The 221,783-nt window shown below is 51.7% G+C and overlaps 10 protein-coding genes, 1 long non-coding RNA gene and 1 pseudogene across 19 annotated transcripts; 8 read left to right on the top strand and 4 right to left on the bottom strand.

The window, feature by feature from the left end:
- The first annotated feature begins 222 nt into the window (after positions 1-222).
- RAD54L (RAD54 like) lies at positions 223-28,307 on the top strand. Of its 2 annotated transcripts, XM_045897773.3 has the most exons (18): positions 223-969; positions 1,075-1,161; positions 2,382-2,501; positions 10,314-10,374; positions 11,072-11,207; positions 11,650-11,719; positions 11,815-12,103; positions 12,327-12,451; positions 17,718-17,868; positions 21,518-21,644; positions 22,697-22,771; positions 22,917-23,047; positions 23,606-23,716; positions 23,868-23,991; positions 24,347-24,425; positions 24,745-24,924; positions 27,648-27,811; positions 27,900-28,307. In XM_045897773.3, exons 1-18 carry the CDS (start codon positions 967-969, stop codon positions 28,108-28,110), a joined length of 2,244 nt encoding a protein of 747 aa, XP_045753729.1. In that variant the 5' UTR covers positions 223-966; the 3' UTR covers positions 28,111-28,307. The 2 variants fall into 2 exon arrangements, with proteins under 2 accessions (XP_045753729.1, XP_064445278.1); XM_064589208.1 differs by lacking the exons at positions 223-969; positions 1,075-1,161; positions 11,072-11,207 and having other exon boundaries at positions 2,486-2,501.
- LOC129046464 (large ribosomal subunit protein eL38-like) lies at positions 18,602-27,972 on the bottom strand (annotated as a pseudogene).
- On the bottom strand, positions 28,230-45,588 carry LRRC41 (leucine rich repeat containing 41). 3 transcript variants are annotated; one of them, XM_045897770.3, is made up of 10 exons: positions 45,140-45,588; positions 41,460-41,546; positions 40,717-40,787; positions 33,848-34,985; positions 30,880-31,140; positions 30,211-30,375; positions 30,024-30,122; positions 29,344-29,466; positions 29,046-29,121; positions 28,230-28,938 (listed from the first exon to the last, which is right to left on the bottom strand). In XM_045897770.3, the coding sequence occupies exons 1-10, from the start codon at positions 45,336-45,338 to the stop codon at positions 28,719-28,721; spliced, it is 2,439 nt and encodes an 812-aa protein (XP_045753726.1). In that variant the 5' UTR covers positions 45,339-45,588; the 3' UTR covers positions 28,230-28,718. The 3 variants fall into 3 exon arrangements, with proteins under 3 accessions (XP_045753726.1, XP_064445277.1, XP_045753725.1); XM_064589207.1 differs by lacking the exon at positions 45,140-45,588 and adding an exon at positions 44,488-45,012; XM_045897769.3 differs by lacking the exon at positions 45,140-45,588 and adding an exon at positions 43,973-44,443.
- A 33-nt stretch (positions 45,589-45,621) lies between these two features.
- Positions 45,622-53,829, top strand: LOC123859648 (cytochrome b-c1 complex subunit 6, mitochondrial). Of its 2 annotated transcripts, XM_045897772.3 has the most exons (5): positions 45,706-45,841; positions 49,257-49,283; positions 49,777-49,924; positions 50,025-50,186; positions 53,613-53,829. In XM_045897772.3, exons 3-5 carry the CDS (start codon positions 49,862-49,864, stop codon positions 53,643-53,645), a joined length of 258 nt encoding a protein of 85 aa, XP_045753728.1. In that variant the 5' UTR covers positions 45,706-45,841; positions 49,257-49,283; positions 49,777-49,861; the 3' UTR covers positions 53,646-53,829. The 2 variants fall into 2 exon arrangements, with proteins under 2 accessions (XP_045753727.1, XP_045753728.1); XM_045897771.1 differs by lacking the exon at positions 49,777-49,924 and having other exon boundaries at positions 45,622-45,841.
- Positions 53,830-57,175: 3,346 nt separating this feature from the next.
- On the bottom strand, positions 57,176-63,369 carry LOC129046463 (uncharacterized). The gene is made up of 3 exons (XR_008507849.2): positions 63,241-63,369; positions 57,887-58,086; positions 57,176-57,403 (listed from the first exon to the last, which is right to left on the bottom strand). It is a non-coding gene; the product is annotated as an uncharacterized LOC129046463 (long non-coding RNA).
- NSUN4 (NOP2/Sun RNA methyltransferase 4) lies at positions 63,349-86,754 on the top strand. Its single transcript, XM_045897768.3, has 6 exons — positions 63,349-63,479; positions 67,766-68,109; positions 72,371-72,525; positions 75,293-75,453; positions 78,252-78,376; positions 78,970-86,754. Exons 1-6 carry the CDS (start codon positions 63,387-63,389, stop codon positions 79,244-79,246), a joined length of 1,155 nt encoding a protein of 384 aa, XP_045753724.1. The 5' UTR covers positions 63,349-63,386; the 3' UTR covers positions 79,247-86,754.
- Positions 86,755-93,099: 6,345 nt separating this feature from the next.
- LOC123858370 (fatty-acid amide hydrolase 1) lies at positions 93,100-109,655 on the top strand. Of its 2 annotated transcripts, XM_045895432.3 has the most exons (15): positions 93,100-93,512; positions 99,361-99,474; positions 101,385-101,519; positions 101,757-101,890; positions 101,972-102,178; positions 102,407-102,447; positions 102,690-102,814; positions 103,711-103,836; positions 104,367-104,464; positions 106,084-106,183; positions 106,486-106,526; positions 107,538-107,577; positions 108,097-108,205; positions 108,741-108,886; positions 109,258-109,655. In XM_045895432.3, the coding sequence occupies exons 1-15, from the start codon at positions 93,318-93,320 to the stop codon at positions 109,384-109,386; spliced, it is 1,740 nt and encodes a 579-aa protein (XP_045751388.1). In that variant the 5' UTR covers positions 93,100-93,317; the 3' UTR covers positions 109,387-109,655. The 2 variants fall into 2 exon arrangements, with proteins under 2 accessions (XP_045751388.1, XP_064445275.1); XM_064589205.1 differs by lacking the exons at positions 106,084-106,183; positions 106,486-106,526.
- Positions 109,656-115,331: 5,676 nt separating this feature from the next.
- LOC135364044 (vitamin D3 hydroxylase-associated protein-like) lies at positions 115,332-122,808 on the top strand. The gene is made up of 5 exons (XM_064587549.1): positions 115,332-115,674; positions 121,571-121,684; positions 121,893-122,042; positions 122,355-122,501; positions 122,764-122,808. Exons 1-5 carry the CDS (start codon positions 115,555-115,557, stop codon positions 122,806-122,808), a joined length of 576 nt encoding a protein of 191 aa, XP_064443619.1. The 5' UTR covers positions 115,332-115,554.
- Positions 122,809-123,145: 337 nt separating this feature from the next.
- LOC123860381 (vitamin D3 hydroxylase-associated protein-like) lies at positions 123,146-128,051 on the top strand. Its single transcript, XM_064587547.1, has 6 exons — positions 123,146-123,395; positions 124,743-124,817; positions 124,934-125,058; positions 126,279-126,404; positions 127,135-127,653; positions 127,987-128,051. The coding sequence occupies exons 1-5, from the start codon at positions 123,146-123,148 to the stop codon at positions 127,351-127,353; spliced, it is 795 nt and encodes a 264-aa protein (XP_064443617.1). The 3' UTR covers positions 127,354-127,653; positions 127,987-128,051.
- Positions 128,052-128,684: 633 nt separating this feature from the next.
- LOC135364185 (fatty-acid amide hydrolase 1-like) lies at positions 128,685-167,594 on the top strand. Of its 3 annotated transcripts, XR_010410947.1 has the most exons (6): positions 128,685-129,208; positions 130,794-131,234; positions 133,541-133,642; positions 134,019-134,306; positions 166,211-166,432; positions 167,029-167,594. XR_010410947.1 is itself a non-coding variant. In XM_064589206.1 (4 exons), the coding sequence occupies exons 1-4, from the start codon at positions 129,199-129,201 to the stop codon at positions 133,012-133,014; spliced, it is 450 nt and encodes a 149-aa protein (XP_064445276.1). In that variant the 5' UTR covers positions 128,685-129,198; the 3' UTR covers positions 133,015-133,410. The 3 variants fall into 3 exon arrangements, 1 of the variants encoding a protein (XP_064445276.1); XR_010410948.1 differs by lacking the exon at positions 133,541-133,642; XM_064589206.1 differs by lacking the exons at positions 133,541-133,642; positions 134,019-134,306; positions 166,211-166,432; positions 167,029-167,594 and adding an exon at positions 132,886-133,410 and having other exon boundaries at positions 130,794-130,944; positions 131,075-131,234.
- Positions 167,595-188,419: 20,825 nt separating this feature from the next.
- On the top strand, positions 188,420-193,805 carry DMBX1 (diencephalon/mesencephalon homeobox 1). Of its 2 annotated transcripts, none has more exons than XM_045895431.1 (4): positions 188,420-188,582; positions 191,778-191,956; positions 192,215-192,563; positions 193,354-193,805. In XM_045895431.1, exons 1-4 carry the CDS (start codon positions 188,429-188,431, stop codon positions 193,803-193,805), a joined length of 1,134 nt encoding a protein of 377 aa, XP_045751387.1. In that variant the 5' UTR covers positions 188,420-188,428. The 2 variants fall into 2 exon arrangements, with proteins under 2 accessions (XP_045751387.1, XP_045751386.1); XM_045895430.1 differs by having other exon boundaries at positions 188,429-188,580; positions 191,761-191,956.
- A 17,334-nt stretch (positions 193,806-211,139) lies between these two features.
- On the bottom strand, positions 211,140-212,316 carry TMEM275 (transmembrane protein 275). Its single transcript, XM_045895429.2, has one exon. It carries the CDS (start codon positions 212,314-212,316, stop codon positions 211,795-211,797), a length of 522 nt encoding a protein of 173 aa, XP_045751385.1. The 3' UTR covers positions 211,140-211,794.
- Between the last annotated feature and the right edge of the window lie 9,467 nt (positions 212,317-221,783).

Below are 221,783 nucleotides of genomic sequence, written 5' to 3'. Positions count from 1 at the left end.
TTCTTGACACGCAGACTGGCGACTACTCCTCCACACCCCAGTCTGATGCAAACGTCACTTCAGTAGCCTGCTCCGCCCACGTCGCCCAACCGCTCCTGTCACTGTTGGCCCCGCCCATCCCCCTAAGTCCCACCTCCTAGCAGGTCCGTTTAGCCTCAGCTCCAGCGCCCGCGCCCCGCGGTGACTGCAGCACAAGGCCCGCCCCCTTCCTGGGGTCGCGAGCGCCGAACGCATCGAACGCAGCCAATAGGTGGTGCGGCGGCAGCACCGCGGGAGGTTCGATTCACTGGGCCTGGCGGGTCCGGGGACTCCTGGCGGCTGTTAACGCGCGTTTTGGGAAGAGGAAGGTTGAAGCGGGAGTGCTACGGTCCGGATTCACTTTTGCTGTTCTTTCCAGCTCTTCCTGGTATTCCCTTCCCAAGCCCGGGTCTTTTACTTGTCCGGCCTGGACCCCTGCTCGACCTCCCCCAGTCCGGGCCTGGCTTCCGGGCTCCAGACCTGGGAAAAACCCCTTCGGACTCGGCGCCTCGCCCTCCCTCCGCCTCGGATTTTCACCCCGGCCCCTGTCCCCTGGCCTGTGATTTCTTTTTATCTCCTGCAACTACCCCCGCCATCACGTCCACCTGGGACCATTTGCCCGACTTCTCTCTGCCAGTCTGGTACTCCATCTTCCTCTCCCCCGCCCCCTCCCCCATCCCAGACCTTTACTCACCTTTGCTTGGATACATCCTCTTTGGCCTGCTCTTCCGCCTAGATTAATTGACGACCGACACTCTCACAGTTTGGACCCAAACTCCAGCCCCTAGCTGGATTCCCTCCATCCATGCTCCCTCTTTAATTAGCCCATGCTTTCAGTAATACAGCAGCTCGCTTTAACCGGCCGGCCGTGGTTCTGCACTCTCAGCTGCTGGCTGCCTTTCATCTTTGGCTGATGGGTACTTGACGTTTTATGCTTCTGAGCCCAGGATGGTAAGTATGGCCCTAAGGGAGACTGTGGGTAGCCTTGTGTCTCCGTCTAATGGGTTTAGGCTGCGGGATCTCTGGAAGTGCTCAGTTTCCATATTCCCCTTACAGAGGAAGAGCTTAGCTCCTAGCCAGCTGGCCAAGAGAAAACCGGAAGGCAGATCTGGTGATGATGAAGACTGGCAGCCTGGGACAGTGGTGAGTACCCTGCCCTCCAGGGGGTGGGACAGGTAGGATGCAGGGCTGTTTGGGCAGAAAGGAGTCCTGGACTTGGTTTCTGGGGTTACATGGATGAACCTGGTCACCTCCAGAAACTCTTTCAGTAAACTTTTACTTAGTGCTTACCAAGTGTCAGGCATTGAACAAGATAAAAAAAATCTTGGTCCTCAAGGTGCTTACTAGAACTTAATATAGCCTCAATTTTTCTGGTAGAGAGGGATATTCCAAAGCAAAAGAGCAGATTGGGTTGGGCCTTTTGGCTCCCTTGGGAAAAATAAAATGGCTCCCCAATAGCAACTAGTTGCCTGCTCTTTTGCTCTTTATCCCCTACCCAATATCACAAAACAGTAGAGTATATAGGGCCTGTTCTGAGCTCACTTGGGCCTAGATTAGAGGAGTGGTGCCCATCTAGTCCCTGCTAATACTCAAGTGCAGTATGTTTGACTTTGGATTGGTCCTGTGCTCTGTTTCCGCTGTTGAGGCTTTCTGGGGCTGACCGGGTAGGACCTATGTATACAAAAATCAATAGGATAATACAGCATATACTTCAGAGAGAAAGAGCAGTTCACGAAGTAAGGGCTTGGCCACTGGAACTTTGGAGAAAGGGATTAGCTAAGGAAGGTCAAGAAGGCAGTTTTGGGCAGGGCCTGTATGTGAGGGGTGAAGGGGCTGGTGTTTGTTTCAGGTGTTTCTTGTAGGATCACTGAAGCTTCAAAAACCTTCAAAGGTTCCGTGGGGTCTTGCCCTGAAGTTGCACCACTGCTGGTGTGCAGGGGGCTCCTCTGCCTGAGAGGGACAAGGCTGCCTCTTGCTACTTACATGGGTCACAGACTTGAACTTGGGGCAGCACTTGGTGCAGCTGGGTCATAAATGGTGCTCTTTGCTCCTGAAAACCCTTTCAGTGCTAGCGACCTCACTGCCATGGTGTGGGCTGACTGGCTCGCTTTATTCACCTCATCCAGTGCCCATCTTCCGATTAGACAAGTTCTGTAACCTCATTAACTTCCAGTTTTCTCACCTGCTAAGTGAGTATAATAATAAACATTTATCATAGGCTTGCTGTGATGATGATACATGATAATATATGTGAAGAGTTTAGCACAGTGCCCGGCATTTAATAACGTTTTAAATGTGAGTTACCATTGTGGTGAGCTCTGTGGTCTTCCAGACTTGACTTACCTTCCCCAATACTCTTCTAGACTCCCAAGAAACGGAAATCCAGCAGTGGGACTCAGAGCCAGGAGTGTTTCCTGTCTCCCTTTCGGAAAACTTTGATTCAACTAACCAATCGGCCACCCTGTCTGGATAGTAGTCAACATGTAAGTCAGAACTGCAACCTGTTGGTGAATGCGTGTGCCCTATGGAGGCACCTTTCTTGTTTTGTCTAGGGAGGCTTCTACCCCTGAAGACTTCCTCAGTGCTCTACAGAGGAGCCAGCAGACAGACTTTGGTGGAGGCTTTGGGTCTACCTACAGCCTCAGGGGCCTGGCCTCTTTCCTTCAAGATGTGTGCCTGACTTGGAGTCCCTGTTTATGGTTATCTGGGCTCCAGATCTCAGGTGGCTCAGATTCCTGAGGACATGAGGGTATAGAAAAGGAATGGCCATGGCAGGGTGTTGGAACCAGGATCCTCATGCCAGCTCAGTCTCTCACTTAGCATATGGCTTTAAGAGGTATCAGAGTCCTACAGCTTCCACGTGTTTCCGCTAGTAAAATCCAACATAATCTTTACTACGGCAGGTTCTGTGCATTATCTCATGTAACTCATTTTTTAAGATGTGGAAGCTGAGTCTCCGAGGGGTTAAGTAGTTTGCCCAAAATTACAGAGTAGTCAGATCTGCTTAGCTTCACCAAAGCTTTTTCCACCAAACTTTCTGAGGACATTGGTATTGAGCTCTGGCACTGAGCTCCAAAAACTTTTGGAATTTCTTTTTTTTTTTTTTTAAGATTTTATTTATTTGACAGAGAGAGACACAGTGAGAGAGGAAACACAAGCAGGGGGAGTGGGAGAGGGAGAGGGAGAAGCAGGCTTCCCGCTGAGCAGGGAGCCCAATGCGGGGCTCGATCCCAGGACCCTGGGATCATGACCTGAGCCGAAGGCAGATGCTTAACGACTGAGCCACCCAGGCCCCTTTCTTTTTTTTTTTTTAAATTTTATTTATTTACCTGTGGGAGAGCACGTGTGTACTGAGCTGGGGGGTAGGGTCAGAGGGAGAAGCAGACTCCCCGCTGAGCAGGGAGCCCGATGCATGAGCTGAAAGCAGACTCTTAGCCAACTGAGCCACCCAGGCACCCTTAAGATTTTACTGATAAGAGTGAATCTCTGGAAGAGGGAAGCTTTGACCTTGGTGGGGAGGAGGGATGTCTCCCTCTTCTATCAGAAGGAAGGGATGGTCTAATTTGCAGTAACTAAATAAAGTGAGAGCATGCTCTCTCCCCTGCCTCTGCCAATCTTACCAGACTAGATTCCCGGAGGCTGGTCATTGCAAGTCTTATAGGCTGTGTTCTCACGTTTTAGGCCAGGGATGCTCACATTCTCCCATACTGGTTGCACAAACTTGCAGTTCTTTTTTAAATCTGGATCATGACCTGAGCCGAAGGCAGACCGCCCCCGAGGTACTGGCCCCCAGGTGCTGCACCTTTGGAATTTAAGTGATAAAGCAGTAAAGGTGTCTTTTACTATTCATTAAAAACTTTTTAACCACACCTGAGTTTATGTTAATGAGATTCATTTGTAAAGCAACTAACCTTGGTGGCTAGTTGCCAGGGGCACCAACCTACCAGTGGCTAGTGTTTTAATCAATCATGCCTATGTAATGAAGCCTCCATAAAACCCCAAAAGGTCAGAGTTTGGAGAGCTTTTGAGTTGAACAAGAATTTATCCGCGTGCCTGGAAGTGGCATATCCCAAACTGCTGTGCTCAGGACTCTTCCAGACCTCGCTGTATGTATTTCTTCATCTGGCTCTGCTTATCCTTTAGTAGCCTTTGTGATAAATGGTAAATCTAGTAAGTAAACTTTTCCTGCGTTCTGCGAGCTGCTCTAGAAAAGTAATTGAATCCCAGGAGGGTGTTGGACCCTCCGATTTATAGCCTATTGGTCCGAAGCACCGGGAGCAACCTGGATTTGGGATTGGGGTGGTGGGGAGAGGCAGTCCTGTGGGACGGAGCCCTAACCTGTGGGATCTGATACTCTCTACAGGTAGATAGTGTCAGGATTGAGTTAAATTGTAGAACACGCAGGCGGTGCTGAATAATTGCTTGTGTGTGGAAGCGCCACACATCTGGTGTCAAGTGGTGGGGGGGAGATGCAGGAGTCTGTTTGTACTTTACAGGGACATTTTGAAGGAAAAATGGGAATAAAGTGATAGGAATATGTAATGGATATTAGTTATTTGTGCATTCAGCAAATATTTTTTATTTTTTAAGGTAATTTTATTTAAGATTTTATTTAAAGAGAGAGTGCGCGCTTGTGCACACATAGGCGGGGGGAGCGGCAGGCAAAGGCAGAGGGAGAAGCAGGCTCCCCGACGAGCAGGGATCCCGATGTGGGGCTCAATCCCAGGACCCCGGGATCATGACCTGAGCCGAAGGCAGACGCTAAACCCACTGAGCCACCCAGGCGCCCCTCAGCAAACATTTTAAAACATTTTTACATAATACTTGATAAATACAAAGGAATATGTATATAAGATGTGAAATAGAAAACACAGAATAAACACCCGTGAACCCACCATTCTGCGCTAGAACATCACCAAAGTCATAATCCCTTTTCCCATCCTGACAGGTAACCACTGACCTGAATTATCTTCATCATCTCTTGCTTTTGTGATAGTTGAACTATATATAATTCATTAAGTAATACATTGTTTAATTGTTTACTAAGCCGTATTAAAAAATGGTGTGTATGGGGCGCCTGGGTGGCTCAGTCATTAAGCACCTGCCTTCGGCTCAGGTCATGGTCTCAGGGTCCTGGGATCGACAGCCCCGCATCGGGCTCCCTGCTCAGCGGGAAGCCTGCTTCTCCCTCTCCCACTCCCCCTGCTTGTGTTCCCTCTCTCGCTGTACCTCTCTCTGTCAAATAAATAAATAAAATCTTTAAAAAAAAAAAAAAAATGGTGTGTATGGGGCACCTGGGTGGCTCAGTCGGTTAAGTGTCTGACTCTTGGTTTCGGCTCAGGTCATGATCTCAGGGTGGTGCGATCAGTCTCTGGGCTCAGCGAAGAGTCTCCTTGAGATTCACTTTCTCCCTCTGCCCCTCCCCCTGCGCGCATGCTCTTTCTCTCAAATAAATCTTAAAAAAAAAAAGGTGTGTAGTTCTGTGGGACTCTTCATTTAGGATTCATTCAAGTTGTCCTATGTAAGTATATGACATAAGTGCAAGTGCAGTGGGATTATACAACAGGGGGTCTGACAGTCTGGAGGTTGGTGAAAGACCTGAATCTGAGGGATGTGCTGATTAGGTCGAGTCCTCAAGGATAGGAGGAGTCAGCCAGGTGAAGAGAATGGGCAGTGTTCTAGATAGAGGGGACCCTAAAGGCAAAAGTGCCTCAGGCCCACAAAAATCATATAGTGCAGCCTTGGAGATGAGAGCACTTAGCCTTAAATGTGATGAGTTTGAAGTTCTGTAGGATAGGATATCTAGGTTTGGGGATGGTTGCAAATATGGGTAAGTGTGGAGCCTAGGAGGGAAGTAGAGACTGGAAATAGATTTGGGGTCCATAGCATAGAGATGATATTTGACCCCTCCAAAGTGTATTGGAGTGTCAGTGCAGTCAGGGGAGCTGAGGTGCAACCCTGAGCCCCGAAGAACACTTACCTTTAAGGGAGTTAAGCAGAGAAAGAAGAACTCAGGGACTGAGCATGTGGTCCTAAAGAGGTGGAAGAGTAGGAAAGTGGTGTCATGGCAGTCAAAGGCAGAGAATATTTGGGAAGCAAGAGTGGCCAGCTTTGTCTAGCCAGATAAGGATAGAAATATGTCCACTGGAATTAGGGTTATGTAGGCCATTGGTGGTCTTGGCCAGAGTCATTCCAGAGGAGTGGAAGGGGCAGAAGTTAGGAGAAGTGGAAGATTAGAAAGGGGAGACAGACATCTTTCTAGAAGTTTGAAGGGGTGGAGATAAGAGGTCAAAGGAATTTTTGTTTTTTAACATTTATTTTAGAGAGCAAGTGTGCATGGGGTGGGGGCGGAGAGGGAGAATCTCAAGCAGAGTCCTCACTGAGCATAGGCCCACCCATCCCACCAACCCCCCCCCCCCCATCCCTCTGGAGCTTGATCCCAGGACCCTGAGATCATGATCCTAACTGAAATCAGGAGTCAGACGCCTAACTGACTGAGCCACCCAGGCTCCCCAAAGGAATTTTTGTTTTTAAAATAGGAGAGAGTTAAGCATGTTTTAAATGCTGGTGAGAGAGAGCTAGTAGAGAGGAAGAGGTTGAGATATAGGAGAGATCAGGCAGAACTGATAGAATGAATCTCTGGAAGAGGGAAGCTATGACCTTGGTGGGAAGGAGGGATGCTCTCCCTCTTCTTTTTTTTTTTAACTTTTTTTTTTAAGATTTTATTTATTTGACAGAGAGAGACACAGCAAGAGAGGGAACACAAGCAAGAGGAGTGGGAGAAGGAGAAGCAGACTTCCCGCAGAGCAGGGAGCCCAACGCGGGGCTTGTTCCCAGGACCCCAGGATCATGACCTGAGCCTAAGGCAGACGCTTAACAACTGAGCCACGCAGGTGCCCCTGCTCTCCCTCTTCTATCAGAAGGAAGGGATGATATGAATTTGCAGTAACTAAATTAAGAGCATGCTCTCTCCCCTGCCTCTGCCGGTCTTATCAGACCAGGTTCCCGGAGGCTGGTCATTGCAAGTCTTGTAGGCTGTGCCCTCATGTTTTTGGCCGGAGATGCTCACATTCTTCCACACTAGTTGCACAAGCTTGCAGTTCAAAGTCTTGCATTTTAAATCTGGAGCATAAATTCTTGGCTACTCAGAGCCTCAAATCTAGCCTTCTGTATTGCCAATTTTGAAAATAATATTTCAGTTTTTTGGGGGCACCTGGCTGGCTCAGTCAGTGGAGCCTAAGAATCTTGATCTCAGGGTTATAGGTTCAAGCCCCATGTTGGGTATAGAGATTACTTTAAAAAAAAGTTAATATTTCAGGTTTAGAATTGAAGCCAAATTAGAAAGGAAATTAGAGGGGCATCTGGGTGGCTCAGTCATTAGGCGTCTGCCTTCAGCTCAGGTCATGATCCCGGGGTCCTGGGTCGAGCCCTGCATCGGGCTCCCTGCTCGGCGGGAGGCCTGCTTCTCCCTCTCCCCCTGCTTGTGTTCCTGCTCTTGCTGTCTCTCTCTGTCAAATAAATAAGTAAAATCTTAAAAAAAAAAAAAAAAGAGAGGGCGCCTGGGTGGCTCAGTTGGTTAAGCAACTGCCTTCGGCTCAGGTCATGATCCTGGAGTTCCTGGATCGAGTCCCGCACGGGCTCCCTGCTCAGCAGGGAGTCTGCTTCTCCCTCTGACCCCCCCCCCATGTACTCTCATTCTCTCTCTCTCAAATAAATAAATAAATAATCTTTAAAAAAAAAAAAAAAAGGAAATTAGAATCTATCTCCTTCCTTTCCCTCTTATTTATTTATTTATTTTATTTATTATGAGAGGGAGAGCATCCATTGGAGAGCTGGGGGAGGGGCAAAGGGAGAGGGAGAGAAGCAGACTTCCTGCTGAGTGTGGAGCCCAATATGATGCTGGGGGCTTGACCCCAAGACCCTGAGATCACGACCTGAGTTGAAATCAAGAGTCAGATGCTCAACCAGCAGCCACCCAAGCACCCCATCCTTTTCTCCTCTTTTGACTTAAGGGTGGCTTTGTGTTAGCATTGTTCATATACGACTTTTTCATTATCATTGCTATTCTTAATTATAATAATCATGGTAATTAAAAATAGTACAAGATTTTATTCAGCTGCAAAGAAATATGCAAATAATTTGGGCCTTTCTCTGAACCCCCCCATCATGTTACTTAGTGTGATGAAGTTCAGTTCTCCATATTCTTTTTGTATCTTCCAGGAGATTGTGAAATATATTCATTATATTTTCCTATTTAAAGTACACTGAGTTTCTAGAAATTTATAATCTTTATAGAAATGGGTCAGAATAAAAGTAAAAATTTCAGGGCAAGACAGGTTTGCTTTTTTCCCTATTAAACTACCTTTTTGCTTGAGGGGAATACTTTTCATTATTTCTTTTTCCACTAATGTATTCCCATTAAAACTACCTTTAGGGTTTCTGTTCTTGTTTTCTCCTTGCTTTCTTGGGTTTCAGCTCTTGTTTTATTGAGGTTCACAGGCCATCATAATTCCCTAGAGATCTCAGGGATATGTAGACCAGAAGACCAGAACTTTGATGGGCTTGTCAGAGTTAGCTCAGGGGCTGGCGCTGTGGACTCCCCTGCATGCTCTTCTGCCCCAGCCCCATTACCCAGTGCTGGTTCCAGGCTGAGGTGCTGACACAGAGGCTTCCTGTAGCCTCTGACGTGGAGGCACCAAGGCCACCCTTCTCTAGGACCTATGTATGTTTGCTTCTTGTCACCCTTGTCCCCCCTGCTTTTTTTTTTGTGATTTGTTTGCCCTCTCATGTCCTCTTTCTCATGTTGTTCCCTCTCACACCTTCCCGTGGCAAGAAGCTGCTGACTCTGGGCTGATTCATATGGCTGTAGTCAAACAGTTGGATTAGGAGGCCATACCGCCCACTGGTTACAAGTCAGGGTCTTGGAATGAGGAAAGTCCTGCACCTGTCATGGCCCTGTGACTTGGGAAAGTGACTTAACCACTCTGTCTCAGTATGCCTATCTGTAGAATGGAGATATCAGTGATAGTACGTGGACGTCCTAGTGCTGGTAGTGAGGATTCAATGGCAGTCTGAGTGCGGGCATCTTGAGTGCTTAGCACCACATCTGCTATACACTGTTAGTCACCATTACTGTTGTCATTTTTGCTGTTGTTGTTAATATTATCTACTAATACTACTGTTCCTATTACTGCTACTACCACTACTTTTTGAAGGTCTGGTGAGTTCCCAAGGAGGCCAATGTGGGAAATTAGATGTAGTAGGCAGAATTGATATGACAAAAGAAATGTGAGGTATGTTTGGGAAGATGTAGTCCTGGAGGAGAGTGTTTGAATCCAAATATTGGAGTTCTCTGTTAGTACTGAGGTTGGGTAAGTTTGTGGTGCTTTCTTCTTAAAAGGTGCTGTCCCCTAGGGAATAGTTGTTCTTGCTGGCATGGCCTTTCATGAATGAATGGGTTTAAGCCTTGTGGCTGACAGCTGAGGCTGGGCACTTGCCAGTGGCACTTTGCTGTCCCTGGGTATTTGTAGAATCTTTGTAAAGCCTCAAAGATGAAAGCTGTTGTATAAAACCTAATAACCTAATATGGAGCACTTCTTATGTTCTGGATGCATCTGAGTGAGATGTAATCAAAATATAATGCTCTGAATGTACTATCTTTATTTTTTTATTTTTTTAAAGGTTTTTAAAATTTATTTAATTGGCAGAGTGAGAGAGGGAACACAGCAGGGGGAGTGGGAGAGGGAGAAGCAGGCCTCTTGGTGCCCCTGAATGTATTATCTTTAAATAGGCATGTTGTTATTTTAAATTTTTTTAAAAAGATTTATTTATTTTAGGGGTGCCTGGGTGGCTCATTCGGTTAAGCTTCTGCCTTCGGCTCGGGTCATGATCTCAGGGTCCTGGGATCGAGCCTCGCATCGGGCTCCCTGCTTCTCCCTCTCCCTCTGCCACTCCCCCTGCTGTGCTCACTCACTTTCTCTCAAATAAATAAATAAAATCTTTAAAAAAAAAGATTTTATTTATTTTAGAGAGCAAGAAAGCGTGTGCAAGTTGGGGAGGGGCAGAGGGAGAGGGAGGGAGAGAATCTCAAGCAGATTCTCCACTGAACACAGAACCTGATGTGGGGCTCAATCCACAACCCTCAGATCATGACCCGACTGAATATGAGTCAGGTGATCAACTGACTAAGCCACCCAGGTGCCCCTAAATAGGCATTTTAGACTGCATTTGTAGAAATATTATCCCATAACATCTTTAATCAGTCCTGAATCCCTGTTTCTTCTTTTTCTTTTTAGGAATCCTTTATTCGAAGCATTTTGTCAAAGCCTTTTAAAATCCCCATTCCAAATTATCAAGGTAAAAAAATGGAGACTTTCCTATTTTTTGAATCAATCATGTGTGAATGTATCTGGATAATTTAAAACCTCTGCTTTTGTAAATACATGCTTACCTTGGAATTGAAGATGCCAGGCTAGTGGTGACGGTGTGTGGGGCAACACTCTAGAGGCCTGCATGTAGGCTGTGTTTGATAGCGTCAGGAAGGCCTGCCATGACTAACTGCCCCTCATCTTCTTGGGGGTGGGGGTATGCCAGTGCTTGGGAAGTTCTTGGTGGGCCTGGGTGGCTGAAGGCCTCAGATAGTCAACCTCAGAAACGCTACTAAATTCACTCAGATTGAATGAAACCTGGGTTCTATGTAGGACATAGCGTTGTGCTAAAACTGGGGCTGGGGAGGGAGGAGGCCAACTCTCAAGAGCTCTCCATCTTGAAGGGCCCCTTTGCGTTCTAGACCTTCCTAGGCTTGACTTGAGATGAATAAGACCCAGCCCTCCAGAAGTTTATAGTTAAATGGGAGAAGTAAAATGGGAAGAACTCTGATCTGAGGCAGACTGGGTAATGGTCAGATAGAGGTGCGCAGCTGGGTTTTGGGAGGTTCTGGGAGAGAGAAGGTCATATGCAAGCTTAGGAAAAGTTATGTGAAGGATAGGCATTTGAGCTGGTCCTGCTGATCTCTTCAAAATAGAGGCTCAGGTGACAGATTGTTGGTTTCTAGGTCCTCTGGGCTCTCGGGCCTTGGGCCTCAAAAGGGCTGGGGTCCGCCGGGCCCTCCATGACCCCTTGGAAGAAGGTGCCTTGGTTTTGTACGAGCCTCCCCTGCTGAGCGCCCATGACCAGCTGAAGCTTGACAAGTATGTACATTGGTATTTCTTGAGCAGGTCTGGTCTTCTGTTAAGTGCACATACCTGGAAGGGCAGAGGGCATTGTGGTGTGATTTTTCCTTGGGACTGGCATGTTTTCAGAGTGCTGTCATGACGACTGCATCACCATCCAGAGAGTGGGTAGGTGGGGAAGGAGAGTGCGTGGGGAAGCTTGTGGGCATGTCCAGTTGTTGGAGGTTCCTCACCCTTCCTTCCAAGCTTGCTCAGGGGAGTAGGAGGGATTGATGACATCAGGAACCCTCTCCTCACTTTCTAACGCTTGGAGCAAAAGTTGCTGTGGTTTGATTAGCAGGCCACGAAGGCCCTCTCAGGCAGCTGCCTCTGCGGCCTCTGGATCAGCAGGACACGACTTCCTGAGGGTGTACCCTTGCACTTATCTGAGCTCCATGTTTTCTTTGCTGTGTTTCCTCAGGGAAAAACTCCCTGTCCATGTGGTTGTTGATCCTATCCTCAGTAAGGTCTTGCGGCCTCATCAGAGAGAGGTAAAGGGGGTTGGGGGGAAAGAGGTATGGGCTGGGAGACTGCCATCCCTGGGGCAGCAGCAGTGTGGATACCAAAGTGGCCTTTTATTCACCAGGGAGTGAAGTTCCTGTGGGAGTGTGTCACCAGCCGGCGCATCCCTGGCAGCCATGGCTGCATCATGGCTGATGAGATGGGCCTGGGCAAGACGCTGCAGTGCATCACGTTGATGTGGACGCTTTTGCGCCAGAGTCCAGAGTGCAAACCAGAAATTGACAAGGCAGTGGTGGTGTCACCCTCCAGCCTAGTGAAGAACTGGTACAATGAAGTTGGGAAATGGCTTGGAGGGAGGATCCAACCTCTGGCCATTGACGGAGGCTCTAAGGACGAGATAGACCAAAAGCTGGGTATGGAGCCTTAACAGAGTTGGCTGTGCTCTTCCATATAACTTGCTCCTTTCTTGTGTGTATGCTCCCTGATGGCCAGCAGGCTGAGGGCAATGAGGGGGTAGAAGAGAATTCCCATGCAAAATAGTGGAAATAGTTATTTCCAGGCTAAATTAAAGAACTATCAAACTTTTTTCTTTAAGATATTGTAAGATTTGTTCCCTTCACGTGTTTTCTGTTGTAGAAGGATTCATGAACCAGCGTGGAGCCCGGGTGCCTTCTCCCATCCTCATCATTTCCTATGAGACATTCCGCCTTCATGTTGGAGTCCTCCAGAAAGGGAGTGTTGGACTGGTCATATGTGACGAGGTACTTGACTTTCAGCAGCAGTCTGAGAGTCCTGGTAGAGGAAAGTGTTGAAATCTCCTCACTAAGAACTGCCATCCAAGCCCTGTGTCAGTCACTGGGGATTTTTTTTTTTTTTTCTAGATTTTATTTATTCATTTGAGAGAGCGCATGAGTGGGATGATGGGGGGGGAGAGAAGCAGACTCCCCACTCAATAGGGAACCTGACACGGCCTCGATCTCAGGACCCCGAGATCATGACCTGAGCCAAAGGCAGACGCTCAACTGACTGAGCCACCCAGGCGCCCCAGTCTTTGGGGAATATTAAGGACAGAACTTGTTGCCTTAGAGGATGCAAGTGAGAGGGAGAGCCTTTGACACCAACCTGCCAATAGGGATTAAGCAGTGCTTGGAACTCCAAGGAGGGTGAGGTTTGGTTTTGTGCCTCTAGACAGTATTCTTAGACCAAGGAAAGACTTTGAAGGATGAGAGGGATTTGGATGGGTGGAGAGACATAGTACAGTGTTTAGGGGACTAGGTTCTGGAGTCAGGCTTTTATTCAAATTCTGGCTCTTCTACTTACCAGTGAAATGATCTTGGACAAGTCACTTAACCACCCGAGCCTCTGTTTCTGAGTCAGTAAAGTGGGGTAATTCATTTGTTTCATGGGATAATTGTGAGGATTAAATGAGGAGAATGCGGGAAAGCTCTTATCATAGTGCCTGGTATGTCATAAGACTGGTAGTTGTCATAAGACTGTTTTTTTTTGTTGTAGGCTGGGGGGATGCATGTGAACGGAAACACAGGTAGGAAAGCCCAGTGTGGACAGTCCATACACCTTAGAGTAGTCTGTGTTGACTCTCTGGGACAAAGGGAAATGTGGTAATAGTTACTTCCTAGCCTTTTCCACCACTATGCATGAATGGTGGTAGAGATGCTACTACCTAGAAAGGCATGAGGGTGGCTGGGAACTACCTGGTATAAAGAATTTTCCAGGTTTTCAGGGTGCTTGGCTACGCTGAGGCTGCTACCATTGTTTGCATCTCTTGGGAAGAGTGAAGGCCACTTTGCACACCCCTGGGGCTTTAGTGGAGAGATGGCTGAAAGACTTGGCCCCGTTTGTCAACTGATTGGCAAGCCTGACTATGCTCTGGGAACTACAGGTTAGCTCAGTACCTGAGGGACTTTTGGGGAGGTTACAGGGAAGAAAGGCTTACTTTTGGGATGCCATGCTTGCTGTTAGGATCTCTTTCCCAGTTGGGCTTTTGTCCCTAATAAAGAGTCCATCATTGTCCGGCTTGTGTACCAACCTGTGGCAGCTCGATGGGCTGTTCTTGTAAAAGTAAAGGGTTTAGCAGGTTGAGGTGGGTTATATGTGTGATAATCCTATAAAGCTCAGGGCCCTGGCCCATCTAGATTTTCTTCTGCTCTGTAGTGTTTCTTTTCTTTCTCATTCTGTCCTGTTTTGCGACCTGACTCTGCAGGGCAGAGGGGAGTAGGCTGCTGCTTGCCACACTGCAGCATCCTGGCCCTCCTTTTTACTCATCTGCCCTTTTTTGTCAGCAATTTGTCAATTGTCAGAGACACAAGGAAGCCAGTCCTGAAAGACAGTCAGCCTACTCTAGGAGGAGTTTGTCAGTTTGTCCCGTTCAGACCCTAGAAAGGGAAGATGCTACCCCAGGCTTTCATGCTCCCAGCATCCACGATGCTTTCTCCTAGCTGATGCTTCTCTCTGGCACACAGAAGTGCTGCATAATAACTCTGTGTACAAAATCTTTGGTCCTTACAGTAATCCGAGTTAGGGCAAGTCAGAAGACTTGGGCTCAGCCTTGGCTCTGCCACTTGTAAGCAGCCTGTGCAGATGAGACTGCTTGGAGACTGTCACTTCCATGCAGTGAGCGGGTGGCACAGGGTCTACCTGAGAGGGATGTGGTCCAGATCAAGAGAGAAGATGTATGGAAGTATTTTGTAAAGTATATGAATAGGTGAGGGATTGACATTGTTGTCATCATCTCAGTTTTGGAGGTTAGGAGAAGTGTGATGACTTGCCCAGTTGCCCCCTGCCAGGACCTAGTGAGCTGGGACTTGAATCCAGGCCTGAGATTTTTAAGAGCTGGCTCTTATCCCTTACTGCCTCAGGTATAATACAAAACTTGGTGTAAGAAGCGTGGCTTAGGCATGGGTAGCAGAATGTGTGCCTTATCCAGACCCGTATATGTTCTTTTATAAGATCTAGAACACATGGCAAATCAGAAGAAACATGCTGGGGAAATGCATCAAAAACAAGAATGTTACTCGTAGGGCTCATGTTTCAGAGAGAAAACTGGTATTTAATCGTGGTATCATTTTTTGTTTTTAAAAAGGATAAGTGGAGAACCCTGCCAGAACAGAAATTAAGCAGCAGCTTATTAATAAGAGCTCTGACAACTTTTCATCTGGCCAAACGTTTGATTTGCTGAATTGCCAGAGTTTGGCTTTTATTTTTTTTAAAGATTTTATTTTTAGGGCGCCTACGTGGCTCAGTCAGTTGAGTATCTGACTCTTGATCTCAGCTCAGGTCTTGATCTCAGGGTCGTGAGTTTAGGCCCTGCCTTGGGCTTTGCACTGGGTATGGAGCCTACTTTAAAAAAAAAAAAAAAAAAGAGGGGCGCCTGGGTGGCTCAGTCGTTAAGCGTCTTGCCTTCGGCTCAGGTCATGATCCTAGGGTCCTGGGATCGAGCCCCGCATCAGGCTCCCTGCTCCGCGGGAAGCCTGCTTCTCCCTCTCCTACTCCCCCTGCTTGTGTTCCCTCTCTCACTGTGTTTCTCTCTGTCAAATAAATAAATAAAATCTTAAAAAAAAAAAAATATATATATTTTTTAAGACATCCAAAACAAAAAAATAAAAAACAACTAGAGGCTCCAAGCTCTAGCCCTGAAACAAAGAAGGCTGAGACTCTGGAGCCTAAGAGGGAAATGAAACTTGTGAGGAAATTACCCGAAAGACCCTAGGGAAATAGGTGTCAACAATTGGGTCCCTCTCAACTGAAGCTCCCTGAGGGCAGACATCATGGGACCCCCAGGACCTGACACACATCAGGCACTTAATAAATAACCCAATAAATGAACTAACACAATATCCCTGTGGGTCTCTGGAAGGGAAAGCTGATCCCAACTCCCTATGGGAATACCCGGGCTACAGACCCACCTCCTCCCACCATCACCCAGAGATTTTTTTTTTTTTTTTAAGATTTTATTTATTTGACAGAGACACAGTGAGAGAGGGAACACAAGCAGGGGGAGTGGGAGAGGGAGAAGCAGGCTTCCCGCTGAGCAGGGAGTCCGATGTGGGGCTCGATCCCAGGACCCTGGGATCATGACCTGAAGGCAGATGCTTAACAAAAGAGACGCCCAGGAGCCCCCACCCAGAGATTTAAAACCCAAACTCTGGGGTGCCTGGCTGGTTCAGTCAGAAGAGTGTGCTACTCTTGATCTCAGGGTTGTGAGTTCAAGCCCCATGCTGGGTGTAGAGATTGCTTAAAAATAAAATCTTTTTTCAGATTTTATTGAAAATCTATCTGCAGAGCTGGGAGCCCGATGCGGGACTCGATCCCAGGACCCTGAGACCATGACCTGAGCCGAAGGCAGTCGCTTAACCGACTGAGCCACCCAGGCGCCCCAAAAAATATTTTTAAATTGAGATGTAATTGACATATAACATTGTATTTTAGGTATACAACATCCAGTCATTTTTAAAGTTTAAAATTCTAGGTCTAATTCTTCTTTAATAGCAACGGTGGTTATTAATTCATTTTATTCAACAAACATTTACTGAGTAGTTCTCTGTGTGCGGCTCTGTCCTATGCACCAAGTTATATAAAGGCAAGTCTGACATGGTCTCTGCCTTAAGAAGTTCTTGTCTAGCTGAGGAGATTAAGTAGAGTATGATTAGTACTATAGTATATATAGCAGTAGATGAGCAGCAGGGTAGTGCACTGCCCAGACTTTGGAATCACAAAGACCTGAGTTCAAATCCTAGTTCTGCTTTCTACCAGTGTGATTTGGGATAACAGTTCACCTCTCTGAACTTCATTTTCTCTAAAATAGGTATTACAATTCCCATTTACCTGATTGTTATCTGGATTATAGAAGAGACTATAGGGATTCAGTAAACAGCTATTATGTTACAGGGTGCCATAGGAGCATGGAAGTGGGAGAGACCAACAGCCTGGGGTCCTTGAGGAAGGCTTTGCATAGGAGGTGACATTTGAGGAATTTGCCTGTGGGAGAGAATTCTGGGCAGAGGAATGGCATGGGCAAAGAGACCTAAGGAAATCCAGCATTAGGAGTGGGGAGGAGTTACAGCTTCTTGGACTAAGACAAGCTGTTGAAAGTTGTCAGAGAAGTTATCTAGGGCCTTATTGAGAAGTGCTAAACTAATGAACTTGGACTTGATTCTAGAGACAGGAGGGTCAGTGGAGGGTCTGTGTTTAATTGCATCGTACAAGGCTGACCAGAGGGGGTGGCGCATGCTGACTTGTTTGTTCATTCTTTCACGGGTGGTTGCGTTTCGAATGCCTTGCCCGGTACGGGCTGAAATGGGGGACTTTGGATAGAAGAGGCACAGGCCTGATCTTGGTTCTTGTGGTTCTTGGGGAAAGAGGAAAGACAATAGGGTTCTTTACAACTTTCTTGAAAAAGCCTTAAAAAAGAGAGAAGTAACAGTGGTGTGTATGAGGGGTGAGTGACGGAGAATAGAGATTGGGGTACAGATGCAAAGGGAGGCAGAGAGAGGCTCTTCAGGTATATGAGCTGTGGATTCTGCAGGGTGAGGGAAGGAGGAGCCTGGCCTAAGTCCCTTTAGCTCTGACAGCCTAGACATGGCCTGTAGACCAATCCAGAAGGCCTCTGGCTCAGTAGGTTCGAGGTTGGTTGGGCTGATGAGGAGGGGAGGATTCCCTGAAAACAGGGGTCTAGAATAGAACATGGCTGAATGTCTCTGAAGAAGATAGGCAGCTTGCTAAGGCTCTGGAGGTTGGGGCAGGGAAGACGAGGGGAGGTAACGGAGTCAAGGGAATCCTTGCTTTATGAATGTAGCACTGATGGTCTGGAAACTGAAGGTCTGTCTCTTGAGCCTGACTTTTCTCCCTAAGGAGGCAGGTAAATTCTCACTCTTTCTGTATCCTGCTCAGTTCCCAAGGCCCAGGACCTGTAATGTTTATGATTCCTCTTTCCCTGTCTACATAGGACTTCGCTATCGTTAGGGATGCCAGATCATGCCCAGGCCTAAGTGAGAATTAATTTCCTTGCAGGGACACAGACTTAAGAACTCTGAGAATCAGACTTACCAGGCACTGGACAGCTTGAACACCAGCCGGCGGGTGCTTATCTCCGGGACCCCCATCCAGAATGATCTCCTTGAGTATTTCAGCTTGGTACATTTTGTTAATTCAGGCATTCTGGGTAAGAAACCAGCCTTGTCTGCTACATTGGAGAGGAGGCTTGCTTTGGCCTTGGGAGTATAACTCTAGCTGAAGAGAGAAAGGGGAGAATGCTAGTTATATGTAGGTCACTAGGCACTCTTGTAGGAAGACTTCTTTTGTCAGGGAGTAGCTTAACCATTGGGAGACATTGTTTCTACTGAACAACTCAGCAAGGCCCATGGCAGCCATTTTTCCACCGCAGAGGTGGTAGGGCTATGCACAATGTAGTGTCACTATGGGCTGGGGATGGAAACACTACCCCTAGGCATTTTTGCTCATCACATCCTAGCTGCCTCAAGAGCTTTGGCCTTGGAGCAGACTGTCTTGGGCAATTTTTGTTTCTTAACTACTTTTAGTGTACAATTCACTGTCATTAAATATGCTTACATTGTTGTGCAACCATCACCACCATCCATCTCCAGAACTTTTTCTATCTTGCAGATCTGAACCTCTACCCATTAAACAATAAATCCCCCTGTCCCATTCCCCCCAGCCTCTAGCAACCACAGGTGGGTAGGTCTTGTACATAAATATCTGTGGGAGGGCTTGTTAGTGCCACCCCAACTTGCCAGTGCTCAGGAAGATAACTTTAGGTGAGAACCAGCTAAGCAGCAAGATTTCATAAAGTGAACACATTTGTGTAACGACTATCAGATCAATTACTGCCACCATCTCTGCAGCAACCCCCCCCCCTTTTTTTTTTTTTTTTAGATTTTATTTATTTAGAGCACGAGTGGGGAGGGGCAGAGGGAGAGGGAGAGAGAGAATCCCAAGCAGACTCCGCGCTAAGCGCGGAGCCCAATGTGGGGCTCAATCCCACGACCCTGAGATTGTGACCTGAGCCAAAATCAGAAGTCAGGTGCCCAACCAACTGAACCACCCAGGCGCCCCTAGCAGCACCCCCTTCTAATCACTGTTCTCTCCTTTTCCCCGAGAGGTAAACACTCTTCTGACACTTGAGTTTGGTTTTTGCCTATTTTTGACTTTATGTAAATGGAGTATACAGTATATATTCCTTGACATCTGGTTTCTTTTTTTTTTCAACATTATGTTTATGAGAGTCAGCCATGTTGTTGCTCGTGGTGGTAGTTTGTTTTCTTCTTTGTATACTATTCCTTTTTTTTTTTTTGAGAGAGGGGAGCAGAAGGGCAGAGGGAAAGGGGTTGAGAAAATCTTAGGCTCCACGCCCAGCAAAAGCCTGATACAGGGCTCCATCCCATAACCCTGAGATCACCACCCGAGCCAAAATCAAGAGTTGGATGCTTAACCCAACTGAGCCACCCACGTGCCCCAATACTATTCCATTTTTATGAATATACCAGAATTTATTTATCGGTTCTGTTGATGGACAGTTGAGTTTCCAGGTTTTTTTGTTTTGTTTTTTAAAGATTTTATTTTTTTATTTGACAGAGAGAGACACAGTGAGAGAGGGAACACTCAAGCAGGGGGAGTGGGAGAGGGAGAAGCAGCTTCCCCCCGAGCAGGGAGCCTGATGCAGGACTCAATCCCAGGGTCCTGGGATCATGACCTGAACTGAAGGCAGACACTTAACGACTGAGCCACCCAGGCACCCCGAGTTTCCAGTTTTTTATTCTTTTGAGTAATGATGCTGTGAACATTCTTGTATGTCTTTGCCTGAGCATAGTGTGCATTTCTCTTGTGTAAAAAAAAAAAAAAAAGAAAGAAAGAAAAGAAAAGAAAAAATGAAATCCATGTGGGCACCTGAGTGGCTCAGTCTGTTAAGCATCTGCCTTCTGCTCAGGTCATGATCTCAGGGTCCTGAGATGGAGCCCTGAGTCCTACAAGTAGAATCGCTGGGTCATATGTTATGCATGTGTTCAGCTCTAGTAGGTAGCAATTGTGCCAGTAGTATATGAGAATTCTAGTGTCTCTACATCAGAGGTCAGCAAATTTTTTCTTAAGGGGCTAGATAGTATTTTATTTATTTTTTTATTATTATTATTTTTTAAAGATTTTATTTCTTTTTTTTTTTAAAGATTTTATTTATTTATTTGACAGAGACACAGCGAGAGAGGGAACACAAGCAGGGGGAGTGGGAGAGGGAGAAGCAGGCTTCCCGCAGAGCAGGGAGCCCGATGTGGGACTCGATCCCAGGACCCTGGGATCATGACCTGAGCTGAAGGCAGTCGCTTAACCAACTGAGCCACCCAGGCGCCCTAAAGATTTTATTTCTTTGAGAGAGAGAATGAGACAGAGAGCATGAGAGAGGGGAGGGTCAGAGGGAGAAGCAGACTCCCTGCTGAGCAGGGAGCCCGATGTGGGACTCGATCCCGGGACTCCAGGATCATGACCTGAGCCGAAGGCAGTGGCTTAACCAACTGAGCCACCCAGGCGCCCCATGGGGCTAGATAGTATTTTAGACTTGCAGGCCGTACTGTCTCTGTTATAAGTACTCAGCTCTGCTATTGTAGCATGAAAGCAGCCATTGAATGTAAATGAATGTGCAGGGTTGTGTTCTAATAAAACTTTATTTACAGAAACAGGTGCCTGGCCCATGGCTGTAGTTTGCTGACCTCTGCTCTTATATCATCACCAATATTTATCTTAAGAGAAATTTTTTAAAATTTTAGTCATTTGGTGGATGTTTTAGCATTTGCCTAATGTTGAATAAAGTTGAACACCTTTTAATATGTTTATTGGCCATTTGAGATCCTCATTTGTGAGATATCTGACCTTTTTTATTCCTGGCCAAAAGAAAACCCTATACCCATTAAGCAGTAGCTCCCTATTTCTCCTTACCCTTAATAACTCTGACAATCACCAATCTGCTTTCTGTCTCTATGGACTTGCCTATTCTGGACATTTCATATAAATGGAATCATACAATATCTGACCTTTGTGTTTGGCTTCTTAGTATAATATTTTGTCCATATTGTAGCAGGTATCGGTACTTCATTGCACTGATACATGCTACTTCATCTCTCATAAGCAGCATATAGATGGGCTTTAAAAAAAATCCAGTCTGACAATTGTATTGTCTTTTTAATTGGATTATTGGTCCACTTATATTTAATGTAATTAGTTATATATTTGAGTTTTAATCTGTATGGCTTGTCAAGTCCCCACTTGCTTTGGTAGCTCTCTGATCCGTTCAGAGATTGCCTATGATTTGTCTAGCTTTGTTCTTGGCAGGAGGGTGGTCTGTAACAAAGTAGTCTGCCACTGTTGGCAGTGGGCTAATCATTCCTTTTTTACATTCTTTTTTTTTTAATTAAAAAAATGTTAATACAGTTCAAATCAGTGTGCCAGGTTCATTTCAGCTCCTTCACTGCCAAACCTGGGAGCTGGGATTGCTTTAGTTTCTCTGTCTTCTCCTTGTCTGGGATGACCAAGGTATAAAGGTATCTGGTGCATCAAACTCTAAACTTCACATTATTCTTACGTTTCTTGATCTTGACAGATTTAGCATCCTTGTGCCTGGCCGTAAGCAGAAAGTCCTTGATTTCTTCAATTTTGCTTAGCATGGCTACCAGGGGCCCCCGGGGAGCGTGTGGCTGGCACAGCAAGCGACTAGAAGTGAGGACAAGAAAGAGTGAGACTTCCCCTTTGGTTTTTTTTTTTTTTTTACATTCTTTAGTGCTTAAATTTTCCCTTCTCTCTTGTCTTAGGAACTGCCCATGAGTTCAAGAAGCATTTTGAGTTGCCAATCTTGAAGGGCCGGGATGCAGCTGCTGGTGAGGCGGACAGACAGCTAGGAGAGGAGCGCCTGCGGGAGCTCACCAGCATTGTGAATAGGTAATGGCAGGGTGGGGGCTGGGTTCGGCAGCAGCTCCTTTCTTTAGGATTTCCCCCCAAGTTAGGTCATCAGAATTGCCTCCTAAGCCATCCAAAGCAGTCCTTTGGGGCCTTGGCCTATAAGGGCTGGGATTCTAGGGAGTGGGATCTGTGCCCTGACCAGAGCCACTGAATAAATGGAGGTGTCTTGCAGGCCAAGTCCCTGCTTTCTTCCTGGTCTGGGCCCTGTAGTCTGGTTTGGGGCTGCTTAGCACCCTGTTGAGGAAACTCTTCTCTGATGTTGCCTGACTCCCTGAGCAAAATATCCCTTGGAGCATTGTTAGTACTTCAGAAGCTTCCTGTCAGTTGATCTCAGAGCTAAAGCACCAGGCTTCCCTTCTCAGGCCCCATAGCCTTCTTTGACAGGTAGAAATAGATCTGAAGGATGGGTGTGGCTCCCAGACTAAGAGGGCTTTTCCATAGGGTCCACATAATCCAGGGGAGAAGTACTTTCAGGACTCCTCTCTTGTAGGTAATATACTTGATGATTTATATCCTGGAGTCCTGCCCCCTCTCCAATTTTAGACGGTAGGAAGGACAGTCACTATGTTCTTAGGTGCTACTCCTAGTTCTTAGGAGCTACTCCTTAGGTGCCTGATCCCTATCCTTCCTGGTCTGCCAGGAGGTAAGGGCTTAATTTCATTGAACCTTGGGCCATGTGGTATTTGGGCAAGTGCAAGCAGAAACTCCCCTAAGGACTTAGTGGTTTGTAGCTTGCTTTCCCTGTCTGAGCGCCAGGCTCAATGGGAGGTCTTGGCCTTCTCTTGAAGACCAGCTAAACTTTTCAGGAGGAAGACAAAGCGTTGTCAGTGTAAACTAGATTGTTTGAAAGGGTCTTTGTTCCCCTGACTGAGACCCTCATAAAGATATCTTTGCCATAGGGCTGATGGGTCTCTGACATATGATACTACAGAAGAGAAATAGTCTTTCGGATTCTTTGGGTGGTAGCTTTTATTCCAGTAGTTAGCATAGCATTTTTACCAACCTTTTGCCTTTTTATCCTGTCTCCCCAGGTGTCTGATACGGAGGACATCTGATATCCTGTCTAAATATCTGCCTGTGAAGATTGAGCAGGTGGTTTGTTGTAGGTACTGAACTCAACTGAGGGGTATAGAGTGAGTGTGTTAATAAAAAAATAAGCTCAGCCCTTGAGGCATGGCTGGGCTCTCACGGTGTCTTCAGGGCAGAAGTGTGGTCCAGCCTTTCCCACTGACCCCGCTGCCCTTTTTTCAGGCTGACACCCCTTCAAACTGAATTATACAAGAGGTTTCTGAGACAGGCCAAGCCAGCCGAAGAGTTGCGTGAGGGCAAGATGAGTGTGTCTTCACTTTCTTCCATCACCTTACTAAAGAAGCTTTGTAATCGTAAGTTGGGTCCATGTCCTGGGTTCCTCTGAAAGAGTGAGCAAGGGTAGGCTCCTGTATGGTCCAGACACCTTCCAAACTTGTCTAGAGTCCTCATGAAGGCCACATGTGATTCTAGCCCTTCCTGAGGTATGAACCCTACATTGTGTACTCTGTAAACCTGACACTTTGTTTTGGAAGGTTTAGCTTATCCCCTGCCCAGCCCATGCTTGATGCTTGGGGTATATGGGACCGTGTGTGTGTGAGTATGTGTACGCACACGTGTGCATATAAAATGTTGGACAGGAGGAAAAGTAACAAACTTGCCCTCTCTGATATAGTTCCCTTTTTGCTGGGAGAACACACTAGTGAGCAAGATGGTCCCAGATGGAACTGACTGCATACTGGGATTTGGGGTCAAGCAAGTCTGGTGCTGAGGAAGGTCTGCTGGGTAGGCTTCTAGAGGGGGTTCCAGTGAGCACTGAAGTGGAAACATCCAAAAGCATTGTAGCTGGCATTTTGCATTTTGTTTGTGGGTTTGTGTCGTTCTCTCCCCCCCTGCCCCCCCCCCCCCCCCAGATCCAGCTTTAATCTATGACAAGTGTGTGGAAGAGGAGAATGGCTTTGAAGGTGCTTTGGAAATATTCCCCCCTGGTTATAGCTCCAAGGCTGTAGAGCCCCAGTTGTCAGGTAAGCCAGTCTTTGGGCTCCTCTGAGAGGAGGAGTGGGAGACTGTCTCTGTGTGCTAGATGTATCCTTATCTCAAGGCATGATATCAGGAGTAAGAGTCCAGGGGCATTGGGATGGCCTGCTGGGGGCTAACGGTTGCTGATTTCTCTAGGTAAGATGCTGGTCCTTGATTACATCCTGGCAGTGACCCGAAGCCGCAGCAGTGACAAGGTAGTGCTGGTGTCTAATTACACTCAGACGTTGGACCTCTTTGAGAAGCTCTGCCGGGCCCGAAGGTAGGGAAGAGCCTAATCAATTTGCCAAAGCAGTGTCTCCTCGACCGTCCCACTAGGAAGAGTAGCTGTTCTGACCGGTGGATAGGGGCCAAGGTGTGGGTACAGTAGGGACTTCCCAGAAAATAACTGTTCTCTTACTGCTGCCACGGTCCCAGCTCCGTCTCTAAGCCGAAGAGCCCCTGGTCCTTCAGGTACTCCCAGAGGATGGAGTCCTGGCCTCGAGCTCCCTGCCTATCCCTTTGGGAGTTTAGGGCCTCAGGTTGTACATGAATAGCCTCAAGCATGGTTAGTTCAGTTCCTTCGGGAGCAGGGCTCTGCTTCCTTCTTGGGTTCTGATCTTTGGATTCCCCTTCAGGTACTTGTATGTCCGCTTGGATGGCACAATGTCCATTAAGAAGCGAGCCAAGGTTGTGGAGCGCTTTAACAATCCGTTGGTAAATGTACAGCCCCTGTTCCCACACTACCAGTGCAGTAACATCAGAATCCGGGGGTGACAGAGAAGCTATAAGGGTGCTCTGCTTTAGGGTCTCTTCGATTGTTTTGTTTTGTTTTTTTTCCCCTTTTCTGGTGGGCATGGTGGGGTTAGGCTGGTTGGTGATGGCTGGGCTGGGAAATTGGTAGGCAGACAAATTGGTGGTATTGCTGGTCCTTACAGCATGAGAGTACAGATGTGTGAGAGAGTAGTCTGCTGGGCTGAGTAGGATTCCAGTTCAGGCTGCAAGAGATTCTTTTTCTCCTGCTTCCTCTTTCCAGAGCCCTGACTTCGTCTTCATGCTAAGCAGCAAAGCTGGAGGCTGTGGCCTCAATCTCATCGGGGCTAACCGACTGGTCATGTTTGACCCTGACTGGAACCCGGCCAATGATGAACAGGCCATGGCCCGGATCTGGCGTGACGGTCAAAAGAAGACCTGCTATATCTATCGCCTGCTGTCTGTAAGGAGGGTGACAGTGGTCATAGTAGGGGTGGGTCATGGAACAAGACCTTCAGGACCATCTTGGGTTGTTTCTCAGTACCTCTCTTTGTCTCCTCTGCCTCTAGCAGTGGCCAGGCTATGGGCTTAGCCAGAGCCCTTTATTCTTCTGTACTTTCTTCCTCTCTCCACCCAATTCCTTCAAAACCTTACTGTGCCACCTGGATACCTGTTCAGGGGTTAGCAAATTCTCCTGTGGTCGCCTTCCTTTGACAGGACACCTGCTTTCCCTCATCCCTGATCTCTGCTGTGTCACTTGCCTCCACGGGTCTAAGAAGAGGTACTGGCATTTTCCACGTTCTCAGTCATCATTCAGACCATTCACCCTACAGTTCTCTTTTAAAGCTCATGTTATCTGACTTGACTACTGTCTTTTCTTCTTTGTTACAGTCTTCTATCCTATGCTGTTTTCCTAATTCATTGGTGACTTTGGATACCAGCCCCATCTTCGTTTTTTTCCCCACATCATCTGGACTTCAAGGACCATGCAGTTCCCTAGCACTCTGGCCTTCATGTTTCCTTGACCTCTCTAAATGAGCTCTTCAACTCCCCCTCATTTAATTACTCCCAAGGCCACACTCCAGAACTTTAATAGTGCCAAAACTACACATTGTTCCAAACTTTAATAGCTATCAGTCTCTTCTCACTTCCTGTTCTTCCAGCTTTCTCATACCTCCTACATCTGCTTCAAACTAATGTCCCTAGTACCCCACCTCCCCCCAGTCTGGCTTGACTTCTCTTTCTTTTTGTCCTGATTCTTAACCATGCATCCTCTCAGCCACTCTTTCTGTAAAACCTTCTCCACTTGGATCATTACAACTGTTTTCAGCTTCTGCACCAGATAAAATTTGCAGGTATAGATCAGCACTAGCACAAATTCACATATTCCATTTTGCGCTGGGCCGTATCTCGTTTCTTTCAACAGCCACTTCAAGCCTTCACCACTTCCCTCAAGTTTCTTACCTAACCCTGACTCTCATTCTTTTTGCAGAGACCTTGTCTTGTACGTCACAGAGAAAACGTAGGCTACCAGGCTTGAATTCTCTAGCCTCTCTTTCGTAAATCTCTGCACCTGGTTCTTCCCTTCCCATCTCCGAGGAAGATCATTTCCTTCTTTTTTGAGGCTCATCATTCTAGCTTTGCCCTAGATTCTTTCCTGTCCTTTCCTTTCTTAGTCAGTTAAGTTCTCCTTTATTTCCCTGGGTCTATAAACATGCTCAAGTAGCTCTCACCTTAAAACGGTTTCTTAAGCCTCTGTCCAATTGTAGCTACTACTTTGTGTTACTTTCCATTCATTCATAGTCACATTTTTCCAAAGCCTACCAATTAACTTCACTTCCTCATCTTCTACTCACTCATCAGACCCTTTATATGCCCCTGAACCTGCTTTTGAATGTACTCTTGGCTTCCTAATTGCCAAAACAAGAAACTCTTGATTTTTCCTCTGTATCTGACACTGTTGACCACTAATATTTAAAATTGTAATCTGGTTTTCCTACTTCTGTGATTACGTACACTCATTATATTGACAGATCTCTAAATTTTTAGCCTGGAACTCTTATGAGTTCTAGACCCATATTTCCATCACCTATTGCACATTTCCACTTGCATGTCTATGAACACTTTGGATGCATGGTGACTAAATTCATTTGCTTTCTGAATTCTGTCATTTAATGGCTCCATTATCCAACCAACCCAAACCTGGGTATCATCCTACTGGACGATTCTCTGTCTCCTGACAACAAATTACTACTGATTTTTACCTTCTGGAAATTTCTTTAACCTTCCTTTCTGTCCCACGCTAAGGTCACAGTCCTCTCTCACTTGGATATTGCAGCAGCTTCCTGATTCTTTACCTTTGGTCTTAACCTGTTTTCACATACTGCTTCCAGAATGAACTTGACAAAAATTCTGATTTTGCTTTTCATCACTTACAGGACAAGGCCAAGCTCTTTCAGCCTGGCATCCATATTTCTTCAGTATGACCTCTGCTGACTTTCTCAATCCCAGATTTTACTACATTCCCACCATCCTTTGGACAGGCTTAGGTTCTCAGTCCTCTAGTAGGCCAGGCCAGGCTTATTCCTTTGTTCCTATGTGGCACCTAGGAGCTTTCCCTTCTCTCTTTCTTTGTAAACCATCTATTCATTTTTTAAGATTCAACTCAAGGATAATCTTTCAAGCTTTCCAACACTCCCCTCTACCATCCCTCTTGTGGGCCCTTGGGTATCATATACAGGTTTTTATTATTGTACCAATTAGTTTATGTCTCTCCCACTAGACTATGAGCTCAAGAATAGGGATCATATTTGATTCTTCTTTGTATCCTCGTGTACAGGGCCTGGCTTAGGATACCCTAATGATATTTATTGAGTGAGAGAGACCTGGGCTTGGTGTGGAGCTCTGGTGAAGCTGCTACAAACCTCAGCTCACTCTGAAGGAATGTAGCCAGGCCATGAAACCCTCCATTTGTACAGAAAATATCCTGGGTGAGCAGACATGTACAAGTCATGTTCCCAAGAGACAGACTGGGAAAATGGACTCAGCTGAGCAGACATGTGGCTATAGGACTTGTAGTTTTATTTCCCCTTCTCTTGGGTAGCTATAGTTTCAAGCCCTAGGTTTTCCTGCCCCCCTGTGTTTGGGGATGACTTAGCCATGCATCCCTTGGTCTCCCCACCCCAGGCAGGAACCATTGAGGAGAAGATCTTTCAGCGCCAGAGCCACAAGAAGGCACTGAGCAGCTGTGTGGTGGATGAGGAGCAGGATGTGGAGCGGCACTTCTCTCTGGGCGAGCTGAAGGAGCTGTTTACCCTGGATGAGGCTAGCCTTAGTGACACACATGACAGGTGAGTGGAGTGCCCTTACTGGCTGTTACCTCTGAATTCCCTGCACACACGGGCACTGTAGTCACCACAGCTCTGTCCTCTGCCCCAGGTTGCGCTGCCGCCGCTGTGTCAACCACCACCAGGTCCGGCCACCCCCTGATGGTTCTGACTGTACCTCCGACCTGGCTCAGTGGAACCATAACACTGATAAGCGGGGGCTCAAGGATGAGGTACTCCAGGCTGCCTGGGATGCTGCCTCCACTGCCATCACATTCGTCTTCCACCAGCATTCCCATGAGGAGCAGCGGGGCCTCCACTGATAAACCAGTCGGTCTGGGTGTAGCTGTTAGAGGAAGGAGACAGGGAAAAGGGGCTCTTTGCCCCATAGGACCCTACTGAATTTTGTTCTCTGGGACAAAAATCATCAAGGAGGGCTGCGTGATGTTTGCCCAAAGTTTATTTTATAAGAAAAACTTTTTTGGTTAAAAAAAAGAAAGGAATAAAGGTATGAAAGGGACTGAGGCCTGGGAGCAGCATGGTAAGTCCAGCGGAGAAGAGGCCTGGTAGTGGACACTCCTAAACTCTAAAGCCTGGGTACCTGCTTGAGGAGGGAAAGCAGGAACCTCGGGCAGGGGTAGGGTAGCTGTCCCCAGTGACTGATGAGCATTGTAACCTGGCCCAGGGTTCCCAGAGTACTGGGCAAGGGGCCCAAAAGCTCTACACCCAGTTGTGGGAATGCCTTTGCTGAGCCCCATCAAGGCCTCCAGGACCTCAGTGCAAGGGAAGAAGGAAAAAAGAGAAAAAAAGGTGGCAGAAAGAGAAAGACAGTATTGGTGTTTGGGAGTTCTGGGCAGCCCGTGTCACAGCCCATGTCTCAGCCCCTGCAAGCTGATGGTACTGAGCATGGGCCTGTGAAGCATGGGCCCCATCACATGGTGCTGACATAATCTGCGAAAGCCTGGGATGAGTCCCACGAGTCGCTAACCACGTGGCAAGTGGCCCGGAGCCGCCGAATGGCTTCCCTGGCTGTGACTGCATCCTGGTCCAGCCAGTTTTGGAAGAGGCGCAGGTGACCAAAGGCTCCACGGCCCCAGCGCTCCAGCCGCTTGGCGAACTCCAGAAGGCCATCTGGCTTGATGCAGTTGGAACTGGTAGGGGTGAGATGGATTAGACACCCAGGAAACAACTAATCCCTATATCCTTGCTATATATCCCTGCAGCTCCATCCCTTGTCCCTTCCCCCCTCCCCATGTACCTGATGTCCAGCTGACATAGAGAGGAGGATGAATCCTCTGAGAAAACATCTGCCAGGGCCAGCAGGCCAGCATTCCCTGGGGAGAAGGGGAGAAATGTCTATAACCGCCCAAGAACAGGGACCAAGAGTATCCCAACCCAGTTCTGGTGGGAAGAAGCCCAGCCTCCTGAAGCTCCAGCATACAACTGTATTCCAACCCCTGTGTTCCCAGTGGAGAGGCCTATGCCTTCATCCACTGAGTTTCTAAGTCAAAGGACTGGCTCCTTCCCCCTGTCCCTTCCCAGGGCCCTGCCCCCACCCAGGCGGTTCCCTGGCAGCCGGAGGCCCTTCAGTGTGGAGTTGCCCTTCATAGCAGCAACCATCTCAGGCAGAAATTGGGCCGGGCGCTTCTCAAACAGACGGCAGAAGGAGAAGGTAATCTCTGTCAAGAGAAATTAGAATAAATTCTGATGGCTAACATTAGGACTTGGTGCTGCCCCTCCTGCCCCAATTGGCCCTAGCAAGGGGTGTGAATGTTTTTATAGAAGCCCAGAAAGAGAAGGAAAATTTGTCCAAGACCCCAAGCAAGACTGGAACTAAATCGGATTCAAACAAGAGACTGAGCCCAGATATTCACTGTTGGGAGGTTTTCTACATGAACAGTTCTCCATTTAATTTTTTTCTCCTCTATCCACTGACTGTCCACTATGCAGTGGTGGGCATTAGGGGCAAGTCTATGAGGGGAGCCTGACCCAGCATATTCATTCTTACCCACCACTATTATTTCTGTCAGCCACTGAAAGTTAAGAAAAACTTGAGTGAGGTACTGTAAAAGTGAGTAATTTCCCCATGTTCAGTATAGGAGGAACTGCAGGCTCTATAGCCATTGGACAGTTGAGGCTCTATGGCCGAGAACAGTGGCTGGCTCTTTCCAGTGAGGTAGTGGCAGGGCCACAGTGGGGACCCAGGAGTGCCCCAGGTTCTGGATGAAGAACTTACCATGAAGAGTCAGATTCTGTAGCAAAAAGAGCACCTCGCTCTGACAGTCAGCCAGATTCATGTCGTGGAAGCTCAGCCTCTTCAGGGCTAGGTTGTACTCTGCATGGGGGTAGAGGCCATGGGCCTTAACTTTCCCAAAGAACGATACAAGGTCTACCCTTCCTTTACCATTCTAGCTGGGTCCTACCTTTGAGTGTCTGTAACACAAGCCCAAAATCTTGGGGAGAGGCAAAGGTGGCACTATCCAGAGACAGCTGCTGCAGAGAACCTGAGGCCTTCAGCACAGAGCAGAGCAGTGGGGCTGGTTGGGCTCCCCGTGGAAATCCCATCTCCAGCTGTTCCAGGCAGTTTTCTAGATATGGTAGGGAGAAAAGATTGTAGCTGGCCATCTCCCTTCTACTCCCATAGCAGGTCCCATCCTGTTTAGAGATTCACTAAAAAATTTCATTCATCTACTTGTCATTGAGTACACACTACACATAAGTATTGTGCTAGGTTCTGGGAACAGCACTAAATGAGCTTTAGTCCTTGCCCTTCTGGAGCTTTTAGTCCAGGAAGACTAGACTACTCAGGCAAGCAAATACGAGTATGCAGAGTGGTGACATAGGAAACATACAGGATCTAAGGGAATATAAAGAAGAGACTAATCTGCCATGGTCACTTCCTACTGGGCTAATAGTGGTCTGGACTCTCCAGGCCATGGTTATCTTTGAACAGGCTCTAAAGAGGGAATGGATTTCATTCCCTCTTTAAGGAATAAGTGGTGCCAGGCCTGGATTAGAGGTCTTTCCACCTTCCTCACACAAATGCATCTGCACATTTGTGTGGACACACACATACACACACACTGCTTCACCTGGTATCTCCTCATCTCCAATTATGTGGCTAGGGGGCCCTGCATTCCCTGGCACAGCAGGGTTGTCCCTCTGGCTGGGGTGATCAACACGGATAGAGAGGACCCGAAGTAGGGGCAGGGCTCGCACAATGGCACGTGTCAGCTCCAGGATGGGCAGTGGTGAGAACAGATCACTGAGATGCAGGGCACGGAGGCGGCATCCAGCCTGGCCTGACAGGGCCCGCAGACTGTCCAGCAGGCGAAAGATGTTAGAGCCCAGGCCTATGGCAGGAAAGAAGTTAGGTCAGTCATGTGGGAGTGTCAGCAGGAGTAACATTCAGAGACAACTCCAGATATTTCTGTTGATAACTACCAAATCTCTTGAGCTATGGATCAGGTTATTTAAAATCATTTGTCTCAACTATTCATTCATTGTCTTGCTTTTTCCTCAGGTAACCAGCAAACTGATGTCTACTGTACTGGGCCATGCCCTCAAGCATCAGTGAGGGCAGTCACAAAACAAGATAGGACATGGGGAGTGGGGCAGGGAATCTTGTGCTGCCAGCTGAATGACAGGGCCAGGCCCACAGGGCAGCAGCAGACTCTGGACTTTTCTTATAGGTCACATGGAACATCTGAAGTCTAAGCAGGGGAGTGACAATGACCCAGTAGGGAATACTTTAAATGACCCAGTGGGAATAGAGCAAAAAATGATAACCACATCCTACAAAAAGGAGCAGGATCCAAAAGGGTTAGAGCAGAGGCTTAATGCCACAAAGCCAACATTATCTCCCCCTGGACTGAGCAGGTTCCTGTGGATTCATTCCTCCTGTTACACCTCACCCAGCACCTAGTAAATAACAGTTTTTGCTAGACAGTGATGAGCAGCAGATCTTATTCCTGCCTGTGTAGCCTGATGAACAACAAAAATGTGTGAGGGGAGCTGGGGAAGTGTAGGGTATTGTGGAAGCACAAAGGATGGGTACTTGGTACCCACACCAGCTTCTATCAGTAAAAACTTTCCAGTTGAGCCCTAAAGAACATGAAGGAGACAGGCTAAACTGAGGGAGAGGAGTGACCAGCAGGGAGAACTCAGCATATATAAAGGCCTGAAGGAAGAAGAATGGCAGGTTCCAAGAACTGAAAAATACTCAATGTGATTGGTGTGTAAAGTATGGGGGCGGGGGGGGGGGGGTTCAAGATGCCACTACAAAGGTAAGCAGGGGTGAGAACACGAATGACTGTAAAGTATGGTGACAGGAAACCATTGAAGGGTTTTTAAATGAATGAATGAATGAATGGCCTTTGCATTAAAAAAAAAAAAATGCTTGGCTACAGAGTAGACAGTGAATTGTATGGGGAGTATGGAGTCAGGAGGAACTGTTGAATCCAGGTGAGAAGTAATGGTAGCTTGAATTAAGATGTGGAGATAAGTGGATTTGAGAGTTCTTAAAGACAGATGTGCAAAAGAACCCAGCTGTCTTCTGGGCACCTGAAAGCTGTGAGGTCACTGAAAGAACAGGAGGAGGAGCAGCATGGAGGGGAGAAGATGCATTCAGGTTGGGGAGTCTGTGGTTTATGAAATGATGTCTAGTAGTCACCTGGCTAAAATGGTTCTGGAGTTGAGGAAAAAGATCTGGACTGGACCAGTGTCATAGACTGGGGAGTCTTCAGCATAGTTGGCTTTTGAAACCAAGGGAATGGACAAAATCATCCAGAAAGTATGCATAAAATGGCAGAGCTCTGAGGAACTCTGAACATTGATAACAAATAATGTCCAGAAAGGGAGAAGAAAAAAAAAATTGAGGTAGTGGAAATGAGAGTATTTCATGAAGGCTGTTTCATAGCAGCAAATGCCACCAAGAATTAATGTAAGAGGAGGACTGAAAAGTATGTATTGGACTTAGCAACAAGGAGGATCTTGGAGAAGGAAGGCAGCATTAAGTAGTGGTTCAAAACCTTGGGATTCTGGAATCAGGTTGCCTGGGTTTGAATCCTGGCTCTACAGTTTACTCATGAGGTTATCCTGGGCAACCCACTTGACCTCATAGGGTTGTTGTAAGGATTCAATTAATAGAATACTTAAATTGTGCCAGACACATACTAAGCAGTATATAAAAGTTAGTTCTTATTACTAAGGCATTTGAGAAACAAGCTTTCCTAAGAAGGCAAGAGGGTATGGATCCAGAGCACAGGTAAAAGAGTTAGCCTTAGTTAGGATAGCCATCACTCCCACTGTGAAAGAGGAAAGGATGAGTGTAGATAAAGAATTCTAGGTTGGTTAACAATAAGCTGAAGTTCATGTGTGATGGCTTCTATTTTCTCTGAAGTAGGAGGTGAAGTCATCTGCTGAGAAAGGAAAAGGGGGTAACATTTGGAAGTAGTAGGAATGGGAGCTAATGTTGCAAACACAGGATTCATAGAAGATTGATGATTGAATGTATAGTAGCACCAATCTACACAGTTGTGTGATTTTTCTCCATTACGTGCTCAGCAAGCTAGGTAGATTGGTAGATTTACCCAGAGTTGAAGTTTGGCTAGCTGGGCACAGCCAGGTGGGTAAGAACTGAGGACTGCTTCACAGGCTGCTGGTCTGATAAAAGTGTGTTCTATATCTTCTTGTCTGTACCGCTGCTTTGACAGGACTGGGGGGGATGACCCAACCTTAGCCCTGGCTGGGCCTTGCATACACGAAACTTCTCCCACCTGCCTGTGGATTGCGTACCATAGCTAAAATGTACCCATTCTTCAGGTCCTCGCTGCCTCTCAGGAACCCCTGCTTACAGCTCTAAATCAGGCCTACAGACCTCATGTTCTTCCCCAACAGTGAAAGTCTGCCCCTATTTCATGTGTGTGCTTTCTGTCCCACTGTGAAGCAGGCAGGGCCTCATCTGCAGCTTCTTGATCATATTCCCTATTCCCCTCCACAGGATTGGGCACACAGCTGGTGCCGCTGTGAGACCCATCCCTGCCCCTGCTGGGCACTCACCATTATAGGAGAGTGTGAGGCTCTCCAGAGACACCCAGGAGCTCAGCAGGTGGCACAGTGTCAGAGCCGCCTCCGTGGAGAGCGGAACTGTGAATAGCTCCAAGGTGGAAATGCTGCGGAATCGCTGGGAGGCCTCCAGTGCTGGAAGCCCCAGGCAGCTGGGATCTGATCCATCCAAAGCTCCACACGCCACTTCCCCGATCTCCATCTCTTCCCCATCCTCTTTCTCACCAGCCACAATGAAAACAAAGTCATACAGGTCTTCAGACTCTGCACCAGACCCCTGACGGGTGCGAGGACCCTTCTTCCCTGCAGCTCGCTTAAAACGCTTTAGGGGCTTAGGCTGTGGGGCTGAGCTAGCTGGAGCCCGTTTGGATGAGGATGTGGAAGAGGAGGCAGAGGAGGTGGTGGCTGGAGCAGAGGCTGGCCGCTTGGTGCCAGGAGCCTCGTGGGAGGTTGCTGGAGGGTGCAGATCCCTCTTAGGGTCTGTCCCACCTGCTGTCAGGCTCTCCTGTGTGCTCCGGCGTGTTACTCGGGTGGCAGGTGCAGCTCTGGCTGTCTGCTTGGCTTCGCTCTTCCGCCGAGAGGCCATCAGGGCTGCAGCACATCGCTCAGCAGCATCCCTGCGAGGCCGGCGTGAGCCCAGCAGGAGGGACCCTTCATCTCGGGATGGGGCCCGGCCTCGGGAGGCCTCTCCACAGAGGCGGCAAGGTGGGCCACCAGGGCCTGGCTGCCAGAAGCCAGCACTCATGGTGAGGATAAGGATGAAGAGGGCTGACTCAGGCACAGGCCAGGAGTACAGCGACACCTGGCTGACAGCCCCATGGTGAATAAGCTGATGCAGCAGCTGCCGAAGTGACTGCTGAGCAGCCACATCAGAGAACAGCAGGTGGCGGAACTTGAGGGTGTGCAGGGAACTGGCCAGGGTCTCCAGAACCCTGCGGTTGGGCTCAGCCACCAGCTCAGTTGCACCCTGCAGCATATTGCAGATGGTGAGCTGCCGGACATGGCGGGAGCTATGCAGAAGTGGTGAGAAGCGCTGGTCACAGAGACGCCTGTCAGAAGATACATCAATGGTCCCACGTAGAACATGGGAAAAAAAGGCCTCCATAAACTTGGCTCGCCAACAGGTCACACTCTGAAAGCAGAGAATATGCCAGACAGCTGTGATACTAAGAGGGTACCCGCTGAACCATCATCATCCCGGGTTCCTCCCTTCCAATAGCTATTTGCTGAGCCAGGCAATATTCTAAATAATTTACACAAATTCATTTAATCTTCACATCTTTGAGGTATGTGTTACTATTAGCCCCATTTTACAGGTAGGAAAAAAGGCACAAAGGTTGTTACTGCCTGTGGTTACACAGGTAAGTGGTAGAATCAAGATTGAACCCAGGAAATTTGGTTCCAGAGATTATTTTGCTATAGTGCCTGCCATTCAAGTGAAACAATCCTGTAACTTCTTCCACATCTGTTTCTAGAACCTGATCCCAACTTTCCATTCTTATCATCACCACCTTTGTTCAGACCCTTATCACCTCACACCTGACCACTTCATTAGCTTCCTGAATGCTCCCCCATCTCCTTTTCCCCTTCCCAAACTTTTGTGCAAGTCCACTGGATTCATCTTTGTAAAACATGTCTGATTACATTCTGCTTTAACCCCCCGCCCCCCACCCCCCACCCCCCACCCCCGAGGCTATCCACTGCTGAGGGCTAATCTGAAGTTCCTCAGCCTGGCAGGGAAAGCCCTGTACAATATGGCCTCTGTCTATCTGAGAAGCTTTCTCTCTCACATCTTGCTCACATGAATGCTTTGCTCTGGCCAAATTGATCACCTTACTGACCCAAACCTGCCTTCTTATGCCCTTTCCTACATCTGCCAGAAATGCTCTTCATTGCTGGCTTCCTGAGAGGACCTACTAACATTTTACTCTTGTTGAGGCTGTTCATCTGTGTCTCTTTGTATGACCCCTTCTACTCCTCTCCCTGCCTCTTGTGGGACTCCTCTGCTACTCTGATTATTCAGGTCTTAAACATTGGTAGACCTGTCTCATGGTGTTGAGTCTCTTCACTGTGTACATGTTTTATCCCAACCAGATTAGAAATTCCTGGAGATCAGGGTCCAAATCTTAGATCGGTTTTCTCCAGGGCAGTAGTTACTGGCTTTGATGTATATGAGACTTCATCAGACTATTCTGGTACATTTAGAAGAACTCTGAATGCAAGTATTTCTCAGCCTTTGGTACATACCAGAATTGACTGTGGAGCTTTTCTTTTTTGAAAATTCGTATGCCAGGTATCCAGACCTGGGAATTCTCTTATGTTACATCTGCAGTAAGGCCCATGCATTTTTGTTTTTTAAACCTCCCCCAGATGATTTTGATGTATATAGGTTTGCAATTACTGCCCCCACCCCCACCACAAGAGGACACACAGACTTCCTTAAGTCCCCATTCTCTCCTCAGGTACAGAAGAAAGTCTGCTGACTTTGATATAGGTGTCATCTCTGCCACTATACTCAACCTCTTAAACCTCTTTCTTCATCTATAAAATGTGGATAATACCACTTGCTTCACAGGTTTGTTGTGAAGATCAAATGAGACCATGCAAGTGAAAGCACTTTGTAAACTGTAAAATAAAAAATGTTATTTCTGTTACTGCTAATGGTAATAATTAGTCTGGATGGGCAATGTGAAATGGACTTGATGGAGGCAGAGCCTGTTAAGCAGGGTGCTTATTCAGCCTGAAGCAAAAGATAGTGGGGGGCTGAGGTTCCTCAAGACTAAGGGACACTTCTCTTTGGTACTTACCCTACCTCTATGCATTCCCTCATACCAGAGTGACCCTCAATTTATATCTGAGGTTCTTAGCAGGAGTTGGACCCCTATGGTCCTCAGCAAAAGTGTCATTCCTTTGCCCTGGCTATTCCCCATGACTCTGCCTGCTGTGATAATAATTAGGAATGACTTCATGTTTGAGCTAACTGCATGGTAGCAACAAGAGGGAAGGACCTCTCTCACCAGCAACAGTGGGGGGGGGCATTGGGGGACCAGGAAAAAATACCTGGCAACCAAATCTCCACTCAGCCTCGAGTAGAAGCAGAGAGAGTATTCCTGAATCCTACCTCACTCTAACACCTTCCTACACATTTGCTGGCCCATGCTCACAGCCTTGGAAAACACTTGCAGGTAACCTAGCAAGGCTTTAACTTCACAAATGAGACATTCTAGGCCTAAAATATGGACAAAGATGTGAACTAAGATGTTATGGCTACTTCTGACCATTAGGCATGTGGAATATGTAGTTTATAGATAACTATTAGTGTTGTTTTTCACATACTTTATTGTTTGATGAAGACAGTGGGAGAGAATATTTGAAACTGGAACACCCCAGACATGTGATAACTGCAGTGAGAACAGCATGACATAGTGATTAGGAGCATGAGTCCAGAGCCACATTGCCTCAACTTGAATCCTGAGTCTGCCATTCACTAACTATAACCTCAGACAAGCTGCTTCACCTCTTTCTGCCTCAGTTTCGTCATCTGTAAAGTGAGAAAATAACCTACCTACATCAGACAGTTTTAAGGATTAAATGAGTATCTGAAGTTAATTACGACAACTATTTCAATTATGAGCAGACAGTAGTTCACTGCAGTTTATTCCATCACCACCTTTTAGAAGAATCTCTGCTAAAACTTCAAAGCTGAGAAATAGCTAAGAGATCTAGCTCAAGCCACTCATTTTGTGTGCTTGTACACTATCGCTCAGGGAATGTAAAGTGATTTAAACACATTCTTTTGGGCAAGAGTAGGGGAAATGAGGCACCACCAAAAAGGTGAAATGACACTTGCCTACCAACACAGTCCTTGGCCCATCCACAACCTGGTGGCTCAGGCACTAGTTGGGGAGGAAGTGGGTATACAAACGAGGGAAGGCTAAATATTTTCTTGTACTACACAGAGCCAGCAAATGTTCATAAACTATTGTCCACTATTTTTCTGATAACAGAAATGTTGTTTGTGGAAAATCTATAAACCCATTCTTTCGAGTGTATATGTAAATGTGAATAGCTATAGATAATTGTTTTTATAACTTTGAGACAATTCTGAATAGTTTCAAATGCTGGGCTTTTAAAACATTATGCCACTGTGTCATTACCTTTTTACCACCATGTATCTAAATGTTTTCAGAATATGACTTTATTAATATTTTGAAAATATGAATATACTATAATCAATTCCTGCATATTGAATAAATTGTTTCTAGCTTTTTGATATTAAGTTGCTGTAATGAACATCTTGAAATAAATCTTCATGAGTATTTCCATTTTTATATACTATAAATTCTAAGAAATAGAATTTCTAGCCAAATAATATATTTTATATATATAAATAAGTATATATTATATATTTTTATACTATATATTACATGTACTTATTTTTATATAAGTATATATATGCTTATTTAAGAGTTATATACTTTCTCATTTTTTTATTTTTGAGATTCAATATATTTTATTGGAGATTTTTATATATTTTGTCCCAATCTTTACTTATTCTACTGGGATAGTTTGTCTTATTCCCGCTATCCTCTTGTTTTACAAATATTGTTGCAACATTCTTAGTTTATGTACCTTTTAAATTGTGTTGGCATTTTATATCGCCAAATATGTCCATGCTTTTTTGATTCTGCCCATTTAATAATTAACACTCTCCATCTTGAGATTAGATAACCAGTCACCTTTATTCTTTTTTTAGTTCTGTGCTTTGACTTTTTACAATTTAATCTTTAATCCATATAGAAATTGAGTATATTGTAAAATGAGGCTCTAACTTTATTTTTTCCAAATAGTTAACCAATAACCAGAGATTCATTTATTGAATAATCCTTCATTTCCGCACTGCTTTGTCTCCAGAATATCTATTTTATTCTACAGATCTCTTAATACACATACACTAGTACTACACAGTTTGAAATCCTATTTCTTTATAAGCAATCAGGGGCTATCTCTATCTCATTCACTACTGTATCCCTAGAACCTAGCACAGTGCCTGGAATTGAGCAGGCACTCATAAGTGTTTCTGAATTATGAAGTTAAGGTTACTGTCATGTAAAACTGGGAAGCAAAAGAAGGTACCCTTTGGAATGACCTCTGTCTAAGGGACTGTTAGGCTACCAAGCCTGGGGCTTCCTTAATGTTCTGAAATGCTCTGAGACAAGAAAAGATAACAAACTACCAGGAAGCCTGAGATAATATTGGAGAAAAAAAGCTTACTCTAAGTGAAAGATGTTACGATCTCCATCATCTGCTAGTCAACCATACTGCGTGGGAAACACTGGGACAAAGTGAATCCCATGCATCTTTAAGTTTCAGGAAACTTAGTATTTTCTAATCTTGCATCCACTTTTCTTCCTCATACGGCCTAATTCCTGTACAGCCTGAGGACTTTCCTGGGCCTTAGCATTATTGCACTGAACTTCAGGAGTTGTGTCCAGATCTAGAAGTAGGAAAGCTGAAGGATATGGAGCTGAATGTTACTGAACCCAGTGCATCCCCCCCAAAATTAAATCTCCTCATAAGAACTTGTTTTCTTATCATTTGGCTTCATCCACCATTTAAAGCTCAGTTCAAATACTACTTTCCAGGAAAGACTGTCATGCTCCCTTCTCCCTCAACCTCTTTGCTACTGTCACACCACTTATCCCACCATGCACGATGTATTTGTTTGCAGGTTTCCCTGCTAAATGTGAGAGATTAGTGTCTGTGCTTCCAATAGCTAACATAAGACCTGGTGTGTGGTAAGTTTAGTAAATGTTTATTGAACTCAATCTGTTCTGTCCCATAGTTATGGAGCAGCAGAAGAAATTCTGCTTAAATAAGAGCAAGTTATACCTGAACCAATGAATAACAGAATCTCAGGGCTAAAAGGAGCCCTAGAGTCATCTTCTAACCTCTCAGAATGCTGGATTTCTTCTACAATACCCTTGTGTCAGGTAGTTATCTAGACTCTATCTGAACACTTAGAGATGGGAAGCTTCTTAGCTCTGGCATTAGCTTGTTTCATCACCAATAAGCTCAGAGTTTAAAAATTCTACATTCAGTTTAGCAGAAATTTATTCTCCTTTGGCTTCTACCAGAACAAGTCTATTATTCCTCTTTTATATGAGAGTCATTCAAATATTTCAAGATAGTTCATGTTCCCCAGATCTTCTCTTTTTCAGGAAAAACATCTCCAGTCTTCCAAATGTGACTCATGTGATGTGGCCTTGACTTCTTTCTCCATACTCCAGGGGCAGCCTGACCACTGCAGAGCCAGGCAGGTCTATCATCCCCCTTGTCCTTCAGCTTATATTATAGTTACATTGATTCACACAGCTCAGAGGAGAGTCATTATATGAGTAGCTTTAGCACACTGTTGACTAAACCCCCTTAATCTTTTTCATACAAGTTGCTGCTAAGCCAGACCCCTCCACCTCCTACCCTGAGGTCATGCACTTGGAATTTTTTAGACTTAAGTGAAACATTGGTTTATTCTGTTAAATTTCATCTTGTCAAGTTTGACCACTGCTCCAGCCCTTTCAAGACCTCTATGAATCTGGGTTCTGCCATCCATTGTGATCACTACCTTTCCCTGTTTTGTGTTACCTGCAAACACAGTGAGCAATCAAGTCAGTGACAAATGCCAAATGGAAAGAACCTTGTGACAAGCCATCAGAGCCAAGAACCCTGTGACAAGCCATTTCCTCCCAAATTCACTCCATCACTGTCCCTGCACTTTACCAGTACCCAGCTTGTGTTTATAAGCTATTCCTGCTTTCACTGTGCAAAGTCAGGCCAGAGTTCTACCTGGTGCCTTAACTTACTTCCAAACTGGAAGGCCTTGTCTTCATCAGCTCATCCCATAGTCGGCGCCAGATGGCCTGAGTGGAGAGGCCTGTGGGGAGAAATATCACATTTACTTGGCTGCTCTTTGGCCACCATGGGTGAGGTAAATCAGCTTTTAATGTTGTCCTTCTCTGGGTTCACAGGAGCAATATGGCAGACTAGTAAAGAGCACTGGCTCTTAAGACAGACTGCCTGGGTTTAAATATCAGCAAACCACACTCTAGCTGTGTGACCTTGGGCAAGTTTACCTAATTTTTTTGTACCTCAGTTTCCTTATCAGTAAAACGTAGTTAATAATAGCTATTTCATAGAGTTGTTGAAAAAATTAAATGAGTTTCTCCAGGTAAAGTGCCTACGACAGTGCTTGGCATATCTGGATTAGTTAGATGAATGTTAGCTGTTAACAGATCTGTCCAATGAGGGGTTTGGAAGACAGCATGGTAAAACAGAAAAATGAAGATTCAGAAGATCTGGGTTTCAGTATGTCTTAGCTATTAATTGTGGTGTGCCTGTGGTTTCACTTTTATTAGTATAACTGGGATCATTTACTTGCTTTGTGTTTCACTGGACACTCTGACGAATCACATAAGAAAGTAGGTGTGAGGGTACTTTTTGAAAAGCATGAAGTTCTATGCAGGCATCAGGTGTAATATTTACCTGAAGAACATCATTGTAAGCAAGGCACCATCACTGACTGAGAAAGAGAGAGAAAGACACTTACCTTTCTTGAGGGCAGTTTCCTCAATCCTCTCCAAGTAATATATATTGAGCAGAGGTAAGATGCTTTGAAGTATTGGGCCTGGGAGGGCTAAAAAAACCAAAACACAAAATTTACTTTTATCTCCCAGGGTTCCAAGCATTATTTATCCTACTGGAAAGGAAAACAGAAGAGCAGACTTCTCATTTGGCAAATGGAACCTGTAGAAACTAACCTAAGTCTAATTCAAACTCTAGTCTACTTATCTTCAGCCACTTAGTTGGCAGCTGGAATTTCAGGGGCATGCACATCTTCAAGGATGAGATAATAAAGCAAGCGGATATGCTCATTTAGGAGCTCCTCAGCTCACTTTTGCCTAGCATAACGAACTATTCTGCATTTAAAAGGTCCTATTGGATAGTGTGATAAAAACATCCATCATAATCTGGGCCCTACTAACTTCTCCAGCTCCCTGCTTTGCCTCCTCTATTTCAGCCACACTAAACTACTTTTTTCATTTACCTAACATGTTACACTGCTTTCTGCCTCTGTCCCTTTGTCGTGCTGCTCTCTACCAGGAATGTCCTTGCCATTTTCAGCATATCAACTACTCATCTTTCAAGTATCATGTGCCCTTTATTAAGCCTTTTCTGAATTCCCTTCCTACTCTTCCAGGCTGGTGACTCCCATTCTTTGGGCCCCTACTGTATCCTGAACTAGTACTTTCCTATGAACAATAGAAATAATTAGGCCCTAACTCTAAATTCAACATATCATAAAAACAAAACTTGTTCTTGCTGATGTCTAGATTTGAGAGGCTTTATAGTATTGACTAAATGGTTTATAGTCTCTAGAGTTGGACAAAACTGGGTGAAATTCTGATTCTATTACTTAATTATGAATCCTTGGGCAAATTAACATCTTTAAGACTCGGTTTTCTCAATTTTAAAATGGAGGTAGTAGTAACTCCCTCATAATATTGTTATAAAAATTAAAGAAAATCATGCTTGTAATCTTTTTAAGACCATGTCTGGCCATAATCAGCTCACTAAATGTTGTTTATTATTATTATTATCTGTCAATAGCCTCTCTGTCCTGTCAAGAACAAGTCTTAGATCTTACAGTATACCATATCTAAGGAAAATCTTTCAAAACTTCTATTCTAGGATCTCCCTTTATCTTGTAGAATAATTGAATCTTGATGTCCAAGAGTCTAGTATAATTCTTTGTACATAGTACTCAGTGTACCTGCTGAATGAAAGTATTAATTCCCTAAGCTATTACATTAATGTAGGCCCCTACTGCATTCAAGATAAAGTCCAAGCTCCATATCCTGGCATTCAAGGTATAAGCAATTCTACTTGTCTCCTCACTGTATCCTTTCCTGCTGCCTCTACTCACTTTACCCTTCTCTCTCCCTACACAAAGCAACCCTAGTCCACTGCCTCCAGGAAGCCTTTCTTGGCTGTTAGCCCACATTGAGACCTTCCTCCAAAACAGCACTTCTTAGCAGGACTCTTACTTGGCTCTCCTAAGAGGCCTAACTTGATTCAGCTTTTTCTCTGTGACTGTTTACCTGGTCTAGGCCCATAGGAGCTCTTTCTCCTCTGTTCCTCCAATCTGCTCTGTTTAGCCATCCCCTCTCACAGCCACTGGGGATTCTCATCCTCTATTATCCACAAACCCCCTCTTCCTTTCTCCATTCCTCTTAAGCCAGGCTCTTCCTTGCTTCCTTCCAGCCTACACCTTTAATGCTTCCTCTTCCCAACTCCAGGCCTCCACACCCAGTCCTCTTCCCTCCTAGCCAAGTTTAGCATCCTAGAAGCTCCAGGCTAATACAGCCAATCTTCTCTGCCTTCTTCCACATCTTTCTGAGGACTTTTCTGAGCACCCTGCCCAGTTCCACTGAGACTTCTCCTGTTTCCCATGGGTCAGCCTGACCCTTCTTTCAGCTGTTGGCACAGGGCCTCCACAATCCCCTCTCCACCCCCCCCCCCCACCCCCCCAGCTTGAGGACTTCTAACAGTCTTCCCCACTGCAGGAAGATACTTGGGCCTCTTCAGGATCAGTGCCCCACCCCCACCTCACCAAGGGCCTGCTCCCATCCCTGGGCCTGCTTTAATCAGTCTCCACAGCTCTGGGGCTTATTCTTGGAGGCCCACCCCCCAAACTCTAGGGCCTTTTCTTCACAGCCACCTCCTCAGTGTGCAGCCCCCCCAACCCCCAATCCCAGGACCTCAAGCCCTCACTCCTGACCTTACCAGGGCCTTCCTCCTGGCAAAGACACTACCACCACTTCCGAGGCCTTCTCCAGAACCCCACCCCCTCACCCCCTCAAGGCCCGAGGCCTTCTCTCCTGCCCCTCCCTCCCCCTTTCCTGGGCCCTAGGCTGGCCTGGATCTCCTCACCCAGCTTCAGCCCTGGCCTCTGGACCCACCCCCTCACACCACCAGTCTGTCAGGCCCAAGGCCTCCCTCATCCCCCGTGCGGGCAGGCCTACCCCCCAGAGCTTTCACTCTCCTCTCTTTCACTCTCACCATCAGTGTTCACAAGGCCGACCCGAGTTGTTCTCATCAGCTGCCCGTCTGGGTCCAGCGGCGCCCACTCCAAAGCCCGGCCTCTGCGTGCCCATCGGCTGCGGGCCTCCTCTCCGGCGCTACCTGGCCCGCGCCGGCCCGCCCTAATCCCAGGCCCACCGGCCCCTCGGCCCAGCGCCGCGGGCCCGCCTTTGCCGCTCAGCCCGGGCGCGCTCAGCCCAGGCCGGGCCATCGGTCCGCGGCAGCTTTCAGGCCCGGGGCCTCTTTTCGCTCGCACTCAGCCCAGGGCCTCCCAGCGGCGACGCGCCCCCTCCCCGCCGGGATCCCGGGGCCGTCGCCCCGCCTGGGGCCTCGCTGGCCCTTCCCGCCTGTCCGTCATTCGAGCCTCCCTCGATTGCTGACCCGCTCCGGCCTCCCTTCACCCGCCCCGGGCCCTTCCTCCGCTCAGGCCAATCCGAGTGGCCTCCGGCGCTCCCTGCCCTGCCCGTCAGTCCCGCGCTCAAGCAATTTCGCACCCGAGGCCCCGGTCGTCAGTGCGCTGCCTTCAACCCTGGGTCGTCGGACAGGCCTCGGCGCCCCCGGCCCTTCGGCCTCTCCCCCCAGCCCCTGGCTCTCCAATCCACTGGGCTGCCTTTGCCCATCAGCCTGGCCTCCGGAGTCCCGGCACCCGCGGTCTGTCAAGCAGACACGGGAGGCCCCGCGCGTCCGTCAGGTTAGGTGGCCCCGGGCCTGGCCTCCTTGCCTTAGGCCGGGCCTCCCCACCTCGGCCCCCGCCCCCAAGCAGCGGGGCCATCCCTGCCCGTCCGTTCGACATCCGACACTCCCCAGCCCGGCCCGACCCGAGCGTCAGTTCGGTGCTCACGGCCGGCCCGTCACTGCAGCCTCTGTCTCCCGGGCCCTGCCTGTTTGGCCCCAGACCGGGCCTCCTGGCCTCGCCCCCCGCGCCCCCCAGCCAGGCCGCGGTGCGCGTCCACCTGCCGATTTGGTCCCCGCCTTTACTCTGTCCAGCCCGGTCAGGCACGGAATTCATGTTCCGACCCGACGGTGTGGCTTCCAGTGCCCCGGGCTGGGCCTTGCCCCAGGCCTCCCGGCCTCGCCCCCCGCGCCCCCCGGCCGCTGGGCCGCCTCCGCTCGTTGCCAGAGGTAGCCCCTCACCCCGCGACTTACCCCACACCCCGCTCTCCAGAACCCCCATATGGGCGCTCACCGCCCGCCCGCACAGCTCGAACAGGGCGGGGGGAGCGCTGGGGCCCGAGGCCGAGCTCTTCGCTGGCGCCGCCTCCCGGGACGTGGCCTCCATGGTCGTTGCCGCCGCTACCTCACAGAACCAGCAACTCCGGGCGCGCCAGGCCTCGGGCGCCGCCATCTTGGGGAGGTGCGCGAGCCCGAGAGTGGCACCCGCGGACCGCCATCTTGAAAAGGTCGGCAGTTAGGACGGTTTCATCAGCGATGTGGGTAAGACTGGGAACTGCGCTAAAGGAATAACGGATAAATCCGCATTCTTCCCAAGTCTCTTAGAAGCCAATATTTTAAATAAATCCATAGATCGATGTAGTCGGCACTGGCACGATTAAGGGGACATTACTTAGCAAATCCTCCTCAGGTGCAAATACCAGTTCCCCCTATCCCGTGCGTTTGGACGGTAGTATATGCCAATCCGAGCGTGTGTTCACGACTACGACGAGTCTGCCGCACTTCCGGCCAGATCGCCGGATATCCGCTGAGTGACCCTTACGAGTCCTTCTTGATCCTGAAGTGGAGTAGGTGCCGCTGTTGCTGTTGCTGTTGGTGTTGAATTCAGAACTGTAGCGGCACATGGGGCTGGAGGACGAGCGAAAGATGCTGACCGGGTCCGGAGATCCCAAGGAGGTAAGGGAAGGCGACCGACTCGACCCTCTTCACTGCCCAGAGGCTGAAGACCTACCCCGCCAAAACACACCCGGGGCCCTGTTGGCCCTGGATTCGCCCCTAGAGTTTGCACGGTCGGGATTGCTGGTTCCCTCGACCCTTCCACAGAATTTGTCTATTCATCTTGGACAAGTAGATGACTAGCCCTTTTCTGGGCTTAGTTTCTCCGTTCTGTGAATGCGGTGAAGGTGTAACGACAGCGAAAATGCTGTCGCCTAAACTTTTGTAAAAATAGTATATTTTTAGTCAGCCAGGTGATCTGAGACCCTGGTTTGACAGGTTTAGGGAGCAAGCCGACCGGCCTTTAGTACTTCTTTCCGCTCAGGTCAGGAATCCTGCCACATCTTCTATGGAGGCTCCGGAGATCTGGCCTTACGCTAGATAAGTGAAGAAGTGGTTTCTTTTTCTTTGGTAGGGTGGGGGTGGGAGGTATATTTGGGGACAGTGTAGGAATGTGCAGTATAATTCTGCGATGATGGAAGAGGGAGCTCTTTCCCAGAGTAAGAATGCCAATGTAATAATTATTGACTGTTTACTATTCCAAGTACTTTATATGACTAATTCATTTAAGCCACACAGTAGTCCTATGGGGTAAGTATTGGGGACTGTTATTATGGTCATTTTACAGATGAAAAACTAGCATAGAAAGGTTAAATATCTTTTCTAAGGACCACAGCTTTAATCACGGAGCGGGGAGTTGAACCCAAGCAGCATGGTTTCAGAGACAAGACTTAGCCACGGTGCTACACAGCTTTACAGAAGCCAGCTAGCTTTTGGTTTTCAGTCACATTTCCTATCCTTTGTTCTCTAGTCACTTCGCAGCAGCTGTTCCAGGTTTATGGGTTCTGAATAGTTGGAAACTAGTTTATCCCTTGATTTTTCCTAGTCTTCTTACTTTCAGAAAGGGGAACAGAAGGAAATGGAGCCAGCCTCAGGAAGTTCAGCAGGACTTATACCAGAAAGTTCAGTAGGGCTCTCCATAGCAGTAGATGAAAAGAAGGTAGTCAGTTTTTTAAATTAAGAAAACTTTGGGGTGCCTGGGTGGCTCAGTCCTCAAGCGTCTGCCTTCGGCTCAGGTCATGATCCCAGGGTCCTGGGATAGAGCCCGCATTGGACTCCCTGCTCAGCGGGGAGCCTGCTTCTCCCTCTCACTTCGCTGCTCCCCCCTGCTTGTCCTGTATCAAATAAATAAAATCTTTAAAAAAAGAAAGAAAACTGAGGTCATTTATGAAGAACCTATACTTTTTGGACATTAAATCTTTTTATTTAGTGTGACCTTGGTTTTTGTCATTGACTGGAAATTTTACATGAAGTAGTCCATATTCAGACATAGTATTTGGATTTGTTTTTCCAAAACATGCCCTGATACTTCTGACACAAAATTATCAAAATGATCAATGTAGTAGCATTGCTAATAGGGAAATGATACAGAGGTCTTGCTTTTAGGATACTAATTTCAGGTTTCTAACTGAGGCAGAATATGATTTCAATTTTTTGGAAAAACATTTCAGTATGAATTTTTTTAAAGAGCAAGGTTAAGAAGGCTTAATGAAAAACTAGAATTTGACATCCCAAAAATCATCTTCATGTTTAGAAGAGATCTTTGCTAATTGTGAGAATAAATAGCATGGGTTATAGTTAAACCTGCCTTAGCCCTCCCAGCTTTCATGAGCTTTGGTCTCTTCCCCAAAGGGCATGGTAGAGAATAAAGCAGATTGTGTTGGAATTTTGAAAACATAATGAGGGATTGCTGAGCTAGTTCTTATTTTCCTATATACCTTTTCATTCCCTTCCTCCAAATGTGGATATGTGCATGTGCAGGCAGGCAAACAGCTTGCTTTGACAGGTTGAAATATTGATCAGACTCGGCTGTGCGCCAGATTTTGGCCTATAATGATGCTCCCACAGGGAATTTTTTATACTGCTCTCCTTGGAAGAAAGGAAACTAAGTTTGAGGTTGTGCACCTGAATCAGAAGTAAATAGGCAGGAGTTGGTGTTTCCAATCTTGTGAATGGGTTACTCTAGACCTTTGATGCACTTATGCTGATAGTCTGCTTAAGAGTCCTGGGAGTTCACCAAGTCAAAAAGCAGTGACGGTAACCGTTTTTAGTTAAGCTCTGGCTAAAGAAAAGTTTAGGTTTGGCCATTTTCATATTCCCAGTTCATGTTCAGAGTCTAGAAAAAATGTTAGTTTTCCTCCTAACTTTGGGATATAAGGACTAAATTGAGCTATTTCTGGTAATACTAGGGCCTACCAGAATTTCAAACAAAAATACTTTATGTAGGTTCCATGTGAACATCAGCTTGAATCTGTATCAAAAAATGTCTAATTGGGGCACCAGTTGGCTCAGTCGATAGAGCGTGTGAATCTTGATCTCAGGGTGGTGAGTTCAAGCTTCACGTTGGGCGTAGAGCTTTAAAAAAAAAGAAAGAAAATATCTAATTAGTGTTCTCTCTAAACTGGGAGCCCTTAAGGGTCTGTTGTGATTAATCAAATTACAGATACGAAAGTACTTTATAAACTTTATTTATTTTAAAGATTTTATTTATTTACTTGAGAGAGAGAAATCGAGACAGCACAAGCAAGGGAGAGGGGCAGAGAGAAAGGGAGAAGCAGACTCCCCCTGAGCAGGGAGCCCGATGTGGGGCTTGATCTCAGAACCCTGAGATCATGACCTGAGCCAAAGGCAGAGTTTAACCGACTGAGCCACCCAGGCGCCCCACTTTATAAACTTTAGAGTGTCCTACACACTAGGTTGTTGCTAATGAAAGTGAGATAGCGTGTCCTTGTTGAAATGTTTGTTTTAATTAGGTATGGTAATAGTACAGGCATGGAGACAACTGTTTTTGAAAGGAGAGTTTATTATGAGTCCCAAGAGAAGGGAGGGAAGGCCACACCACTCAGAGCCACCTGGAGAAGGGCCTGGACCATCGGAAAGAGCAAGGGAAACCAGACTCTTGGTTTCTGAGGGAAAAAATGGGTGAGGCAGGATAGGCAAGCTCTGGCAAATTTAGGATTGGATTATTTGAGTAATTTCTGTGGGTTCTGGGCTATAGGGGTGGTCTCTAGCTGTTTGGTACTTGGCCTTCAGGGTGATTAGGGCAGGAGCAATAATTGGTTTAGTCTAGGAGATAAAGGAAGTGATTGGTGATAAGGGTTTTGGATTGGTTGGTTTACATATGAAAGGTGTGTCCCGTGGGAGGGGCTTTCTCTCCAGGATTAGCAAAGCCCCTAAAATGTCAAAGCGTCATAAAATACAGAAAATTTTAAAACACAATTAATACAGTGTTTATCCTCAGTAATTACAACATCAGTATGATTAGGAATATATATCCTAAGTTGCTGCTGACATTAATTTTGTTTTCCTTTTGTAGGAGGAAGAGGAGGAGGAGGAATTAGTGGTAAGAGCCGTCTCAGGTTTGGAACCATCTCAGTAAAAGGAAGTTTGAGCTTCATGAACTCTAAGGGCATTTTAAGGAGTCTTTATTTGACACGTGGGAGAGAATGGAAATGGAAAAAACCTTTAATACTTCCTTCCTGTGCTGTGGAGTGTTTGGGGGTGCGGGCCTGGGAAGCTGAGTCTTTTCTGGGTTTGGAGCTTCTTTAGTCATGGTGTCAGGGAGCAGAGCAGCATCTTGAGGGCCTGGTATTCAGTTATCTATCTGCTATTTGCGGTTTAATAAAGGACTCTGGAAGAAACTTTTCTTATATAGTCCTTCTCCATGTTAATATTGCCTTTCTAGCTGGGCAGCTGGGGTACATAGGCCTGGCTGTCAGATGAGGGGAATTCAAATTCACAGACATTACATATCCCAAATGCTGTGTTAACAAGTAAGGCCTCCTATAGATCTACTTCAAGTTTGGCTAGGTTTCCTTTACCACCTTGTTTTTCAGATAGGACTGAGGCTTTCAGTGCATACTGGCAACCTTGGAAGGCAGGAATGTGAAACTTTCCCCTACTACTTAGCATCAGAATTGAATGGGAGACCCCATTCTGCCATTTCTGGCGGCAGTGTGGCTCTGCCAGCTGGCCTTCTGCACGGTAATTCAGAGGCAGCACCTTGGTTTGGTGGTTGTATTAATCAAAGCAGATGGTTTGTGGGTCTCCTCCTAAAACCCGCATTTCTGTGTTTCTCCTTCAGGATCCCCTAACAACAGTGAGAGAGCAATGCGAACAGCTGGAGAAATGTGTAAAGGCTCGGGAGCGGCTAGAGCTCTGTGACCAGCGTGTATCCTCCAGGTCACAGACAGAGGAGGATTGCACCGAGGAGCTCTTTGACTTCCTGCATGCAAGGGACCACTGCGTAAGTCAGCCTAGTCAGGAAGGGGAAAGCTTACATTGGCCAGGCAGACTTGGTGCTGATAACTTTTCCATAGTAGGGGCAGATCCAGCAATAAGCATTTACTTACTGGCCCATCTATGTCAGGTACAGTACAGAGCACTTTACATAAATCATCTTACCTAATTCTACTACTTTCACTGGAGATAGGTCTCATTAGCCACATTTTACAGATAAGAAACTGAGGCTTAAAGAAGAGAAATGATGTCCCAACTTGGACTGCTAAACATTAGAGAAGCTGGATTTTGTACCTTTTTTTTTTTTTTTGTAAAGATTATTTATTTATTTACTTATTTGACAGAGAGACAGCAAGAGAGGGAACACAAGCAGGGGGAGTGGGAGAGGGAGAAGCAGGCTTCCTGTGGAGCAGGGAGCCCGATGCGGGGCTCGATCCCAGGACCCTGGGATCATGACCTGAGCCGAAGGCAGTCGCTTAACCGACTGAGCCACCCAGGTGTCCTGGATTTTGTACCTTTAAGTAACAGGCTATTCTTTAAAATCATTTATATCCTCCAGTATGTCTTGTACATGGTAGTTGGTCCAAAAAGTTTTCTTTTTTTTTTTTAAAAGATTTTATTTATTTGGGGCACCTGGGTGGCTCAGTCGTTAAGCGTCTGCCTTCGGCTCAGGTCTTGATCCCAGTGTTCTGGGATCGAGCCCCACATTGGGCTTCCTGCTCTGCGGGGAGTCTGCTTCTCCCTCTGCCACTCCCCCTGCTTGTGTTCCCTCTCTCACTCTCTCTGTCAAATAAATACCTACTAGGATGGGTATAATCAAAAAGATAGGGAGAAATGGGTGAAGGGGGTCAAAAGGTAAAAAGGAAAAAATAAATGACCTTTCCCCCCTGAAAAAAGTTAATGATCTCCACTCAGCCAACTTTATATATGCTTCAACAATCCCAGGGGCACTGGCTGGCTCAATTGGTAGAGCACGCATCTCTCTATCTCAGGGTCTTAAGTTCAAGCCCCATGTTGGGTGTAGGGCTTACTTAAAAAAAAAAATCCCAATATAGGTGTTTTAATTCTATGATATACAGTGGAAATACACAAATGCACTCCCCACCCCCATTAAACACATTGTTACAATTAAGGAAGATATTTTATAAAGATAGAAAAATGTGACTGAAATCATACTGCCTAGAGATAACCATGTTTTGTTGTATATACGATCAGATTTTTAAACAAAAATGGAATCCAAATACATTTAATATAAAATATGAGTAGAGGCATTATATTCCTTTTTCAACATAATTTTAGTGGAAAGAAGGAAAATTTATATACCAATCTATAATTCTCCATATCATTAAAAAAAATAGATCGGTGTTGGCGATTTGGAGAAATTGGAAACCTCATACACTGCTGTTGGGGATGTAGATTGCTGTAGCCCTATAGAAGACAGTCTGGCAGTTCTTCAAAAAGTTAAACATAGAGTTAACATATGATCCAGTAATTCTCCTAGGTATATACTCAAGAGAAATGAAGACATATGTCTGTACAAAAGCTTGTACAAACATAATCACTGAAGCATTATTCATAATAGCCAGAAAGTGGAAATAACATAAATGTTCATCAATTGATAAATAGATAACATGTAATATATCCATATAATGGAATATTATTTGGTAATAAAAAGAAATGAAGCACTTTATTCAAAAAGTTAAACTCTGCTATATGATCCAGCAATTCCGCTTCTGGTTGTATACCCAAAAGAATTGAGACTCTGTTCAGTTGAACAGATATTTGTACATGCATGTTCATATAGCATTCATAATAGCTAAAAGATGGATGCAACCCAAATGTCCATTGTGGTATATACCTATAATGAAATATTTAGCCTTAAAAAGGGAAGAAACTCTGACATGTTACAACCTGTATGAACCTTGAAGACATGCTAAGTAAAATAAACCAATCACAAAAAGACAAATATGTCATTCCACTTACGAGGTGCCTAGAATAATCAAATTCATAGAAAGTGGAATGGTAGTTACCAGGGTCTTCAGGGAGGGGGAAGTGGGGAATTACTTAGTTTCAGTTTGGGAAGATGAAAAATTCTGGAAATTGATAATTGCTGGACAATAAGTTACTTAATGCCCCAGAAATGTAGAGTTAAAAATCATTAAAATGAGGGCACCTGGCAGGCTTGTTCACTGGAGCGTGTGACTCTTGATCTCAGGGTTGAGGGCCGATGTGTTTTTGTTTTTGTTTTTTTCGATTTTATTTATTTCTTTGACAGAGACACAGTGAGAGAGGGAACACAAGCAGCGGGAGTGGGAGAGGGAGAAGCAGCTTCCCGCAGAGCAGGGAGCCCGATGCGGGGCTCGATCCCAGGAGCCTGGGATCATGACCTGAGCTGAAGGCAGACGCTTAATGACTGAGCCACCCAGGTGCCCCTTGGGGTTGTGATTTTGAGCCCCATGTTTGTCATAGACTTTACTTAAAAAAAATACAGTTAAAATGGTAAATTGTATGTTATTTAAATACTTTTATGAGCCAAGCACTGGGTTGAGATGTAGGAATGAGATAGGCATGGTCCCTTCCTTCACTTAGTTGAACCAGCAGAGAAGACAAGTAGAATACTTAACTCTATTGGGTATAACCTTCTCAGGATGGCCTTCACTAATCCTCTATTTAAAGCTGCTATGCTCCCCCCACTTTTTATTTTCCTCAGAGCGTTTATCACTGTCAGAAGTTTACCTTATGTGTATATTTCTCTTATTAGTCTCTCAGTTTCTTAAGAGACAGATACTTCCTGGTTTACCATTATAGCTCACTCAGCACCTAGAACAGTAGCTGGTGTGTAGTAGATGTTATATAAATATTTTTATGTTAATAAACACTGTAATATGGGAGATATAAGTTTCTTTGGGGGAAGAATGAGGAGGGACAGATTTGTGTGGGGATAGGAGTTTATTTAGAGAACACTTACAAGAAATGACATGTAAACTTAAGTTCTAAAGGAAAGATAAAGATTTTTTAAAAAGTAGAAAAGAGAGGGGCAGCTGGGTGGCTCAGTAGTTAAGCGTCTGCCTTCGGCTCAGGTCATGATCCCAGGCTCCTGGGATCGAGCCCCGCATCGGGCTCCCTGCTCCGCGGGAAGCCTGCTTCTCCCTCTCCCACTCCCCCTGCTTGTGTTCCCTCTCTGGCTGTGTCTCTCTCTGTCAAATAAATAAATAAAATCTTTAAAAAAAAAAAAGTAGAAAAGAGAGTTTTAGGTAGCAGGGAGATAGTATTCAGGTAACTGAAGGTAGTTCACTAGGGCTCAAGAGGGGTATGGGTGTGTGGGAAGGCTTTGGAGAGAGAAGAGGCAGTAGTGCTCCAGGTCATGAAGGACCGTGTAAGCTATGACGTTAAAGCTGCCAGTTGATGACATCCTTTTCTTTCCCCCGTCTAGGTGGCCCACAAACTCTTTAACAGCTTGAAATAAATGTGCATACTTCACCCCCGCCTTCATCACCCGGGCATCAGGATATTTCATGGTTTCGACCATGCCATTTGTTTCTTATCTGTGTAACTGTACGTTCATGTGAACCCCATGGATCTTGGCTTAGGCAAGTAACTTCTATGTAATTAGCAGTGATTCCTCTTAATAAAGTCCAGTGATCTGCAGACCTGCTGCCTCCTTTCCTCTTTTTTTTTTTTTTTTTTAATTTGAAAATCTCAAACATAAGACTAGGTAGAACAATAATCAACACCCATGTACCCATCACCCAGCAAGTATGTATCTCTTTTTTATTTTTATTTTTTAAGATTTATTTATTTGAGAGACAGTATGTGCTGGGGTAGGGGCAGAGGGACAGGCAGACTGCCTGCTGAGCAGGGGAGCCCAATGCGGGACTCAATCCCAGGACCCCGAGATCATGACCTAAGCCAAAGGCAGACACTTAACCTATTGAGCCACCCAGGCGCCCGCAAGTATGTATCTCTTAATGATAAGGACTAACAAAGTTTACCTTGATGCCATTATCGCAGTTAAAATGAACAGTGATGGATGACTTAATTTTATTGGATACCCAGTCGATATGAAAGTCTCCTACCACAGAAGTGTCTTTTGACAGTTTTTGGTCTCAGTGTCCAACAAGGTTGCTTTTTTCTTTAAAAAAGATTTTATTTGATGGGGCACCTGGGTGGCTCATTCGTTAAGTGTCTGCCTTCGGCTCAGGTCATGATCCCAGGGTCCTGGGATCAAGTCCTGCATTGGGCTCCCAGCTCAGGGGGAAGCCTGCTTCTCCCTCTCCCACTCCCCTGTTTGTGTTCCCTCTCTTGCTGTGTCTCTGTCAAATAAATAAAATCTTTAAAAAAAAAAAGTAAATTTATTTGAGACAGAGCATGAGTGGGGGGAGGGGCAGAGGGTAAAGCAGGCTCTTTCAGTCTATTGTCCTAGCTACAGGGATGGCCAGCATTTCACAGCCATTTCTGATTTAGAACCCATTTCATGGTGATGTATAATCTCACAAATAACTTTATAAATGGTGGCATTGTATTTGTTGTATGTAATGTGATTATTTTCAAACATCTCATTAAAATTTCAAACATACGGCAAAGCTGAAAATTTACAGTGAACATCCCTAAACTCATTACTCAGATTTTAACGAATGGTATTCTAGTGTTAGTGTTATCACAGAAAGGAGGAATTACTCAGAGAAATAGCTCCAGAATTCTGCCTAGAGGATGCTTGAGTCAGTTGGCTAAATATTAAGCTGCAAATGAATAGGGCAAAGCTCCCGTGTAGCCAGGCAATGAACTACTGGGTACTTATAAACTGAATAATACCCAAAGTTAACAGAAGGCTGGGAGATATTTGAGTTTTGACCAGCTAATGTGGGGAATTTTATTGAACTTGTTGAACACCTGTTGTTCAATGAACAAGCATTGAACTTGAACTCCAGAAGAGGGCGTTTCAGCAGTAGGCTAAAATTAGCCCTAGAAAGAGGCCACTCAAGATAGTCTATACCCCATCTTAAAAAGGAGCCTTGAAAGGATCAAGCTGATTCACAAAAATATCTGACTGCCTGCCAGAACAAAGTCCAAGACATTTTAAAAGAAGTCAACAAAATCCAGCAATCAACAATGTAAATTTTATAATACCAAACATTCAATAAAAAATCGCTAGACCTGCAAAAAAAGCAGGCAAATGTGACCAGGAGAAAAATAGTCAATAAAAACAGACACATGATGATAAGATGATAAAATTAAGTAGACAAGGACTTTGAAAGCACTATTACAAATATACCAAAGGATTTAATGGAAATGAACATAATGAGAGAAGTAGAAAGTATAAAATGAATCAAATAGAATTTTTGGAACTTAAAAGTACAATATCTGGGGGCGCCTGGGTGGCTCAGTTAAGTGTCCCAACTCCTGGTTTCAGCTCAGGTCATGATCTCAGGGTTGTGAGATTGAGCCCCAGATGGGCTCCTCGCTCAGCACCAAGTCTGCTTAAGATTCTCTCCCTTTCCCCCTGCCCCCACTCGCATGTTCTCTTTCTCAAAAAAAAAAAAAAGTACAATATCTGAAATTTAAAATTCACTTAAGATTGGCAAAAGATTACACACTGAAGAAGAAAAAGAATAGGTGTGCTTGTATGTTCTTGAAGACACAGCAGCAGAAACCATAAAAACTTGAAGCACAAGAGAAAAAGAAACACTAAAAATAGATGAACAAGGAAAAGGTAAGCTGTGCGATAATGCCAAATGGCCCAGAAGGGGGAGGGGGGGGATTGGAGGGAAGAAAGAAAAGAAATTTTTTTTACCAAAATTACTTTTTTTGAAGTATACCAAATTACTTTATTTGAAGGAATGTTAAAAATGAAAGAAAAGTCGACGTTTTGGAACAGAAAAAAAAATTTTGAGGGGTGCCTGGGTGGCTCAGTCAGGTGAGCATCTGCCTTCAGCTTGGGTCTTGATCTCGGGATCCTGGGATCAAGCCCCGCATTGGGCTCCCTGATCAGTGGGGTGTCTGCTTCTCCCTATGCCCTTCCTTGTGCTCTCTGTCTCCAATAAATAAATAAATCTTTAAAAAAAATTTGAAACAGTAATGGTTGAAATTTTCCAAGTATAATGAAAATTATAAACTCACAGTTCCCAGAAGCTCAACAGACTCCAGCCAGAATAAACAGGAAATCACATCAAGTCACTTACCCCCAAATTGCTGAAAACTAGTGATAAGAAAATCTTAAAGAGAAAAGATGCATTACATACAGAGGCACAACAGTAAATTACTACCCACTTCTCTTAAGAAATCTTTAAAGTGTTGAAAGAAGTAAATATCCCAGAATTCCATATCTAGTGAAAATATCCTTAAATGAAAAAATTAGGATGTTTTAAACAAATGAAAGGTGAGAGAATTCATTGTCAGCAGACTTGGACTCTAAGAAAGATTAAAGGAAGTTCTTAAAAAAAAAAAGACACTAAATGGAAACTGATCTACATAAAGAAATGAACAGTCCCAGAAATGGTAAATAATGGGTAAATAGGGGAAGGGAAAAAAAAGAGAGGGAGGCAAACCATAAGAGATTCTTAATGATAGAGAACAAACTGAGGGTTGCTGGAGGGGAGGTAGGTGGGAGATGGCCTAGATGGGTGATGGGTATTAAGGAGGGCACCTGTTGTGATGAGCACTGGGTGTTATATAAGTGATATAAGTGATGAATCACTAAATTCTACTCCTGAAGCCAACATTACACTATATGTTATATATAAATTCTATAAATAAAAACTTGAAAGAAACAAGGGGTGCCTGGGTGGCTCAGCTGTTAAGCATCTGCCTTTGGCTAAGGTCAGGATCCCAGGGTCCTGGGATTGAGCCCCGCGTAGGGCTCCTTGCTCAGCGGAGAGCCTGCTTCTTCCTCTCCCTCTGCTGCTCCCCCTGCTTGTGCGCTCTCTCTTTCTGTGTCTCTGTCAAATAAATAAATAAAATCTTAAAAAAAAAAAACAAACTTAAACAATAAATGAGTAATAGAATAAGTATTTTATTTAAAAATTTTATTTAAAAGGTAGTTAGCAGGGCGCCTGGGTGGCTCAGTTGGTTGAGCGACTGCCTTTGGCTCAGGTCGCGATCCTGGAGTCCCGGGATCGAGTCTTACATCGGGCTCCCTGCTCGGCGGGGGGTCTGCTTCTCCCTGTGACCCTCTTCCCTCTCGTGCTCTCTGTCTCTCATTCTCTCTCTCAAATAAATAAATAAAATCTTAAAAAAAAATTAAAAAAAAAGGTAGTTAGCAATAAAAAGAACACATTAAGTAGAAAGAAAGAAATTATAAAGAAATTTATGAAGTAGAAAAGAAAGGAGAAAACCAACAAAACCACAAACTGTTTCTTTGTAAAGTCAATAAAATAAACCTCTAGGTAGGCTGATAAAATTACCCGAGAGAGAAGACACAAATTACCAGTATCAGTGATGAGAGAGGGGACATTACTATAGATCCTACAAATCGGGTCAGCAGCTTTTTTCTGTAAAGATTCAGATAGCAAATATTTTTGGATTGTGGAGCATATGATCTCTAGAGCAACCATTCATCTCTATTGTTGTAAAGGAACCACAGTAAATAAAAGGTGTGGCTGTGTAAAAATAAAGCAGTATTTAAAAAATGGGTGGAAGGCTAATTTGGCCTGTGCTGTAGTTTGACGCCCCTTGCTAAACACACTAAAAGGAAGAAATCTGCCAACTTACATGAAATGAACATATTCTTTAAAAGTCTCAAATTGTTGGGGCGCCTGAGTGGCTCAGTTGTTAAGTGTCTGCCTTCGGCTCAGGTCATGATCCCAGGGTTCTGGGATCAAGCCCCGCATCGGGCTCCCTCCTTCGCGGGAAGCCTGCTCCTCCCTCTCCCACTCCTCCAGCTTGTGTTTGTTCTCTCGCTGTGTCTCTCTCTGTCAAATAAATAAAATATTTAAAAAATAAAATAAAATAAAAGTCTCAAATAGTTAAAACTGCTACAAGAAGAACTGGAAAATTCAAATAGCCCTATATCAGGGTTTCTCAAATTTTAGCAGTCTTGACATTTTGGGCTAGATAATTCTTTGTGTGGGGGCATAGGGTTTGCAACAGCATCCCTGGCTTCTACCCACCAGATGCCAGAAGCACTGTCTAGTTATAATAATCCCAAATATCTCCAGAGGTTACCAAGTGTCCCCTGGGGAAGGGGCATCATCTCTGGTTGAAAATTACTGCCCTATATCAACGAAAGAAATTGAATTCATAATTAAAAACCTTCCCTTCCTCCTCACCCTGTACTCCCACCCCTGCAAAACAAAAAAACACCCAAACACCCAACTCCAGGCCCAGAAGTCTTCACTGCTGAATTTGCAAGAATTTAAGGAAGAGTGGCGCCTGGCTGGCTCAGTCGGAAGAGCATGTGACTCTTGATCTTGGGGTTGTGAGTTTGAGCCCCACATTGGGTGGAGAGATTACTTAAATAAATAAAACTAGGGGCGCCTGGGTGGCTCAGTCGTTAAGCATCTGCCTTCGGCTCAGGTCATAATCCCAGGGTCCTGGGATGGAGCCCCGCATCGGGCTCCCTGCTCCACAGGAAGCCTGCTTCTCCCTCTCCCACTCCCCCTGCTTGTGTTCCCTCTCTCGCTGTCTCTCTCTGACAAATAAATAAATAAAATCGTAAAATAAATAAATAAATAAACTAAAAAAAAATAATTTAAGGAAGAAATGATACCAATTCTATAAAAATTCTTACAGAAAATAGAAGTGAAGGGATAGTTCACAAACTCATTTATGAGTTCATCATTACCCTACATCAAAATCAAAGATATTACAGAAAAAGAAAATTTCCGGTCATTATGCTCCATGAACACAAATGCAAGAATGTAACAATATATAAAAAGAATAATACATCATGAACTTGTATGTTTTTTTACAGGAATGCAAAGTTGGTTCATCATTTGAAAATCAGTCAATATAATTCATCATATTAACGATAAAGCAGAAAAAACATGATCAACTCAAATGCAGGAAAAGCATTTGAAGAAAGTCAACAACCATTCATGATTTTTATTTATTATTATTATTTTTTTTAAAGATTTTATTTATTTATTTGACAGAGAGAGACACAGCGAGAGAGGAAACACCAGGAAGGGGAGTGGGAGAGGGAGAAGCAGGCTTCCCGCTGAGCAGGGAGCCCAATGTGGGGCTTGATTTCAGGACCCTGGGATCATGACCTGAGCCGAAGGCAGACGCTTAAAGAAAGAGCCACCCAGGTGCCCCTCATTCATGATTTTTAAAAAAATCTTAGCAAAGTAGGAAAGAAGGCAACTTTCTCAATCTAGTAAAGGACACCTGTTGTAAAAAAAAAAGCTAGAGTTAACATGATATATATTGATGAAATACTGAATGCTTTCCCCTGAAGAATGGACACAAGTCAGTCTACTAACATCTGTATTGAACTGTGTACTGTAAATTATAAACAGTAAAAGGATGCAAAGGAAAAAAAAGGAATTCAGATTGGAAAGAAGTGTCTTTATAGAAGACATAACCTTGTGCATAGAAAAAGTGAAAATATTTCCAAAAAAGTTATCAAAACATAATTTAGCTTAGCAAGATCTCAGGATATAAGATCAATAGACAAAAATCAATTATATTAAAAAAATCAATTATATTTTAATAGCATTTTCTTGAAAAATGAACAAAGTAAGCCTGTCACTTCAAGGAAAACAATTGATAGTACTAGTTGTCAGAGATAAAAATTTAGCTTTCAAGCAAAATGAGGATTGGGAGGGGCGCCTGGCTGGCTCAGTCGGTGGAGTGTGCAACTCTTGATCTCAGGGTTGTGGGTTTGAGCCCCACGTTGGGCATAGAGATTACTTAAAATAAAATAAAATAAAATAAATTAGGATTTTGAAAAACTTACGCCCACTATTGTGAACTTAAAAGCGTCCTAATATTTAAAGACTTTTCTTTTTTAAAGATTTTTATTATTTATTTAAGAGAGAGAGCACAAGCAGGGGGAGCTGCAGAGGGAGAAGGAAAAGCAGGCTCCCTGCTGAGCAGGGAGCCGAACTGAGCCAAAGACAGAGCCACCCAGGCGCCGATGGGTAAACAGGAGGTTGGGGGTTGGAAGGGGTCCTTCACAAGGAGATGGTGATTGTGGTCCTGACACTCCATATTTGGTATAAACCTTTGAGAACAGGTATTCTGGGATACCTCCTATTTAGAGTATTCAATCTCTGCTCGCTGACTGGATCCTTATCTGGATTTAAATGTCATGAGCCACTTCTTTTTTCTTTCTTTCTTTCTTTTGGTGCAAAAAAGTGTTTTTATGATAGCATGGGGACAGGACTGGTGCGCAGAAAGAGCTTCCATGAACTTTTTTTAAAAAAGGCTTTTCTCTATGCACATATCTCCCTCCATCTTACAAGTGCTAGGTCCCTGTAACAAATTTCTCATCTTTCACTCACTCACTCACTCACTCATTCAATAAATATTTATTGAGAGCAAAATATGTACCATACACAGTTCTAGGTGCTGATAATTCAACAATGAATAAACAAAATCCTTGGGCGCCTGGGTGGCTCAGTTGGTTAAGCGACTGCCTTCGGCTCAGGTCTTGATCCTGGAGTCCCTGGATTGAGTCCCTGCATCGAGTCCCGCATGGGGCTCCCTGCTCGGCAGGGAGTCTGCTTCTCCCTCTGACCCTCCCCCTTCTCATGTGCTCTCTCTCTCAAATAAATAAAATCTTTAAAAAAAATAAAATCCTTGATTTTTAAAATCTTACATTCTAATGAGGGGGAAAATAGTAAGAAAAACTGTCCAGAACTTGTAAAGGGGCAGGAGAGAACTACTGGGTGCTAGGGTATACCTTTGATAGACTTTATATTGACTAGGCTACTGCAGAACTTTGTAGGGGTAAAGGTTAACTTGTAGAAAACCAATGGCAATGCAAATGATTCCTAGCCATAGTAATGCAACTGAATTTTGATCAGTAGAGATGGAATTGATTTCCATCTGGTAGAAGCAATAAGCATTACAGTTTATTACTTAATAAGATATTAATGGTTTTACAACTCTTAGCAAGTTGATTTCAGTATTCCTTTGGCTGATAACCTAAATCTCTTAAACTCAAATTCTCATTTGAACAAGTCTTTTTTTTTTTTTTTAAAGATTTTATTTATTATTCATTTGACAGAGAGAGACAGCGAGAGAGGGAACACAAGCAGGGGGAGTGAATTGTTTATTCATTGCAGGATGCTGGGATCATGACCTGAGCCGAAGGCAAACGCTTAACGATTGAGCCACCCAGGTGCCCCTCATTTGAACAAGTCTTACCATCTAGCTGGTTCCCTCATTATTTAGGATAATAATGGAGAAGCAGTTTATTATGATAAATAAAATCTTTGGCATGTGTTCATTTTATCTTTGTATAAGAATTATGTTTCCAATCTTTTGAAAATTATAATTTAGCAGACTGTATGAAAAAATACATGATATAATAAAAGCAGGTTAAGAGGACAGCTATTAACTGGTGGTGTAGCATGTACTAGTTTAAATAGATGGGGCCAATCAATCAACAAATCCTGTAATTCTCTCTGAATTGTAAGTGGAATCAATCCTTTTCTATCTTCACTGGCACTACACTAATTCAGAACCATCTTCTTTCATCTGATTTCCCTGCCATAATCCTATTTACTCCAATCATCAACGGTCAGATGATTTTTCTTTTTTTTTTTAGTGATAAACACAAGATTCTATTTGTGATATTTAAAGTTTTGGTAACTACTCCTGTAAATGTGGAAATAAAAGTGTATGTTTTTCACTGGAACTTTACAACTCACATTAAGAATAATACTGTTTAGGGAAGCCTGGATGGCTCAGTTGGTTGAGCGTCCGCCTTTGGCTCAGGTCATGATCCCAGGCTCCTGGGATCAAGTCCCGGATGGGGCTCCTTGCTCAGTGGGGAGCCTATTTCTCCTCCTGCCTGCCGCTGCTCACCCTGCTTGTGCTCTCCCCCGGCTGTGCTCGCTTTCACTCTCTCTCTGACAAATAAATAAAATCTTAAAAAAAAAAAAAAAAGAACACAGTTTGAGCAAAGGTTAAAAATTCCCTCATTCACATGTAGCTTTGACAGTTCACAATCCATAAAATACTGGAAAAGCTCAAAGTGCTACAAAGTTTCTTCACTACTTCTAATTTTCTATGGTAGTGAAGAGATTGTCTTAAAATTCACACTTGCTTCATCACTCCTGTAACTCCAGTAAAAATGTACCCAAATTTCCTGCCTTCTGAAAGCGATATGACTCTTCGATGGAGTTTGAAACAGTGACTGATTACTTTTGAATACTTAAGCTCCACTGGCTGACAGCTCACATCTGTACTTCTGACTCACTACCTAGAGATCAGAGGTCCCCACGAACCCCTCCTTGGGCTGTAGTAACTTGCTGGAGCAGGTCATAGCTCTCAGGAGACCCGTTTCTCACTTGATCACTGGTTTATTACTAAAGGATATAACTCAGGACAGTCAGGTGGAAGAGATGCATAGTGCAATGTATAGATAGGGAAAGGACATGGAGTTTCCATGCTCTCTCCCAGCACTTCGGTGTATTCACCAACCGGTAAGCTCCCAGATGATCATTTTTAAAAACACCTATCTGATCATATTCTTCCTTTCTACGGGCTCCCTATGGTGAAGTCAAGTTCTATGGCGCCTATAGCTTACACAATTCAAGGGCCCTCTTGGTAAGAAAAACAATACAATATTAAGGACAGAGCCTTGGAAGGGGCACTGGAAATAGGTTCTTCAAGCTTCGTTAGCTCCACTATAAATCCGCCTCTGCCCACAAATCTGTCCTCGTTTTTCTCTGCCTCAGGATCTTTCTGCTTGGAAGGCCCTTCCCGACCCTTTTTGCCTAGCTAACTCTTTCAGTACTCAACTGCCAGCGCCTAGTCCTCTCTGATCCCCCAACTGGGTTAGGGGCCTTTACGCAGTCTCTCCCAATGCTCCAAGCAGAGGCATCTTTCTGTGCGAGTGGTTCCTCTTTCCCAACACCCACAGAAGATCCCTGGCGGAGCGGGGTTTGCACCTGGTTTGTAAAGGTGGGCTGAACCCCGGAAGAGAGACCGCCGGAATTCCCTCCTATTTTCGCCCAGAGTGGCGCCACCACCTCTCCGGAACCCGCGGGTCCGCTGTTGCGGTTCAGGTCGGAATTATTCGGCGGTGCACGCTGATATGGCTGCGCTGGTAGTGAGACGAGTTCGGGACGTGCTGAAGCGTGCACACTTCGCGACCATCCCGCGGAGACATCGACATAAGAAGAAATGGGTAAGATCCGGCCGGTGGCCCAGGAGGGAACAGCGATAGCGGCCTTTTGCCGCCGCCCCTCGGGAAACTTCTCCAGCCCCGCCACTTCCCAACCCTCTCGGATGGGTTCACTGCTCCCGCCCCTCGGGAACGCCTTCGGCCTCTTTCCCCCGCCCCTCAGGGTGCGTCTCTAGGCTCCTCCCCTTCACATCTGTTACGTATTCGCGTCTATCGCCCTTTTATTTCGTCACAAAGCTTGGGCTGTCGCTCGGGTTACGTCTGAGCCCTCCCGACTCCGCCCCTCTAAGTTACGTCATCACCGCCGCCCTCATTCTTTCAGTTATGTCACCGCTTCTTGTTCCCCGGCTCTCGGTTACCGTCCCCTTGGCCCCCACTACCCCTTCCACTTCCCCTCCTCCCTCTCCGTCCCCTTCTTTCCTACCCCGTCCCCCCTTTCTCCCTCCCTCCATGACCTCTTCTCCGCCTTTCCTCCTAGAACTTTCAGCCCGGCCGCCCTCACCCCTCGAAAAATGTTTTAGCGACAACCCCTTCCTTCCTGGGTCTGCGCCGCCCTCCGAGAAAGGATTCAACCCCATCCTCACCCTCGAGCTGCCTCTGGTGTCCAGGAAAGGTTACAGCGATCACCCTGCCCACACTCCTGGCCTTTCCCCAAACTCAGGCAAAGGGTGCAGCGACTCCCCTCAACCCCTGGACTCTCCCCACTTCTCCAGAGACCCTTTCTCTGGCCTCACCTGTAGGCCAGGAATTTCTTCCCTAACCGCCACGCCCCCCTCCCTACCGCGACCGATTCCCTCCCCGCCCCCACCGCCCCCCTCTCCACCTTCACAGCCTCCCCTGCGCCCGGGGAGATGTTCGTTTGAACCATGTTCTCCACTCCTTGGAAGGCCTTTCCGCCGCGAGCCTATCCTCTCTGGTTCGACCCCTTCGAGCCCTTGTTTTGAGCGGTTCAGCCTTCTGGGGTCACCCCCTGTTCGTCCACGGAGCCCTTATTGCAGCTGGATCAGTCCCCCGAGAACACCGCATCCCTGTCCGCGAAGCCCTTGCATTGACCAGCAGGCTTGCCTCTGTTATTGTGGTGGATACCCTTCAGTCCTGGTAACCAGCCCGGTGACTTCCCCTACTCTCCCTCATCGGCCATTGGGAACCAGCCCCGTGACTTCTCCTGTCCTCCCTCATGGGCCTTTGGAAACTGGCCCCATGATTTCATCTTCCATCACTCCTGGGTCCCAGGGAACTTGCCCCATTATTTCACCTACTCTTACTCATAGGCCCCTGGGAACTGCCGTCGTTATTTCACCTCCTCTTGCTCACCGGCCGGTGGAAATTAGATCTGTAGTTTCCCCACCCCTTTCTTCCAGGGTTTTGGAAACTGCGCCCAGGGTCTCCCCTCTGCTCTGTCCCTGGTCCTCAGGCAGAAGTTACAATGACCCTCCACCTTCCCCTGCATCTTCCCCACACACTGGCAGCTTTTGCCGTAGCCACCTTAAGCCTCCGGACCCTTGTGAACCTAAACCACAGCTTGACCTGCCCCTTGGGAAAAATTGCTGTGGCTCCCCACTTTCTTCTCAGGCAGGCACATCTGGCTCTCCCAGCTCACGTCAGGAGGGCTCTTTTCACTATTCCCATTTTTCTCAAGAGGCTGCCCTTGGTAGCCCTTGTTGTGCCATCCGTCTACCTGCTAAGAGTACTTGTTCTCCTTGCTCACCCCAGTCCCAGGCTCCTGTGAAGCCTTGCTTTGAATCCATTTTCGCCTGGGAGACTGGTGGGAACTCTTGCCTCTTTGTAGAGCCAGGCACCACGATTTCTTGTCCCCCCTGTCCCCAGGAACCACCTCTTCCCCTGTCCTCTCACTGTCCTTATTCTGTCTTCTCCTTCCCTTCACCCTTGGGCAACCAGTTTATATCTCCACCCCAGTCACCCTCCCGCAGAGGCTATAACGAACCCCCTCTCCCTACCTCAGTTGGCCCACAAGTGAAGTCCCCCAAATCCTCAGAGTTAAAACAACCACATGCTCTCCACAGATGTCGCTCCCTGATCATCCCTCTCCAGCACACTCCTCTTGACCTGCCCAGGCCCCCTAAGGCCAGTGCTTCTCCTCCACCTCCCTCCTGCCCTTCTGGTCCTTCTTGTATGGTGACATCCATTACCACTTCCTCAAATCCCTGCCCCAAAGAACTTCCCCAAGGACCTGCCTTACCTACTGTGATCCCTAAAACCCTCAAACCTGTTCTCCCCACTTGTCTTCCCCTTCGCCTTCCTCTTTGTCCTGTCCCACCCAATAGTTATGTTCAGAGCACCTCCTATGGACTCCCCATAGGACCCCCGTGCAATACCCATATATATTCTGTGGTTCCCCCCACCTCTGATCCTTGCCCATTCCTCGGCCCCCCTCAGTGTCATAAACTGACCGTGGGGCCCCCCTGTGGCATCTATAGCACTCCCAGGGGCCCACCCCAATCTCATCGCCAGCCTGTACCACCTCCCTGTTCCACCCACATCTATTCTTTTATCCCTTTGCGAGCACCCTTTGATCCTCAAAGTTTACCCATTGTCCCCCAAGCCCGGTGCCACCCTGTGGCCTGTGACACCATGCCCTGTGGCCTCCATGTCTATTCTGTGGCTCCTCGAGGCTGCTGCAAAGAGCCCCCTCAGGTTCCCTATAGCTGTCCTTTGCCTTCTTCCAAGACTTCCAGCTGTAGCACTGATCTCAGCTGCAGTTCAGCTGTTGTTATCAGTGAATGCCAGAGTAGTGACAGCCAGAGCAAGAATACCCACCAAAGCAGAAATCGGGGCCGGAGTGAGAATAGCCACCACCCCAGCAGAAGTCAAAGTCAAAGCAAGAGTCTCGATCCTCAAAGAAGTCAGAGCCGGAACAGGAGTCCCAGTCGAAAGAGAAGTCAGAGCCGGAGCAATGGTCCCCACCAAAGCATAAGTCAGGATAAGAGCGAGAGTTCTCAGTGTAATGGAAATCAGGGCCAGAGTGAGAGTTCTCAACGTAGCAAAAGTCAGGGCACCGGCAAGAGTGCCCTCCGTGGTGAAAGTCGGAGCCGAAGTAAGAGTCCCCGCCACGGCAAAAGGCGGGGCCACGGCAGGAGTCCCCACCGTAGCAGGAGCCGGAGCAATAGTCCCTGCCCCGGCAAAGGTCATGGTCGGAGCAAGAGTCCCCGCCATAACAAGAAATGAGGGCCAGAGGAAGAGTTCTGACCAGACCAAAGTGTAGGCCAGAGCAAAATGAACAGACAGTAATAGGACTGCTAGCCCGACCGAGTGTCCCAGCTGTGGCTACAAGAACCTACCTGAGGACCCCTCAGCTGATGTCTTCATTTTCCTTTTAATCTGTGTTTATGCTCTGCATGCCTGAATCCTGTCCCTCTCTGCTACCCCCATAGAAGTCCCTGTTTTGGTTTATACCACAAGGTTTCTAGGAGTTCTCCTTATCCCACCTTCCTGGGCTCTAGGAACTCTCCCAAAATGACCCTCAACCCTGTTATTCTGAGCATTATGGTGTCAGTCACTGCATGACCTTAGGTAAGTTACCTTTATCTTTCCATCAAATGTGGAAGGTTGATATTTGTATCCCACTGAGCTGTCTTTTGTGGTGCTCACATAAGCTAGGAGACAAGAAAATGCCTTAGAAGACGGAAGGGCTGTTCAGAGAGAAAGCATCTTTTGTTTTTAAGGCTGAGGCTTCCCCCAGGGCCCTCATAGTTTCTTTTTCTTTTCTTTTTTTTTTTTTTTTAAAGATTTTATTTATTTATTTGACAGAGACAGAGACAGCGAGAGCAGGAACACAAGCAGGGGGAGTGGGAGAGGGAGAAGCAGGCTTCCCGCTGAGCCGGGAGCCCGATATGGGACTTGATCCCAGGACCCTGGGATCATGACCTGAGCCGAAGGCAGTTGCTTAACCAACTGAGCCACCCAGGCGCCCGGGCCCTCATAGTTCTTCCAACCTTCTGTAGACTCTCCTCAAAAGTCCTATCGTGAGCTTCCATTCTCTTAAGTTCTTCTTACTCCCAGGCCTCAAGGATTGCCCCCTTTCTTGGTGACCCGCACATGCCGTTGTGAGAGCTACAGCTTGCTTTCTCACAACCCTGAGACAGAAAGGCCAGCTCCCCACTACTTTTCTCTTTCATACTTCTTTTCTGGCGGGCAGAGGCAGGATGCAGAGGCAGGAGTGGGCAGTGGCTGGATCCGCGTTTGCTGCAGGGCTCTGAGGTATTGGTGAGGTCAGGTGGTAGGGGAGAGGCAAGACTGGAAGACCAATAAGCCTGTTCTTTTCCTTTCAGGCTGCCACGGAGCCCAAATTTCCTGCCACTCAACTGGCTCTGCAGAATTTTGACATGACTTACAGTGTGCAATTTGGTGATCTCTGGCCATCCATCCGGGTCAGTCTCCTTTCAGAGCAGAAGTATGGTGCACTGGTCAATAACTTTGCTGCCTGGGATCATGTGAGTGGTGAGCTGGAGCAACTGAGGGCCAGGGACTTTGTGAAGGAAGCCATTTCCCACGGGGAACTGGAGCCCGAGGGTGGCCAGACTCCAACTCCAACTCCAGCCTCCGGGGCCTACAGCCCGAACCTTCGATGCTTCACTTTTGCCAGAGGGGATGTCAGTCGGTTCCCTCCTGCCAGGTAGGATCTGGGTTGTCCTGAGTGTGCTGGAAGTAGACAGAAAGAGACCCAGCTCTTGTCCTGTTTCATAAGGATCATAATATTGCTGATATTTTTCGAGTGCTTATATATGCTAGGTGTTTTTCTAAGTGTTGTGTGTGCGTTATCTCCTTTTGTTCTGTCAACAGCCCTCTGAGGTAGGTAATCTTATTGTTCCTCTTTTACATTTGAGGAGACAGGTGCAGAGAAGTTAAGGTACTTGCTTGCTTTAGGTCCCTGAGAGAGCAAGTGGTACAGCTAGTATTTAGACCCAGGCAGGTTGATCCCAGAACCTGTTCTGCTCTGTTTTCCCCTATGGAAGACAGCCATCTCTAATTTGCGCACTTCCCGTGCCCTCTACAGTTAAAATGTGTATTATTTGCAACTGCTTTCTCATTTTGCCCTCTTAGCTCCCATCCAAGTGAGTAGGACAAGTAACCTCCTGGTACCAAAGAACGAGGGAGACTTACCTAGGGACACAAAGTTAGTACCAGAGGGGTTGGTGATGAGGGAACTTCTGGTCTTCTCATGCAGTGCTCAGCTGAAGCCTTCATGGAACTTACGGTCTAGTGAGGAAGACAATAGTTAAGAAACTATAATTGTGATAAGTGCTACGAAGGAAAAGTACAAGATGCTATGAAGTTTTATAATTAGGAGATCTAACCCAGTCTTTTCTGAGGAAATGAAATTTAAGCTAAGACCTGAAAATGAGTAGGAATTAAAGCTGGTGGCATGAGGGTGGGGATGGGGGTGCAAGGCTACAGAAGCTGGCAGAAGCCAGATTTTGAAGGTCTTCTAGGCCATGTGGGATTTTGGACTTTTTCTCTAAAAGAGAGAGGGAGCCATGAAAAGTTTTAAGGTGGGGAATGACATGACCAGATTTGAATTTTTAAAATTCTGGCTGCTGGGGCACCTGGGTGGCTTAGATGGTTAAGCATCTGCCTTCAGCTCGGGTCGTGATCCCAGGGTCCTGGGATCGAGCCCCACATCAGGCTCCTGGCTCAGCGAGGAGCCTGCTTCTCCCTCTCCCTCTGCCTCTCTCCCTGCTCATGCTTCTCTCTCTCTCTCTCTCTCTCTCTCTCTGTATCTCTGTGTCTCAAATGAATAAATAAAATCTTTAAGAAAAAAATTTAAAAAAAATTCTGGCTGCTGTGTGGAAAACAGATTGGAGGGGGCAAGGCTATGTATGACATATGAAATGGGGATGGAAATTAGGAAGCTTTTGCAATAGTTCTAGCTACTGGCTTGAGGGAAGGCTGCATGCTTAGGAAAACTAGGAGGTGAGGCTAGAAGAGTACGTGGGGGTGCTATGTGTGGGAATCTTGAATGCCAGGAACTTACAGGTTTAGAGAAGGGGATTTTCCTGATGGCCCAGGGTTGCTTATAAATGGCTAGACTTGCCAGGGCTGGATGGCTTCAGACCATGCACCCTTTAGTTCCATATTGCTGTAAATTGCCAAGATCTGTTCTAGAGAACCACTGGAAAGGATTTTTGAGTAGGGGAAAGGCAGTAATGCACAGTGGTTATAAGCATGGGATTTGGAGTCAAGAAAACCTAGATTTGGATTTTGCCTTCATCACTTATTGGGCATGTAGCTTTGGATAACTGACCCTTGGTTTCCTTATCTGGAAACGAATCTGGAAAATAATGGCACTGATACTCTAGCTCATGTGCCAGCTATTGTTCTAAGCACGTAACTTCTATTAATTCCTTTAATCCTCACAATCATCCTTTCTGGTAGGCACTCTTATTATAGACGAGGACACTGATGCACAGAGAAGTTGAGTAATTTGCTAAAGGCACACAGTTGTTGAGCAGCTGGGCTGGATCCAGATGGTCTGGCTCTGGAATCTGGGTTCTCCTGCCTCACAGGGTCCTAGTGAGGACTAAATGAAGTGATGTATCTGAGACACTAGTACAGCACCTACAGTATAGCACTCACAAACAGTATCTCTTACTGGTGGTATTCTTCTCATCAAAGTTATGCTTTAGGAAGATCATGTTAGTAAATTGGGGTGAGAGGGAGATAGATTGGGGCAGGGTTGGAGATCAATTTGGAGGCGCTGGTTTTAGGCAGAACTGTGGATGCAGCACCATGTGGTTTCCTAAGTTGCCTGAGGTGCTTGGCTTCTACTCAGAGAGGTTTGGGTTTCCTTCTTGTCTTGATAGGTTCCATATAAATCAAGGGAATCCTAATCTCCCAGGAGGTCAAGGATGTATTTACGGAGTCCAAGAATCTCCTGAAATTATCTGAAAAATTGTTGTGCCTTTTTTTTTTTGAAAGAGGGACTGTAACTTTCAGCAGATTTCAAAACTGAACCAAAAAAGAGTCGAGTGACACTTCCAAAAGGAAGGAACTGATGAGAATGGGTTTCATAGACCTGTGCTAGTGTGATAGGAATTCTGTGCTTTTCTCAGATTTCTTGTCATTCTCCATGAGGCATGAGGCACACAGTTTCAGGGACAATCCAAGTGTGATTCGATTTTGAAAATATCCCACCATACTCTGAGTCTACTTGTGAAGGTGTCACAACCTCAAACCTGGGGACTGTAGCTCTTGTAGTGGATCCTCAGTGGTACTATGTCTCATGTCTTGTCACATCTTTCTCCCAGAGCCTTCCTGTCAGGGCAGCAAGGATCAGGTTTCTGTCTCCTTGAGTCTGTCCCCAATGGCTGAGCTGTGTGTCAGGCAGGAGAATGGCTTATGAAAACTGGCCTGGGAGTGAGGAGTCCTGTGACCATTAGGTTGCTGTTGTCTGTTGTCTCTATCCACATGGTTCCTGCCTATCTTCTTATCACAGCCTTCTCACTTTGTCTATTTCTAATTTGTTCTTTCTAACCCACCTAGCTTTCTAAAACTCTATTCAGATGATCATGTCCCTTTCTTTACAAACTTTGGTAACTGCCTGCAGGTTATAGTCCAGACTCCTTAGGATAGGGTTTAAGGCTTTTTACAACCTGGCCTCTATCTGCTTTCCAACCTCAATCTCATTCACCTTGTATTTCTACTACACCAGATTTCTCACTGTTTCTGAAAGGAGCTATGAGTGTCCCTGCTTCCATGCCTTTGCTTGCTCTTTTTTCTGCTCTTGGAATGCTCCTGTTTCTTCCTCCCTTCCTCTCTTCTTCCCTTTCTTCCCCTTCCTTTACCTAATGAGGGCCTATTTCTTCATCAGGCCTGACTCAGGTGACTGTGAGAGGCACAATTAATGGTATTCTTCTCTAAACCCACAAACAATTTTGTGTCTTAATATGTAATCCAGTAAGACCGAGTTCCTCCTATATGCCAGGCGATGTTTTAGGTGCTAGGGTTATTATAGTCTCTGCCTTCATTCTAAAGAGGGAGGAGGAGGAGAGGACACACACACACACACATCTGTACATGTATATAAAGTGAACAATAAGGCTTTGAAGAAAAGTAATGTAACAGAGAGATAGGAGGTGATGGGAGTAGGGGTGCTATTTTTAGATAGAGTAGTCAGGGAATGCCAGTGCCTCTCTGATGAGATAACTTTTTGTGGAGAGAACTTTGAGGAGAGACTGAAAAAAGTGAGGAATCAAATCAGGGCTGTTTGGGGGAACAGCTTTGTGGGTAGAAAGTAGAACAGCTATAAAAGCCTTAGATTAGAGCATACCTGGCTTAATTAAGGAAGGGCAAGATGGCTAGCTTGGCTGGATTAGAGTGAATTGATATGTGGGGTTTTGTTTTGTTTTTAAGATTTTCTTTTTAAGTGATCTCTGCACCCAACATGGGGCTCAAACCCACAACCCTGGAGGCACCTCAGTGGCTCAGTAGGTTGGGCCTCAGGCTCTTGGCTTCAGCTTGGGTCATGATCTTGGGGTCCTGGGATTGGACCCCGCATCTGGCTCCGAACTCAGCGTGAGTTGGCTTGTCCCTCTCCTTCCCCCACTGCTTCTCCCCCCCCCCAATGCGTGCACTTTCTCTTCTTTCTCTCTAATAAATAAATAAAATCCTTAAACAAAACAAAACAAAAAAACCCACAACTCTGAGATCAAGAGTTGCATGCTCCACTGACTGAGCCAGCCAGATACCTCTCAATCTGTGTTTTAACTGGGTCACTCTGGCTGCAGTGTGGATGAATGAGTGAGTGAGTGGGTCTGAGAAATGAGTTTTTGCTGAATAGAACTCAGTAGCGCCTGAGGACATGGACTTGGTGGCCTTGACTTCCATTGGGTCTCCTGACCTAGAATTTGACTCTAAGGTGGTCTCCTCTCTTCTAGGCTTGGCAGCCTGGGTGTCATGGACTACTACCTGATGGATGCTGCTTCCTTGCTGCCTGTCCTGGCCCTTGGCCTGCAGCCTGGCGACACTGTGCTTGACTTATGTGCAGCGCCCGGGGGAAAGACACTAGCACTGCTTCAGACTGGCTGCTGCCGTAAGTCAGAGGCCTGGTGTCTTGGGCAGGGAGGGCTCCCTCCCTCACCCAGTCAGGGGCCTCCCGAATCGGATGGGCTCTCTGGTCCCAGGGTTAGAGGGGGTACAGTGCTCGCTTGCTAAGGTGGTGTATTTTTGTTTGCAGTTTTCTCCTCTCTTCCTCTGTCAGTTGGCCAAGGAATATTGCTGAGCCGAGCAAGGTCTCCGAAGGCAGATTAAACCAGGGCCCTGATCAATCTACGCATGACACTTTCATTCCTCTGTATCTGTTTACTTTTGTCTCTAAGGTTAGGTTCGTTTCCTTAGTCTGCCAACCAAAGCAGTAAGATCTGGCTGCAGCCACCCTTTATGGCTTTATGTCAGTCTTCCCCAGACTTTGTTTGCTTCAGCCACATTCTGCTACTCTCTGTTATTTGAATCAGCCTCCATCTTTTGCTCCTGTTCCATTTTCTCTCCAGAATACCCTCCACCCTATCCCAGCTGGCCTGCCTCTAGCCTTTTAGCTTTCGGCCTCAGCTCAAGTGTGCCACCTCCTGGAAGTCTCCCCTCATGACCTCTGTCGGCCGGTGGCAAAGCGTCGCCTGTGTCCTATGCTCCCGGGCCCGTGGGTGTCACCCTGGCAACCGTAGGCACATTAGCCTTGCACCAGAGCTTTACCGGGTACACATCGTCTCCCTCTTCAAGAATGAATTCCTTGGCGACAGGCCCAGGTTTTATTCATCTCAGTACTTGCAGCCCCCAGCCCGGGCCATGTGCACTATAAGTGTTCGGTTATCTACTGGCTGACGTCCTGCCTTAAAACAGGCAGCCTTTTTTCCCTGGAGACCGGAGAACTAGCCAGACGGGGGCTGTTGTTTTTCCACTCACCCTGGAGGTCAGTCAGGCTTCTCTTGCCTTATCCCTGAGCCTTTTTGGTGGGGCTCGCCCCTTCTCTTCCAGTTCTCGTCAGCCAGCTTGCACAGTTTGGGTTAGCTTCCAGCCTCATGGTTGGCCCTGTAGGTGATTGCAAGGTACCACATTTGATCTTACCTTTTGGAAGTGCAGAGGGAGAGGAGAAAAAATGTTGATAGGGTTTAATGAGTCCAGTGCAGGAGAGCCCAGCCTCTGTGCTGGGCTGTGCTGATCTGACTGAGTGCTGTGGGAATCCACGAGAAAGGGGATGAGTGAGGTGGGGTTACTTGGAAGAGGAGGAACTTGAACTTTTAACCCCTTTTAACCAATCTTTTCTTCCTGCCTTGAATTTGAATGTGATAACTGGAGTTCTAGCAGCCAAGAGGCAGGAGAAGAGCCAAGGAGAAGTCATTGAGAGTTGCTTTTCTAAGGTGTACTAAATTACCAGCACCTTGCCCCCTTCCCAGCTCCTTACCCAAGGGAGTCCTTCATCCCAGTGGAAGGAAGCAACTGAGTTTCCCTAGTTTAGCCCTCCTATTTTAGGGAGGGGGAAATTGAGTCCTAAAGAGATTAGATACTTTTACCTGAGTTGGAGATAGAGCCAGAACTGGAACCCAGCTTTTCTGTACTCCGTTCATGTCCTTCTGCAAATTCCGCTTGAGCAGAGAATCCGATTTTTACTTCTTTAAGTGCCCTCAAAAATTGAGACTCTATATCTTTGTGGGAACACTAAGCTGGCATGGTAGTGATCACTCCCATAAGGTATAAGGTATGCACTCTCTAGTTCTTCACCATAGTTCCTGCCTCTCCCTTTCACTTCATGACTCTGAGGCCAGGTATCAATCACAATTTATCATCAAGCTTGCAGTAATGTTTTCTCTTACAGTAGAGCCAAGAGCAAAGTGAACTATTTCTTGAACTTTGTGTCTGTCACAAAAGGGAAAGTAAAAGATAGATGGTGAATCAGTTAGGATTAGGTTTGCCATATACAATAGAAAATCAATGCACTGGCTTAAAGAAGGAAAGTTTTTCTCTCGTATATAAGAGAGCTGGGATATAGGCAGTCCAGGGCTGGTATGGAGTCTCCACAAACATCAGGGACTTGGGCTCCTTCTTTCTTTCTGCAGCCTATTTTATTTCAGGCTTCCATCCTCAGGATTGCCTCATGGTCCAAGATGGCTGCTAGAACTCCAGTTACCACATTCAAATTCAAGGCAGGAAGAAAAGATTGGTTAAAAGGGGTACATCTAATTGTGTTAGCTTCTTTTAAACATCTTCCCATAAGTCCCACACAATAATTATGCCTACAATCATTGACCAAAACTTAGTCATAAAAGGAGGCTAAGAAATGGGGCACATTGCTCCCCTCTCCCTCAAATAAAATTGGAGTTCTATTACTAAGGAATGAGAGGGAAAAAAATTTTGGTAAATAATGTGTGGTATCTTCCAAAAACGAAGAGAGAGACACATTTCAAAAAAGTAGGAGAGAGCATACTTATTTAGAAATATTCATACTTGGTCTACTTTATTTATTTATATATCCTCTCTGGCCTGGGTTTGTGGTTGCCTTTGCAACCCCTGCTTTAGAGTGTCTAGTACTGTGCCATGTACATAATAAACATGTCTTCTCCACTTGCCTCTGCCCCTGGGGTCTGCATTGATTGGCTATGCCCAATAATTGGTCTGACTCTCCATCAGCACCATTGCTGGTGGGATGTTTCGTTGGGGCATGGCCTTGAAGTTTCTTTATTCTCACAGGCATAAAATGTCCCTACTACCCACAACCATCTATAGATTCAGTGCAACCCCTATCAAAGTTCCAATGGCATTTTTTTCCAGAATTAGAAAAAACAATGCTAAAATTTATATTCCCACAGGCAATCTCGCTGCCAATGATGTGTCCACTTCTCGAACAGGCAGACTACAGAGGGTCCTTCACAGCTATGTGCCTCAAGATATCAGGGATAGAAATCGAGTTCGAGTCACCTCATGGGATGGCAGGAAGTGGGGAGAACTGGAGGGGGACACCTATGACCGGGTGAGTGATTCCTGACCTGAGACATCCAGCTAGCCAAATCTGGCCTTCCTGTCCCAGCTCCAGGTCCTCAGCAGGTAGGATCCAGCCCTCCATATTTGAGGATGGAGGGCCATTTCTGGACCTGGCCACCTCTCCATGGGTGATTGGGAGAACACAGCCATCTGCACAATCGTTGGTGGTATCTTCATTAGAGACAATTAGCAGGAAAGAGTTTGAACCTGACTGAGTGGGAAAAGGGTTAGTAGACTTATTTTACTTCTCAACTCACTTGGTTGCTCAGAAACCCTGATTAAAATAAATATGAATAAGCTAATTTATTTTTGAATATTAACACAGCACATGGTGCAAAATTCAGAAGGTGCAAAAGGGTATCTAGTGAGAAGTATGCTTCCCTTTTACTCCTGTCTCACAGCCATCCTTCCTCTCCCCACAGATGACCATTGTTTATATTTTCTTCTGTATCCTTTAAGATGTATCCTTTGTGGATATACAAATACAAATGTATGTGGTTCTTTTTTTTTAGAGAGAGAGTGTGGGCACATGTGTGCATGCAAGCAGGGCAAGGGGCAGAGGGAGAGAGAGAATCTCAAGCAGGCTTCACACTCAGCCCAGAGCCTGATGCAGGGCTTGATCTCACAACCTTGAGATCATGACCTGAGCTGAAACCAAGAGTCAGATGCCAAACCGACTGAGCCACCCAGGCGCCCCAATGTATGTGTATTTTTGAAAAAAGGAGTGGTGGTGTATTAATTTCACTATTTGAACTTTGTAGTTTTTTCATTTAGTAATGTACCCTGAGGTTCAGTCCTTTTAAGTTTTATGCTTTTTAAGTACCATTGCTGGAAAACAGTTTATATACATCTAAGATTTTTATTTATTTATTTTTTTTTGCATCTAAGATTTTGACAGAGTGTACTAAATCACTCTCTGTGGAGGCTCCATCGGCTTCCTTCCTACTGGTAACGCGGAAGAGTTCCATGTCCTCATATCCTGCCACCACTGGTGTTCTTAAACTTTTTGGGTTTTGCCAACTGATAGCATCTAATTTATATTCTCTTATTATGAATGATGTTGAAAGTCATTCCCTAGGGCGCCTGGGTGGCTCAGTTGGTTAAGCGACTGCCTTTAGCTCAGGTCATGATCCTGGAGTCCCTGGATCGAGTTCCGCATCGGGCTCCCTGCTTGGCAGGGAGTCTGCTTCATCCTCTGACCCTATCCCCTCTCATGTGTTCTCTCTCTCTCATTCTCTCTCTCTCAAATAAATAAATAAAATCTTTAAAGAAAAAAAAAAAGAAAGAAAGTCATTCCCTATCTTTAAGTTATTTGCATTTTCTTTTAATTGGCGTATTCTAAAAGTATTTATTAAAACATATACTTCTTTTTTTTTTTTAAGATTTTTTTTTTTTTTATTCATGAGAGACAGAGCGAGAGAGAAAGGCAGAGGGAGAAACAGGCTCCCAAGGAGCAGGGAGCCCGATGTGGGACTCGATCCCAGGACCCTGAGATCATGACCTGAGCCGAAGGCAGATGCTTAACCATCTGAGCCACCCAGGCGCCCTAAAACATATACTTCTAAAAATATAAAAAAAAATATATAGCTCTTGTCACTCTATTGTCATCTGACTTGATCTAATCTGTCTAGTTCTCACCATTCTGGCTCAACCACTCTAAGAAATTGAAAGACCAAGGCTTATAGAATCTTGGATAGGCTTAAGAGGCCTGCTTCTTGCCTGTGTAGGAATCCCCAGTTCAGCTTTTTTGACATGGAGACAGCAGAACGGAGTGGATAGAGCATGACCTCTGCTGTCCACCTAACCCGTGTCTGTACCACAGGGCTGCCACTTACTGACTTTGGGCAAGTTGCTTCCTCTTACTGAAATTTCAGCCTCTTCATTTGTAAAGTAGGGAATATTGCTATGTAGGACTATGCAGATGATTCACAGAGCGTGTTTGAGGAAAGCACTTAGCACAGTACCTGGCCATGAAGATTAGACCCCTAGCTGTCATCGTTACTCAGCCTGTGCTTGCACGCTTCCATAATCATTATTAATTTACTTGGAGTTTCTGCTTAACTAAAATTCACAGATCTCTTCCATAGATGATTTCTTTGGAAACATAAATTATAGAACTTTTTCTTTTGTTTTAATTTTTGTTTTTGTCTCTTGTGCCTAGCACAGAGTATAGGCTCTTAGTGAATGCATGAATGATTTTATATTTCTCACTTTAAAACTTTTCCATATTGGATATGATGTTTCAGCATAAAATAATTTTGAGTCCTGATCCTGTTATTCAGTCTATTAGCTACCTTCTGGGCATTCTATCACCTGTAAATTGGATGTTTCATTCAAATAGCTAAGGACAGAGCCAAGGACAGAGCCCTAAAGCATGAAAGACTTCTTTCTAGGAAGCACCTGGCTGGCTCAGTTGGTAGAACACGGGACTCTTGATCTCAGCATTGTAGGTTCGAGTCCCATGTTGTTGGGTGTAGTGATTACTTAAAAATAAAATCTTAAAAAGGAAAAGAAAGACTTCTTTCTAGGTCTATATCAGTTAATTTAATTGTAGTTATTTGGGTATTGGCTTTGGCTTTTTGACCAGCCATGAGTATACCTAAATATACCATTTTCCCACTCATTATTTCACAGTTGTCTACCAGGTTAAAATGAGAAGCTTTGTCAGATACTCTGCACCGGAAGGATGGGCAGAGGGAGCACTGTGGAAAACCTCTCAGGGCAAGGGCCCAAGGGAGAGAGCGTGTAAGGAGCTCTAATACTGTGCCCTTTACCACCTCTGGGCAGGTGCTGGTGGATGTGCCCTGTACCACAGACCGCCACTCCCTTCACGCGGAGGAGAACAACATCTTTCAGCGGTCGAGGAAGAAGGAGCGGCAGATGTTGCCTATGCTTCAGGTGCAGCTGCTCGCGTGAGTAACAGATTTACCCACGCTCTCGACTTCGTGCCACAGTGTTCCAGGGGGCTGGTCGCCTGGGGGATCGGAAGCTCTTGCCACAACCATCGTCCCCAGAAGGGTCTTCTGATCGAGGAACTCCCTGGAGGAGACAGACATGATAGGAGGGTCCTCTGGAACATGAAAACCCTATGTGGTAGGACACACATAGGGTGGGCCGCACAGATTCATTTACGTTGCCTTACCTCCATGCTAGTCCTAGTCCCAGTGAGTAGCACAAGTTTGAAATCTTGAAAAAAGTGACTGAAGTCGAGGCCCTGTAGGGCTGGTAAGGACTCAGTGCATCGCTAGCTAGCGTCAGCGTTTGGACCATAAGCAGAGTCAGAGTTCAGGGGATTGCTTCTGGCGGAGAGCCCATGGAGTAAGGTTGGGTTGCTCTCTGCCTTGAGAATGACTCTTCTGGTGTATCTATGTGGAAGGGACTTCAGAAGCTAACACAGCTGCCCATCCCACAGTAGACTCCAATATCCATGCTTCCAGCTCCCCCTGTTGTCCTTCTGCTTCTGGGAAGCTCATTAGTCACTGCTTTTCTCTCTTTCTGGTTTCAGGGCTGGACTCCTTGCCACCAAACCAGGAGGCCATGTTGTCTATTCCACCTGCTCACTCTCACACTTACAGAACGAGTATGTGGTGCAAGGCACCATCGAGTTCCTGGCCAATCAATACAGCATCAAGGTTCAGGTGGAAGACCTGACTCACTTCCGAAAGCTTTTCATGGACACATTTTCTTTCTTCCCATCCTGCCAGGTTGGGGAGCTGGTAATCCCAAACCTCTTGGCCAATTTTGGGCCTATGTACTTTTGCAAAATGTGTAGGCTGACATAGCATCACCCTGTTCCCGAAGTCCTGGTGTAGGAGGGTGAAGGGTATACTCCCGTGGAGGCACCAGAAACTGAGACCCGTGGCAAAGATGCACTCTGGGTCCTATCTCCATCCTGTTCAAGTCTTTCTATAGACAGTTTTCAGCGTTAGAAAGTAGGAGTTTTTCTGTCCTGCTGTCCAGTTGTGAGAGCATCAGCAGGTTTCTAACTCACTTATTATACCCTCTCCCCCCATTTCTAAGCCTGTGCTAAAGGTTCCTGCCCCATTAAGAGCTGAGAAGGAGGAGCCAGTGAGCAGGCCCACACTTTAAGCTGTAAACTTGGGAAGAAGCATTTAGCCAATAAAACTGTTGAAGCTCCATAGAGCTGGGGCTGTAGTTGGGGCCTCCTGTCAGTCCAAGTACTGTTAGTGCCGTTTGTACCAGCTGCCATTACTGAGCACCAGCTCCTAGGGCCCCAGTGCCCAGGAGACCTCTTGGTGGCAGCCTGGTGGCAGACCTCTGGTGACAGAGCACCTCTCACACTTGAAGTGAGTTCTGCGTGTGATCAGTCCTCAGCAACCGATGGGCCCAAACACGCCTCCGTAGTTCCTTCAGACAGCCCCCGATCAAATTTAAGGAACAAGCAACTAAAAATGTTAAGCCAATCATGATAATCCGCTTCCTAGCGCTGAGAAAGCTCTCCCGAGCTGCGTCCTTGCAGCCGCTCCTGCCGCCCACATCACTGCTGCCCCGGGTGGCAGGGGAAGCTGCCCAAACCACAGGGCTGTGATCCTCTCCTGGGCGCTTCTGCCGTCGTTCATCCCTGTAGCAGGTGTTCCTGGAGCTCCTGTAGGACAGGTAGCCGGGGAGCTGTTGGAGGTGTAGCGGCAGTTGGGACCGTGGGAGATGAGACTCCTCGTCCTCCTTCATGGCAGCTCTCCTCCTTTTGCTTTCCGAGCACCTAGGCATCTGATATCTTTTTCTGTTATATTATGCTTTTTGTTTTGTTTTTCTTGTTCCTGGTCTGTGGCTGAGCCCTGGTTCTAGTTGTTTGGCCTAGCCCTCGGTCCCTCGGAGCTCTTCCCCAGCAGCACAGGGCCTCCCCTCCCTGAGGGTATGAGGTTTGGGGCAATATTACATCATTCTGACTGCATGCTAATTATGTTGTCTTTGTCACTCTAACATAAAGAAGGTAATCCCTTAATGGCAGGGATATTAAAAATTGCTTATGGTCACTTGTAAATTATTGCTTTTTTTAATGAAAAAAATAATTTTTCTTCCTGAGAAACTGGCCTTTGTGCAGAAAAGGGAGCATAATTTTAGAATACTTATGTTCTTCGTTTTCTTTCTTTTTCCCTCCTCTTTCTTTTTCCCTCCTCTTCTTTCTCTCACTCATTTTGTTCTTTATGCCTTTCCTGCTAATGGTATTAGAGGTGTCAGCTGAGAAGGATTTTGGATAAGGTTAAGCCTTCTCTTTTCTTGGGATTTGCGTTGTAACTGAGTGCCCTGAAACATCTTTCAGACTCCAAGTCCAGTGAAGCTAGGAAGATGGAGCTCCAGGGAGTAGGACTTCAATTAGCCTCCATGTGTGGTATGTGGCCCCGGCCTGCTGTTTACTCTCAGTATTGGCTGAGGCTGGGAGGCCTCAGGCGCCTGGGTTTCTGCCCTTGGCCTCCTGGGTATCCAGCCTGGTGCTAACAATGCTAAAAGCAGTGCTAATTCAAGATTGGGTCTCCTGCCCCTGGGGTCCCAGTCTAACTGGGGACAGACTGACTCAGGTTGGAAAGGCAAAGAACTACTTTGGAAAAAAGTTTGATTATCTCCTGTAATTGAACATCTACTTACTCTACAGCGCAGTTATTCCAATACTAGGGATAAATCCAAGAGAAACTCATACATGTACACCAGAAGATTTGTACAAGATTGGTTCATAGCAATCCCCAAAGGAAACGCAAATGCCCATGAGCAGCTGAGTGGACAAATAAACTGGAATATTCACACAATGGCATATTATATGGCTGTCAAATGAAGCACAGTGATACAAAACAGTATGGATGAACCTTTAAAATAAAATATTAAATGAAAAAAGTTCAGTCCCAAAAGATTAAATGTAGCATGATGCCATTTAAAAAAAAAAAAGGAAAACATGAAAATTTGTTACTATTTGCAGACAATATAATTGATAATTTTAAATGTACTGTTTAATGAATTTTGATAATTATATATAATAATATAATCACCATCACCATCAAAATATAGAAAGTAATTCTATCTTCTAAAAAGCTTCCTTGGGGCACCTGGGTGGCTCAGTTGGTTAAGCATCTGCCTTCGACTCAGGTCATGATCCCGGGGTCCTGGGATCGAGCCCCGCATTGGAACTTGCTCATAGGGGAGCCTACTTCTCCCTCTGCCTGCTGCCCCCCTACTTGTGCTCTCTCTTGTCAAATAAATAAATAAAATCTTTACAAAATAAAAAAGATAAAAAGCTTCCCAGTGCTCCTTTGCACTCAATCCCCTTCCCCCATCCTTGGCCCCAGGAAATCACTGCTTTCTGTCACTAGAATTTAGCCTAGTCTAGAATTCCTAATGTGCCATTTAAAGTCTGAAGCTCCCCTGATGACTCCCAGGGTCACTTCCTTTACTGGTTTACTTATGGTGAATAAGTTAACATTACTAATGGTTTATAACTGGCCTAACGGGTTACGTGTTTCTGGCTTGATTACATGGCCAGAGTAGCATAAAAACCCTTCCGTGAACTTCTAATTTGAGCTCTCCCAAAGCCAAGATTCCTTACGCAGATCATAGTGATTCAAACAAAAGATAGAATGCTCTGTTGCACATCCTTGCTAATACTTGGTATTGTAAGTTTTAAACTATATTCCAGTGGGTGTCTCTGAGTATCTCATTGTGGTTTTAATTTGTATCTCTGTCATGTTTTAGAGTTAAATACAACTAAGAATTCAAAAACTTTTTTTTTTTAAAGATTTTATTTATTTATTTGACAGAGAGAGAGATAGCGAGAGCAGGAACACAAGCAGTGGGAGTGGGAGAGCGAGAAGCAGGCTTCCTGCCGAGCAGGGAGCCCGATGTGGGACTCGATCCCAGGACCCTGGGATCATGACCTGAGCCGAAGGCAGACGCTTAACGACTGAGCCACCCAGGCGCCCTCAAAAACATTTTTAACAAACACATATGCCATAAAACTATGTAAAAAGGACGGAAGGGTTCTCACTGTGGGATTCAGGATAATGGTTCCCACAGGTAAGGGGGACAGGATGGAGCCGGAGGGAACATATAGTTAGATTAGGTTATTGTCAACTGAATGAGTGAAAAGCTATGCATAAAAGTATGTTGTACATGATAAAAATGTGTCATGAAAAAGGATTTTGATTAATCCAATTTTGTGCACATGATGACCAAAAAAATAGAGGGGTAGAGAACCAGCTCACAAAGTATAATAGTGCTGAATGTGGCTTGATAGGGGCTGTGGGAGGGGCTATATCTGGAGACCTGGAAGCTTAGCTATGTTGCCTCAGTCTTCCTCGTGGGTTCCCCTTTCTGTGTGACATACAATAGCCCATCCTTGGCAGAGGACCAAGTGTTGGGACAGTCATGGGTCACATTAGAGAGATGGTTTGGGTCTGTGGTTTTCACCTTGTTGGGGGGTAGGGGTCATAAATCTGTCTGAGAGACTGGTAAAAGCTTTGGCAGTCTCAGGGGAAGAATGCATTTTACACACAATCCCGGGGTTTGGGCGCTTCCTACAGACCATCTGCAAACCCCAAGTTAAAAACCTTTAGGGAAAAAAACACCAAAAACTTTGGATTAGAAGGTCTCAGGATTTGAGGGTCTTTAGAGGAGGGCAAGGGGGGGCAGGCAGAGCCCCAGTGGCTAACTCCAATCACCACTTTCTCTTCTGCCAACTTGCTCTTCCTCACTGTGTGCGTTCCTCACCTCCCAACACAGCGCCACCATGGGCCCTGCTGCCCAAGCCAGAACCGTGGCTGCCCTTGACGCCTCATTCCTAACAGCAGTGGTGGTGATGGCTACTGCGTGTTGAGCAGTTGTCTATCCCAGACTGATGCTAAGCATTGTTTTATAGGCATCCTTGTTTCTTACCCTCACAAAAACCCTGAGAGATAGGTACTCTTTTTAGTTCCATTTCATAGATAAGGAAACAAGCTTGGACCTCTTAAGTAACTTTTTTTTTGGTCTTTTATCCTTTTAATCAAAAAACTTTTACAACACATATTTTGATACATAATTTGTTAGGGAAGCAACAATTGTCTAATTGTGGATATGACTTTATGTACATTTCAGTTTTTAGGTAAAATATGGGGATGTCCTTATCTCACCAGTGACTTTCCTTAAGTAACTTTCTTCCATAGATAATTTACTCATTTTTTAAAAAAGATTTTATTTATTTATTTGAGAGAGATAATCTTCAGTAATCCCCCTAACAAAATGTTTGCCATATTCTCTAACCCATTGTATGCTTGACTCTATGTGCTGATATAAAATGGTATTATGTCTGATTGCTAATGAGTCTGGGTTTATTTTTAAGTTTTTTTTTCCTTCAAAAAGCCAAATTGTATGTATGTATGTATGTATTATTTTTTTTTATTTTTCACCCAGTTACCCCACCCCCCACCCAGACCACTCAAGTAACTTTCAAAAAATTACACACAATCAGAAATTTCTTTCTTGATCCCTCTAAAGCAGTCTGAAAGAGGTCTAGTATGCTGAAGCGTAGAAGGGGATGGTTGTGGAATCCGAGGTTAGAGAAGCAGGCAGAAGCCAACTGCTCCAGGAGTAGGTGTTTTGTCCTGAGTAACTGGAAACCATCATAGGATTTTTAAGCCAGAAAATGATCTGATCAGATTTCCGTGGGCCTCCTACTGGGAATATGATTATCAATAGTATTTGCTGAATGAGGAAATTAGATAGCTGGCTGAACAAAGCATGCTTCTGAAGGTCAGTCCCCTCCTTCAGCTTACTCAGCCTTCATTTCTTTGAGTAAATGGGAATTGCTGAATGCCAAGCAGCTCAGACTGCATTTTGAGGTGACACATTAGGAGGCACGTTGGCAAATGGGTAGAGCCTGAGGAGGGTGACCAGGACAGAGAGGAAACTGAAAGTCTCAGCCTGGGAAGAGGAGTTGAGGGAATTGAGAGTATTACACCAGGAGAGGGGAACACCTGGGCGAGAGAGATGGCCTCTCTCAATAGGACTGTTCTGAGGCAGGGTGGGCAGAGGTATTTTGAGTGTCCCCAGGGGCAGAGCTGGGGCCAGTGGAAAGAAGGTGTAGTGGGCCAGATTGCAGGTCACCATAAGAAATCTTTAGTGTTTTTTTTTTTTTTCCCTAGATTTTATTTTTAAGTAATCTCTACACCCAACATGGGGCTCGAACTCACAACCCCAAAATCAAGACTGGTCTCCACAGACTGAGCCAGCTAGTCACCCCTAAGTTAGTGTTTTCTGAATTATGCTTCACAACCATGATACATCAATGGCCATGAAATCAGTTTTATGGGTATGGAGAGCAGTAGGACTTTTCACAGATACCTAGTTACTCATCCTCCTGGGCCCTTGGCAGAGTTGCCTTCCCCACACTCTCTGCAGTTAGGCATGGCCATGTGACTTGCTTTATGAAATATTAGCAGAAATTTTTTTTTGGTAAGATTTTATTTATTTGACAGAGACACAATGAGAGAGGGAACACAAGCAGGGGGAGAGGGAGAAGCAGGCTTCCCGCTGAGCAGGGAGCCCGACGAGGGTCTCGATCCCAGGACCCTGGTATCACGACCTCAGCTGAAGGCAGATGCTTAACGACTGAGCCACCCAGGCGCCCCAGAAATATTGTTTTTCTTCCACATTTCTGGATGAAAGCTTTGAACGTGAGCATCAGATTTGCTGTGTCATTCCCACCATGGGAACGTTGGTTGAGATGGAAGCTGCATTGGCTTGAGTACCCTGGTGACTGTGTTGAGCAGAGCCCCCATGGACCTGCATGACACATGTGGTGAGAGTGAAAAATAGCTGTGGTTGTGTGAAGCCACTGAGAATTTGTGTTGTGACTGAAGTAGAACTTAGTCTATCCCGACTGATGCAGTGGGCATAGACCAGCTCTGCATTTTTAATGAAAAAGAATAGAAAAAATACCAGATGCACCCCAATGTGTAGTGACAGCAGATCAGTGGTTGCCTGGGTGGGCTAGGGGGAGGATAAGATTGGGGAGTGAAGACAAAAAGAATAAATAGATAAAATATGAGAGGGGCTTGGATGGATCCATGATGATAATGTGCTGTACACTGAGGAGTGTGATGAACTCAATCATCTGTACCTGAGGGAATGAATGAAAGACTGAACAGACCATTGGTCAGTAAAGGTGCTAGTAGTGTAAGTTACCTAGGGAGTTGAGTGGGATGGCCTCCCGGGACGACTTTCCCCTGATCCAGAGAGCTGAATGGTCAGGAGGGGGAGTGTGACCAAGAAGTGGGCAGGTAATTTGGGACTCCTACAATATCAATGTCCTTTTCTCTCCCCGCCTCCCCTTTTTGTTTGTCCCAACAGACCAGAGTCACTCAGCTCCTTTCTGTTCTGTTCCTTTCAAGCCCTGATGCCTTTAGTGGTTGCCCTTCCCAGATTGGGGCACTTTATTTCCAGAGTAGTTCTTCAGACTTGAACCTGGACTGTTACTTTATTTATTGAAGAGGGTAAGGAGAGGCCCCAAAGTCGAAGCAGTTCCAAGCAGTACTCTCTGTATTCCCATGATGGTCCTCATGGCCCAGTCCTACTTGGATCTTCCCCAGAGCTCCCCTAGGGAAGACCTTGGCTCCCTCTGGTGTCTTGAACTGCTTCTCCTTTTCCTTCAGTTTGATATCACCTGCTTTCGATCTTCTAAGAATTTTACTTTTTTTTTTTCTGGTTTGCCAATAAATAGCTCGTTTTTCTTCTAAAAATACTTTTTTCTGTTATTTTAATGGAGAAGGTAATTGTGTGCTTTACCTGCCATCTGGAACCTGAGGCTTCTGAATTGGGTCTTAAAGAATGAATAGAAGTTTGCCAGGCATTGTGTGTTGTAGGGTTGGGGTGGTTGGAAGAAGAGTATGGAGGAACCCTGGACATGAGATGTCAAGGAAAATAGTGTGTCCAAAGGCACAGGACAACACTGGGGCCTAAATTGTTTGAGGAAGGCTGGGAAGTTAGCTAGGACCTTTCTTCATACTCGTGCTCATTCCAACAGCCTGCCAGGACCATTAGATCACTGAGCTTTAACCCTATCTGTATGTTCACCCAACCCACAGAACCAAATGTGGGCATCTGCCAGAACCGTGGGCTTAGATGCCGCTGTTTGTGAAGGAAGTTCTAAGCAGGCTGTTGCCCGCTAGAGAAGCCAGAGGGCTTGACAGTTGCATGCCCAGACTGCCCGCACGGTAACATCAGTCACTGCAGACAGCAGCTCTGCCCCTGCCGGTTTCAAGGGAACTCACGTTGGTGGAGCCAGGAATCACACAGGTTCTAGCCCTGGCGAGCCAAGGGCAAGAAGCCAAGTGAGAGGAGGCCTCTTGGGGTTGTATTGAGGCTCATCAGCAGGCAGGCCCTGGAACCTGTGGGGGGATCCTGGAAAGAGAGAAGGACCAGAGTCCCCTGAGGGAACCCTGGGTGGCAGATTTGTTTTAGACACAAAGAAATTCAATCCATCTCCGGTCAAAATTTTCAGTGTCCCTCAAAGGGATACCGATCTGCTTTACAAAAGCCCTCTTCATTTGGCAAAAACGATTCCCCAGATGAGCTTTAACACAGATTTTTTTTTTAAAGATTTTATTTATTTAATTGACAGAGAGAGAGAGAGACAGCGTGAGAGGGAACACAAGCAGGGGGAGTGGGAGAGGGAGAAGCAGGCTTCCTGCTAAGCAGGGAGCCCGATGCGAGGCTCGATCCTAGGACCCCAGGATCATGACCTGAGCCGAAGGCAGACGCTTAACAACTGAGCACCCAGGCGCCCTAATTATTTGTTATTTTATTTTATTTTATTTTTAAAGATTTTATTTATTTATTTGACAGAGCGAGAGAGGGAACACAAGCAGGGGGAGTGGGAGAAGGAGAAGCAGGCTTCCCGCAGAGCAGGGAGCCCGATGCGGGGCTCGATCCCAGGACCCTGGGATCATGACCTGAGCCGAAGGCAGACGCTTAACGACTGAGCCACCCAGGCGCCCTTTAACACAGATTTATGTTAGGATTTGATTTACATGCAACCTACCAAGAATATGCTCTCCGTGAAATAAGAGGTACGTGTGTAATAATGGCTTCCCAGTGCTTCTCAGGAAGGGAGGTCTGTGCTTTTCTGCACGTCTGGCTTTCAAAAACTGGTTTGCCACCCACGAGGTGTTGTCTCCCACGCCATCTTGGAGAGAAGAGCTTATGGCATGGGAGCTGACTCAACGCTCATATTGATGTCACTGGATCCAAGTGAAAGATACGAAATTCAGGATCAAAATAAAAATGTTTCCCCTAGTAAAATTGCTACTGTATGGCTCATTTCTAGTCACGTTATTTTATTATTTTACTTTATACAGCCTTTGCTAGATGTCAGGCCCTGTTCTAAACACTTTACTAACATTAACTCATTTAATTCTCATAACCAGTGAGGCAGTACAGTATCCCCACATTACAGATAAGGAAACTCAGGGGCAGAATGGCGAGGAAACTTGCAGTTTCAAATACATTTAGGAGGGAGAACACATAGCATTGCGTGAGTGTCCAAAGAGTGCATGGGCTAAAACGGGTTGAGAAAAAGATTTAAGGGGAGGTGTGGTTGATGTGTTTCCAAGCTAACCAATAAGAACTTTGAATAGGGGTGCCTGGGTGGCTCAGTCGTTAAGCATCTGCTTCGGCTCAGGTCATGATCCCAGGGTCCTGGGATCGAGCCCCGCATCGGGCTCCCTGCTCGGCGGGAAGCCTGTTTCTCCCTCTCCCGCTCCCCCTGCTTGGGTTCCCTCTCTAGCTGTCTCTGTCTCTCTCTGTGTCAAATAAATAAATAAAATCTTAAAAAAAAAAAAAGATAGGGGCGCCTGGGTGGCTCAGATGGCTAAGCGTCTGCCTTCGGCTCAGGTCATGATCCCAGGGTCCTGGGATCGAGCCCCGCATCGGGCTCCCTGCTCCGTGGGAAGCCTGCTTCTCCCTCTCCCACTCCCCCTGCTTGTGTTCCCTCTCTTGCTGTGTCTCTCTCTCTGTCAAATAAATAAATAAAATCTTAAAAAAAAAATAGGAATTTTGAATAACAGTTCTAAAGTCTAGATGTCTGTGTCCATATTCCAGAGGCAGCAGCGAGTCTCAAAGATCCAGCTTTGACTGACCGTCGGGCCCCCCACTGGCGATGTAGTATTGAGCAAGTCACTGGTGGACCTCGGTTATTCATGTGGGCAAGGGGGATCAGGAGGTATATCAGTTAGCTGATGCTTTATGACAAATTCACCTCAAAATTAGTGGTTTAAACACCATTTATTATTCTCTCAGTCTACCCGTGGGCTGGTGGTTCTGCTGGGCTAAGCTGGGCTTGGCTAGGCTCGCTCACGTATCTGCATGTAAGTGGCTCTGCTTATCTTGGCTGGGCGCCATCCCTTGTGTGAGGGCCTGAGCAGGGACGACTGGGCTGAGTAGGTTCTCCCACACATGGTCTCATCCTCTGGCAGTCTAGCTTACCGAGACTCGTTCTCATGGTAGTGGCAGGGGTCCAGGAAAGGGAGGGAAAATTCTCTTGCAGCCTAGACTCAGAACTAGCAGGGCATTCTATTAGTTAACACGATCCACCAAGGTCAGCCCAGGTTTCCAAGGGGGAGGAAATAGATTCCACCTCCTGAAGGGAGGAGCTACAAAGTTATTTTGCAAAAAGCACAGATCTAGAAAGGGGTGGAGTATTGGGATCATTTATGTAATCAAGTTACCACAGGAGATAGATTCCCCTAACTCAGAGGACAGTGTTGGGGTAGTGGGGGCCTTTAAGGTGGTAAGGAGGCTCAGACAGCTGAGGTCAAAGGCTTGACAGGGCTTTGAGAATGATAAAGCACCCCGCAGTTAGTGCTTCTAGTACCCCACCTCACCTGTGGGGCTGTGAGTTCTTGCTGTGTCCCTCTCCTGCCCACCCCTTCGGTACCGAGGAAAGTCTCACCCCCGTGAAAGAAAACGGAGAAGTAGAGCAGTTACTGACAACAGGGGCACACACTGTGTTCTCAACCCCAGAACAAAGACAGACTTTAAACCCTCTGGAATCGGAGAAGCTCTCTTCCCTTCTGCAAGCTCTCCTTCCCCTTCTTGCAGCCCTGCTCCCACCTCCAAGGGGACTTGGCAGGGTATCACTGGTCTGCCCAACAACTGAGGACACACAAGGATGACTTGCTGAAGGTGACCAACTAATGGGGGAGGACCCCCCGGATCCTGGTCAGGGAACCCACCAGCACCTGCCTGAGGTACTGTCAGTAAGAGCAACTCACCTGGCACTGTACCTCCTGAGTGTGGGTACCTGCTGTGTGGCTCCCAGAACCGAATGGTGTTGATTTACAGATGCTAACACAAGGCGGAGCCCTGGAAACCCTTCCCCCTCTGGATCCTCGAATCTGCTTGCTCTTCCTTTCCATGGCCTTTGTCTCCCGCTTCTCCTCCATATTACCTTCCCCAAACACTGGTAGGGTTGCATCACATTCCTGCTTACTAATGAACTAATGCTTATTGAGCTCTTACAATGGGCCGGGTGCTGTTCTAAGCTCTTTCCTTGATTTAACTAATTGAATCTTCCCAATTCTGTGATGTAGTCCCTAGTATTATCCCCCGTTTTCCAGATAAAGACACTGAGGCACGAGAGGATAAAGTGACTTATTCAAGGTTACTTTGTAAGCAAGTGGCAAACTTAAGATTAAAACTCAGGCAGTCTGGTTCCTGAGCGTGGGCTCCTCAGGCCAGAAAACCCCTCTCTATTTTTTTTTTAATAATAAATAACAATAATATAATGATTAACATGCATGGAATCCTTACTGTATGTTAGGTCCTGTTTTGACTGTGTTAGGTGCCTTAACTCATCTGATTCTTATAATAGTACTAGAGACTTGGGGGAGGGGGAATACCATTATTGTCCTCCTTTTACAGGTAAGAAAACACAGTTACACAACAAGGATGGGTTGCCAGGCACTTTAGTTTCAGAGCCAAGCTTTATACGTCTGTACTGTCTACTTCCCCAAGGTCTGTTCAGTCCAAGAGCCCAGCATCCAAAGGCTCTTTGGGTTTATGCAGTATGATCTCTGCATTTCCACCAAAGTATATCTTTTGTCTCTTGGTCTATGCATGTCTTTTCCTTCCCAACCAGACCTTGAGCTCCACAAGGCCAGATCTGAGGTTTGTTTCTTGCCTCAGTTTCCCCAGGTCACAGCAAGAAGCCTATCAAATGGAAGCAGGGCTCAGTGGCAGTCTTTTGAATCAAACCACAGTATGTCAGAAGGTGAAGAGATCCTCTCTCAGAGGAGTGAAGTCGCCACCCACCATGACCTGTACTTTAGAATTGGTCCAGGACTTGCTGCCTTACAGTGACTTACAAGACCCTCAGGTCTGGATTCTTCCAATACATGTGTGAAAACTCATAACAGGAGACTTCGTTTATTATTTTATTTTTTAAATAAACTCTACACCCAATGTGGGACTCAAACTCATGACCGCAAGATCACGAGTTGCATGCTCTAGCAATTGAGCCAGCCAGGTGCCCCAGGAAACCTCATTTAAAGCGCAGTCACCAGGCCAGAAGGAAGAGCTCTCATGCCCTGTCACTCAATTGCAGACCCAACAGGAAATGACACACCTTACAAATTCACACTATTTTACTACCCAGCTGGAGGGGAAAAAAAGCTTTTCTCCTCCCCCAGCAACAGCTGGCCAAAGAGAAATGTCATAACTCAGCCAATGAAAAGCCACTATACTTCATATTCCCAGTTTACTCCAATGGACTTTTTGTTTCTTTCTTTTTTTTTTTTTTTTAAAGATTTTATTTATTTGACAGAGAGAGACACAGCGAGAGAGGGAACACAAGCAGGGGGAGTGGGAGAGGGAGAAGCAGGCTTCCCGCAGAGCAGGGAGCCCGATGCAGGGCTTGATCCCAGGACTCTGGGATCATGACCTGAGCTGAAGGCAGACGCTTAATGACCCAGGCACCCCTGGACTTTTTGTTTCTAATAGCCCTTCCTAACTTACCCCTTTCCTGTGTAAAAGAGCTGTCCTCTCCTTTGTTCCCTGGGCCTGCCTGTGGCTTTGGCCTGGCTTGGTTGTCAGGAGTTGCAACTCTCTGCTATTCTGGAATAAACCATTTTGCTGTTAAAATAACTGATTATTTATTTATATATAAATGAACATTTATTTCATTATTTATTTTAGAGCAGAGGGAGAGGGAGAGGACCTCAAGCAGACTCTGAGCTGAGTGTGGCAATGGTGGTGGGGCTCATCCCCACGCCCTGAGATCCCGACCTGAGCCAAAATCAAGAGTCGGTAGACTCACCGTAGACTCACTGACTGAGCCACCCAGGCGCCTGACTGACAGTTTTAATTTTAACACATCTAGACTCTTCACAGGTGGGCCTTTCATTCAGTCAATAAACATTTATGGAGAGCCTACTATGTGCCAGGCACCCATCATAAAGGACCTCACATACTGCTAACTATCCTGTGAGGTAGGCATTTTAACCATCCCTCTTTTATTTTTTTTTTTTTTATTTTTTATTTTTTTTTTAAGATTTTATTTATTTATTTGAGAGAGAGAGAATGAGAGACAGAGAGCACACGAGAGGGGGGAGGGTCAGAGGGAGAAGCAGGCTCCCCGCCGAGCAGGGAGCCCGATGCGGGACTCGATCCCGGGACTCCAGGATCATGACCCGAGCCGAAGGCAGTCGCTTAACCGACTGAGCCACCCAGGCGCCCCCATCCCTCTTTTAAACGTTAAGGCACAGATTCAGAGAAGTAAACAGAGCTGGAGTACCAGCAGAGTGTTTCAGCCGACAGCATTTCCAGCCAGAAAGCACCTGTGTCCCACAGAGTTTCACTTCCAGGAGCCATAATGGTGGTAAAGCTTGATGGTTAAGAGCAATGGCTTGAGACTAGAGCTGAGTTTCAGTCCCCACTCAGCCATGTGTGTGACCCACAGAGGTCGTTTAACCCCTCTTGGCTACAGTTACCTCAGCTGTAAAGTAAGGATAATAAAATGCCTTCCTCGTGGGTCTGTTGGGAGGACAAATGAGATAAAGCACATAAACATAAAGTCCTATGAGAGATGCCTGGATGGGAGTATTTTGTTTGTGTATGTAAGACCCCCATCCCCCTAATGAAGAGTGCAGGTCCCCAGACTCCTGGTCAGGCGTCCTCTCTGCTCTCTGGATGTAAAATCCAGGAGAGCCCATGACTGGAGAAGGGTGAATCTGGGAAAGTCAGTCTGTAGGAGGTGGCTGAGCAAAAGGACAAGTGATGGGTGGTTTGGCCATGAAGAAGAGCCCTGGGAGAGAGACATGGGGTCCCAGGGTTGGGAAAGGGGAAGGGGCAGCAGGTGGGCTCCCTAGGGGACTTCCTGGGCCCCTCCCGCCTGGTTCCCCTAGAAGCCCCGCGCATGGGAGAGGTGGACACCCTGGGAGGGTCTCCTGGAAAGATGCTTCTAAACTGCGGGGATTAATCAGGTCCGCGAGCCCAGTCAGTAGGTCGCGGCTCCCTGTCCTCTTGGCCGGCCTTTCCCGCAGGGGGCTCCCGCTAGTCACGTCTTCGGGAGCTGCGGCTGTGGCGTGCGTGGGGCGGAGGCTTATCGAGGGCGCCCGGGGGAAGCCGTTGCCCCTCCCACCCCGCCGGGCCAGCCGGGTGCGGGCTTGACCTTGACCGTTGCGCGCCGGCGGCCTAAGCCGGCTGCCAGGCAACAGCGCGCTTCCCCGCGGGCCAGCGGCCGCGCCGCGCTCCTCCCGCCTCTTCCGTGCAGGCGGGCGCGGGCTCCTCGGCGCATCCAGGCCGGGTTTTGCGGCGGCACGCGCGCGTGCTGATTCCGCATCTGTCGCTCTGGGCATCGGTCGGAGGCGGGAGATCATGGTGCTGGACGAACTGTGGGCCGCGCTGTCTGGCGCCTCTGGGGCTGCCCTGGCCTGCTGCTTCGTCGCGGCGGCCGTGGCCCTGCGCTGGTCAAGTCACCGGCCGGCGCGGGGCGCGGTGGCCCGGGCGCGACAGAGGCAGCAGGCGGCCCTGGAGACCATGGACAAGGCGGCGCAGCGCTTCCGCCTCCAGGTGACCGCTCGGGTCCGGTGTGTGGGGGGAGGCCCAGGGAGGGGGTGTCCCTAGCAGCGTCCTCAGGCGCGCGGGCGCGCGGAGAGGCAGGTGGCCGGCAGCGCAGGTTTTACTTTCGGAACCTCTCCACGCCCTATTGCATTCCGTACTCTTTCCGAGTCAGGTAGAGCCAGCTGAGGGGAGAGGCGGGGAGACGAAAGGGCCAGGGCAGGTCCTGAAAGGACATCGCCGCACCGGGTCAAAGAAAGAGGAGCTTTGCTCGGTACCAAAGAATCTCAAGCCTGTTAGAACGCTAAAATGCAATGCTCGGGTTTAGGACTTTGGAATCAGAGAGGGATGGCCAAGGAAATCTGGAGCGCTCACAGTTCAAAGTGGTTGTGCGTGATGATCCTGAAAGCGAGCCAGGGGAGGACTTGCCCAGGCGCAACCAGGGAGCTGGGCTGGAATAGTTTCCCCAACTCCTGCCGCCCAGGTGTCGTTCTAACCCGTGATAGGTCCCGTTCCTTGAGCAGGTGTAATTCCAGCCCTTCCCCGGATGATCTGTCAACAAGCTTTTCTCCTTCCGGATCCGCTCAGTGTGTGTTTAGGCGCCAGGGAGGGACCTAGAGGAGGGGACTTTCACTCCAGGTGTTTGAAACACTGGACCCAGCTAGAAGTCAAAATGATAAATCTGAGAGATGTTCTTATGTACCGAGAGAGGAAAAACTTGCCACGATTGTTTGTGAGGGTTTGTGTTTGATAGGATTCAAATCTGACAGGTGGGAAAGCATTCCAGGTGACTGGGGACACAACAGGAGTCAGGAGGATGTGCCTAGGTAGGAGCCAGGGCAGGAGTCACAGAAAATTGCACTTAGCAGATGTTCGGTGGCAGCAAGTGATTTTAGAGTTGGGACAGAGTTGGAACTAGAACCTAGATGCCCAGTGGGACTCTCCAGCCTCTTTCCAGCGGGGGAGAGCAGGGGGAGATATTAGGTAGGGAGACGGGTCCTTAGGATGCCAGGCCCAGGGTGAAGCCTCGATCACAGTGAGGTTTTAGCTGCTATGAATTTACTTCACACTATTCCGGGGCCAGGATATGTCATATTTATTTATTTGTTGACATAAATATGTATCTGGTTCCAGTCTCTTTTCATCAAGCTGGCTGAAAAGCCCACCGTCAGTCAGGTTTTAGATGTTCAATCCAGACTGGCCACTGACCCTACCTGAGCCCAAGTTCTTCACTGTCTAGTCCCCCTTCTCTGGCTGAGCTCCGAGGTATCCCACTCAGGGATCCTTGCAATGCTACTGGGCTCAGCCCAGTACCCTCCGCTGCTCCTGAGGCCCCCGTTCTGGAGTAACTGCCAGAACTGCAGCCAGCCGGTTCTACCAGCAAGAACTGTTGGGGGCAACTTCAGGGATCAGCCCACAGTTCCTGCCTGCTAAACTCCCCTCCTCGTCACAAGAAACCTACCTGCTGGCAGGAGCTTGAGGCTGTAGAAGGGTGGTGGGTCTTCCTTCACTTCAGCTCCAAACACCCGCATCTACACAGCTTCTGTCTGGAGCAACTTTCATTATTATTATTATTTTTTAAAGATTTTATTTATTTATTTGAGACAGAGAGAATGAGAGAGACAGAGAGCACATGAGAGGGGGGAGGGTCAGAGGGAGAAGCAGACTCCCCGCTGAGCAGGGAGCCCAATGCGGGACTCGATCCCGGGACTCCAGGATCATGACCTGAGCCGAAGGCAGTCGCTTAACCAACTGAGCCACCCAGGTGCCCAACTTTCATTATTTTTAAGAACAAAACCTTCCAGGATAGAAGTTTTGGCTCTGAAATACAAAATGCTGTTTTGCACCCTCCCTGGGGCAGGAAAGCCTGGCCTCAGAATGGCAAAGCTTGGCTCTTCCAAGTGGGTGAACTGGGAAATTTACTTTTTGACTTTCCGGTGATTGTAGAGGAGAAAGAACTATCTCCGTAGTCTCACTGGTTTGAACAATCAGCAAAGGGATGGGGTCCTGACAACAGTAGCTCTGAAGGCCCTGGGGGCAGTTAAGAGGTAGGTGGTTTAGCTGAACTCAGTCCCTTGGGACCCTGGGACCAGCTCCTTCCTCCTTCCTGCCCCCAAATGCCTTTCTGCTTGGCTCTGGAGTCGCGGGATGATGGGGATGTGGGTTTTGAGGCTGTCTCGGCAGCCTTTCTTCTGGGGCTTTTTTGGCCCAGCTCCAAATAGCAAGGGGCAGTGAGGTAAGCAGGGCTCTGGGCAGGCCCTGGAGGAATCAAGCAGCTGGTGGTACAGCCCCATCCTGATAGACTGCTGATGAAGCTAGCCGGGAGCCCAGATACCTCCAGCATTCCCAGGCATCGCTGGGGATCCTAAGCATCTCTTGAATCATCACAAAATCGTTCACCTCTCTCGACTCTTGAGCAACTCTAGAGTAAGGCCTGTTTCTGGTAACTCTCTGTTGACTGTGTGAGGCTTAATCTGTAACAACTCTTTGCCCACTTCTTTCCCCCCATGCTGCCCCCGAATGAATTTTAATATCCTTTCTAGACTGAAGAGAGGACTAGCATTCCTAGAATATGATGGCTGTGAGAGACATACCAGAGCACCTCTCACACCTCTGTGCCTTTGCCCACGTCTCTTACAACCCATTTTGTCAGAACCCCACTGGTCTTCACAAATGCCACTTCCTTCTGTTGGGTCTGACCCATGGTTCCACCTCCTGGCCTTCTCCAAGCCTGCCTTTAAAGCAAAATGATTCAGTAGACGAATCAGTTGTTGAGACCAGGATCCATGGCCTACATGACCCAATGGAAAAGATATCTTGAAATAGAACAAACATGATAAAAACCATGAGGAGAAAAGAACAAAAACCATGGAGGACCATGGAGGATCCTGGAAATTAGGACAGTAAGGTCCTCAAGGAGAAAAACAGCTGGTGGGGAGCAGGGGTTTGGCGATAGCTCTGGAGTCCCTCCCTTGAAAAAGAATGCCACGGGGTGGCCCTGAGCTTTGTTAGAACTTGTGTGTACCCATCTCTGCATTCTCCATTCAAATGTCATCGCCCCTGCGTTTGTGGACTGGCCTCGGAGGCGCAGGCTTTCTTGGGTGTCTTGTGAAAGAGGAAATGTCTCAGCTGCCTGATAACTAGTTGAAGACTTAAAAATAACCGTTAGCAACGGTGTCATCAGCCATCCGCACCCAAGAACAAAGGACAGAGTTAAAATCTGTGCTGAGAATGGAGGGAGCTTGCTGACAGTGTCGAGCAGAAGCGCACAGGGACTCTGTGGTGACTTGTCGCAAGGTGGGAAATGGTGGTGACCAGACTGTTGGTGGTAATCACCCTCGTGCAGGGGGCTCTTCGCTGATTTTTACTTTCTTCCCCATACTGTTAGGCATTCTTTTCTACAGTGGGCACATTTATATAATCAGAAAAAAAAAAAAAGCCATTTTGCTATTTTCATTGTGAAGTGAGAACGGCAAGGTGTAGTAAGTAATGTGTCTATGGTATGATTCCTTTGTGCAAAGCCAGAATATATAAAAATAATTACATACACGGTGGGTTTTTCACAAACATTTTTTTTCCCCTGTAAGGTTTCATTAGAAACCTTATGGTTTCCTTTTCAGAAGAGGGACTGGGCAGGGTGGTCCTTGGGTTGGGTGGGTTAAATGTTCATTTTTCATTTTGTGTCTCTTTTTAAAAAATATATCACCAGGGATTATCTTGTATGTGTGGAGAGATCATGATTCATTTTTTTTTCTTCTTTGTGGCTCCCTGTATTATATATATATATAAAATACATCTATATATATATATCTGTATTATATCTATATATCTGTAGATACATATTATCCCAAGTAAGTAATATATCTGTTTAACAAATGAAGGGCAGGGGGTAGAGTGTTCTTTCTGTTAAGGCTGGGGTACCAAGGTTGTGTGGTGGGCGTGTGTGGAGGGCGTGAGTAGGTGGTGTCTCAGGGAGGGGTGCAGAGGAGTCTGACAGCTGCCTGGAAGCACCTCCTGGCACACCTCTGGGGCTTGTGGTGTGACAGGGACCTTCAGGTGAGAGGCAAGTCCTGACTGGCTTTGCACTGTTTGGCCTGGCAGGAAGGACGGGTGGGCGGCGCCTGCCTTGGGCCTGGCCAGCCACTTAGGTGGCCCCTGTGTGAGCCAGCAGAGAAAGCTGGGCAGCGGTGAGGGTCTTGGTAGAGGGGTTGGAGAAGTGGCTGTTTTCCAGAGCTACTTAGTGAGCACAGTGACTGACTGGGTTTGGCTGCGGGTGGGAGGGAGAAGGAGGGGTCTGGGATGACTCCTTTTTTCTCACTTTCCTCCCTGGATAGACTGACAGCCCTTCCCTGGGCAAGGGTACAGGGAGCAGGAACCAGTGGAAAGTGGGGGTGCAGTGAGCTCAGGACACAGGGGTGGGTGGCAATGGGAATAGCCTGTGAGCACCAGAGCTCGATTGGGTCAGGAGGCTTGGGGGGCAGGTGGAGAGCCTGGACTGGAGGCCACGAGAGAAGGATTCACTTCTTCCAGGCTCAAAGAGGGAACAAGGGCGCCTGGGTGGCTCAGTTGGTTAAGGGACTGCCTTCGGCTCAGGTCATGATCCTGGAGTCCCGGGATCGAGTCCCGCATCAGGCTCCCTGCTCGGCAGGGAGTCTGCTTCTCCCTCTGACCCTCCTCCTTCTCATGCTCTCTGTCTCTCATTCTCTCTCTCTCTCAAATAAATAAATAAAATCTTAAAAAAAAAAAAAAAAAGAGGGAACAAGAGGAACCTGTCTTTTCCCACATCTGGCTCCTTCTCATCCTTCAGATCACAGCCGAAAGAAATGTCACCTCCCAGCGAGGCCTGACCATCCCATCCGAGTCAATCCTCTGTTATTTCCATCACAGCAGTGTGTACTTGCCTTCTTGCACTTTCCTGAGCTGTCCATCATTTGTTAACTTGTTTCTTTCCTTGAGTGCAGGCTCTCTGAAAGCAGGGATTTGTCTGTCTTGGTTACCTCTAAATTCATAGGCCTTAACGTAGTCCTTGGCACATAGTAGGTGCTCAGAACATATTTGTCGACTGACTGAATGAATAAATGGATGACAGAAGTAGCAGAGAAGCTGGAGAAAACCAGAGGAAGTTGAAGAGAGCCAGTGTGTGGTCTCAGTACCTTTGAATCTCTCAGTGAGACATGGAGCAAAGAACAGAATCAAGTATCTCTTGGATTTGGCAAGAGGAGGGCCCTGGTGACCTTGGCGAGAGCAGGGGAGAGTGGGGCTGCGAAATGGTGGCTGTGATTCAGAGATCCTCCTCCTGCCAACCACCTCCCAACCACCCAGGACAGTGTCTTCTTTTATTTTTTTGCCTCCCCTGCCAGGGGTGGAGTGGTTAGGTGCAGGTGGATAGCCCGTGGACAGCTTATGCTGAGTGGGCAGAGAACTATAGTTTACCTGTATGGTCCTAGGTGATGCACTTAGCCTCTCGATGCTTTAGTTTCTTGATCTGTGCAATGGGAATGGTAACAAGATTTAATGGACATACAGAGTGTACCAGCGTGGTGCCTACAGGCAGCTCTTATAGTTGTGGTTTGTAATGGTTTCATAATCAGCCTGGGCATGGCCTTTTCCGGGGCACCCCCTCCGATTACCTTCTGGAAGAGATACATCTGCACTGTCCATAGGTGACAAGGACCTGCCTAGGCTGGGCCACATTTCTGGTGTCAGAGCTGCAGGTGGGCATGTCTGTCATGGATTGGCATGTGACAGTGAGCATCTGCTTTGGCAGGTGTGGGGACCTAGGGGCCCGGGCCACAGGTGTTTGCTGTAGGCACCTGGGGCCTGTGGGGAGAGGGGGTACTCACCTGAGGTGTCTTTCCAGAACCCGGACCTGGACTCAGAGGCACTGCTGGCCCTGCCCCTGACTCAGCTGGTGCAGAAGTTACACAGTGGGGAGCTGTCCCCTGAGGCGGCACTCTTTACCTACACCGGAAAGGTAAGGCCCTTGTTGCCAGGGATCCTCCCTCTCTCTGCAAAGGCTGTGGGGAAAACCTGGCCTGGAGTTTGTCTCTCTGAGGGTGGGGGGTGGGGTGGGGGGCGGACCACAGTGCCAGGGGCTGCCAGGAGCTGCATGAGAGAAAGAGAGAGAGAGAGAGAGAGGAGCTGCCTCTGTGTGTGTGTTTGTGTGGGGGCGACACTGAGCATGTTGTCTTAGCTAGAAGCCTGGCTTGCAGCCCAGACTTCCCTCTCCCTCCTGCCTCCACCCCGTCCGTCACCAAGTGTGGTCTGTTCTCTTTCTATAGCTCTCTCCAGTCCAACCCCTTGTCCCCATCCCCCCAGCAGCCACCCTGGTCCTCCACCACCGTCTCCCTCCACCATGGAGCGCCAGCCTCCTGCCGGATGCCCTCTCAGGTCTCCAATTCTTCAGACTCTGCTCTTCTGCTCCTCTTCAGTCTCCAGCATCCTGTCTGGCCAAGGCCTTCAGAGGGTGGGCAGCAGTTGCTGCCGGTGGTTCCCTGGCACCGAGAGCCTGCCACGCCGAGCCCTGCCTTGTGCAGGATTCCCTTTTCCTGGAAGGCTCTTCTCCCTCTTCTTTGCCCCACTTGGGGTAACAGCCACCACCCGCTGAACCTTCTGGGCTCAGAGAAGGAGGCCCTCTTCCAGGGAGTTAAGGTTCCCTCTTCAGCGCTCACTTTTTAACACATTTCTCTTGGCCTTGTTGCGCTCGCCTTGTCCTCTTTCCCCTGTCAACGCGGGCCCCTTGTGGACAGAGCTTGTCTCATTTGTCTTTGTACTTAGTGCTGGACACTGTGTCTTTCATGTAGTAAGTGTTCCAGGCATCTGTTTGAAATGAAATGAAGGGAAGAGTTGTGCTTTATGAGTTGCCTTGCTTGTGGTTTCTTGAAACAGAGTGTGATGGGCGTGGGTGACAGCGGGGGGGTGAGCTCAGCCAGCTGAGCAAGGGGGAGGGAGAGGGAGCCTGACTACGCAGGGAGGACCCCAAGCTCCTGCACTGGATGCCCCAGGGAACACTGGCAGGCTCAGCAGACTGTGCTTTGTCTCCTCATTCGGGTGTCCCTGAAAAGTGGCTGCCCTTCCTAATCACCCACAGATTTCATGTGCCGAGGTGTGGCAGCGGGGCCCACGCCCATTTTCCTCAGATGTCTCACAGGGACGGGAGTATTTGCTGAAAGCCATACATCGTTCTGCCCTGGCCTGCCCTCCCATAGGGCACTGCTGAGTGTGGTTGGAGGGCTATGGAGAGGCCCCAGGGCAGGTGGTCCCCATTAGTGCATCATTTCCTTTTAGGCAAGCTCCCACCCCTTTAAATGATTGGTATCAGTCAGTCACTCCTCCATGTGACTTGCTTATCAGATTCAAGAGTTTCTGGGGGGAGGGGAGGCTTGGCTGGTGCCATGTGGGCCAGGCCTGGGGCAGGAAAAAACCTGCTGGCCTCTGGGAGGCTGGAACCTGGGTCTAGCCCTGCTCTGTGCTGACTCCCAGCATGACCTGAGATGGGGATCTGCCCCTGTCTGCTTCACTGACAGAGATGTGGCTTAGAGGCCAAAGGTCATCTTCCTCCCAGCTCATCCTCTCTGGGGAGCATCCGAGGCCAGTGTCTTGCTCCTTTGGGTACCTTGGTTGTGCCCTGGCCCTGGAAGTACTCTCTCCATCTTGGGGTTGAGGCCAGAGACTGCCAGGGTGAGGCTGGGGCTGGATGTCCTTAGTGAGGTGAGTTGCTGGGCCCTAGATTATTCTCTGTGCTCCTGGCTCTGGGCCATGTGGCTGGTTAACCTTTCCCTGGGTATCCTTTAAAAGGCCAATTTTATATAATGTATATTCGACCACAATTAAAAACAAAAGGCCAATCTCACTCTGCCTTGTGTCCATTTCTCCCTCCTCCAGGCCTGGGAAGTAAACAAAGGGACCAACTGTGTGACCACCTACCTGGCAGACTGTGAGACTCAGCTGTCCCAGGCCCCACGGCGGGGCCTGCTCTATGGCGTCCCTGTGAGCCTCAAGGAGTGCTTCAGCTACAAGGTGTGCCCTGCCACCTCTCGGACTCCAACCCCGCGCCCCTGTCCCTGCCAGCCGGCTCTGCCTCCTGGGTTACCCCGGGCCCTAGGAGGAAGTATCGGGTCCCGAGGCCTTGAGAGGGGCCCTAGGTGTGTGCCCCGCCTTGGCCTGTGAGACAGCGGGAGGAGGGGACCCTCTGCCGCTGAAGGGCCCCCCTGAGCCGTCAGCCACACCCCTCTTGGTGCCGGTCCCTCCCTCTAGGGCCAGGACTCCACGCTGGGCTTGAGCGTGAATGAGAGCGCGCCTGCAGACTGTGACAGCGTGGTCGTGCAGGTGCTGAAGCTGCAGGGCGCTGTGCCCTTCGTGCACACCAACATCCCTCAGTCCATGTTCAGGTGGGCTGGGGGGCGGGGCGGGGCGGGGCGGGGGCGCTGGCCCCAGTGTGACCCAGGCTGACCCGTTCCTGCTTTCCCCAGCTATGACTGCAGTAACCCCCTCTTTGGCCAGACCTTGAATCCGTGGAAGTCCTCCAAGACCCCAGGGGGCTCCTCTGGGGGTGAAGGAGCCCTCATTGGGGCTGGAGGCTCCCCGCTGGGCTTAGGCACTGACATTGGAGGCAGCATCCGCTTTCCCTCGGCCTTCTGTGGCATCTGTGGCCTCAAGCCCACATCAAACCGCATCAGGTATGGTGTGTGTGTGTGTGGGGGGGGGTGGAAGGAGCTGTCCAACCTCTCCAGGCCCCAGGGAGGGATTCCCTCACTGGGGTTTTGCTGGGGGCGGGGAGTGTCCCAGCACCACTCGCTTTGGTTCCTAGTTTCCAAAGTGGTGAGAGTTCTAAGCTGCTGTATGGGTTTGGGGTTGGGCAGAGGGTGACCATTTCCTGTTTCCAACATCTTGTGTTTCTTATCCAGCAAGAGTGGCCTGAAGGGCTGTGTCTATGGACAGGTAGCAGGTGAGGTCTGGGGTTCCCTCAGTGCCCTGGAGGGGGGGGGGGTCTGCCTGATCCACCTCTACCCCTGCCTCTCCCTCTCCGGGGGGGGGCAGTGTTTGACTCTCAGGCTAGTCTAGATCTGAGTTCCTACCTCCTTGTCTCTGCTCACACTCCTGGGCCATGGCCCAGCCCTCGCTTGGACCCGGCCCCAGAGCCCATTAGAGCAGGGTGATCTCGCTTCCTTCCCCTCCCTGCCCCCACAGTGCAGCTCTCAGTTGGCCCCATGGCCCGGGACGTGGAAAGCCTAGCACTGTGCCTGCGAGCACTGCTGTGTGAGGACATGTTCCGCTTGGACCCCACCGTGCCCCCGCTGCCCTTCAGGGAGGAGGTGAGCAGGGCTAGGGATGGGCATGGGGTTGAGTTCGGTTATTGCTGGTGCTCCTGAGCCCAGAGAGCAGCCCCAGGCAGCGTGCTCAGGCCTTGGAGGCTCTGTCTCTTGAAAACCACCCCCAGGGGTCGGAAGCCAGGCTCAGCTGCTGCTCCACAGACAGCCACCAGGTGGAGCCCTTGCCCGCCTGTGGCGACCTGGGGCCTTTCAGGCTGGCCTGGGAAGCCTCTGGGGAGAAAAGTTCCCACCTTCTGGTCTCAGCCTTTTCTGCCGGCTCTGAGAGACAGGACTCCCTTCTCAGCCCGAGAACCACTTGAGGGAGAACTAGGGTGTTTCTTGGCAGGCAGGAGTCTAGGCTGGATGGTGTGAGCTCCCCCTCCTTGGCAGAGGATATTCTAACAACCCAGTGGTCAGAAGCCCTTCCTGAGAGGGAGGAGAGGACGAGATGAGGTCCCTGTGATGCGGTCTGGAACGAATTATCATGGGAGCCAGGACTTGCAGTCTTGAAACAGGCAGTGGAGGGCCTCACCTCAGGGGACAGCTTACCTGGGTTCTGGACCTAGTGTTGTCAGTCAGCACGGGGTGGACTGGGACGAGTCCCAGCCCCACTCCAGGCCCCTTTGCCTATCTCCCTATCTAGACCTGAAGCCTCAGTTTCATATATGGCCAGTGGGAATCCTCATCTGTTCCAGCCCCTTCTGCAGAGTGATTATGAAGGGGTTTTGTGAAAGGGTCAGATGCAGAAAGGGCCGGCCTCTCAGGCACTTAGTTTTCAGGGATCCAGGCTGCAACCTCTCAGCTGTGTCTGGGGCTGAGTAGCTTCTCTGATCTCTGGGAGCCCAACTTTGGGCCGCTCTCTCTTCACCTGATTCTGACTCCAGGGTTTTGCCCCCCAGGTCTACACAAGCTCTCGGCCTCTGCGTGTGGGGTATTATGAGACTGACAAGTATACCATGCCCACCCCGGCCATGAAGCGGGCCGTGCTGGAGACGAAGCAGAGCCTTGAGGCTGCTGGCCACACGGTATGGCCGTGGGGACCCCGAAGCCCTGGTATGGCCCCTCCTTCAGGGAAACCTTCCTGGTACCTGTGGCTGCCACCGGTCCCCAGTGTCCTTTCACCCTGATTGCTTTGTGGTTGGGACGGGAGCGATGTCGCTGTGGGACCTGTGGATAGAGGGCTGATCATGAGTGTTAGGTTTCGCGCTGGATGGTGAACTCAGCCCTGTGCTGGGGATGAGTGAGCGCTGCCCTGGGAGGCTCCCGTCAACCACAGACAATGGTGCACGGCTGTCCAGAGGTTCCCACCATCCTGGTGGGCCAATGGGTTTTAGTCTGCTCATCTGAGACAAGTTTATGTGTGGCTTGACTTCTCTCACGATGTGCATTTTAAGGGAATGTTCATGGGTCAGTTAGGTGGCCTCTGGGGCTCCATTGAGGGCTACCATGGTGGCAGGGTTGGTCCGGTCCATCCTCAGGGCTGCCTGGGCAGCATGGGGATTGTGGGAGCCAAGGGTTTCTAGCTGCAGGGACCTTACACCCCTCAATCTCGCAGCTGGTTCCCTTCCTGCCAAGCAACATACCCCGTGCTCTGGAGACCCTGTCAACCGGTGGGCTGTTCAGTGATGGAGGCCACAGCTTCCTGCAGAACTTGTGAGTGATGTTGGACTTTGGGGTCTGGGGTGGGGTCCAGGACATGGGTAGACCCAGGGAGAGCAGCTGGGTCCTGTTACTCCCAGGATGGGCCGCTCTGGGAGAAGTTGGGGGAACAGGCCTCAGTTGAACACAAAGAAGGTCAGAGCATTCTGGGCAGGGACCTCACCACCCCTCTAGCTGTGCAGATGGAGCCTGGAGATCCCTGGCACTTTAGAAAGGTACCAGCTCGAGGGGAGGCTGGATTGAGCAGAGCTCAATCGATGAAAACTCATTGGGAGGTAGGTAACTCAGTCGGGGAGTTGCTTGTCTATTTGGGAAAGATTGAGAGACAAGGGCAGGGTGAAGCAGGACAGGAGAGGTCTAGACATCATGCTGTGACTCCAGGCTCTTCTGACTTGAGCCGGGCCCACCTTTTGAGTAGTTTTCTCCTCTGTAGAGTGGGTGGGTTGGATCAGACCTACTTTAAGGGACTTTGCAGTTTATTTTTTTATAGCTCTTTTAAAAAAGATTTTATTTATTTATTTGACAGAGAGAGAGAGATCATAACCCGGGGGAGAGGCAGAGGGAGAGGGAGAAGCAGGCTCCCCACTGAGCTCCCCACAGGCGCCCCAGAGCTCATGTTTAGAGAAGCTGGTTCCACTTAGAAGCTTTCAGTCCTTAAGGGTTGACAGGGGTGCAAGACCTCTGAAGGTACCCCCTGCTGATGTGCCTGGGCTGACTGGACCTCCTCTTATAGCTGACTTTGGTCCAGACTTCAGCAGGAGGGGCTGCCCCTCACTCTGGCCCTGGGAATGAAGCCCTCGGGTCGGCCTCCTGAGACCCTTCTCGGAGCTCTAGAGCTAGAGACAGCCTCAGAAGTAAGAGTCATGGCGGCTCCACTTGTCTCTCTAGGCTGGCGTTGGCATCAATAGGGATGCCCTCAGTGTCAGGCCCCCGCTGGGGAAATGTTGCCTTCACTGAGTCCTTATTGCTTTGAGCTGAGTGTACCAGGGAGGGAGACGCAGAGTCCTGCCTTGGGAAGCTCCAGTGGGTATGGAGTGGAGTCCAGGCGTCCCAAACGATCAGCAGAAACAAGTCACATGTCTAAAAGGAGGCAGATAGGGGCGCCTGCATGGCTCAGTCAGTTAAGTGTCTGCCTTCAGCTCAGGTCAGGATCCCGGGGTCCTGGGATCGAGTCCCATGTCAGGCTCCTTGCTCAGCGGGGAGTCTGCTTCTCCCTCTGCCCTCCCCCCACTCATGTGCACTCTCTCTCTCTCTCTCGATCTCTCAAATAAATAAAATCTTAAAAAAAAAAAAAAACTAAGTAAAAGGAGGCAGATAGGGGCGCCTGGCTAGCTCAGTCCATACAGTATAGGACTCTTGATCTTGGGGTTGTGAATTCGAACCCCACATTGGGTGTAGAGATTACTTAATGAAAAAAAAAGGAAATCTTAAAAAAAAAAAATGAAAGGAGGCAGATGAAGGGGTTGGAGAGCAGTGGTTGCCAGAGTCTGGTGAGGAGGGAGTGGAGGGGGTGTCACGGAATAGATGACACTGAGCTGCGGGTGCTGTGGGTGGGGGCAAGCCAGGAGGGAGGCCTGGGGAGGGAGTGCTGGATTGGACCCTTTGTCTCCCAGCAAAGGTGATTTCGTGGACCCCTGCTTGGGGGACCTGATCTCCATTCTGAAGATGCCAAGGTGGTTGAAAGGACTGCTGGCTTTCGTGCTGAAGCCTCTGGTGAGGGCACAAGGAGCGGAGGGCTGCAGTGGGCTGGGACGGAGCCTCTGGGGCTCTTCCCCTCGCCTTAGCCTCTCTTGGTTTGGGCACGCATGGCCTCCTCTTCTCTCCAGCCCCTACCCAGACTCCTGTCCTCTCCCCATGCCCTGCAATCTTCAGCCAGCCGCATGCTGAAAGAGGAGCTACCCGGGGGCCTGGGGGAGGGACAGAGGGAAGAGGCACAGGTAGCTTGGCCTGAAGAACACTGTTGTCTGCGCTCAGCCCAGAACTGAGTCACTGACGCTGTGTTTGTCCTCTGGCAGCTCCCAAGGGTGGCAGCTTTTCTTAACAGCATGAAGCCCCGGTAAGGACATTTCCTGTGCCTAGATCCTGCCCCCCTCTTCCCTGTCCCCTGACCTAGGGTTAAGTGGTTTCTGACGGGAGGAGCTGAGGGAAGTCACTTCTGAGGCTGGAAGTGGCCCAGCCGGGGTGGCAACCTCCATGGCTTTCAGATGGGACCTTGAAGTTTGTCTTCTCAGGGTCCAGGTCTGGCTAGAGGGGAGGGGCCTGAAGGAGATCATGGGATGAGACAGGGTGGGGAGGAGAAGACCTGGCGAGGTGAGGGTAGAAAGGACCAGGAAAGGAAGCATCGGGGAGGCCCAAGAGAGAGGGGGTTACTGGGGAACCCGTGAGAGACGCTGCTCTTGGAGGTCTGATGGGAACTGAGCTGCACTGGATCCTGCCGCCCCCTCAGTGGCCCGGGTGGTAAAAGCAGGCCATAAATGGCCTCATTATTAGGCCCTGACATCCTGCGAACTTGCCTCTTCTCTCACTGCCAGGCATTTAGGACCTTTGACAGCTCTGGTCTCTCTGGTATCCTAAGGGTCATTGCGAATTGGGCCTGACCTGGGCCTGGCTCTGCTGTAAAGTCACTAAGTGACACAGTCTAAATCCCTCTGGGGGCGTGATTTTCTCCACAGGACATGAACTTAGGGATTTGAACTTCTTTCCGTGCTACTTCCCTCTTGGAGCTCCCCAAGTTGAGAAGGGGCCATGGAGGAGTGAGATCTGGCAGGTGTTAAGAGTAGGGGTCTGGGGGCGCCTGGGTGGCTCAGTCGTTAAGCGTCTGCCTTCGGCTCGGGTCATGATCCCGGGGTCCTGGGATCGAGCCCCGCGTCGGGCTCCCTGCTCCGCGGGAGGCCTGTTTCTCCCCCTCCCTCTCCCCCTGCTTGTGATCCTGCTCTCGCTGTGTCTCTCTCTGTCAAATAAATAAATAAAATCTTTAAAAAAAAAAAAAAAAAGGAGTAGGGGTCTGATGTTGCTACTCCCCATGGCTGTGACCTTGATGGGCAGTGACCTCCTTTCCTCTGCCCAGGTCGGCTGGCAAGCTCTGGGAACTGCAGCACGAGATCGAGGTGAGGCCAGAGCCCCTAGACTAGAGTCGGGCGGGGTATGGGGTGGAGCTGGACAGGGCACCTGCCAGTGGGATCTCTTAGCCTTGGGTCCCCTGGGCCCCTGGAGTGGCCTGTCATTCCGCTTTCCACTCCCTGGACTGGTCTGCTTGGGCCCTGCTCTCTGATCCTCACTCGCCTGGGTGCTCACCCTTGGGGGCTGGGTCAGTCTGCGACTCCTGTCCTGGATGCCTCTCTGCCGCCGCCCGCTCCCCCCCCCGCCCCAGTGCTGTTGGGAACTACGTGGCCTTGCCCTGGCAGGCAAAATGATGTCTGCAGTTCATGTGGGACGTAAAACAATGGAGGTCTCCTGGAAGCAGCCGTGCCTGTGTGCCCCGAGGACCTCCATCCCAGTGTGGCTTAGTCCAGATGCGGGGGCAGGTGCTGGGGCCAGAGCCACTCCGGCCACAGTCCCTGCATTGAAGAGTCTGTCGGAGGCGCTGGGTCTGAGGGCTTCCCCCTGCTGTGCTGGCATCCTCCCAGGTGTACCGCAACTCCGTGATTGCCCAGTGGAGGGCGCTGGACCTGGACGTGCTGCTCACCCCCATGTTGGGCCCTGCTCTGGACCTGAATGCCCCAGGCAAGGCCACAGGTGAGGTCTGCTGCCCCTGCACACACCTTGGACACTCCCACCTGCTTCTCCTCTTCTGTGAGTTCAGCCCAGTGCCCGCAGGCTGCCGGGAAGTACAAGCCTTGGCGGAGGGCTGCACCCCTTGGGGAGGGCCCCGCCCTTGGGGAGCTCACAGTCAGACTGGCTGGAGAGATGGGAGTCATCTGGGATGTTCTGCGAGGGAACAGGCTCCCTGTCCTTAGCACCACTGAAGTGGGAGGTCTTGAGTTATGGAGCCTACAGTTTGGGGAGGTGGAGCTTAAAGTACCGGTGGGATTTAGAAAAGCCAAGAAAAATAGGAACAACGGTCCAGGTGGGGAAGCTTCCTGGGCAGAGGCACAGGGCAAGCTCCAGCAGGCTCTCCAGCCTGCTGGGAATCTGGATTCCTGGGCTTTGTCACCCACTCAAGTCTGGGCTCTGGGAGAGAGCCTCTCCCTGCCCGTGGGGGCAGGGCGCCATCTCCCAGGGCCGTGGGGAGGGTCGCAGGGTCACTCTAGCTGCCTGTGATGCCTTTCAGGGGCCGTCAGCTACACTCTGCTCTACAACTGCCTGGACTTCCCTGCGGGGGTGGTGCCTGTCACCTCGGTGACCGCAGAGGATGAGGCCCGGATGGAGCATTACAGGGGCTACTTTGGGGATATCTGGGACAAGGCGCTACGGAAGGTGAGGCCACAGGGCCTGGCCTGGCCCCTGGGCGCCCCCCCTTGCCCTGGACACCCACCCACACCCAACTCTGGCCGCTGGGAAGGAAGCAGCATAAGCATGAGTAGTCCTTGCCTCCCCTCCCCTCCCCGTTGAGTAAGCTCTATACCCAACATGGGGCTCAAACTCACAACCCCAAGATCAAGAGTTACATGGTCTACTGAGTGAGCCAGCCAGGCGCCCCCTTGCCGGCCCTCCTTGATGCGAGACCCCCCAAAAGACTGCAGCCTGGCTCTGCTGTGCTGCCCCTCCTCTCCAGCTGGGGTGCGTCCTGGTCCCTGGTGGGGGCCTGCCTCCACTGCCTTCCACCCTGATGCCTGTGTCCCCTGCAGGCCATGAAGAAGAGCGTGGGGCTGCCTGTGGCCGTGCAGTGCGTGGCTCTGCCGTGGCAGGAAGAGTTGTGTCTGAGGTTCATGCGGGAGGTGGAGCGACTGATGAGCCCCGAGAAGCGGCCATCCTGACTGCTGCCTGCCTGCCGCCTGGCTCCGGAGGGCCCCAGACCATCTCGATCTGCACCCAGCCTCGTGCGGGCGTAGCGACCCCCCTGGGAGGAAATGTTCGGCCGGGGGCAGAGACCTCCATGTCCCCCTCCCCCGATCCCCTACAAGAAGCACAGACCCCCTGAGTCTGGACCTTGCTCCCCATTCTGGTCCCCTCCCTCTGCCCTGACACCCCCCCCCCCCATGTGGCAGCCAGTGGGTAAGATATGGGCAGAGGCCCATTAACAGTCAAGAAATGTTTCTAGTCTGTATATTTTCTGGCTGGCATTGTTAGGGCACTGGGGGTTGAGCCCTACTCCGGCCTTGGCAGTCTCCTGGTTCCCAACCCTCACAGGAGCCTTGCAGCCCCAGCACCTCCCCCTCCCCCGCTCCCCCTACTTAGACTAAGACCTTCTTTGCTAGGCATTTCCCTTCTCTTCTTTCTTTGCTCCTTTCCCTCTGCCGAGGATGCCCTTTCTGCTCCTCTGCCATTAACTCCTTTGAGGCCCTCCTCAGATCCCTCTTTCTCGAGAAGGCCTTCCCTCCTTCCTCTGAGCCCTGGAATAGGTGGGCTCTTTCTTTCCAGTCTGTCCTGTGTGGTGGGCATCTGTGGGAGGGTTTGCCTTTCTCAGGACACTGGCTCTCCTTGACTGCAGGGACCCTAATGCTGTATCTTTGTCCTTAGTGGCCCGCATGGGGCTAGGCGCAGGGCAGCCGGGAGTCTGGAGTGCTGGCCATGAGGTGGTGCTGTTGGGGGCGAGGGGGCCCTAGGCCTCGGGAAGGGAGCATGAGACAAGGCGATCTGGTAGAGAGCACTCACAGGGCCGGCCAATGACTGGTTTGTTCTAGGAAGGCTTCCTGAAGGAGGAGGACCTGGGTTGAGTGTGGAAGGTTCCCAGAAGCTGAGATGGGAGTAAGGACATCTCAGGGAGAAGGAGCCATACATCCAGAGACCATGATGAGTTCAGTAGACAGAGGTGTTGAATGGGCAAAGGAGAAGCAGCAGAGATGTAGGTGGAGGCCAAATCAAGGTGGACTTTGGGCGTCAGTTCAGGAATTTGAATCCTGTCTCAGGGCAATGGGGAACTGTTAAAGGATCACACAGATGCAGCGAAGAGAGTAGACTGGGTAGAACAGAGCCTGGAGAGGGACAAGGAGGCTGCTCCATGATCCTAGTCTGGGGAAAGGGGCCTGGGGCCTGAGCTAGGGCCATGGCCCAGGGGTAGGGAGAGAGGTGGTTTGGGAATTGACAGTTGGGATGGAAGTGAGCAGTCTCTGCTCAGAGTCTCACCTTTGCCCCATCTGCCAACCTCCCTCTTACACGACTGTGTTGCCTGTGACTAATCTGGGGGATTCTTGGTCCCCTTAAGCAAAGTTTACTCTCCCCTGGCCCCAGCCCTAGCTCCCCTGTTTATCATAGAGGACGTTTCTGACCCTCGGGTCGGGCACACCCCTGGTTCTACCTGGCTCTCTTCAAATTCCTTTCAGGGCAGGCTGCCTTCCCAAGGCTTCCTTCTCCTTCCTGACTTTCTTACTCCTTCAGAGGGGCATTTCCTTCCGGGTTACATGCCCAGTGGTCCCTGCACTGTCTGAAAGTGGTGTCCCCGCCTCAGTGGGACCGGTTTCAGGGTAGACGTGAAGGGCTGATCAGAGGGCCTAACTTAACACAGACACCTAGATCGGCTGGCCAGGTCGTTGAACTTTGCCCAGATTCCTTGTAACTACTGTGTCATTTTGCCTCATATCATTCCATAGAATCATCTGTACCCGCCCCACCCCCCAGCTTCTTACTCCTGCCCTGTTTCTCTCTTTGGTTACTGATATCCTTGTGCTTTTTTTTTTTTTTAATTTTTTTTTTTTTTTAAGATTTTATTTATTTATTTGACAGAGACAGAGACAGCGAGAGCGAGAGCAGGAACACAAGCAGGGGGAGAGGGAGAGGGAGAAGCAGGCTTCCCGTGGAGCCGGGAGCCCGATGTGGGGCTCGATCCCAGGACCCTGGGATCATGACCTGAGCTGAAGGCAGTCGCTTAACCAACTGAGCCACCCAGGCGCCCCTTTTTTTTTAAATTTTTAAAAGGATTTATTTATTGGGGGGGCACCTGGGTAGCTCAGTTGGTTAAACGTCTGCCTTTGGCTCAGGTCATGATCCCAGGGTCCTGGGATTGAGCCCAGAGTCTGGCTCCTTGCTCAGCGAGGAGTCTGCTTCTCCCTCTCCCTCTGCCCCATAAATAAATAAAATCTTAAAAAGATTGCTTATTTTAGAGAGAGAGTGCACATGCATAAGTGGGGGGGGGTGAGGCAGAGGGGGAGAGAGAGAATCCTCAAGGAGGCTCCCCACTGAGTAGGGAGCCCAGTGGGGTGGGAGGGAGTGGGGGAGGGCTGGATTCCAGGACCCTGAGATCATGACCTGAGCCGAAATCAAAAGTCAGACACTTAACTGACTGAGCCACCCGGGCACCCCAATATCCTTGTGCTCTTAGACACAAGGCTGTAGCGGCGGGGGGGTGCCTGTCCTTTTCCCTTCCTGCTTCACCGCGTCACCCTTTGAGCCCCAGCATGGCCTTGCCCAGCCCCGTGCTCCCCGGTGCTGGTGCTCTACCAGGCCTGACCCATCCTTGAGAGGCTCCGGGGCTTATGGGGTGGTTGGACATTAACACAAACACATCTGCTCCCTGGGGGATCAGGGCTTGGGGAAAGGTTAGACGAGGAGGCAGATGCTGCCGAGGGCCAGGGGAGTTAGGCGCTGGGGCCGGTGAGGGACCAGAGAGGGCCCAACCCACATGGACGCCCAGATGGGGATGGCCAGGTAGCTGTTTGATTTTGTCCTGAATCCTTGGAACTGCTGTGTCAGTTTGTCTCCTGTCATTCCATAAAACCACCTGCCTCTACTTTTTTCCTTCTCTTGCCCCGGTTCTCTCTTTGGTTACTGATATCCTTGTGCTCTTAGACACAAGGCTGTAGGGGGGGTGCCTGTCCTCTTCCCTTCCCTGCTTCACCGCGTCACCCTTCAAGCCCCAGCATGGCCTTGCCCAGCCCCGTGCTCCCTGGTGCTGGGGCTCCACCAGGCCTGACTCCCATCCTTGAGAGGCTCCGGGGCTTATGGGGGTGGTGGGACATTAACACAAACACATCTGCTCCCTGGGGGATCAGGGTTTGGGGAAAGGTTAGACGAGGAGGCAAACGCTGCCGAGGGGCGGTGGAGGTGGGCGCTGCGGCCGGTGAGAGACCACTGTGCTCTGTCTCCATCACTACCTAGCACTCGAGTCCTGCTCCTCCCGTCCTCTGGACAGTGCAGTGACCTAACTGGGCTTCCCTGCCTCCATCCGCACCTGTTCCCCGGTCCACTTTCCATGCAGTTGCCGGAGGGAGGCTTTGAAAGTGTAAATCAGATCGAGTCACGTGTTTCAAGGCCTAATAGCTTCCCATCCCACCCAGAATAATATCCAGTCCCCTCCTTGTGTCTTACGAGGCTCTGCGGGACATGGCCCTTGCTTACCTCTCCAGCCTCTAGCGTGTCTCTTCCTCTCATTCATTGTGCTCCAGTCACAGAGCACCTTTCCGTTTCTGGATCATCTCCAGCTGGTGGCACCTGCTTCAGAGCTTTTGTGTTATACGGGTCCCCTCTGCTTGGAACACTTCTTTGTGCTTCTGTCCATACTCCAAAGCAGGGGCCGTGTCTTTTTTTTTTTTTTTTTAAGATTTTATTTATTTATTTGAGACAGAGAGAATGAGAGAGAGAGAGCACATGACAGGGGGGAGGGTCAGAGGGAGAAGCAGACTCCCTGCCGAGCAGGGAGCCCGATGCGGGACTCGATCCCGGGACTCCAGGATCATGACCTGAGCCGAAGGCAGTCGCTTAACCAACTGAGCCACCCAGGCGCCCAGGGGCCGTGTCTTAATAATAGAATCCAACATCTGTTAGCCTGTGGAGTTGATAACCCATTATCCCATTGGAAAAAATGGGCATTATTACTTCCATTTGCTAGGTGGGGAAACAAGTTTAGAGACGGTTGCGAATTTGGCCAAGGCCAAAGACTTACACAGAGACTTGAAGTCACTAAGCCAAACTTAAGATACTTCGCTCATTTGCACAGTCGTCCCAGGCACATGCACTAAACATCCCAGGGTATCAGGTTCTGGGCTTGGTGACCACAAACACCGGAGACAGAAGCAAGGTCCATTCACGGGGCTCCTCTGCTAGGTGTGTATCTCCAGGAGGTTCTGTCAGATCATCGTCCACCCTCCCTTCCCCTCCCTGGGGTTGCGATCGTTGGAGTTTAGGACACTGTGAGAATACCTGCTATTTGTCCCTGTTAAGCAGCATCTTCTAGGGTCATCCCAGGGCTTTAGCCTATTGAGAGCCTTTGGGATCCTGGCCATGTTGGCCACTCTTTCTGCTCTGCCTCTCAGCTTGTCCATCCACAGGTATGAGCACTAGACCTCTTTAACTTCATCTAAGTCACCAATAAATATATTGATCGGATCAGGGCCAAGGAAAGACCCTGGGGTGTGTCACTCCAGGCACACACCAGGGCAATCTGATCTGCCATACCCTTAAGAGACACCCACATAATCAAGTCCAGAGCGTACCAGCCCGCCTAGGCTGCCCCCTCCTCATGTTTCCCACCACAGAGTTTGAGAGGGGTAACCCTGGGTGTCTTAGGCCGGGGAGGCCATTTGGGGTTGGGGTGCGTGGGATTTGCTCTTATGTGTCCAGTACCCACCAAGGTGCCTGGTACTCAGTAGGTACCCAGTGAAGGCTTGTTTTGTTTTTGTTTTTTTGGAGAGAGAGTAAGTGGGGGAATGGGGGGCAGAGGGAGAGGGAGAGAGATAATCCCAGGCAGGCTTCACACCCAGTGCAGAGCCTGACACGGGGTTTAATCTCACAATCCTGAGATCACAACCCTGAGATCACGACCCTGAGATCACGATCTGAGCTGAAATCAAGAATTAGATGCTTAGCCAACTGAGCCACCCAGGCACCCCCCCCTTTTTTTTTTTTTTATGAGAGAGACTTAAGCATGTTAAATGTTGCTAGGAAGGAGCCAGCAGAAACACGTAGAGGAAAAGGTGGGAATGAAGGGCTCAACCACCTATCATTCCTCCATTTAAAAAGTATTACCAAGCACCTGCTCTGTGCCAGGCATTTTGAAAAGGGCTGACAAGGTTCTTGCTTTTTTTTTTTTTTAAAGATTTTATTTATTTATTTGACAGAGAGAGACATAGCAAGAGCAGGAACACGAGCAGGGGGAGTGGGAGAGGGAGAAGCAGGCTTCCCGCGGAGCAGGGAGCCCAATGCGGGGTTTGATCCCAGGACCCTGGGATCATGACCTGAGCTGAAGGCAGACACTTAATGACTGAGCCACCCAGGCGCCCCAAGGTCCTTGCTTTTATGGAACTTACTTTCTAGGAAGGGAGGTAAGGAATAAGTAAACAAGATAATTTCAGTTAATGGTAAGTGCGATGAGGAAATAAAATGGGGCGATGTGCTAATGGAGGGGTGCCACTTGAGAAAGGATGATGTAGCAAGATTTAGGGTGCTGTAAGGGGTAAGGATGCTAGATTTCCTGGGGGAGCTGAGCCATCAGGGGAGAGCCAGGGTTTAGCAAGGGAGGCCTTGGTATGGGGGAAGGAAATGGTCTGAAAAGAGGAGGAAGGACCTGGGGAGTTTGCCAATGAGAGGGGCTAGTTCCAGAGACCTGTTGGTGAGGACACAGAGTATTAGAGGGTGGATGACCTTGGGGTTACCCTTTGGGTCATGACCAACAGGTCAATTGCCAACTCCACATCTGGCCCTGGGCGACTCTCAGGTGCTCAGACTCAACATTACCAACCACAAACATCTTTCCACAGGTTCTGCTTCCGACGTCCCAGTCTCAAGGGTGGAACCACCACTCCTGGTCCCAATGACTGGCAGCCTCAGTTGTGACGGGTCGCTCCTCTCTTCCCTCTGAGACAGGACTGGGCCAGAAGATCCAGCAAGAGCCAGAGAGCTCCCAAACCAGTCCCTCCTGCTCCGCTGCCCCATATCTTCCCCTTGTTTCTGCTCCTTCTCCAGGAAGCCACTTGCACTCCCTCACCCCCCTAGGCTCATACTCCTCTCCACTGCTCCCCTGGCCTATATGGGGCTCCTGGAACAATGAGAAGATGGGACGTGAGTCTGGAAGGGAGAACCAATCGACTGGGGAGGCTGGAATCCCAGGGTCCCGAGTGTGGCCTTGCGTTACAGTCAGGAATGAGAGCCCAGCGAGGGTAACAGAAGCAGGGGTGAGAGCTCTGCCTGCCTGCCTCGGTCCTCACTTCTTGGCATCATCTCCCCTGGGGCTGATGCCTGCTCCCCCCAGGGTCCCTGCTTTCTTCTCTGCCTGGGCCCCAGACGCCCTCCAGAGTGAGCCTGTTCGGTCCACCTCTATATAGCCTGTGAACTGTGTTCAGGGGGTGGGCAATTATCCTGGAAGAAACAGGAACCCCCAGGGACAACTCCATTAGGAACTGCCATGGGTCAGACCAGGGTTCTGGTGGGGTGTTTGAGGGGCAGGATGGGGGAGAAGTTGTGTGAGGAGGTCTGATCAGAGCCTGGTCCCCTGCCCACCTGCAGGCTTGGGCTCCTCTTCAGGCTGGTCTCTGCCCAAGCCTCTTGTTCTGCATTGCCCGAGGCACGAGGGCTTTTGTCCCCAGGAAGTCCAGGTAGGGCCAAGAACTAGGTGGGAGGAGTTTGGCTTCTGCCCCGTGCAGGGTCAGGCTGGCCTCTGCCCCTTGATGCGCAGGCTGTGGGAGGGCGCTCGAGCATGTAGCTGGCCGGCCAGCAGGCAGGGCCCTCGAGCAAACAGTTGCTCTATCCACACAGGTTCTGTGATGCTTGGGGTAGCTTGGCTGCTGGTACTCCTGCTGGCCCTGCTGGGGGCTGCCCTGCTCTTCTGGCAGCATGCTCCAGCACGGAACAAGATCCCCAGGGCACAGAAGCGTAGGGGGGTGGCACTGCAGCAGATGGAGGCCCTGGCCCAGCGTTTCTGGCAGCAGGGGAGCGGACGCCTCTCCCAAAGGCCCCCCAGCCCTCCATCCCAATAGGCGGGTCCCACCTCGGGACCATTGCCCCATCCCCTTCAGAAGACAAGGAGCCTGGGGCGGGGGGCAACCCCCTACCCCCAGCTCTCCCCATGCTGGCTTTTTGTATTGCTGTCAGTTCCTCCTCCATCCATGTACTTCCAACCCATTGAGATTGGGTGCCATGGGTTTTCTTTGTTTTCCCAGTGCCCACACAGGACTCAGTAACGTGGTGGGTGTTCACTTGAGCTTTTTGTTGAAATAAGATAAACTGGGGGGCGCCCGGGTGGCTCAGTCGTTAAGCGGCTGCCTTTGGCTCAGGTCATGATCCCAGGGTCCTGGGATGGAGCCCTGCATCGGGCTGCCTGCTCAGCGGGATGCCTGCTTCTCCCTCTCCCACTCCCCCTGCTTGTGTTCCCTCTCTCGCTGTGTCTCTCTCTGTCAAATAAGTAAATAAAATCTTAAAAAAGGAAAAGAAAAGAAAAGAAATAAGATAAACTGATGGAAGCAATTGGAGGCAGGAGGTCTTCTTTCAGGTCTCTTTTAGCCCCTGAGTACCCCCACACCCCACTGACACAGGAACCCTGGTCTACACGTTCTCCTTCCCATCCCCCTGCCCCCAGGTTCTGCAAATGTTTGAGAGCACCTGATACGTGCAAAGCACAGGGTGGTCACTGGAGATGGGGTCCTCCCAGGAAGCTCTGTGTCTTAAAAGGGACTTTTGACAGCTTAGGTGGGGACACTTCAAGGCACTGGGTCAATCATCGTGGCTGGGCTGGGACTTGAAGGTGAAGGGACTGAGCTGGGGGTGTCGCAGCAGACCCTGCCTAGAGTAGCAGAGAGCAGGGTGGGAAGGAGAGGCAGCCCACCTTCCATTGTGCTTGGGGTCTGCTGTGGGGCCTGGAAGACGTGACAGCCCCTTCCTGGGCTCCCCAACTGCCCTACGAGGGGTGGGCTCATGGTATCTTAGGGTCCCCAACTGTGGTTGATGGTGGCAGACTCCCTGGGAGTTCTGGGAGTGGGGGTTGGGGATAATGCCTGAGGTGCTATCCCCATGCTCTGGAGTTCCTGAGTGTCCTCTGCCGTCCCCTGGATGGTGATTGATGGCCCCAAGGGGCAGCTTCTCTGCCCGAGCTGCTGCAGTTCCTGAGAATGTGTATTAATATTAATTGGGGCTAATTAGTTGGATAAATCAATCTGCCCCCAGAGAGCAGCTGCCCCTCCCTGGTTGGTGAGCAGGAAATCTGGGCTAATGGGGTTGCTGTGGTGAATCAGTGTGATGGAGAGGATTCGTGTGCGTGTGTGCGTGCATGCGCACGTGTGTGTGCACATGCGCGTGCACAGTGGTGTATTTGGGTCCCTTCACTGCACACACCAGAACCTGCTTATGGGTGCCTCCTGCTGGCTCTTTATTTTATTTTTATAATATTATATATAATATATAAAAATAATATATTTTTATATATTAATTTATATTTATTTTATTTTATTGTGTGCTGGTTGAGCGGTGTGCCCGGCTGTGTGCTGCTTGTGTTTGGTTATGGGCTTGTGGTGTGTGTGCCTGGCTGGGTGTGTATGTGTTGTGTTACAGGTGGGAGTGTGTACATGTAGATATGTGTGGCTGGTTTGGGTCTGAATGTTTGGTTGAGCATGTGCCTGTGTGGTCAGGCGTCTGACGTGTGAGGACATCCGCTTCTGTGTAGGTCTGGGCATCTGCCTGGTATATGTGTGGGCATCTGGCATGTAGAGCTCTTGGGCTGGGTACCTGGCCAGGGGGTGTGCGTTTGCTTGGCTGGAGGAGTGGAAGGGGTTTGGGGTGAGGTCATCCCTGGTGTCTCCAGCTTCTCCCCAAGGCTACAGACCTCTTGGCATTCAGTACCTTATTCTCTTCCCAACAAAGCTGCACAGGTCCGTCCTGGGCACCTTCCCCTCTGCCAAGGATACCCTCAGGGCCTCAGGTGTCCAGCTTTATGTCCCAGGGAGGTAGGAGGCTGAGACATAGGTCAAACCCTGGCAGGGTTCAAACAAATCCAATTCAGTTCAGCTTAGCAACATCTTGCAGAGGGCTCCTCTGGTCTTGCCTTTTGCTGGGCCTTGGAGACAGATTCATAATCAAGATGAATCTGACATCTGACTTCAACTTGCATTAAAGATGCTCCCGGTCTGAGTGTAGCATGGTGGGAACAGAGCTATGCAAACTGTGATGGGAGGCAGCTCAGCTGAGTGTGGCGAGGGCCAAATGCCCGCAGAACTCTGGGACCCGGCAGGAAGGGCTTTGGTCCATCTGGAGAGGGTTGGGTGGGGAAGCCTTCATGGAGAGGTGGTGTTGGAGCTGAGCCTTACAGGATGTGTAGGAGTTTTCCAAAAGGAGGAAGGAAGAGGAAAGACAGTACCTGAGCGAGAAGAGCCTGAGATAAGGCAGTGTTTCTGTAGAGCTCATAGAAAATAATACTCAGAGTCCACTGGGGTAAATGGACAGGCTGCTCATGGCTGAAGGCTGCTGGCTAGGAAGCTCTGGTCACCTCAGGAGGACATGAGCCCCCCTGATGGCTGAAGGTTTTGATGATATTAAACATGTTTCACAACTGCTTTGGAAATATTAATAATACATCAATTAACTAACAACTTTAAAATGTATTTTCTTTGATTTTTAAACCACGATAGGAGGCAGCACCAGTGAGTGCGGAGAAGGCCAGATGGGGCTGTGGAGCCGTGGGACTTGGCAGGAGGGGGATTTGTTCTAAACCAAAGTATATGTTAAAATGACTTGAAAGTGAAATAAGTTGAGGCTCAGTTCTATCAACTTATCCTAATAATTTCCAAGTGATCTCTTAATTTATAGAAAACTTGTGGGGATCTTTTGATGTGGCTCACATCTTTGGAAGATTTCCCTATCTTTCAAAGCTCTCCCAATAAACTGAGAGTCATTAGGTGACTTGTAGTCTCATTAAATAGAGACTTTCTGTCGACATCATGGATGTCACTCCTTGTATCGAGTCCTTGCTTGGCTTCTGCCAAACCTGTAGCAATTATACTTACAGTCCTCTAGCTGTTCTAATGCTGAGATTCTATTAATCAAGCATCTCTGTTGTCAGCTAAGTCATAAACATTGTTATTAGAATGCCATCATAAGGGACGCCTGGGTGGCTCAGTCGGTTAAGCGTCTGCCTTTGGCTCAGGTCATTATCCCAGGGTCCTGGGATCGAGCCCTGCATCAGGCTCCTTGATCAGCAGGGAGCCTGCTTCTCCCTCTGCCTGCCACTCCCCCTGCTTGTGCTCTTGCTCTCTCTCTCTCTCTCACTCTCTCTCTGGAAATAAATAAATAAAATCTTAAAAAAATAAATAGTCTATCTTAAGAAAAAAAAAAGAGTCGTCCAACTGACTGCACCACCCAGGTGCCCCTGATGCATCTATTTTTTTTTTTTAAGATTATTTATTTATTTATTTGACAGAGACAGAGATAGCGAGAGCAGGAACACAAGCAGTGGGAGGGGGAGAGGGAGAAACAGGCTTCCCCCTGAGGAGGGAGCCCAATGTGGGACTCGATCCCAGGACCCTGGGATCATGACCTGAGCTGAAGGCAGACGCTTAACAACTGAGCCACCCAGGCGCCCGATGCATCTATTTTTTAAAAAACTCCTTTGTGCCTTAACATCCTCATCTCTACAATGGGGTGATGATTATAATGATAGTAGTCGAGTGAGTTCATAATGTTTATAGTGGTGCCTGGTACACAACAAGAACTACCTAAGTGAGAGCTTTCACTTTATTTTTTTATTTTTATTTTTTATTAACATATAATGTATTATTTGTTTCAGGGGTAAGGTCTGTGATTCATCAGTCTTACACGATTCACTAGCTCTCACTGTAGTAATAATAAAACTAATGTTATCCTTGCTGGGTGGGTGTTTAGTGAGTTTCGATGAATTTGTTCTATTACGGAAAGGACACTAACTGGGTTGGTGGCTGTATTACTGGGCCCTTGGCAGCCCCGCCCATCCCACCAAGTCACTGGAGTGCCTGCCATGCCAGCAGAGGGGCAGTCCCAGCAGCCGCCTCCAGTGGCCATTAACTCCCTCTGCTTGCTCTCCCCACCTCTCCCCAGCTCCCTGAGAGGCTCCCATTTTTACAAGTGGCCATGTGAGGACAACTGCAGGGGAGCGGTAACCTCAGGGTCCCAGATGGACACTGGGCACTTGCCCAGAGGGGTGTCATCTCTCCAGGTAGATATGTAGGAATTGGGGGCTGACATGTAGCCTTGATGGGTGCCTGTGGGTCAGCGTGTGCTGGGATGGTCCCTGGAGGGTCCTACTGGGGCTCCTTAGGGCTGGGGGGAGCAGGGCAAGGGATGAGCTCAAGCTGGCTCTTCAGAGTCCTTGAGGGAATCAGGGGCTGTGCCTAGAGGGTCCCTGCTGGGCCGGGCATTAACCTTTTACCTGCTGGACTGTGAAGAGAGGGCAGAGTCCCATGGCAGGCGCTAGGGCAGCTGGGGGTGGTGGGAAACTTGTGGGAGTGGTTTTTTGCTAAGTGACTCAGAAGGATTTCCTTTTAGCCACAATGCAGCCATTGAGGTGCATTCTAGCCAGTTGCCCACTCTATTCTAGAGGGATCTGTGTCTGGGCCCTTCTGAAAGTTCTTGTGGCATACAGGTGGGGGAGTTCTGAGCTCAGGCACTAAGATGTCCTTCCCCAGGTCAGATCACCAGGAGTGGGAAGGCTGGATAGGAAGGAAAGTTGGGATGTCGGGGTGCCCCCCTGAAGGCAAACCCTATAGAGATGAACCTCACTTCCATAACCCCTGAGTCCCAGAACGTGCAGATAGAGTCACGCCCACTGCCGTTGTGCCCATTCTGGGTAGCAACATGAGGGGGCAGGCCCTCCTCTGTGCCCAGGCTGGGCACTGGGGAGGCAGAGACAGAGGGAACATCCAGGACTTTCATGCCAACTGGGACACCGATCAGGAAATGTGCTTCATGCTAAGGATGAGTCCAGGAGCGTGTGCTGAGCACATGGATGGGTGTGCAACTGCGTATCCGGTGGCGTGTGAGGAGGTGATGTTGAGTATGTGCGAGTGGACTAGAGCGAATCAGTCATCGACCTCTGCCCTCCCATCTCCACAGGAACCCTCCCTGAACCCCAAGGCCATCCTGGAGCTGCCCCTGAAGAGTCTGGCCCAGAAGCTGGAGGATGAAGAGCTCAGTCTGGAGAGTGTCCTCGGTAGCTACTTAGAGGAGGTGGGGGTCGGGTCAGGAGTGGGGTGGGGGCTGTCACCTGTGTCTTCCTCACAGGACGTGGGGGCCAGCGTAACATCATGGCACCACAGCTGGCTTGGGAGGGGGTGCATGCCACAGTCATGCTCTGAGTCAGGGTGCCGGGTGACTGAGTACCCCATGTCTGGCTTCAACCTGAGCCCCTTATCTGGTCTCCCTCAATGTTGTTCAGGCCCTGAAGGTACATAAGAAGGTAAACTGCCTGACGGATTTCCTGGGCGAGTGTGAGGAGAAACTGCAGGCATTGAAGAAGCTCAAGAAGACTGAGAGAGGCCTTCTCTATGGGGTTCCCATCAGCCTCAAGGACACCTATGACTGCAAGGTGGGCTGGGTTCACATGCGTACACATATGTGTGTGTGCCCATACGTCACTGAGCCTGTGAGCATCTGAGTGTGTGACATTGGGCGAGTTATGTAATCAAGGAGGCACAACTAGAAAGTGGCAGCTAGGATCTGAACCCAGTAGTCTGGCTCTGACCCACCATGGTCTTCTGCCACTTGGGTGAATTCTCCTAAGGGTGCAGCACATGTGTCTCAGAGGCGTGGAGTGGGAGCAGAGTGAGGAGGAGAGTCTGTCCACTGGGCGGTTGCATCCTGACCCCTATGGGCTGGAGTTAATGTCACTTCCTTGCAGGGCCATGACTCTACGTGTGGCCTGGCCCAGTTCCTGGAGAAGCCTGCGGCCAAGGATGGGGTCATTGTGAAAGTGCTCAAGGCTCAGGGAGCTATTCCCTTGGTTAAGACCAACATCCCCCAGACACTGCTCAGGTCTCTGAAATGGGTAGGTGGGGCTGGGTTTGGAGGTGGGCCCAGGACTGACAGCAACTTAAAGTCCTGATTCAGGGCAGAGGGTGAGGTGGGGGCCACTCAAGCAGACCGTGAGGACCGAGGTTCTTGTGCAAGTCTTTCCTGCCCCCTGAGCCTCGGTTTCCTCATCTTATAATGTGTGGGCGGACTTCATAGTCTCTACAGGCCCTCAGGCTCTGAGGTTCTGAAGAGTTTCATCTCTGTGTTTACCCCAGCTTTTCTCTCCTCTCCCGTAGCATTTAGCGTACCTACTCTTGCGAGGAACCTGTTCCCAATTCTGACAGCAGGGCTGGGGGCTCCTGTCCTTAAGTTAGGAGTTGTGGTTGGTGTCCACTCTTGCTCTTCCTTGTGGCAGTGGGCCCTCACCTCAGCCGTAAAGGAGCCTAGGAGGGCTCAGCCCTGGCGAGGAGCATGGGAGCCAAAGCGGGCCCGGGGTTGACTCCTGAGGGGGTCAGTCTCTACACGGGGAGGGACGTTTCCCCAGTTAAACTTTCACCTCCCAGCCCCTTTTCTTCTGCTTCCGTCAGCTTTTATTGCAGCAACCCCATCTATGGACGGACCCTGAACCCTCTGAACTGAAAGAAGACACCTGGGGGTTCCTCAGGGAGTGAGGGAGTCATGCTGGCACAAGGGGGTTTCATCCTGGGCATGGGGTCCGACATTGCTGGCAGCATCCGCATACCAGCCAGCTTTTGTGGGGTCTGTGGCTTCCGGACCACGGGATACCGCCTCAGGTACTTGGTGCTGGTGATGGGGGGCGGGGGGGCTCAGCCCAGCCTAGGGGAACAGAAGTCTGGGGGAGTAGAGGGGCCTGCTTGGCACATCAACTCTTATCCACTCACCTCAGTACTAGGGGAAGTGGCTAAAGGTAGGAGAGCTTCAAATAACTCCTGCTTCAGCCCCAGATCAGCACGCCATGTCTGGTGTAGGTGGCAGAGAAAAGACCTTCCACTCGTTCATTAGTTCATTTGTTCATTAATTCATTTGTCTTTACATCTACCCATCTACCTACCTGTTCCCTTAGTCACTCATTGGTCCATCCATTTTCCCATCTATCCATCCTTTGCCTATTCATGCACCTATGCAATCATAATCCCAGTTTCTATCCATCAATCAATTTCACTATTCATCCACCATTTAATTTATCTAACAAATATTTATTGAGTGTTTACTTTGTGACTGACACTGTACTAGGTACTTGGGATATATCGGCAAACAGAAGGACAGATATCCCAGCCCTTGACAAATTTATACACATTCTTCCTTCCATTCGTTAATTCATTCACTCATCCATTTATCTCCCCATCCATCCACTGCCTCTGTTCCTTCAGCCACCCACCTTTCAGCCTCCCCTGCCCCTGCCGAGTACCTACACTGTGGTGGCCCTTGTGCTGGGGACACAGAACACTCTCGGACCCAGTCACTGCCCTTGTAGTGCTATTAGACATGCAAATGGCTGAGTCAGAAAGTGATGGGGCTCTAAGAGAGGGTCAAAGGCTTGTGGGAATTCACAGGATGAAGCTGACCTTTTCTTCAACAGAGATTTATTAAAAACCTAGACTTTAAACCTTCAGAAGCAGGGCAAGGGAAGGGAAGGCTTCCTGGAAGAGGCAGAATCTGAGCTTGGCTTTGAAGGATGGATATGCAGAGATGGCGTAGAGTCTAGAAGGCTGTAAACTGTGAGCAACTTACTTTGCCTGGAGTAATACGTGTGTGTGGAAGGTCTAGAAGGGTACGCTGTGGAAGGAGCTGACACTCCAGAGCCTTGAAGGCAGTCAAAGAGATCAGAATTAATGCTGTGGGCAGTAGGGGTCACGGCAGGGTTGTAGCAGCTCCTCTTCCTGGGTGCTGGGTCCTGGGGGAGTGCTTGGCTGGCTACTAAAGCCTTGGGTCTCAGGCCAGTCCCTTCAAGTGCTGAGCAGGACTCTGGGTGGGCGGGGTTTTGCAGCTACTCTGGAACCGCCTCTGCTGTCAAAGGCAAGAAATCAGGTAAACTGGCTGTGCCCGTGGCCACACCCATTCAAAGATAACCTGTCAGCCTTCCTCCCAAGGACATTTCACTCAGCCCCTATCTCAGACACATTAGCCCCACTGGTGATAAAGCAATCTGAAGGGATAGCATGGCTCCCATCCGGCCTCCCCCAAGTCCAGTGAGAAGTGCTTCCTACTATCTAGCTTTAGCCTCTCCTACTTGTCTCTTATTGTTCTGCCCCAGCTAAGAGTCTCCTGTCAGGCACCGAGCTGCTTTGGCTGGTGTGCCAACTCTGCCTGTCCCCAACCCCTGACCCAGGTTGGCCCCAGGACCCTTTGACCCTGATCATGGTCTTGGGCCCCACCCTCTGAGGCCAGGCCGTGGGGGTCCCCAGAGCGGAAAGGATGAGAGGAATCTGCCTCCTTTCTGTTCAGTGACTACAGTGGCTGGCCCCATGGCCCGGGATGTGGAGAGCCTGGTGCTGTGTATGCGAGCCCTGCTAAGTAAAGACATGCACCGATTGGACCCCACTGTGCCTTTCATGCCCTTCAGGGAGGAGGTGAGCTGGGTTGGGGAGCGGGCCTGGAGGACTCCCACCTCTCCCCTCCTTTCTTTCCTCATTGACATGTCTACCATCTGGTCAGACTGCTTTTCCCAGCCCAGGGTACAGTGACCAAGAAGCCCACATGTTCAGTCATATTCACCTCCCATCTCTGCTGGACACCAGCTGCTTTGGCCTCTCAGCTGCTTAGACCCATAGCTAATACTGCCCCCAGAGAGGGACTCCATCGTCATAGACCCAACACACACACAGACATAACACTCAGCAGGTGTGGTTTAGAGAGTCTCCCCATCCATCCACTCATCTAGCCACTATCTGGTTAAGCTGGGCTTCCAGTCCTCTAGGTAACCTCGGCCAAGTCACATCTCTTTTTAGGCCCCAGTCTCCCCAGTGGTATAATAAAGAGGTTGGACCAGAAGATTGCTCCAGGCTCTGCCAGTTTTGGCAGGCTTCATTTATTCATTAGTTTATTCAACAACATTTATTAGTACCTACTATGTGCAGGCTCTTTGTAGTTCATCCTAACACTCACTCTATAGAATGAGCATTGTGCTTCTCATTTACAGGCAAGGAAACTGAGGGGAAATGAAGTGACTTGCCTATGATCACATAGCTAGTAACTGGCAGAGTTGGGCTTTGAACCCAGCCCTATCTGCTCTAGAACCCTCTCCACAGGGAGAGTCTCTGTCTACCATTCAGTCAATGTCTACTCATCTGATCTCTACACACATCCTAATGCAATCAACCTGTGATCATTTTCTGTCACCCATTATTTGCCTCTACTAATTTCTCCATCTCCATCCTCTCCTGGCTGTTTTTTAGCGTAAGGGTCTTTGTGTCTATTCACCTACTTACTTACCTGCCCCTCCTCAATTCCAACCACCCATTCTTCCACCCACCCATCTATCCATCCAATCCTCTGCCCACCGACCCATTCACCATCTCATACATATGCCCATCCACTCATTCATGAATCTATCTACCATCTATCTGCCTATCTACCTCATCCACTCAATCATGTCCCCATCCATTTGCCCTTCCAGGGGTTTCTCCAGAGGACCTAGAGCCTGGAAAGTATATAGAGAGGCTCCAAGGGGGTCTTAGGGAGTTTCTGTAGATTCCCCTGGGTTGAAGACAGCTGTGGCCCAAGGTCCCAGTCTGGCTCTTGAAGAGGCCTCAGTCTCTTCTGAGACCCACCCAGCTCTTCTTGCCCACAGGTATACTTCAGTAACCAGCCCCTTCGAATTGGCTACTGTGAATCAGATGGCTTCACCCAGCCAACTCCTAGCATGGCCAGGGCCATGAGGCTCACCTCCAGGCTGCTCCAGGATGCAGGACATCAGGTAGGCTTGCATAGCCTGGATTGGGAGGGAAGCCAGACTGGTGAGGATGCTGGGCTGGGCCATTCTTGGAGAGAAAAGAAGTTATATCTGAGTCTGAGCTGCTAACATCACTGTGTTTCCCCTAAGTTTCCTGGAGAAAACTGATGGACTGCAGGTGGGGGCAGGGTGGGCCCACCCTGTGAGGAAGGCATCAAGATCTTGCAGTTTCCCCCTTCAGGGATGGTGACTCAGGGACTCACTCCCATAATTCTTATAGCCTGGGTTTCTGTTGCGTCTATCAAATGGCTGTGAGGAGATCCCTGTCCTCAAAATCCCCTTCCTCTCCCACCCCCACCCCCTGCCTCCCACACCCATTGGCTTGTCCTGGTCCTGCCTCCCCTTGGAGAATTGCTGGTTGGCGACACATGGACCTATGTAATCTTGGACCAGTCTCATAACCCCCCTGAGCCTCAGTTTTCTACCACATGGGGCGGCTGTGAAGGTTAAATGAGCTCCCATATGTGAAACACATGGCCTGGGGCAGGATCACAGTGAAGCAGGCAGGAAATGAGGGTTGCTTGAATGCCATGGCGTGTCCGTGGGGGGTGAGGGAGTGTCATGGCAGCGGAGGGGCTCAGGTGGATGGAGACCGGTGGTGATGTGCTATCCTCTCTTTAAATCCTGAGGGATGCAGACAATCCCGGGAGGGGTGGGAAGCGCTCCAGGCCCTGACTCCGCCTCTGTCTCCCAGGTCATCCCCTTCTCCATCCCCCGTGTAGAGTATGCTGTCGAACACCTGTTCGTGGGACATCTGTTTGCCGATGGAGGGGCCACCCTTCTGGAGAAGATGTACATTTGTCAGGACTCAGATGTAGGGCATGGGGCTGGGGACAGGGCTGGTGGTGACCTGAGCCCTAGGAAGGGACTGTGTGGGCCTGGGCTGGTGGGATGCCTCTGGTTAATTGTGTGACCTTAAACAGCAAGTCAGCAACCCAGGCCCCGTCTTCAGGATGTGCGTGTTCCAGGGGTGGTGCTGGTGGGAACAGAAGTGTTTCTTTGGGTCTCACCTCCTTCCATGGCTTCCCTCTGGAGTGGGAGTTGGGTGGGGATGAGAGCCAGTTGATGGCTGAAATGCTGTCACTGACCGGATACGCGTCTGTGGTTCCTCAGTGAGGGGGACATTGTGGACCTTTGCATAAAGACAATGATCAATACGCTCCGCCTGCCAGACCCTCTCAAGTGTTTCTCAGCCTATATCCTGAAGTACATAGTGAGTGTGGGCCGAAGGTGGGGGAGGCATTCAGGAGGGGAGAAGCCCACAGAAGAGAAGGACTCAGAATGGGGCCCAGAGAGTAGTGGGGGCTCAGAGAAGAGGAACTGAAAAGGCTAATGGGGGCCAAAAGAGAGCGGTGCTTTTAGAGAGAGGGGTGCATCTCAGAAAGAGGAAGGGGTTTTAGAGAGGGGGTGGGGGCCTAGAGGGGGCTAAAGGCTTTTGGAGGAGTAGAAGCTTCTGCAGAGTTGTTTTTTCTGGACCCCAATTCTGGGCAGACTGGTGTTGCCCTGTGGTTTCTGAGTGGTTCTCTCCTTCTCTCCCCATCTCTAGGATCCCCGACCTAGCAAGAAGTTGAAAGAGATTCGTGGAATGGGCTGAGTGCTAGTCTCCTCAGGTGAAGCTCACAGGCATCTTCCATGGGGTGGGGGGAATTAAGTAAGGGCCATGTGGCTAGAGTTGGCATCCACTGGGGACAAGGGCTGTTTAGACTTTGGGATCTAATTAGGTTTTTAGGGTTATATCTGACACTGGTTAAATTTAGGCTTTTGAGTGGGGTTGAGATTGGGGCTACTTTGGGGCTGGGGTTTGATTTGGAGTTAAGCTCTGAGCTCAGGCTAGAATTAGCTTAGGCTGGGGTAAAGTTTGGGCTTAAGTTGAGATTGGGTTTGGGTTTGGGTTGAGGTTAAGGTTGGAATTGGGGCTGGAGTAGCCTGAGGGCTGACTGGGGGCCTCAGGTTAGGGGAAGAACCTGTAGCTTTGGGGGGAGCCTGTGAGTCCCTGTGGCTGGTGGTGGTGGTGGGGGGGGGGGGCATTGACCAGAGAGTGTGGACTCTTGGGAGCACTGGACAGGCAAGGTGTTTTGGTCAGTGAACAAGACACAGGGTCATTCCCAGCCCATCAGCTGATTTGCAGCCTACATGGAGACTAGGCTCTAGCTCTTGGTTGTAATGTCCCAATTTGTCTAAAAGGGAATCCTCCCATGCTGACCTTTGGACTTCCGTGTCTTATTTATTCCCCCAGGACTCCCAAAAAACTGTGGGAACATCACACAGCAGTGGAGGTGATGTGTGCCTGAAGAGACCTCAAGGGACTGCTGGAGCGGGGGCAGCAGAGACCTGGGTGGTGACAAGAGTGGCCAGATTGGGGGTGGGCTACACCTGGATGGGGAGGCTTGGGGACATGGGAGGTTAATTTAGTCCATCTCTTTGGGGCCAGGATGATAACGTTGTTCCCAAATAATTGCAGCCCGAGACTCCCCTTCCCATCCCTTCACCTCAGCCCCTGGGAAGGCCCTGACCCCTCCTCCTGCCCCCCAGATATCTTAGGGCACATCTCACAGCCTGGGAATTCTTCCTGATGTTGAATGCCACTGGGCTTGGCAGCACCTGACCTTGTCTTGCAAACAGTGACTTCTGCTGGTCCCACCCCTCACTGTCCCTGCAGGAGTATCAGCAAGAGTTCATAGCCAAGTGGAGGTGCTTGGACCTGGATATTCTGCTGACACGAGCGCTGACCCCTGCCTTCTCTACAGGCCATTCTAGCATGGCATTAGGTGAGACGAATCTGGGTCCTGATGGGGTTGAGACCCGGAGCCTAGGGCTTCAGAGTCCTGCCACAGCTTCTGTGGCCTTGACCTCTGTCACCATTCACGATTAAAAAAAAAAAAATTCTTAAATTGAGGTAAAATTCAGATAACATAAAGTCACCATTTTAAAGTGTACAATTCCGTGGTTTTGAATGTATTTAGAATGCTGTGTAAATACTACCGCTATCTAATTCCAGAACATTTCCGTTATCTTGAAAAGAAACCCTGTACCCATGAGCGGACACTCCCAATTTCCATTCACTTTTTTTTTTTTAAGATTTTATTTATTCTTTTGAGACACAGAGATACAGAGAGAGCATGAGCAGGGAGAGAGGCAGTGGGAGAGGGAGAAGCAGGCTCCCCGCTGAGCCAGGAGCCCAATGCCGGGAGGGATCCCAGGACGCTGAGATCATGACCTGAGTCGAAGGCAGACGCCCAACCATCTGAGCCACCCAGGTGCCCCTCCATTCACTTTTAAAATGAATTTTATTGAGGGGCGCCTGACTGGCTCAGTCAGTAGAGCATGGGATGCTGGATCTTAGGGTCATGAGTTCAAGCCCCCCTGTTGGGCGTAGAGCTTACTTAAAAAAGAAAAAAAAAGAAAGGAAAAAAAACGAACTTTACTGAAATATAATTCACATGCAGTGAAACCCACCGACTTTCAGAGTGTAATTTGATAAATTTTAACAAATGCATATAGCTGTATAACTACCACCATAATAAAAATATAGACTATTTTTTATCATCCACCACATTTCCCTGATGGCCCTTTGCAGTTCACCCTATCCTTGCAAACTGCAACCACTGAGCCGCTTTCTGTCACTATAGTTTTGCTTTTTCTGGGATTTCATATAAATGGAATCAGAAGGAAGGAGGCTTTTGGGTCTGGCTTCTTTCACTTAGCGTATGCATTCACCCTTAACGGGCTTCCTGCTGCCCCACTTTAAAAGGTAGCTTTGGGGTGCCTGGGTGGCTCAGTTGGTTAAGCAACTGCCTTCAGCTCAGGTCATGATCCTGGAGTCCCTGGATAGAGTCCCACATCGGGCTCCCTGCTCGGCGGGGAGTCTGCTTCTCCCTCTGACCCTCCCCCCTCTCATGTGCTCTCTCTCATTCTCTCTCTCTCAAATAAATAAATAAAATCTTTAAAAAAAAAAAAAAAGGTGGCTTTGGCCTAGCCCCCCTGAAGTGAAGCCTTGGCACAAGGCAGTTTCTGGGCCAATGCTGGGGCCCCTGCCCAGCTCAGGTTCAGGCCTCAGCGGTGTTATCAGTGCAGAATGAAAACCAACCCACCTCAAGCCTGGACTCCTCTTCCCTGGGCCCCCCCACAGTGGCTGCCCCAAAGCACATCCCACACCCAGCCCTGCATCCATGTCCTCTGCTGACATCACTGCCCCCTCTTTGTCACTCATTCCCTGCAAACAGGTGGCTGCTGCAGGGGAGCTGCCTTCTAACTCAGGGTTGCCCTCCCTGCACGCTTCAGCCATCCTCAGCCGTGTGGTCTGTGAAAACCCAGCTAACTTGGCAACCACCTCGGTTTCCTCATTATACACAGGGACGAGCCAAGTCCGCCTCACAGGGGTGGAGAGGACTCAAGGAATCAGTAACGGAGAGAGGCCAGCACAGTGCCTGGCACAGAGGAAGGCTTCAAGAGCATCCATCCTCTCCTTCCCTCCACTGTGGGGCGGGCAGGAAGCCGTGGTCAGGTGATTTCCCGGCCCCAGACGGGGAACGTTGCAAGCCCAGAGGGCTGCAGTTCCGAGAAGGACCCCGAGGGGGCGCTCACCCAACACTCTTCCCCACCTGCGTCTTTCGTCCCCTGACCTGGGCTGGCAGGGATCTTCCTACAGACGTCGCCTCCTGCTGGAGCCTGTACAATGTCCTGAACTTCCCCGCTGGCATGGTGCCGGTCACCGCGGTGACGCTGCAGGACGAGGAGGAACCGGCCTTCTACAAGGGATACTACGGAGACAGTTCTGACAAATCTTTCTGGGAGGTCAGTTTCCCTCTCCATACCTCTCCCCCAGGGGCACAAGCCAGGACTGAGTCTTGCCTCCATCCCAGTCCGAGCGAGTGGGAGTGGGGTGGGGCCAGTCATTCCTACTGTTTATCCTTTATCACTTCTGCTGCAGTTTCACCCCATCTCTGAGGACACACCCTCTGAGCTCCAAGTCAGCCTCTGTCCTTGTCCAGGGAGGATACTTTACAAAACCACGGGCTTCTTCTTTTTTTTTTTTTTAAAGATTTTATTTATTTATTTGACAGAGAGAGAGACAGTGAGAGAGGGAACACAAGCAGAGGGAGTAGGAGAGGGAGAAGGAGGCTCTCTGCTGAGCAGGGAGCCCGATGCGGGGCTCGATGCCAGGACCCTGAGATCATGACCTGAGCCAAAGGCAGACACTCAACGACTGAGCCACCCAGGCGCCCCAAACCACGGGCTTCTTGACACTTCCGTAGGGAAAGTTGACCCCAGAGGCAGGAAGAGTGGAGCAAATGCTGCTGGTTAGGAGCTTACCAGGGAACTGGACTGGACGCTCCTCCTCTCTGAGCCTCAACGTCTTTGCCAGGAAAATGGGAATTAAAATATCTACCCTGCAGAGTTGTCCTAAAGGTTCAATGGAAAAACAGTGAAGCAATCAGTATAAGGCTTTGTATATAGGAAGTGTCCAATAAATGCTACTATTACTAATTCAGAGGCGGCTTCACAAAAGGAAATATTTCCACGTGCATATTTAATGCATGATCTAAAATAACAATCCTGTCTTGGGTGACAGAGAGAAAGAGAGGGAGAGAGAGACTGACTCTGAAAAGTAGGTATGTGTCTGAGTCAGACATTAGGTAACTTACTTTTCTGGAAATTGATTTTAGTGCTAGAGTTACCCAGTGGAACTGCTGACCTGAATTCTGAGAAAATAATAATAATGACACTATCTAATGTGTCTTGAGCTCTTACTCTGTTCCAGGAACTGTTTAAAAGTGCTGTATATATATTAAATCATTAAATCCCCTAACTGTCCTGGGAGGTTTTACGAAGTTGGCAATGGGGGCGCACATAGGTTAAGAGACTTGACCCCTGCCGCCACGCCACGCAGGCAGGTGAAGCGGGGGGAGCCCGGACTTGAAGCCAGTTGACTTGACTCGTGACAGAGACAGATAAGGGCTTGTATCTTATCATCATAAAACAATGGAAACATGTTTGAATGCCTCTAAGTATGTTTGGATTTCATGGCAGACCCTCAGGTTCAGTCCCCATGTTCCCGAGTCTGTGTTTGGGGTCAAGGTACCTCTTTCAGTGCAGAAGTATGACCGGGCTCTGGATCAGGGATTTGCATATTCTTCTTTCCTTTGCTGAGAACATTGGGTGGATACTGTTTTTTTTATTTCATGATTGCCGTCAGCTGTCTGCACAGGGACCAAGTTTTGCATCTTAACCCTGGAGAACTAGAGACAGATAAAGTCAGAATAGTTTTTCCAGGTTTCCCTGAGAGCTGAGGAAGCCTGGGACTCTGAGATCCAGGACATCTCTACCTTAATGTAGATTGGGGATGAGATGTTTGGACTAATGCAGATGGGTGGTGAGGGAGGCTGGGCACGGGGCCTCTGAGCGGAGAGCAGGCTCTAAGCCCACCCACCTTCTCTCTGGGCAGGCGGTACAAGGATCCGTGGGACTTCCTGTGGCTGTGCAGTGCGTTGCTCTGCCGTGGGAGGAGGAGCTGTGTCTCCGGTTCATGAAGGAGGTGGAGACCTTGGCCAAGAACCACAGGGGACCTGAGTGATTTGGTCACTCCTCCTGGAGGCCTTCCTACATCCTCATCCAAGTCTGCTCCTGATGCCTCTTCTCATGAATACTATATCTGACTCATGTTTCCTCTTCCCAGAAGCCCACCAGATTCCTTTTCTTTGTTGTCCTTCTGCATGGTTACTCAATACACGGACTCCTCAGATTGGCTCAAGATAGGGCACAGGGTGAAGGGCTCAATAAACATTTCGGGCTGGCTGGCCTTGTGATCTCTGGTCTAGGTGGGGCTGTGGCCCCTGGTGGCCTTCTGCCTCCCACTACTCTCCTCCAGCTCAGTCCCCCAGATGATATCCCAGATCGCAGCAGAGGGGAAAGAGCCCCAGACAGAGAGGCTGGTGACCTGGGTCCAAGTCCTGGCTCTGCCAGTAGCTTGCTGTGTAATGCTGGGCAAAATACTTCCCCTTTCTGGACTTTGGGTTTCTCATCTACAAATCGAAGGGGTTAGATCTGATGAGGTCCATGGTACCTGTCAACGTGACTATTCTGTGACCTGTGACTTCTAGGCACTTCCCTGATCAAGAACTTGCCATGACTTCCACTGCTGTCTAGAGAAAGTTCCAAAGAGCAGGCCCAAGAGAATGAAACCCAGTCAGAACTGATCCTAGGTTGGGACCCAGACCCAAGCTCACAGTCCAGTGCTCAGCCTGCAAAGCGCCAGTTTCTTGGCTTGACACTCAGCAGCTCCCAAGATCCTCCACAGCGTCCACCACAGCACAGCCTCCCTTTCTTCCCTCTAACCGGAGCCTTCTTGTCACCACAAGCACACTTCGCACTTCTGCCTTTGTACCTGTCACACCGTTCCCTCCACCCAAACACCTTCACTGTCTTCTTTGTCCTTCAAGCCCTGAGTCAAATGCCACTTCCTTCAGGAAGCGTTCTTTGATCCCCCCTACTTCTCCCATGACTGTCCTTTCATCTGAACTCTCTTGAGGTCCTTCCCCGTTAAAGCTTACCCTTTCTGTATCTCACTCCTCTTTGCAGTCCTACTTCCAGCCAGCTCTGCAAACTAATGGACTCATTCCTCCCTGTGCTCGATAGCAGAGACTTTCTGGAGATAAAACCTCAATGCAGAGGAATAGATTTTCTCCATCCTCCCCATCCACCTATATAGCCATCCATCCTACATTTGTTGAGTACCTCCTCTGAACCCAAATGATGGAATTTCAGGCAGAAAAAGACCTGAGAGTTTAACTACGAAGGAATCACGCCAGAAGGGAAGTCCTGACTCCACCTACCACAGAAGGAAGCATCTGGGATGTCCAGGGGCAGGTGAGACAGGGCGATTGCTGACCTCACTGGGGCCTCTACCTCTTCCAGGCTCTACCACAGAGCCTGAGATCTCTGCTGGACAAGGAATCTCATGGTTTCTCCTCAAACAGGGCTAGTAGGGCTCCCGCTCTGTCCTCTCTCTCCCCATAAGAGGGAGGTCTAACAGGCCAGGAGAAAATGGTTGGGGTGGGGGGTGGGGGCAGAGAGGTTTTCTACCTCAAGTCCCTCCTGCCTCCTCTCTCACTCCCACAGGCTGCAAACAGTTTGGGCACCAGGGGGCAGCATTGAGCTTTACACAGCCCAGGCGGGCCTGAGCCTTCAGCTTTCAGATGCACTGTCTCCACGTCTTTCCCAGTCTAAACACAGATGGGAAAACTAGAGGCGGTAAGACCGAGATTGGCGAACATAGGAATAAGCTGGTGGTTTAAACTTTAGTAGATTATAAGACATAGGGGGCAGAATTCTATTTTTGTCTGAAATGAGCCTGGGGAAAGAGTGGCAGATACCAGCCCAAAGGGCCCAGTAAATGGGAAGCCTAGCCTCAGGCCAGATTTTCCTCCAGGCTGGGCTTTCTCTTGTTTCTCCGGAGCTGAAATTTGGGTCAACAACTGCCTTCCTCTGCAGCTCCAGCTCCAGTTCCTGTGCTGGCCTGTAACCTCTCACTACCTGCCAGCACCATCTTCAGCTGAAGTCACCCCCTGTCTGCGTGACTGTGGGCAGGTCATTGGCTTCCTCGGCGCCCTTTCCCATAGTGGCTGAGGCCGTGGGTGGGTGGGTGCGGATGGGATGTCCAGGGACAGGGCATCGCCTCCTTCTCCCCTTCCCACTCCTGTTACTTCCACTGCAGAAGGCTTGATCTGGGCGCGCAGGTGTCCAGCTTCTGGCTCAGCCTCCTCCGGGGCAGTGGGGAAGTCTCCCAGCTTCTTTGAGACTGCTTTTTCTGTGAGATGGAAATGATTACATCTGCCACAGCCACAGGATGAGACCGATCCACAGAGGGTGACAGCCGGGTGGGAGAGGACTCGAGGTCCCCTCCCCAGCCTGGGAGTCATTGCTGAGTGTCCAGCGTTCACCAGGAAGAGCCAGCTCCTGGAGGAGCCCGAAAGCAATAGGGTGGTGGGTCACTCCAGGGAGGGAATTTATTTATTTTATTTTATTTTAATTTTAAAGATTTTATTTATCTGACAGAGAGAGACACAGCGAGAGGGAACACAAGCAGGGGGAGTGGGAGAGGGAGAAGCAGGCTTCCCGCCGAGCAGGGAGCGGGGCTCCATCCCAGGACGCTGGGATCATGACCTGAGCTGAATGAAGGCAGGCGCTTAAGGACTGAGCCACGCAGGCGCCCCAGGGGGGGGGGGGGGGGGAATTTAGCTCCGAAACAGGGGAATTCCAGTATGAGGGGGTGTCCACAAAGGCTGGCACTGAGGCCCCTGGCTAGGACGATTTGGGAAGGGGTTGTCTTGAGTTCTGGTCTTGCTTCTGTGCTGTGAGATGCAGGTAAGAGCTATCCTCTTTCCGGGCCTCTGTTTCCCCGGTGGCTGCACGGGGCGGGGGGGAGGGGGGTGTCCTCCTGTCTCCCCGCTCCCCTCTTCGTTTGGAAGGCTCTGCCAGCCAGCCGCGCGTCGTCCCACCGGCCCAGGGACCGGCCGGGCCTCTCCACCTTACCCATCGCACACCAATTCCGTCACCCGGCGCGGTCTCGGGTGGCCGGGGCCGACAGACCCCCGCGGAGGCGCCCCCTCCTCTCCCTCCGGGCCAACAGAGTCCGGCTCCCTCCCCGGCCGCTTCGCCGCCAGCCCCGCGCCCGGGCCGCCCCGCCCGCCGCGCCTCCCCCGGCGCCCGCATTAAAGCGCATATGCAAGCCATGAATTATCAACTGAAAGGAGTCAATTACCGGCTCTAAAAACGAGTGTCTGCGCCCGGAGCGCCCGGGGCCATCCGCCTATTTACGGAGCGATTTCCCCCGCCCGGCCTCGGGAGGGATAGACGGGGAGAGATGGAGCCCGAGACCGGGAGGGAGAGAGCCACGGGGAGAGAGACTGGGAGAAGCAGAGGGCCAGAGACCCGCAGAGACGGGAGAGAGAGAAACTGGGACGGGAAGGAGGGACAGAGGTCTGGAGAAACACGCAGGGACTCAGAAGAGGCAAAGGCGGCTTGGATCCCTCTTCAACCGAGAGTCAGAGGTGGGGGCGTGGGGGTGGCGGTGGGAGGGAGCGACAGGACCTCAAAGGCCCTGTTTCCCCTCCCCCCGTCTGGGTGGGCACCCTAGCCCTCCAGGGCTGGGGGGGACTGGACTGCTGGCTGGAGCACTGGGGGAAAGTGGGGAGCATAGTTCTGGTAGGAAACTGGGGAGCAGGCTGTGGCATTGTTCAGTGTGGAGGTGAGCCAGCCAGCGTGATCAGGAGAAGAGGGAGGAGAGGTGAGGACCAGGCACAAAGTGAGGATAGAGTCTGACTTGGGGGTGTCTGCAGAGCCCCAGCATGGAGAGAGGGCTGGGGAAACCAGCCTCAGTGCGCTCTGGAAGTCCTGTCTGCCCCGCTGGGCTCCTACTCACTCTTTGACCCCTGTGCCTGCCTCAGCCCAGCACACACCCCATTCTAGTCCACGATCTAGGCCCTTCTCCACCAGACCCTGAGTGTGGCAAGGGCAGGGCCTTCCCCAACTAGGCCCTCTGGAGGGAGCTACAAGGAGCTACCTAAGTGTTGAATGAGTGAAGGGAGGAGTGAGCTGCGCTAGAGGGGACCCTGGCTTGGACTGAGGCTGTGACCAAGGCTCAGAGTTTGGAGAGCAAGGCTGAGTGTAAAGCACTCTGTACAGATCACGTGGAAAGCTCCCAGCCACCCTGGGGCTGGGGGAGGTCACAGCAACTGAGTCCAGCCCTTGCGATGCAGGGGAGGAGCAGGGGCACCGAGGCTGGTGGTGGGTGGGGTGGGGGGAGCTGAGGCCTAGCTCACCGGCACCAGTAAGTTGCTGCCGGAGCCCCCAGGGCTTGTACTTCCAGGTCCCTGGGATCCTAGGCCTCTCCTGGAAGGGGTGGGGATAGGGGACCCCCAGGAACTCTGAAGAAGGAGCAGGGTCTAAACTGGGCCACAGGGAAGAGTCTGGGCTGGGGTATTAAACAAAGCCCTCAACAGAGTCCGGCTCCCTCCCCGGCCGCTTTGCCACCAGCCCCGTGCCTGCCCCCCGCCCCAGCTGTGTGACCTGGGGCAAGCCCCTTAATTTCTGAGCCTCAAGTTCCTTAATCTCCAACACGGGGACCATGCTATCCACTTTCTAAGAACGTTCTCACGTGTGCATAGCACTTTCCCAAGAGGGAAAGTAAAGAATCAGAGCAGCTACTGTTGATTGAGGCTTACAAGGTGCCAATTGCCATGCATCCTGGATTCTCCGTATCTTCCTCCCAACCACTTTCCCATGATGTGAAGTCACTTTGCAGAAAGGGAAACAGGAAGAGAGGCTGCAACTGGGAAGCGATAGCCTCAAGGGTCGAAGCCAGGTCTGTCTCTAGAGCTTTCTTAACCCCTACACCACGCGGGACCTCCCAGACTAGGCCCAGTGTGTCCCCTGCCCTGTTCGCTCAGCCCTCCCAGTCTGAATGCGCCCCAATCTACTGAAGGGACGGCTGCCCGGTGGGCAGGACAGCTCAGGTCCAGCAGAGGCAGCCCCCGGGGGGTCCTGCTCCCCTCATGGCGTGGGCCGGGCGTCTGGCCGGACAAGTCTGCGGCCCTCCCGTGCCATTAGCGGGCAGCCAGAGGGGGTGTCGGCAAGCGCCAACGCTGGGGTTCCCGTGACCGCTCGCCTATTAGTGGCTGGTGGCTTCACAATGATTTATTGGGGTTTCTTCATTTCCCCTTGGTCTGCTATAAACATATTTATACCACCAGAGTGACCGATAAATTTCCCTTATGAATCCCGTTATCTCCCCCATTAACCATCCGTCACCTTTTATGCGGCCACCGTGGGCCAGGCCAGGGCAAGGGGGCTGGGTGGGAGGCCCGAGGCCAGCGCAGCCCACGGGCCCAGTGAACTCTTCACCTCCCCCACTGCTCCCCAGACAGTGGCGCTGCTGCCTTGGACCTGCCTCTAGCATGAGGACACGGGCCTTGGAACACACTGGACGGGCCCTTTGAAACGTGGCTTCCTCCTGGCTCTCAGAATAGGGAAGTGCCTCTCGGGGCTCACCCGCGTCTCCCCCACTGTCGCTCTGGCTTTGTCTCTTCTATGTGAGCCAGAGTCTTCTGAAGCTGCTGCCACGGCTTCCTCCCCCCGCCCCACCCCCAAGCTCCCTTAGGCCTCCAAGTGCCACAGAAAGCTAAGAAACAATGTGGTGCCAGAGGGCCAGCTGCCAGAGCCTGGGCATTGGCCGGCCCTCCTCTGTGCCAGGCTCTTTACACCCAGGATCTCACGGGATTCTCGCCATGGAATCCTGGAGCCAGACCTTTACAGCTCCATTTGCCAGATGAAGAAATAAGGCTCAGAAACATTAAATGAAGAGCCCAGGGTCACCTAGCCGAGGGGCGGAGCAGTGATGTGGGCCTTTTTGGCCCTAAAGCTTGTGCTCTCAACTACTGCACTCTATCTTCCACCTCTTCAGATGCCCTGGGCTAGGAGGGGTTAATCCAAGACATTTTTCAGGGAGAGGGCTATGGAGCAGGGGAAGAAGGAGAAGACAGGGGAGGGATGGGGCCTCAGTGGAAGGTAGGCAGGGAGAAAGGGGCAGAGCTGTGGAGTGGAAAGTGACCTTGGGCCCCTGTTCACAGTCAAGTTGCTGGGAGTGGGGGCAAGGTCTCTCAGAGCCCTAAGCTACCTGTTCTGCCCACATTTGGCAGGACAAGGGGCCTGGCCCATGGTCTGGGCTAGTAGCCTAGGGCCGGGCTCGCACCTTCTCAGCTTATGACGGGGGCCTGGTTCAGACCTTCTCAGCTTAGGACTGGGGCAACACTCCACCTTCTCTAGGCTTCAGCCTCTTGCCAGAGCCTGGGCATGGAGGGTTCTGCCCTTTGAGTACCTGATATATCAGCTTCCTTGGGAGATAGCTCTCTCTCTCTCTCTCTCTCTCTCTCTGTGTGTGTGTGTGTGTGTACGTGGGGATGCCGGGGAGTCCTATTTCTTCCAACTTCACCCACAAAGTCAGCCAGCACTGCTGAGAGCTCCTGGGGAGTTAAGATGACCCACATTCTCCAATGGAGAAGAATCTCAAGACTTAGGTGGACCAGAGTCTACCCTGAGTCCTGACCAAAGGAGAAGGGGCACAGGTAGGTGTTACTATCCCCATTTTGTAGATGGGGAAACTTAGACCCAGAGGAGGAAAGAATCTGAGCCGAGAACAGAGCACTGGGATAAGATACGGTGACTAGGAGGGGACTCAGCACCATTAGGGCCAGGAGGTAGAAGAATGGGGCTGAACAGGGTAGGTGGAGTGTGGCCTGGTGGGTCTGGGGTGGCCACAGGTCAGGGTGGGGGGTTAGCTCTCTCAAGGATGTCTAATCACTCTTGTCTTCAGTAACATCCTGGGTGGTCTAGGGGTGGCCAGGGCAGGGGGGATTATGGGCTTAGCACCCCAAGGAAACATTCTCCTCTGACTTCAAGAGGATGTGGGGAGGTCATTCTGGCCATTTTCCTGCCTCCCAGCATCCAGAGGGAGGAGTTGTTGGGGGTGGTTACAAGATCTAGTCCATCTACTTCTTGGCTCCCCATACACCAGCACCTTCAGGGAAATAGCCCTGCTGGGAGGAAGGAGATCCGCCCTGTCACCTGGAGCATGTTCTGGCCATTTCTGAGCATCACCTCTTAGACAATCTCTAGCTCAGATTCCAGACTCCCTGCGACCATATGCCAAGGGGACCCCCCTCCCCTCCCCTCAGACCAGAGCTCCTGAAGAGGGCGCCAGAACAGAGACAAGCAGGCCCCACAGCCAGACTCGGTCACCTCTCCACAGTGGTTCTCAGCCTTGATCTGTCTCCTCTCACCTGCTCTTCTTCCCCTCCTCCCATTTGCCCTCTGTATCCTACCCACTGTCTGTCTGTCTGTGTGTCTTTCTTTCTCTGGACTGGCAGCCCACTCCCCCATGTCCTCTCCTCTCCGCAAGGTTGGTGGGAGGGGGGTAGGGGAGTAGGGCTGGGAGTGTGTGTGAGAGAGCGAGCCAGCGCCAGGGCTCCCTCCCTCTCCCTCTCCACCCTCTCCTGCTCCTTCTGCCACACTCACACACACACTCTCTCTCAGTCATTTTCAATGTCATAAATTTCCCCGTCTCTCTCCTCCACTCGGCTATTACCTGCGCCTCCGTCACCGGCCGTGCGCTCGCTCCCAGATGGGCTAGGCCATCTCCGCTCCGCAAATGACTCAGGGAGAGAGAGGCAGGGAAGGAGGGAGAGGATGGAGCAGGGAGAGACCTGAAGAGAGATTGAGAGAGATTGAGAGGGAAGGCAGCAAGCAGGAGACAGGAGATGGAAGCAGAGAGGGAGAGAGTAGCAGCCCCCAGAGGGCTCACAGCCCCCTCTTCCCACCTCCTCCAAATGCAAAAGCCGCTGCCAACGGGGTGCCTGCCTGCCAGGGATTGTGCCAGGGCAGGAGGTGGTGGTGCTGAGTCTGGGGGTGGAGTCGGGTCACCCAGCTCTGCTCTCCCCCCAGTGGGACTTGCTGCGAGTCCTTCCCCTCCACACGCTCCCCAAAGGCCTCTCCGTGCTGGTGGCGAAGGAGACACCTGGGATTCCTTCCTCAGTGGCTCACAGCCAAGGGGACAGAGAGACAGGGAGGTGAGCCCCCTGCCTTACAGTGTACTTGGCCTTAACGGATACACTGGCAGGAGGGGGGTGGTGTTCAGAGTTCCCACAACTCAGGGTAAGCAGTGCCTCTCCCTTGAGAATCTGAGTGGGGGCGGGTGGGGGGTAGGGAGGCTGGCTCCAGGACCTGGCTTCTTGCCGCCAGGCCAGTGTGAAGCCCCCTCCTCCACTTGTAGCTTCATAGGAGCTCTTAGCTTTCTCAGGACTGGTTCTTGGGATGAGAGCAAAGCTGGGAAGACTCAGGTGGTCTGGGGGAACGGGCATGTCCAGGGGATGGACATGGAGAGTGAGGCAGAGGAGGGGTCCAGATGGGGCTGGTGTGGCAGGACTGGGGAGAGTGGGCACGGGGAACCCAAGGTGCCCAGACGCCGCCAGGAGGGTCTCAGTGGAACACCGGTTGGGGCTCCAGCTGCTGCTGCTGGAATTAATGATGGTCTGTGAGCAGCTGCTGGTGGTGCTGGGGGGACGCGGACCCCGGGCCCGAGCTGCTACCAGAACCCCCAGAAGGTGTCCTGCTTGGACTCTCAACACCTCTAATTTCATTTATTTTAAGGTTATTTATTTATTTGAGAGAGAGAGAGGGGGGAGCAGGGGGACGGGTAGAAGGGACACCGGGACCACGACCTGAGCCCAAGGCAGACGCTTAACCAACTGAGCCCCACGGGGGTCCCCTCTAATTTCTTTTAAAAATGCAGACATGACCATGTCACTCTCTTGGTTCAACCCTCTGATGGCTCCACGCCCCACTGGAAGAGAAACCTAAACTCCTCACTCACCCTGGTTTCAGAGCCCTGGCTGTTCAGCACCACCCCCTCCTGCCGCTCCCCTGACCTCCCTCCTGCACTCACTGGTGCACCCATCCCTCAGCTCCATGTCATCTGCACTGAGGAGCCAGTCCTGGCCACCCCATCTAAGGACGGGTCAGCCCGTTAACTCTATGGCGGCCTTCTGAATATTTATTCTGTGGCACTTTTTACATTGTGTCATTATTTGTTGACTTATCTGTTCACTCATTTAGTGTCTGTTTCCTCTGGTGGCCGGACCTGGCATGAAGTCAGCACCATGATTGTCCTGTTCCTCAAAGATAGTCAGTACCACGCTGTGAGCCCAATGAATGAACGAGCGGATGGTGTTGGTGTAGATGCACCCTCCTCGCCTTGGTTTGGGTTGGGACGGATGTCGAGGCCAGGCTGGTGGTCTCAGGTTTGCTGTCCGCCTGGCAAATTTGAAATCGCAGTGACTAGATTCCATTCCAACAGGGAGAGGTATCTTGCCCCGATGTTGGGAATTTAACCTGCAAACAGGGCCAGGCCTCACTGAAGGGTTTCCCTCTACTAGAGCCCACGCACCAGCACCCCTCCATCTGTGGGTCACTGTACATACACCTTCACACTCACACACGCACAGACCGAATCCCCCGTGGATGTCAGAACACACCGAGGCATGCAGAGGGACAAGCCCCTTACCCACATTCCTGCAGACACACCCTACAGCTATATTTGTGAACAGATGTACCGTAAACACACGTACCCACAAATACGCATTTATGTGTACTTACCAACATCATTAAGCACTAAAATGACATCAGTGGAGAAGACACCTGTTCACTTGTTACTGACTCAGGAGTCCACACCATGGGGTAACCCACTGGGCTGTGAGCTGCCCTCCAGCACGGGATGCACTATGTTGAGTGATCTGCACATTCCCACCTCATTCCTGCCTGCCACTTCTCTCCTGCCCCAGCCCTCCTGGTCTGGTGAGAGGCTCAGGCTCTGCCAGACTCAATCTGTGGCCAGAGGCAGGGCTCAGCTGGAACTGGGGTCAGGACTTGGTCTGTGGCCAAGGTCAAGGTTCACTGGGTGACTGGGGTCAGGCTCATCTGGGACCAAGGTCAAAGGTCAGTCAGAAGCTGAGCTTTCCTTGATGTCCTGTGTCTCTGCTCACAGGTGTGTCCCCCCCCCCCATATGTGCCATCCCAAGGAGCTACCGGTGGGAACACGACGCAGGGTCCTTATCGTGCGTGGGCCTCTGGCTGGTGGAGGGTGGGGGAGGCAGGTGGGGGCCGGCCGGGCAGATAGCTGCAAGGTACGTTTCCATCTCCGCGGGTCGGGCGGGCGAAGCCATTTCCAATCTGCTCTCTATCATTTTCAATATCATTAATCCCAGACACTCTATTTTCCATGCCTGCGCAGCCAGGCCCCCGAGTGCGCGCCGTGTAAAGTGACACATATTCATCACCGGCTCGTGGCGCCGGCGCCGACGCTGATACAATATTAGTGTTGCCCCCCCGCTCGGGGCCCGCTCCGCCCGGCTCCCCGATGGCACGAATCCATCACCTGGAGCCCGTGTCACTTTCCCCAGCAGCCACATTTGTTTGGGCACTTAGGAGGTAATTGTGGCACATTAGCTGGGGCGGGGAAGGGCGCTGGGCCCTCAGGAGGAGGGGGAGCGCAGGCATCATCTTCCACAGCCTGAGCCCACCTTGGTCTGGTGCTGTTCTGCGCGGGGGCTGGGGTCCCAAGAACCTGGGCTCTTGCTCAGCCTGGGAGGACGAGGCTCAAGGAAGGGTCCCATGTGGGGGAGGTCAACTGGTGGCCCATCAGGAAGTCTCAGCAGGGTTCCTCAGCTCCCCTGTGAGCCCCGACACTGGGGCTTGATCTAGACAGGGTCCCAAGCATGGAGGTGATGGCTTTGAAGCCTTTCCTTGCCAACCAGTCCATATCCCAGCACTGAGACTCAGGATGTGGCAATTCCAGCCCTCCTGGCTCCATTTCAAGTCACATAGGGGCGAGGCTGGTGGAAGGGGGAGCAGGAAGGAGGCACTGCCCAGCCCTTGGGAGCCCAGCTGTGAGGGAAGAACCTGGCTCTGCCCTGGGAACTTGGGTCTGAGAGGGGCGGGCGGCTCTTAGTCTGAGAGGGGGTGACACGGCCCAGCCCTCAGGAGCCCTGTCTCCATCTAGGAGGAGGGGAATGTCATCAGCCTGAGCAGTGGATGGTGGCCCAGAGCCCGGTGCTTTTGGGAAGACTGCCTGGAGGTGGGGAGCCAGACAGCTAGGGACAGCCTCTGGCCCCCCGGGAAGCCCAGCGTGGCTGCAATGGAGGGAGGAAGAGCAACCAGGGTCATTGATCTGGGCAGAGGCCAGGCTATGCTGGGGCATGGGCTCGCCCTCCTCAGTCTGCAGGCCTAACACCCATTAACCTCGTCAGCAGACAAATTGCCCGTCTTGTCAAATTCCCATTTAAAATGCAAACTCGATTTGACAGAGTAAACGGAGCGGAGGTGGGAGCGGATAATCCAGTGGAAGCTCATTAGCAGGGCCCAATGAGAGGGGCCTGCTGGGAGGGCCTAACAAACCTGCCCTGATGAACCTCCCTGCCTTTTAGCATCCCACCACCTGCTCTACTTGCCTGCCCTACTGCCTAACCCCCTCGAGGAGTCTGGGCACCCCAGCTGCTTGCTCCTACCTCTGGGAAGGTGCAGCCAAGAAGCGAACAGAGCTGGGACTCAGCCTCCGCCTCTCTGCCTGTCCCCTCAGTGACCTTGGGCAGCAACAGTAGCAGCCCTGTGCCCCCCAACCTGGGCTCCCACTGGAACCCTGTGTGTATGTCCCCCCCCCCCCCGCCTCCCCCTCCCTCCGCCTTCCCTGTAGGGCTCCTGCGAGTTGGCATTATTAACCCATTGACCGCTGAGAAACTCTGGAAGGTTGCCCAGTTAGCGGTCGGCAGGCAGAGCGTGGATTTAACCCCCAACCCATCAGACGTCACTAGTTACCCTTGTAACCACTGCACTGCTTTGCCTTCCGGGATGGTGAATGGCTGTCCTGCCCTCTCTGCTTCCCTGGTTTCAGGCCTGTCACTAGCTGTGTGGGTCTAGGGAAAGTGACTGCCCTTGGAACCTCATTCTTCTACCCATCACAAAATGGGCAAACAACAGCTGCCCAGCCCGAGGGGTACGGGAAGGAGAATTTTAGCATTAGCATGTACTGGGTTTAATGACTACTCATTACCGCCCCCAAAGTATCTGCAGATCACTTAGCCCTAAAGGGAGGTGTTCTGGGGCAGGTGAAGGTCCTGCCCACCAGGCCACTCCTGTCCCCTGCTGTAGTCGCTGCAACCTGTTTCTAAGGGATGGAGTAAAGGTTATTAAGAGGCCCTGGAAGGCAGCGTCCAACAGCCAATGGGCTGTTGCTCTACCTGGCCTCTGGGGCACCCCCAGGTCGCTGCCCCCCCAGGATACTCATAGAGCCCCTGAACCAGCCCGGGACTGCACCCGTCCCCGCCACCACGTGGAGCGCTGTGCTGGGAGCCGAAGCTGGGTGACCTTGGCTGGGTGTCCTCACTGGGTCTCAGTGCCTGTGGCTGGCATCAGCAGCAGGAGCCTCCTCACCCCCAGTCTCTGGCCCCCACCCTACCAGTCCTTCACAGGCACCAAAGTAACAGCTCTGAATCCCACCATGACTCCTTACTCCTCCCAAGGTAAAGTCCCCATTCCTCAGCTGGCATCCAAGGCCCTACACAACCTGATCTTAGTTTACCCTTTCAGTCTCTCCCGTGGCACCGAGTGTCCTGAGCTCTCCTATCTCTTTGCCCTTGCCAGGCTGTGAGTGACCCTCATATCCTTGTCTGACACCACCTCTCGACTCAGCACCCACGCTAGGGGGGTCCTCTTCCTCTTCAGACCTTCGCCACCCTCCATCCTTGCCTGACTCCAGCAGTGAGCTGGAAGAGACCCCTGGGAGGCTCTGGATCCTGTCTGGGGGTGGGGCCGGGGGTAGGGATGGGCTGCAGAGGAGGAGAGGCTGGGGTGGGGGCTGTTCTCGGCCTCCCTCCAGTTGTCTGCACAACCATCCTCTGAGGCTGGCCTAATTCCCTTCAGAGCCTGGCTCCCATCTTCAGGGTGGTGCTTAGGAAGCTGAGAGCCCAACGTTAATGCCTAAGAAAGTCGTGGGTGGATTAGAAAGCGAAGGGGATTAGGGCCAGAGCTGGTAGCTGATGCCGGAGCAGAGCCCCTCCTCCTGAGGAAGAGGAGGCTAATCCTGCTTAGTGACTGAGGAGCCTACTGTGCTGAGGAGCCTTCCTTCTACTCCAGCTGCCTAGACCTGGCCAGCTCACAAGCCCTGGCCGAGCCAGGCAGGAGCAGCATGAAGACCCCCTCACCACCTCTGTCTTCCAAAATTTGGTCCACTCGTGTCCCCGCCTGCGCCATCTCTGCCCTGTCCCTCACACTACCCCAGCCCTCTCTGTGACCCCAAACCTTTTCATCCTGCTGTGCCCATCCAAACTGCCTTGTGTAGCCACCCTCCCAACTTTTATAACTACCCACATCTCCACAAACTGAGCCATCCCAGCGAGACTCCTCCTGCCCCATCCATCCCGTGCTGGAAAAGTCCACAGTGGATGCTGCAGGCCCTGCCTCCTCATTCCTGCAGCTGCCGAGGGTTGGCTGCTCGTGGCTCGTGGTCAACTTCCTCACTGGGGCCTGGGCCTCAGTTGCCTCACCCAAAGTTGTGCCCTTTCCCTGGGGGTACGCGGCTGGATGCTCGGTCAGCGCAGGAGTCAAGTTCTGGCCCCTTACCTCAAGCTTCCCATGGGACTGGCTGAGGCCACTGTTGCAACTGCACTGGGGGTTGGCCCTCTCCCTCTGTCCAGTCCTGTTCCCACTGCTTCCGAGGCTTCTTCCCCAGAGCAAGCCTCAGCAAGCCCCTTGCACATTCTCTCCCCGATCTCCTTAGGAAGTCTCACCCTTCGCTGGCTTTCTTAAGTCACAAGGTTGAGGACGGAAGATTAGGTTGGTCACTGAAGGTCCTGAATTTAGGAGCTCCTGAACTAGAGGCCCACAGCTCAGCTAGGCAAGGACCAGCAGTCCCTTCCCTGAGGATGAATCCTGCGGGGGAGGGGGCCTCTGGTTTCACTGGTGTAGGCAGTCTTGTGGACTGAGTGTGGAGGGAGGTCTTGCCCTGCAGACTCAGCCTGGGGTGTTGGCCTGAAAGAGGAGGCAAGCTCCCCTGTCTGGAGAGCTGACTGAGGAAAGAGAAGGAACCCTGGTCTGAGAGTTTAATCTGAGGGGGGAGGCAGGTCACTTCCTGTGAGCCTGGACTGAGGGGAGAAGTAGAACTCTGACTTGGGTCCTGGTCTGAGGGGGAAGGAAGGGAGGACAGCATGTTAAGCACTGAGTTGGAGGAAGCAGAGCAGGCTGTGGACCAAGAGAAGAGGCAGGACCCTACACCGACGGCCTGCTCTCAGGGCCTTCCACTACACTGTCCATCCACAGCTTCCTTTGCCAGGCCTGGCTAGCCTTCCAAGGGCCCAGCCAGCTGGGGTGATGCCTGAATGCGGGAGGACTGACCTTCTAAACTAATGACCCAGGTGTGCATGAGAAGAATAGGAAGGACACCCACTACCTGGCTCCCCAGCTCCATGAGGCTTGACACTGTGACACGTGGGGATAGAGAACATTCTGGATGCAGGGCCTCTGAGAAATTCTGGTCCTAGGGTAACTTGAGAGCAGGGGCAGGGAACTGGAACTGGAGGGATTGACCTCTGAGAGTCAGTTTGGGATGCGGGGGTCAGTTGTAGGGGAGCACTCCCACTCTGTCCCCTACCGCTGTGGACAAATGCTAATAACATTACCAGCGATTGACCAGAAACAAATAAATTATTCAGTCTGGCCTGAAAATGGGAGAAAAGTACTTAAATGCTATTGACAAGCCAGTCCCTGGCCTCATTACCCATGCAGACTCAGGCCTTCACATCGACCATGCCCCCCAATTCCTTCAAACCCCACTGTGGGCAGCCTCAGGCCTCCCTCCCACCAGCCTGGCCTATGTGGAGTGTGTGGAGGGTGACCTGAGGAGACCAGGCGGAGGGTTGAGGTTTGTGGCTAGAGGCACCCCTGGACAGGACCCCAAGCAGTCCCCCAAGTCCTTCCCCCTTCCCCACACCCTCGAAGCAGCTTCTGTTCTCAGGAAGGGTGGTCCTGGCCGGTCCCTTGGCCCGAGCCCCAGGTGTGCATGCACGGGAAGCATAGGAGTGCACGCACATGCACACGCAGAGCCTGGCAGCTGCTGCATCCTCTTCCAGGACAGGAAGAGTGGTGACCCCCGGGGCGGCTGTCAGTCACCGCGCTCTCGGGGGTACAAACTCATTAAACGTTTCCCTGCCTTGTCACAGGGGCCTGAGTCCCCGAGTCAGGCCTGAGGAGGAGGGGGTGAAGGAGGAGGAGAAAACAAATGTGCAGCTGATCCTTTAAAAGCACATCCTGTATTTCTGGGCCCTGGAGGAGAGAAGGGGATTATGGAGGGTGGGGATTACGGGGGAAGGGCCTCACCATGGGTTCCTCCAGAGTCGGGATTTCCAGCTCCCAAGTAGCACACGGAGCTCCTCCCACAGCAGGAACTTTGCAGAACAAAACCTCTTCATGTTCTCTAAGAGTGTCCCTCTCTTCCTTGGCTGCCTGGGCCTGGCTGCCCTTCCTGGGGGCTCTGGCGTCAGCTGGTCTCTTCAGGGAGACCCAGAGAGGCAACCATTCCTCTGGCCCCGTCCCTGCTACCTGCACGTTTATGCTAGAGTTGGGAGCCCCCAAAAGGCTCAATAGCCAGAAGCCAACGATGTCCACTGGTCAGAGAACGGGGAGCTTCAGAGACCCTCCAGCCCAGCAGGCAAGGTGCCTCCTTACTGGAAGGCTCTGGAGCAGGATGCAGTGATGGGAACTGTGGGAGGGAGGGCTGTGGGGTAGGCCTGGAGGTACACGATGCTTCAGAGGGTATGAAGGGCCTGGGTCACAGGGTGCCCTTCCGCACAGCCCAGAATCTAGTTCTGAAAGAGACCCCATTTCCTTGTGAGTCAAATCACTTGCTCCTGGGTGTGGGCAGAAGCTCTAGTGGTTCCCCCATGCCTATCACAGGTAGACTTACCCTCTACGTCCCTTTGGAGACAGGCACCCCCGTGCTGCAGTGTGTAGGGTTCTGGCTGGGGTCACCAGTCCCGGGTTCCCTCCCTGCTGCTTGTCAGAATCCTGCCCGGACTAGGGCCTGAACTTCCCTGGACCAGCTTCTCCCTCCACAAAGTCCAAGGGCTCCTCAGCTTTCCTGGGCACAGTACCCCCTCCCACACCCCTCACCCTGCTGGAGTGAGCTGAAAAACTCTGCTTCCTCCTCCCTTTCTCCTTAGTGTCTCTTCCTGCACTGGAGTCCCACGGGGAGTCATTTATCCGGATCGACTGGCTCTCCTCCGTGCAAACATCCGCAGGAGCATTAACAAGCCTAAAACCCAATTAGCCTTCAATTACTCAACCCTCAGCCAGATTTTCTGTGGTGGGGACAGGGGTAAGGAATGTGTTTGGGCACTTTGGGGTGCTGCCTGATTGGGAGGCACCCTCCTTCCTGGAGGCCAAACACCCCCCACCATGCACCACTACTCCAGCCCCCCGCCAGCCTGCTTCCCACCACTCTCCCACTGGCCCTATCCACCTTCTTCCCTTCCTTTCCCGTGCCCGCCTTTCCTTCCTCACCCCTCTTAGAAAATCATTATTCTTAAGTGTACATAACTAATACATGGTTCGAAAAAAAACCCTCATTCTAAAAACAATTCAGGGACACCTGGGTGGCTCAGTTGGTTAAGCGTCTGCCTTTGGCTCAGGTCATGATCCCGGTTCCTGGGATTAAGCCCCGCATTGGCCTCCTTGCTCCACGGGGAGCCTGCTTCTCCCTCTGCCTCTGCTGCTCCCCCTGCTTGTGCTCTCTCTCACTATCTCCCTCTCTGACAAATTAAAAAAAAACTTAAAAAACATAATGCAAAAGAACACAAAGTGAAAAGGTAAATGCTCCCCCATCCCTACCCTATAAATCCCCGTTACAGTAATTGGAGGTTCTCCTTCCTTCCAGACATTCGATTGTATATGTACATTTACACACACACATCCCCCACATAGTTTTAAGTGCTTTTTTTTTTTTTTTAACATTCCCAGTTGGGACCCTACTATTCCTATTGTTTAATGACCTGCTCTGGTGGCTGAACAACATACGAGCTGTGTCTTTCTATGTCAGTGCCTGCAGATCCAGCTCCTCCTTCTTCCTGGGTACCTAGTCTTCCACGGGACGGCTGAACCATGATGCATGCATTCGGTCCTTGCTCAGTGCACCGCATCCTGGCAGCAACTATCTCTGTCCTTCTACCGCCCTGCACACGGGCCAGTGTGGCTGTGGGACAGATGCCCAGATGTGGAATTGCTCAGCCTCCGGGAATGCATATTTAAAATGCCCTCCGCCGCCAGACCCTCCAAGGCTGTGCCAATGTGAACCCCAAGTGTCCATGTCCCTACTCTCATCAACATTGGGTATTAGCTTTATAACATTTATTTTTTCTCAACCAGATAGGGACCATGACATCTTGTTTAATTTGTACTTCTCTCTCCTCACCTACTTTTTCTCTTCACCTTTACTTCCGTGTCTCACTCCCTCCTTCTCCATTCCACTGGCCGCCTTCCCCTCTCCCTCCTTCAGCTCCTCTCTTTCCCTGCCTCCTCCTCTTCCACATCTTCTTTCCATTCTCTTCACCACATCTTCCCAACTCTCGCCTTCCCCCTCTCCTTCCCCCTCCTCCCCTGAGTACTACAGTCCTGGGGGGAGGGGCATCCAGAGAAGCTATTAGCTCTGCCCCCCTAATACTCTGAGTCCCACTCGCCTCTTAACACCTCCCTGAGCCTGGGCCTCTAAGCCCCATCTCACTCTCGTCTCCCTCTAATCACTAAGGCTTATTTCTGATTTTCTGAAGTGACAAGGAGCTGGGTTTGGGGGGAGGGAGGGCTGTCAGCCAGCACCTCCCAGGATTGAGGGAGGGAAGGATGCAGGGAGGGAAGCCTGGCTCCTGGGATGTGGCCGGAGAGACTCCAGCGAGGTGTTCCTCACTGTGTGTAGGCCCCAAATCCCTAGCCCCTTCTGCCTTGGTTTATGGCTTCCATTTCCACCCTCAGGACGTTCTTTTAGGCTACTTTCTCTGGTCTCTCTTGTAAAAAAAAGAAAGGGATGGCCCATCTTCCCCTAAGGGAGCTCCTGTGGCCAGAGCCTCAATTTTCTAACATCCCCCTCCTCTCCCTCCCCTGTCACCACCCTCCTGCTCTCACCTCCTTCTGCCCCACCCCTTTGATCTGAAGGTGGGAGGTGCCTCTGTGATTCAAACCCCTTGTCTCCTGCTTCCTACCCCATGGAAATCGGGCTCTCCCCTCCCCTGTCCCAAATCCATCTCTCCAAAAGCTCTGTGAATTGGCATAAATTTAATTAAGGACAGCAGCAAATCTCTTGTCATTTTAAAGACACTTAAGGTTTAAAATATGTGCTGAGAGTAGAGGTCTCAAGAGAGGTGGGATGAGGGGGGCCAGAACTAATTTCGAGGCGTTCCACTGCAGCCCCAGTTCCAGCCCCACTGTGTGACCCTGTATGCTCCCCTTGGTGTTTCTGAGCCTTCCTCCTCGGCACCCCCGCCCCCCCCCCCCCCCCCCCCCGCAACTTCTAGGAGGCTCAGCAGGAGGAATACCTTGCTCCAGCCTGGAAGTGTTCTCCCTACGCTAATTTAATTACATGGCCTAACTGGGCCCAGGCTGGGGCGGTGGCTAATGGCAGCTGCAGAGACAGTGGGTAATCAAGAATTAATTAAGCGTTTCTGGGGATTCCCGAGCCTGGGCTAGGGATTCCTGGGAGCTGGGCTATGGCTGGGCAGGGTATGGGGCCCCTCCAGCTCCACGCCCTGCCCTGCCCCTGTCTCCTCAGGAGTGGAAGAAGCAGCAGGCTGCAAAAGGCTCTGGGTGCAGGGCTGCCCACCAAGGCAGTCTTTGATCAATGGGATCTGGAAGCCCACGGGCTCTGGCACTGATAGGCCAATCCAGGAGGAGCCAGCACTGGGCCGTGTAGAGCTGGACAGGGGCCTGCCCCAGTGGGTCTGGACTTTTCTGCTAGGGGCTCAGCCTGTGCTGAAGATGGTGCTTAGTCTAGGCTGGGCAGGTGGAAAAGGGAATGGGATTCAGCCTCTCGACTCTGGAGGGTTCCCGTCGGCTTTACTACCTGCTAAGGGCGTGCCCTTGCCCCGGGGCCTTCCCCTCGGCTCCAGGCCGGTCCCCCAGCTCTTCATGCGCTTGGTTTCAGGTTTCAGGTTTCAGGTGAAACAGACCCTCCTGAAGAAGCAGCTTTCCCTGAGCACTCAGTCTAATTTCCTTCCCCAGGCACTCGCACAGCCCTTTGCCTTGTTTTCTCTTCATGTATTTCTTGGCTTGTGTCTTGCGTGGCCACCTGCCTCCTTCACTAGAATAAAGTTCCGTTTGGAGGCAGAGACAGGGTCAGTCTGGCTCCAGCTGGATCCGCAGAACCGAAAACAGCGCCGCCCACAGACGGTGTTCCGAGAAGGAAGAGCGCCCTCTGAAGCCGCTTCCTCACCTGGAAAATGGGGAGATGTTAATACTCTGCAGGCTCCGAGGTTGGGGCGGCTTTGAAGCGCGGGCTCAGGAAGCGCCGAGCACCGCGCCGGGCCCAGACCTCGCCAGCAGCCGCGGTCACGACGCGATCCGCGCCGTCCGCGTCGCCGTCGTCACTACCATCGCGGGCCCATTTCGAGCTCCAGCCGCCCGGGCGCGAGGACAGGGCTGCGGGGTGGGAGGCGCCCGCCGGGCAGGGGCCTCGCCCGGCCCAGCCCGCCGACCCGCCGCGGGCCCCGCTCCTTCCCAGGCGCCCCCGCGCCGCCGGCGCTTTGAAGTCCCAATCCGGCAAATAGAGTCAATCAATTATGAAGGGAACAATCTGGCGGCCCCTCGGGGAGCGGCGGCCGAGCGATCCCGGGGGATTAGGCCGCAAATCGCGCTGAGCCTCCCTAAGTGACAGCGAGAGAATCGCGCGCGGCGGCGGCGGCGGCGGGAGCGGGAGGGAGCGCGGCCGCTAACCCGATTATGCAGATCCGCGGGGGGCGCGGATTAGGCCGCGGGGGCGGCTTCGCCCGGAGCGGCTCGGGGATTTGGGAAAAGTTTACTCGGGCGGAGGGGGCGGGACTCCCCCGGGCGGGCGGCCGCACTGCTCCCGGCTGGGTGAATGCAGGAGGCGGGTCGGTTGGGCCCGGGCCGGAGCCGAGGTGGGGCGTGCGCCTGCTGAGACGCCGCCACCGCCACCCTTTTCCAGGCACACGCGCGCGCACACGCACGCACAGTTACACACCACGGCCTACAGTAACCCTAAGTACACAAGCCCCCCCCCCCCAAGTGGCAAAAACAGTTGAGAACACATGGAGGCATGCTCACAGAGGCACCCAGGCTCAGCATCACACAGAAGCTCACACAGGCACGCACTCCGGCTCCTGGCCACACTCAGACACACGCAGACCCTCACCACTCACAGACACACAATCCTACGGTCAGATGCCGTGCCTCCTGCCATCCTAGTAGAAACCCCCATGACACGGGACTACGACTTCAGCTGCACTCTGGCCCATTCAGAGATGTGGCCAGGTGCACAGCCCCCGACCTGTGCTCTCTCAAGACCTCCCCCACCTTTTCCCTCCGAAGGACGCTAAAGACAAGTGTGTACTAGTGTCTGTGAATGTGTGTGTGTGTTTGAGTATGAGCCTGCCAGATAGCCCATATCTCTGGAGTCTTGGCTTACTCTTGGGCTTTTGCAATGGAGCCTTCTCAGGGCAGGCAGGAGGGAGGGAATGAGGTATGAGCTGGGAAATAGGCTGGTTCCCCTTGATTACTCTGGCTGGTGAGGGGGTGGAGATGCTGGGATTCTCTCGGAAGGCTTGGGAGGCCAAGACTTTCCTTGCCCTCTGGGCCTCCCACTTCCTTGAGGTGCAGTCAGGGAGGCGGTTGGAGAGAGGGTGGTAGCTTCCCCTTCCCCATCTGGGAAAAAGACACAGAACCCAGCTGCAGGCCAGCCCAATGTTAGGAAAGCCTCAGTCTCTTTTCATCTGTACAATGTTCAGTGTGTGCGATCGGTGTGTGTCCAGGGAACATGCATGCTTTCATGCCCAGTGTATGTCCACAGTCTTTGTGTATGTCCGTGGTAATATGTGTGCTTTTGGACAGTGTGTGTTTGTGGTCGCTGGTATGTGTATCCCTAGCCTCACACCCCTCACACAAATATCACAGCCATGATTGCAGAGGGCAAATGCCATGGCATGGAGGGCACCCCACCCCATGCCCTAGGCAGTGATAGAGTGACCCTGTGGCTGACTCAATCAATGCGGGTCAGGGTTAATGAGTCTTCAGCAAGCAGAGCACTCACTGCTGCCTCTCACCCCTGTGCTGTATGCACATGTGTGACTGTAAGTCCATCACACGCACCATTATCATTGGGAAGAGAGTATGCGTGTGTCGCGGGGGAGAAAGTTATCCTCAGAATCTGGGATCCACCTTGGGGTAGTCTGGGCTGACCCCTGGATCCTGCTCCGTTGGGGGAGAGGGAGTTCTATGGTAGGGTGAAGATGTGCTCTGGTATTTCAGGCTGCTGCGGATGGTAGGGGGATATTCCTCTCCCTGTGTAACCAAAGCCAAGCCCTGACCCAGTCTGGGCCCGAGTCCCTCACTGGTCTTCCCTGAGCCAGGCTTTCTGGTCCTGAATCCATTGGAGGAGAGGCTGGAGGAGTCAGACCCTCAAGAAGAAAGTCTCCTGGGCATCTCTGACCCACTGGACAGGGCCTGCCAGTAGGTCTGGCCCCTCACCCCCGTTGAGGTGCCCGGCCCCCTGTGTGGCAATCAGGCCCAATTTCATACTCAAAAAGGATTCCTCCAAGCAGGGAGGCTTGGTCAGAAATAATCAGCAACTGGGTACCTGGGTGGCTCAGTTGGTTAAGCGACTGCCTTCGGCTCAGGTCATGATCCTGGGGTCCTGGGATCGAGTCCCACATCCGGCTTTCCTTGCTCTGTGGGGAGCCTGTTTCTCTCTCTGCCTCTGCCCGCCACTCCCCCTGCTTGTGCTCTCTCTCTCTGTCAAATAAAGAAATAAAATCTTAAAAAAAAAAAAAAAAAAGAAAGAATCAGCAACCAAGCTGTAGGGAGGGGCCTCCTCGGCAGGATGCCACCTCAGGAGTGCACAGAAGACCTGTAGGACTAGTGGGAGTGAGGATAGGAAAAATCTTCCCTGCCTGCACACAGCCAGGGGGCCTCCAGGTGGGGGCTCAGTGAGGGTTCAGTGGTACCTTAGTGGTCCTTAGCCAGCCTGTCCTGGTCCAAATCCTGCTGCATCCCTTAATTGATGTGTATCCTTGGGTAAGGTACTTAACCCCTGTAGGCCTCAGGGCCCAACTTTAAAATAGGGATAAAATAATCCCTCCCTCATAGGATCCATATAAAGAAAATGTAAAGCATGTAGCAGAGGGGCTGGCAGCTAGTAGGTGCCCAAGCTTTGAGCACTGTGTTACTATTATTATTATTTGTTCAGAAGAGCAGACTGCAGAAGGAATCCAACAGCCAATGGTATCTTGACCCACCCCCACCCCCGAAACAGGAGGGAGGCTGGGGAGAAGGGAGACATTGGGATCCACTGCAATTCCTCCCTCCCCCACTCAGGCTTATTACCTAGGAGAGCACAGAGGGGATGGGAACCAGTCTGGGCAGACTGCCCTGAGGGGAAGGGAGCCTGAACTACCCCCATCCAGTCCAAGTCCATGTCTGAGGAGTAGATGGGGAGAGGAGACGCCAATCTGAAGTGGCTCAGCGGCTCAGTTGTTTCAGGCCAGAAGCCATTACCTTCCCGGAGAGAGAAGCCCATGGCCCATCTGAGGCTAGGGGCAGGGGCGAGTGGAGTACAGATTGGAATGAGACTCCAGGTCCGCCTGAGGCCTCCTTGCCTTCCCCCTTCCCTTTCTCTGACCAGGTGAAGAGGCAGAGTCCAGCCCGCTTTTCTCCAGTTTGGGCAAGGGTGGGGGTGGGGATTGGCAAAGGGACAGTGGTCTCTGCCCACAGCACCTCCATAACTGATTGCACCTACTATGTGCTAGGCCCCCCAAACATCTCATGTTTACTTTGTGCCTTTGACACAGCTGGAAACCAGCAGGGGCCTTTTCAAGAAAGTCATCCAATTATCTAGCCTGGGGGTCAAGACTCGGCAGTGGGAAACAGAGGATTTCCCTATAGGGGGTTGCTGGGATGGCTGACTCAGAGAAGGGGGGCTTGAGGCCCCGCTTGCATAGCAAGCATGCCGGTTTATGAAGACTGCCTGCCTATTTGGGGTGGATTGGCATTACTGGTGATGAAGGAGAGGGCTAAAGCCCCCAAGCCACCAAGGCACCACCCCGGGGTCAAGCTCAGGGAAAGCATTTGTCTACCAAATTCCAGGCCCAGAAGCCATTCAAGTTCAAGGTGGTGATCTCTTGAGTCACTCCCAAGGGGGACAGAGGTGAGCCTAAACCCGGGGCTTAGGCTATGTGCACATTCTTACCCAGGACTGGGGTTGTATCCAGCAGATTCTTCAACAGCCTGTGTCCAGAGCGTCCTGGGAAGGACTTCTTTTGCCTCTAGAGTAAGAGCCTCCCTCACCCTCACTAGGTGCTATGGAGCCTCTGAGCTGGGCCTGAACAGGTGCTCTTCCCAACTGACGCCACTGAGCCCCCTTCCACCCCAGACCCTCCCAGCTCCTGTCCCCTGCCTCTGCTGCTCTTGGTCTCTCTCTGTCTCTATTTCTATCTCTCGGTGTCTCCCCATGTCTGACTCTATCTCTACATGGGCCTGTGAGTCTGTGTCTCTGTCTTTGTCTGACTCCGGATCTCTCTATCTGCGACTCTCTCTCTGGCTCTTGCTTGTCTCTCCTTGTCTCTGACTTCCTGTCTCTGGATCCTGGTGTTTCTCAGTCTGTGTCTCTCTATCTCTGTCTCCAGGCTTGTCTTTTACACTGGATAAGCCTCTGTGTGGCTCTATGAGGTCTGTATGGTCAGGTTCGAAGGTCACTGTAGCTCAAGAGCTGAATGGAGGCTGGTCCTGAGGCTGGGTGTCCTGGATGCTCAGTGTTCCCTCTGGGGAATTTTGTCCTCCAGAATTTGCACTTATACTCAGTCTGAGTCAGGTCAGAGATGCTCTGAAAGCTTGCAAAGGCTTAGCCTCCTGCTTTAGACTGTTTCAAGGGCAGGGCTTTGTCTCTATTCAGACAGATAGCCGATCTCCCTGTATGCTCCAGCTTCCCTTTTCCTCCATTTTTACCACATGAGAAGCAGGAGAGATGGCTTTTGGAGTAAAAACAAACAAACAAACAAATAAAACCCAGGTTCAAATTCTGGACCTGCTATGAATAAGCGCTATGGTAATGGGTAAGTTATTTGATCTCTCCCAGCCAGGGACATTCTCCTCCGAGGTGGAGATAGGAACAGTGCCTATCTCTCTGGATTGTGGTGAAGATAAAATGAGATCATGAAGCACTTGACAGAGCCTGACTCAAGAACTGGAAGTCATTTTTATTGCATTTCCCCATTTGTTTACAGAGCCCAACAGAAGCATCGGCCCATAGGAGTCTTGTTGCATGAATACAGATTTTCTCATTGTTCATTCCCTTTATTTCCTCCTGTCTTTCTCTGTCTCTAGGAGAGAGTTTGGCTCTGCAAATTAAGATGGTCTTTGTGAAGTCTTAGGCTCTGAAAGTGGTAAGATACGCTGAAAATTACGATGGGATCTGTAACAGTGATAGGCTCAGAAATCAGGGATGGGATGTGCTCAGCGGATGGTAATGGGCTCTGTAAACACTGTTGAGTTTGGCATATAATTTCAGGCTCTTCAACAATGCTAGGCTCTGCAAACAATAACGGACCTGGTGAATAGGGACAGGCTCTGCAAATGGTAATGGGCTTTGCAGATAATGATGGGATTGGCAAGTTAGGAGAGCCTTGGCAAAATTGAAGACTGGTTCTTACCTGTAAAAGACAAGAGGGAACCTGTGGATCCCTAAAGAGCAAGACTCTCAGTACCATGGACAGCAAGAACCATCCCTTCCAGACTCAACTAGGCTCATCTGTCCGTTTTTTCATAGTGTATTGGTGTGCGTTGGGGTTGGGGATGGAGGTGGGGGGTGTACTGGAGAAGAAATGGGACAAGGAGAGGAATGAGGCTGTGTCTCCACCCTCAAAGCTTTCAATAGGTTGGAAAGACTACTATGTAGCCAAATGGAGGGGATTGTGTCTGTGTTGACAAATCTGTTCTCAGCCAAGCCCTTTGCTTGCAAGGTGGAAGGTGTCTTTCCACATCAGAGGCTCTCAGAATGCTAAAAGGGTGTTTAAACCAGACAGGGCCTCCTGGGGAAACTGAGAAGTCAGCTTTGCAAAGCACGTCTTGCAGACTCCAGCTAACCTTAAATTCTAGCTGGCACCTGAATAGCTTTGTAGCACGTTAAATTTCTCTGTCTTTTCCAGGTCTGGCCACATTAGCAGATCCGTATCTCAGGGAACGTTCACACCTCTCGGAGCACAGGGCCTAGGGAGCGCAGAAGCAAGACTGTTCTGGGCAGGCTCTAACAGTGCTGAGGGTCTGATGGTGGTTGGGACTGACATGTGGACAGTGATCATGGATCTGGGACAGCCGGGGAGCTGGTGGCGGTGCTAAAGCGCTCATGGGGTGGGGAGGGGGCGGGGGTGTGGTAATGGTGGAGGTGTTGGGGGAGTGATGGCAATGGCCAGGGGCTGGCAGCACTGTAGGCAAGGAAGTAAGCCCTGGTGGGAGATCGCTTGGCGTAGCAGCTAAGAATTTGGCCTGGCTTTGACTCCTCGTTCTGACCGCGTGCTAGCTGTGTGACCTCAGGCAAGTTATTTAACTCTTCTGTGCATCAGTTTCTTTATCTGTAAAATAGGGATAATGATCATGCTCCCCCATCGGGGTTAAATGAGTTAACATGTAAAAGACTTAGAGCAGGGCCCAGCAGATGGTGAGTACTATGTAAGTGACACTGCTGTTTGCTCTTAAGGCAGGCGGTGGGGGTGGTGATGAGGACAGAGAAGGTGGCAGTGACGTTGATCATGGTGGGAGGGGGGATGTTAATAACTGCCGTACAGTTTATGGAGTGCTAAGGACGTGCCCTGCGCTATTCCAAGCATTTTGTATGTAGCAGGTTGTTGAATCCTTTTTAACCCTATGAGGTAGCTGATGTCATCCCCATCTTAAAGGTGATAAAACATAGCCATAGAAGGGGTGAAATACGTGATCAAAGATAACACAGCTAGAAACTAGAGGAGCCCCAGAGCTATGCCCTTGACCCATTGTTGACTGGAGACCGTGGTAGAATTGGGGAGACAGCAAGAGTGAGGGCTGGGTGCCTGGGGGGGATGGTAAGGGAGGGAGCTGGGCACTGGTAATGGTGACCACGGAGGTGAGGGATGGCAGCCGTGAGGGAGCTCCCGGAGGAGGAGGTGCAGGGGCGGTGAGGTCCTGCTCCAGGAACACCCACTAACCAAGCTCCCCGCAGGGCTTGTGGCCGCCAACAGTGCAGGATTTCTCTGGGCAGACGGTGAGGTGACTGACCTTCTGTAAAGTTCTGTTCTGCAAGCAGGTAGGAGAGCAAGGACCTCCCTTAAACGGGCAGAGTTTCGACCTACCCTCCCTTAAACGGGCAGAGTTTCGACCTACCGTGTAGCAAAGGGCTGGGCTGGGGCTTTCCATTTTTCCAGCCCCGTCCTTCTGGGATTTGGCATCCTCTGACCCAATAACTATCCAGTCCTCTCTACCTCCCTGCCTCCCTGCCTGGTCTGAGCTGATGGCAGAGGCAAGCCAGCCAGCCCCTCAGAGAACGCTCCCTGCCTCGCCTGCCCAGTGCCGGCTCTGGCCTGCCCCCCGCTTGCTGCTGCGCTGAGAGGGGGAAGCCTTAATAGAGAATCGGCCTCTGTGCCACCGCTCTCCGCCCGCCATCCCGTCCCTATTATCAGCACCATCAGCGGCTGCAAATGACACTCTCAGAATCTTGACTCCAATCTGATGCCTGGTCCCCGGGGCCGCGGAGAGGCGCAGGCCAGCCGGGCTGGGGGGCTGGGGAGGGGCTGTGCAGTAATAGGATGTGGCTGAGGATGGTCTATTAGCAGCACTGTTGATGAGCCCCTTTTCCGGCCCCTTGGCGTCCCCATCCCCACTCAGCCAGGCACAGCAAGAGGCCCTGGGGGGAGTGAGGAGGGGGCTGCTGAGGGGTTAGGCTGGGCCATCTTTAAGCCTGGACACCGGGCTCCCTTGGGAACTTGGGGGTGGGGAAATGGAAGTTGGAGAAATGAGGCCACTCAGACACTTCCTTAGACCGTGTGTCTGGGGAGGAGAGGAGTAGGGGGCAAGGATTTGGTCTGAAGGTGGATGACCTTTCCCTTTCCTACCTAGGGCCCAAGGTGTAGAAGGAGCCTCAAGAAGCATCCCATCCAGACTTCCTTCTCCAGCCTCTTCTTGAACTCTCCCAGGCATGGTAAGCCTAGCTCTCCCCAGCTACCTCATTGCTTTAGTGCTCCCTCATTTGGGACCCTGATTGGCCTTTCTTGGTACCAGAGCCCTGAGGCCTCCTTAAAAGCACTCACCCCATGACCAAGACAACCTCACAGGATTTGGAGACAGAAGGTCTGTACCAAGTCTGCTTACCTGGTCCTCACCCCTCCTCATGGCCACAGATCTTCTGGCCTCTGTGTACTTTGGGTGGAAAGGTTCTAAGAGGCTGGGAGGCAGATGGCTAGACCTGCTCCTGGGCCCTGGAGAGCCAGAGGAGATAGTGGGCAGAGCCCTGGGCGAGTGCAGAACACCCGAGTACTAGCCCAACTTGTCTGCTGGGTGATCATGGGAGAGTTACACATTGCTCACCTAGCCTCCCTCCCCCCACCTCCACCTCCAAGGGCCCTTGCTGACAAAGGGAGTTAATGAAGCTGGTTTTTCTCAGGGGGCTGGGCAGATAAATGTTTTGGGAGGCAGAAATCATGAATTTGGGGCTGGACAATCTGAAAGGATGGTCTAATTAAGACCCCCTCCACCCTCTCTTCTTTGGGCCTACCTGTCTGTGTGGGGCACACCATGAAGGCGTCTTTTCTGCCCTGAAGGTACCTGGCAGGCTAGAAGCCTGAGCACCCCTGACTCCAGCCCAGCTGGACAGGCCTCCCCTCTGGGCTTTGAAATAGCAGAGAGGCTGACCCTGCCTGAACAAGGACCCCTGGGCCAAGCAGATGCTGAGGAGGGGGAAGGAGAGGAGCCTGAGGAGGCCTGGCTCACAGTCACAGACCCTTCCCCCCACCCCCCCATCCCCCCGCCCCAGGCCTGGGCTTCTGACCACAGCACTGAGCTCAATCTGTTCTGCCCACCACCTCTGCCATGCCCCACAGTCCAGAGGCCACGGACATCCAAGCTGTTTGCCTCTGCTGAGTGCCTGCCCTCAGTGCCCCAGCAGGGGCCTGGCCATCAGTCACAGGGCTGCCTGGACACACAGGGTTGGATGTGGCCCAGCAGATGGCAGGCAGCAGGGGGCACTGACTCCTGCTCACGAGCCCTTGGTGGCCTCCTTTCACTCTGCATCATTCCTGCCCCGTTTGCTCTTCCCCAGCTCACCTGTGTCCCCACCTGCACATCGCTCTCTTTTCCCCATCACCTGTGCCGCCTCACCTGTCCTGTTTACTATGTCTTCTCACCTGTGCCCCTCTGATCTGCCCCCTCTCTCCTCTCTCATCAGATTCCTCTCCCCTGGCCCCTCCTCCCCAGTCTCTGGGTCAGTCTTACTTCTCCTCTCTTAGCCATTTTCCTGTGAGTCTCCCTCAGTCCCTTAGGGAGCAAAAAGCCAAGATTCAGCCTTTGGAACTCCATCCCCCTAACAAGTGCTCCAACCTTAGGCAGGTTACCCCTTTTTCCAGCTGGCTGCCAGTGGGAAATTGGGAGCCCAAGCAGGATAGGTTTTTTTGACCCAACCAAGGGCATCTGGAGGTGGGAGGTGAGAGGAAGAGGTCTTGTGCGGTTGCAGGGGGTGGGGGGGCAGGGTGGGGGTTACAGAAGGATCCTGGCTGGGGCGCCCTGGGGAAGAGGGCGCAGTTCTGAAGGTCAGACAGCAGGGGGCGCCCAAATCCTTTCTCTATTCTGGGAACCCATCGCTGAGATCACTCAGAGCTAGAATAATCCCAAGGGGTAAGTGTTGAGTACACCGTGGGTGGGAACCCTCAGGAGGGGGCCAGCTTTGTCCTAGTCTGAAGTTGGCCTTGTATTGTTAGCTTTTTAAAGAAACTCTTGCCTGTTGCTCAGAATAACTTCTCTATTTGAAATCCTGCAAGGGATGAATGAACTTGGGGCCTTAAACCTCTGGGGAGAGGGAGGAGGAAGAGGTGCTGTCCTTCCTCTGGGCAGGGCCACCTCCACTGTCCTCCACCCTCAGGGAGGTTGGCAGCGCCTCCCCTCTAGCCCCCTTAAGAGCACTTCCCTCTCATCTCCAGGCAGCGTCCTCCCTCCATGCCAATTCTCTCTCTCTCTCTCTTTCACCTGTCAGCTGGGCGAGGAAGCAAGCCCATGCCAGGCCACCAGGCCGCCAGTGTCCCCAACAGACCTGTCTGGTGCTCAGTGGTGCAGAAGCCAGGGAGGGGCCGGGACGGTGGACCTTCCCTGTGTGACAGTGTGGCGGTGTCTGTGACAGTTTAATAAAGAACGTGTGCGTGTGTGAGAGATAGAAGGAGAGAGAGACAGGGAGACTCGAGGTTCCTTAGGTTCTTTTCTCAGTGAAACCTCAGCCAGGGGCTGTGGCACCCCCCTCCTTCAAGAAGGGCCTGAACCTGGGTGTGGGGTCAAAGCAAGTGTGAGGGACGTTGACTCCAACTACGTGGAGCAGGCTCTTGGGGTCTGCACCACCATCCTCTTTGTCCTGGGCACCGAAAAGCTCACATAAACTTAGGAAGGAAGGCACTGCCTCGTGAGTTGAATACTATCTTAATAGTTATGGCTCTGGGTGGGACAGCATAAAGGGCCCAGAAACGGCTTGGAGAGGACCCAGGCATCTGGAGACAGAGGGTGACAGAGGAGACTTCCTGACTAAACTTGATGGCGGAGGGGTCTTTTAGACAGCCCTGCGCCCTGGCGGGCAGGAGGGATGGCCTGGCACAATCATTTCAGGACCCATAAACACCTTTCTGGGCCTCCCATTACGCTGGGAACTGGAACTGAGATCCTTGGTGTAACACCCCCTCCGCCCTAAGCAGCCCATGGGAGGTTGGTAAATAGCGTAATCAGATTAGTGGAGTGGAGGCGGCAGAGGCTATGGTGGGAAAATGCTTTGGGCTGGCCAGGCCCCCACCCCTCTCCTGGGAATTCAACCCTCTTGCCCTGCCCAGTCCCTCCCTGCAGGCCCCAAAGTCATCCTGGCTCTTCAGTGGCCTCTGCTGGGCCCGGGTGACCCCTGGCACCCGGCCTTCCCTGGATCTGGTGGAGATTTCTGCGTCCTGGGTCTCCTCAGCCGAGGGGAGGGACGGAGCAGCAGAGAGCCCAGCCCTGCCGACACCCCCTGCCCTGGGAAGCTAGGCCTCTGGGCGGCTTTCCTCAGCCAGCAGGGCTCCTGCCCTTTCCTCTGGCCACGATGCTGTGCTCACCTGGGAGCCTGGGCTGAAGCATCAGGATTCCAGCGGGATCATGGCTGGAGGGAGTGTCTGGTGGGAGGCGTGGGGTTTCAGCAAGGTTGAGTCAGAATCATTTCCCTCCTCAATCTTCTCCATGGCCAAGCTGAGCACCGGTCAATGGAATGGAAGGGGACAGAGACAGCCAGACATACCCGTGGAACAGCAGGGGCGTCAGGTCAGGTGTGGGGGGTGAGGGGGCAGGGCTGGGAGAGCAGGGGTTGTCAAGTCTCCAGAGGCAGGAGGTGGAGCTTACCAGGGGTTGGGGGCAGGCGGGAGGGCATTATTGTTTAGTGAGCAGGGAGTTTATGGCAGGGGAGTTAGGGGCTGGGGGAGGAGAGTTAGGGGCTGGGGGAGGAGAGGTGGAGAGTGGGAGTCTGAGAGTCGAGACTGGGGGTGAGGAATTAGGGGACAGGGGATTGGAAGCTAAAGGATCTGGGTCTGGGATACTGAGAAATGGGATATTGGGGGACTTGGAGGCTAAAGGCAAAGAGCCAGGTGTTGAGGGACTAGGGTACACCTCCCCACACCTCCCCACAGAGAGGGAGGAACACCTCCCCACAGAGAGGGAGAGGAGTCCATGGGGGGACAGGAGGAGGTGCAGAAGGTCCCAGGCCAGGCCTTCCTCATCCCCCGTGGCCAAGCTGGGGCCACTGGGGCGGTGGCGGGCCTCTCCTTTTCGGGCTGTCAGAGCGGGTTAGGCTCCAGGAATTGGTTCCCTGGATCATCTCCTGGGAGCCAGCCCCTCCTGGCAGCTTTGTTTGGCGAAAGCGCAGGGATTAGTGGGGCTGCCCCCACACCACCTCCCGGCCGCCAGCTCCTGGCGCTTTCATCCCTGAAGGTCGCTAAAGCCGCAGTGCTTTGAGATTAGGCCCCACAAAGGGGCCCCTTGTGCTCCAGCCAAGCCTTGGGGGCAGGGAGGGGAGGGGGTCCCAAGAACTCAGCCTCCACGGAGCCCCTGAGACAAATCCTTCTCTCCCTCCCTGGTGCATCACGGAGGGTCCCTGTAGCCAAAGGCCGAAGACCCCCCTCCCATCTCTGCCCCCAGCTCAGAGACTGTCTCCAGGGGAGCCTGGCAAAGGGGCATTCAGGCCAGTTAGAGGTGACCCCCCCCAGGCCTAACCTGCTCTATGGGCATGTCGGCATCCACCTGTGGTCATCTCAGGTTAGGGGTGAAGGGGGTGGAGTGCAGGGAGAGGTGGGGGTACCCAGGTGAAAGGTCAGAGTTAGTTGAGAATCATCGCCTGAGAAAGAACATCTGTCCGACCGCCCATATAGCAGATGGGGAGACCAAGCAGGGCTGAGGAGAGGAAGGGGCTTGTCCTGGGTCACTCCAAGTTGCTGGTAGAGCTGAGGCAGAAATGAGGTGAGCTCCCCCTTTCACCTGGTGTCTGAGCCCAGGTTAGGGGTCAGCAGGTGTTCGGGGGGGGGACAGTTTTGTGCCTCTTGCACAGAACAGAGTGATATTTTAATTTTTTTTTAATTATTTTTTTAAAAGATTTTTTATTTATTTTTCAACAGAGAGAGAGAGAGACAGTGAGAGAGGGAACACAAGCAGGGGGAGTGGGAGAGGGAGAAGCAGGCTTCCCGCTGAGCAGGGAGCCCGATGTGGGACTCGATCCCAGGACCCTGGGATCATGACCTGAGCTGAAGGCAGACGCTCAACGACTGAGCCACCCAGGCGCCCAGAGTGATATTTTTAAAATGTGGGGTCCAGCATAAAGTTGCCGGCTATTAATTTTGCCCTATAAGGGCACTGAGGGAAAGCTACCAATGGCTCTCAGCTTCATTTCATAAAAGAAAGGATATTTGGACATCAAAAAAGTTGAAAAGACATCATCTCAGAATGGAGAGGATAGTGCTTCATAATGAATAGGTGTAGCTTTATGCACAGTTGCCTCTCAAAACTTTACTTTTCTCTTTTCTTGTTGTTTGGGTGAAGTGTCTTGGGACTCCTAGAGCAGGTGAGCTGGGAGAGGATGCCTGCCCCAAGGGGCTGAGGTGTCTCTGGGATCCAGGTCTGCCTACCCCTCTGTGTCAGGGGCGGGTGGGGGCCTGAGGAGGTTGAGGGAAGGGGCACTGGGACTGGGCTGCTCCTCAGGGCTCTGCTGTGGGGGCAGTCTTCACCTTGTCCCCCTCATCACCAAGGAGACCTATGAAGAGGAGGTGGAGGGAGCAGGCCTGACTGCAGTCGGTCGATAGAGGAAAATTTCTTCCTGTCTTCTCGCTCATAAAATGTTTGTGGCCAACATACTGCACAACATTCCCAGAGAGGCCGCAAATGGCAGTGCTCGGCTGGCATGGTCAAATGGAGCTCATGGAGCCCAGACTGTCTGCTTAGCCTTCCACAGGGCTGGCCTGAGGGGATGGGGTCAGGGAAGGGCCCAGCGTCACTGGGGTGGTGGTGGTGGCTAGATGGGCTTAGTCTGAGGAACATCAAAGGTGCTCAATAAATTCCTTGTGAGAAAGTGTCCACAGGGAGGGATCTGCCAATGAGAGGTAGGAACTGAGTGTATTAGCTGAAACTCATGTGGCATTTATTATTATTATTTTTTTAGATTTTATTTATTTATTTGACAGAGAGAGGAGAGAGCGAGAGTACATAAGCAGGAGGAACAGGAGAAGGAGAAGGAGAAGGAGAAGCAGCCTCCCCACTGAGCAGGGAGCCTGATGTGGGATTCGATGTGGGGCTTGATGTGGGGCTTGATCCCAGGACCCTGGGCTCATGACCTGAGCCGAAGGCAGATGCTTAACCGACTGAGCCACCCGGGCGCCCCTCATGTGGCATTTATAACATACCAGGTACTGTACTAAATGTTAACTCATTTAACCCTTAGAACAACCCTAGAAGTTAAGTACTATTACTTCCCCCATTTTACAAATAAGAAAACTGAGGCACAGAGGTTGAATGACTTGCCCAAAGTCACACAGCTAGTCGGTGGCAGCAGAGCCTGGACTTGAACCCAGGCAGTCTGGCTCCATGGTCCATGCATGGAATTACTGTGCAATTATACTGTTATACCGTGGTCCTGAGCAAGGGTTAGCTCTGTGTCTCCACCATCACCTGGCCACGCCTTCCCCACTTCAGGATGCTTCATGGTTTTCCTGGGGTCTGGAGCCATCAAGAGATGCTTGCCATTTTGCAGACACTGGGTAGAGTGCAAGTGTCCTCTTGCCTAGTTGTTGTAGTTTAAAAACTATGCCCACAAATTCTTTGATACTTCTTCCTTTGAGTGGTGGAGTTTAATTGTCCTCTCCTTGAGTGTGGGTTGGACTTAGTGACTTACTTACCGGGACTAGAATATAGCAGAAGTGATGGGATGTCACTTTTGAGATTAGGTTTAAGAGATTACAGCCTCTATTTTTGACTTTTCTCCTCTCTTTCTCTCTCATCCCAGCCACCATATAAAGAAATCCAGGCTACTATGCTGAAGAGGCTGCATGGAGGAGAACTGAGGCACCCCCGCTGACAGCCCGCACCAACTGCCAGCCACATGAACAAGCCCTCTTGGAAGAGGCCCCCCGCCCCCGTCAAGACTTCAGAGGATATAGCCCTAACCAATATAACTGCAATCCCTAAGAGACCCCCCAGGCCAGAACCACCCAGCTAAGCTGCTCCTGGATTTCTGCCCCTCAGAAACTGTAATATAATATAGGCATACCTCATTTTATTGAGCTTTGCTTTATTGCACTTTGCAGATACTATGTTTTTGTTTTTTGTTTTTTGTGTTTTTTTTTTTTGCAAATTGAAGGTTTATGGCAACCCTGTATCGAGCAAGTCTGTCGATGCCATTTTTTTCCAACAGCATTTGCTCACTTATGTCTGTGGCACATTTTGGTAATTTTTGCAAGATTCCAAATCTTTTTGTTATTATTATATTTGTTAGGGTGATCTGTGATCAGTGAGTATGACCAGCTGAAAGCTCAGATGATGGTTAGCATATTTTAACAATAAAGTATTTTTAATGGGGATATGTACATTGTTTTTTAGACATAATGCTATTGCTCACTTAGTAGACTACAGTGTGGTATAAACATAACTTCTTTATGCACCGGGAAACCAAAAAATTCATTTGATTTGCTTTATTGAGATATTCGTTTTATTGTGGTGATCTGGAACAGAACCTGCCAAATATCCCGGAGGTGTGCCTGTAAATGTTTGTTTTAAGCCACTTAAGTTTAGGAGTAATCTGTTATGTAACAACAGATAACTGATACACTTGGCCAATCTCATGGCCTGGAGTCTCCCCACTAGAGCTTCCCCTATAGATGGGTTAAGTCACTGTCTACTCCGTGTCTCTCCCCAACCCTGAGATAAGTAACAACCGGATAACGCTGATTTGCTGAATCAGACAATGGCCACAGGATGGTTAGGTGATGCCGTTCTGGAAATGGCATGTGGCCACTTAATCATTCTGAACCCACCCAGGCCAGAGGTGGTCACCAGTGAGCAGTTTTGACAGAATTATGTGACTTTATAGCTCTCCTATACAGTGGCTTCCAGAAAACCCACCCCCTGCTTTAATTGACAGAAAAGGCACAGGGCAGTCATGGGGATGAGGGCCTGAGGAGAGCTGGGCTGACTGGAGTAGGGCCCAGATTCCACAGATCCCATCTTTGGGCTCTGAGACTCCTGGCCTCTCTCTATGCCTTGCCCAGTAGTGGCCATAGCTGCATTCATGAGACCATCCCCCCTTCAGCATCTTCCAACCCCCTTTCAGAGTCCCCATTCTTGGCTGGCCACTGACCCAGTCACAAGTTAGCACAATGTGATTGTGCATATCTCAGGGTCATGGTGCGTATATGTGGGTGTAAGAAGTGAGGTGGGAAATATTTGTATGTAGACATATGTGCTGGTGGCTTTTATGCAGCATGGATTTGTGCATTTGTGCACATGTGCATTTGATTTGTGGGTTTCTGAGCGGGAGGGAATGTATATGCTGCTGTATTTCTGTGTGTACCTGGGAGAGCGTATGTGTACATATATGAGAACCCGAGTATCTGAGCGATGGCTTTATGGGGGCCTGTGCCCTTCAGTCAGTGTGTCTGTGTTTGCTGCAACTGGGATGTGTGTCCGTGTGTCTGGCTTTCCATGGCCAGGTACCAGCACTAGAAGCTCCTGGACTGCGGTCCTTAAAGGGTTAAGGGAAACAGGAGCCGCCATAACTCTTAATCATAGCTTTGCGAGCTTAGCCAGTGCCCCTGTTGAAAAATGTTTCAAAAAGCAAAATAAATGATCTTTTAGTTACAAAAGTATTGATTTTGCCCACATCTAGTAATAAAGAGCAAGTCACCTGTAGCTAAAACTCTTGTAAAATATATTTTATACTCTAATAGTCTGCAGATAGAGTCACCCGCTGAGCACAGATGACAAATCTCCCCAGCGCGGCCCGCGCCCCCCATATTTCACGTCAGGGACACAGTGGTGGCGCAGGCAGCGACAGAGCTGGGTCTCCCTGCGGGTGAAGACATGGCCTGGTTGGCTACAGGAAAAGAAAAAAGTCAGGTTCCCGGCACATGGTCCATTCCCCTGCCCCCACCTGGGCACTCAGCACCAAGCTGGGTCATGGTAGAGGTTCAAGACCTGCTGTCCTTCAGACAGAGTGCCCCCTCTTATATGCAAATCCCTCAGAAGGAGGTCCCCCAGGCTCTTAGAGCAGGGCCACGTCTCTCTGTCTCTGCATCACAACTATAGAAGCTGATGGTTTGGGAATGTAGACGATCTAGGAGAAGAGCAAACAATGGGGTGGGGGCTCCTTCCTGGTTTTGAAGCCAGTTACCTTCGGTGTGCACAGACCTGTTCACACCTAGGCCCCATGCTGGCCCCTCCCAGGCCTCCGTGTACACTGAAAAAGACACACTTAGCCCCCAATGCATACATATATCCAGAGGGACACACTTGACCACCCCCACCTGTTCAAGTACACACCCCTTGGCTTTATCTATGCATCCAGACCCACACACCCAGGAGCTCACCTAGTACACATTCAGTCCCTTCACGCAGATCTGCTATACTTCTCAAGGACCACATCCAACCTACCCAGAGAATTTTTTTAAGGAAGACTTCTGTGGGAAACGACCAAATAGTCCCTTTGCTTTGGGGGGATCTGAATGGGCGGCATGCTCTTCTCTCTCATTATCTACCATATATAGATAAATCTGGCCAAACCCACCTACTTTCCTTTATAGTTCTCCCCACCCCTCACTGCAGGTGAGAGAGGAGTTGCTTAAGGAGGGCACCCTGATCTCTTGGCCTCCTTTCCTTCCAGAGGGGATGTAGCCTGGGGATGAAGCCGAGGCGTGGGAGGCCACACACCTGGTTGCCATCCCTCTTCTGCACTGACCTGCTGTGTAGCCCTGAATTTCTCTGAGCCTCTGTTTGGATAGGGAGCAACTTCTCCCCCTGGCATTCATAGCCTCCCCTCAGAGAAAGTCTACATGACTCACCATCAAGCTCCCTCATCAAGGTACCCTTGGAGAAGGCAGTGTCCTCCCACCTCCACAGCTAGCCAGCTGCCTTGCGCCACCCCAACCCCCACAGTAAGGTTACCTGGGGGCAGAAGTGGTCGGGAGGAAATTCAAAAGCACAGTAAAAGATCCCTCTCCCCCAAAGCTGGTAATTAATAGGGTTTCCAATCCCTGATGGCAAGGGGGTAGGTAGAGGAGGTGAGGAGGGTGGAGAGAAGAGGGGGGACCCTCTGGGAGTAAGAAGGTGAGGGGTAACTCAGGTGGTATTGGGAATAAGGCTGAGATGCGGTGGGAAGGGGCCAGGAGCATGGGCGGGGGGGATTGGGGGAGCGGCTGGGCACGGGAGCCGGTTGTAGGAAGGCAGCGGACAGGTATGGACCCAGCTAGGGGAGGCAGGAACGCAGAGCAACTCGCAGGGTGAGTGTGTGTGTGTGGGGGGGGGGTTACTCTGGGGTGGCCGGAGAGGGCCAGGAATATGCCGGGGTATCTTTGAGCGGCGGGGGGCAGTAGGCCATCGGAGGGAGGGGACAGAGCAGGTAGCCGCCCCGCGCAGGGGTTGGAGCTGGGGGGAGGGCTCTTTAAGCGGCGGCCGCGCTAATAACCTGTCCAGGAGATGGCTCGTGGCAAATTGCTTTGTTAGTCTTGTCAGCGCGGCCGGGGCCGCCGTCAGCGCGCGCCATGGATCAAGATGATGAATCGCCGCGGACCGCGCAGCTGCGGGCGGCCCGCGGCCCTGCCCGGGGGTGGGGGTGGGGGTGGGGCGTGGGGGGGGCGCGGAGGGGGCCGCGGGGGGCCGGGCCGCCGCCATTAACTCTCGAATTAGCTCTAAGCCGCCCACCACCTCGCCACTGCCCGGGGGAGCGCCAGCCGTGGGGGCGGGCTGGGGAGTGGGCCGGGCGCCCCCCACGTGGAACCAGAGCTCCAGAGCCCCCGACTCCCGTCTCATCCGGACGCAGGGGAGAGTGGGGTTCCGGGGAGGAGCGTGGAGGGGCACGGTCACGAGTCTGCCCCGCGAGCCTCTTCCATCGCAGCCGGCGTTCGGGCAATTCGAGGGTCTGGGGGCGCCTACCGAGTGGCCTCATCGGGGCGTCTGCCCCCTTCCCTCTCGCGCTGTGAGTGGCCAAGGAGGCTACGAGCTCTCTTTCAGAATGTGTGTATGTGTGTGGTACGGGAGCAGGTTGGTTTGGCATTGCTGCTCTAAACTGAGCCCAGAGATGGGACTTTAGGGAACCTCGGACCCTCACTTCCCAGATCTTTCTGCACAGACGCCTGGGACCGGTGGTCTCAGAGTTTCCATGCCTGTGAGCACCCGGTTTTCCCAAGTTCCCAAGTTAACCCATCCCTCGCCTACCCACTACCTTGGTCCAATCTAGAAACATCTCCCCCAGCATGCCCCCACACAATCCACATAGGCGCAGTCTACACTCACATATTATGTATTTAAACGTGTACACACATATGTTGTGCACAAATATAGGAGTATATACATGTAACTACTCATATGCACATAACTCACAGGATAATGAATGCACACAAACATACAACCACATCCCGAAATGCACCGCTTCCTCCACTCCCAGCCCCAGCAGCCCTGGAAAGTCTATTGGGGGCGGGTCCCCAGCCAGTCTGGGGACGCCTTCCTTTTAAGCCCTTTGAAGGTGTCAGCCACAGCCCAGGGGCGGGGAGGGTGGGAGGTTCCAGGAGCAGGCCGTGGAGGGAGGCCCTGAATCATTTCTACTTCTTAGCTCCTGTCTAGACGGTGGCACCTTTGGAATAATTTTGTTAAATCAGTAAAACCCACCCACCTTATGGCTTGCCAAGCTCCCCATCACCCCAGGCCTCCCTAAAGGAAACCTTTCCCCCACCCCTCCTCCCCCATTTTCCTCTCTTTCTGTCCCAGCTATGTGCGGGGGATTTTGCTCACCACCACGGCACCCCCCCGCCCCCAGTCCCCTAAAATCCACAATCAACCTGGAATCCAACATTGTGCTGCAATATGTATGGAAGTACGCTGGGGTGGGAATATGACAATGAGGATCCCAACAGCGTGCCCTTCTGTGGAGCCCTGCGTGGCACTGAAAGGTAGTGTGGGATTCTCCAGGTGCCTGGGAATTCCACTCTGTGGAGGCCCCGTGTGTACCATGAGGCTTGAGGCATACTGGCAGCCCAGCTACCACCTCCAGACCCCTGGGACTGGGAGAGCTGGCCCTGGCAGGGGCCTGGGATCAGAGGGGTTTCGCCAGCTGGGCTCAAAGTCTGTGTGGCAGACAAGTTCCCTCCAAGAGCAGGTGCCTAGTTGGGCCCTATGCCCCATCACCTGGAACCCTCCGTAGCCCTCAGCTCACCTGCAGAAACTGCTTATCCTCAACAGCCCTGCTCTGCAAGTCTGGACCTGGCAAACCTGGCCCCAAGTCAGGCCCTGACTGGGTTGGGGTTCCCGTCCCACCAGTCTGCCTGGCAGCCCCCTGTCCTGTCTGAGGAGGGAACAAAAGAGAGATGGGTTAGAGTTGGGTCTCTGGCAAAGATGAAGCCCCTTCCTGCTGGGATGGGAGTCCCAGTTGAAGCCAGGATTCCTCTTGGGGGGACTGCCCTCAGCAAACCGTTCTGGTACCACCAAGGAGGGATGGCCTGAGACAGGGAGGGATTCCACATCTGTGCTACTGTGGGAGGGACTTCAGTGACCCCTCCTTCATTTGTGCATCTCTAAAGGGGATGCTCCATACGTGCACCTGTATCTGGGTTTTGGTGTGTGACTGAGTGACTGTGTGTGGAGGGGGTTACGGGTTTTCTCCGGGATTATCTGTGCGCATGTGTTTGTGCGTGGAGGGCAGCCAGGTGGGGGTGCAGTATCCTTCCCACCATTTCTGCTTGTGAAGGGTCTGGCCCAAGTCTGGATAATTTAAGCCAAAGAGACAGGCTTCTTTCCTTCCCCTGCCCTTCCTTCCCTCCTCCTCTCTCCCCTCCTCACAGGGCTGGATCCCTGAAGGGAAATTAAAAGGTTATTTAAAGCCCCCGCCTCCACCTTTCTTGTCCCTTTAAATGGAGCCTAAACGGTTTTGCTTTGGCAGAAGAAATCTTTTCTGGAGCTTTAGGGTGGGGGTGGGGGATCCTGGTGGGAGAGAAGGGTCTAAGCAGCCTAATCCTCTTACCCCCCTCCTCTCCCCTCCCTTCTGAGGCCCACCACTCCCTGCCCCCCCTGAGGCGCTCAGTCCCTAACTCTGCCTGGGGATCAATCCTCAAATCTGTCCACGGGCCCCTTCTGCCCTACCCAGGCCAAAATTCCTGACCTCCTTGACCCAGGCCAGGGCTCTAAAATCTACTGGCAGCATCAACCAGCCAACATCTTCCACCTCTTCATGCCTTTGCCCCTAAGTAAACAGCCCAGCTCTCAGAAGCTTCACTTACCAGAGGGAATGCCAAAACCAGGGCCCAGCTGTTCCAGCCCCAAGTTTAAGGCTATGTGCTCACCCTGTGTTTATCTTACATATAGCCACCTGGATTCACAATCATGCTTGGACTCACAATTGCACAAAGATTGGTTATACACACAAAAGGGACTTAGGACCACAGTTACACGTAGACTTGTAGTCATGAGAGCACTTGTCACAAGGACACACCCCACATTCGACTCACAGTTGCTACCACTGTGACCAAAGGCAGACTGACTGCACAGAATCCCAGCCACACAGGGACACACACCGTATGCACCCCACACATCCTTGGCCAAGTGCCTCTCACAGCCACACAGCTAGACACACGGAGCCTCAACACAATCACTTGTCACTAGGGCACCAGCAGCAGCCGGGGTGTTAACCTGCCCCTCTGGCACACACCTCGGACACACCTTTCAGGAGGCTGGCCTCCTTCACCACCCGGCCCCAGAGCCAGCTCCAGAACGTCATCTTCCTGTGAACGGGTCCTGCTTGGAGGGAGTAGGCCACTGGCAGGAATGTGAGGGTGAGGGCCCCAGGCCCAGGATTTTCCCCATGTGGGCCTGGAACCACGTGTCTGTCCCCCTTGAGACAGGCGCATGCCCTGCGCGTGAAGCTGAGCCCCGCATCCGCAGCCTCTCTAAGAGGCCTACAGCTGCCAAACTGGAGGCCGGCGGCTAGGAGCACCACCCTGTGTGTGGGCTGTGTTAGCGGTGAGTTCCGATCTCAGGTTGTGGGGTGCTGTGGTGGCGTGGCGGCGGCAAGGCTGCGGGTGGTGTGGGACCTTAGGGAGAGAGAGCGTGTGTGCGTATGCGCGTGCGTGCGCGCGCCCTGCTCAGGACCAATCTTGGGGGGACGGCGGGGGTGGGGGTCAGCCAGAGCGCCCCCACGCTGTCGCTACCGATCCTGGTGCTAAGCCCCCAGTCGCGGGTGAGGCCTTGGGAGGGAAAGGTTTCTCGAGACCCCTCCTCGTCCCAGGAATTGGCCTGCGACGTTTGACCGAGAGAGGCAGAGATTCCCGGGACTGGGAGATCGAAAGATGAAGATTCGGAGGAGGTGACGGATGCTGGCCGGGCCCACAGACCCACAGACGGTCGGACCCTGGCCGCCTAGGCCAGGAGTGGCTGCGCAGCACCGGCGGGGCGGGGCGGGGCGGGGCGGGGGCGGGAGCGACGCGTGATTGGCAGCCCCTGGGGCCATTAGGGAGCGCGTGGGCCCGCGCCGGGCGCCCGGGAAACGCCGTTTAAAACTCCAGCCCCGGCCGCCGCGCGCGTAGATGGCAGCGGCGGCGGCGGCGCGGCCGGGGAGACCAGGTGCGAGCGGGCGGGGCCGACGGGGCCGAGCCGGGAGGGGCGCCGGGGCGGGGAGGACATGGTCCGAGAACTCTGGGGACCGCCTCCCCTCTTGTGGTCCTGCAGTCCCATACCGGCTGGGAGGATTGGAAAGTTTGCTTGCGGTCAGAGACTTGGAGACCAGACAGACTGCGCAGGGACAGAGGAGGCAGAGGGGAAGGCCAGAGGGACAGATTCAGGGAGAGACAGAGGGAACGATACCCAGGGCTGAAAACGGAGTCAGAGACAGCGAGCAACCCAAGGAGACAGAAAGCGCGCAGAACTCGGAATTCCGAGACGGAAAGAGAGAGGAGAGAGCCGTGGGCAGAAACGCGCCGCGGCAGAGACGGAAGCCTTGGCCCGCGGAGACGCAGGCACCCGCAGAGAACGCTTCGGATCCGTCACGGTTTTGCCTCATTTGGAAGATATTACTTCACCCCTGAAAAAAAAATAAATACAAAAAAGGTTTGGATATTAAGCGGAGACAAATCCTCAGTTTGGAGGGGGCGGGGAGGAGGTGGCCAGGGTAATGCGGAGCAGATGCGCTCCGGGCTTTGTAAAGCCCGGGGCCCAGGCTGGGGAGGGGGGCGCGGCCCGAAGCCCAGGTCCCCGCCGGGGGAACGCAGGGGCCGCCCACGCCTCCCCGGCTTCGGTGTCCACGCCGCCAGCGAACCCCTCGGTGCCCGGGACATTACCCGGGATCCGGCTCAGGTCGTGCCCGCGCGGCTCCGGCTCAAACTCCGCCGCCGCTGACGAGTGCGCCTTTCTCTCGGGATTGCGATTCTGCACGAATTCTCCAGTTGGGGGTGGTTCAGCTCTCAGCCTGCCTCTGTCCGCGTACACGCGGCCTCGGGCTAGGGAACCCCAGGTGGATGTTCGGGGCGCGGCGGGCCCAGTCCCCTGGAATTCGTTTTGCCTTCTGCGGCCTCGGCTGGCGTGGGTCGGGTGAGCTGAGGCTAGGAACCGCACGCTGGGGCAGTCCCTGGAACGGCCCTCGAGGTGCATCGGAGGAGCGGTCTAGGGGCTGCGGAAACTGCCATGGTCTTCTTGTCTTTGGGCCTCCCACCCCGGGTGGCCTTGACCGGGTTCTGGAGGGGAACAGGCGGTGTCCCGGACACAGCTGGCTGAACTTTCTCGCCAGTCACAAGTTCCCGGGCTCTGCGCTGGGGCCCCGGCGGCCCTGGTGGTGCGCGTGGGGTGCCTAGGAGCAACCTCTCCTCCAAATTCGCCCCGAAACTGGGGCTCCAACTTTTCTGGGTTCTGGCAGAGGCAGGAGGGGCGGCTCTTTAGGCTGGTGATGTGCTCGATGTGGGGGTTTGGCTTGGGGGCTGGGGTCCGCGGCCTTTTAGCCTTCTTTGGGTATTTGGAATCCCCCCAAGCAGGGAACCCGCGGAGTCTCCAGCACAGGCTCAGGGCCGGTTCCGCCGGACACCGGGCGACCGTTTTCGTTTTAGGAAAGTCTGCAGAGGCCCTGGATTGGCCTGGCTGGTACTGGTTTTCTGAGGCTCCCCCGGTTTAAGGACGTCGGGAAGAGGGAAAGGCTTTACGGACTCGATGGGCCTTACAGAAGGGGTGGTGGTGGGGGGGGAGGCAGTTCGCACCTCGGAGGTTGTTCGCGCCGCAGCCGTGGAAATTGTGCAAGTTCCCAGTTCGCCGCAGCGACGGCGGGGTGGCCGCCGTCTCTTCCACTCGCTGGAGCTCGGGATCCTGTGCGCTGCAGGCGGGTTGGTGGGGCCCAGCGTCTTCCTGGGAGGTCTTGTCTATTAGCTTTAAGGGGGGTGGAGTGAGTTGTTTTCAATTTTGCTGGGATTCGCCTTTAACTTCCCCGCACCCCCAGTCCTCCCCAACAGGGAAAGCAGTCTGACCTGAGGATTGGTGAATTTAGTCCCTACCTCCGCTCTCTGTGAGCCAGCTGTGCTAATGTGTGTTTAGGTGGTCAGAAAAAAATTGAATCTGCTACCTAGTGAGAGCAAATTATCCGGATAATTGGTTCAAATTTCTCTCCTCTGTGGCTGGGGTATACACAATCTTTGGACCAGAAGCAGGGAATCCCTACTCAAAATGGGGGTAAATACCCATCCCCCTCACAAACCTTTCCAGCGCCGTCTCCTACTAGGACCTGGCTGCGGGGGAACAAACCCTGTGTGGAAATCCAAACGGACGGGCAAAGGTGCAGAGGAGTGGAAACCCGCCCGGGGCGAAGGCGAGCACCCTGGGCCTCTGGATGTGTTCTGCCTGTTGGCGGGCTTGCCGGTCAGCTTCAAGGGTGACCGGTGAGTGTCTGGGGCGGGGGGGGGGGGGGGCTGCTCACCATCACTGCCACTTTCACACGTGGCCTCATCCAATGTGGTCACGCAATTGGAGCCATTTCTCTGCTCAGATACAAACAACCTGTTCTGGACACCTGGCCCCTTGCGCACCCACTCACACTTCCCATGCTAGATCTTGAGCAGGAAGCAGTTTCCAGAGGAGCCCCCAGCCAACACTATTCTGGCCCTGTGGGCTTGGATCAGTTGAGGGATCAGTTACCGCCTTCTGTGCCAGCTTTCCTGAACCCTGGGTTCTGGGGGACTGGAGCACCCTCACCCCGCCTGTAGGTTGTGGGGGAAAAGGGGGAGAACCTGACCAAGGGGCACAGCCTCCCACCCCCATCTCTGAGCTAATCCTGCACACACATTTGGGGGCCATTCTGATTGACCGACACACAGGGCCACGCATCCGCTGCCACACAATCAGATGCATAGGCTCACCTGGGCTAGGGGTAGCGCACTAAGACCTACCCAGGTGAGAAGCTACACAGGTAGAGAAACACACACATAGGGGCGCACAGGCAGATCTGCAGGCCACACACTCAAAACCCCTCAGATAGACAGACACAGTTATATACACAGGTGAAACTCACAGGGACACTCACTGCTCATCACACCAGACACCCCCGAGGACCATGCTGGGAGGTGCAACAACCCCAGTTCTTCGTCTTGCCAGAGCAGCCCAAGGGCCCGCGGGTCTGCAACGGGCGCCTGGCCTTTGCGCTCCCAATTCCCCCCCATGCTCTCTGGGTCTCTGGTCCGGGTGGAGCTGGCCCCCCCTCCCCCATGTTCCCATTCCTTTCCTCCTCCCCCGCCCCTTCCCCGCAGTCCCGCTCGGCCGCCCTGCGGTGCCCATGTAAATGACAGCAATAAATATCTAATCAAGGCCCCGGGCGACGCCACCGCCGCCCGCCAAAGCCCATTACCGAGCGGGCAGGCGGGGTAGGGAGGGGTGCTGGGTGGGGGGGCGTGTGAGCTTCTAGCCCAGCGTGTGGTCTGGTCTGGACAGTCGTCCTGCTCTGAGTACCCCTCGTCTCTGACCTTGGGCGAGTCACTGCTCTTCTTCGCCTCAGTTTCCCCTTTGGTAAGAAGGGCACTGAGCTGGGTTCTCGGTTACGGGTCTGGCCCTCCCGCCACCCAGTGATCTCTCTTTCTGTTTAAGTCTCACGTCAGTTCTTCGAACGACTTATTTGACACAGTCCCACTGCTGCAGGATGGCTGGACGTCCCAGCTCGCACAGACCCGGAATCACAGCTCTAGCTCCCACTGTTCTTCGCACTTGAGCCGGCTTTCCGGCCGGGGCACAGCGGAGACTTCTGTGGACCCGAGGCCACCAGGCAAGAGTGCCTTTCCCAGATGGGGTCACTCCTTGTGGCCAGTCTACCGCCGCTGCGGGCACCGCTTCAGTGCACCCAGGTGACTGGAGCCCACAGGGTCTCGCGGCCCCTGCCAGCCTGCACAGCTCTATCCACCAGGGTTTGTTCGCGTTCCTGGGCCGCACGTCCCCCTCTGTACCCGGACGTGTGGCCGCGCGCAGGGCGGGAACCAAGCCCTCCGAGCCGGCACCGTGCACTCCTCTCTGAGTTCCTCCAGCGCTCCGAGCCCACCCCGGGGCCTGGAGCGGCGGCTCTGCTGGGACTCTGCAGTCTGTTTCCCAGCACCAGCCCAGGTCTGGGTCTGGACGAGCCCAGGGAGGCCCACTCGTCCCCGCGGAAGCCTGAGCGGGGGCATCCCAAGCGAGCTAGGCTGCCTCCTCCACTCGCGGGAGGGGCGGGAACATGCTGGTGGCCGGCCTCCGTGCCACCGTGGCTCCGACCAAGTCTTCTCCGTTTTCTCTGGCGTTCTAGCTGCATCTATGCTGGAAAGGAAGTGGAGAATCGAGCAATTATTTGGAGTTCTACTCCCAGGACCCATGGTCAGGCCTCCCCCGCACCAGACTGTCCTCAAGAGCATACGTGCTGGACGGGTTTCAGGATTCGAGAAAAAAGAACAAAAATTGGCCTCTCTCATCTTTTCTCCCTCCCTCTGCCGCATTTCATTGCCTTAAAAAAATTAACTCCAGCCGCCTGATTTCTTTGCACCTCCCCGACATTAAACACCTCAGAAAACCAGAGGAGGGTAGGCAGAGTGGCCTCCCTTAGTCTCGGCCCATTAGCCTGCGGGGGGCTAATTACCCCAATTAGCTTCTGATTTATAATTAATGGCTAGGACCAAGGGATAATTGGATGTTAATGGATAACAGTTTGTGTAGGGAACTAAGCTTCTGGGCTCCTCAGGAGGGCCATGGAGGTAGGGCCTGTCCCAAGACCCACCTCTGACCCTGGAGCTCTCCCCACTGGAGGGGGCACCCCTAAACCAAAAGGGGAGGTAAGAATCTCCTTTGAGGAATTGATGAGCTCTAGGTGCCAGACCAGCACCCCATCTGAGCTGACCCTTGCAATGCTACACACCCTGAGGCCCATCTGAGGTCTTTGGGTCCAAATCCAGAACCACTTTGGGGGCCCTCAGCTGAAGGGGCTGCTGGAATTTCTGGACCTCAACAATAGCCCATGCCCTCCCTACATGGATCAAGCAGTGTGAGGTTAATGGTAGCAATGTGGGGTCATGGTACCTTTATCAAATGCCACTGGGGGATGGGGCGTGGCCAAGGTGAGAGTCACTAGCCAGGGCTTCATGTGGGACAGGGTCAGGGCTCAGTTTGTGGCCAGGTCAGGGTCACAGCTATGGCCAGGAGGTGGCGTGGCTTCTGGTGAGGACATGCAATCTTCCCTGCTAGGGTAGGGTAGGTCGGGCAGGTGAGGAGGAGACTCTGGGCGTTGGCTCACTGAGTTCTGGGCTCTGCTGCTCTTATCACTTCTCCTAAAGCTTGTCTCTTCTCACCCAGGACATCTGACCATTCCCCTAGAATCTGAGCCCATGGGGCTAGAACTTATTACATTACCCCAGAGTCCACTGCCTGACAAACAGTGGCTCTCTTTACTTGAGGAATGAGGGTCTAATGTCCCCTGTGCTAGGTACTGAGAACTAGCTCTGGAGCCAGATCCTGCCCTACAGGAACACCCTAACTGGTGAGTTCTTGGTGGGCATTGAGTTCACACTGTGGAGTTAGACTCCCTGGATTTCATCCTAGCTAAGCTGCTTAGCTGTGTGGCTTTGGGCAAATGACTCTACCTCTCTGAGTCTCAGGTCCCTTATAAGTCAGATGGGAATTACGAGATTGTTGTAAGGATAAAATGAGATGCTGCCTGTCAGGTCTCTATCAGGATGGCTGGTAAAAAGAGTTATTATTATGTTTTGGGTGAAGGGCAGGCAAATGGGCAACTAACTATAATCTGGTGAGGTAATGCTATGATAGGAGTTCAAAGAAGTCACCTGACCCAGCCTGGCGTATCACGGGAGGCTTCCTGGAAAAGGGGGTACCTAAGCTTAGTGTGAGGGGTCAGGAGTTCTTCAGGTGGAGGAGCAGTGTTCCCAGGGGAGGAGGCAGCAACACAATGACTTTGGAGAGCTATATCTCAGTGCTGGGTGGGAGGGTGGTGGTGCAGGAGGGTAGGGGGAAGCAAAAGAGGGAGAAGTGGAAATGATGAATTTGGAAATGCCTTTCAAGAAATTTATCTTTGAAGGGACCAGAGATAACTGGTCTGAGAGATGAGCCCATTTGTTTTAAAAGGGGGAAATGGAAACAGGTTTGAATGTGTACTGATAGGAGCAGCGAGGCCGGGGTTGGCCATCTAGGGGATGAGGATCTGAGGGAGGTGGATGCGCCCCAGTTTCCCCAGCTCTTACACACCTAGAAGCAAATGATGCCACATTTCCAGCCATCAGCCCTTATGTGTGTCTCTAGAATGTGTCCTTGGCCATTTCCTATGGCCTTGCTGGCCACGTTGAATCACTGAGTTGTTGGCGCCGTGGCCCACGCCCTTGGGAGGGAGGCCGTGGGTGGGGGACTCTGGCCTCTGGCAAGGGGAGGAAGTGGCTGGTTCCTGGGCTCTCTGCACCTTTGGGTGCCTGATACTGACAGCGGAGATTTTCGGAGTTGGAGGGTTCAGAGGGAAGCTGTAGAACAGCATCTGAGAGCGAGAAGTTGGGGACATGCTCATCTCAAGTCTGCCCTCAGACCTGGTGACCGTAGGGCCCTCGCTCAGGGAAGGGCAGGGCTCTCGCTATCCCCTTACATCACATGTCCCCATTGCTCTTTCTTGGCAACTTGGGACTAAGGACCCATGTGGGAATAGGGGTGCTTCCTGGGAGGGGGCTCAGCTTTTCCAGTTCCCCAACAGGTCAGCCAAGGGTAACTCACCTTCCCTGAGTCTCAGTTCGTCCTCTATAAAGCAGGGGTGATGACGGTGCCTCCCTCATAGGGCTAAGGGAAGAGATTAGTGAGGTGACCGCAGCTGAATATCTGGCGTGTGCGAGGCACAGAACTCCTCTTAAAATCTTGGACCCACCTGCTCAGAGCTGAAAGTGTTCTAGGTCCTCTTGGTCAGCTACCCCCCCATGTGTGTGTGCACACACACATACCCCCATGAGGGAATCTCTCCTCCTCAGCCTCCCTCAGGTGGCTGGCCAGCCCTGGGTTACGCACTGCTCATGCTGTGGGAGATTAAGCAGGTGGTTTTTACCTCCCTGAGCCTCGGTTTTCTCATTCATATAATGGGGATAATAATTCCTACCTAGCAGGGTTGTGCTGAAGCCTGTGAGCGAGAAGAGGGCTTGGCTCATGGTCAGTGCCCTGTAAGGTGGCTGTCGTTGTTAATGAGATAATGTGTCTGGCCGGGCTGGGAACAGAGGAGGCAAATCCTCAGAGAATGCTGGTTCCCGCCCCACCCCCCCACTGCTTTGTTTCCATCCCTTTAAACAAAGTTGTTCTGCCTTGCTCCCCACTGTGTGTGGGGCTGAGGGGGAATTAAAAGTTCGGAACAGGAGAGGAGGAGGTGAAGAGAGAGGGCGTGGGCCTGTGGGGGTGCTGAGCCGGGTGTGACTGAAGGAAGGGTCCACTCCCTTGGTAATCAAAGGCGCCTTGCGTGCAGTTTCCTAGCAGTCCTGCTGTTAATTTATAAAAAATGCCCCCTAATAAAATTCTGCTTGATTCTTCGATTGGCTGGGCATTAGGCCGCAGCCGGCAGCGACGCGGGGACATAACGGATGCATTTGCAGATTTGGAAAATTAAAGCCATCTATATGGCGCCTGTGGCGGGAGATCCGCCGATCTGCTTGCTTAATGAAATATAAAGATTCTTTTAACCAATGTAAGCACAATTCGACAGCTTGTGAAACGCGGCCGCGCCATGATGGATGGCTCTCCTGGCTCGCCAGGAATTGAGGGGCGGCACCTTTTAAATATATAATTGATTCTGTTTGGAGTGTGCAGTGGGCTGAGCCCACGCAGGGCCCGGCCTGGGGCCAGGAGTGCAGGGCCCTGTTTAGAGGCTCTCGCAGGCCCTGCAGGACTCCAGCCTGGGCGGCTCTTGGCCTTGCTCTAGGACCCATGCACTCAGAAGTGGATGTATGTGGGGTTCCAGCTGCTGGGCCTGGCTGAGGACCCCAGGGGCAGGTCTGGGCTGCCCTGATTGCTGGGAAAGGGCTCACTGAGCAGGGTTCTCCCCAGACCCTGGCTTCTAATCCTGGGGACAGAGGAGGTGGTGGGACTCTGCCCTGAGGACCATCCTGGACCATGGTGGCCCTGCTTCCTTCAACCATTCCTTCATCTCTCTTAGCCTGTGGTTCTTTCTCATCCATTCAGCATTTATGATTTACTAAACACTGGCTGTGTACCAGGCTCTGTGCTAGGTGTTGTAGAGACAAACAGACAAAAAAGGACGAGACAAATCTATTCATTTTCTCCGTGTTGATCTATCTCTGCATCAACTCCATCTCCTTGGTTTTTCACCTTTTTTTCTCCTTGTATTTCTCTCTTGTTCTCCCTCAGACCTTGTTCTGAGGGTGCCATTTAGTGTATGTTCCTCTGGTCTCACACATACACACACACACACACACGCATGCACATCAACTCATGCATGCACACGGGCCCACAGACATGCATACGCACGGAGACATAAATAGCTGCAGATGCGCACATAAACACAGACACACACACCGTTATGCGGCCAGTCGCGGTCAGGCTGCGTACAGACATGGGCACACGGGAACACTGAGAGGAGCTGCAGACTTGGGACCATGTGCTGTCACGTGTGCACAGCTCGGGTGGTAAGTGGCTTCCACAGACGAGGGCCCCTCTGTGGCCTCAGAGGAGACCGGGGCCCTGACAGCTACCTGGAGTGAGGAGGAGGAGTGTGAGGCTGGGGAGAGGGGAGCTCTGCTGGGAAGATTTGGGCTCACACACAGCCTCATCTCACGACACACGTGCATGCACAAGCGTGCACACCGGGGAAATGTGCTATTTCTTTGCTGTCGTCCTGTTGCCTTGGATCAAATCAGAGATGCTGGAAGTCAGGGAACGGAACATGCTGGAATAAGAGCCTGCTTGACCGGGGTTAGGAAACACGAGTTGCTGGGAAAACCTGTTCCAGCACTTCCTAGCTACTTGCCCTTTAACAAACGAATCGGTCTTTCTCACCTTCCACTTCCACATCTGATAAACACAGTCCCTACCTCCTATGGTGTTGGGAGGATGGGTGGAGATGGCTGATGTATCTGAGGCACTTCATACAGAGTTGTTTTTATTAATTTATTCATCTGATCCTCATCTCCTGAGCCCTGCCTCTGACCTTGTGATCTGGGCTGTGATCTGGGCTGTAGTGGGGAGTCCAGAAATGCGTGAGATACCCCTTTTACCCTCAAGGAGCTCCGTCTAGTGGGGGAGGTAGACGTGTCATCACACAAGTCTGAGTCAGGTGCTAGAGTTAAGAAATTCCATGGAAGGTGCTCTGTGTGGTGAGCCAGGGCTCAGACTGTGTTCGGGAATCAGACGCTGTTGCTGTTGTTTTCTTCTTGTTGGCATCATCATTTCTATGACCTGAGCTTAGCTCTCTGGAGCCTGGAGAGGGGAGAGATGCCTTCTTAGGGACAAATTGGGAAAGGCTCTATTTCTGAGGAGGTGTCAGGTGAACTAGGCCTTGATGGAGAAGGAGGAATTTGGCAGGTGAAGGGGGGAGGGCCCAGCAGCAGCAAAGGCATGGAGGTGACAAGAGGGAGTGACAGGTAATCTGAGATTGCTGGGTGCTGAGGGGAGGGAGGGCATCGGGCTGGAGGGGCGGGCAGAGGCCAGACTGGGAAGGTCTTGGAGACCTTTGGAGGACCAGTGAGCTGGGGCAGTTGCGGCACCGAGAGCGGTACCTCCCTTGGCTTTAGTTAATAAAGACTTGTCGTGCATCGAAAACTGTGAGATCAGCAATAATTAAGTCAATTAAAATGCCACCACATCAACAGCAATGAGTATGAAAGCAACAAAGCCCTGCAGGGGTGGGGGAAGGGGATGGATAAAATTACTTCTAAACTCTGTTTCCTCTTCCCCACCTGGAGCCTGTGACACCTTTTGGGGCCTGGCTCCATCCCCACATCCACTGGAACACCTGGATAACCTTCCCCATCCCCACCCTCAAAAAAGGGAAAGAAAGAAAAGATATAAATATGAAAATCATCAGTAATCCCATCTGCTATCTCCCAGAGAAAACCTCTGTTAACGTTTCAGGGTATAACCTTCCAGACTTCTTTTCTATGCATATTTATACATACATTACAAAAATGGGATCATATCATGCATACTGTTACCTCTTTCTTCCACTCAACAATATATTGTGAGCATCAGCACGTACAGATACACATCATTGTTTCAAACTGTGGCACGGTATTCCATCGCGGGCATGACTGTCCCCTCATTTACTGAACTAAACTCTCCCGGTGGACAGTGAGGTTTCTGATTGTTTGCCATCATAAGCAGAGCTGTGATAAACATTCCTGTACACACATCTCTGCATATTTGAAGGATATGTTTCTGGAAATGGAATTGTTGTATCAAATGATGCTCTTTCTAAAGGCTTCTGATGCAGGGACTAAAGAGCTCTTTTGTCAGCGAAGTAGGAGAAGGACCATTTCCCACTCCTCTAGATAACCCTGGGTAATAACTTTTTTCATATTTGCTAATCTGATTGGTGAAAAAATTGTATCTTATTGTTTCTATTTTTATTTCTTTGGTTACAAGGAAGGCTGAGCTTTTTGTCATAGGTCAGATGGCTATTTGTGTTTTTCCTAATAAGTTGTCTCTTCAGTTACTTCACCTTTTTATTAAGGTGACCATCTTTTTGTTTCTAGAGAAGAGCTCTTTATATATTATGGATATTCTCTTATTTTTATTTGTGCTATTTTTAAAATCAGTTTTGCTCTATCATATATATGGTAAAGATTTTTCCAGGTTTGTTGTTTGCCTTTTAGCTTTGTTTATATTATATTCTATTCTTTTTTTAAAAAAGATTTTATTTATTTATTTGACAGAGAGAGAGACAGCAAGAGAGGGAACACAAGCAGGGGGAGTGGGAGAGGGAGAAGCAGGCTTCCCGTGGAGCAGGGAGCCCGACGCAGGGCTCGATCCCAGGACCCTGGGACCATGACCTAAGCTGAAGGCAGACGCTTAATGACTGAGTGACCCAGGCGTGCCTGGTATATTCTAGTCTATAGTGTTTAAACACTATGTCGTCATGTCTATCCTTCTTTTCTCTTAGATCTCTGCCCTTGAGGTCATGTTTATAGTGCACAGAGTGGGCCTCTGTAAGTAAATGTTGTTGGTAGGTGTTATGTGTGAGTTTTGACTCAGAAATCTATAAATCCAGCCCTCAGCTCCTGACTTATATATCCAACTGCCAATTCAACACCCTTACTTGGACATCAGATCCATATTTCACACTTAACATGTCCCCCAAAACCTTCATTCCTATTGCTTCTTCCCCAGACCCCCTTCTCCGTCAATGCTCCTGACTCAGGAAAAGATCCATCTTCACTCAGTTGCTTAGGTAAAAAATTTGAGTCATCTTTTTTGTTTATTATTTTTAAAAAGGTTTGATTTATTTGAGAGAGAGAGAGCATGAGCGGGGAGGAGGGGCAGAGGGAGAGGAAGAAGCAGACTCCCTGCTGAGCAGGGGGACATGGGGCTTGAACTCACAACCCTGAGATGATGAGTCGCATGCTCTGCCAACTGAGCCAGCCAGGCTCCCCGAGTCATCCTTTTTTGACCTCTTTTCCCCACATCTTACAGTTAATCTATCAGCAGTCATGTCGAGTCTTCAAAATACGTCGTGAATCTGACCACTTCTCACCACCTCCACCCCTACCGCCTAGCAGAGGGCACCTTGGTTGCTGGCCTGGCCTTCTGTGGTGACCTGGTCTCTCTGCTTTTCTTCTTCATCTTCTACAGTCTGTTCTCTGTAGCCAAAGTGAGCTTTTCATGACAAATTGTATCATGTTACTCTTTATTCAAGACCCTCCAGGAGTCTCCCATCACGATGGGGATAAAATTCAAACTCCCACAATCGTCCCGTGAAACTCTCTGGGGTCTGGCCTCTCCTCTCCCTCCAGCCCCATCCCCTTCACTTGCTCTCTCCCTCTCTGGGCTCCAGCTGCCCTGGCTTTCTTGCTGTTCTACATACACACCAAGCTTCTCCATGCCTCAGGACCTTTGTCCTTGCTGTTCCTTCTGCCTGGAAAGCACTCCCCCCAGAACTTTGCATGACTCACTTCAAATAGCAGAGAGCCCTTTCCTGACCACGTATTCTCAAATAATCTTCCCTTTTCCTCTTGTTATTCTCCTCCTCTGTCTTATTTTCTTCAGAGCACTTGTTCCTGTCTGACATTATTACATAAATTTATCTGTTGTTTGTAGTTCTCCCTTGGAATGTAAATTCCATGAAGGCAAGGACTTTGGTACTTAGTAGGTGGGTGCTTAATACATATTTATTGAACAAATATGTGTAATATATAAGTGTGTGAGAGTGTAATGTTTGTGTGTAGATATATCTGCTGCATGGATAGATATCTGTGAGAATGTGTGCAGAACCACCAGAATAATGACACTGAATTTGTAAATATTGCTGAGTTTGTGTGTGGATATGACTGCATCTGTGAGTGCCTTGCTGAGAATGTCCATGTATGTGTATTTGTGCGTGAAACGTGTGTGTGTGTGTGTTTGTGCGTGCTCGCGGGTGCATGCTGTGGATGATGGGTTATGTGTAGCCTGAGCATCTACTTCTGTGAGGGTGGGGAGCTGGGACACCTGGGCAAGTTCTTCCTCTTACCAAATGGACCTGCCATTGCCGCAACCCTCCCCCTTTCCCTCCCACACCCAGGAAACAGGAAGCACCTGTGTGTCTTTTGGAGCCTGCAGACACTGGAGCACATTCCAAAAATGCCATTTCAGGGTGACACAGGGTGGGTGGTCAGATGAGGACCATGAGGGTCCAGAGGAGACCTGGGGCTGATAGGACCTCATGCTGAGCTGGGCGATCTCAGGAGGAAGGATGATAACTTGACCACCAAAGAATGAGACTGAAGCAGTGTGGGTGGGCTGGGCCCTGGATTGGCTGTGTGGCCTCCACATGTCCCTGCTCTTTCTCTAAGCCTCAGTAGACCTATCTGTAAATGGGGTTGGTTGCTCTTGGGGAAATGGTAAATAGAGGGAGGTAATGGTAGTGAATATGTAACAGTCATAACGATAGTGTTCTTACATCTGTGCAGCACATGAAGGTCTTAATCCACGATCTCGTCAAATGCCTCAGTGTCCCCAGTCCAGCCCTGGACTTGGCCCCATGTGGGCCTCAATGGTTGAATGAATAATAAGTGTGTGAGTGAATCAATGAAGGTACAAATAAGACAGCGCCTGGGTGACTAAGTGGAGACATGGCTTCGGAAAGCAGCAACGGGGCTGATAAATCACAATGACTGACATTTTTTAGCACACGCTCTGTGCCAGGCCCTATGGTAAATGCTTCTCTTAGTTCTTGCAACAGACCCATGTGATAAGTTCTATGATTAGCCCCATTTCGAAGAGGGAGAAACTGAGGGTCAGAGAAGTGAAGTGACTTGCCCAAAGTCACAAAGCTCCTGCGTGGCACAGTTAAGATTCTGGCCCACGCAGTCTGACTCCAGAGCCCAGAGCACGGGGTGCTTTCTGATGGAGGAGGGGCAGAAGCCCTGGGGGCTGAGGCGGGCGTCCCAGGTCTGGGCTGGGGGTGGTGTCTTCCCCAGGGTAGAGTGCAATACCCTGTTTCCCGTCCCCCTCTCCTCCTTCCCCATCTGCAGGCGCATGCCGGGATGCAGCACTACGGGGTGAACGGCTACTCGCTGCACGCCATGAACTCTCTCAGTGCCATGTACAACCTGCACCAGCAGGCGGCCCAGCAGGCCCAGCACGCCCCGGACTACCGGCCCTCGGTGCATGCACTTACCCTGGCTGAGCGCCTGGCTGGTAAGGGCCGTGGGGATGGGACCCTGGGGACAGAACAGTGGGGGCTGGGGGTGGAGGAGAGGTCTGGGTGGGAAGGCTCTGGGAGTCCCCAGTAGGAGGGCGGGAGCACTGGGAAAGTTTACTCTGGGAGGCTCTGGAAGTCCCAGGTCACTCAGCAACACAGAGAGGTGTCGATTCAAAATCTATGTATGACCATCCAGAGCACTCCTTGTTAGCCGGCGCTGTGCTGGGCACTGGAGCCGCCCCAAGACTTCAGATTCCTTTAACAGCCCTATGGTGGTGGGGGGACGCGTTAGCCCATCTCACAGACGAAGGCTGAGGTAGGAGGGTAAGGGAGCAGGCTCGAGGATTGTAGCTGGGAAGTAGCCGGAAGAGGGCTGGAGTGCCCAGGGAGGATCCTTCAGGCGCGGGAAGGCACATAAAGAATAACAGCTCCCGTGTTTTGAATGCCGATGATGTGCCAGGGGCTCTGTGAGGCTTTCCGTGTGCATCACAGTATTCAAGGCCGAGGAAGAGAGGTTATGACCTCCATTTTATGGACCAGGAGACTGAGGCTCAGAGAGGTTGAAACTAGGTGGGGGTGGGGCTGGGGGCATTGAACATGACATGATGGCTAAAAATAGAGCTTTGAAGTCCCGGATCTGTGGTCACTGCAGATCTGCCCATTCACCTCTCCTCTCTGAGCCTGGGTCTCCCCTTATAAAGAGGGGACGATAGGCTGGCTGGGAAGTTATTTGAGGTAACGTACGCAAAGTATTCGGCAGAGACTGGGATGTGCAAAGAAGTCATTATTACTCAAGTCCTGAGGTGAGTGGCCACAAGGGAGCTGCAGGCTTGTGTCTCCCTCCACCTTCAACGGAACGTTGCCTCCTGCCCTGCAGCCTCTCACTGGGCGTGAGAAGGACTTGACAGCCTAGGCTAGGGGCATGATTCCTGGGAGGGGGTGCCGTGCACTCTCTCCTGTCCCAGGTCAAACCCTGAGCAGCTGGTGAGCCCACGTGGGCCTAGCCCTGTGCCAGGCAGTACTCAGAGGGCTTGAGAGCACCCGGGGGGTTGGTGCTCCTAGGCACCTAGGAGAAGATAGCAGGAGTGCGGTGAGGGTTGTTTGGTGGGGCAGCTCAGAGCAGGGGCAGCTGGTGTAGTCAGAGGGGACTTCCTGCAGGCTGCAGGCCATGGGGCTGGAGCCAGGCCGTTGGTGAGGGGAGTGCATGAGCAAAGGCACAGAAAAGGGACGAGATGTGAGGACCCTGCTGGGGAAGAGGTGCGGGCCTGGAAGGGAGGGTGTGGCGGCCATTCCCACTCCTTGAGACCCTGCCAGGCCTTGGGGCAGGGCTCAGTGGATAAAACGGAGGCCCTGGTTACCTTCTCTAGATCAGCATGGGACATGAGTCTCCAGTGTGGGATGTGGGTACAGTCCTGTCCTGACTGGCTGCTTCCCTGGTTGGCAGTGAATTCCCTATGTCCAACCTGGTGGAGACACCGGCTTCTCACTGTGTGCTAGGCCCAGAGAGGCATTGGGGATGGGGTCTCCCCTCCGCTGGTGGGGGCAGAAGACCTGGAATAGTTAGCACTCTACCCCAATTCTGCAGTTCTCAAGAAGGGGGGACATGAGCTCCGGGTGGGCCTTTGTTTGGAGGCCTCACCTTCTGGCAGAAAGTTCTGCTGACGGGAACGGGACAGACCGCCTGGCCTCCCCTGTGATCACCCACCCTTTTGGTCCCTGGAGGCGGTAGCAGGATGCTGAACTCTTGCTCCCTCAACCAGGGTTCAGCTGACTGAGGGGTCCCCAGTCCCCAGGTACCAGCATGAGCTCAGTCCAGGCTGGGATTAGTGCCAATTTGTGAGAGGTTCAGGGCTCCCTCTTGAAGCTGAAAGAGCAACCCAAAGTCTGAGCCTTTCTGGAAACCCAGTTGTGTCCTTCCTCATTTAGGGCATTGTGGATGTCTCCCCAATCCCTGGAGTACAGGGGAAGGACCCTGGCAGCCCTACCAGAGCCTGACACAGCTCGGGTTCTCTTCAATGTAGACAGCCCAGGATCCATTTGTCAGTGATGGGAGGCAGGGGAGAGAGGTTACTGTCCATCCACCGGAGTCTAGTGAAGCAGGAGGGCTGGATCCTAGACACCAGCCCTGGGCAGACCTCTATCCTGTTTTCTTTCTTCTTCTTCTTTTTAAAGATTTTATTTATTTATTTATTTGAGAGAGAGAGAGAGAGAGAGAGAGCATGAGTGGGGGTAGGGGCACAGGCAGAAGGAGAAGCAGGCTCCCCGTTGAGCTGGGAGCCCAACATGGGGCTTGATCCCGGGACCCTGAGATCACGACCTGAGCTGAAGGCAGACGCTTAACTGACTGAGCCACCCAGGCGCCCCCTGAGTTGTCTTCATGTTACCACCGTGCGAGCAGGACTGTAGAAGCAGGGTCCACCAGCTCTGTCTCCGCTCCAAACCTGCGGTGGTTAGAACTTAGTCTTTTTGTCCTCCTTTGAGGAAGCAGCCAAAGGGACAAGACTAGATGCAAAAACTTTCCTGTGCTCTGAGGGTCCTGCCAGAGCCAGGTTTTCTGTTGAGGAGACATGAGAGCAGGAGGCTCAGGTCCTGCCGTCAGAGACGCATAGAACAACTGGGATAACGAGAGTCATACCCAGACGACATAGAATCAAGTACCAGTGAATTAGGGCTACCGGTCAGACCTCCCCGAACTAGACCTTGTAGATACGTCCCAGCTGCCAGCCTGGCTCCGCATAGCCAGGGGCCAGTATTCTGCCGGTACCCAGAATCTAAGGGTCATGGGATATTAGAACCTTTGTGACACTGATGTACAGATTATTAGTGTCGTGTGGTCTTAAAATATTATACTCATAGCATCCTAGGACTTTAAGGATCTTAGAGCAATGTCCACCTACCTACCCACCCACTGCCAAACCAGACGAGGACCCTGTCAACCATATTCCTGACAGAGGTTCATGGAGATGAGTCAGAGCTCTGTGGTCCTTATGGCGAATGTGGCCATGGGGAGATCCTGGAACCCAAACCATATGGAGAGAAGATGGGTGAATTCTGAGGGGAAAGGGTCAGGACCTGGCTCTGCCAGGGCCCGGGTGTCCACAGGGGGGTCAGAGCAAAGTAAGATTCAAAACCCATTTCCCATAATTAAATGGGCCCCCTCTCCTTGCCCTCCAACGGCTGTACATTTCAAGACATCATCTTGGAGGCCCGCTATGGCTCCCAGCACCGCAAACAGCGCCGCAGCCGCACGGCGTTCACCGCTCAGCAGCTTGAGGCCCTGGAAAAGACCTTCCAGAAGACCCACTACCCGGATGTGGTGATGCGTGAGAGGCTGGCCATGTGCACCAACCTGCCGGAGGCCCGGGTGCAGGTAGGGCCCCGTTCCTCTGAGGAGACCCTGCAGACAGGCGCCGGCCCATCAGTCTGCTTCCTGCTGCCGCCGAGCAGGCATTTTTGGCCCCGAGTGAGGCGGAGCTGCTCTCTCCGTGAAGGCCTGCAGTGCTAGCCAGGGAGTCTGGGAAGTGATCGAGGCGCGTGTTTCCTGGGAGGTGTGGGCAACAATGCTACCATGCGCCTGCCCTCCCAGGGCACCCAGTGCCCCATCCTACAGCTCCTCTCCCATCCCCAGGTGTGGTTCAAGAACCGCAGGGCCAAGTTCCGGAAGAAGCAGCGCAGCCTGCAGAAAGAGCAGCTCCAGAAGCAGAAGGAGGCCGAGGGCTCCCAAGGGGAAGGCAAGACCGAGGCCCCAACCCCAGATACCCAGCTGGAGACTGAACAGCCCCCAAGCCTGCCCAGTGGTGACCCCCCTGCCGAGCTTCACCTGAGCCTGTCTGAGCAGTCGGCCAGTGAGTCAGCCCCTGAGGACCAGCCAGACCGGGAGGAGGATCCCCGGGCAGGGGCCGGGGATCCCAAAGCTGAGAAGAGCCCTGGGGCTGAGAGCAAGGGGCTGGGCTGCAAGAGGGGCAGCCCCAAGGCAGGTGAGGCTTGGCAGGTGCGGTGGGTGGGTGGGCAGGGGCCCAGCCCAGGGAGGACAGCCCGATCCGGTGGGACAGGGGCCGGGGGACATGAGGTGGATCAGAGGAGCGGGGAGAATCAGCTCTTAACACAGGCACTAGGGCATGGCCCGTTGGGGGAGTTGGCCCTAGCAGGCCTGTGCTGGTTCTTCACTCTTCAGTTGCTGAATCCTCGGACAGTCTTGGGGGTTCTGGGGAGGGATTTGGTGGCAGGGGAGGGGACTTGGGGAGCTCGGGGCAAAAGCTATTAATCAACCATCATGGAAATATGAAGGTATTTAACAACCAGTACAGACAAAGCGGTGCCTGTTGGGTGAATACCACATTGGTACCAGGGCTTCTCACACGTGGCAGAGACTCAGAACCATGTTTTTGAAGGAACGGAGTTGTGGCATGAGGCCTATCTCAGACACGAATCCTGAGCCCAGGCAGAGAGCTGGTGGGTGGGAGGAGCCGCAGACAGGAGAGGGGAAGGGAAGGTGACAGTTCTTGAAAAGACAAGGAGTATCCCCAAGAAGTCAGACATGGGGGCCTCGGCAGGGTTCCTGCCCCCCCCCCCCAGGAAGCCTGGGTCCCTCCCTCCCAGGATCCTGAGGGATGCTTCAGCAGGTGCCTTGGCTGAGATGAGTGGATATGGTTTCAGCCAACACCTGTCTTGTCTGCAGTGCGGAGGGGGTGGGAAGGCTGAGGGAACCCCCCTGGCAGACCATTGTCCTTGTGCTGAGTCCTTGGTTCTCGGTTTCTCTGCTTGCAGATTCCCCAGGCAGCCTGGCCCTGGCTCCTGCAGCCCCCGGGGGCGGCCTCCTGGGCCCCTCCCGCTCTTACTCCTCCTCCCCGCTGAGCCTCTTCCGTCTGCAGGAGCAATTCCGCCAGCACATGGCGGCCACCAACAACCTCGTGCATTACTCATCCTTCGAAGTCGGGGGCCCGGCCCCTGCTGCTGCGGCGGCTGCTGCCGCCGTGCCCTACCTGGGCGTTAACATGGCCCCCCTGGGCTCACTGCACTGCCAGTCCTACTACCAGTCCCTGTCAGCAGCCGCTGCTGCCCACCAGGGCGTGTGGGGGTCCCCACTGCTGCCCGCGCCCCCGGCCGGCCTCGCACCTGCCTCGGCTGCCCTGAACAGTAAAACCACGAGCATCGAGAACCTGCGGCTTCGGGCCAAGCAGCACGCGGCCTCTCTGGGACTCGATACGCTGCCCAACTGACTGCTGGCCTCCAACCCAGCCAGGGGTCTTGAGTGCCCCCTCCCAGCCCCAGGGTTACCCCCAGATGGCTTGCAAGGAGTTAACTCTATGAGCCCAGGGATCCCGGGGCCTTGGAGTCCTGCTCCCTGTCCCCCTCCCCAAGTCCCTGCCCGAGGTGAAGCCCACACTTGCACACCCTCTGCATGGCCCTGCTTGGATCCCGTGGAGGCCAAATTGGGCGGGGGGAGGCGAGGCCAGGGCGCCTGCCGCCTCCTGCAGGGGAGTGAGGCCCTCATGGCCAGATCCTCACCCCAGCCCGGTCTCCTGCCTGCCCGCCCTCCCTTCCCTCTGCCTCCTAGTAAGTCGATGTGTGGAATGTGAGATATAAATATAAATATCTAAAGCTATATTTTCAGGCCCCCACCTACCTGCCCCAGGCCCCCTGCAGCCCTTGCCTCCACCTCCGGCCTCCACATCGCTCTCTGGCTCTCCTCTGTCTCTCTCCACCCTCTCCTTCCCTGACCTGCCTCTGTCGGGTTGCCTACCCCGCCCTCCCCAGCCTCCAGCTTTCCTGCTCTGGACCTTGGCCCACGTCTCTTCTCCCCACTCCTGCTTTCTTTCTTTGGTCCTGGCTGTGTGGTGTTGTCAATCCCCAGGCTTTGTGACTTTTTACTCTTAGTAATTTTGCTTCTTCCTGTGCCTCGCCTCCTGCCTCTTCCCACCTGCCCGTCTCCTCCCTGCACGGGCCCTCTCTAGACTGCTGTTCCTTTCCATCCCCAGTGGGGGTGGGAGGCCCCAGCTGGAGATCCTGCTGCCCCTGGAGCTGGCCCCCTTCGCCGCCCTCCCTCAGGCCCGGCATTTAGAAGCGGTCACGAGTCACGTTCTCTTCTCTCTCTTTTCCCAGCCTTGAGGCCCCATTCCCAAGCTCGAGGAGGAGGGGAATGGAGGCAGGAGTCAGGCTGAGGCAGGCAGTAGAAGGGCGGCATCCCTGCCCCTAAGGGCTCCAGGAAGAGGCCTGCTGCTGGCGTTCAGCCAGGACTGACCACAGGGCTCTAGAACTCTCTGGTGAGACTTCTCTGGCTGAGGGAGGCAGCAGCGGCGAGAGCTGCTCTCAGAGAGAGGTCTCTCCAGGGGAACAGGGGCAGGTTCTCCTCTCCCACCACCTGGCCTCCAGGTTCAGCAGTTAGAGTCCATCACAGGGGTGCACTGAGCCAGGAAGGAAGGCGGATTTTTAACTCCTGATCACAGTAAGTGCAAACCACACCACAGCACGCAGTCTCTGCCTCCGCTGACGTGCGTCCTGGGGCCAATTGTTGCAGTGAGGGCTTCCGGCCAGCTAGTCGCTGGCACGGAAAGGTGTCCTCCTGTTCATGGCCAGGAACCCAGCTCAGCAACCTCCCCTCCCAAGCGGTGGGCCTGTTTCTGGTCTGGATGAGATGGCCTGTAATGTCCTGTCAAACTATAACATTCTGCATTTCCGTGCTCACAGCCCTTGCAGGGCAGAAGTTTTTAGCTCAACTAACAACAATAACAACGACAAAAAGGCTCTCGAAAGTACAATGGTTGAGTTGAAAATTACCATTGCCTTGCTGTGAAGCAGTGAGTGGTGCAGGTACAAGCCTCTGCATGGGCACGGCCAGTCTCTGGACCTCAGTCTCCCAATACATAGAATGGGTCCCTTCTAGTTGAGAAAATCTGGATCGGATCCAGATTTTCTTGAGCTACAGTGCCAGGCTCTGTGGTTGCCCCATCGCCGAGCCTTCACATAGTGTCAAGGGTTCAGGGCAAGGGGAGGGGAGTGGCTTGCACAGATTCCGAGTCATGATCCCCAACCCTTTGTGGCTCACCACTGAACCCTCTATCCCCTGCTTAGAGAAACCACATCTGGAAACCAGGGTACAGATTCCTAAGGTGTGTCTCCTCTCCCAGTGCTGAGGGGCAGGGGGCTGTCTATTGGTGCCGGGTAGGATTGGTTTGCAGAGTAGTTGATGCCCATCATCCTTGGTGTGGAGGGGTGTCTATCTGAGCTGGGGCCAATGGAGAAGGCTTTGGATGGGAAAAAAGTGAGGGGGATGGTAGCCTGGGCCAGGAAAGCTATTTGAACAAGGCAATGGAGTGAGACTAGGTGGACAGTGGGGCAGGGGGCCCTGGTTTCATGAGAGGTGGGGCTGAGGGCCTTGAATCCAGGCTAAAGACCTCACCCTGATGGGGCAAGCACCAAGACAGGCAGGTGGGGGACGGGGGGATGAGTTGAACCTGGATCTGGGATCTGGGATTTGGAAGGTGAATCCAACAGCCACAGGAGCATCAGAAGAAAAGAGACTTAGGCAGGAGGACTGAAGGGGTGTGGAGACTCTAGACGTAAGGGATTTTTGGTTTGTCTTCTGGGATCAGTTCCAGGAAGATCTGTTTCTGAAATGAAAACAGTTTCATCTAGACCGGGCACGGGCACGGATGCTTCTCACAGTCCCTGTATGCAGGTGACTGTCGGTGGGCCTTGGAATCCAACAGCTCTGGACCTCACCACCTCCTCCAGGAAGGCTCCCCTGACCTCCTAAGGCTAAGTCCACCCTAGAGCCATGTTCTCTCCTGGCTGGAGCCAGGACCCCCTCAGGCTCAGCCAGCTTCCCTCAGATCTTTGTCAACACTTCCTCATTCAATTGAGCCAATTGTACCAGCCCAGAGAAGGCAGGGAGAGTGTGCTTGATCCCCCGCCCAGGGCGGATGTCAACCTAGTTTGGGGGACCAGCCTGAGCTCCTGAAAGTGGCTAGAGAGCGAGAGGAGGACGTACTGCGTGTCTCCAACAGGAGCCGGAGGGTAAGGGCTTGCGGTGGGCCCCTTGCACCTGAGATGGAGGCCTTCCCCAGGCCTGCTGGTTCACCCCGAGCCTCTGTCTCTGACTGTTCCTTCCAGGAAAGCCTCCTTCCTCACCTCTCCCTCTTATCTGAGGTCTCTGTTTCCCTGCTTCTTCACTCCCCCAGAGCATGGTCCAGGGGCCTAGGCCCCCACCCCGACTCCGCAGCTAGCGGGCTGGACAGACTGCTTTCCACACCAGCCGTTTTGTGACCATTTGTGCTTAGAGGTCGTGCCAGGCCGTGGCAAAAACACTGTGTACCATATTTATTTATTCTGTTAGTTGAAAAAAACAAGACTCAAATTTCCCCCTCCCTGCCCTGTCTCCTGCGTAGTGCAGCATGACGCTCTGTCCTGTGATCCGTCCGTCTGTCTGATTTCCTGTGATGTTGTGACCTGTTCTTTGTCCTTCTTGGCTAATAAAAGAATCCAGCAGCACAGCCCTTGGTCCAGGTTCGTTCCCTGAGATGCCTGCAGTGGGCTGAGCGGGCAGCTGTCTCAAGGTGTACTTACTGCTTGTCCAGTGCTGCGGCCGGTGGGGGAGAAGCGGGGCAGGCAGGCTGGCCACGTGGCTCTCTCCGTGGCCCTTTCCATCTGTAGCTGTTATGCCACTCTGGAGTGTTCATGGGGAACAGAGGAGCCGGGGTGGGGGGCTCCCATCTTCTGTGGGCTGCTTAGACCACAGCGCAGGTGGTGGGCGCAGGGGCAGCTGGGGGTGTGCAGGGTAGCCTGGGACGATGAGTCTGTAGGGCGGAGAGAGGCAGGGGATTCCATGGAAACAGCAAGTGAGCCAGGACCAAAAGGGGATGACAGGAAGGCACATTTGGGCCTAAAGCCTGAGCTGTTCTCCAGTGGGATGGGTGGCCTCTGGAGGGAGTGAGCTCTTTGTCCTCAGAGATGAACAATCAGACAATGAAGAAGGGATTTCTGCTCAGGGTGGCAGGATGGATTAGAGATTTATGAAGGTCCTTCCAGCTCAGGGTGAGCAGGGTGTGTGTGTGTGATTATAGCCTATAAGTCTATATGTATGTAGGAGAACCTGTGCCATGAATTCCTAAGTGTCTGCGTGTGCATGTTCACGTGCGTGTGCGTGCATGTGTGTGTGTGTGTGTGCGCGCGCGCACGTTTCTGTGGCAAAGATGATAGGCCAGCTTCCCTACTCAGCCTTCACGGCCCTTCCCTGGGGTTCCGGAGTGTCTGCACAGGGCCCCTGCGCCAGAAGGAGGAGTGCAGTCTCAGGGCTGGGGTTTGGGGGTGGTGAGAGTCCCCTCTGGAGATTTCCCGGTAGAACCCCTGCAGGCCCTAATAGTGTCCGGGGGGCAGGTGCCTCAGGCCGCGGGGACCCTGGGAGGGCTCTGACCTCCCCACTTCCCTGGTCGCTGCCGACCCCAAGAGACGCATTCCTCTCTCCCCAGTGTGGTTGTGGATTAGGGCGGTGGGGGGCACCCCCCTTCACCTTGCCTTCCCACCTCCCTATGAGAGGCTGGCAGATCAAATGTCTGCCCCAAATCTCCCACTGCTTCCTCCCAGACCTGAGCCACTGGGATGCCTCCTCCATGCGTCAGCCCCACAGAACACACGTTCCCGGGTGTAGAAGGTGCCCCGGGAATCCTGCAGTTTGAATCCCTCATCTACTCAACACTTACCGAGCATCTGCCCTATGCCTGTCCCTGTGCTGGGGGCTGGGGACATAGACACGAGGGAGGAAAACATGCTTTCAAGACAGTTACAACACAGGGTGATTTGGGATTCAAAAAATGGAGAGCTCTGGGAGTACAGAAGAAAGGTCCCTAGCTCAGCCTGGGGAGTCCAGGAAGGCCCCTTGGGAGAAAGACTTCTGAGCTGTGCTTCCTAGGTCCAGTGTTCACCAGGAGGCAAGAGAGAAGAGGGTCCTGGGAGAGGCGGGGCACATATGGAGCTGCAGGACTGAGCTGGCTGGGTGAGGCCCTGAACGTGGAGGAGCAAGGGGCCTGTCTGGGTGGGGCTTGAGGATGGTGGGGGGTAGTCAGGGGCTGAGAATGGAAAGAGAGGCTAGGAGCTTGGACTCCACCCCAAGGGCCGTGGGGGACATTAAAAGTTATTTCCAGCAGGGGAGTGGAGTGATCAGACTGCATTTTAGTAAACCCACCTTCTCCATCTCTTCGTAGTATGGTGGTTCATGAGGAGGCTAGGAGACCAGAGGGGAGGCGGTTGTCATGTCCTGCTGAGAGGAGGGTGCATCCATGTGGACTGGGAGGAGAAGGCAGGGGAGAAGGGGTCAGCTTGATGAGAAATGTAGGAAGTAGAACTACCGTGGTAGGCACGGGAAGGGTCAAGGATACTCCTGAGTCTCTCTGGTTTGGCCACATGGTAGATGGAGACACTTGGGCTGCGGTGCCTGTGAGGAAATGAGCCAGAGCCCATTCTGGCCTTGTTTGTGGCAGTTGAGGAGCCTTTAATTTATTTATTCAAGGGAAGATGTTGGAGTGTACTGGACCAGGGCTCAGGAGGAGAGTTGTTCGCACTGCTGACTTAGACTTTAATTTATTTCACAAATACTACATAGCACTGTTCCTGTGCCTGGTACTTTACAAATATTCAGTCCCCCAATCCTCACACAACTCTACGTGGTAGGTACTAATATCTCCATTTCATAGATGAGGAAACTGAGGCACAGAGAGGTTCAATGCTTGCCCATGGCCACGCAGCTAGTCATAAGTGAACCAAGGTGTGACCTTGGCTAACCTCAGAATCCACGCTCTTAACCTTGGTGGTTGTTAACAGAGACATGGTGGATGAAGCCTTGTTACTACATGAGATCACACAGAGTGACTCTGAGGATGGGACCTCAGGGAAATGCAACGAAGAAAAGAAGATTCTATTATGGAGTTGGGACAAGCTACTCTCAGCTTGCTGTTTACTAAGGCAAATAACTGCCCCTCTCTGGTCCTCCGTATCCTCTTCTGTTAAATGGGAATCGTTAACTACGTCCAGCCTGCTTCCTGGGAGGCTCAGATGAGGTAAAGAGGAGAAAGCCTTGGAGGAGGCCGAGGGGCTGAGCGCCTGGCATGCAGCAGGTGTGGGGACAGCGGTCGTGGGTGAGATGAGAAAGGCAGTGGGGGGGTTCTCTGAAGCTTCCCCCCAAATCTTCCTTTTCTTAGGCATTGGCCTCAGTGTTCTTTGAGTCCCTCAGGGGCCCAGGGGACAGAGAACCTTCTGAGAGGTCATGGGGGATGGACCCCTTTAGGGCCAGTAAGGCTAGGCCTACCCCTCCCCCCCTCTTTCCCACAGAGCTTCGGGGACTGGAGCGCCACCCCCCTCCACCTCCAATCTCTCATTCTCCTCTCCCTTCTGGGAAAGCCGATTAGGAGGTGGCCTCCTGCCTGCCCCCCTGACAAGTTTGTCTGAACTTCCAACAAAGGCCCTCAGAGGGCTGCAGAGGGAGGGCCTGGCCGCCCGGGAACCTGACACCACTGGCCCGGGATCACCCCAGCAGCCTAGGAAGCAGCTCCGTGGCCCTGCCCACCCTAGGGCAGGCCGGAATGTCTCAGGGAGCTTCTGGCCTCACAAAGGCCTGGGGGCTGGGCTGGGGGACACCTTCACCTGGGAGCCCCTCACAACAGGGAAGGCAACACAGACCAGGGCCCAGGAGGGTGGGTGGGGATATGCATACGTTCACACGCACACTCCCGTACACTCACAATTACACACATACCTTTTTCCTCCCTCGCCGCCCCCCACATCCTCTCTCTCATACACACGGGACATGCTGACTTGGACTGGACTCCACAATTTCAGGGTGTCTGTCTCTCCCCTACTCCTGGACACACCTCCCACACAAGCCCTCAGACACACAGCCCACAGTCTGTTGCTTGGATGTTCCGCACACACTCCTCCCACCCCCAGGCGTGCATTCCTCTCAGTTTACACTCCAGACAGGCGCCCCTCAATGTGCAGAGAGCTGCATCAGCTCCCCTCTATGTGCGGGCCTCCCTGGCTGCAATGGCCGCCTGCTGAGGCCCAGATGCCCCCGGGTGAGTCTGTCCTTGGCTCGAGCTGCTCCTCGGACACTCATGTCCCCCGAGCCCCACGTCTACCCTCACCCACCGTCCTCCCTCCCAGGGCTGCCTTCATGGGCCTGTGCCCTCAAGCCCTAGAATGTTCTGATGTTACCATCTTGAAATCCTTCACTTTTAAACAAGGGCCCCGCACTTTCATTTTGCACTGGACTCCACAAATCATATAGCTGGTCTGGCTCCCTCATCACAATCTCCCTCCGTCCGACTCACCGTCGCCCCACTTTTTTTTTTTTTAAGATTTATTTATTTATTTTTGAGAGAGAGAGAGAGAGTTGGGGGGAGGGGCAGAGGGAGAGAATCTCCAAGCAGACTCCCTGCTGAGCACAGAGCCCAATGCAGGGCTCCATCTCACCATGAGATCATGACCTGAGCTGAAATCAAGAGTCAGATGCTTAACCAACTGAGCCACCCAGTCGCCCCTCACCTGGCCCTTCCGTAGCTTCAGAAACTCAGTCTCCAGAAGGCTCTCAACGCTTTGCACCTGCCCTCTTCCTCTCACAGCTGAGGCTTCCCTCTCTGCCCCCAGCCCTCACCAGGCAGCTGAATGTGATGCATGAAGGAACTACTAAGAGCATCCTGTACTTCTATATCCCTCCTCCTAGTGTGACCTTAGGGCTCAGTGTCCTCATCTGTAAAATGGACTCAGGATAACACCTACTTCAGGGTTCTTTGTGAGGATTAGATGAGATAGCATCTGTAAAACACTTAGCACAAAGCCTGACATTTAGTAAATGCTCAATAAATACTTGTTATTTATTGCTGTTACAATACTAAGTGCTGGCAAACAAGATGGATTCAGCTCCTTGGCCCTATATACAGTCTAATAGGTAAAATAGAGATTATTTGAGTAATCACACATATAGAAATATAAAGTAGGGGGGGTGAATGAGGAGCACAGACCTCTGACCTCATGAGGTTTACAGCTAACAGGAGAGGCAATCTGAGGCTAGGATCAGGGATCCATCTGGGGTAGGCTGTAGTTCCATTAGGGGCCAGGGTCAAAGCTCTCTGTGTAGCTGGGATCAGGGATCAGCCGAGGCCAGGGGCAGGGCTCAGTCAGTCTAGGGCAAGTCACAGCTCAATTAGAGGTCAGAGTTGGGGCTCAGAATGGGCTGAGCTAAGTCTGTGACTGGGGCCAAGTCAGTTTCATTCCTAGCACTAATTCCCTGTGGGGCTGTTTAATAAACTGTAGGCTTCTCTGAACCTCTGTTTTGTCACTATAAAATGGGGAGATCTCTGCCTACCCCCAGGCTTGTGGGAATTGAGTGAGCTAAGAATGGAAGTGAAGGATTAAAGCTGCCATGCTGCTCAGGACTCCAAGCCTGGCCCCCTGGGGCTCTCCTCCCCCCTGCCAGGCCTGGGAGGTCTCGAAGTCCTTGCCTGCCTCTCCAGCTGCGGGGAAACCGCCACCTCAGCCCGGGATCGGTTCCAAGAGGAGTCTGGAGATTTCGCAAAGCCCTTTGAACAACAAAGGCCACAGGAGCGATATTTCCTCCTGGGGGCTGACCGCCCAGTGGCTCCTTTATCTTGGCAACTGGGCTTGGAGAGCGGTTCTTGGAAAGAGCTTGTGCGGGGCGTGTGCGGGTGTGTGTGAGTGTGAGCGTTTGTGCACAAAGCCGCTCTTTGTCGCCACCTCCACCTGAGCAGCCTGGCAGCCCTGGAAGTCTGGATCCTTCACAGGTCACCCCATCCGTCCCCTGGCCTCCATGCAGATGTGCTGGGCAGCCAGCAGGGAGGAGATTCTTTGGTTTTTCCTTTAAGATTCTCTCGGAGGAGAGAACTCCAAGAAAACAGGAGCTGCATTATCGCAGGAAGAATCCAGGTCAGGCCGAGGTGGATGCTTGACAACATGGGACAAATGGAAGGGAGTTTCAGTTCTTTTGGAAGGTACAGGACATCCTCAGAGCCCTGGGCCTCTCCCCGGCACACCCAGGCCCCCTGCAGGCAGCTTGGACAGGACAGCCTGAAAGGCTTCCCTCATTCAGGCTCACCTTCAGTCTGCCCTCTGTAAGCCGCCTAGAGAAAGACCGGTTGGCCCCCATCTGCCTCTCGGACTGTGGGATATGGGAAAAGTCCCGCTCAGGGTCTTAGTCCTGTTTTTCAGTCAGGCTTGGACTAAAGTCCCTTTGACTGGGCTGGATGGAAGCTACAGATACACAGGCAGGACCCTGAGTAGCTGGAAGAGGAGTCTCTCTGCCTGCCTTCGCATCTCCTTCTCCCCCATTCCAGACATCAGAATCCTGCTGAACCCAAGTGAATGGACAAGGGTGGGGGTGGCAGGTGGCCTACTGGAGGACTGGCCTTGGGGATGGTCTGGAGATTCCTGCTGCAGGTTCTGAGAATAGGCATCTGCAGGGGTCTCTGCAGTCCCCATTTGGGCAGGAGTCACCAAAATCCAGCCCCTGCTCACAAATCTGCAGGGATGGGAAGCTCATTACCAGGTCTATTGTGGAGTTCTTCTTCATACTGAGCTGAAATCAGCCACCTCCTCAACAGGCCTGGCCTGGGGTGGGGTTGGGGGGCTGTGCCCATAGGACATGTCTATTCATCCTGTTCTGGAACGTCCAACTAAACCATGTGGTACCTCACACACTCACAGTGCCCTTTCCCACATGTTTGCTCCGCTGATTCCTCCTGGGGAAAGCTTATTCATTGTTTAGAAGCCATTCACAAGCCACCCTCTCCAGGGGGCCTTGCCTGATCACACCAGGGCAGAGGAAGCCCCTTGCCTCTCTTGAGCCCTCTCGGCCACACCCAGACAGAACGCCCTGAGCAGGACTTGGCATGGCCCAAAGCCCGGCTCAGAGCTGGTGTTCAACCTAACTACCATTCTTGTCAAATTGAACTGGAGCTGTGGTGTGAAGGACAAGTTCTGCCTCGAACCTCGGGAACCGGATCCCTGTCTGCCCTTGCCGTGTGGCCTTAGGCAAGCTCTGGCTTTTTGGGCACCTCGGTGTCCTGTGTAGAGGTTGGAGGGTAGTCTATACGGGCTGCCTGCCGGCCTTGGACAACACTGGATTCTGAATGTCTTGCTGGGGTGTCTCTCCTATGTGGTATCACCCCCCCGCCCCCGGCATTTTCCTCAACTATTCCATCCAGCACCTCTCCCCATGCTGGGGTGCCCAGCTGTGGGTGCGGGTGGGGCTTAGAGGCCCTTCTGTGGCAAAGGCCTAGCAGCAGCCTAAGGAAGTGGGTGCAAGCGTCTCCGGGGATGGCACCCAAGGATGAGTGAGCACCCTCTGGCCACGTAGGGCCTCTCCCTTCTCTCTCTCACTCTTGGCGTCCGTAAGAGCTGAGGCTAGGCCCCTGTCTCTTCCGGAAGCTGTGGCCCTGACCTGGCACACAGGCTTCATCTCCTACCTCTGCCCCTGGAGTATTGATGTCCAGAGTTTAGGGACCACAGCCCAGTCTTCGTGAGGTGGATGGGAGGCACTCAGTCAGCTCATTTTACTGAGCACCACCTATGGGCCAGACAGGGCCGGGGCACTGGGGAGACAGTGCTGAATAAGACTGGCTCTGCTCCAAAGGCCCCGAGTGCTAGTGGGGAGACAGACGACACCCAGATCATCAGTGAAACAAATACACCTGGGGTGCTGAATGAGGGTTATGAAGAAACTAAAATAGGGAGTGGGGTCAAGGCTCAGTGCATGAGTGGGATCAGGGTTCAGCCAAGGAGACTGATGGAATGACCAGACCAAGAGTGAGGCCAGAATGACCAGACTGATCCATAGCCAGGTGGCCGGTGGGTGAGTAAAGAGATTGGCCCAGGCCTGGAGGCAGGACTGAAGGCTCCTGGGGGAGAGGGGGTAGGGAGGCGAGGTGGGATCTATTAAACTGATGACTCCAGACCCTAATCCTGTGCCAGGCCTAGGCGGGGAGTTGGGGGGGGCACCCCTGCTGGGGTGTAATTTCACGCTGAAGGGTCTGATGGGGCGTCCCAGGGACTGATCCTTTCTGGATCAGAAAACTCACTTCCCTTTGTCACACGCAGGGCGATTAATGCCTTAACCCTTTGTGGGCTGGCCTAGGGCCAGTCCTACCCCATCCCACCTCCAGCTCCTTGGGATCTAGTCAGAGCCCTTTACCTCCAGCCCAGGAAAGTCCTGGACCTGGTCATATTTGCAGGGAGGGGGATGCTGTCACTGAGGAAAGCCAGGGCTTGGGTTCCAAAACAACTTGCCCATGTGTCTGTTTCCTTGCACGCAGCTTCCCCAGGCCCTTCCTTGTGCCCCTAGAGAAGTGAACTCCCCACCCCTTCGTGCAGGTTCTTATAGCTCAGTTCAAGTCCAGTCTCCCTTAGGAGACCCGGGGTCTAGTGTAATCCACCAGCACAGCCTTCCCACATGTGCCGTGATGAGGGGCTCACCACCTCCCAAGGGGAGCCCCTCCCACTGGCAATAAGCAATAAAGCCCATAACCTCAAGAGTCCCGGGACCCATCAGTGAGGAATGAGCACTGGGTGCCCCAGGAGGCTTGGTCCCCTGAACACTCCCAAGCCATGCCTCCAGTAACACCCCAGGGATCTCCCCAGTCATTTTGTCCAGTGGTGGCATCCCAGCCTGGGCAGGTCATCACCGTCCGTCGCCCCAGCCTCTCCACCCTCCCTTGCTCACGTCACCCACCACCTGTCACTGTTCAAAGACCCACCAGGAAGTTGTCGAACCTTCTCTGGCCCCTCCCCTCGCTCCTCCCAGTCTAACTTCAGTGCCTCCCCTGCCGGCTCCCCTGCGGTGGGGGAGAGGGGCAGGGACCTGCTGGGCCTCTTCTAAGCTCTCTGGGTCTCTAAAACCCCAGCACCATTAAAAGAAAGCCCCTAAATGTTATTTACACTTCGGAGTCTTAAAAACCATTAACAAAAGCCACTTAATTCAATTATGTTCCTGGCTGGCTCAGTTCTCAGCACTGAGCAAGGGCCTCCCCTTGCCGCCTCCTCCCTCTGCCCGCCCCCCCCCCACTGTCATTGTGTTGGGCTAATGAGGTAAACTGAAGCGAGCCCTGTCCCCCCTGACAGGTTTATGAGAATTTAATAAAGCGTGGCCGGGACCAAATGAGTTGCCTCAGCCTCGGAGAGCTCATTGTCTTTGGCGTCAGCGTTTTTTGACTAGCGCTGTCCCCTCCCCCGCCCAGGCTCCTGCCTGGCTTGGCCCCCACTCCTGCCCTCACTGCCTCCCAAGGTGAGCTGGCCGGGGGGGCCTGGTAGAGGCCAGCTTGTGCCTGCTGGGCAAGGCGCCCAGGCTGAACCCTGAGTAGGGCCGAAACTGAATTGGTCCGTGTGTCCTGGGCACAGGTGTGTGGTCCCTTGTGCACCTCCCAGCCCTCACACACAACAGACCCCCGGAAGGTACAGGGACCCCTGGGACTTCTACTTCCTGACCCACACCCTCTTCACGCTCACGGGCCCCTGCCAACCTGAGGCTGAGGCCTGGCTGGTGCTACCTTGAGCATGATTCACTTTTTCTTTGCCTATTTGGAGTGACCAGCCAGAGTGAGCTCCCAGAGTGAAGGGGCTTCTCTTCCTGCCGGCCCTCAGTCATGGCCTGGTCCATGGAAGGACACCTTCTCCTTACATTGTCCCTCAAAGGTAACAAGGGGTAGACAACAAAAGGGATTTGCCCAAGATTCCTTGGGAGTCAGAAGTACAGATGGGGGCTCCTGGGTGGCTCAGTTGGTTAAGTGACTGCCTTCGGCTCAGGTCATGATCCTGGAGTCCCGGGATCGAGTCCCGCATCGGGCTCCCTGCTCGGCAGGGAGTCTGCTTCTCCCTCTCCCACTCCCCGTTTGTGTTCCCTCTCTCGCTGTGTCTTTCTCTGTCAAATAAATAAATAAAATCTTAAAAAAAAAAAAAAAAAAGAAGTACAGATGGAAGAAACTCCCAGCCTGGGGGCCCCGCAGACACACAAGCAGGCAGGAAGGCCCCACCTGGAGCTCCAGGGGTATCTGGAGAAGGCCCAGCTGTCCTTTCTTCCTCATGTCCTGGACAGCCTTTCTCTGCCTGGCCTCTCAGGGGTCCAATGTCCAGGAGTTTCTGGACGATTCAGAGACCTAGAATTCCTTCTCTTACCCTCAAAAGTATTTCTAGGAGTTATTTCCTTCTGGGGCTGAAACCTGACTCAGTCTGTGATCAGGATGAAAATTCAGTCTTTGTCCAGGGTCAGGGTTCAATGTATGGATCAGGGTCAGAGTTCAGGTTGGGACCAGATTGAGGGCTCAGTGTATGGATCAGGGTCAGGATTCAGTCTGTCACAAGAATAGAGGCTTAATATATGTCCATGATCAAGACTCAGTCTGTGCCCCAAGGTTCAATCTTTGATAAAAGATCAGGGTTTAGTCAATGGACTGAGTCAGAACTGTCTAAGATCAGGATCAGGATTCCGTGTAGCGACCAGGCAGGGTCAAGGCTCAGAGTGTGACCAGATTTAGGTTAGGACTCAGTATGGACTGGGGTGAGGGCTCAGTCTAAGACCAAGGTGAAGGTTCAGTCTATGACCGGACTCAGGACTTACCTGTGACCTTGATAAAATCTGTCTTTGTCCGGAGTCAGGCCTCCTGCTATAATGTCAGGTTTCAGGGTTGGAGGTGTCAGTAAATCTGGGTGACTTAGCACCCCCTACCTCTTATATGCCCAATTCCTTGCTCCCCCTCTTCCTCGGGGCATTGGCCCTCAGAAGGGGAAAAGGCAAAGTTGTGCAGCCTGGCTGGGCTAAGCGGTCTCTATCCCCTGTCATGTGCCCAGGGTGCCCTCTCGTGGCCCTCCTTAGCAGTGCCGATTTCCTGAGGCTTAGCCAATCTATCGGGCCATTTCCTACTTTTGGGAGCCTGGCGCTCAAGCGTATCCATCATTGCCCATCTAGCTAGCTCTATATTCCTGTGTCACCCTACCTCCCACAAAGAAGCAGAAAACAGGAATTGGTCTGTTCAGGGGAACTCCCACACACGTAAGGAGATTTTTCTCCTTTTCTGACCAGAGCGGGCATCTTAATAATAGCCTATTACCAGAGACCTCTGGTCTTGGCCGTGGGATAAGATCCACACCTTTTACTCATTCGGTCATTCAACAAATATCTAATGCCAGGTGAGTACTTGAGTGCAGAGCGGAACTGCTAATCTTTCGGAGCTCACATTCTACTCACTTGTCCCAAATCCCTAACTCCTAGACCACAGACCTCATCAGAAAGGCACTTCTATCAGCAGAAGGTTAGGCAAGATTCATAGCTCGGCAATTCAGGGCTCCTTCCCTCCTCTAGATCCAGAGGTTTCTAGACTATTCTAGATTCTGAGTTCTCGGTCTTCACCTCTCCTCAGTTGCCTCATCTAGACTCATGGCTTCCCCACCACCCATATGCCAATGGCTTTTAAATTCGTATCCTCTTTCCAGAATTCAGGGTTGTGTCTCCAGCAACTCCAGGACAGCTCCACTGGGTTAACAGACCTTTCACCTTACCACAGCCCTGGCTCTTGCCCAACCCTATGCCCAGCTGCTCAAACCAAAATTCTAGAAGTTCCTCCTAGATTTCTCTCTTTCACTCCTCTTGAACTTCTCCAACAGGGAGACCTCAAAAATGGGTGTAGAATCTGTCCACTTCCCAGCCACCACTCCAGTCCCAGCCCCCAGCATCTCTCACTGCAATAACCTCCCAACCCGCCCCATTTTCTCTCTTGCCCCTCAACACTCTATTTTCCACACAGCAGGCAGAGCGACCTTTACAATCATAAATCAGACCACGTCACTTCTCTGCTTAAAACCCTCCAGTGGCTCCACTTCACTGAGAATAAAAGCCCAACCCTGCACCCTGGCTTACTAAGCTGTACATGAGCTGAGCAGCATGCCCCCTCCCCTCCCTCCCCAACTGCATCTCCCACCCCTGTCCCTACAGCCCTTCTTTCTTGACCGGACACACAGAGGCGAAGCTCATTCTCACCTTAGGCCTTTAGCACTGGCCATTTCCTGAGTTTGAAATGTTCTTGCCCTAGACCTGTGCGTGGCTGACTCTTGTCCGTCAGAGCTCAGCTTAAATGTCACCTCTCAGAGAAAACCTCCCCAGCCACTCAACAAGTCCCTTATTGTGATTTTCTGCATAGCACTTCCACTAGCTAATATTTTTTGTCTTGTTTACTTACTTACTTACTTACTTGTTTATCTTCCGTCTCCTCCAAGTAGAATGTAAGCCCCTCCTGAATCCGGTCAGAGCTTGCTTGCTCACTGCTATATTTCCAGTGCTGGACACACAGCAGGGCTCAGGAATTGTTTAATTAATTAGTAAAAAATGGTCCTAAGTGGCTGCCCTCATTTCTTCCAATGGAAGAGAGGGAGGAGATCCGAGTTCCCAGCTCCTTAGTGGGCTCCCCCGTCCCACGCTATCAGGAATTCCCTCCGGGAAGTGGGGCTCACTTAACCACCCCTGAGCCCTGAAGGCCCCAGGAAGCACCCCTCCTTTCAGAAGAACCAGCTTTGTGTTCTGCCCTGCAGCTCCTGGACTTCTGAGGACAGGCCCTGGCGACTCAATTCTCAGAATCTCAGGGAGGGAGTGGGGGGTCTGGCCCTCCTCCCCGTGCTCCTCTGCAGTGTCCCTGCAAGAGTCACTCATCCCTGCTCAAATTCCTCGAGGGCAGGGAACTTGCTGCCCTGTGCTGTCAGAGTTGTGTCCTCACTTTCCACAGACTGGCCCCCTGGAGCCTGCCTGAGAGGGGCCTGCAGACCAGCGGGGGCAGAGCAATAGTCCAGCTGTGTGTGAGAGAGAGGGGTGCTTCCAGGCCTCGCCGGCTCCTCAGGGGGGAACTGCCCTAGAAGGGCCTGAAGGAGTGTGAGGGGAGGAGATCCCTGGAGTGGCAGGCCTGGAAAGGTACGGGGGTGGGGGGGTGAGGGAGTGGTTACTAGGGCTGGGTGATCGCAGAGTGGACCCTGGGGCATGGAGACTATCTCCTGGTGTGCCTGGGGTGGGGGGAGGGGGCACAGATGGGACAAACGATGACCTTCCGCTGGGGGTGGCCGTGGAAGGGAGACTCCAGGGAGTGCACCCCCCATTCTATTCACTCATACCATCCATCTGTGGCCCACTGCCTTGAGCGCTTAGCACATGCTCACTCTTCCTCCCCAGCAGCCAGGCTCCCAGACAGGATCTGGAAGTCTTTGGCGGGGAGAAGAGGAAGGAGCCCTGGTGATGTAATTCCAGGCCTCTGCCAGCAGGTGGGAGAGGGGTTGGGGCTGGGCCTAGCATACCAGGGCTAGAATCTGGGGTGCCTCCTCCTAAGGAGGGTGGCTCAGACCACCTCCGGAGGCAGCAGCGGTGGCCCCTCTCACCTCCTGCTCTACCAAGGCAGCAGCAGATGGCGTCTGAGGCTGCAGACCAGTGATCCAGAAGCGACGAGACAGGCCTGAGCCTGAGAAGGCGGCCTTCCTTGCGTGTGGGTGTGTGAGCGCGCGCGTGCACACACGGTGGGGGTGGGGCAGTGCTCTGCGGGGAGGTCATCAGCTCCAGGGCCTGGATGCTTCAAAAGTTAGGGCGCATCGATCCCTGTGAATTAATAGAGATGACCTGCTTAGCACCTACGGAGACAGACCCTCTCTTCTCCAGGTCAGCGGGTGGGAGTGAGCAGGAGAGGCAGAGGCAGAGAGGGGGTCAGCCCTTCCCAGCGCTGGTGGGGAGTCCCAGACCAGGCCAGAAGAGCAGTAGAGCCCACCCTGGAAATAAAAAGGGAGGCCGATGAAGCCAAAGGTGGATGGGCAGGGAGTTGTGGCCAACAAGGGGTCCGCCACCATCACTGGGCCCTGCTTTTCTGCGGCCCTGCAGTGAGAGGAGGGGCTGGCCCAGAATTGCAGTACCCCACCCCACCCTCCGCTTGCCGCCCGGGCCCCAGGAACCTTGCTTCTTCCTGTGAGGCAGCTTCCCTCCCTCTACCAGATGCCCCGGCCCGCCTGGGCAGAGCATAGGCAGGCCAGGAGAAAGCTGTAGGCTTTGCAGAGCCCTGGGGAGCCCTTCTCTCAGCCTTCTCACTGGGTGACTCACCCCTTAACCACCACCACACACACCCACACACACATTCACATTCATGTGTGATGTCAGTGTTACCCAAACACTCCCACGCTCCCCATCTCATATGTGTAGCCAGGCAACCCCACGCACAGACACACTCATATATTCATCCAGGCCCCACTCTCTCACGCCTGTTCCCACGGATGTTCACAGTCACATGCTCCGCTCCCCTGGGGTCCCCTTCCAGGTCTCCAAGAGGGGCTGGTGCTAGGCAGATGAAGCACTTGGCTGAGAGGATCCCCGGAATCAAGGGTGCTCAGCCCAAAGCTCCGCAGTCAGTCCCTCCCTCCAGGCTGCACCATCACAGAGGACTTGACTCAAAAAAGGTGCTTTATTGAGGAGAGAGGCACATCGGGATGGCACAGTGCAGATCACACTGAGTGAGGCCTTCCTGGTTGGAGGAGCGCGCTCACCGTTCACCCCTGTCTGGGCTTCACCCGCAGCTCCCCCTGCTCTACCAGTCAGTGAGGTGCTCAACCCAGCTCTATCTTAGGAGACTACCCTGGCTCAAATCAGGACCCCCCCCCCATTAATGCCAAAAGATCATGTTGGGGGTAGAGACAAGGAGGGCAGGGAGGAGCAGAAGGGGAAGCTGGTGGCCTTTCACAGTGCGTAGGGACAGGAGACAGCCCAGGTTGACATTCCTCCCTGCCCCTGCTTCCTCCCACCCCTGGGGTCAGGTGCCTTGCTGGGAGTTCGACGCTCTCAGAGCGGCTCCGTTCCCAGTGCCCACGTGCCATGGTGGTGGTGGTTGTGTGAGGGATGGAAGGTGTGTGGGGGGGGCATTTCATCGAGTCTGGGGAGTGAGGTCAAGTAAGGCCCAGCCGACCCCACTTAAAGGGCCAAGGCACTGCTCCCTCCTTTGGTGAGTGTGCCTCCTCCCTGTCACATTCTCCCTTCCAGAAGTTCCAGACGTGGGACAGATGAGGCCACCTGTGCCCAGCATCGGACCCATAGGGCCACATTTTCTCTTTTCTTTTCCTTCCTCTCCCCCACTCCTCTTTTTCCTTAAGCGGCACCGAACGCACGGCGCCCGGACGGGGAGTCAGGGCCCGGCACCGGCTCCGCTAGGGGGCGACGCGCTCCCGGGGCAGGTTGAGCTGGCCGCCCTCGGTGCGCGGCGCGTAGACGGCTGCGGGCGCGGGGGCGTCCAGGGCGAAGGGGCCGGGGCTGGATCGGCCCGAGGACGCGGCCGAGGCGGCGGGGCTGAGCTGCACGGCCGTGGTGTCCTGCGCCGTGCGCTCGCTGCTCTCCATCTCCAGCGCCACCGGCCCGCCGCCGCCCCGGCCCGGGCCCGAGGCCGCCGCCGAGCGCGGACGGGGCGCGGGGCCCCGGCGGCTACACGCGCAGCAGGCGGCGAAGCAGCCGAGCGCCAGCGCCAGCAGCGCCGGCCCCACCACGAGCGGCGCGTTGCTCCGGGCCGGGAAGGCGGCGAAGGCGCCCACCAGCGTCACGTTCACGCCCGCCAGCAGCACGCACAGGCCGCAGGCGCCGAACAGCGCCGGCGACGGCAGCCCGGGCGGGCGGCCCCGAGCGCGGCTCGCGGGCGCCCGGGCCGCCGGGCCTCGGCTCTGCTCCGGGGGCGGCATGGGCCTGGGGCCGCCGGGCACGCGTCAGGCTCCGTCCTGCCGCCGGCCCGGCCCGGCCCGCATGGCGGCGCAGCTCACGGTCGTCCTGGTCGTCCTGGTCGTCCTGCGGGCACAGAGCGGGAGGGACGGTCAGCGGGGACTCGGCTGCCACCACTCTCGGCTCTGTGGCTACGTTCAGTGCCTGGCCAGCCCCTTGCCTCTGCCTCGGGGAAGCACAACCCATCCTGTATGGGAAGAGTCTGCCCAGCGTTTCCCCCTCAGGCCCTGGAGTCTCTGGTGGCCATCCTCTCTCTAGTGCTCCAGACAGACACAGCCCCTCCACCTCCTCTCCTCCAGGAAGCCTTCCTGCATTAATTAAATTAAGCGAGTGAATGGCTGTAAGGTGTTCAGCAGGTGCCTAGGTGCTCATCAAATGATAATCATCCTGATCAGTAGTCCTAATTAGAGGGCAGATATCAGCTCTTGAATTTAGACAACTTCCTCCATCCCCCAAGTGCAAGAAGCCTTAGAAATCATCTGCTCAAGGAAATCATCCCTCCTTGTCCAGATCAGGAACCTGAAGCCCAGAGAGGTCTAGCAATTTACCCGAGTCAGGACCAGGACCCAATGACCTTGCCACCTGGCCTGGGTGTCCTTGCCCTAGGCTCTGGTAGGCACGGCAGTGACATTAACTTTCCTGAACATCAGATGAGGCCCTGGAGTGAGTGGCCACGTGAGAGTGAGGAGCCCTGATGTTTCAGATGGCCAGTGAGAAGGGACAGTGTCTACACAGGCTGGAGCAGACCCAAGATCCTCTGTAGACTGGGCTTTGTATTAGATTCCAACCCTACCCCCATCCCACCCCCAGGATTCTACTATTGAACCTGGACTTGAAAGCCCAATCACTGCGTGTTAGAATTCCTTTCTAGGATTCTCTGTTATATCTGGTTCTGGGATCGATCACTGGATTCTAGAATTCTGGGAGTGCATGCAGAAGCAAGGGTAATGTAATTAGAATCTAGAGATTTATGGCTTCTGAGAATTCTGTTCTAGAACATGAAATCACAGGTATAAAGGCCCTCAAAGGATAAGATCATAGCTATGGAGCTGTGTTAGAACTGTGGAAAAAACATCAGAAAAGGGCTCTGAGTGGGGATGAGAGAGGAGTAATGGGGTAGTGGTACCACCGGGGAGCAAAGCCTGCCGGATGAGCAACTGAGCATGACGTGGACAAGTGGCCTCTCTGTGCTTCGGTGTTAACACCTATAACAGAACCTACCTCGTAGGGTGTAGTGATAATTAACTGCTTTCAGCTGAATCAAGTGCTTGGAACAGTGCCTAGAACATGGTGAGAATTCAGTAAATGTTAGCCATGTTGTCATCGTGGTGGTTGCCAGAGAAGAGGCCAAAAGGTCTCAGATCTGGAGAGGCTCGTCAGAGTTTGGAAACAGAACAGTTGATCTATCCCCCAGGTCATGCTCAGCCTCAGGGCTGAGATTGTCCTTCCTGAGCGTCCAAAGCCTGCACACCTTGGAGCTGGAGAGAGTCTGATGACTGGGTGAGTGAAAGCGAAGGCTAGTGCCAGGGAGGGACAGCATACTCCTCACTCGGGACAGCCTTGCTCTGCCTGGCCTCTCGGTTTGCAGTAACATCTAATTTAGTTTTTACGGCATGAGATTAGGCATTTCTGTTCTATCCCCATTCTATAGATGAGTATGTTGAAGCACAAAAAGATTAACTAAATTCCCCCAAGACCTCTGAGTGGCCGTGGCCCTGTCAGGACTCGAAACCTGGTGTCCGGGCCCTCTAGCCTGAGCTCTCAGCCTAGCCTCTGGCTAGGTTTGCTGAATGCTGGTGGAGCGGCTGGAGCCTGGGGCTGGAACTCTCCTCAGGCCCTGTAGATAAGCTCCTGTAATCAGCACTTACACTGCTCACATGTCAACAACAGAAGACGGGGCCAGCGTGTTGTGTGCATCTCTCCAGAAAGGTAAACTCACTTTTCTCCTTCCTTGGCTTAGCATACTCAGTGCAACACAGGCCCTAAGCAACGGCTTCAGCTTCCAAGGGCTAACTGCCAATGAGTGATTCTTATCTGCTCCTGGATAGAACTACTCCCGGAGTCCCCACCCCAGGCAGGGATAGGGCTCAGGGCCCGTGGGTGTCTCCACCCTGGCTGATTGGGATCTGCGGTGCAAAGGGCGGTCGCAGTTCAGTTTGGGCCACCATCTCCCTCGGGCGGACTGTGACCCTCCAGCTGGGGCTGTTGCGACGTTGGATACTGCCCCGCGGCAGGTGCTCTGGCAGGCTCTGGGGGGGGGGGTCATCGGTGCTATTCACCAGATCTTTTGGCGTCTCCCCGTTCTGAACACATGTCATGATTGCACTTCCTGGCCAGTCTGTGATCATTGGCCACGTGAGGGGTTCTGGCCAATGAATTGTACGGTGCAGCACTTGCCCGCTCCGTCGCTTCTGGAGTGTTTAATTACAGAAGCAGGAACCTTTGAGGTGATGCTCTTGCTTTCCCGAATCCTTCAAGCCTTTCTACTTCATCCGAAGCCCAGCCCTCGACCTCATTGCCTGAGCAGGAAGGAAGGTCATGGCTCCGAATCTTAAGTTGTTGGGACTAGAACACACCTTCGCTTTAGTGAGCACTCCAGGCTGCTGAGCTGGTAGAAATCACCTAGTTCAAGCTCTTCCTCTATGGATGGGGGAAACTGAGGCTTGGAATGAGAAAGCTCAGGGAGGGAGTCTGGGGCCCAGGCCTGACCAGAACCGTGCTTTCCTCCCCCAGGAAGGACCCTGACCACTGTCATTCAGCGGCCCATGACCCCGATCAAGCAGTCACCCTCCCTGCTGCCCTGCCTCTGGCAGGAGAGGCCCTGTGGTCTCTGTCTGGGAGTCTAGGCCGGAAGCGCTTTGGGGCAGAGGCAGACACTAGAGGCTAAGCCTCAGATGACCAAGACTCTCGACTTTGGCTTGGGTGCGCAACTTGGGGGATCGGGCCCCTCTCCGGGCCTCAGCCGTCAGAATGCAGGGAAAGGTTTAACCGGGTTGTTGTCTCTGAACGCCTCAACCTGCTGTCTCGCTCACCTACCTGCGGTGTGTGGAGGTGAAAATGGGAACCTGCTCAGAAATTTACTGTCAAAATATCAAACGGTTTCTGAAAAATGGTACATTGATCTGTGATACGGCTATTTTGGGTTGGGATTAGGTCACTCCCCTGAGAAGCCACCTGCTGCCCAGGGGTTCTGGTCCCTCTCTAGTGACTCTGTGCTAAGCACTTTTCCTACACGAATACAGTCAGTCTTTCCTACAACCCCGAGACCTGCTGCAGTCCTGAACCCAGGATGCCGTGAGGAAACCAAGGCTCACAGAGGGGAAGGAACTTGCCCTGGTTTACTCCGCTGTAACCAGTAAAGCTGGGGTTCAAACCCAGGTCTGTCAGACTGAAAAGCCCATGTTTCCCCTATTACCAGAACTTCCGCTACGGGAAGGTGTAGAGATGTTTGACTATTTTAAAAAAATGTACTAATTGATTATTACTATCCAGCTAATCATCAACAAGCTTGAGGCCCAAGGAGGATGGTCCTCAGTAGGGGGAGGCGAGAGCCCCTGGAAAGGGGAGTCTCTGCCTGAAGCCCCTTCAGTTCAGCTGGCCAGCCCCGCGCCCCCTGCCCAGTCCATGGACCTGGGAGGTCTGTGTTCTGCAAGAGCGGCTGCTTGACCAGGGGCAGCTGCCAGGCCTCCCGACCCTGGGGTCCTGCTCCAAGCGCTCAGGAGCCTCTGGGCGAAGGGGCTGGGGCTTCCGTCCAGGCAGCAGCTGCTAGTCCCAGCCCCTGTCCTCTGGGTGGGATCGAGTCCCTTGTTTGCTCAGTCTGGCTCTTTACTCCGCACTGTGAACCCCTCCACTCCCCTTCATCTTAGCCCTTCTGCTCCCCCTCCGCTGAAAGTCTGGGCCAACTCTCAGGCCCCCAATACTTCTAGCACGCTGTCTATCCCCAGCCCTCTCCCTATCGTCAGGGAGCCTCCCACACCACCATTACTCAGGGCTGGCTTATTCACTACCCTGAAAGCTCTCAGCTTCTGCCCGCTGAATTGTGCCTCCCCAGAGCCCACAGAGCTGCTCCCACCCCCACCCCAGTCCATCCACAGGCCACCCCTGCCCCCTCACAGATTCCCCAGGCTGGAACTAAGGCTTGAGGATGAGGTCTGAAGGTGTGGCTACCCATCTCCTGCATGACTCCTGGGCCCCATCATCCTAATCCCTGAGTGCCTGTGCGCGCGCACACAGACACGCACACGCACATGCGGGCACACGCGCGCACACACGCACTCACACGTGCACGCACACACACAATCAGTGAGCAGACATACCCAGAAATACACGCACAGATGATGGACACTGTGAGGGCTGCAGACGCAGGCCAGCACACAGACAGCCCCTCTCTCAGCGGCCTGCCTAACCAGTGGACATGCCGCTGCCCAGTAGAGGCTCTGGAGTTCTCTCCGCCTGGCAGTGTGTGTGTGGCGGGGGGCGGGAGGGGGCAATTTGGAGATAAGCAGAGCTGGCGCCTATTCGAGGGGTAACGGGACTTCCATTCTTGCTGCTCTGAGGGCGCCCTCCCCTTTACCGTGGGTCCCCATGCCTGCAACAGGCAAGGTCCTTGAAGCTCTCCTCACTGGGGCTCGGGTTTGCTCTTGGGAAAGTGGGAGTTCGGTCTAGATGATCTCTGCCAGCCCAGCAGGCTCCAGCTTCCCGCACAGCTGAGGGGCCCCGGGGACCTCGGACTCTGCAGTGATCACAGCTCTGTGGTCATCAGACCAAGTCTGCACCGAGGCAGGCGAGGTGCTCCTGGCTGCCCCGGGCCTCCTGCTCTCGTCCAGTCTGCCCCGGGGCTCGCTGACTTGCCCACCAGACTCCTTGGGCCACAGCCCCCAGCAGGGGCCGTGTCCGTGGCCAGACTTGGATCTCCAGCCTCAGTCTGGGCCTCTGCCTCCCCTCCACGCAACTCAGCTGCCTGGAGCTCGTGGGGGGGTGGGGGGAGGGACTGCGGGCTGCCTGGTGTGGAGGTGGCCTTCCTGCCCTCCAGCCCAAGTCCCCCACTCCGAGGGACTTCAGCATCCTTGGCTCAACCGCCCCATCCTGTGCCCTCCTAGTTGGTTGGCTTCTCATCTCCAGGGCCCAATTCCTCCATTCCACCTCAGCGACCCTCTCCCTCACCAGCCCCGGGGCCTCATCACCCCTGTCAGCACCACGAGCCATTCCAGCTCTGAGAGACCCAGCCATCCTACCCTTGACTATACCCTCACTGCTACCACTCTAGACACCCCGGCACGGCACCTACTGTGTGCTGAACACTCTTCGAAGCCCTTTGCATATGTTATATATCATCTCGGTTAAGGCCCGTGACAGCTCCACAGGCGGATGCTATTGCCACCTCTGTTTTCAGATGGGAACGCAGAGGCTCCGAGAGGTTGTCTTAGTTGCCCAGGGTCATAGACATGGTGATAATATGTGGCAGATCTGGGATTCACACCTAGGTGGTGCGGCTTCCAAACGCGTGCCCTTGGCCGTGACTCCGTGCTGCCTCTTGCTGTGACTGTTCTCTGATCTGGGGCCGTCCTGCAGCTCTCAGCATTTCCTCCAGAGCCTCTTGCCCCCACGTCCTTCTGCATACTACCTGACCCGTGACTCCCTTGCAATTTACCTTGTCTTGCAGCTTAACTTCTTCCTTTGTCCTTCTGCCAAAGCCGCCCAGCAAAGCCTCCACCCTGCCTCCTCCAAGTCTATGCCCAAACTGCTAAGCCTCATGGGTGAAAAGGAAATCACCAGCCAGCACGTCTCTGGGATCACTCAGACCTTCAAGGCTCCGGGGGAACCTTCCCCCCACCCAGTCAGTGCTCATCAGCCCCCTCACTGGGACCACACCTCCTCCTGGATGCACTCATGCCCCTCCCGTCCTAAAACAAAACCAGACCCTCCTTCAACCCCACATCTGCCTCCACTTAACACCCTCTCCCCTTCCTCAAAGCACTGTCTACACTCCCTACCTGTCTACACTTTACCTCTGCAAGGCTCATTCCACTCCAATCTGGTTGCTGTCCCATCACGCTCTCTCTCTCCTCATTGCTGAAATCAGCAGACGAGGTTCAGTCCTTAGCTAACCCGACCTCTCCACAGCTTTGGCCCTGCTGAACCCTCCCTCTGGAAGCATTCCCTTCCTCTTGGAAACAGGCTCCTTAAACTTCATCTTCTCCCACAAAGCCCAGATACCCAGCCAGAAACCCGGATTTCAGCCTCGCTCTTCCTTCTCCCTCAGGCTTTCCTCCACACGTTTCCAACCCAATCCATCGCCAGTCCCCTGCAGATTCTTCCCTCTGTGTCTCTAGAAACCATCCCTTCCTCTTCAGTCTCCATGCTGCCCCACCCACTCCCCTCCCCCATCTCTCCCTGCTGCATCCCTCCTGGGCTCCCCACTGCTGCCTCCTGGCTGGCTTCTTCCAGGTGGCCCCCTTGATTTTGCTCAAGTGGAGCCGAACTCAGCAGGTGCAGTCAGGTGAACATGCTGCCCCTTGTGCCTGAAACGTGGTCGACTTCCCCTTCACCTGGTTAACTCCAGCTCAACCCTCGGAGTGCAGCTGGGCAGTCACTTCCGCCAGAAAGCTTTGCCCAACTCCCCAGATCCGCAGGTCAAGTCAGGTGTCTGGGTCTGCATCCTCCAGCGTTCGTCCTGGAAGACCAGCATTATATCCACCTTATAGCTGCAGTGGAGTGCCTGACTGTCCCCAGGGGCCCAGGGAATGCTGGTTAAACAAATGGTGAAGAGAGGAGTTGGTCACAGGGGTGTCCTGCCTTCCTGGCTTCACCTGGGTCCTGGTTTTGAAGTGACTCTGTGCCCACTTCTCTCTGATTCCCTGATCACTTTGGGCCTTGGAAAGTGGTGGCTGTCAGCAGGGCCGGGACTGGAGGTGGGTCCTGGGGCAGATTCTCACGGAGTTACATAGAACAGGGAGGGATCAGGGTCAGCAGAGGGGCCCAGGGCAGCCACTGCATGCTATATGTCCCCTTCCCTTGTTTCCCTCTACGTCTTTCTCATCTCTTTTCGGAGAAGTCTGTCCTGGGCTACAGGTACCTGACCTCTTGTCTGGGCACTACTCCGTTCTGCTGGGGTTTCAGGCTGGTCGGAGCCTGTCCTCAAGACTCCCTCAAGACTCCCCTCCTGGCCGCCCTCTCCCGCTGGTCTCATCCCCTTGGCCCCCCTCCAACCTCCCCCAACTCGTGGGGCTTTCACTTGCCTGAGCCGGTCGGACGGACGCTTCTCTGAGCAGCCCGGGCCAGCCGGAGGTCAGGATCCCGCGGGCGCCGGGGGGCGGGGGGCGTGCGGGGCGTGGGGGTGGGGGGCGCAGGCCCGGCTGCCCGGCCCCCGGCGGCCGCGGGCGGGGGGAGCAGCGGGCGGCGGGGGCCGGGTGCCCCTCGCGCAGCGTCGCTGCGGGCGCTGGGCCCCTGGGCGCCCGGGCGGAGCGGCGTTCTCACGGAGTGTCCTCCTCTCTCCCGCGCCGCACCGCCCCTCTCCCCTTCCCTCCTCTAGTTCGGCGGCTTCTAGCACCTTGCTCTGAGCTCCCAGCACCCCCGCGGTCTCCGGCCCGGACTTTGGGGGGCCTGGGATGCCGACGTTGCCACTCTGGAGCGAGGGACGTAGGTGGCACGGTTCCGTCTGCAGCCCCTTCCCTGGAGGGTGCGGGGGTGGAGCTGTGGGGGCAGGGAGACTTCGGGGGAAGGGGCTTGATTTGAGCCACCCTTCCCCAATCACCACCCACCAACCCCCCCCCAGAATGGGGTGTGGCCACGAGCCCCTTCCAGGAGGCGACACTATCTCCCAGTGGGATCTGGAAGGGCCTATTGGGGATGAGGGGGTGGGGAGGGAGGACTAGGTGGGAGACTGAGGTGCTGACTTCCAGAACCCGGAGGTGTTCAGCTGGAAGAGCATCTCCTCCAGCCTCTGCCTTCATTCATTTGCTCATCCATTCATAAACCCTTCCTGATGTGAACCATGTGGCCCCCAACCTTCCTCCGGACAGGGGCCCTTCGAAGGAGGCACTACACCCCGTCCTCTGGCTGCAGAGGAGGAAACTGAGGTGCAAGTCCCCATGGCCTCTTGCCCAGCACCCCGTGCACTCTGGGGGATGCAGAGGCAGGATGTGAGTCATCCCCAGACTCCAGCCCCAGCGTGGTCAGTCCTCCCGATCGGCCAGCAGGGCTGTGACCTCCGGGGCTGTCTGGACCAAGCACTCTCCACTTCGGTGTGTTCTCTGAACCATGGTTGACTTTCTCTTCACCTGGCTAACTCCAGCTCAGCCTTCACCGTACAGCTGGGACATCACTTTCCTCAGGAAGCCTCCCTTAACTTCGCAGTCCAGCAGGTCAGATCCGGTGTCCAGGTCTGCACATCCTCCAACTTTCTTCCTTGAGGACGGCATTATATCCACCTTGTGGGGCCAGCTGGGCACAGCCACAGTTGACGTCAGAACAGGGCTCTGGGACAGAACTGATTTCATTTATTGAACAGACCCCTGGAAGAGCTGGGTCCAATGACCTGTCCCTGCCCACACCCACTCCATGTGGAAATACTGGAGGGTTCCAGAGCTGCTCAGAGCTGAGAGAGCACTTCCCCCGCTAACACGACCCCCCACGCCACCCTGCCCACTTGGCCCAACATCACCTTCCAAAGCATGGGTGTGGAGAAGGCATGAGCTCCACATGGACCCTCCTGTGACCAGGTTGAGGGGGCGGGGGGGTTGGGGTGGAGATACACTTGGGAGGATGCATCTGGACATTCACTTAGACTGGAGGGAAGGAGGTCTCAGGGGTCTAGTTCCAAGGGTCTTTTAAACCCCTACCTAGTTCTTCCCCAGTGGACATAGCCCTTGCCTTTTTATGTGTTCATGCCTCAGGTTATTCTGCTCTGATCCCCTACACCATTCTGTGCTGGGCTCTGCCAGTCAGTGAAGATACCAAAGCCCTGCCTTGGGGAGATCATGCTGCGGGAGGGTTGGTGGCGGGCCAAGGGGTCCCACCCTCCCCACAGCTCAGGCCCCACTTCCCCCATTCCCACCCCTTCCATCCTTGGGCATCATTCTGGGGTGCTTCAGGTGAAGATTGAAGATGGGCAGGAGGAAGGGTTTCCTTACTGATCAAGGGGGGCCCCCAGGCCCGAGTTATGCACTGATAATGCTGCTGAGGGAACGGAGAAGGGGCAGCGAGCAGGCGGGATGGGGGGCGGAGAGGAGGGAAGTGCAAGGGGGGCTGGAGGAAGCCTGGAGGAACCACAGGCTTCATGACTGGCCAGCATTTATGAGTGGAGGCCTGTCGCACTGTGGCCAGGGGCTTGGTCCCTGTGCAGAGCACAGCAGCGGGTAGGGGCTCTGGTGGGGAGACAGAGGAGCCCTGGATACAAGGCCTGTCTGTCCAACCTCTCACCGCAGGACTC

The sequence above is a fragment of the Mirounga angustirostris genome, unplaced genomic scaffold, assembly GCF_029215605.1.
Source record: "Mirounga angustirostris isolate CCGP_5_RB_7025 unplaced genomic scaffold, mMirAng1.0.hap1 SCAF_4, whole genome shotgun sequence".
Classification (NCBI taxonomy): domain Eukaryota; kingdom Metazoa; phylum Chordata; class Mammalia; order Carnivora; family Phocidae; genus Mirounga; species Mirounga angustirostris.
This window is presented reverse-complemented; position numbering and strand designations above follow the sequence as displayed.

Excerpts from the sequence above, each read along its gene's own strand:
- TMEM275 (XM_045895429.2), bottom strand. The coding sequence starts at position 212,316 with ATGCCGCCCCCGGAGCAGAGCCGAGGCCCGGCGGCCCGGGCGCCCGCG.
- LOC123859648 (XM_045897771.1), top strand. The coding sequence starts at position 45,788 with ATGGGGCTGGAGGACGAGCGAAAGATGCTGACCGGGTCCGGAGATCCC. Across the intron at positions 45,842-49,256 it reads GGTCCGGAGATCCCAAGGAG|GAGGAAGAGGAGGAGGAGGA; the intron begins GTAAGGGAAGGC and ends TTCCTTTTGTAG. Across the intron at positions 50,187-53,612 it reads TGCATGCAAGGGACCACTGC|GTGGCCCACAAACTCTTTAA; the intron begins GTAAGTCAGCCT and ends TCCCCCGTCTAG.
- LOC135364044 (XM_064587549.1), top strand. The coding sequence starts at position 115,555 with ATGGGACGTGAGTCTGGAAGGGAGAACCAATCGACTGGGGAGGCTGGA. Across the intron at positions 121,685-121,892 it reads TCGGTAGCTACTTAGAGGAG|GCCCTGAAGGTACATAAGAA; the intron begins GTGGGGGTCGGG and ends AATGTTGTTCAG. Across the intron at positions 122,043-122,354 it reads AGGACACCTATGACTGCAAG|GGCCATGACTCTACGTGTGG; the intron begins GTGGGCTGGGTT and ends ACTTCCTTGCAG.
- LRRC41 (XM_045897769.3), bottom strand. The coding sequence starts at position 44,204 with ATGGCCCGGCCTGGGCTGAGCGCGCCCGGGCTGAGCGGCAAAGGCGGG. Across the intron at positions 40,788-41,459 it reads GGAAACTGCCCTCAAGAAAG|GCCTCTCCACTCAGGCCATC; the intron begins GTAAGTGTCTTT and ends TTCTCCCCACAG. Across the intron at positions 30,123-30,210 it reads TGTGTTACAGACACTCAAAG|AGTACAACCTAGCCCTGAAG; the intron begins GTAGGACCCAGC and ends ACCCCCATGCAG.
- NSUN4 (XM_045897768.3), top strand. The coding sequence starts at position 63,387 with ATGGCTGCGCTGGTAGTGAGACGAGTTCGGGACGTGCTGAAGCGTGCA. Across the intron at positions 72,526-75,292 it reads GCTTCAGACTGGCTGCTGCC|GCAATCTCGCTGCCAATGAT; the intron begins GTAAGTCAGAGG and ends ATATTCCCACAG. Across the intron at positions 75,454-78,251 it reads AGGGGGACACCTATGACCGG|GTGCTGGTGGATGTGCCCTG; the intron begins GTGAGTGATTCC and ends ACCTCTGGGCAG.
- LOC123858370 (XM_045895432.3), top strand. The coding sequence starts at position 93,318 with ATGGTGCTGGACGAACTGTGGGCCGCGCTGTCTGGCGCCTCTGGGGCT. Across the intron at positions 99,475-101,384 it reads TCTTTACCTACACCGGAAAG|GCCTGGGAAGTAAACAAAGG; the intron begins GTAAGGCCCTTG and ends TCCCTCCTCCAG. Across the intron at positions 102,448-102,689 it reads TGTCTATGGACAGGTAGCAG|TGCAGCTCTCAGTTGGCCCC; the intron begins GTGAGGTCTGGG and ends CTGCCCCCACAG.
- DMBX1 (XM_045895430.1), top strand. The coding sequence starts at position 188,429 with ATGCAGCACTACGGGGTGAACGGCTACTCGCTGCACGCCATGAACTCT. Across the intron at positions 188,581-191,760 it reads ACCCTGGCTGAGCGCCTGGC|CGGCTGTACATTTCAAGACA; the intron begins TGGTAAGGGCCG and ends CTTGCCCTCCAA. Across the intron at positions 191,957-192,214 it reads TGCCGGAGGCCCGGGTGCAG|GTGTGGTTCAAGAACCGCAG; the intron begins GTAGGGCCCCGT and ends TCCCATCCCCAG.
- RAD54L (XM_045897773.3), top strand. Across the intron at positions 10,375-11,071 it reads CCCCATTCCAAATTATCAAG|GTCCTCTGGGCTCTCGGGCC; the intron begins GTAAAAAAATGG and ends GTTGGTTTCTAG. Across the intron at positions 24,925-27,647 it reads ATATCTATCGCCTGCTGTCT|GCAGGAACCATTGAGGAGAA; the intron begins GTAAGGAGGGTG and ends TCCCCACCCCAG.
- LOC123860381 (XM_064587547.1), top strand. The coding sequence starts at position 123,146 with ATGCTGGCACAAGGGGGTTTCATCCTGGGCATGGGGTCCGACATTGCT. Across the intron at positions 124,818-124,933 it reads GTCCCCAACCCCTGACCCAG|TGACTACAGTGGCTGGCCCC; the intron begins GTTGGCCCCAGG and ends CTTTCTGTTCAG. Across the intron at positions 126,405-127,134 it reads TCCAGGATGCAGGACATCAG|GTCATCCCCTTCTCCATCCC; the intron begins GTAGGCTTGCAT and ends TCTGTCTCCCAG.
- LOC135364185 (XM_064589206.1), top strand. Across the intron at positions 130,945-131,074 it reads GGGCAGGAAGCCGTGGTCAG|GGATCTTCCTACAGACGTCG; the intron begins GTGATTTCCCGG and ends CTGGGCTGGCAG. Across the intron at positions 131,235-132,885 it reads CTGACAAATCTTTCTGGGAG|GCGGTACAAGGATCCGTGGG; the intron begins GTCAGTTTCCCT and ends CTCTCTGGGCAG.